General features: G+C 46.9%; 1 protein-coding gene and 1 pseudogene across 12 annotated transcripts; one reads left to right on the top strand and one right to left on the bottom strand.

Moving 5' to 3' along the window:
* Positions 1–9,738: 9,738 nt before the first annotated feature.
* PHF20 (PHD finger protein 20) lies at positions 9,739–220,581 on the bottom strand. 12 transcript variants are annotated; one of them, XM_090064527.1, is made up of 20 exons: positions 219,944–220,579; positions 208,155–208,397; positions 197,993–198,107; positions 177,946–178,117; positions 177,412–177,496; positions 173,405–173,484; positions 166,997–167,384; positions 157,377–157,484; positions 156,029–156,208; positions 155,378–155,548; positions 133,669–133,947; positions 115,992–116,180; positions 106,926–107,018; positions 97,769–97,936; positions 91,460–91,635; positions 77,242–77,341; positions 54,567–54,762; positions 38,903–39,305; positions 28,278–28,461; positions 9,739–13,295 (listed from the first exon to the last, which is right to left on the bottom strand). In XM_090064527.1, exons 3-20 carry the CDS (start codon positions 198,073–198,075, stop codon positions 13,153–13,155), a joined length of 3,198 nt encoding a protein of 1,065 aa, XP_089920653.1. In that variant the 5' UTR covers positions 198,076–198,107; positions 208,155–208,397; positions 219,944–220,579; the 3' UTR covers positions 9,739–13,152. The 12 variants fall into 12 exon arrangements, with proteins under 12 accessions (XP_089920653.1, XP_089920657.1, XP_089920652.1 ...); XM_090064531.1 differs by having other exon boundaries at positions 220,138–220,579; XM_090064526.1 differs by lacking the exon at positions 208,155–208,397.
* Positions 47,386–48,466, top strand: LOC149856510 (uncharacterized; annotated as a pseudogene).
* Positions 220,582–230,590: the final 10,009 nt, after the last annotated feature.

Below are 230,590 nucleotides of genomic sequence, written 5' to 3'. Positions count from 1 at the left end.
TGCCTGCATGACTGGTATCAGCTACCTGGATGAGGGGTTTCTACCTGGTGGGCTAGAGTCTGCCCAGCAACTAGTGATGTATTTCAAATTGGTTGGCTGACAGCCAACAGGTGCTGGCCTCCATCGGACCAGGTGAATGAGGTCACAGGGGCTATATAAGTTAAGACGGCCCAGGAGGAGAAGGCAGCAGCCACGTGGGGAACTTGGACTTAGAGAGGAGCTTTACCATCTGAAACTGGCTCTCTCCCCCATAGCTCATGAGCTGGAACAGCCTGCCTCCAGAGGGAATCTCCAACAGCCTCTGGATGATGCTTGTGAGTAAGCTACTGGAAATCTGGTTAGATATATAGCTGGCAGTAACTCAGATGCGTGATCAAAAGGCTACCTCAGCCAGACTGTTTTGCTCTATGGGATGTCTATGAGATTGCTTTCTCATACCCTATTTTCACCCTACACCGGTAATCAATAAAGTTCTCCTTTGTGACCGGTGTAGGAGACTTATTGAGGGGTGGATCTAAATTATGCCTAACAGGCCCCCTTAGGTCTGTGGACTAAGGAAGACTTTCCTTTTTGGTCACCAACTTGGGGAAGTGCCCCAAGTGCCTGTACTGGGTCGAGTAACCATAGGACTATTAGGCCTGTGTTTCCCCGGGGACACAGGGCTGAGAGAGTCCCTTCTCGGGGTGGTGGCAGCTTACATTACCCCCAGGCTAGCGAGTGTGCTTCAGGAAGGGGGTCAGCTGGATGCGAGACGCCCCAGAGAGGCACTCGGAGCCTGGAAGGTGGTCGGGCGCAGGGAGGTGGATGGCTCAACGCAGGAGTGCCCCCTACTGGCCTGCCACAACATCCGTTCTGCAGCTCCATACCATCCCTACACTGCGGCTCATGGCATCCCAGGCAGCTAGGCTCTCTTGGAGCCTCTCAATTCCACTGTAACCAGCAAGCCTCAGGCCTCTCAAAGATCTTACAGGTCTGGGCTTTTCCTAGCCAGGACTGTGCATGTGTGTGGTGGCTGAAGGTTATAAGGCACTTCCTACCTGCCTTTCATCAGGGAGGTTTGCAGTCCTGACATTTCTTAGGGGCTGCCATACCACCGGCAGTCCCAACAGGCCTCCGACCCTGGCAGCATGCAGTTTTAGGTCATGCACAGGGCCTTCTTCCCCATAGCCCCAGTCTATACCTCCAAGTTCATTCTGGCATGGACGTTCAGCAGGGAGATGCTCTTCCCCTGCTGGCTGGTAATATAGTGAGTGCTGCCTCCAGCTGTGAGAGCAGGGCATTAAATGGTTACAAAAAAAAAAAATTAAATAGGTGTGGACAAAGTTGCATTCACTCTGTCTGCATGTGGAGCTTGGGGAACCCCAACAGTGGAAGGTTCACCTTCAGGAACACCAGCTGCTTCACCAAATCAGGATCCAAGGAGGTGCGTTGGGGTGTCACAACATCCCCAGCAAATCAGGACCTTGCTCAGAACACTGGTTGGCAGACAGGACCCAGGGAACCATAGCCAGATCCTGCCACATCTGGCAGCAGCTTGCACAGTAGGGCAAAGGATCACAGAGCAATGGGGTTCCATGTCCTCAGTGAGATAGGTAGCCACCGAAGCCTCTGTGCTACCTGCCCAATGCTGGGATCTGGTGCCTCTGGACTCCATGGAAGCCATGCCCTTGGCCCACATTGGCATCACCTGTGGTGGAAGAGACTGGCGGGTGGATGGAGAGGTGGCATGAGACCAGTGGTTCCTCCTCTTCCATGTTCCCCCCCCGCCTTTGCCATTCTGACACTGTTCACCTGCACCTCCATTCAGTGATCCAGGGTTTTGCTGGCGCACACGCTCCCCTTCACCCTCGAGTCACACATGGCCACCAGCATGTGGACTGTACCGGACTGCGATGGATCCAGCCATTTCTTGATGTCCTCCTTCAGCCACTTCACCAGTGCCTACACCTCTGGTGACAGCAGCCTGCTCCAGCCAGGAACATCGATCCCCTGGAACTTCTCCATTTGGTTCTGAAGCTCCCTCACTATGGGGATCACCAGCTAAGGAGGGCATCGCCAGAACTGAGGCTCAGGGTGGCCTTAAAGAAGGGCTTGAGGACCACCAAGATTTGGGAGATGGTATTCCACTCAGCTTTGTTAAGAGGGCCACTGATCCCAATCTCCCCAAGCAAGGCCATCTCATAGGTGGCCTTCTGTTGCTTGACCAGCCTTTTGAGCATCAGGTATGTGGAATTCCACCGAGTCCCCACATCCTGCATGATTTTGTGCTGCGGGATGCTCATCTTGCCCCTCTTGATGCTCTGATGGAAGTAGCCTACCACATTTCCTGCATTTTGAAGTGAGTTAGCTAGGTGTGACAGTGCCATCACCAGCAGCCCTGTCCCTTCCAAGGCATCCTTGACTATGTGGTGTGCCACATAGCGGATGTCCACAAAGTTGGCTTCATGGATTGCCTTGACCATACTGGCCCTATTGTTGGTGACCATAAACCCGCAGGTGAGCTCGTCCTGCCCAACAAGTCAAACATGCACCATGAGGTTCATGGCCCCCATGATCTCCATTGCCTTGTGGGACTCGCCTATCACCCCCACTTCAAGGAATGCCCACTGACAGCCTGACTGATTGCACCAGTGCCCCATGAAGGAGAGGTAGGCATGATCTCCACCCCAACTGCTCCAGATGTCCATGGTGAAGTGTAAGGCCACCTGTGGACCTGCCTTGTGCAGCTCCTCAGTCAAGTACTCCCTGCATGCATCATACAGGGAGGGCACCAGCATCCTGCTGGTGGTACATGCCGGCACGCGGTGTGATGGGGCCATGAGATGCCTTAACCCTGGCTGCTCAACCAAGGAGAAAGGCTTGCCATCCAGAGAAAGCATCTCCCCAATGGTATGGATGACCTTGCTCGCCTTGAGAACACCCACCCCACCGCTCCAGGGTGGCCTGCCTCTGCTTCTGGGGGATGGGGGCTTTTGAGCAAGAGGGGGATTTCCCTTTGGGCATGGTCCCACTAGTGCCAGGCTGAGGAGGAGCAAGAGCAAGGGGGTGGTATCTCCTGATATGCATCAGCATCCCCATGGTGCTGAAGTGTTTCTCATCATTGCCTGGGCTGGTCTTGCATTGGCAGTGCAGGCAGATAGCATACCTGGAATTATCTGCCACCTCAGAATGATCCCACATTACACTACTCCCTCGCTTCTGAGGTGCCGGTGCAGATCCTACCTTATTCCCCTCCTCAGCAGGCAGAGGCACAGCAACAGAAGGAGCTGACTCAGCTGAGCCACTTGCCTCCACAACCCCAACCTCCTCTGAGGTGCTTTCCAGAGAAGGAGACCTGGCTCTAGGGGAACTTTTGAGGGTTGTGGAGCAGAAACTCAGACTCCTCCTCCTTCCCCAGAACTTCTCTGGCTATGGCACTGAGCTTCCCTGGTTCCAGATCCAGTTCCTCCTCTGGCATTTGAAGGCTGACTGGGAACTGAAATTGGTGTGGAGGAGCCTGTCATGCTGGCAGTGCTGGGGGTTATTATTGTTGCTGGTGTTAGTGAAGGTGGAGCAGGTACAGATACTGCTTCCGCCTCCTTGCTGCCACCAGCAGCTGAAGCCTCATGGCTGCTAAAGAGGGTGTGTCTAAGCTTTGTGGGGGGTGGGAGGTGGGGGAACTTGCAGCTCTCCCCCTATTCCCTCTTGCTCCCCTGCCAGAAGACCTGGCACCTGCCTTTCCAGCACACTTCATAATATTTGCTGTGCTAGAAAATTTGTGTGCATGTGCAATATATCTTCTATCTGTTTTGTGTGTGTGTGTGTGTGTGTGTGTAATATATCTTCTAGCTGTAATATATTGGAAAGGTGTATCCAATCCTTTCCAAGAAGAGAGTCTAGCAAGAGACTGACTACTAGGAAGCCAGCCACTGCAGCCAACCAGTACCTTTCACACACTGTTGCTTCCAGACAGACAGCTCACAAAAGAAAGAGAAAGGCTTCACACAGAGCCTTATATGCTGTTTCTCCGTCCCACCCCCAGAACACTGGGATTGGAAGGAAACTCAGGGACAGATTGCAGACACTGGCCAGCTACAGATGTCAATATCAGGGCAGTCCTTCCCCGCACTCTTCCTCCTCCTCTTTCTGATTTCTGAGTTATGCAAGCCCACCTCTGAAGCATTCCAAAACATCCCGAAATGTTTTGAATGGTTTTGAATGGTTTTGTTTTCTTTTGGAGATGTTTCAGAGCCTTCTGTTTCATTTCAGATTTGGTGTTTTGGGCACAGAAATGGGCCAAAACCCCTCCAAAATGAAACACATACCAAAATTTCGCACAGCTCTAGTCACCAGCTGATAGTGACAAAAGAACAGGTATGGGACTATTTAGAAAAATTTGATGTGTACAAGTACAGGAGGCCAGGAGTGATGCACCTGAGGGTGCGGAGGAAGTTGACTGATGTGATTGCAGAGCTGCTGGGCATTATGTTTAAAAATCTGTGGGAACTGGGAGAGGTTCTGGATAATTGGAAAGGGGCATATATAGTGTCTAGCTTCAAGAAAAGGGAAAAAGGAAGATCCAGGGAACTACAGACCAGTCTGCCTCACCTCAGGCCCTGGAAAGACCATAGAGCAGGTCCTCAAGAAATCCTTTTCTAAGCACTTGGAGAAGAAAGTAATCAGGAACAGTCAGCATGGATTCACCAAGGGAAGTCATGCCCAACCAATGTGATTGCTTTTTATGACAAGATGATTGGCTGTGTGGATGCAGGGAGAGCAGATGTAGTATACCTTGACGTTAGCAAGGCTTCTGATACAGTCTCCCACAACAGTCTTGCAAGCAAACTAAGGAAGTCTGGGTTGGGTGAATTGTCTGTAAGGTGAATAGAAAATTGGCTGGAACGTCTGGCTTAAAGGGTAGTAAATCAATGGCTCAATGTCTTGTTGGCAGCTGGTATCAAGTGGAGTATCCCAAGGGTCACCTGTGGCAGAAATGCCACCGTCTGTGTCTCTCGTCAGGAATCTGTCCCTGTCAGCTTGGGACAGTGGGGTCGAATTCATAAGGGAAGTGGGATTTTCCTCCCTGCCTACGTGACAAAAGCCTTGTGCCTAGAGTGTGGTCCCTCTGGTCACCTGAGTGAGGGGAGGGAAAAGCCCCTGCTCATCTGCCCAGTTAACCAGTGATGCTTTTTAAATTGGCTGGCTAACACTGCTGACTTCTATTGGTCTGGGCTGCTGAGGTCAGAAATGCTATATAAAGGGCCTGGTCCAAGAAGAAGAAAAAAGAAGCCATTTTTCCAGCATGACACAAGCATCAGGACACAGCGAGAGAGTCTGATCCATCTGAAACGCTCTCTCTCTGGAAATCTCTGAGCCAGATCTCTACCATCTTCTAAATGATACTTGTAACTGTTTCTAGAGAGCTAGTCATCTCACAGTGATGCATTTACGTATCAAACAGCTACATCAGCCAAATTGTTTTGCTCAACGGTAATCCCTTGATAGTGCTCTACCTCCTACCCTATTCTACCTCATCCTGTCAGGAGCAATAAAGGTCTCCTTTGTGACTGGTGTAGGAGACTTATTGAGGGGTGGGTTTAATTATGCCTTGGAGGCCCCTTGGGTCTGCGGACTAAGGGAGACTATTTTTGGCCCCCGACTTGGGGAGGTACCTCAAGTTCTTGTATCGGGTTGAGTACCCATAGGACTATTAAGCCTGTGTTTCCCTGAGGACACAGGATCTAGACAGTCCCTTCTTGGGGTGGTGGCAGCACACGTTACCCCCGGACTCTGCGGTGGGGCTCGAAAGCGGGTCTGCTAGGGCTTAGGTGCCCCTGGAGAGACACGTGGAGTCCGGAAGGTGGACAGGCGTAGTGAGGTGGGAGGCTCAATGCAGGAGCACTCCTAGGGCTGCTTTTGTTCAATATCTTCATCAGTGATCTAGAAGTTGGGATGGAGTGCACCCCCAACGTTTGCAGATAACACCAAGCTGGGGGGAGTAGTAGATAGCCTGAGGGTAGGACTAGGATTCAGAGAGACCAAGACAAACTGGAGGACCGGACCAAAAGAAATCTCATGAGGTTCAATAAGGACAAGTTGCAAAGTCTTGTACTTAGGACAGAACAATCCATGCACCAGCACAGACTGGGGGCTGACTGGCTAAGCAGCAGCATTGCAGAAAAGGACCTGGGGCTTACAGCAGGCAATAAGCTGAATATGAGTTATCAGTGTGCCTTTGTTGCGAAGGCGGCTAATAGCATACTTGGCTGCATTAGTAGGAGCTTTGCCAGCAGACTGAGGAAAGTGATTATTTTCCTCTATTTGGCACTATCAAGGCCACATCTGGAGTACTGTGTCCAGTTTTGGGCTCTCCACTACAGAAAGGGTGTGGACAAATTGGAGGAAGCCCAGTGGAGAGCAATGAAAATGGTTAGGGGGCTGGGGCACATGACTTATGAGGAGAGGCTGAGGGAACTGGGGGAACTGGGCTTATTTAGTCTGGAGAACAGAAGACTGCAAGGGGATTTAATAGTAGCTTTCAACTACCTGACAGGGGGTTCCAAAGAGGATGGAGCTCGAATGTTCTCAGTGGTGGCAGATGACAGAACAAGGAGCAATGGTCTTAATTTTCAGCACGGGAAGTTTAGTTAAATACTAGGAAAAACTCTCACAAGGAGGGTAATAAAGCATTGGAACTGCCCTACCCAGAGAGGCTGTGGGAGGCTGTTGCCCAGGCTGCCCTCTATATTCAAGTTGATCACCAGATCGTCTCCTTTGGCCAAGACCAAGTTTAGGAAAGCGTTACCTCTGGTTGGCCTGTGTACTTCCTGAGTCAGGTAGAGCTATTTGATACAGGTCAGGAAGCAATGCAACCGATCTTAGCTGAATGTTCCTACCAAGCAGAGGCTACCTAAGCAGGGTGCAAGGCAAATCAGCCTGTGTGGGACCCTTCCCCAGGATGCAAGGAAGCCAGTGGCAGATTTGGTGGCTGGGGAGAAAGAGGACAGGGGTTGCCAAATGGTTGGGGGCACCAGATTCAGCAGTGGATTTGGCGGGCAGGAGGGCCCCGAGCGGCCAGATCTAAAGCTGGTGGCCTCCAAAGCATGGAGCCTGGGGCGGACGCCCTGATTCACGCCTCCCCCCGGCATGGCCCTGTTCCCAAGCAATGTCTGGATAACTGAAATTGCCCATGACAACCATGTCCTATGCTCATGCAGCCTCTTCCAGTTCTCAAGAGAACTCTTCCCCCTGGTTTGATGGTCTGTAGATTGAGTCTCAAGATTGAGCTCTTCCCCCTGGTTTGATGGTCTGTAGTATACACCTACAGTTAGGTCTCTCTCACTGTGCCCCCTACTGTTGTTTGACCCAGAGGGTTTTGAGCTGCTCTTCTTTGGAGCTGATGTCAGCCTCCAAGGAGGCGTACTGCTTCCTCACAGACAGCTACACCTTTCTTCCCTACTTGGTCCCTTCTGTGCAGGGTATATCCATCTCTGGCTACGTTCCAATCATGTGAGGAGTGCCACCAGGTCTCTGTAATCCCTACTAGATAGTAATGCCCACTGGAGAGTAGAAGCTCCTCCTGTTTATTCCCCATGCTTCTGGCATTATTGTATAGGCACGTGAGTCCTCCAATTGCAACCCTCAATTTCCTGTCATGCTGAGGGAGAACCATTCCCACAGCTCTTGCAAGAGTGGCTCTCTTAGTGTCCACAACTTTGGAGCACCCAGTATGCCGGTCCCCAGGCATGCTCCAGTCAGTCAGTGTTTCCCCGTCCCCTGGCAATCCTGGTTTAAAGCCCTACCTAGAAGATCGGGCATACTTGCCGAGAATAGGGACTTACCTCTTTCCAGGAGTCCTCTCTCCCTAAAGTGTGCACTGTGGTTGAAGAAATCAAAGCCCTCTTGGTAGCACCACCGCCGGAGTCACTGGTTCACTTCTTCAATGCATCCTTCCCTCCTAGGTCTGTGGCCTACAACTGGGAGCACAGAGGAAAAGACTACCTGTGCCCCAAACCCCTTGAGCCCAGCCCCCAGAGCCCTGTAGTCACTCATGACCCAATCTGGATTACTCCTGGCCATGTCACATGTGCCCATGTGGAAGAGGATGAAGTAGTGGTCGGAGGGCCAGACGAGCCTAGGGATTTTCTCTGCAACATCTTGGATGCAGGCCCCAGGGAGGCAGCAGATGTCATGGGCTAGGGGCTCTGAACAGCAGATGGGTCCCTCAGTGTCCCGCAAGAGGGAGTCCCTCCCCCCGCAACATCTCCTCTTGGGGGCGGCATTTCGCTGACTACCCACCTCCTCCTCTGGTGTCACCTCATGCATGGTGAGGGGAGCATACCAGTTGTGCAATGCCAGGGGAGTGGCAGCCCTGGACCTGCATGTCCTAGAGCCTCAGACGACTGTCTTCTAGGTAGCTCCAGATGGGTCTTTTTGGCCAGCCTTCTTGCTGGCCACCTTCTCCTCCATCTTTTTCTCTTCTTCATTTAGAAGAGCTTGACTGTAGTAGTCATTAATCTCCTGCTTGTGGGCCCTGATGGCATGAAGTCTGATCACCTGGGCCTGGGACTCCAGAGACCTCACTAAGGAACATATACGACAGGTGGGGGTGACCTTGCTCCCATTCCCAGTTGCTGGCAACTGTGTCAGGCAGCCCCTACAGCCTGGTGCCAGGGGCTCCATCTGGGTGGAGGCCTCAGTGGTACAAAGGGAGGGAGCACCAGCTGGGGCTAAGGTAAGAAGCTGTGGGGTGTGACGCATCCCCACCATTGTATGGTAATAAGCTATGCTACTACCCACAAACTGGCTTAGGAACTGGCCTGCAAACTGCTTCCCCTGTTTGCAGTCCCTGTTCACTGGCTCCCTGGTTACAGGTGAATTGAGTCTGGTGGAACATGGCAATTGTCGCACTCCAGCAGCCTCCTGCATCTCATTTTTCTGCATCCCTGTGCTTAAAAATGGCAGTGGGGAGCTTGAACTAAAGCTCACAAACGAGCTTTAGCTCAAGTGCCCCTGCTGCCACTTTAAGTGTGGACGCTGATACAGGAGACGCGGTGGCACTTTAATTAGAGCGGCTCTGAGCAGTTCTACTTAAAGTGCTTCCCCCCACCCTTGGAGCAAATGTAAAAGAAGTACCTGATGATTCTAAGTTAAAATATTTTTCCACCTGAGAACAACGTATAAATGAGCCCCAGTAAGGAAGAGTTTTTCACCTCCATTGCTTATTTATTTCACTGTATTTTGTACGTCATCTCAGGCACTGTTCTGGGAAAGCCCTCACTGTTGTCCAAAGCTAGAGAGTTCATATGTATTCATTTCCAGATGCTGTTACTAGATGGTTAGCAATAGCAAAGTTGTTACTTAAAAATTTTGACTAGAAGGTACTTCCTCTTACGTGGATCTTTCATAAGATTCTGAGTGGGCTGGGCAACTACCCTCAAACCCTAACACCATTATCTGCACAAGGGCTATCAAATTCCTAATCTATTATGCCTTGAAAACATTTTATGTTCTGTTTTAAGCATTACTTTGCAGAGTAAAGATTAGTTTATTTATTGGGGATTTTTATATATATCATATTTGATGAGAGCCTGCAGAAATTGATCACTCTAGAGAGTATGTCAGTTAATATTTATTATTCTTGATACCCTACCAATCTCAACGTTAACAGTGGATGCAGAAAAATACTAAAAATGACCTTTTAAATGTGTTACTACCTTGAATATCCATTACATTCAAACAAATAGACTTTAATAAGACTTATCCAACAAAAACCTATTTATTTATTTCAAACACCAAGATACAGAATTTTTCAAGTTTTGCAAATATTGCTCCAAAGCAAAATTCTATATACAGCGCCCTCGGTTCTAATAGTGCATAAACAAAGACAAATATACTTATGCATCCACAGTGCAATGTTTGCTCATTTTATCAAGGCTCCATGTTATCTTTGCTTACCAGTGATTCAAAAAGAAACAAAAAAGTGACTTGCCAGACCAAAGTAGTGTTGGTCCAAACTACAGCTTAATGTGGAAAACCTGCAAAATGACGGATAAAACAATCAAGGCAGAGCACAATGCAGAAACTTTTCTGAATGGGACAAGCACCAATTTATTTTAAATAAATGTTTTTAGACTTTACTATAAAGGGGCTTCCAACTGCATAAATGATCTGCTAACAGAAAACAAAAACTTCAATACTTGCTACTCAATTCACCCAATGGAATTTTCATTTTCTGCTACTCTTAAATATTGCCCTGAGCAAAAATTTACTGGCAAAAATAAGAATGAATGTACCAACACCAGTTATTTGGAAGGAAAACGCTCTATTTGAAATGAAAGCCAACTCAGGAGATTATTTATTTTACTCCCTTTACCTTTAAGAATGTTGATTTATTAACAGGTGGTATTTGTACCTAATGATTTCCTAGTCTGAGAGTTCATTTTATAAATTTCAAACAAATTAATTTTACTAGTAAAACTCAGTAACGAAACAACAACAAAAATCCCGTTGAAGCTATTGCTTAAACTCCTTGTTCCGATAAAATTTTTATCATCTGGTTGTGCTGCTTATTGTAGAGCGACACAAATGTATTATCATATTTCACATCACCTAGAAAAATTACACATATCTTAAGCATTTGTTTTTCCCTTCAGAATTAATTTATATTTAAATAAAGTTTTATTCCGATCATGTTACAGCAAAATAAATGTATTGTTCTGCTGTTCATTTATCAAATTTAATTATATAACAATTAGTGCCAACAACTGGGCGCATCTACACGTGCGATAAATGCACGTGAATAAACTCCGGACCTTATTGCTCTGGAGCTTTTTGCTCCTGGGCGTACCGTTTGAATGTACACCTGGAAGCAAAACATTTCAGAACATATTTCTCCAGAGTTTACTTGTGTGCAGCATGTGAACCTTGGCTGGTGCAGCCCAGGCTGGCAAGGGATCCAGTGAGTCAGTCTGCCAGCTCAGGGCTGTTTCAGCTGGGCTTCATGTGCTGCGGCAGGGCTGGGTGAGGCACAAGGGTGCTTCAGCCAGCCCCTCCACAGCACATGGAGCACAGTCAGAGCAGCCCTAGGCTGGCAGGCTGATTCCCCAGGTTCCTTGCTAGCCAGAGCTGCTCTCACCAGGCTCCACATGCTGGAGAGCTGCTGGCTGAGGCACAAGGGCACTTCAGTGTTGGGGCTGCCTGCTGGTTAGCCATACGCTGAAGCACCCTGTGCCCCAGCCAGCTGGGGCAGCATTTACACATGTGCTGCTGTGCATGAAAAGACTCTGCATCAGGGTAGTACTTGTATTTTACAAGTACTACCCTGCTGTGGAGTTTATTACTTTTGTTTGCCCTAATAGGGGAATACATGTAGACAATGAGACGTTTACTGCACAGTTAATTAGTCAACTGTGCAGTAAATGTCTTGTGTAGACACCGCCCCCCCCCCCCCCCGAGACAAACTATTCCCTGAAATGAGTGCTGGCCAAGAAGCTTTAGTTACTACCTTGAGTATCTTATTCCATTTCTGAAAGGAAACAAACTGGTAACAATGTTCACTGTAGATACTGTTGCTCCTATGATAATATTGGCTATTTCAAGTTTACATAGTAAATCTTTATTTTCTACAGCATATGCACATTACAGATATACAAGTCCATAATTAAAATGTGTACACTTATGGGCTTTCCAATTACAACTGTGCTTCTATTTTAACCTTTGGTGGAACTACCATAAACAAAACTGTAGGCAAAATCAAGATAACAGAAAAATCCTTTTTTAGGATACCCTCTCTCAATACCAAAACAGATTATCATTTTCCATTGTGAAGTTATACGCAACAACATTTGGGAGGGGGGAGAGGGTGTGGGGGAAAACATAAAATAAGAGTCATTATTTATGGAGCTATACTCTGTAGTTAAAAGGCTTTTAACATCTCAAATACGTACAATATATCAACATTTCAAAAAGTATTGTATAGCATATCCTCAACTTAAGCAGCATTTCCATCTTGATGTCAAAACAATACAAACCAGAAAATTAAAACTTCTTAAGGTATAAAAAGGGACTTCAAAAACATACACTCTTTAACATAATACCAACTCACTGTCTGTGAGACAGTACCTCATGCATAGATTGAGGTTTTATTTGCATAAATATAAAATAAACCAGTTCCCAAAACTACACATTCATAGTGAGTCTTTACAATGAGCATATTTAAAATACTGAAAAAAAAGTCTACAGTTCAAAATAAAACTGGAATGACAATTATTAACAAGTTGGTAAAAAACAGACATAACATCTATTCAGACCTTACTGAAGATTGGAACTTTGAGTGCATCTCCCCTCTTTTAGAGAGCATAGGTTGCCCCCAAGAGTATCCTGTTAGCACTAGTTCAGGAGGCACAGTCTGGCCATATTTAAGGATTCAGAAACACAAAAGCACTACCATAAATGGGTCTCCCTAGTACCATAAAGTCATGGGATACTACCATGGTAAACATGGAAAGCAATCATTTGCTATGAAAGTAAGTGCAACCCAACTCCAATCTTCTAGTACATCTATTTAAAATAACAGAAGTCGGGCTTTAGGCCAGGATTACTTGCAAACCTTCATGAAACAGCTTATAAGAGTTGGACATTCATACTTATTATGCCTGAAAATTGGTGTAACACCTCCTATTGATTAAATACTGTGCTATGCATAAACCAGTAGGAATAAAGCATGAGCAATCACTATACAAGTCACTTAAATAAACTCTATAGAACATAATTTATAACCTGTGTCAACTAAACATTTTTGGCTCTTAGAACTCTGTTCTTTAGTGGCACAATTTTAAATCCATTTAATTATGCAAAAAAGTTTATAGTATCATTCAACACACTTTCTATAAAGAGTGAAAAAAATCTACTACTATAATCTATCAGCCTGTTCCTAACATCTGAAAACAAGGGTAAATCCCCTTCCATGTTGTTAACTAATAAACCCAAACAATCAAAAGGTAAGTAAAACCTAGTTTGTTACTGTGTTCTGAACAGTAAAACTTCTTCACAAATCCCTGAAATCTGCATCACATGCAATCAGCATGCTTATTTCATTTAAATAAATAGCACTGTTCATGTTTGTATGTTCCGTGTTCATATTCAATAGCAATTTCCAAGATCTTTCTTGTCTCACGTTGAGGAACACAGTGCAATCTGCTGCACCTTACCTAGGTCCATAAGAAGCTGTTTTATACAATGTTTTAGTTGTGGAAGTCTAGCTAGTGGTTCTGGTGGTTCCAGCTCTCCTGTGTAATCCAACCAACTTTCCAAAACTGCAAAAACAAACAACCCCCCCCCCAGAAGGTGTTAGTACTATTCACTATTTCAATTTGAGTGCATAATATACATCAAGTCACAACAAGAACTATTCTTGGAATCAATATATTTTTGAAAGATAAATACAGTACTTTTAACATACACAATACTTAAGAAATCAGAAAAGAAAACTCCATATTAAAATCTATGTGGGATATCACAAAAAGCAACTGGTTAGATATAGGATTCTCATGTACCAAATCAATCCCTTCACCTCTGAAAGAATTATAGTGCATGCCCCTGTTCAGAGTGTAAACCATCCTGACATTACACTAACCTGAGGATCACCATGGATATAGAGCATCAGCCTAGTAATAAATCTGACAACCGGTAGAGTTAGAGGGGACTTACTGAGCTGAAGGGTGGGTACTGGTGGAATCTGTCTTGGGACTAGTAGATACAATATGTTCATTAACAACACTGACATAAAAGGTTCTATGAATAACATTTGCCAGTGATACCAAGTTAGTTGGAATAATCAATGCAGAAAAAGATTGTAACGTCATACAAAAAGAACTGAATGATCATGAGGACTGAAATGGGATAAGGTCAGTACTATATAAGGTCACGTACTTGCTGTTACAAGACTTTAACCTATAATCTGGGACTTCATTAGTTGGAAATTAGAGGCACTTGGTATATGATCTGACCTAGGATATATAGATGAAGTGTTTCCAGCAGAGAAGAAACATTAAACAACACTGCATAAACCACTAAGCACATCTCACTTGGAATACTGCATACAATTCTAGTCACATTCAAGAAATACTGAATTCAAAACTGGAACAGGTGCAGGGAATGACTACCAGGAATGATCAGGGGAATAGAAAGCTTACATCGTATGAGAAGTGACTAAAATCGGATTGTTTAGCTTAGCAAAACAAAGGCTGAGAAGGAATATGATTGTTGTTTAGGACTGTATCAGAGACATGGTAACCACCTGGGCAGAGGAAGAGCTATTTAAACAATGGACAATATTGACACAGGGACAAATAACTGGCCATTAATAAATACAGGCTTGGACTTCTTTAAATTTAAACCTACTTCTGAACTTCATAGATTTACAGTTGCTTCTAGAATAAATACAATATCCCTCCAATGCACTTGGCCCTAGATTAGACTTGTACTTGCAAACAAACTCCCACTCAATATAAGTCTGTGTTTTGCGTTTTCTTTAAATATGGTTAAAATATTATATAACAACAAAGAAACCCAACAAGAATGTTACTTTGTGACATTTTAATCATTTTAAAGAAATCCATCATCAAGCTTAAAACCTTAACAGGCTGATCCACTACTGTGCTCTATATGCTCTAAACCAGGGGCAGGCAATTATTTTGGGCAGAGGGCCACTTACCCAGTTTTGGCAGGCTGTCAAGGGCCGCACAGGTAGCTCCATTCCTTGACAGGTGCCCCACCCCTGGTCACCACCTTGGAACCAATGTCCCAATGCCTTGGGACCAATGTCCCAGGGCCAGCACCGGTGAGGCACAAAGCAGGGTGCAGGCTGGCAGGGGTTTGTGGAGCCAGGCTGGGCTGCACCAGCAGGGAGAGGGGGGAGCTAGCCCGGCTTCGTAGTGCCCTTGCTGGCTGGGACCCTGTGCTCCTGCCACCCTGCTGTGGGGCCCACCGGCACTGGCCCCAGGACACTGGTGTGGGCCCCGTGCTCCTGCCGGCTCCCCACCCACTCACACCCAGTACCCCCAAGCCCCATGGTACAGGCAGGGGGTAGCACACAGACCCGACCCCCTGCTCACCAGCAGGGAAAAAGCTGGTGCTGAGCGCGGGGAAAAGTGGCACCTCGCCCACCCTGGGGCTGGCGCTTCCTGCTGCAGGTGCTTGCAGCCCACGTGGGGCTGTCTGGAGCAGGCACAGGCAGCCTCACGCAGGCTGCAAACAGCTACAGCACAGGGCGCTGGCCATGGGGCGATCAAGAGGCCACTTTTCCCCATGCTCAGCACCGGCTTGTAACCCACCCTGGAGCTTGCGTGCTGGGCAACCCACAGGCGGCGGTGGCAAACACTGCCCGGTGCGGCAAGCGGTGGGGCTGCAGCTGCTGTCGCCACATGCAGCCCCGACAGGCGAGCCTGGAGCTGGCGCAGGGCCGGGTTACAAGGTGGTGCTGAGCGCAGGGATGGGTGGGAAAAGCAGCCCCTCCCCTGTCTGTGGCCAGCACCCCACGCTGCAGTTGCTTGCAGCCTGCATGGGGCTGCCTATGCCTGTTCCGGATAGCCCTGTGGGGGCTGCGAGCACCTGCAGTAGGGAGTGCCAGCCATGGGGCGGGCAAGGGGCCACTTTCCTCCACACCGGGAAGGAGCCTGGGAAAAAGCTGAGCATGGCAGGGAAAAGCAGCCCCTCCTCTGCCCCATGGACAGCGCTCCCTGCTGCAGGTGCTCACAGCCCGTGCGAGGCTGTCTGGAGCAGGCACAGGCAGGCTGTGAGCAGCTGCAGTGCAGGGCGCTGGGCACAGGGTGGGGGGTGGGCCGCTTCCCCCTCCCTCCCCCCGCACTCAGCTTTTCCTCCCCTGCTCAGAGTCCCCCCTTGCACTTCTCCCCCCCTCCCCCTTACCTGAGGTTCCTGCGTTGCCAGGTCAGCCACATGCTCCCACACCAGAAGCTCCGGGCTGGGGCTTCCCGCTGGTGGGGGCAGGGCTGGGTGGGCCCTGCTGTTGTGGGAGCCTGCCAGGCTTCCCCTGGGTCCTACTGCCCTTGGTTCCTGTAATTTTTGACAGGAACCAAGGGGAGATAAATATTAATTTTCTACATTTTTAGGGGCCCCATGGGCCGGATAGAATGGCTGTATTTTGCCCACCCCTGCTCTAAACTCTCTGTACTCAACTCTCTGGTGGGAGAACACTAAGCTCCCATTTTCCCAACCCTGGAACTTTTTACATGCACCCAGGTACACAAACAAGAAAACTCTGGCAGATCCATTATACCTTATTGTGGTATACTGTAGTACACCAGCTGCAGCACAGAGTTCCCTGGGTGTAATGCGCAGTTACGGATTTTAGGAGTATCAAGTTCATTTGATACTGCCTCTACTCAACAAAGATACTACTAGTAAAACAACATTACCTTTAAATGAGCCACCCAAATACCCCTGAAAAGCCACCTGCAATACAAAAATAAAACCCCTAGTGACTGCACACTTCTGGCTGTCACATACTATCCCCTGCTGAAACCTCTGTGAAAGGTTATCAGACTATACTTGAAGACAATCTCACTTTGAACGGAATATTCCTCAACACCATCCCACTGCCTTCAAGCCACTTCTAATTTTGCCAAACTCATCATCAAAAGCAAATTCTCACACTAACAAATGTCAAGTGGAACAAGACCCTGATTGAATAAAAAATGCAAACCTTGCCAACACATCTTAATCAACACTGCAAGTAACACCTTTCACGACAGAACCATTGGAATCCATGGTTCCCAAACATTTTAAAGACAAAGTATGATACAATACACCTCTTCCAATGCACCAAATAGTTTCATGGATACTACATAAGTGTAACTGAACAACAACTGTAGTCCAAAACAAACACCCAAATCAAAATACCCCAAAATACCCAATCACTGATGGGAAAATCCTTTATGCAGAACAATCACTCTCTCAGTCCCTATCCTCAAGGGAAACATATGCAATACTTTCAAAAGATGGGCCTGGGAACAATTCATAATTGTATTAGATGCTGACAGTTGCAGACTTACAGACGAATGATTTTATGGCTCATTTAAATTTACACCCCCTCTACTAACCTATTTTTTCAAACCCTTTACCATTTGAATGGTTTTGCTCTTTCACATGATCTAGTACCACTCTTTCAACTGGTCTGTAACTATTTCTGTTAAAGTCAATTTGCTCCTGAGCCTTACTTCCCACTTCCCTTCCTAAAGTAACCACTTTTATTTAATATGATGGGGTTAAACAAAAATAATTTTCCTATCTGTTTTTTAGCTTAAACTGTATTTGCTTCTTTCCCATACCTAAGGAGGGGTGTTTTGTGCTCAAAAGGTTATCTAACATCTCTTCCAGCAATACCACATACCATCCCTCCGAGGAAATGCAAACAATGAATTTAAATGGAGGACATTTCTAACAGCATTGAGATTTGTAAATGTCCCAGCAAACCAACAGACAGTGGTCTTGTGCATCAACACAGGCTATAGCCAAGTAGGCTTCAGAAAATGGTAGGTGGTAAACAGCTCGGTGAGAATTCCCCTTCAACCTAGGCACACGTGAAGGAAGCAAGGAAGCAATACCCATCCCTATTCACTTACTAAAATGCTGGCTCATTCTATGAAAGAATCTATCAACTGCCTTATTTATATCCAGGCTTTAGGAGTGAGGCACTCGTACTTCCACAAAAAGCATTCATGCAGCACAGATCCCACTTGGAAGGGCAGCCCTGCCTTTTCACTTCTTTTGTAATTCACATTCTGCTGTCTACTGATCAAGATCCTCTAACACAGTGGTTCTCAACCTTTTTTGTACCAAGAGCCATTTGTAAACATCAATGGCCAGTCCCAATCCAGTGCCCCCGACTCCTGCCCCCAGACCTCCAGTGTGTGGGGCAAGGGAGATGTATGTAAGGCATGGGGGCCCCAAGCAGCCCCTTGCAGGCTGGAACTCTGCCAGCCTGCAAGGGAAATGCCACAGTTTCCGATGTTTTTCTCCTTTAAAAGAAAATCTGTTTTTAAAGTTTGTTCGCAACCCTTTCACATATTCTTGCAACCCACTTTTGAGTCATGACCCACAGGTTGAGAAACGCTGCTCTAACAGGACTGCTTTCTCAAGTACAGTCTAAAGGGTTATCATCTGCTTCACGGATGAGTGGCCTCTGCTTTACTACTTATCCATGTAAGAGAGTCATGTCCTCAAGGATGTGAGGAGCCTGCAAAATTCAAAAGAATGCTGGAGTTGGAAGTTAAGATAGCCAGTCCTCCCCATCCTTCCTCCAAAAAAATTGGGCCAAAGGCACAAAGGACATCTCCAGTACTTAGGGGTGACAACCACATATAAATTTCAATTGCTGAGGTTCAGGGTATATAAAGTTACCAATGCAAGAGCCTGGCCCAAATAAGATGGATCACCTGTGATAGCACACAAAAAATTAAAGGAAGATTTTTTTGATATATCAAGTCAGACATTGAACAGAGATGCCTTATTGATTTCCTTGTCTTGCAGGGTCAATGCTTGCAGGCCATGCTGCTCCTAAAGTTGCTGTTGTGGTCCCAAAAGCACAGCTTGGGACAAGAGCTGAGTGAGTGGAAACACTGAGGTAGACAAGAAAGAACCATCAATTAAGTGAAGTTAACAGTAATCAAAGTCCTCTGAGATGTAATGTCCACATAAATGTCTCATGCCCCTGAGCTTTGACAGAGTTCCTGCCTTAGCAGCATCTAGTGTGGATTCTAGTACCGTCTTGCTGGGCCATGTGTTTAAAGGGCACACCCTCCTCCACCTCCATTTCCTTTCAGTGGCAGAGTCCCATTTTATTTTTTACTCCAAGGAAGAGAGAAAGGAAAGCAGGATGCAAATGTGCATGTGGACAATACATCTTCAAGAACTTGCATTATTAGTAACTGTTTTCTGCTTTGAGTACCTGGCTGCATACACCAGTGATTCCTAAAGGGTGTGCTTCAACACCAATTAGTCACTTTGTTCCTCACTGCTTGTTGATATAGAACCTAAGTCTTGGTGTTGTCCACCATGATCTGCATGTGATCCCACAGATGTAGCAAAGAACAGCCCTAAAAGCTTTCTATACCATCCTGAGCTCCAACAAGTCAACACAGAGAAACACCTCCTCTAACATCCAGATGCTTTTTTCCTCAATCCTTCCGGTTACAGGTCATGGGCTGAGGGAGAGACGAATTGAGGCACTGAACAGAAAACTGCAGTGCTGGTGCCAAAGTGAAGGCTTCAGCTTCTATGACCACAGTCCGCTCTTGGGAGAGAGGCAGTGGTCTTTGGGAAAAGACAGCCTCCACCTCACTCCACTGGGGAAGAAGCTCTTCTCAGCCAGAATGGCTGACCTGCTTGACCAGGCTTTAAACTCAGCTCACTGGGGGATGGGTGGAAAACCAGCAGCGTGAACTCACCGAGCATCAACCACAAAATCAGCAGGTTAGGATGCTCAAGGGAACCCACTCTTACCCCAGCCCAGGAACAGAGCCCTCTCCATGAGTACAAGGAAGCCTAGGGCCTCCAATGGCTTACTTACTTAGCTGTACACTAATGCTAGGAGTTTGGGGAATAAAGAGGAGGAACTCGTCCTTCTGCTTAACAAAAATGATTATGATCTTATAAGGATAACGGAGACCTCGTGGAACTCCTCTTATAACTGAACTATGGGTATAAATGGCTGTACCCTGTACAGGAGAGATTGTGTTGAAAAGAGGGGCGGGGGTGTGGCTCTCTATGGGAAGGAGAGCTACACATCTCTACAAGCTGAGATTGGCACCCAAGGAGAATGACTGAAGACCCTTTGAGTTAGAATAGAGGGGAATGTGGTGAAAAGGGGATATAATGATAGGAGTATACTATAGACGTCCAAATCAGGAACAAGAGTTTGGCCATGAATTTGCCAGGGAATTGACTGAGGCTGCATGCTCTCGGTCCATGGTTGTCATGGGAGACTTCAACTACCCTGACATCTCATGAGATGAGCGCTCAGCCAAATCTGATCAGATCTCAAAGCTTCCTTATATGCATGGATGAGCTCTACCTTTCCCAAGAAGTTTATGGGCTGACAAGAGGTAAGGCACTTGTGGACCTGGTAGTAGCCAAAGGGGATGAGCCTAAGGATCAAAGGGAAGCTGGGTGACAGTGACCACAAGTTGATCACTTTCATTATCCATCACAAAGCTGGCAAGTCAGCCAGCAACACAGTAATCCTCGACTTTAGGAAAGCTGACTTTCATAAGCTCAAGAGGCTTATTCTTGAGGCCCTGAGAGGCCATGATTTCACAGGGAGGGGAGTTCATGATAAGTGGATGCTCCTTAAGGAAGCGAGCCTAGAAGCATAAAGGGAGTCCATTCCAACCCATAGGAAAGGTGGTAAAAGAGCTCAACAACCCCCTTGGCTCAGCAAGGAACTCATGGACCTCCTATGTCTAAAAAGAGAGGCTTATAAAGGACGAAAGACAGGAAACACCACTAGGGAGTATTCTGCACTTGTCCACATGTTCAGGGAATGAACTAGGAAAGCCAAGGCTGCAACTTAACTCCAACTGGCTACACGAATCAAGGACAATAAAAAGTCCTTCTTCAGATATGTGGGGAGTCAAAAGAAAAAAAGGGCAACACTGGACCCCTGCTAAACCAGCTGGGGCAGCTAACTACTGACACCCAGGAAAAAGCCAATCTGCTTAATGATTACTTTGCATCAGTTTTTCACCAACCCAAAGGGACCACCCTGCCTAACATGATGTGGGATGACCATGATGAGGGTGAATATATGGCCCACTATTGGCATGGATCTCGTGAGGGAGCATTGTGAGAGGCTGGACCCCCACAAATCAGCTGGTGCGGACAGATTGCACCCAAGAGTGCAAAAGAATTGACAGGCATCATAGCACGGCCACTGGCAAGGATAGTCAAGAACTCATGGTGCTCGAGCAAAGTACCTGAAGATTGGAAGAGGGCCAATGTGATGTCCAACTTCAAGAAAGGGAGGAAAGAAGACCCAGGAAACTACAGGCCAATCAGTTTGACCTCAATCCCTGGGAAGATTCTGGAAAAAAATTATCAAAGAAACCATTCTTGACAGGCTAATAGAAGCCAACATTCTGAAGGCTAGCCAGCACAGGCTTGTTGTGGGTAGGTCTTGCCTGACCAAACTCATTTCCTTCTATGACTAGGTGATATATCACCTGGACAAAAGGGAAGAGGTTGATATCATATATTTGGACTTTAAAAAAGCCTTTGACCTGGTGTCCCCTGATGTTCTCATGGACAAATTCGGCAATTGGAGCCTTGACTATTCCACAGTCCAATGGCTGGGGAACTGGCTCTGAGGTCAGACCCAGAGAGTGGTAGTTGACAGAACCAAATCAACATGGCATTCAGTGATTAGTGTTTTCCCCACAAGGGTCCATTCTCAGACCTGTACTCTTTAATGTCTTCATAAATGATCTGGACACTGGTGTTAGAAGTGGACTGGCTAAGTTTGCTGATGACACCACACTTTAGGGAAGAGTGTCCACACTGAGGATAGGCTGGTGATCCAAGCCGACCTCGATAGGCTTGCAAGGTGGGCAGATAAACACCCAATGGCATTCAATACGGAGGAATGCAAGGTGCTCCACCTCAGGAAAAAATACCTGCATCGCACTTATAGGCTTGGCAGTGCTATAGTCACTAGCATCATGACTGAAAGAGACTTGGAGGGTCATGACTGACCACAAGATGAACATAAGCCACCAATGCAATACTGCAGCTGGCAAAGCAAATAAAACTCTAGCTTGCATCTACCAGTGCATCTTGAGCAAGACCCACAACGCCATCCTCCCACTGTACTTGGCCCTGGTGAGGCTGTAGCTGGAGTACTGCATCCAATTCTGAGTTCCACATTTTAGGAAGGATGTGAAAAAGCTTGAAAGAGTTCAGAAGAGAGCCACACATATGATCAGAGGGCAACAGAACAGGTCTTACGAAAAGAGGCTGCAAGCTATGGGACACTTCAGCCTGGAAAAGTGCAGGCTGAGGGGTGACTTGGTGGCAGCCTATAAGTACATAAGGGGTGTGCATCAGGATCTGGGGGAACACCTGTTCATCAGAGCACCCCAAGGAATGACAAGGTCCAATCATTACAAACTCCTGCAACACCGTTTTAGGCTGGACGCAAGAAAAAAACTTATTTACTGTCTGACCCCCAAAACCTGGAATAGACTCCCCCAGAGGTGGTGCAAGTACCTACTCTGGACACTCTTAAGAAACATCTGGATGCTTATCTTGCTGGGATCCTTTGACCCTAACTGACTTCCTGCCCCTTGGGCAGGGGGCTGGACTCAATGATCTTACGAGGTCCTTTCTAACCCTAATGTCTATGAAATCTATGCTCTGTTGCTGGAGGCCTTCTGTGAGTGTTGTCCACTCCTGTTGGTCTAATAAAAAATATCACCTCTGCCACGAGTTGATTCGCTCTGCCTGTAGACCAATATGGCTACAACTTGTATACCTGAAACATGGGAGATATCAAATTTTAGTAATTTTTTAAAATGAAATCTTCATAATTTTACAAGGAGGAAGCAAAACTTACCACCTGGAAACCTGAAAGCTGACACCCTGGCTCCTGCCTGTTGTTAAAGCTAAATTTGTATTTTCACAGAACTCAGATGCACCTCGACACAAAAGAAATTCCCACCCAAGAGAGCATTCCATTCCATCTCCCCACTCTCCTGTGAAATATGAAACATCATAACCAGAAGGAAAAAACTGTACATCCTGCTTGCCACCAGACAGACAACTTTGAGGTAAAAACACTGTTCCAAATTTATCTAAGCCTAATTTGCACAAAATAAACTATTCCAACCAGGAGCTTTAACAACACCTTCAGCTCTCCTGTGAAATATGAATTTTCATTTCCACCTAGGAGAAATTTTACAATCTTTGCATCTTCTATGCCTCTAGAAGGGTAAGTGTGTCTGAAAGCTTGCAAATAAAGATTTTTTTTTTTTAATAAATATCTAGTTGGTTTAGTAAAAGACATCAATTTTGCCATGAGTTCTGATTCCTGTTCCAGTAAGGAGGTACACATGGCAATGGCTATGGATGGATAATGGCCTTGAAAGGGGACCTCCTTGTACACACTGCTGAGGCCTTTTAACCCTTGTAAGAAGACACCACAGGGGAGGAGCAGTCCCAACCATGTTTAGGAAACATTTCCCCCGGAATACAGGTTTCCCTTGCTTTATGCTGTATGTGCGCTCCTGGAAAACAGTGCATAACTCGAATTCGCATAAAGGGAACCCAGTTTACAATGTAACAAATATAGATACATTCCAAGACCTCGGCTGGATTCACCCCCAGACCCAATTCTACCACTTTTACAAGGCAATTTTGGTACTCACCAACAGCAGACAGTACACACAAAAACAGGGTGGTGGTGAATGTCACCATAACAGGGATAGCAACTACAGAAACACATGTTGCAGACAATGAGAGAGGAGCACAGATCCACGCAGGAGACTATATTTTGGTGCATGTCACTCCCACAATGCACTGCACAAAGCAGCTGACTGCAGGCTTCCACCACACCAGAGTGAATTTACTTCATATATACTACCTTTTGGTATAAAAAGGGTCATTGCATAAGAGCAAATTTGCACATACAGAACTTGTATAAACTGAGGGAAACTTTTATATCCTGTACAGTCAGGTATCAGCTGCAGGCATCAGGTATTAGCAGCAGCCAAAACACCTCTACTCAAGGATAGATATGAGAATATAAGAAATGTCATACTGGGTCAGACCAATGGTTCATCTAGCCTAGTACCCTGTTTTTGACAGTGGCAAACAGTAGACGTTTTAGATGGAGAGCATATGAACAGAGTGTATCTAGACTGATCTATCCCTCCCATCATACCCCCCTGGCATGCACTACCATTGGGGTTTAGGGATGTCAGAGGATACTGTAACAGAGGCCAGTCAGAAGTTGGGCTAACTGCCCACCTCTGTCTCCTGCCATGCCTTGTTTAATAATCGGTGTCTTAATTAGGTGGGAGGCTGCCCTTTGGCAGCCCTGTTCTCCTGGGCCTATGTATGCTGCTCCAACCACCCCTGTGCTGCATCCCAAGCCTTGCAGATGACGCGTGTGTGCACAGACACACACACAATGTCCCCTCACACCATGACTAGTGTTCCTGGGTCTCACAGGGACTTTCCCTCCCTCCCTGGAGCAGCAGGTCATTGTGTTCAACATCTAGGTCTTTCTTTCAACCCACACTCGGCCTCCTTGCAGCGGAAGACTTACCGGGGTCAGGACTCACCCTTCACTCTCTGGCTGGGCCCCCCTACTCAGCCTCTGGCCCAAACTACAGCCTCAGGCATCCATGAACATACCTTGGCCTCTTCCCCACACGTGTAGTTCTTACTATGCCCACTTTGGAGCCTCTACACCATGCCCTACCCTGGGGTCTTCTCATTCTCCTCACAATCAACTACTCACAGGGCTGGCTGTTGCACTGCCCTTCAGACTTACTTCCAGTTCAGCCCTACTCAATGCACCCCCAGGAGTGCCCTTCAGGCCTACTCCCTGTTCAGCCCTACTCAGCCCCTCTCATGCACAGCCCTTCAGACCTACCCCCATTCAACCCTACTCTGTGCAGGGCCATCTACATCCCTGCCTTCTCAGGGCCTTCACAAATGCCCTCTCTCTCTCCAGGGCCACACAATTATCCTTGACCAAGGGCCTCTAGGGTCTCCCTCCTCTGAGGACTCAGGTGGCTGTAGCCGTGCCTGGCCCTCATACCCACTGAATCACAGGGGCTAGGGATTAAGGCACCCTGACTCACCTTTCACCAGGGTTGTAACTGGCCTGGCATTCCCTGGGGACTCCCATGCCACCAGGAGCCCCACCAGGCCACCCATCCCCAGCAGGGTGCAGTTTTACACCATGTCCAGGACCAAGAGCCTCCCGCTCTTACCTTCTGATGTTCCTGCTGCAGCTCAGTCAAGTGATGTTTCCACCTAGGCTGGCAGCAGCAAACTGCAGCCTTCATATCCCTTGTTCTCAAAATGGCTGTTACCATCAGGCACCTGCTAGCTGTCTGACTCTGCCCTTAAAGTGGCAGGCACCCAAAGGTACACTGCCATAGATACATCTCCGGCTGTTCAGTAGATGCCCCCCTAAGTTCTAGTGTTCTGGGACTTGGAGGATAACAGTTTTCTACTCATTTTATCCACACCTTCAAAACCTGATAGGCTTCTTAACATACTTTCTTTTACCTTTCTCCTTTCCAAAGAATCCTAGTCTTTCAACTCTCTCCTAGTACAGCAGCTGCTCCATACCTCTGATCATTTTCACTGCCCACGTTTTCTAATTCTACTACATACTTTTTGAGATGCCAAGACTAGATCTGCACAGTATTCAAGACATGGGTGCACCCTGGATTCACACAGTGGCATGATGATGTTTTCCATTTTGTTTTCAGTTCCCTTCTAAATGGTGCCCAATATTTGACTGGCTTTTTTGGACACTGCTACAAAATTAGTTGATTTTTTTTAGAGAATTATCTACAATGACTCCAAAGCCTTTTTCCTGAGTTGTACGAGAATTCAGAATTCAGCACTGCGTACATCTAATTTAGGTATTATGTGTAATACCTTGCATTTGTTGACATAGAAGTTCATCTGTCACAATTTTGCCCAGTGACTTTCAGCTTTATAAAATCTTTCTGGAGCTCCTCTGTAGAAGCTTGGGATTTGATTACCCAGAATAATTTGGTATCATCTATAAACTTGGAGATTTCACTGTGCACTCCATTTCCATTGGCACAGAGGCTGAACAAAACCAGACACAGCACACATCTTTGCAGGACACCATGGCTGATCTTCCTCTACCCTGAAAAGTGATCATTTAGCCCTACCCTTTGCTTTCCAGCTTTCAATCAACAAACAAAAACCCTTCCTTCCAATCCCATGACAACTGTTTTTTGGTGAGGGACTCTGTCAAAAGCACCACCTCTGTGCCTGTTCACACCCCAAAGAACTCTTGCACATTGCTAAAGCAGGACTTCCTTGTACAAAAATCATGGCAACTCCTCCTCAGCACATCATATTTGTCCACATCATTGCTGAAGTTATTCTTTATTATATATTCTATCAACTTGCCAAGGATTAAAGTGAGACTCACTGGTCTGTAGTTCCCAGGTTCACCTCCAGTTCTTTTTGAAAACAGAAACCAATCTCATTTGGTATCAGGAAGGAATTTTTCTCCACAGCCAGATTGGCATGGCCTAAAGGGCCTTTTGCCATCCCCTGAAGCAGGGGCCATAGTCCTCTTCTTTGCATCTCTTCTACATTGATAGTGCCCTGATCTCCCTGCTTTACCTGTAGCAAGTTAGGGCATTCTGGATATTTTTGTGCACTGTGCCCGGTAGCTGTTGGTAGGGGGTTGTTTGTAAAATGTTAAGCATAGACTAGACAAACAATTGTCTAGGATGGCTTTAGATAAAAATGACCCTGCCTTCAGCAAGGGGTTAAAATAGCTGAAATTCTTCATACTGGTGGCTGTGTGGTAGAGTTTCTGCTTACCATGTAGGAGATCTGAGTTCAACTCCTGCCTGGGTCAAGTAGGGGTGAGTAAAGTGAATTTTTTATTCTTCACAGTAAGGGTGGCCAAAATTTGGAATGGGCTTCTGAGGTGGTGCTCTGCCTGCCCTTGGAGGTCTTTAGGAGAAGGGTGATGGGCATCTAACCCCAGCACTCTTTCCTGCCTAGGCAGGGGGTCAGACTCGATGACCTGTTAAGGTCCCTTCTGACCCTAGCATCTATGAATCTATCATTAGAAAGTCTGGGGAAACTTGGTGCCAGTATGTTTTGGATGGCATGACACACATTCCTGACAGCTAATTCAGTAATGGACTAGTCCAAGCTGAACTGACTAACAACAAACCAGAAGCTATTGGAGGTTGCCAGCTTCCAGACAGTAACTGCCACTTGCTTTTCCATGCTAATGGGCACATACACCCATGTTGCCTCTGGAGCAATGGTCTCAACTCAGCACAGATCTCACTGAATGATTGCCAGCATGTATTCTCCTGCTGAGAACACAGTGCACATGAAACCAATTGTTTTTCCTGATGGTCAATTGTAGGAAGCACAGAACAGAAGCCTGGAGATTGAATACCAAAAAGGCTCTGCAATTTCCACTCAACAGTTCTCTGAAGATGCAGGGGAATTGCGGAAGAATGGGATGTTTGAGATCTCTTCTTCTCACTAACTCCCTAGCTGAGGATGGGCACACCAACATCAACTGTGGCAAAATTTGAGACTGTTCGTTTTAGAAAGGGTTGTACACCTAATGTAGACTATATTTGGGAAAGGGCATGGTATTCTTCATGCAGATTAGTTTCTATCCCTATTTTAAGTAAAAATTTCAAATCAGCCTTAATTATAGAGCCACAACCTACACCTTTATAACAGAAATTAACATGCTATTATGTTAAGCCCAAATGTCAAGTATACCTCATGAAGGCAACTTGGTTATGTTATCCGAGCCAGAGTGCTACTGGTCACTGATGTGAAAAACCATAGCAGAAGTACTCAGTGTGGCCCATCAAATTCCAAACAAAAATCTGAAAATTCTGCTAAATACATTGTTACAAGGACAAGAAAAAGGAAGGAATGAACTGGAAGTCATAAAATCCTGATTTTATTCTAAGCTCAACTCATTCACTGTGTAACCTTTGTCAAATTATATAACCTCTATTTTTCAGCATATGCACATATGTACATTTAAACCAGTTTTAACACTGGTGAGGCAGTGTTAAAACTGGAACAGTTTTACTATATTTTTATATCTTCCAAACTGTCTATATTAATTATTAGAGCATAACAGCTGAAATGTTACCCTTTCGAAAGAGCTCCAAGCATACAGTATCCATACTCTCCATTTTTTCATTTCTAAAATGTAAGGAGTACTTGTATTTCTTGTAAAACACTCATCCAAAGAATTTAAGCAGCACAGTATAAAACTGACAAGTATTCAACTCTAAATACAAATATTTCTTTGAATCGATATTTAAACTGCATAAGCTAATTGCAACATTTTCTATAACAAATTAAACTATCATCAAGTAATGTAATATAATTCACTGTCCAATGATCACACTCAACGCACAGTCACTCCTAAAACAGAGAAAGAAGAATTCTCATCTCGTTACTAAAACAGCAAGTCTAATAAAAAAATAAAAAGACACATTATCTACCATCCAGTTCTTTCTCGATGAAATCCATCCTGTGTGTAACTTCATCTTGTAGAGATTCAATGTGGGCTAAAAGATTAAGCTGCCACTGTAGATGTGAGCTTACAATTCCTTCCTTGTCTTTTTCCAGCAGTTTTCTTTCAATAGCTTCATCCGAAGAGACTTTCTTAGAAACACATTCTCTAACCTACCAAAGGTAAGTAAATTAGTATTCGCTGTAGTGAAATGGAACTATTCAAACTACATGATCCTTATAGTTACTGAAACTAACTGTACAATGTTTCTGTTATGTTGTTCCCTGCACTCTTGACTGTTTCTGCATTTGTAAATTGTTTCACAATAATCCTTGAACTCTAACTGGCTGTCAGATATTACATATACACAAAATACATAAAACACATATGTATGCATAGTAAGTGGAAGTGTGTGTGTGTGTGTGTGTGTGTGTGTGTGTGTGTGTGTGTGTATACATACACGTGTGTAAAATATAATCACTCTGCAAGTATACAATTCACTATACGCCAGTTGGCTGCTACTAAGAATTTTCATGCCCTTTGTCAGAAATAAAAAGCTGCCTCACCCTCACACTCTTAGATAAGGTATACAGCTTCTACCATTTAAAAACATAAATAAATAAAAAGCAATGAATTCAAACCTGATGTTGCAGGAAAAAAGGTTTAAATGAAAATTGTCACTCAATTTTTTTTTCTAGGAATAACTTTTTTCTTTCAACATCCCCAGACAAATTTAACATTTTGAAAACAGTAGAGAAACTCCAAAACTGTATTAGATTAACAAAATTAATGTTGTATTATTATCATCATCAAAATACTTAATTTGTACTTGGAATGTAGAGGAACCTTGAAAAAAGCTGCTGCAAAGATAAAAACTTCTCTCAAGTAAAACAGATTAACAAACAGCTCAAAACAGGAAAAAAAATCTACAAATAAGGTTTTTTTATTCTGTATCTTGATAGGTTCCACAGACTGAGACATTTGGGCCCAGCAAACCATAAGGGAAAATTACTAAGTAGTAAGACTGAGAAATAGGAGAAGAATAAATATGGTTCCCTCTAATCAAAAATATTTACTTATTTGAAGCACCTGTATGGACAAAAAAAGTTTAAGTTTGCTTTACAAATATGCCTATGGATGACTGGATATCAGGTTTCAAGATTTCTTTTGTGGTGACAAACACCTTCTTCCCTAAGATGCTGTCATGATGCTTACAAATGTGGCTAGGTGTAAGTGGCAAGCAAACATCTGAGCAACCAGACAGGACAGATTACTAAATTACACAGACTTAATAATTTTATAGATACCACTTGATATAAAATGCTATTATACAGCATGGTTCTGCAGTACTAGAAGTATAGCAAAACTGCTGAAGCTTTAACAGTTTCATTCAGTGTTAAATATTCATCAATTAGGCTAATGTTTATTGCTAGAATCATGCAGACATAACAGATTGCTGCACCCTCTGAAGTGGGAGGTCCTCCTCCCTCTTTAAAGTGTTTAAGAAGTATGTTTGTCTATAGTCTCTGGGAGCAGTTGTTGATTTTGTGCTTGGATGCAAGGAATCTGGTAAATTGTGTGGTTTACTTATCAATCCCTGTGAGATCCATGTAGTTGAACTTTCAAGACTGAAAAGATTGTTTCCTTGCATCTTGGGATTGGGTGACCAGGGCTCTTCGGCCTTTGATCATGCCAAATGTTTGAAGTCTGAGTAGTTAATTCATCCTATTAGAAAGGTACCTGTGATGAGCAGTTAAAATATGTATATATAAAGGTGCTTGAAAAAACTAGAGAAGGCTAAAAAAGTTTTAATTTGCAGCAGAGCAGACAGGAGTTTGGCAAAAATATAATACACACTTTTTTTTTTTGCCTGAAGACAAGAAATGGGAAGAAAAAAACAAGAAGAATTAGAGGAAAAGATTTGTAGTCTTCAAGATGAGCTGATGACCTGCAAATAATCAGAAGCAAAAGGGTTCCTGAACATCTGCACCCCCAGATACCTAAAACAGAATTCCAGAGTGCCTCACTGTGGGCAAGTGTTCAGAGTTTCCAAGGACTCCCCAAGGGCTGAGCAAAACTCCAACTGTGTGGTTGACTAGGCAGAAGTGGCTGGTAAAACTTAGGACTTTGGTGGACATCACCATATGACTCCTGCCCCAGACCACCTGGCATTTCCACGTCTCCCACTGCCACCTGTTGCTAGCAACCAGCCTGCAGAATGGATCCATGTGGGCCTTGCCTTGCAGATCACACTTATTCAATGTCATGAGCTCAAGCTGCTGATTACACAAAAAAGGCACTGCCAACAATTATGGCCAGCCTGGCTTTGGTCATTTGAGAGACTGAGAAGGGGCAACTCATGTGGCAGAAGCTCATGCATTTGCTTGGCACTCATCACTGGGAGTCCCATGGCTATGTCTGCCTCTCTCCAAGCCAGAAGCTACCATCCCAAAAATATGTTGGCTGCAGATCAGCATGATGTATCCAGGTTGATGAGGAAATGTCTTCAACCTGTGGAGCAACATTTCTGGATAAGGAAGGTGAGAGGTGACTGGTGGGAATGGATCATCATGGACGTGAGCAGTAGAGGATGGCACCCACATGGTAAGGTGCACGCACCTTCATGGAGATCTGCATTAAGGTGGCCCCCTTCTTTCAACAGCAGACCACAAGGATGAGGAAAATGTCACCACTGCAGTATGGAAACCTTGACATTTACAGTCCATGGCAAAGCACTTTGGTGTTGGCAATTCCATGGTGGAAGAGGCAACTGCAGGAGGTGTGTCTAGCAATCCAATGGGTGAAGGCCCCCAAAAATCATACAACTTGCCAACACATAGGTTTTCCTGAACTACCACGGGGCCTTAGATGGCATACACATTGCCATCCTTTCCCCTGTGCACTCTAGCCATGACTTCATCAACCCCAAGGGCTTTTTCTTGGTTGTCATACATGCAGTCATAGACCATCACACCCATTTCATGCACATAATGTTAGATGGTTGGGCAAGGTGTGTATCAGGATATTCAGGAGCTCCAATCTCTCAGAACTGTGGCATACCTGACATCAAGGTGGAGGGAGTGACTGTACTCCTGCTACTAAAGGGAGACTGCTTTCCAGCTACAGTCCTGGCTAATGAAAGCATGGCTCAGCAGCTGCCACATGGCCATGAAATGTGTATTTGTGTACCTCATGGTTCACTGGAGGTGATAAAGACACATCTGGATGCCAACAACTGCAACATCTCTTGCTTTGTGGTTTCCACTTGAGTTCTGAGCACCATCCGCAAAGCCAAGGGTGAGCCCTCAGCATCCACAGGCACCATACTGACAGTTGTCAAATGGATACCAATCACCTAGCAGTGTGAGAGATGTGCTGGAAGACCACTCTACTAGACTCTGGGATGAGGGCTGGTGGAATGGCATGGAGAAAGATCTCCTGTACTGCACAATTAAACACGGTCAACTTAACAAGTGCTCTCTTGTGGTCATTAGCAGCACAGGTGGGAGGTACTGGGAGAAGTACTGACTATGATAAACATTATGAGCAGGCACAAAGCCACTAGCAGCTGCTTGTGCTGCACTGTGACTGCAGGAACTGGGTGGTGGCAACAGTGCCTGCCAGCTGGCCTCTGAGGCAAGAGGAGAGAAAAGGGAGAGCTGGGCAAGCCATGCTGGAAGCTGCATTTTTTGGTAACCACCAGCTGCTGAGCCAGCCTCCTGGACAAAGAATGGAGTGGGAGGGTGGGGGCGGGGGAAGGACACAACACAGGGACTGAGAGCTTTGGCAGGGAAAGGCAAATTGTTCCTCCAGAAACTGTTTCCCCCCAAAGCTTTTCCTTCCTTTGAATGCCTTTGCCAGTGGGCAGGCACTCTCATCCTATCCATTCTGTATATGCTGCAACTGAACACCAGAGATGGCAGGCAGGTCTTTTACTGAACAGCACAACAGAAAATCCCAGACACCAAAAAAAGTATGAACAAAACCAGAAACCAAACCCATGCCTTTAAAACACACCAAGAAAGCACAGATCCAACAACTTTCCAAGAGCCCAGCATCCATTACTGCTGGCCCACGAAAGCAAGCACAGTACATATCTGGAATGGCCACAGCATACATACAGTGCAATTCTGGGTGGTGGTAATGCCTGCTGCAGTATGACATAGATGCACAGAAAGCAAATATGGTTTTGGACTGCATTAATAGAAGCATTAAGTGTAAGACACAGGAAGTAACAGTGTCACTTTGCATCTTTACCTGGTACTGCACAGGTCTCACCTAGAGTATTTTATTCAGCTTTGGGGCTCCATATTTTAAAAAATGACACGGAAATGTCAGAAAGGGTCCCAAGACAGGTGACAAAAATAACGAAGGTCAGTCATACATGGAGAAGTTTAAGGAGCTAGGTGTGCTCAGCTTACAGAAAAGTGATTAAGAGGGAATGTGGCAGCAGTCTTCAAATATTTGAAGGGCTGACATTAAAGAAGGAATAGCATCTTTTCTCTCGTTTCAGAGCAGGACATGGACCAATGGCTTGAAGTTGCAGAAAAGTAGATTTAGGTTGAATATTAGGAAAAAAATTTTCACTGCTAAACAGTGGGGTGGTGAAATAGATTTCTTAAGAAAGTCATGGAATCTCCACTGTTGGTGTTTTAACAGGTTGGATAAATGTTGGTAAGAGAGAATCTAGCAGTAGCTATGTCTGGAACGCTGTATAAAGAGCAAGTTAGGAGCACCCCTCTTCCCCTTACACACACACACACACACACACACACACACACAGACTGCTAGGAGATAATAAGAGCTCAGTTACTTAAAGCAGGAGGAGAATGAAGCAGCTTGACGATGACTGTTATGAAAGAAGGTTAAAGGACAGGCATAAGGTTAAGGGGTGGGATACAGAAAGGGCTGTTCTGGCTGTCCAGTGAGAGGGTGTGATGTGTGGAGTTATGCTTGCTTATCCCAGACTGCAGAGCAGAATGGAGACTATTTAGTATTTCCCATGCTTCTGGGCTCTGTTGGTTGCCACATGGGGCAGAGAAAGAATTCCATCCCCCTTCTTCCCTTATTGCTACAGGTGTAGGGGAAGTTTGTATTTTTACCTTCCCCAGAAGCATTGGGTATTGGGTTGCAGCCAAGACTGGGGATTTTGACTGGGGCATGCCAGGGCTCCTGCTGGAATTAAAACCTGGAGGGTTCCTCACTAGAGGATCTTGCCTCTCCACCCAGGGTCAGAATGATTGCCAGATTTGGGAGCAAAAAGGAATTTTATTCCATGGTCAGATAGCTATGAACTGAAGGAAGGGGTGGTGGGAAGTATGGCCCTCTTCCTTGGAACTCTCAAGCAAATGTTAACAATCCCTGAAGCAGCAGGACACTGAACACCACTGTCCCCTACTTTACCTGTGGCATGTTAGGATTCTGTACTTTGCAGTTGTGTGATAGGGTTGACTGCATAATGTTAGTGATAGGGGGGCAATACCAATAGCTGATTCTCAAGGAGTCATATTGTCCGACACCAATCCAATTTCTGATACAGCTACGTGCAGCCGGTAAGTCTGTTGTGGTGGAAGGGAGGGGGGAGGGAAGGGGTGTGGAGGTGCAGATCAAGGCCTCTGTGGTGAGGGAGGGAGTGGGGCTGGCACTGCCCAGCTGGGGCAGGGCAGGCAGTTCCCACTGTTGCACGCACCCCAGGAGGGCATGGAGGGGGGCATGTGCCCCCAGATCTGCACGGGGAGAATGCCACTGTGGGCTGAGGCTGTGCATGTGCCGGGCTCTTCCCAGCGCATGCGGCCTGTGCTCAGGGCTGCGGGGCCACACCACGGGGACTCGTGACATGTGGGGGCTGCACTAGTGCTAGGAGGGGGCTACGGCGAAATCTGGGGTGGCTGCAGCACCCCCCCCCCCGTAACCTGCCTCACTGCCACCTGTCCCAAGTGCAGCCCCATGCGTCATGAGTCCAGCCCCAAAGCCCTGAGCACAGCCCCTACATGCCAGGAAGAGCCCGGCGCAGCAGTCCCCCAGCCCCGATCCGGGGCCACACACCCCCCTCCACGCCCTCCTGGGGTGCACCTGCCCCATGCCTTGCCCCACTCCCTCCCTCACAGCAGAGGATGTTGATCTGCCCCGCCACAACCGTTCCCTCCCCGCTTCCCTTCCACCACAACAGACTTACCAGCTACATGCAGCTTTCCATGCTGCCAGGCTGTGTTCCTCGCTGCCTCTGAAGTGCATGCATGCATGGACATTTATTGGTGGAATTATCATCCACATCAGGCCGATTTCCAATATAATCAACTTTCTTTACATCAGTGCCAATCTGATATCAGACCGACGTATTGGTACACCTCTAGTTATATTGCAAGGTGACAAGAAGTGCCAATGTTGTTTTTGGTCTGCAAGATAAGTACAGACCCTAGGCAATTCATTGACTTCTAGCCAACCCTCACAGACTCCACTATTGCCTCTCCTGTCCTCTCAGCAATTGCCACATAGCAGACCTGAGCCTATGCATGCTGCCTTGTAAGCTACATGACACAGCACCATGACTACCTGATTCATGCCTGACCATGGCCATGCAGTGGTGGTGGTACAGCTGCTCTTCCTTGTCACTCCGTCCTCTTCAACCCAGGACTGGCTAGTCCCCACCAAATAGCTCAGCATGTCCCTTTTTGTGCATGCACAGCTCTTCCTCTGCCTGGGCCCTGGTCTCTGCCTGAGTCCTTGAGCTCTTATGTGGTGCTGAGATACTGTCACCACCACTTGCAGGTGACTGGCCTGAAAGAACAGCAGAGAGAACAGGAGCCCATTGTTTTGCTTGCTGCTGTCTTGATAGCAATGGAATCAGCCAAAGTTGCAACTTGCAAAGCCATTCAACCAGCAGACAGGCTCATTTAATCTGCTATCTTTCAAAATGGTAAGTCTGCTTTCCCTTCCACTCCCTTAGCACTTGGGAACACTGAGGTGAGGGGGATCTCTCTAGGCAGGCACAGCCCCTATGTTGCATGGTTACACCAAAGGCAATTAGGCCCAGAGTTCCACAGGTCTTCTGAGACTGACTCCCTACTTGGGGTAGGGAGAGCATGGTGGTATTGGCAGCGTGTGTTGTGCTCTTAAAGATGGTTGTAAATGTTAGCTGCTGGTATAATACCTAACAGGCCTTGCCTGTAACTACTGGGTACCTTTGCCTTGGCCGATGTAACCCTAATCCAGTTGACCTCATTGTGGAGGGGAGAGCTGTTGGCTGCATGTTGGTTGCTGAAATCTAATCTGAGACCATCACTTATTATAACTCCTGACTCATAGAAAGGGAGGTCATGCTACGATGGCTTTGTAGAGTGTAGGGCTCTGCCCTAGAATTTCAGACAATGTCAGATGATGCACTGGACTGGCCACTACCCCTACTTGGAGCAGCCTGACTTGGATGCAGTCAAGATAGCCATAGACCTGTATCTAGCTTAATGGGAAGCCAATCACTGTCACAAGTATCCAAGAAGTTGGCAATGAACTGATTAAAATGCACAGTTCAAGAATGCCACACCATAGATCCAGTTTCACCTTCCTCCTCCTCCTCTCCCCATCCCCATACTGACCCCCAGGACCCCAGATTCTGGCACTAGTAGGAGAGAAAGAGCCCACAACTGTTTGATGGGTGAAAGGGCCAAGGCAACCTTGAATGACCTCTAGGATGGGACACAGAAGAATGGAGGTGCATTTACCTGGTCCATCCTTCCTCTCACCCACATCTTTATAGATGCTGGAACCTAGAGGCCCTGGTTATCAACTACTGGGTCTGGGGCCAGTGGCAGTTTTGAGGGGGACACTTGCACAACCAAAAGGGATTGCACTGGTGATTCAAAAACCAATCACATTCTTCTCTCTACTGCTTTGTAATAAAGTGCCTTTATCTTTGACTCGACTTGTTTGTATGGCAGTGAACGCTACTCAAGCAATTTTCTCAGGGGTGGTAGGGAGCCATGGGGTATTTACAAGAAAGAAGTCCCAGACGGGGGGTTGGGCAAACTACCCTATTCTTTGTGCTTCATCTTGTGAGCCAGTTACTGCTGTACAATGGGAGGCTGACTACACAAGATGCAAGTGAGCCATTACCTTATGTGGTCTTTGATCACTGATCATTGTCATGTTAGGAGGAATCCACATTACAATGACGGCACAATGACCAAACATTGTGCACATGATTCCATAAAGTAATGAAGGACATTAATCATCCAACTTAACTGAAGTGGTAACACCCTCAACACATAATACAATTTCATAGGGAAAAAGGATCCTGGGGCAATCACCTAAGAAGGTCATTGTAGAGATGCATTAGAACACCATGTAATTGCACAGAGGAAGGGGCCTACTGGAACAATCCCCAAGTGATGACATGGAGTTCTGCAGGGAGTGTTCCACGTCCTCACACACCCCTTAGCCTTCCTGGGCCTTTTCTTACCCTAACTGAACTCTGGGCTGCCACTTACCATTTGCTGACATGTGCTGGGTCTTGTTAGAGGTTGGATCCTCTTGTATGCTTAGTTCCTGGGAGTGGGAGAAGGGCATTTTAGCCACTGATGGGGAGCTCGTGAATGCCCTGAGCTGTCTGCAAGCCTGTTAGCTCTGGAATCCTGACCAAGAGTAAGAGCTGTCTAAGATGCTATGGACAGGAGAAGGCTGGAGGACTCCTGCTGCTTCCTGCCTGAGCCCAGGTCCATTTCTGAGTCCATGCCACTGTCCAAGACAGCCTGGGATACCTTGACCTGGCTCAACTCCTGGGATGTTGCTGAGGTCTTCCATGAGGGCTGCATGCTTTTGACCAGTGGCTTTGGAGTTCTTGTCACTCTCAAGGTCATACAGGCCTTGTCCACCATGTTCTGGCACATTACCATGTCATTCATCACAAGGACATGAGACAATTCCTCACAGAAGGCACATGTCATCCTATATGTGCCTAAAACACAAGTGGTATTCCATGCCCTCACAAACTTCCTGCCCTTTGGGCAGGGGGCTGGACTCGATCTTCTGAGGTCCCTTCCAGCCCGAATGTCTATGAAGTACACCACTGCCTTAGAAATTCGCATTTGCAGTGGTATTGAACCCTATCACTCATGTCCATGGTCTGCCATTTCCAGGGTGATCTATTCAAAGATCACTTAGTAGAGTTCCTGCTGAGACCCCACCTCTTCCCAAATGGTGATGAGATCTACTGCCGCCCCCCTGGTCCAGCGGGTGCCACATTTGCACAAGACGTTGGATACGGAGAAAGGGGCCATAGTTGCAAGAGGACAAACAGATGAAGGCAAGTAATGGATGGGTAGACCAACCTTTGCTCAGTAAGCAAAGGATGGATCTGAGGATGTCCCTGATGGACAGATGTTCCCAGTGATGAATGTATACATAGTTGTGTGGGTGGGTGCAAGCTCTGATGCTGATCTCAAGCACATGATGAACAAAGAATGGCCTGCAACTCACTGTTCAGGGTGTTCACTGTTCTGTAATAACTGTTCAGATGCATTTTACTATGTTCCAGGACAAACTGCTGCTACTTTTTAAGCCCACACTGATTTTAGGGCTTTGACATAGGACAATGGAAATGGCCTTCTGAATGACTATTTTGTCCTGGGAGAAACCACTTTCTCTTGGGACATATTTGATGTCTGTTCATAATCCATGAGATGACTGTTCCTGGTACAACGGTGTGAACCAACCCATCACTAGACCAATTACTTGGTGGATATAGCCCAACCCACATGTGACCATCAGGAACATGTATAAGTTAAACAGTGGAGAGGTATGAACACTAACGACACTGCTCTGAATTTGAGGCTGGAAATCTGAGGTTTCCAATTACTCTTCTAAATATAATGCTATTAAAAGGGCAGAAAAGCCTAGCAGCAAATGAATCATGTAAACCAAACACTTAAAACAGTAGCTTTCTAAACTTCCTAACATGTAAGGAATGAACTACAGTATGAAGTATTGTGGCTATCCTTGAGCTCTAACATGAAGCCAAAAGGCACCTAGACACATACCAGATGCCTGCTCTGAGACATTCTAATTAGAAGATGTCAGAGCAGACTCAATTAACTGAGTAAATTAGAATGCTCCAGCAGCCATGGCATCATGTGTATTAAGCACCCTCGCATTTCAAAATGGCAGTGGGGGTGCTTTAACTAAAGCTCGTTGGACCAACTTTAGTTAAAGCGTCCCTGCTGCCATTTTGAAGTGTGGGACGCTGAATATATGAGATGCTGTGGGCATTTTAATTAGTGCAGCTCCCTAGAGCTGTGCTAATTAAAATGCCTCTCTCTCCCTTTCCTCCCAACTCTGGAGCACATGTAAAGAAGCCCACAGTTTCTAAGAAGGAATTAAGCGGTGGTTAAGAATTCACTTCCCCAAAGTCTCTGTTTACAGGCAGAACTTTCTGGTCACCAGTGGACACTGGTGACAAGAAAACGCCAGGTCTGGAAGTACAAGGCAAACATGCAGCTAAGGTGAGGATGAATATGGTTAATACTCCAAGCAGTAGTTACAGATTTTCCAAAAAGTACATACTTTTACCAGAGAAGTTAATAAATGCCCTAGAGAAAGACAGATATTCCAATATCAATATACCTTGGTATAATTATGTCTGGATTCATTCTCCAGCTTGCATATTTCTCTGTTCAGCTCCCATCCAAGTCTCTCTGACAGGGCATCATCCCCATTCTCCCTAATTCGGCTTGTTCCATCATCCATAGCTGAACCCCTGGTTTCCACAACCAGTCTCTGCTCTATAGCTGGGTAGTAGGCCCGAGGTTTCTGGTAACAGTGCTCACTAGTGATATAAGACTCCTCCAAAGAAGAAACAGTTGAGGGTTTTTCAACTGTTCCACTGAAAGTTCTATAACTTGTAGTCTCTTCTTTGTAGCAGTCCTCTTCAATGTGAATGATGTGTTTAGTAGCAGTTTTTTCGCCAACTGTAAATGGTTTCCAAGGATGACACCAAAGTTTTAAGTCGGGATGTTCTTTGTTTCTGCTCAAAGACAAAACAGTAAAAATGACCAAATTTAAAACCTTAAGCTTTTCTAAATGGTAGGGTAATAAAGGATGTCTATTTTGTAAATAAATGAAATAAGAACATTCTAATTGAGCACACAGGAACTAACAAGTTTCCCTAAAAGTAAGTTTCCTTATCTATTCTGGAACACAATTTGATTTTAGTGACTTCTGTGCATTATTTTCCACAAAGGTTCTGCTATTAGATTTACTGTTTTTACTGTGGTGTTCCATTATATAACATCACATTATCTGATTAAATATTGGGAGGTATAAGTCCAATTTGGCACATCAGAATTGCCTACCAAGTTTTCAATCAGAATTCTCTTGTGTAATGATAAGCAGGGATCCTGATTTTCTCTGATTAAAAAAAAGACAAATTCTCTGATAAAACTCCCAAAATTTGTGATTAAAATTAAAGGCCCTCCCCAGCCCCCTGACTCTGCTGGTGCCCCTCACTCCCCGACAACAGCCCCACAGCCCTGCTAGTGCTCTTTGCCTCCCACCCACAGCCCTGCAAAAGGGACCCCCACCTGCCGGACTATGGGGCCAGGAATCCAGGTCCACAGTCCCCTGCCCCTGACAGAAGTCAGCGGCTGCTGCAGTGAAGTGGAGCATGGAGCTGCCTCCCCTCACCCCACTGCCTGCTATAGGCTCGGGCGGGGGGCTGAGCCAGCAGCAAGGGCCACAACTCTAGTCTGCTGTCTGCACTGCCCCATGTACACAGGAGACACATTGCCAGGACAGCACAGAGCTCATAGCAGCAAGCGCTGCGTGTCCATGCTCTGCCCTGAAGTGCTGGGTCACACCTGCCAGGCTGAGGAGGCACCAGGGAAGGGTAGCAGGGTGGAAGCACAAGCCCGCCCTGTGTAGATCTGGGGGGCACGTTCCCCCCATACTCCCCTGCGAGTTCACGCAGTGGCGGGGAGCTGCCCCCCCCGCCGCCCTTAGACAAGTCCTCCACGGTCCTGTCCTACTGGGTCCCTGCGACTGTGTACACTGTGGCCCTGGGCCCTTAGCTCCACACATTACCTGGCAGGGCAGCAGCAGCAGCCCCAGCCCCAGCCCTGCCCAACTCCGTCCCTTCTTCCCTCCCTCCCTCCTAATGGGGGCCTCAATCCCCACTCTCACTTCCCTGCAGGAACTGCTCTCCAGGCTGTCTAGAGCCATGTGCATGTACATGCATGTGGTGTCCTCTGCCCGACTGCCTTCCTCCTGGCTCCCTCCCAGCCCCTTGGCAGGGTGGAACTCTTCCAGCCTGCAGAGAGCTCGCTGTGGGTTTCTCTGCTTACTCCAGTAAGGGGGAAAATCCATGTTCATAGATTGTAAGGCTGGAAGGCACCATGCAGGAAAGATAAGTGGGGGTTAGGTGACCCCAGCAATGTGACTGTTTAGTTTCCTCTTGGAGATTTCCAGGGTAGGTGATTGCACCACCTCAGGAAGGAGCTTATTCCACAGTCTAAACACCCTGACTGTGAAGAAGTTTTTCCTAATGTTGAGCCTGAATCTAACTTCCAGGAGTTTGTAGCCTTTACTTCACTTTTTCCCCCTCATGTGCCCTGGTGAACAGTTGCTCACTGAGCCCTTGATGTACTTCCCTAGTGTAGTAGTAAGCTGCTACCAGGTCCCCTCTCAGCCTTCTTTTTGTCAGGCTGAAGAGTCTCAGATCCCTCAGCTTTTCCTCATATGGCTTGCCTTTTAAGACTCTGATCCTACGGGTGGCTCTTCTTCAGACTCTCTCAAGCTTTTCCACATCCTTGTTAAAGGGTAGTGCCCAGAACTGGATGCACTACTGCAGCTGCGGTCTCATGAGTGCTGAGCAGAGCAGAAGAATCACCTCCTTGATTTTGCTGGAGATGCAATGATTGATGCATGCCAGAGTATTATTTGCCCTACTGGCTACAGTCTTGCACTGCTGGCTCATCTTTACCCTGTGGTTTATTACTACCCCCAGGTCCTTTTCATTCGTGGTGCTAATCAGTTTGGTGCCACCAAGCCCGTAGGTGTGCTGGGGGTTGCTCGTCCCAAAGTGGAGCACTTTACATTTCTCGACATTGAACTTCATGAAGTTCTGATCTGCCCAACTTGATAGCCTGTCTATGTCTGCCTGTATCTGTAACCTATCTTCAAATGTGACCACGCTTCCCCATAACTTGGTGTCATCTGTGAACTTGGCCAGTGAGCTCTTCACTCCCACATCCAAATAATTAATAAAGATGTTGAAAAGTACTGGACCAAGTACCAACCCCTGCGGGACACTGCTGCTCACTTCACACTAGGATGACACCAATCTGTTCATTACGACTCTCTGGGTCTTACCCTGCAGCCAGTTTCTCACCCACCTGACTGTCTCAGAGTTAAGCCCACAATCTTTCAATTTTCTCACGAGGATATTGTGGGATACTAGATCAAAAGCATTTTGGAAGTCTAGGTATACAACGTTAACCTGCTCTCTCGTGTCCAAGTGGAGAGTTACTCGGTCATAGATCTGCTCATGAAAGGGGAGATGTGCAGGGCAGGGTGCACATTGCCAGGGCACCGCAGAGCTTGCAGCAGCAAGGAGCTTCCCCACCCAGTTCTGCTCTGCTCTGCCAGGTCTCACAGGCCCCTGGGGGAGGGCAGCAGGGCAAGGAACCCGACCCCACAGTGGGCGGCTTGTCCCCACCCTTCACACAGAATCTGGGGGGGCACATGCCCCCTTGTCCTCTGGGAGTGTGTGCAGTGGAAGGGAGCCAGCCTGCCCCTGGCCGAATCTGCAGAAGGCAGCCTGCCCCTCCTCCCCCCATGAGCGCTGCTCTGACTGTGCCACTTGCAGGATAAGGGGAGCCAGCTGCTGCTTTGACTGCAGCAGCTGGGACTCAGGCACAGCTGTGGGGTCAGGGGGCTGCAGATCTGGGTCCCTGTAGACCCAGTCAGGTGCCTACGTAGCCACCAATGATACTGCCAGGAATGACACCTAGCCCTGCCGGAAGGGGCAGCTGGGGCCCCCCTGCAGCAGGGCTAGGTGGGGCAGGGGCTGTGGGTGGCGAGTGAGGGGCACCAGGAGTCAGGGGACTGTGCGTATGGGGGTGGGGGAGGGGGGACTGAAGGGCACCAGCAGGGCCAGGGGGCTGTGGCTTGGGAGTGAGGGGCCTGGACCCGTGTCCTGATGAGCGAAGGGGACAGGGGGAACTCTGATTTTCCATGATGAAAAACCCCAAAACAAATACCAAAATGTATAGGTACTTAGAATTTATTTTACTATAGTGATTGAGGCACTGGTAGGCTTCCAAATTGTTTTAAAGTTGTAAATATATCAATAAAACATTGTGTTCAGTTGACACCTCTCTCTCTCCATATATACAGACACACACACACACACACAGAGGAAAGAGGAGGAAATGCTGGGGAGCCAGGTTAAAATATATATAACGGAGTTTTATTTTAATCATGGATTTGGGGGTTTTTATAATCAGTGAATTTGCAATTTTTTATTGGGGAAAACCAGGGTCCCCAATAAGTTGAGCAGTAAGCACAGAGCAGTCGCTCTGGAATAATCAGCTCAGGTGCTGGATTGCTTTGAAGAGACTTTTCTCTGTGCTACCAACTTAGGGTGGCTAGAGTGTTTGAGGATTTTTTTCCCCCTTTTTCCCCAGTGGTGCATGTCCCCCTCCCCCAATTCTTCTGGTGTTTGGTGTGAAAGTGCTTGTGGTGTGTTTTTTTCCACTCTTCCCCCCTGCACCCCCCCTTTTTTTTTCTCCTTACAGTGCAGGTGTTCTCCAGGGAGCAAAGGAAGCACAAATGGAGGATGAGTCAACTGTTGTAACCTGTGTGGGTTATGTCAGGTTCTTGTTCCTTCCAAGTGTAAGCTGGTGTCCACCCTGGAAGAGACTATTTGAAGACTGGAAGCATGGGTATCTACGCTACACTGCATCTGGGGCAAGGAAGACTTACTTGGACAAGAGTTACGAGAGGCTGGTGCTGGAGATGCCAAAGGGCAGTAAGAAGTAAGTGCCAGCATGCAACTACTGAAGGAGGGTCCCCAGAACTGAAGAGCAGCAGACTGAAGTCAGCAACCACTTTCAAGCACTATGAAGTAGAATTGCTGAAAAGGTAGAGGAGAGGACATTTGCAGGCATGAGGCAAAGGAAGCAGCAGCCTAGAGGGCAGGAAGTGCAAGGCCCCAAGGACAGAGGCTCTAGGACCACTACACCAATAAGGAAGAGAAAATTAGTGGTGGTTGGTGACTCCCTTCTGTGGTAGACAGAGGCACCAATTTGTCCAGATTTGGGGGTCTGAGAGGTGTACTGCATGCCTGGAGAGTGAATTCAGGAAGTCACAGAGAGACTACCAAAGCTCATGTATCCTTTGGACCACTACCTCTTCCTGCTTGCGTATGTAGGCACCAATGATACTGCCAAGAATGACACTGAGCAGATCAGAGGTAATTACAAGGCTCCTGGAAGAAAGATTAAGGAGCTTGGAGTACAAGTGGTATTACCATTGATTCTTCGTGTGGAAAGCAATTCCAGGCAGAAACCATTGTATCCTGGAAGTGAACAGGTCTGAAACAGTGGTGTCAACATAAACGTTTCTGGTTTTTTGACAATGGGAGAAGGACTGCTATCAAGAGAGGTGATCCATCTGATGAGTACGGAGAACAACATCTTTGGGAATTGTGGCTGCTGACAGACATGAGAACCCTCCCCCACCCCCAAATGGTGCTTTACTTTCAGCTTGGTGTGCCCCCATGCTAAGCTCAGTGCATGACCAGAAGAGGAACTGCATCAGTTTGACCTGGCTTGCCCAAGCATATATATAAATTGCATGCTTCAGCTTTTATCTACTTACTGACTGAATTAACTATTAGATAAAAGTGCCAAAAAAAACCAGCTAAAGTGCACGATCTATACAAATGCTGGGGAGCCAGGTCAAAACGACAATTTCTCTTCTGGTAAAGCACCGTTGTGGTATTTTTTTGTCCATGTCTGTCAGTGGCCTATCGGGCCAACCTAGTAAGGAGGGCTTTAAACTAAGTTTCACAGGGGATGGTGATCAAAACCCTGAAGCAACAGAACACACAGTTCAAAGGGCAAAGGACTCAAAGAAGCAATTCAACTCTGGGGAAGGGTCAGAGAGCTACAAGCCTGCAACAAGCAGCACAAAAGGGAAGTAAGTAGGTCAAAATGCAAAATACCTCTGATGCATGTATACAAATGCAAGAAGTATGGGAAATAAACAAGATGGACTGTAAGCTACAGCCCGTGAAAAGAACTAAGATCTGATTGACATCACAGAGACCCAGTGGGACAGCTCTTATGACTGAAATGTCAACATGGAAGGTTTACAGACTATTTCAGAAGGACAAGGTTGGGAGAAAAGGTGATGGGGCCTTGAATGTCAAAAACACATACACTTGTTCTCTGGTTCAGGAGGAACAAGGCCGGAAAGTAGAATGCATCTGCTTGAAAAGGAAAGGTGAAAGAGGCAGCACAAATATAATGGTGGGGATTTGTTATAGGCTACCAAATCAGGAAGAGGAGGTGGATGAGGCACTCTTCAAACAGGTGACAAATCTACCCAAAACCTATAGGATGGTACTGATGGGAGACTTCAATTTTCCAGACATCTGCTGGAAGAACAATGCAGTCAAACCTATAACGTCCATCCAGTTCCTAATGCATGGAGGACAAATTTCTGTTCTAGAAAGTGGAGGATACAACCAGGGGATCATCTATCTTGGATCTTGTCCTGACCAAAAGGGAAGAACCAGTGCAGGATGTGAAGGTGACAGATAATTTGGGAGGAAGTGATCATGATGATACAATTCCAGATCCTGAGATAAGGAAAGCATGAGGTCAGCAAAATTATGATGACCACAGGCTTCAGCTCCCTCTTAGGACCTGTCCCCATCTCAGGCCAGTTGGGACCTCGAGCCTCTTTGTTCTTTGGGCATCCCTTGCAGTGGGCCCCTTGCCCTTCAACCCCTCTCTGGGTCCTTGCCCCAGCATGGGCCAGCCGAGGTCCCTTGGGACAAGCCTGAGCTGCGTGCCTGCTTTTTCCCCCTCACAACTTTGCTGGATCCCACAAGCCTCAGGCCTCTCATTGGCCTGAGCTTTCCCAAGCTAGGACTGTGTGGGGGCTGGAGGTTATTAGGCACCCCCAATCCACCATTCACCAGGGTGGTAACTGGCCTGGCATTTCTGGGGAACTGTTCCGCTACAAATAAGCCCACCAGGCCACCTATCCCTGGCAGAGCACAGTTTTAGGTCATGCCCAAGACCTGCAGCCTCCTCCATCCCCATAGCTCTAGCCCATAAACCTCCAAGATGTTCCTGAGCCTCAGCTCAGCTGGCTGATGTTTCTCTCATGCCATGAAAAAAAGGCAAGAAGGAGGACTCAGCAAACTACAGATTGGTTCGCCTCACCTCAGTACCTGGGAAGATACTGGAGCAGATCCTAAGGAAAGACATTTGCAAGCATTTGGAGGAGGAAAGGCTAAATACAAGCAGCCAGCATGATTTACTCAGAACAAATTTAATCAAACAAACTTGATCTTCTTTGACAAAGTAACTACTTGGGTGGATGAAGGGAATGATGTGGATATAGTGTATCTGGACTTTATCAAGGCTTTGGACAAGGTTCAGCACAAGCTTCTCCTAAACAAATTGGAGAAATGTGGGCTAGATAACACTACTACAAGGTGGATAGATAACTGGTTCAATAACGCCAGGCAAAGGGTAACTACTAATGGATCCATGTCAGAATGGCAGGAGGTTTCAAGTGAAATCCAACAGGGGTGTGTCCCATGCCTGGTGTTGTTCATCATGTTCGTTGGTGATTTAGATGTTGGCATAAAAAGCTTTTTGAGCAAGTTTGAGCATGACATGAAACTGGGAAGGACTGCAAACGTTAAAAGATGTGAGCACAATTCAGATTTCGGCAGATTAGAAAAATTAAGCTACAGCTAACAGTGTGAAGTTCAATGCAGACACATGCAAAGTACCACAACCTCAGGAGGAATAATCAAAAACACAAAAATAAAATGGTCACACCTGGCTGGGTGACAGCACTACGGAAAAGGACTTTGGAGTCTTGTTAACCACAGACTGAATATGAGTATGTAGTGTGATACAACCGCTCAAAAGGTGAATGCAGTTTTGGGATACACCAACAGAAACACTAGGTGCAAGACATGGGAGGTGAGAGTGCCTCGACTTGACACTGGTTAGGTCTCATCTGGAGTATTATGTGCAGTTCTGGGCTCCATATTTTAAAAAGGATATGGAGAAGTTAGAGAGGTTCCAGAGGCAGGCAACAACGATGATCAAGAACTTGGAAGGCAAGTCATAGGAGAAAAGACTGAAATACTTGAAGAGCTGCCATAAAAAAGAGGAAAAGCAACTTTTTTCTCTTGCTGCACAGCGGCTTGAAGTTGCAGCAAAATAAGTTTAGATTAGGTATCTTGAAAAAAATCTTCATTGTTAAAACAGGGAGGCAGTGGAACAGACTGCCTAAGGAAGTTGTGGACACTGAATCACTGAAGATGTTCAAGAAGAGGTTGGACAGCTACTGTTTGGGAATGATCGAGGCGTAGCTATGCCTAAATTTTACCAAATGCATTTCTCATGCTTCTGAGCTTTGCTGGTTGTCCCCATGACCCACCCCCACCTTTCTACCATGTGTCAGTGTGTTTTTAAACCTTCCCCAGAGACACTGGGTATTGGCTACAGCCAAGGTTGGGGACTTTGACTAGGGTGCGCCAATGCTCCTGCTTGGACCAAAGCCAAATGTTCCTGGCTAGAGAGTTTTGCCCCTCGGCTCAGGGTCAGACTGACTGACATATTTGGGGTGAAGAAGGAATTTTACTGCATGGTCAGATTAGTATGGACTGTGGGGGTCAGGGGGAGGGTGTTTGCCTACAGGTTTCCCTTGCTTTACATGGGTTCTATATGTGTGAATTTGCTCTTATATGATGACCCTTTTTATATCAAAAAGTTGTTATATGCTACGGGTGTAAGGCATATATGCTAGGTGTATATGCTAGGGGTGACCACAACATCAACTGCTTCAGGGAAAGAATGAACAATGGAATAATCAACAACACACGCCACCATAACAACCTCTCTCTACCAGAGAGAAAGGCCATAGAATCTCTAAGATCTAACCACCAAATAGTAATAAAACCAGCAGATAAAGGAGGAGCCATAGTCATTCTAGACAGTGAACACTACATAAAGGAAACTAACAGACAGCTCTCTGATACCACCTACTACAAAGAACTATAAGAAGATCCTACTCCCCCTTTCACCATGAAACTAAAAAGTACCATCAAATCATTTCCATCAGGACTACAAGAAAAACTACAGACCTTGATCCTCCCCACTACCCAACCCAGAGACTTTTTACATGCTCCCTAAAATTCACAAACAAGGGAACCCCAGCAGACTTAGGATCCCCTGGTTGGAAATGATAACTAAGGAAATATCAGGTTTTGTTGAATCAATCCTAAAACCACTTGTCAGCCAAACAGCAAGTTTTGTCCAAGACACTACGGACTTTCTATGGAAACTTAAAAACACAGACCATCTTCCCAGCAACACCCTCCTAACCACCATGGATGTTACCAGCTTATATACCAACATCTAACACCAGGGTGGCATCCAAGCCTACCTTATATATCTACAAGAGCAATATTACAACTCAGAGAACAGACCCAAAGATATTACTGACCTTATACACTTCATCTTCTCACACAACAATTTCACTTTAATAACCAACACTTCCTCCAGACCACAGGCACAGCTATGGGCACCAAAATGGCCTCACAGTATGCCAATCTTTTTATGAGCCACCTGGAAGAAGAATTTCTCAAGGACCGCACCATCCAACCCTTGCTATACGTAAGATATATCGATGATATCTTCATCATTTGGACTGAAAACCTGCAATCTCTGATTGAGTTCCATCAGAAATTCAACAATCACCATCTCTCCATCCGACTTTCTCTAGAATACTCCAGCACCGACATCTCCTTTTTAGACACGATGATCAGTATCCAGAACGGTAAAATACAGACCACGTTATACAAGAAACCCACAGGCCAACATACATATCTACAAAGAACCAGCAATCACCCTAAACACACCAAAAAAGCTGTGATATACAGCCAAGCCCTCAGATACCGCTGAATTTGAACTGAGGAGAACCCGCAGGACTGCCACCTCATCAATCTTAAAAAGCTTTTCACCCAACAAGGACACTCCTCCAGAGAGATAGATCTGACATTTGAAAAAGACACTTATATGAAGAATTGCTGCAGTATAGAAGAAACCCCCCCCCACAAATCACACACTGCTGGTTATGACATATCACCCTTCCCTCGAACCCATATGGAAAATCCTCAAACAACTGCAACCCATACTAGAAAGAGACCCTATTCATAAAGAGGTCTTCCCAGAGCCACCCATCCTAGCCTTCAAACAAGTACAGAACCTCACTAACCTCATCACCAGATATAAGCTTCCTCAGGCCCAGAACACATCAAATGCATCCAGACCATGACAAGAAATACAAAACCTGCCACAACGTCTCCACCACCCCCACAATTACTACACCCCACAACAGAGCCATCAGCATTCCCAGATCTTACAGCTGCACCTCCAGAAATGTAATACATCTCATCCAATGCACCAAATGCCCTGATGGAAAATACATAGGAGAGACCAGACAACAACTGTGCACCAGAATGAATGTGCATGGAAATCTATCAAAGACAAGAATACCCAACTACCTGAGGGGGCACATTTCTCACAAGAAAACCACTCTCTCTCCAATCTCTCAGTTCTAATCCTCAGAAGAAACTTACAAAAGACTTCTCAGAGACGAGCCTATGAACTCCACTGCATCAACCTCCTGGATATAAAAAAATCAGGGACTAAATATAGACACTGGATTTATGGCACGTTATAACCTGCCTGACATCTAACTCCCCAGGTACCTCTCCACTATTAAACTGCTACATTCGTCCCCCTTCTCCCCCCTCACCCAGCCTGTCACTTACCTACTGACTCCTCAATTTACATCTTCACTGACTGCCTGTCTCACATGGCTCTGGCTTCTTTACTATTCTCATTCCATCCAGGAAGAGCACACACCAACTGCAGAGACTTCCTCAGCCTGACATAGGATTTTTAAACCCGAAAGTTTGCTAAAAGTTTTTTTCCAACTATTTAAGTTGGTCTAATAAAAGATACCAGATTCACCCAAAGAACCTTGTCTGCCCTTCTATGCTAAGTAAATTCACTTTTATGCGATTGGTGTGGTAGAAGCCTGCAGTCAGCTGCTTTATCCAGTGCATTGTGGGCACAATGCACCAAAATAGTTTCCTGCGTGGCTCTGTGTTCTTCGCTTGTTATCTGCAACATGTGTTTCTGTAGTTGTCATCCCCATTATGACAGTGCCCTGTGCTTTTGTGTACTGTCTGCTGCTGGTGAGTACCAACATTGTTTTGTAAAAGTGGTAGAAATGGGTCTGGGGGTCAGTACATTACAATCCCCAGTAGGTTCCCTTTATATCAATCTGAGTACGCATGCTGTTTTCTGGGAACACATGTACAGGATAAAGCAAGGGAAACTTGTAGTGAAAAACATGGCCCTCTATCTGGGATTCCTTGAGCGTATATTGACAACAGTTCACAGAATCAGGACGTTGGCTGATACGGTTCCCCTGCTTTACCTGTGTCAGGTTAGGGTGTTAGGTCTGTGTTGTCAGGGTTGAGGGTAAATTATTCATTGTATAGGCTGGTTTAAATGGGGATGATTCCACCTCAAGGAGGGGTCAAACTAGATGACCTGTGGAGGTCCCTTCCAGCCCTACTTCTCTATTATTCTAGGATTAAAGAAAAGTTTGCAATAATGAATTAAAATCTCATCTCTAAGATCAAGACAGATTTTCCCAGCAAGATATATTCATCTACAATGAACATGACAAGAATTGCTTTGGTATTGTGATTTCTTTAATCATTAAAGTATTCTTCTTAATTATTCTAAAATATGAGGTCTACCATAGATAGAAGATATGCATTATTTAATGAAAAATGGAAGCGTCAGCTGGTATTCATTTTCCTTCCTATCCAACACTTAAAAAGATTCACAGCTGATAGCACAAGAAATATTTTTCTGGTTCACTTTACTTCATTCTCAACTACATTTAGAATGTTCTCCCAAATTAAAAGAACAAATCTGATAACTCCACTGTAATGGCGCCATGATACTCCTTTTAAAAAAAAGTCTAAAGTTGCTTAGAATTTTATAAGGTTAAATAGTACAGTGGAGACGATCAAAATCTGATCATCACCTATGTATAACCACCAAAGACTTTTAGTTCATGAAAACATTGAGTTTCTGTTATTATTACGTTGTACATTCTATTTATCAATAAGGTATCAGAAGATACATAAAGGAGAACAAAGCTGTCAGCATCTTTGGAACTTCTGCACAAACTATTTCCACAGATTTGAACCAGGCACAAAACAGAAGAAAATTAAATACCACCCAATGTTAACCTATGAGAGAATAGAGGAGACCCCCGATAAACAGTTAAATTATTTCAGAGTGCTGCTATAGCACACTGCATTCAACCTTATTTGTACTATTTGTTCAGTGATGATAAACAATTCTCTGAAGAACTGGGTAATAGACAAGCGCTAGTGTGCTTTTTATATTTTATAAAATAAAAAGCTAATTAGTGTGCATGTCTCTGCATCTGACATCATATTCTTGTTCCAGCACATGCCACAATTTCACAAAAACGTCTTTCCAATCCATGCTTTAGTGGCCAAGATTTCCTTTCCACATGTTATGGGCAACAATGTATATACAGTGCCATGTTATAAAAAAAAGATACAGGTTTCTCTCTATTTATGTGCTACATGCGTTCCTGGAGAAAGGTGCATAAATCAAATTCACATAAAGCAAACCCACTTCATACTGTAATAAATAGGGATAGGTTCCCATGGCAGTGAGGGAGGGAGCGAGTGAGGCTTGGACTAGGGAAGGGGCAGGGGGAGGGGTGCAGTTCTGGGGGCTGCACAAGGGAGCAAAGCAGAGGGAACAGAGCAGCACTCACCCCAGCCCCTGCTGCAGTGGCCCTGGGAGCAGCTGGTGCCAGCTACCTGCAGCTGCTGGGCTGCACCGTGCTCCGCCTGTTCCCCTGCGGCCCACCCCAAGCTCCAGGAAGAGCCCGATGCTGCCTGCGGCGGCAGCCTGCTGTTGTCCCATGCACAGATCCAGGGGCACGCTCCCCCTGGGAAGAGCCCAGCACAGCACCCCCAGCCCGCAGCCCTCCTGCGGGCGTGCGGAGCAGCAAGAAGCACACCTCCTCTCCCTCCAACGGTTCCCTCTGCAGCTGGCACTGGCCACTCCTGGGACCACTGCAGCAGGGGCTAGGGTGAGCGCAGACAAGCTGCACCACGCCCTGTGCTGCCTGGGGCTCTGCTTGTTCCCATTCACCCCAGCCCCTGCTGCTGCAGCAGCCCCCGGAGCAGCCAATACCAGCTGCCTGCACCAGGGCACAGCACAACCCAGCAGGGCAGGCGCAGGGGGACAGGTGGAGTACAGTGCAGCCCAGTGGCTGCAGGCAGTTGGCACCGGTGCTGCTCCTGGGGCTGCTGCAGCAGGGGCTGGGATGAGTGGGACCCTGGCCCCATGGCCCTTTCACCTCTCCCCACAGACTTACCTGCTCGGGATGGGGGGGGGGGCACCTATGCCGATCGCATGAGACAAATTTACCTCACATATAATGTATTATGGGTCTAAAAATGCTTATCACATAATAGCGAATTTGCATATATACAACCCGCATAAATTGAGGGAAACCTGTATGCTTAAAGAACAGATCTGGTCAGTGAAGACCTGAGTGCTTTCCATCTCCAGTGAATGCATGGAGTCAAACCACACAAGGCCTCCACCTTTTAACTACAAATGAACTCACCAACTACACATTGACGGTATGGACAAACATGCTTTAACTGCTTGAAAAGTGGAAATGGAGTGGCTGTAGCCATTATGTTACATCTTTATGACTCTATAATGGTACAAATTAGATGTAGCACTGTAACTTTAATCCTGTTTCACTGATGGTTAAAGTTACAGTTTTTTAGTTTACTTGTATTGTTCAAGAATTATGCAGAAATAACTGTTATAACTTAATTGATTGTACTGGTATCATTTGATACTGACAGAATTATTTTGGTATCATTTGATACTGACAGTATTATTACATATGTCTATACCCTGATTCTCTAAGCATCAATACTTTTAATTTTTCTCCTAAGGAAACTAAAGTTCCTAACAAACAAAAAACACTCCTGTTAGTTACTTCATACCTTGATGCCACACACAGCAAGTATTTTATTTCGTAGTTGAAGGAGTCGGAGATCTATAAGCACTTATAACCCCTTGCTATGTAACACTAGGAAATAGAAGTCCTAAAAAAGCCCAACATACTCAAACTCCACATCCTTCACAGAGAATAGGAAGGTGATAACAAAGGGATCCAATAATGAAAGGATGCATATTTGCACACTGGATGGCCTTGTATTTTTTTGCATTCCACTATTTTAAATTTTGTCTTCAATTTAATCAGTTACATCAGACTGAGGTGCAAAGAGAAAAGTTGGATGAAGATGCCTAAAGCTTTGCTTTCCAAATGACTGCTGCTTTCACTATTCAGTGAATGGATAAATATTTAACCAATCTTTCAAACCGCTGAAATTGAGGTTAAGAGAATAAAATTATTTTCAGTCACCAGAACATTAAAAGCATGCAAAAATACTGCCAACTCAAGAAAAAAATATTCACCTACTGTAGTTATGCACTAATATATATGTATGTATGCTGGAATATTCTGTAATGTTTCTCTTTGTGTAGGTACTACCCAGACACACCTTACAGAAAGTATAATTATTGGAAAGCTGTTGAAATCTGAATGGCCACATTCTCATTATGCATTACAGAATAATAATAGAGATGAGTAAAAAATGTTTTTAGTAGAAAAATTACAATTTGGTAGCACTAAGATGAAAATGATAAAGGGGTTAAAGAGTACTGACACCGGGTTTTCAGAGTTATCATAAGGGCCATGTTACACGCTGTACTTTGAGCTGCTCAAAAGTTGATGGAGCAGTCACACATTCAAGTCAGCAAGGGCTGTGCAGACTGAAAAGTAAGAATCACCCCCTCCCATTCTGGGCCCTGCCTCTCAGGGTTCCTCGCTGCCCCTGCCCACCCCACCCTGCCCTGGCTTCCACACTGCCCCTGGGGCTTTCCTCCTCCCAAACACCTACCCTTGTATCTGTGTCCCTCAGTGTACTTGTGGCCACCCCTGAGCCCAGGGAGTGACAGCAGCCAGACAGGCAGGTTCCCCTTCCCTGCCTGCTCCCGTGGAACAGCACCAAGTAAGCCAGGGTAGAAAGCGGGGGTGAGCAGGGATCTGAGGTGCGGAGGGATGGCAGGCCCGACCCAAGGGGAATGGGGGGACAGGGGTGGACAGTGGGCCAATCTAAGCTGGTGGCTCTTTTTCTGCCCTATGGGGTATCTCCCTGCCCCCTCAACCCTAAGGCTCCTCCCCCGTCTTCCCCTCAGCTTACTTATGGCTGCCAGCACTAGCCCTAGGGAGCAGGCAGGGAAAGAGCAGGCAGTGGGCCCAATCCGGGCCTGGCAGGGGAGGTGGGGCAGGTTTACACTAAGGTGAAGCCTAGAGTGGCTATACATTAGCATAACACAAGCTAGGTAATACAGATCAAGAGACAAACCTAACCTGGTGTGGTGTAACTAAGTTGCCTCAAGAGTGTTTAAAACTAGTTTCACATGTTAATGTGTGGACAATCTAGGGATTAAGAGCCCCAGAAGCTGCCTAAAATTAACATGTAACAAGGTCATAAGATAGCTAGGTGAATATTTTCTCTCTCTATATATACTACTACCATACATTCTTTTATACATTAAAAGGATGGATATGGGTGTGCATGTGTGTGTAAAACAAAATGTGCATCTACCCCATTCCCCACATACTATTTGTTTAATGTTCACTACTTCAAAGAGTTGATCTATTGTTTTCTAGCACAACTTATCAAATCAAACTCCCTTCCTACACATCTGTTGAACAGTATACACATATAAATTAGCTTTCTCAGTTCTAATTTCTGAAATCCACTTACAAATATCAAATCCATGCCAACTTAGACTTAAACATTGCTTACTGTAAAATGCTCATCTTCAGCTGCAGTCCATGCAGAACTTCTATCACTCTCTGTACATCGCCAAGAAGTTGGTGAGTGGCTACTATCTTCCTGGAGTTCTGGTGGGAATAATTTTCTTCCAAAAATGCTAAGCCATGCATGTGACCATTACTTAACCACTCCTTCTCATACCAGTACTTTAAGCTGGATCTCCGACCTAAAGCAACAGTAATGAGTGGGTTAAAATTAAACATTAAGGTAACTTTGGTATGTGAACATTACTCGTAATACTTCTACTCAATTTAACATCTACAAACAGAAGTCTGGAAATAAAGTATTGCAGTAATTCTTAATAATAGCACAAGTGAGGACCCTATTTGATACTGGACAGCTCCCTGAAGATGAGACGACTGTTTGAAGTAAACGGTACAGATGATACCTTGCCCAAGGAATTCTACTCAAGTGTGAAGCCAGGAGTATTCAGTGGACCTTGAGGACTTCTGAGCTAGACAACTGTATTTGATAAACACTGTAATCTTTTTTACATAAATGAAAATATACATTCTTATCAACAAACTATTGTACATTCTAGTAATGACAATAGTTTATAACTAGAGCTACAGATACATGTTTGTACAACTGATACTATAGAAAAAAATGGACCACAAGGCTGTAACTTCATTGGAAGCCTCTTTGAAACCCAACAGTTAGTCACATTACATGACAGTGCACTGAGAGCTACTAGTTTTGACTAAGAACTAATTCAAATATAAGAAGCTATAATAAATGTTAATAAAGCTAGCTTTTGCTTAGGAAGTTGGGCAATCACAAAGACAAATGAAATGCAACCGAGTCATCATATGAAATATGATAAACACATAATAGTAACAACAAATCATAAAGCCGAACCAAGCAGCATCAAAATAGCAGCTGATGGTAGAGATGCATCCCAGCCAAGGACTAAGTTAGTTAAAAAGAAGCAACCTTCTAAGAAGGTGAAGATTCAATAATTGCTGGCTGTGGTAGATACTCATGAAAGAGTGAGTTTCAACTGTGGGGAAACACCAGGGTGAAAAAATAGCCTATATAAAACCTAACAGTAAGACCTAAAAAGAGAAGTGGTCCTGGAGCAAAGAAACATCTAGGACAGGGGTGGGCAATTATTTTAGGCAGAGGGCCGTTTACAGAGTTTTGGCAAGCCATCAAGGTCCGCATGGGTAGCCCCACCCCTTGATATATGACCTGCCACCCGGTTGTCATTTTGGAATGCCAGAAGTTCCACCCCTAAACCCTGGCCTTTGTCATCGGAAGTCCCTCCCCTTGCCCACAGGTAGCACTCCTTTCAGCAAGGGGGTTTGCCATCTTAGAACCAGAAGAATACCAAATTATATTCTAAAAATCAAATGTATACTACAACATTCATTAATTTAATTTTAAAAAATGTTTGTCCTGATTTACATAAGTGTGTATAGTATACATAGAGGTGATGGTATCATAGCTTAAAATGAAGTCTAACCCTTGTATATTGTGGGTGTGCGGGGTGTGGGAGGGTGTATGTGTGATTTGCTGTGGGGGGTGGATAGGCATGGGAGCTGGGGGGGGGTGAATGTGGGTTTGTGGGGGGGGGGGGAGGGTAGCTGGGGAGGGCTGTGGCTTGGATGGTGGGGAGGGTTTGCCCACAACCTGCCTCACCCTGCGGTAGGCAGACCCCCACCACTGCTCCTCCAGGCCCAGGTGCCATGCTCCTGCCACTCCTGGCCTTGAGGCACTGTCATGGCCTCATTCTCCCACTCACTGCCACTTCCCTTTATTTGCCACTACTAACCTTCCGCTGCTTCCCCATCCCCCCGACCTACTGTTTGCTGCTCTAGCATCATGTCCCAGCTGCTCCTGCAGTCCCAGCACTGCAGCTGGGAACCGCATGGTGCTGGAACTGACAGCCAGCCGGCAGGCAGGGGAATTGGGGAAATGGCTGCAGCAGGTGGCAGGAAGGGGCAGGGAGCAGGCACACAGAGTGCAGCAACAGCCGGGTGGGAGTGTGGAGACTGCACCAGTGCACCATGGCCAGCTATTGCTGTAATGCGTGCACCCGCTCACTGCCCCTTTCCCTGCCTGCTGCAGCCCTTTCCCTGCTCCAGTCCCCTCCTGCCGGCTGGCTGGCAGCTCCAGCACCACGCGGTTCCCAGCTGCAGTGCTGGGACTGCAGGAGCCAGCCCGGCCAGCCTTGAGGACTGCTGTGATCCTCTTGAACACCTCCAAGGTAGGGGAAAGCACCTCCATAGGAGGTCTATATTGAGCAGATTCTTTTTGGTATTGGGTGGTGGAACCAGAGCGTGCTCCATCCACTCCATGCATTGACCTGGTATTGCAGTGCTTCCAGGACCGGTGCAAAAAAACAGGAAAAGATTGCCCACAGTCCTCCCCTTCCTCCCTGTCCCCTGCTTTTTATCTGTACTTTTTTCCGACACAGGGAAGCAGGAAGAGTCCCAGGCCAGAAGCCTCCAGAAGCCCCAGCTAGGCAAAGACTTCTGGCTGGTGTCTGCCTAGTTCTGCCAGAGGCTCCCCAAGTCCTACTGCCCCTGGCTCCTGTCATTTTTGACAGGCAGTCAAGAGTAGATAAATATTAATTTTCTAATTTTTTTTATGGGCCCCGTGGGCCAGATAGAATGGCCTGGTGAGCTTAATCCAGCCTGCAGGCCATATTTTGCCCACCCCTGATCTAGTCACACAGATAAATCATCAAGTAGTTAGGTTATTATCCCTTAGGGACAATTTAAAAATGTGCACACAACTTCAGGAGATGTATTATACAAATGAGGGAGGAGAGGGGGTACAAAATTGATGTAACATCTTAATTTGACATCTGCCCATACTAATGTCCTTTGCAAAAGGATATGAACAACCCCTTCTGGAAACTAAACTAACAACTAAAGTAATTGAGGGGATTGGACTGAGTTATGTTATAAACACTGAAGGGACAGAGCATGCATAACATATTACCAGTACAAATCAGTGCAAACAAAATTTCATACACTACCTTTGTCCTTGCGTATTCTTTTTTGTTAAGCATGTTGTGATGAAAGAGAAAAAAAAGAAAGAACAGAAAAAGAAGACAGAGAAAAAAAGAGAGAAAGAGGGAAAAAGAAAACGGAGCGCGCCCCGCGCCCCCCAGACACCCCACAGCAGCCACAGAGCCCCCTGACCCCCAGCACAGCTGGAGGCAAGCAGGGCTCATGGTGGGAAGGGATTAACCCCTCTCTGACTGGGAGGAGGCGGCTGCATGGAGCCAGGCCAGGTCAAGCCCCTGCCCAGGCCCCTACTTCGCCCAGCCCCCCAGGGAGGCATGCGACCGGAGCCATGCGAACAGGCGCGCTCTGTCTGCTGGCGTGAGTTAGCGTGGAGTTTGTGCAGGAGGGCCCGAGACTTTGCCTGTGAACCCCCCAGTGTAGTCAGTCCCAGCCGTAGCCAGCCTATCAGAGGCATGACACAGATGGGCACGCTCCACACCCCGAGGGTCCCCTCAGGCTCTGCGACTCCCCTATTGGGCGCCTCAGAGACGGCCACCCAGACGGAGCCCGTGGTTCCGGGCTCCACGCAGACGGAGCTCCTGGCTCTTCGTTGCGAGGGCTGCCTGTCCCTTTTTCAGGCTCTCGGGCCCGGAAGCATGGCCACCTCCCCTTGCGGGGTCTGCTCCCTTTTGGGGTCTCTGGCGTGCCAGCTGGAGGAGCTCCAGGCCACAGCCCAGAGATTACATGCCATTAGGGACTGTGAGCAGGAGATTGACTCCTACTGCCAGGATCTTCTTCCCCGGGAGCCGGAGGGTAGATCACCGTCTCCCTCCAGGACAAAGGAGGACTCCAGGACCTCCTACTCTGTCCAGTCTGCCCAGTCAGGGGCATGGACCAAGGTGGTCAAGGGCCCTAAGGCCCGCTGCACCAAGGCCCCGCCCTGCTGGAGCTTAGCAACATGTATGGCTGTGCTGGGAGTCAGGGGGCTCTGTGGCTGCTGTGGGGTGTCTGGGGAGCTTTGGGGGAGCGGGGTGCGCTCCGTTTTCTTTTTCCCCTCTTTCTCTCTTTTTTTCTCTGTCTTCTTTTTCTATTCTTTCTCCCTTTCTCTTTTTTCTCTTGCAGCCCCAGCAGAACCTGCTGAGTTACCACCTCCCACAGGCAACACAGGCTCAACTGCAGCTACCGTCCTGTCCCCGCTCTCCCCAAGACAAAATGTAAGGTGTTTGTTGTGGGAGACTCCATCCTGTGGGGGACTGGGGGGGCAATCTGCCGCTCCGACCCCTTAGGCCAGGAAGTCTGCTGCTTCCTGGGGGCCCACATCCGGGACATTGCGGAGAAGATCCCAAAGCTCCTCCAGCCCATAGACCACTATCCTATGCTCCTTATTCATGTGGGCACCAATGACACGGCTTGAAGCACTCCCAGCCGGGTCATGAGGCGCTACAGGGATTTGGGAATGGGGCTTAAGGGTCTGGGAACACAGGTGGTGTTTTCTTTGATCCTCCCAGTTTCGGACTATGGGCTGAGGAAGGAGAGGAGGATCCACGTAGTGAACCAAAGACTGCGGCGCTGGTGTCATCGGGAAGGCTTTGGCTTCCATGACCACAGCCCGCTCTTTGGCAAGAGAGGCAGCGAGCTGCTGGGAACAGATGGCCTCCACCTCTCTCCCCTGGGGAGGAGGCTCTTCTTAGCCAGACTGGCTGACCTGCTCCACCAGGCTTTAAACTAAGCCCGCTGGGGAATGGGGGGACTACTGCCAGTGCTGACCTGCTGAGCAACCCTTGCAAAGCCAGCAGACCGAGGCACTTAAGGGAGCCCACCCTTGCCCCAGCCCTGGTACAATCTGTAGGCAAGGCAAGAGCCCCCAAGGGGACACTTGCCTGCCTGTACAATAATGCCAGGAGCTTGGGGAACAAGCAGAAGGAGCTCATCCTCCTGCTCATTGCAAAGAATTATGATGTTATTGGGATAACGGAGACCTGGTGGGACTCCACCCATGACTGGACCACCAGTATAGACGGCTATACCCTGTACAGGGGGGATTGTGTAGATAAAAGGGGCAGGGGTGTAGCTTTCTACGTTAAGGAAAGCTACATGTCCCTGCAACCCGATGTTGGCGACCAGGGTAGACAGCTAGAGACCCTCTGGGTTAAAATTCATGGGGAACATGGCACAGGAGACACAACGGTGGGAGTCTACTACAGACCTCCCACTCAAAGTCCTGAGTTTGACCAGGAGTTCGCCTGGGAGCTGGCTGAGGCCACATGCTCCAGGACCATGGTTGTCATGGGTGACTTCAATTACCCGGACATCTTGTGGGAGGATCACTCAGCAAAATCCGAGCGGTCGCAAAGCTTCCTCTCATGCATGGATGACCTCTACCTGACTCAAGAAGTCTATGGGCCAATGAGAGGCAAAGTGCTGCTTGACCTGGTACTGGCTACAGGGGATGACCTAATTGGCGACCTAGTGATCAATGGGAAGCTGGGTGACAGTGATCATGAGCTGATGACCTTCACCATCCACCATAAAGCTGGCAAGTCAGTCAGCAACACAGAAGTCCCTGACTTCAGAAAAGCCGACTTTGACAAGCTCAGGAGGCTTGTCAGTCAGGCCCTAAGGGACCAGGACCCCAGGGAGAGGGGAGTTCAAGAAGAGTGGTTGCTCCTCAAGGGAGCAATCCTCAATGCACAAGCTAAGTCTATTCCATCTCGAAGGAAAGGCAGCAAGAGGGCACAGCAGCCCCCCTGGCTCTCCAGGAACCTAGCAGACATCCTAAGGCTAAAAAGAAAAGCCTACAAAGGATGGAGGATGGGATTCACCTTCAAGGAGGATTATTCTGCACTGGTCCAGTCCTGCAGGGAGCAAACCAGGAAAGCCAAGGCTGCAACTGAACTCCAACTAGCTTTGAGCATCAAGGACAATAAAAAGTCCTTTTTCAGATATGTGGGGAGCCGGAGGAAAAGCAAGGGCAACACTGGACCCCTGCTGAACCAGATGGGGCAACTGACGCCCAGGAAAAAGCCAACCTATTAAATGGGTACTTTGCATGAGTCTTTCATCAGTCCCATGGGACGCCCATGCCCACTACGGGACAGGAAGGTCCGGGTGAGGGAGACCCCCTGCCTTCCATAAATGCTGACCTTGTGAAGGAACATCTTGAGAAGCCGGATACCTTCGAGTCAGCTGGCCCTGACAATCTGTACCCTAGGGTACTAAAGGAGCTGGAGAGCATCATAGCCCGGTCCCTGGCATGGATTTTTAAAAACTCCTGGCACTCTGGTGTAGTGCCCGAAGACTGGAAGAGGCCAATGTGGTGCCCATCTTCAAGAAAGGGGGGAAAGTGGATCCAGCTAACTACAGGCCCATTAGCCTGACTTCTATCCTGGGGAAGATCTTAGAAAAGTTTATTAAAGAGGCCATCCTTAATGGACTGGCCGATGCCAAAATCCTAAGGGATAGCCAGCATAGGTTTCTTGCGGGTAGGTCTTGCTTGACCAATCTCATTTCCTTCTACGACCACGTGACCTATCACCTGGACAAGGGAGAAGAGATTGATGTCATATATCTTGACTTCAAAAAAGCCTTCTATCTGGTATCCCATGATCACCTCTTGGCAAAACTGGCCAATTGTGGCCTTGGGTCCACCACGATCCGCTGGCTGTGAAATTGGCTCTGTGGTTGGCTCCAGAGGGTTGTAATTGATGGCAGTCACTCATCATGGTGTTCTGTGACCAGTGGGGTCCCTCAAGGCTCTGTCCTTGGGCCCGTATTGTTCAACATCTTCATTAATGATGTGGACATTGGAGTCAGGAGTGGACTGGTCAAGTTCACCGATGACACCAAACTTTGGGGCAAAGCATCCACATCAAAAGATAGGCGGGTGATCCACGCAGACCTGGACAGGCTCAGCAAATGGGCAGACAAGAACCTGATGGTGTTTAACACTGAAAAATGCAAGGTTCTCCACCTTGGGAAGAAAAACCTGCAGCATCCTTATAGGCTCGGCACTACGGAAGAGACTTAGGGGTCATCATTGACCACAAGATGGACATGAGCCTGCAATGCGATGCTGCGGCTAGTAAAGCGAGCAAAACTTTGGCTTGCATCCAGAGATGCTTCTCAAGTAAATCCCAGAACGTCATTCTCCCCTTGTACTCGGCCTTGGTGAGGCCGCAGCTGGAGTACTGCGTCCAGTTTTGGGCTCCACAATTCAAAAAGGATGTGGAGAAGCTTGAGAGAGTCCAGAGGAGAGCCACGCGCATGATCAGAGGTCAGGAAAACAGACCTTATGACAACAGGCTGAGAGCCATGGTGCTCTTTACCCTGGAAAAGCACAGACTCAGGGGTGATCTGATAGCCACCTGTAAGTTTATCAGGGGTGACCATCAGGATCTGGGGGAACGTTTGTTCACCAGAGCACCCCAAGGGATGACGAGGTCGAACGGTCATAAACTACTGCGAGACCATTTCAGGCTGGACATAAGGAAGAATTTCTTTACTGTCCGAGCCCCCAAGGTCTGGAACAGCCTGCCATCGGTGATGGCTCAAGCACCTACATTGAACACCTTCAAGCGCAAATTGGATGCTTATCTTGCTGGGATCCTATGACCCCAGCTGACTTCCTGCCCTTTGGGCAGGGGGCTGGACTCGATGATCTTCCGAGGTCCCTTCCAGCCCTAATGTCTATGAAATCTATGAGAAGAGAAAGAAAAAAGGAGAGAAGAGAGAGTAAAAAGAGAAAGAGGTAAAGACAGAAAAAAGAAAAGAGAAGAGAGAAACGGGGAGAGAGAAGAGAAAGAAAAAGGAAAGAAAAAGAAGGAATAGAAAAAGAGAAAAGAGAAAGAAAAGAGAAAAGAGAAAGAAAAGAGAAAAAAGGGAAAGAAAAAAGAGAGGAGAAAGAAAAAGGTGAGAGAAAAAGGAGGGAAGAGGAAAAATAAAATCAAAAAGAAAAAAGGAGAGAAAACAGAAAAAGGAGAAAGGGAAGGAGAGAAGAAAGAAGAGTGAAAAAGAGGAGAGAAAAAAGAGGAAAAAAGGAAGAATAGAAAACGACGTAGAGAAAAGAAAAGAAGAGGGGAGAAAAAAGGAGAAAAAAGAGAAAGGGAAAAAAGGAGAGGAAAAAAACCAGACACAGACTTTTAAGACATGTTTATTCGGGGGGGGGGGGGCTGGTGACAAAAGGGGGGCACTAAAGACCCAACAGGTTGGCCTGAAGGTCTGGGCCTCAAGGACAAGTCCTGGGCTCATGGCCTGCAAGACCTGCCTGCACACTCCAGACAAAAATAAAAAAAAACAGGGGACAAAGCAATATATACATGTATACAGTTCTGCCAGCAGAGATGCCCAGGAAGGCCTCAGGACACCAAGGGTCGGCCTGCATGGGCAAAGTCCGAGTTCTTGGCTCGCTGGACCCATCCCCATGCCCCGAGCAGGTGGTGGCAAGGAGCAGGCAACCCCCTTGACTCAGTACAGTGCTACCTCGACGGCACAGTGTTGCTTAAAGTTGGGCACTGTCCACCGGAGGACTGCATGCTTGAGCTCAAGTGAGAGATGGGCCCACAACAGCAGGTGGAAAAGCTGCAGGGTATCATCCATTCCAGTCTCAGCGAGCTGGTTTCAGTGGCTCTTCAGGGTGGCCATCTGGGCCTGGCCCACCAGAAAGCTGGCAGGCTGGCTGCACCCTGCTTGGCTGGCCTGGTATCGGAAAGAGCAAATGTATGTGTTCTCTGAAAAGTCCTGGCCCAGCGCCCAAAGCAGTGCCCCGAGGGTGGTAAAAAGCAGCTGCAGCCAGGGGCAGTCAAGGAAGGCATGGAAAATGTTCTCTTCCACTTCCTCCCAGGCAAAAGGGGCAGGCCGTCAAGGCCACCGGGTCCAGGTGGCACACAAAGATGCCAGTGGCCAGGATGCCATGCACCAATCTCCACTGGAGGTCGCCGGTCTTCTTGGCGGTGGGCACCTTGTACAGCGTGCACCATGCTGGGGTCCCAGGCAACACCAGGCGCCGCTGCCACATGGTGTTAGGGCAGCCAGCCAGCACCTGAGCACACCGGGTGTGCACCACCCACATGTAGAGGCCCCTCCGGGGCAGTGTGCCGAAGGGGCAGCTAGTGTTGCTTCCAGGGGGCACGGAAAGCCTCAGTAGAGTGTTGGGTTCGTCAGCCAACTCACTGGCTACCGCTAGAATGACTGGCAGCAGCGGGAAGCCATTGCGCACAGCGTCCGTGGTAGGGATGACCCGGTGGGCCTGGAGGTAGCCTTCTAGGGTGGCCGCTGCCTCTGTAGGGAGGGCGGCTATAATGGTCCACAGAAGCCGGCCTGCAGTGTGGACAGAGCACAGGGCCAGCTGGGCAGCCAGGGCCTCGGCTGACAGCCAGCATGACTGAGCAGGGTCCAGGAGGTGCCCCAGGCATGTGGCGTGCACCTTGATGAGGGTGGCCATGAGGCTGGTGGAGGCCAGACATGGCACGACATACTGCTGGGCCAGGTTGTAGACCAGGGGCTCCTGAAGTAGCTGTGGGAACCGCAGGTGCCTGGCCTGGGGACAAAGGTGGAAGGCAGCCCACCAAGCCCACACCATGCTGCAGTAGAATGGGGAAGGACTGCTCCATTGAGGAAGGTGAGGTCCAGCAAAAACAGCTCCCAGTCAAAGGTGAGGCACACCACCTGGTGCAAGAACCAGCACGCCAGCTGCCGCCACGGGAGGTGGCCCTTGGCATACAGGAGCCACTGGAGAGCTTGCAAGCCGTAGGCTGCCACCCTGCTGGCCAGGCTGATCAGGCTCTGGCCCCCCTTGGTGGTGGGCAGGTAAAGTGCAGCTTGTGGGAGCCAGTGGCATCTGTCCCAAAAGACGTCCACTAGGAGCCACTGCATCCTCTTGAGCAGCTCCAGCAGGGGGTCCAGAACAGCACAGCGGTGCCACAGGGTCGCTGCTGCCAGGTTGCTAGTGATGAGGACCGGGCCGCGGTAGGAAAGGGTGGGCAAGAGCCAGCGCCAGTGCTGCAGGCAGGCCTCCACTCCCTCCACCAGGTCCTTCCAGTTGTGGGCCACAAAGGCTGGAGGCCCCAGGAACACTCCTAGGGTTTTGAGGCCTTCCCAGCGCCAGGCAAGGCCTCCTGTCAGGTCCAGGGCGCATGTGCCGGCCCACATCCCAAACAGGAAGGTGTCACTGTTGCCCCAGTTGATGCAGGCCGATGAAGTAAGCTCATAGGTGCACTGGCAGTCCACCAGGGCCCGCACGTCCTCCTGGCTACCCAGGAAGACTGTCACACTGTCTGCATACACCGTCAACCAGATCGGGGGGCCTGGTGGTCGGGCAGCAGCTGGTCTGCAGGGTCCCATCAGCAAGGCTCTCGCAGAAGACATGGAGGAGTCTGGGCCCAAGGAGGGGCCAGAAGGCTTTGTAAAATTCCACGGGCCCAGGGCCCTGTCTGAGTCAAGCAGTCTCTAGCTCTGCCAGGGAGAGTTTGCGCTCCAGGGCCTCAGCTTGGGAAGCGCAGAGGTGCAGCAGGTCCTTATGCAGCTGCTGAGCGGCCTCCGGATAGGTAGGATCAGTCACAAACAGGTCCCGGTAGAGGGTGCCCCTGCACCTCACCTGGGTTCGTGAGCAGCCGTCCCTCTGGGGTCTTGAAATGGTCCAAGGTCTTCGCCGCAGCCCACCACCTCTCCAGGGCAAAGAGGAAGCCAGTTGGGGCATTAGCCTCCGCCAGGTCCTGGCAGTGGGCACGCACCCTTGCACCACGGGCTGCGCCCTCCACCAGCTCCTGCAGGTGTTTCTTGTGGGACTGGAGGCTCTTGAGGAGTGCTGCGTTGTTGCCAGCACGGACCAGAGCTGCCTCAAGCTCCACCACATCCTCTTCCAGCTCCTGGGTACGGCAGCAGATCTCACTTGCCACCAACTGGGAATACTGCTGGCAGAACACCCGAACCTGGATCTTCCCCATGTCCCACCACAGCCATGAGGAGCAGTCTGCTCGTGCAGCCTCCCAGCTCCTCCAGAGGTGGGCGAAGCAGTATCGGAAGTGGGCGTCCTGTAGCAGGGTGATGTTGGGGACCAGTAAGGGGCCCATGTGCATGCCCTGCCAGGCAGGCTCAGTTCTCAGCAGACCAGGGTGTGGTCCAAGAGGCCTGATGGTATGATGTGGCTGCTGTACAGTAACACCAGATGGTGCTGGGCAATGTAGAAGTGGTTGAGGCAGGCCATGGTGATCCCATGGGTGCTCATCTTTGCCCAGGTGTACTGGCACACGTCAACGTGGAGGACCTGCCAGGCACTGACAAGGTCCACCACCTCCAGCGTGGCCTGCAGCTTCTAGGCCAAGGGCAGGTGCGGTTCTGGCCCCATCCAGTCTAGCAGCGCATCGATGATGCAGTTGAAATCCCTGCCCATAAGGAGCAGGCTACTGGCGTCACGCACTAAGTCACCCAAGGTCTCTAAGAAGACTACCTTCTTCTCCCTCCCCTCGGTGGGCGCATAGATGTTTAGGAGCAACAGGCTCTGGTGTGCCAGGGTAATGTAGATGCTCAGCAGCTGGCCGGGGATGATCTCTCGTGCCACCGTCAAGTCATACTGCAGCTGGAGCAAGAGAAGGGTTGCCACCCCAGCACTGAGGTTGGTACCGTGGCTCAGAAAGAGGTGGCCTCTTCAGGCAGCATGCCAGTCCGCTTGATCATACACGTCGTTGTGCATCTTCTGGAGGAAGGTAATCACCAGCCACTTCTGCAGCAAACCCTCCAAGATGGGCATCTGCTTCACTGGGTCCCTGCAGCCGTTGGTATTCAGCAAGGCAATTGTGGTAACAGCCATGAACAGGAGAATAGAGAGGAAGAATAGGCAGGGTATAGGCTGGAGAAAAGGTGATAAAGTAGGGCAAAACCACAGAGACAGGGACCTATCTTTGCCCCATTCTATTCTGTAAACCCGCCCCAGCCCCACACCTCCCTCACACAGGTTACCAGCTTCTCAAGCCAAAAGGCATGTTGACACATGCCCAGGTCCTGGTGCATGAGCCTTGCTACGTCACTGGTGGCGCGAGAAAACTGTACAGGGTCTGGGCACCGTCAGATATTCTCTCACATTCCTCTGGCCCTTGGTCTGCTCTAAGAGATTGAAGAGGCCTCCGCAGATGTGGGGCCACATGGGGGGGCATTCTCCAGCAGGAGCTGGACGTTCCTGAGAACCGGCGGGACCTCACCCTGGGAGGGGACCTACCAGTGAGGCCGGTGAAAGTGCCCTCTATGGCCAGGGTCCCTAGCAGGCCCCCCATAGCATCTGGGTCAAGGACCACCTCCAAGAGATCAAACCCCATCCGCTTCAGGGAGCAAATGTCATCCCACTCCCGGGGCTACTTGCTGCATTTGGAGGGCTGGCACTCCATCTCCTCATCATCAGCCTTGTTGGGGAGGGGAGCAGGTGTGAGGGTGGCGGGCCTCTCTGCTGTCTCCTCTGCTTGATGCTGGAGAGGCAGGCACTCTCTCTCTGCCCCGCCACTCACAAATCCCACGGGCTGAGATGGGAGTGAGGGGTTGCCAGATGCCACTGGGACACCCTCAGTCATGGCCTGAGGTGGTGGGGTTGCTGGGGGGACAGGCAGGGTGGGGTCAGTTTCCTTGGCCACATTCTCCCCAGCGCTGGCAGATGCGGGCCCCAAAAGGGGCTGGGGCTCCTTGGGAAGCTCCCTTTCACATCTTGTTCTTAGCTTACTTAGGAATAGGTGGCACCCAATAGAGCCCCAGTGCCCGAGACGCTAGCTGACCTGGGTGGAACTGGGACCGGGGGGGGTGGGGCTGTGGGGACGTCCCAGCCCCTTCACCACATGAAGCCCCTGCACTGGGGGAGCAGTCCCATCAGGCGAGTGGAGGGAGGCTGAGAGGAGGCCACGGTTGCCTCACCTGGTGGGGTGTCAGCATCCAGGGCACCAGCTGCCCCAGAGGGGACTGGGGCAGGAGGGGGCTGGGAGGACTTGCCAGCTTCCCCACTGGGCAGCACGTCAGCCCTGACAGGGGCAGGAAGAGCCTGGGAGGACATCCCAGCCCGCCCCCCCACTCCGGGTGGCATGTTCACGCCAGAGGCGTCAATCCCGCCAGATAAAGCAGGGGTAGAGGGGAGCTGGGAAGAGTCCCAGCTCCACCCTTTGATGAGGCTCCCACACCAGAGGTGAACGCACCATCTCCCTGTGCAGGTTTAGCAGCCAGAGGCCCGCCCAACTGCCCCGGTGCAGCCAGACGGGAGCTGCTGCCGCAGCAGCAGCATGCGGTCCCACCCTGGGAGAAGTAGACCACATAGGGCCTGCCATCCACCACAAAGGTCATGGAGAGAGGCAGGGTCTGGGAGCCCCCCTTGAGGAGCATGAATGCCTGCCTCCGAAAGGACAGGATGTGCCTGAGCCTGGGGTCCCTGCTCCCCATGGTCAGCCTGCGCCAGCAGCTGGTGAGGACACCATAGCGCTTGAGTGCTTTGGTGAGATCCTGGTCTGGCAGGTGTGGGGGGACGCTGGAGGCCACCACCCGCACTGCAAATGTCTCCAGGGGCATGACCAAGTAGTGGACGCCTGAGATCGCCAGCCCCGCTGCAGACACCTCCCATACCAGGCTGGGAGAGCTCAGGTAGATGACGGGCACTGAGTTTACCCGGAAGGTGTAACGGATGCTCCGGTGTTCCAGCAGGTCTGCCAGCGCGGCGGCGCAGGCCTCCACCCTGATGTGGAGTGGGGCATGCACCTGCAGGCCATGGCTGAGGGGGAGGTCTGCAGAGACATCCCTGTGCCAAGTGCCCTGGCTGCTGGCAGCCTTCCTGGGCCGGAAAGGGTTAACTCCCCCACAGGAGCTGCTACAAAGGGGGGCGGGGGGAGGGAAGCCTCAGACTGAAGCTGGGGAAGGGGCTAAAACAGCCCAAAAAATCAGCCCCAGGGGGGCAGAACAGCCCTGCAAGGGCTGAAGACAAACCCCAAGGCAGGAGGAGGTGGCAGAGACCAGGGTAAAGGGTGCTGGAGGAGGGAGGCAGAAGGAATCAAAGGGAGAGCTCAGGCAGGGGTGGGGGAGGGGCAGAGGCAAGCAATGGTGCCAGAGCCCAGGGAAAAAAGCTCAGAAAGCGGGGAAAAGGGGCAGAGAGGGGGTCCCCAAGCACAGACTGGGGAGAGGCAAGGTTTAGGAGGTGGGGAGAAGAAGTGGCAGGGCAGGGAGTGGGGTGGGGGAATACACAGAAGGGACCTGAGCTTGGTGGAGCTCAGAAGGGCTTCACCTGTCAGCAGCCATCTTGAAACAAAGAAAGAAAGAAAAGAGAGAAAAAAAGGAAAAAGAGAAAGAGGGTGTATCCCTTATTGCCCACATCTTCCCACTGCTACTGGCTGCTGCTTGGGCCTGGTCCAGGACAGTGTCCAGTGGAGGGAGGCAGTGACACCACAGCAGCAGCTGCCAGAGCCAAGGTGCTCAGGCCTCCTCAACTGCCCCAGAGCAGGGGGAGCCTGGGCCCAGGGGGAGGGAGGGCTCGGATAGGGCTCCGGGCAGATAGATACCCCATCCCACCCAGGTGGAGGCAGCACCAGGATGCTGAGCAAGCCCAGTGCCTAGGAAAGGAGCTGGGCAGCACGGGAAGAACCAGGTATTGGGGGGCGTGGGGGGAGGAGGAGGAAATGCCATGGGCAGGCTGGCCTGGCCAAGGCCTTGGGAAGGTGGCAGCCAGAGGAGAGCAGGGTGGGAAGCAGGGGCTGCCCTGGGGCTCTGCAAGCTTGGGCCACAGCAGGTGGGGGCTCCCAGCAGCACCTGAGATGGGGCCCAGCTTGGCCCGCAAAGCTCAGCGGGATAGGCTGCTGCCTCCCTGCCTGCAAGAGGACACTGCCTGGCTGGGACAGGATATTGGGCTCAGGGGGCTCCCAGCTTGGCCTCCCTGCACACTAGACACGGCATGTGCAGAGGGGGACCCGCCCCTGGTGCAAGGGCCTGGTAGCAGGAACCCCCGGGCCCTGGGAACAGCTGCTTCAGGCAGCGCTTGAGGCAGAGCCAGCCGTGGGACATTCCATGCGCCCCAGCACTGCAGCTCTTACAAGCTGCCTGCTACCTAGAGGTATGTAGAAAAAATATTTAAAGCTGTGTCTATGTCCGAATCACCAAATCTTTCCAAATCTCTCCGAATTGATTCAGAGGGTTCCAATTCAATTTGGAGAGATTAAAGGGTGCTCTGATTTGATTCAGTTTTGGAGATTTGGCCACCAAATCGGTTCAACTCGAATCAAGGACCAAAGCTTTGCACAGCCCTACTGATTAATGTTCCTCCTGCACAATTAGCAGCTATCCCAATATGGACCCAGGGACTGCAAGACCATGGAGGAATCAGACCTGCCTGGGCTTTCGAGCAATGCTGCTCCTCTCTCTTTCTCCAACTGCTAGTTGACTGAACCCTTCCATCCACAAAAGTTCAGTTCACACCCCTCTGATTCCTTCCATGTTGGGTGTGGCAACACACCCAATTGTTCCTCACCGTCCCCAAATAAAGACCTTGAGAAATGTGCAAAGTTACCTGGGAAGGGAAAAATAAAGGAAAAAGGATGTTTTAGCCAAAGTAGCATTTGTAGTTGCAAATACAGACAAAGTCAAGCAATGCAGAAGGTCTGTAGGTGGATAAACCATTTACAAAAGTTATTGCTTGCCTGTGGTACCATAGGTGCTCTCCCCTCCTCATCCCCACCAGTCACGTATCGCTGTAGCAACTGTAACAAAAAAAAATCACACACAACCAAATGGACAGAACAGAACATGCACACATGCTTGCAGGTCTGGCTGCATTAAAGAGGAGAACTGTGGCTACAGAAGACTTGTTTGTCCTCATGGAGTACCATCAGGAAGGCTTGGATGGACATATAAGGAGGAGAATCTCCAAAGGCCAAAAGTGTTTTGTTCTTCCAGGCCAGGAGTTGGCAACCTGTGGCACGCGGCATGGTTTTTATTGGCACGCAGGCTGCTTCCTGCCCCTAGGGGTGGGGAGAGGTGTGCCCAGATCGAGCAGCACACGGCTGCCCAGGAATGGCCTTGCACTGCCACCGACCCAAGCATAGACTTGCTGCTGACCCCCGTCCCGGAACAACCTGAATGCATTGTCAATCCCAGCCAGGTAAGACTCCTGGCCCCAGCCCTAGCCGGGCACCACCACCAGCCCCAGCCCCAGCCCCAGGGCCATCGGTGCCGCGATGGACTCGGCCACATGTCGCCAGCAGGCACCAGCCAGCACCACTGGTACTGTGGGCCCTGGCCCCACTGCAGACCCTGGAACTGACCCCGGCCCCATTGCCTCTGCAGGCCCAGGCCACGGCCATATGGTGCCAGAAGGGCTGACCCCAGCCAGCACCACCGCCACCGCTGGCCCCAACCTAGTGCTGCCCTGGCCCCAACCCTGCACTGCCCACAGCCTGGCCCCTGGTCCCAGCCCCATGCTGCCAGTGGGCCCTGGCCCCAGTATTTACTTCACATACAACAATAGTTTAATTATATATAGAGAGAGAACTTATAACACTAATATGCAGTGTGTCCTGCTATGTATTCCTCCACCCTCGTTTTGTTTTTCTGATATGCCGGCACTCTAGCACCTTTCAAGGTAGACATTGTGGTTTTTTTGGCACTCCAGCCAAAAAATGTTGCCTTCCCCTGTTCCAGGCAGTGCAGAATGCCAACGCTACCAGTGTGACATGGTGAGACAGACTATGGAGATGCTGATGAAAAACCTCTGTGTGGAGACTGACAAAGAGGAGACAAGAGCATCCAAGAACACCTAAGACAACCCATCCACCAGGGCCAGGGATACTCCCTGCAGTTCCCAAACCATCCCTTCCATAGACACACCTCCAGGCCCTGGACAATTCCACCTGCTCCCACACATTCCTTCAAGGGTCAGTCCATCTTATGCCCAGACTTTCTCCTCTACCATCCTGTATGCAGGCCCCAACTCTTTCATCTTATACACTTCTTGAACCTTGCCCCAACCACCCATGGTCCATAACATCCTACAGCAGGAAAAACAGGTACCCCCTTATGGTTGAAGTATTCCAAAACGTGATGCACAGAGCAAAGAATAGTAATGTTATGTCCTACTGGTGGCCCAGAGGTAGTTCTAAAACCCTGTGCAACTTCCTTTGGTTGGAGAGAAAGAGGAAACATGGTGCTAGCATCTTTTTGATGATGTAGTATACAACTTTGGATGACTGATTCATCCATGAGCTTGCCCCTGCTGAAATAACTGGCCCAGACTGGAAACTACTGGAGCTTCCAAATAGCAAATCCACCTGGCTCTCCATGATCAGAGACCATTACATGTGGGTGGCTTCCCTCTGAATGATGGAACCAGCTCAGTACAGGTCTCAACAAAGGTCATGCAGCTCAACCTGAAGTTCTTCTGTTACTACATGTTGTCCCACATCCTCAGGACTATCAATTCTCGCCAGTTGCCACTTGTCTCCTAGGCCCAAAAGCAACAATAGAAGGTCTTGAGGTGAACCTGGAGAAGGCTGTCTTTCTTCCAAAGAGTCCCTTATTTCTTTCTCCTTAGGCATGTTGCTCCCAGACTTGCAGAGCATGGAATACAGCTTGAGGTAGTATCTTTCAGGTGTCGGGGTCATGGAGCCTCGAGCTGCCATGCTCCAGCATTCCAGCTGGCAGAAATGCTGGAAAAGGATGGAAAGTGCGGCCAAATATGTGAAGAGCCTGCCATGAGCTGGAGAGTGGAACTAGTAGTTTGTAGTGCTGCTCCAGGAGACAGTAAGAAAGATACCTATTTTCTTCTACTGCTAGGAAGTACGGCTGTGCGAAGTTTCGGGTAGTGATTTGATTCGGAGGAGATTCGACCTGATTTGGTGGCCAAATATCTGAATCTGAATCGAATCAGGGTACCACTTAAAAGGTCTGAATCGATTCACAGCTCTCTGAATCTTTGGAAATGATTCAGAGAGCTTTGATGATTTGGACAGCCCCCGCCCGCTGCAGCAGGGAGCTGGAGCCAGACTCTGAGCTGGTAAGTAAGAGAGTGGGGGAGGAGAGGCTGGGGGAATGGAGAGGGGACCATGGGGGGACCCCCATCAGGCCCTCGCCCCTGCCTGCTCCCCCAGCCCCTGCCCACTCCCCCAGCCCCCCCATGGCTGCCCTGCCCACCCCAGCTCTCAAGTGGTTTAAAAAAAGCCCCCACTCACCAAGTGCTGCAATCCCCATTGCCCCACACCATGTGGGGGGCTCTATATGAGCCCCCTCAACCTCCCCTTGCTCCCCCAGCCCATCCTGCCTGCCCCAACTCTGGCCCTTTAAGGAAAAAAACCTGAGAAAAGCCCTGGGACTCAGCACTCCTGCAGCAGTCTCAGGGCTTCGGGGGGCTTGTGCAGACCCCTCACATGGCACAGGGCAGCAGGGATCGCTCTGCGCCAGCAGGAATGGTGAGTCCGGGGATTTTCTCGGGTTTTTTTTCTTAAAGGGCTGAAGCCGTGACAGATGGGGCAGCTTTGTGGTAGCTGGGACAGTGCGGGGGGTCAGAGGGCTTGTGTAGAGCACCCCACACAGCAGCAGCAAAATATCTGAATCAGATTTGGCTGAATCGAATCACTGTCCCCTGAATTGGCCGAATCCAAATTCAAAGCAAATACTAGCCGCTTCGCACAGGCCTACTAGAAAGGTAACGTATGTGAAAGTGACCAACCCTGCAGTTTCCAGAAGCACAGAATAGAAGGCACAGGGTTGGGAAGTGAGGGTTGTGCTTGTGAAGGAAATGAAATAATAAGAAGGCCCCACCATTTTCACTCGGATGTAACCTCAGATGCTGGGGTTCCTGCTTATCTGGCCCCTAGCTGTGGATCAGTGCAATAACACTAGCTCCAGTACACTTGGAGGAGCTGGAGCTGAAATGGGGCAGTACATATGTCCAAATTAGAAATGTTTTAGCAAAAGAAATGCCTCAACCACAAGGACATGTATTACAGAACAAAGGCAAAGCAGCTTTTATATCATGTCAATATGAATTTCCAAGGACAGGGTAGATGGTATTACTTTCAACTGAGCTCACTACTATCTAGCACGTAACCTCAATGAGCCAGGGAACTTAGAAGACACTATGTTTGTAACAAACCCTGATCACTGCGTGCGATTAAGGGCAGGGCTGGGCAATTATTTTGGCTGGAGGACCACTAACGTGTTTTGGTGAGGTGTTGAGGGCCACAACGGTAGCCTCACCCCTTGACAGGTGCCCTGTCCCCAGTTGCCAACTTGGGCCGAGAAGTCCCACCCTCTAACACCCTGCCTGTGCTATGGGAAGTCTCTCCTCTAGCCCAAGAAGTACTCCTTTTGGTTGGGGGTGGGGGTTGCTTGTATACTGTGCGAAGGGGTGGGAGGTGTATGTGGGGGGTATGTGTGATTGGGTATGGTGCAGGTGGGGTGTGAGGGGGTGTGGAAAGTGTGTAGGGGTGTGGGTGTATGTGTAAGATATGTGGGAGGAGGTGTGGGGGATTGTTAGATGTGTGTGGGGGTATAGTGGGGGTAGGGTATGGTGTCCGTAGGGTGGCATCAAGATGGCTCCTGCCCCACCTGCCTGTATCATGCCTGCCCAGCAGGGCTTTCAGCAACTGAGTTCCTTCACAACCCCCACTTCATCCACACATTTCCTTGCCCAGCCATGCATGAGTGTAACCGAAGTGAGCTGCTGCAGCTTCCCCTCCCTACCTGCTACCCAAAGCACTGCAGCAGGGACAGGAATCATCACTGGATGCCAGGGCAGCCTAGCAGTTCCTTGGGTGGCTACAGCACTGCAGTAGCAGTCCTACCTGGAAGCTGTGCCTGCTGGCTACGGCTGGCACCCTCCAGTGGGAGAGGCTGAAAATGCAGCACACGCTGCCTCAGGCAGGACTCCACCCCATGCAGAATTCAGTGAGGCTGAATACAATTAACTGGTGGATGCCCACCTGCAGGTTGGTTCCAATCAGCTGGCGGGCCACATCTGGCCTGCAGGCCGTATTTTGCCCACCCCTGAACCAAGATATACAGAGCAGTCTCTCAATAAGGAATCTCTTCAGAGGAGAAACAAGGTTGGTAGGGTCCAGAAGCCAGTAAATTCACAATTTCTTGCATACGCTGCCATGGCAATTTATACAAAGATTAAACAACGTAAGAAACAGAATGTTCTAACATTTTCAGAAATACTTCTGAAGTGTCTAATTATAAGAATGGAAGGTCTTGCAGATGTGAAGAGAACCACAGTTAAAAAAAGGCATCTGGCAAATAGATTCATTATTGACTGTCTTCCAATGTAATAAATATGCAAACATTATGAAACTTGAATAAATGGAAAACTAATTACTTAATCAATATGTATAAAAATACTTTTATCTTCTGTTGTTCAAAAATGGCAAATTTAGGATGTAGGTATGCAATTCCCAGACTGCACTATTCAGTCACGAGACACTGCAAATCATCTACGTCATAGGCTGCAATATCCACTGTCTCCCATAGACAAAAGGATGCCAAAGGATATAGGTTATGTATAAAATGGTTTTAAAGTTACCATTCAATAGAAAACCCACTCTTTCTTCAGGAAAAATAAATAAAATCTGCAAGATTAGAATTGATTACACTAAAAGCTCTGTTATCCCACATCCCCCAGCAATGGGGGATGCGGGATAACAAAATATGCCGGCTAATTGAGTGGCCTAGGCTGCCACTTATCCTGCCGCATCTGGGGCATCTCTCTGACCCTCCTGTGGCATTGCCGCCCCTTCTGTGGGCCCTGCGGGACAGGGAGGTGTGCCCCGTGCAGCCTATTATGCCCCCAGGCCTTCTCTGCAGCCCCGTGGGCAGGACCCAGTGTAGGAGGGCAGACCAGGGCAGCAAGACTTGTTGCCACCATGACCCCTGTGCCAGCTGCACCACCAGCAGTGCAAGGAGTAATGGATGGGGATGGGGGGGAACTGTATTGCCCTCACCTCCTCCCACTGCCAGTCACTCACACACCAGGCGGCAGCTGTACCTCACCACCACGGCCTTGCCACTGCCACTACTCCCCTCAGGCTACCCGCATTGCCCCTCACCCCACCTCCCCTCTGGGACTAAACTGCAGCCTGAGGGCAGTGGCTGTGGCCATGCCATGGAGGCAGGATAGCGCTGTGGCCTGGTGTGCAAGCAACTGGTGATGGGAGAAGGTGAGAGCAACAAGGGCAGTGCAGCCCCCCTTCCCTGATCCACTACTCCTCACGCTGCTGGCAGGACAGCTGCTGCAGGAGTTCTGGTGGCAGCAGCAGCAATGAGTCCTACTGCCCCACTCCATGCTCCTGTGCCAGGTCCTGCCCACTGGGTCATGAAGGTATCTCCTGCCTGCGCCAGTCTGGCCTGGCTGCAGCCCCATGCCCACTGTGGGCACACAAGTCAACACAAGTCAGGGGGGCCAAATGCCCCCTATTCTTCCTGACACATTGCCTATGGCATCGCCTAGTTTGGCTTGCTCCCTGCCCCACACACTTGGGAGCTGGGGCCTGGGGGCAGCAGATCAGGAGTGAGGGGCACCAGCAGGGTTGGGAGGGCTATGGCTTGGACATGTGGAGCACCAGAGGGGATGGGGACAGGGGTTGCAGGTTGGGAATGAGGGGAATCAGCAGGGGTGGGGGGCATGGGGGACTGCATGTTGGGAGTAAGGGGCAACGGTACATCAGGGCTGCTCAGCACCACAGTGGGAGGGACAACTGCAGCTAGACCTGTGTCCTGGTGAGTGAAGGGGGCAGGGGGAGCTTGGATTTCCATGTTTAAAAAAAAAAAAATCAAAATAAAATGGCAAAATATACAGGTATTTAGAATTTTTTAAGACTGTAAATATACCAATACAACACTGCATTCAGCTAATGCTTACTGTGAATAAACAGAATGTGTAGATGTGGCTACTGTGTACAAAATAATGTATTTTGATGTCTTTTTTTTCCTGCATTTATGTCCTGAAACAAAATTCCCAAATGCATTTTAGAGGTGATATGGTGAGGAGAGATGACAGATAGTGATTGTTAGTGAGCACCAATGAGTCTCCTGCTGGCTAATTTTAGGACACAGAAATGGCATCAAACTTCATGGAGTCTCCAGATCTGCTACTGATTAGACAGTCATAGTCACATCACACAAGAGAAGTTTATTTAAAACAGTAAACTGTCAGACACAGACCTCATCAAACTGACATATAAATGTTATTATAATTATCATCTTTCCCATCTTAAATGGAAAAATATTTCAATTTTTTCTCAATCAAATTAGTTCAAACCATACTTTTACCTCAAGTAGTCTTGTCTGAAAGTATTATTGGTCTCAAGCAAATTTGCTTACGCTTTTAAGAGTGCAAAAAATAAGACTATATAATTAGAAAATTCAATCTATTTTTCCCAGTCGGATAGCATTTTAAATTTAAATGTGATACTGGCAAAATATATGATACAGGTATGGTTCTCACAAATTTAGTTTGATCTTCTGTTCAGCTTCAGTTTGATAAAAAACATCCAAACAATGCTGAATAAACATGATGAATGAAAACAAAATTATCCTCCCCTTATAATAATTATCTATAAAGAATCATCTATAAAGAGCAGGCATTAGTGAAAACAAAAAAGATCTTTATGTTTATTCTTTGTAATGGACATAAAATAGCTAATAAAATTACTACGAATATAAGAAGGCTCTTATAACCTTAGAAATGTTTGTACCTGGAGGATCTTGGCAAATATAGCAGGTATATTTCTCAGGTACATTATCTTCCAGTAAACCCATACAGACTCCATGCTGCCAGCACAGACACTCTTCACACTGTTTGAAGTCAAGAATTGCACATCAACAGAAATGAAACCTACAGTAAAACTCAGTACCATCACCTCATTTAGTAAAACAGGCATTCATTTATTTTAAAAAAGTATTGCATGGATTTAGAGAAATAATAGGCCTAGAAAATGGTAAAATGGTGTCCCTTAATTCTAAATGGTGAGACTTAATTCTAAATAGCAAATATGACAAAAGATGGAGAGTTCAATGAAATTTCAAACCACACCCCAACACATGAATTTAATGTAATTTTGGAATGAATTTAGAGAACCTGAAATGTGCTAGACTGACACAACTGGTGACTGAAATCCCTTAGCAGATGCACACATACAGCAAAGTCAGCAGCATTACACCTTCAAGAATCCTTGCTAAAATATTTCAAACATTTTGAAAACAAGAAAACTCCCTCAATTCAAACTTAATACAATCTTGTAAAAAAGTGTCAATTTTCTGTAGAAACACACAGACAGGACTGCTTGACATATTAAAAAGTCTGCCACTATAACTAATGATTTCAGTAAAGGGTAGAGTTGGAGAGTTTGTAGTCATGAGGGTGTAGGAAATGTACAACTAGCAAGGATTTTATTAGACCAACTGTATAATTGGAAGAATTTTAGACAAGCTTTTGGGCATGAGCAAAGGGTGCTTTATGCCCCAAAGCTTGTCAGTTAAGGGAAATTTTCTCAGTGTTTTGGCTAAGATCAAACAAATGTGGGGCCTGTGGGCTTGGGATCTGCATGTAAGATGACAGCTTGGTAGAAACTATGAGTTAAGGATTTAACAGACATGGAGACTGAGAGAAGATATTTTAAATTTAGACTTTAAGGGAATTTATAAATGTACTCCAGAAGTGGAAGCAGGGGGGACTTTTATCAGACTGGCTCTGAGGGCTGCTTTAAAGAGCCCTGAGTGTCTTGTGTGCATGCATGCATCCCCATGCTTAAAAATGGTAGCAGGGGCACTTTAACTAGAGCTTGTCAAACAAGCTTTAGTTAATGTGCCTCTGGGCCATTTTTAAGAGTGGGGACACTGATGCATGAGACACTGGAGTATGCTGGAGCGCAGTAATTACTACAGTCTAGCAGACTTGATTACTCAAACCTGCTCCAACATGCTGCAATTATATAGCACATCGGAGCAGACTCGCTGCTTGTATACAGGGTTCCCATTTGATTACTGGATTTGGACTGATACTTAAAAGAAGGAACATTTAAAACAATCAATTTAATACCAATCAATTCAAGAGATGAATTAAAAGTAAGAGCAAGTGAAAGAAAAGTAACAAACAAAAGGTTATGTTCAAGAACGGAAGATACAGCTCCAGGCCCTACCTAAATTAAACAGTTTCCTAAAATCTTTCATGTTGATTCAACAGTAGAGCAATAACAGTGTAGGAAAATGCTAGTTTACCTCACCACTTCGATTACATCAGTATAATATAGCACAACTTTTAGTGTTAACAACGATGCAACTACTTGCTCTGCTTCAGTTAATTTTTTTACCTTGAAAACTAGATAAATTGTAACTTCCAATCAATAGTCCCTAACAGTTGCTACAAGTAAAATTCATATAGCCTCAAAACAAGGGTACAAGGTGAGTTTTAACGTACTCATTGAATAGATGACTGAGACAAAATACATGAATCAGCATTACTTGCAGGATACAGACTTCTGAGTTTCTTCTTCTTACATTAGGCTGTTGTTACAGTGAGAGAAAAGAAGTGGAGAACTCTTTCCCATTTTTCCTAACTCTCCATGTGCCAAAATACCAATGTACAAGTCCTGTTGGTATGAGCAAAGAGAAAAAGGTATTCTCTTTCCTTGCAACTTATGAGTACATTGCTCCAGAGGAGGTTGGAAAGTACCATCAGCTTCTAGATATCTTGGCTTCATGATTAGGTCCAGTGATGTTGGGATGGAGCAAGTGAAAACCATGGGAAGAAAGCTGAAGTGATGGAGGATATCAATGGCAGGAAGTAGGAAGGGTCTTAGCTACCTTTCCCCCTATGCAGATGACAATATCCCTGACACCATGCCAATAGGAAGGCTGGAATTGAGAGACTTTCTCCCTCAAAATCAGGAGGAAAAAGGAGAAGAGATACCCTACCCTAAAAATTGGGAAGGAAGGATGGAAAAAGAGCAATGACAGAGCAGCTAAGGAAAAGAGCACTCAACAGACTGTGTCCCAAAAATGACTCTACTTTCACCACCAAGGTGTTAATGAAAGAAGTAAAATACAAAACAGCCAGGAGAAGAGAAGACTCTACAGAGGGAAGAGAGAGACAGCAGGATGCATCTGATGAAGCAAGCTGTGGCTCTTTGATTCAGTTAGTCTATCAGGAGTACCGTATTTTTCCGCATATAGCCTGCACACTGATATAACCCACACCAATGTATAACCCATGGAAAAATTGTATTTTCATAAAATAGTCTGTGTATAGACCGCACCCATGCATTCCCCACACCTGACAGTGCAGGCTCTGCTGGACACGGCCGCCAGAGCTGGAGCTGGAGCTGGAGCTGGAGCCAGCTAAAGTGGTGCTAATTGCTGCAGGGGAGGGGAGGGATGAGGAGCTGCAAGCTGCAAGCCCTGCTCCTCGCCACCAGCCGCTAGCTGCGCTCAAGCCTCATTAAAGGCTATTCTAAAGACTCTCACCATCCGCCTGCAGCCTCCCCTCAAGACATGGCGCAAGCACGGGGTCTGCTGGGCATGGCCGGAGCCAGAGCTGAAGCTGCAAGCCCCGCTCCCTGCCACCAGCCATGCTGAAGCCTCATTAAAGGCTGTTCTAAAGACTCTCACCACCCGCCTGCAGCCAGAGCTGGAGCTGGAGCCAGAGCCAGCTAAAAGTGGTGCAGGGCAGGGGAGGCAGCCCCGCTCTCCGCTGCCACCCGTGCTCAAGCCAGTCCTGCCAGGGCTCGCCGCTGCCGTGACATCAGCCTGCAGCCAGGGAGGGGCTGGGATGGACCATGCTGTTCTAAAGACTCTGCATAGCCCGCACCCATCCATCAAGTTTGTAAAAACGTGGATAGCCTGGGACTATATGTGTGAAAATATGGTACCTCTATTAGTCCTCTACCTGACTTCAGACTAACATGGCTAACTACCTCTTTCTGCTATGGGGACAAGGAGATCTAAAAGATCTCACCGAGACACTGGCTAAGTGGAAAGTCCTCAGAGGAAGACTTAAGCAAAGAGATGAATTAAAAGTAAGAGCAAGTGAAGGAAAAGTAACAAAACAAAAGGATATGTTCAAGAACGGAAGATACAGCTCCAGGCCTTGCCTAAACTAAACAGCTTCCTAAAATCTCTCATGTTGATTCAACAGTAGAGCAATAACAGTGTAGGAAAATGCTAGTTTACCTCATCAAGAAAGAGGTTAAAACAGTTTTGGATGCTATACAGAGAGAAAACAAAAGTAGAGACATTTCTGATTTTTCTGTTTTAGGAATTTAAAAAGCTATAAGAACAATTGTTGTGAGTCAAACATTTTCAGACAGAAGCAATTTTTATTAGCATACTTTTAACTATGTATAAGCAAAAAATGAAAAGCAGAACTGGGATAGACTGGTGCGGAAAGAAGATAGGAAAAGTGACGGAGAAAAAGATCAGGACATTTAAAATTTTCTAAATGTAAAGCTTTGCAGCAGGTTTACAAAAAATGATAAGAAACACTTGTCCATTCCATTTGATTTCACAAACTGAATCAGGAGACAGAAGACAACTACAGGCAAAGAAGGCTGAAAAACCTGATACAAACTCAGGACTCCTATACTGAGGGAAAGGAAAAACCTGCTTTAGTTTTAGATTTTAATTTTACAAAACTGATGCCAGCTTCCTAACATTTAAAATATTTATGTATATAGAGGAAACAAACGAGAGAAATGAAAAGGCATTTAGGATACTATTATAATTTGCCACTGTGGCACATTCTACTACTGAATTCCATTTAATGCAATTTAAATAAGTGGGAATTCATGTAATCAATAGTACAATTACAAACTAAACACAAATAATGCTATTTAAAGAAACAACACTGGGTATGTTTCCTAAGGCCTTATAAATCTTGAGTTTTAAAATGGGCATCATTGTTTTCCACTACCATTTGCCTTGCTACAAGCCTATTATTCTACATATATTGTAAACTATTTCTTTTACTTCATCCTGGGTTAAGAAAGTGGTCTGAGTCAGTGCTGAGATTATTAATGGAAATCAAACCAAGAAAAGGGAATCTGGAGGCTTTGAAAACAGGAAAATGGACAACAGTTGAAGGCAGGCAAGAAAAAGAACATATAAACAGAGGCAATCAAAGTATGGGTACAGTGAATCTTCTCAAGCTGGTACTTATGTACAACTGCTACATAGTTTTCAGAATAAAAATTCTACAAAACCAAAACACCCACCACCCAAAAACCCTCATGAAGAGACAGCAGGGATTGGGTGTGTTTGGGGATAATTTTTACCTTACTTGATCTTGAGAACATAGGCTTCAGTAAAAGGGCTCATGCCATAAAGAATAATTAAAGTAAAAACTAAGCTATCTAGATAACTTCTCTGGCAAAATACCACATCCCTCCAGAGTTAAGAGGAATATGGAATGGTTCAGTGACAATTTAAAATAGACTTTAAATATTTTTCTTTTCTTGTTCCAATCATTTAGCAATTCTGACTATAAAAATGTACTATACAAAGCAAAAATAACTTGCATCCTTTTCTGTAATTCTCGTTTGTAGACACAAATGGTAGTTTTTAATAAATCCTGTACTTTTCAACAAGTTTTAGGTGCAATTGCAACCTTATCATATTACATTTTTTGTTACTATGCCCATTCCTGCTCCAGTTGAAGTTAATGGAAATGTTTTAAAATTGGCTTCAATGTGGACCGTACCAGGCCCTTATTTTAACTGACCAACATTACAAACTGCATGGAGTTTAACTTTTTTAATAACCATAAATGTGGATGCTGCCTGTAATTAATGTTAGACTTTTGCCTAATGAGTTTCAAATTTGGCATTGAAATTTATGCTATACCCATTCAGATGTACAGAGGAAAGAAAAGAAAGCTACTTACCTACATAATGCTTCAAAGTTAAAGAAAGCATCTGACAGGAGTCCCACTTGAGGCTCTTGTACCTCTGATACACATGCTCTAACATTTTTGGTTCCCTTAGGGACCAAGGTTAATTGGCACAAGAGCATCCCCAGCTACATGTGATCAAACAGGTGCCTCAGAGGTGTCAGGAAATTATAGCCAGTTTCTTTCATAGCAATAAGTGAGGGCAGCATTAAATTCTAATAAAAACAGGACAAAGACTGATAACATTAAAAAATACAGATGCCAGTAATTCCTTCAGAAAGAATGGGCAAATCCAAAAATGAGCACCTGGAGGGTAGATACAGAAGATTATTCAGAATTTGAGCTTCCAAAAATTGTTACAGGCAGAGGTGACAGCAAGAATCATTATGAGGTGGTAACAGGGAACCCCTGCCTCTGCTACGAGAAAGGGATGGGGGGAGGGGAGGGGGAGGAAAGGGGCACAGAAGGCAGGATAGATTGCACAAAGCATGATGGGGCAAGGGGCAGTAGGTGTCAGTCACCCATTTAAACTTGAGCTGTAGGCTATAAAATGCAGGGCTGCTGAGGAGCGTGTTCACAATCCTTCCCAGTTTCAAGTCACCTGCAAATATATTCAAATCCTTAGTAAACACTTTGAACAGCACTGGACCCAAGACAGACCCCGGTGGTGCTGTACTCAAAACCTCCTTCTATTCTGGCTTGGAGTCGCTCTTAATTACCCCTTGCTTGCACATATTAAACTAGCTGTCTATCCACCTTGTAGTAGTAGTGTGTAGTAGTAATGTCTAGCCCACATTTCTCCAATTTCTTTATGAGATGGTCATGTAAGACCTTGTCAAAAGCCTTGATGAAGTTCAGCTACACTGTATCTACTGCATTCCCTTCATCCGTCCAATTAGTTATCTTGCTGAAAGAGAAGGATAAGATTTCTTGGCATTTGTTCTTAGCAAATCCAAGTTGACTGCTTGTGATCAACTTTTCCTTCTTCAGATGCTTGCAAGTGGACTTTTTTGTGATGTGCTCCAGTAACTTCTTGGTTTTCCAGGTGAGGCTAACTGGTCTGTAGTTCCCCGGGTCCTTTTTTTTATTTTTCATTTTTTGCCTTTTTTAAGTAGGGGAACTGCACTGGCCCTTTTTCCGTCCTCTGATACCTTGCCAGTCTCCCACAACTTCCTACAAATCATTGCCAAGGACTCTTCTTAGTTCTTCTCTGGCAGTTCCTCCACTACCCTGGAGTGAAGTTCATCAGGTCCTGCTGATTTGAATTCATTCAGACCGATTCAAAACTCTGACCATCTCTTGTGATCTCAGTCTGCAAGGTGTCCTCCTCATCCACATAATCCTTATTACTAGTTGGGATATAACTGGCTGCAGCTTAATTTTTTTGAGGACAGAGGCAAATTATCAGTTGAGCAGTTCCACATTCTTTGCACAATCTGTTAAGAACCCACCTTGGCTGTTTATCAGTGGACCCACTTCTTCCTTGGCCTTTCTTCTCTGGCCAATAGATTTATAGAACCTCTTCTGGTTGTCTTTAACTTCTCATGCCAGGTGCAAGCGCTCTTTTTTTTCTTTCTTTCTTTCTTTTTTTTTTTTTTTACTTTTGCCTTCTTCATTTTGGGCCAGTCAAAGTTTATTTTCTGGTATACTTCCTTGGTGACCTGCCCATCTTTCCATAGCCTCCATGCTTTCCTTTTGCATTTGAAGTATCCTAGAAGCCCTGTGCAGCCACACTGGCCTCTTTCCATACTTCTTGCGATTTCATTGCATCTGAATAGCTTTGTTGGGCTTCTCCTTTCCCCCAAAGGTAAGTGTGTGTTCTCTTCTAGGTTGGTGGATCTCCTCTGGTAGGCTTTAAAGTAGGCTCATTGGGGGAAGGGGCAGAGGAAGCCTTGGACTACTAAACCAAGCAGCACCCACAAGTACAGCCCAGCCTAGACTGACGACAAGCAGAACAAATATCCAGGTAAGCAACAGGGGCCAGGGCACTACTGAGATTAGGGGGCCAGTGCACACATCTTTAGGAGGCCTCAAATGCCTCTACACAAATGCTCGTAGTATGGGGAACAAGCAGGAGGAACTTACCCTCCTGCTAGCTGACACTAACCCAGACATAGTGGGGCTCACAGAAACATGGTGGGACCCAACGCACGACTGGGCGGTGAATATCAAGGGCTATAGGCTGTACAGGAGGGACAGGACAGGGAGAAAGGTGGGAGCGTGGCACTTTACATGAAGGAGGAATATATATCCTCATCAAGTAGCACAGTGTCAGAGGAGGGGCACAGTGAAGTGCTCTGGGTTAGAATACAAGGTAGTCAAGGGGAAAGAGACTTAATGGTAGGGGTCTACTACAGACCTCCCAACCAAGGGGAAGAGCTAGACCAGGAATTCTTAAGTCAGTTCATGGAGGTAGTTAGGTCAAAAGACGTGGTCATCACGGGTGACCTGAACTTTCCAGACATCTGCTGGGAACAGCAGTCAGCCAGGTCTGACCGCTCACATAGGTTCCTAGCCAACATACAGGACCTCCATCTAACCCAGGAGGTGCACAGCCCCACGAGAGGAGATGCCTTGTTGGACCTGGTGCTGGCCATGGGCAACGACTTGGTGAGGGGGCTGCAGGTGCTCAACCATCTGGGAAACAGCGATCATCGCCTGCTGGAATTCACCATCCAGCACAAGGTGGCAAAGGCCTGCAGCAAGGCAGCAGCCCTGGACTTTAGGATGGCAGACTTAAATGAGGTAAGAATAGCTGGGGAGGCACTAAGGTCCCGGAGGGGAGGGGAGGGAAGTCGGGTGTCCAAGAAGAGTGGTTGCTCTTTAAGGAGACGATCCTCCAAGCCCAAAGGGAGGTAATCCCAACACGGATCAAAGGGGGCAAGAGGGCGCAAAAGCCCCCATGGCTCACCAAAAGCATCCGGGAACATCTCCCAGCTAAAAGGGAGGCGTACACCCAATGGAAGGGAGGGGCCATCACCAGGGAGGATTATACCGCGGTTGCTCAGGGCTGCAGGGCGGCGGTCAGGAAGGCCAAGGAGGAGATGGAACTGAGACCAGCTTCCCGAATCAAGGACAACAAGTAGTCCTTTTTTAAAAACATAGGGGGCAAAAAGAAGGTACCAGGTAATGTGGGGCCCCTGGAAACCTGGTCGTCACACCAGATGACAAAGGCTAGGAAACCTGGTCGTCACACCAGATGACAAAGCTAACTTATTTAACAATTTCTTTGCCTCCATTTTCCTGAGCAGGGACCGGATCAGCCCAGGACCCCCTCAGGCCCCAGGGGAGGCACACCCAGGCCTAGGGTCAGTGGGGATCTAGTTAGGGAACTTCTGGAGGGACTGGACTTATTTAAATCAGCTGGTCCTGATGATCTCCACCCTAGAGTGCTGAGGGAATTAGAACAGGACATTGTGGGACCCCTGGCACAGCTTTACGAGCGCTCATGGTGCTCTGATGTGGTGCCAGAGGACTGGAAAAGGGCCAACATAGTTCCCATTTTCAAAAAAGGGAGGAAGGAGAACTCAGGAAACTATAGGCCAGTTAGTCTTACCTTGATCCTGGGGAAGCTTTTTGAGAGAATTATCCCGGTACATATCCACAAAGGGCCAGCAGGGGAGGTTATGCTTAGGGGCAACCAACACGGGTGCATTAGACATAGGTCCTGCCAGACCAACCTGGTGGCCTTCTATGACCAGGTCATTAAATCCTTAGACGAAGGGGTAGCAGTGGACGTAGTCTTTCTGGACTTTAGGAAGGCCTTTGACAATGTCTCTCACCCCATTCTCATTAAAAAACTAGGGGACTGTGGTGTCGACACCTACAGAGTCAAATGGGTCACTAACTGGCTGGAGGGCCGCACCCAGGGAGTGGTGGTGGATGGGTCATTTTCGACCTTGAGGGATGTGGGCAGTGGGGTCTCCCAGGGCTCAGTCCTTGGGCCCACACTATTCAACATCTTCATCAGTGACTTGGATGAGGGAGTAAAAAGCACCCTGTTCAAATTTGCTAATGACACTAAGATGTGGGGGGGTGTGGGTATGCTAGAAGGGAGGAATAGGCTGAAATAGGACCTAGACAGGTTACAAGGGTGGGCAGATGAGAACAGGATGGGATTCAACACTGACAAGTGCAAGGTGATGCACCTGGGGAGGAAGAACCAGCACCATACCTACAGGCTGGGGAACTCCTTTCTCATCAGCGCAGAGGCAGAAAAGGATCTTGGGAGTCATTATTGATGCAAAAATGAACATGGGCCGGCAGTGTGGGGATGCAGTCAAGGCCAACCATACCTTGTCATGCATCCATAGATGCAGCTTAAGCAGGTCCAAGGAGGTGATCCTCCCCCTCTATGTGACACTGGTCAGGCCGCAGCTGGAGTACTGTGTCCAGTTCTGGGTGCTGCACTTCATGAGGGATGTGGACAACATGGAGAAGGTCCAGAGGAGAGCCATTCATATGATCAGGGGGCAGCAGAGCAGGCCTTATGACGAGAGGCTACGGGACCTGAACCTGTTCAGCCTCCACAAGAGAAGGCTGAGGGGGGATCTAGTGGCCTGTTACAAACTAGTCGGAGGGGACCAGCAGGCACTGGGGGAGTCCCTGTTCCCCCAAGCACTACCAGGAGTGACTAGAAATAACGGTCACAAGCTAGCAGAGGGTAGATTCAGACTAGACATCAGGAAGCGCTATTTCACTGTAAGGGCGGCTAGGATCTGGAACCAACTTCCAAGTGAAGTGGTGCTGGCTCCTACCCTGGGGGTCTTTAAGAGGAGGCTAGACAAACACCTTGCTGGGGTCGTTTGACCCCAGTACTCTTTCCTGCTATGCCAGGGGGTCGGTCTTGATGATCTGCTCAGGTCCCTTCTGACCCTACCAACTATGAAACAATCCTGTGCCTCTTGAAAGCTTCAAGCCCTCCTGTTCCTGAGACGCAGTGGCAGAGGAAAGTATATACTCCCACCCACCCCTGTAGGTGAATGAAAAGCATAAACATATAAGGCATCAAAGAATGTATCCTTCATTAAAAGCTTTTGAAAGTTGATCTAGTCAAAACAGAAAGCCATCTCAATATACAAGTCCAGATGATGACAGGGGAAAAGATCACATGTATTTTTCTAATAGGAACCCCCAGACAAGACAACCACTAAATCCCATGCCAGTTCTTAACTAACAAACATTCTACTAAATGAAATTCTGGAGTCACCAGGATCTGCTCTCCCAAGAACTGAAGGTACCATTATTTACCTTTTCTTCAAGAAATACATAAAATTATTCCCCAAAGTATGAGTTTAACATGTGGTATGATCTTCAAGTATATTGGCTAAGATCTAAATAAACATATTGGAGAACTATTCTCCATGTAACCAAGAGATCTAGATAGAAAGAACACAAAATATTGTTCTGCAAACATTAGGAGGAACTTCTTCACAGTTAGAGTGGGCAAGGTATGGAAAGGGCTCCCAAGGGAGGTGGTACTCTCCCCTACCCTAGAGGTCTTCAAGAGGAGGTTGGATGGGCAGCTGGCTGAGGTCATCTGAACCCAGCACTTCCCTGTCTATACAGGGGGTTGGACATGATGATCTATTGAGGTTCCCTTCCAACCCTAACTTATATGAATCTGTATAGAAATCCTAGCAGCCTTGTAGATTTCTAAATGGAAACAGAAATATGCCACTCAAAGCCACCTATACAATTATGGGGTTGCATCATACAGCTAAGTATGTCATCTCCTATTCTACTTAAACAGGTATATGAAGATATTATATTCTTACACCGATTCCCAAAGTCTTGAGCAACTAATTTATCTTATTTTATATAAATAAAACTTCTCAAACAGAAACAAGGTATGGAAATTTATTATAGAATTAAATGATTTCTGGTATAAACTTGGGATAAGAGTGCAGATTTTTGTCCATATAAAATAGTGGACTGATTATTAGGCATTATGCCCTACTGCTCACTTCTTTATACACAAGGGCTATTCCCGAAGTTTCTAAAACCTTGTATGATGATCACTCGTGTAAAAAGGTTTATATAGGGATGATCCTGCCTTGAGCAGAGGGAATGCATTCACCTCTTCTTAAAAGATTCTTACCAGATTAAGTTGACCAGAGAGGCTTTACACAGGAAGGTGGTATGCTGGAATGGCACACAGGTATACCCTGACTGAAAAGGCTGAGAGATGTTAGTGCAGTAAAAAAAGCCCAACTTGAAAACTAACTACGAAGACAGCTTGTTATCTTGCTGCTCGTGGTGATGCCTTTTCCAAGTCTGAGGAAAAATGCAGATTTCTCAACTAACAGGATTTCCTCATTTCCACGGAACAGGTTAAGGTTAGAAAACCCAAGATGCAAAGTAGAATAATTCCAGATTGGAATGCAGGATGTAGAAGTTCTCTGGGTAAAGATGTTCAACATCACTGGTAGGGGATATGGTAGCTCCCATCTGAGAGGTATGCATGCCAATGTGGTTCTTCCCACCTGGAGACATTTAGTACAACCTAAACCCATACGGAAGCCACTAGAACAGCAGACTACAGAAATTTTCCCATCAAAGAATCTGGCCAAAGTTTCCAGTGCTGAATCAATCTAGTCCTTCTCCAGCTGTAGCTGCTTTCCCTCCCAAGCTTGTATATGGTGAGAGTATGAAAGAATTTGGCTGAAGGATCACTTGCTCACAAAGACTGAAGCAACCCAAAAAAGGGAAGCTTTTAGAATCAAGACAAAAATGTTACTTGCCCTCCTGAATCAGGAACAAAAGTAATCAAACTCTTCCTATTCTGGTATGCCAAAGTAAGCAAATAATCTCAGACCTTGTATTATGGTTAAATAAAAACCCCCTCATTCCTCATGTCTTTAGAATTTAAGCAAGGAGATTCAAAACCTGCTATTTTTTTAAATGAAGGATCTCCCTCAGAAGACAGTCAGCTTTCTAAACGCAGCACTGGGGAGGGGGTGTGCAACCAAGCCACTAGGGGGCGCTGCCCCTCTGTGGAGCCAAGGCTTCCTCTCACCCCTACAGGCTTGGGGCTGCAGACCTCCTGCTCCCATGGGGAAGGAGCTGCCAGCTCTGTCCCCAACGGTCAGGCAGGGCCTTCCACTAGTGAGACTCCCAGGCCCCAACACATCAGTGGGGCCCAGACCGAGCAAAGGGCTCCCAGCACCTCCTGCCAAAGCCTGGACCTTGAAGGCTCCTTCCCACTGCTGGGCCAGGCTTTCCTCAGCTTGCCTCAGAGGAAAGGGGAGGAGGAGACAGTCAGGTCTGCTTTCCAGCAGGGTGGCCTCTGCTGGGCACACTACATCTTTCCCCTTTCCACTGATGTCACTGGTGGTGTGCACAGCTTGGCCCAGCCCCGAGCCAGGGCTAAACGTGTGGCTGGCTCAGCCCAAGGAGGCGCTGCAGCAGCTGGAGCAGGTGATGTCGAAGCTGAGAGGTTGCCGCCGGCCCTTGTGTCTTGGGTGCAGCCCAACAACACACCAGAGAGGTGCATCAGGGATCCTGGGAAGAGAAACAGGGCTGCAACAGTGGCTCCCAAGGCTGGAGCTGCAGCCCTGCTGCCTCTCAGCCCCTCAGACTCGGAGTCCACTGGCTCCAGCTGTTGCAGTGCTTCCTTGAGCATAGTGAAGATATAGTGGGTTGGGGCCAAAGCCATTCCTGCTGGAGGTCAAACTAGGAGTGTGCTATTGGTTAACTGTTTTACCAATATAATTAGAGGATGTTAAACGGACAATTTTTAAAACAATATTTACATCCCTATTGTCAACGTGCATTCCTGCCATCAAGCTACCTACTTCCAGTGGGGCATCTGGAAACCTTTCAATGAAGAAAGCCAGAGTAAGTCCTTTGGAGGGCAGCTGGCTTCCTCCAAATGTTTCCTGAATTATGGCTCCTCTAGTGCCCTCACGTGTCAAATCATTACTGTACCTGGGAGAACTCTACACCAAAATGGTTAATGCAGATTGCTTTGATACCTGTTGGACAGGTTGCGAACAGATGGTGCTATAAGCACAATTTGTAAGACATCCAAAACCCCATAAAACTGATACAAATTTTATTTTCAGGACTAGCTGAAATTTGGGGAAATACTATGCTACTTGCCAAAGGAGCGATGGTGAACTGAGCTGGAGATATAGAAACTTAAATCAAGAACTTGGTCCTATGGGTTGTTTCTCTGCTGTCTGAAGCTGTCAAGGAACTGGCTGGAATAGTCTGTAGCTATAGCACCTTGAGTAGTGCTCTCCTGTTAACATGCATGTATCTCAGCAAGTAAAAAGAACTTTGAAAACAATAAACAAACAAACTGTTCATGGTTTTCTCCCGTCTCTGATCTTAAAAGTTTTTAAAGCATTTGACACTTAATGATATCTACTATATGAATTGTATCAACGGTAGACCCTGCCCTTGTACTTTCTCATTCATGACTATGTCAAGTATGGGAAGTACACATTTTGACACTGTACTGCGGTGGAGGGTTTTACACTTAAATTAGCAGACTTCTTGAAAATTAATAGGGAAGACAAGTTGAGAGCCCAAATCAAACACTTAATATTTTTATTTTAAATCATTTATTCTCCAAACCTAATAAAGAAACCTCTTTAAAAACCACAACGCCCATGACAAGTTAAACATACCATTTTTGTTACAGCTTTGTTAAGAGTGTAATTAATTTGTTTTTTAAACAGTAGGTACAGTTCCTTCCCAACACTCTTTTAAACTCTTCATTTTATAACTGAAGATTGCATTCAAGCTTTCAAGAAAGATACCTTAATAGTGACAATCCTGATGGTGCCATCATTATTTCCAATTAAAACTATATGGAATTTTAGAAATTAGCTAGCAAAAGCTAGATTTTCCACCTTCTATCAGAATAAAACATTTTGCTCATGTTTTGTTGGCCTAAGGAATTTGAGATATTCCACAAAGGAATCCACTCTCACATACTCCCAACACAGGTCCTTATGTTTTGGGGCTTCAATCATCACCCTTTTCTGTATTTACTTGAACATCCACACTCTACAGTCATTTACCTGAATCATAAAGTCATTTTCTTCTTCCAATTCACAAATGCATCGAACAATTTCAAAGTCACTGTCTTCTTCATCAAAATCCTCATCTGGATTAGTGGTCATATCAATATCCCGACTGCAGTCATCTTCACTCCAAACCAAGCTATCTGTAGACGATTCACTCAAGGTCTCTTCGTCTGTTTCACAGAAGATAAATTGGATAAAAAACCATCACAGTGACTGCAAGAAGCCAAATGAGGTGGCTATTCTAAATTAATAATGTAAATCTGAGATGCCCAGTGCAAGCAATTCTAAAATAGATCAGAAAGTCTGTGTTTAAAGATTAGCCCTGTATTCTCCCAAAGTGCCTCTCCAATTCCCTTCCCCTGCCCAATATGCCGCTCTGCTTTGTTTCCTCCCCTATCTTCCACTGTGCTACTTGTCCTTTCCTGAGTCTGCCGTGTGCCACAGGTGCCATGCCTGTCATGGCATGTATGATGCAGGTTGGATACCACCATTCTAAAAATAGGCTTAGAAACTACTGAATTTGTATATTACTTGTTAGTGAAGGCTCTTCTGTTAGTAGATGTTTCAGAATCTCTTTTGCATTACCAAAGCTTTTGACATTAAGATTTCAGTCCCGAACCTATCTCTGAAAATATGCCAAAAACAAATAGAACAAAAAACCCAAACAAAAAATACTTCTTCTTCAAAAACAAGATTTTCTTTTCCCATGGAACAAAGAACAAGTCGGTACCATAATCTTAAAGATAACTGTTTCTGGAATAAGTTAATTATATGGAAACCACTGACAAATACGTGTTTTCAAGATTTAATTTTAATGAATTCAGGACACAGTAAGGTTTTATTCTAAGCTAAATTATGGATTATCTAGAAGGAACAAAAAAAATCCATATGATTTGATATCAGAGATTTCCTTTTGTCATGTAGGTGGCGTTAGACTCCATTCATGTTGCAACAAGATGTAATAAGCTGCTTACTAATAGCTCAGCATTTCCTGAGGTGTAACTGTTTTGTTATTTAAAGCCTCAGTTATATATTTCAAACCCATTTCTTATAGTAGGAGGCAGTGCTGCAGAATACTACTGTTGTGGCAGACTCCAGAAAACACTGCAACTTCCAGACCCAACTGCCCAAATCTTATTTCACCTCTGGATGTCTAAGACTGCTGACAGAGTTCAACTAATGGTTAAATGGGATCTGATCTGTGATCCCAACATGCACATGGCAGGAGACTTTTTAATATTAAAAAGCACATATTTTTCTATTTAATGAGTTACTGGCTCGACTTGTGCTCAATTTTGCATCGAGCGCACAAGAAGGAGAGGGTCCAGAATGTTTTTTCCATTCCTCTGCCCCTCCCTTCTCCAGCTGTCTGTAGACAATACAGAAGTTGCCAAACAACTAGCATTGGAAGCACTAATTTCCCCCTAGGAAGCAGATGCTTGGTTTAGGTCCCTTTAGGCACCATTTTAGGGAAGTGTTGCGTTATAAGAGATGCATGCTGATCCTTGTGAGTGACCACTCAGGATATACTGGCTCAAATCCTATTTTATCTTTCGGCTTCTAAGTGCTAGTTAGCTAATTAAAAGTAAAGGTTTAAATGACTCTTCATGCTTCACAGCTTTTGCCTTGTATTTCCACCTGTGCAACTAGATATGGTCTTCCAAGCATTCTCAGAAGATATCTCCTATGACCTGATAAGGGAGGGTTGCCCTGCATTCTGGTCCCAGTTCCTGCCTCTAATGCTGTGCATCACATTGAGACACAGAGCAAGGCCCATTGTCTTGCTCTCCTTGCTCCTCCATTATCTCCTCTTGGCTGCTAAGTGGATCAACTTCAGCAGAAGTGGAGGGTCCAACATGGGCCTGTCTTGGTCTATTGTTTCTTGGGCAAGTCCTTTGAACAGTACCTTTGAAAAATTGCTATTCAGTTTTTCCTTCTGTTAGTTATGGGGCTTGCACAGAATTCCAGGCTTCCCAGGTAGAATGGAGTTGCAGCAGTGCATAACTGGCCACAGCAGATCCTTTTGAAAATATGCAGAAGTTATGCACGTTGGAATAGTATCTAAATTCATGGAAGTGGCACTTACCTTGAGACATTAAGTAGCACTGAGACCCCTGGCAGATGTTACACTTAAGATGTAATTAATCAGCTACGCCCATCTTAAGTAGTAACTGGCCATATGGTCATGCAATTAATGGTGCAATAAAACAGGGAATAAGCCACAAAATAATTACGCAAAATATGTGCAAGTTTTCTGGCTGGTTCCCATTGCAACATAAATAGAAAATGTGGCCAGGGCACTCCTTAACCTGGAGGTGCATGGGAGCCCTTCAAGGAAAGGCTCCTAAACTCGGAAGCGCCAGTACACCAATTGACACTTCAGGCCTTGGGAATATACTGGAGCCCTACAAGGCTCCAGTATGCTCTTGCAGTTAAGAGCACCAGTCAGCTGACTAACACTCCCAGCCAGATCCGGATTCAGTGGTTGCCAAATCCACCCTATTTTGAGTGTGCATGTGCACATGCACATATGCACACAGGGTGTGAGCCTGGAGCATGGCACAGGAGAGGGGCTGGGCAGAGAGCACCGAGGAAAAGAGCTAGGGACTTTCCCTATCAATATGGAAACCTGTCTAAGCTGGAACTTTTTTAGTCCTATGAGATTCCATCTTGGGTTTCAGCGTATTTTAGAAACTTGTTACCATATGCTTCATCTTATCAACCAGAACCATAAATCTTTCTTAGATGCACCTTGTGGGCTAGGGCAGTTAAATTACAGCATGGTGCTGTGTGTTCCTGGCTCAAACCTAGTAAAGCCCTTTAGGCTGTGCTTAAATTTAAGTACATATGCAGTTCCACAGATATCAGTGGAATGCAATACATCATGCACCCCTCGGCAGCAATACAGAAAGAGCTGTGAAACTAGCCAAAGCACTTAGGGCAAGTCAAAAAGAAAATCTCCCTAGATGTTTAAAGCGAGGGCGTAGTAGATATGTCGGAGAGTAGAGCTAGGATTCAAAAAAACCTCAATATATTGGAAGATTGGACCGAAAGAAATCTCATGAAGTTCCTCAAGGAGCACATCTGTGATGGGCTGGCTTCAGGGATGATGCTCAAGGGCAACCATCACGGTTTCATTAGGGCCAGGTCATGTCAGACCAACCTGATTGCCTTTTATGATCAGGTCACAAAGGCAATGGATGCAGGTGTCGCCACGGATGTAGTCTTTCTAGACTTCAGCAAGGCCTTTGACACCGTCCCCCACCCCATCCTCATTAAAAAAAACTAGGCGACTGCGGCATTGATGCCTACACAGTCAGATGGATTGCGGATTGGCTCAAGGGTCATACTCAGAGGGTGGTGGTGGACGGGTCATATTCGACCTGGGGGGAAGTGGGCAGCAGAGTCCCCCAGGGCTCAGTCCTTGGGCCTGCGCTGTTCAATTTCTTCATCAGCGATTTAGACAATGGGGTGAAAAGCAACCTGTTTAAATTTGCTGATGATACCAAAATTTGGGGTGAGGTGAGCATGCTAGTAGGGAGGGAAAGATTGCAGCAAGATCTGGATAGGTTACAGGAGTGGGCTGACATAAACAGGATACATTTCAATACTGACAAGTGCAGGGTGCTGCACTTAGGCAGTAAAAACCAGCAGCACACTTATAGAATGGGAAACTCCCTTCTTGAGAGCACGGAGGTGGAAAGGGATGTTGGAGTCATTACTGACTCCAAGATGAACATGGGCCTACAATGCGAGGTCACGGTTGGCAGGGCTAACCGGACCTTGTCGTACATCCACAGGTGCATCTCCAGCAGGGCCAAGGAGGTGATCCTCCTCCTCTACGCGATGCTGGTCAGGCCACAGCTGGAGTACTGTGTCCAGTTCTGTGCGCCCCATTTCAGGAGGGATGTGGACAACACTGAGAGTGTCCAGAGGAGGGCCACCCGCATGATCCAGGGACAACAGGGCAGACCCTACAAAGAAAGACTGCGGGACCTCAACCTGTTCAGCCTTCACAAGAGAAGGCTGAGGGGGGACCTGGTGACTGTCTATAAACTCACTAGGGGGGACCAGATGGGTTTGGGGGAAACACTGTTTCCTCTAGCGCCCCTGGCATAACAAGGAATGATGGACACAAATTATTGGAGAGTAGGTTTAGATTAGACATCCGTAAGAACTACTTCACAGTTAGGGTGGCTAGAAGCTGGAACCAACTTCCAAGGGAAGCGGTGCTGGCTCCTACCCTGGGAGTCTTTAAGAAGAGGCTTGATGCCTACCTGGCTGGACTCAAAGGAGTCCAGTCTTTCTCCCACCCAGGTGGGGGGTCGGACTTGAAGATCTACAAGGTCCCTTCCAACCCTACTTCTATGATTCTATGGACAAAGGTAAAGTCTTGCACTTCGGATAGGACAATCCCACTCACTGCTACAGGCTGGAAGCAGCGGTTCTGCAGGAAAGGACCCGGGGGTTACAGTGAACAGTAATAAGAAATGTAAAGTGCTCCACTTGGGGATGAATCCCCTGCACACCTACAGGCTTGGCAACACCAATCTGACCAGCACCACGAATGAAAGAGAACTGGGGGCAATAACTGACCACTGTATGAACGTAAGCCAGCAGTGTGACGCTGTAGCCAGCAGGGCAAATAATACTTTGGCGTGCAATCGATGCATCTCCAGCAAAATCAAGAAAGTGACTCTTCTGCTCTACTCAACATTGGTGAGACCACAGATGGAATACTGCATCCAGTTCGGGGCACCACACTTCAACAAAGACATGGAAAAGCTTGAAAGAGTCCAAGAGCCACCCGTATGATCAGAGAGTTGCACAACAAGCCATATGAGGTAAGGCTGAGGGACCTGGGTCTCTTCAGCCTGAAGAAGAGAAGGCTGAGAGGGGACTTGGTAGCAGCTTACCACTACATCAGAGACATATATCAAGGGCTTGGTGAACAACTGTTCACCAGGGCACCCTTTGGAAAAAACAGGAGCAATGATCAGAAACTCCTGGAAGACCATTTCAGGATCAACATTAGGAAAAACTTATTCACGCCTAGAGTGTCCAGACTGTGGAATAAGCTCCCTCCAGAAGTGGTGTAATCACCTACCCTGGAAATCTTCAAGAGGACACTGGATGGTCACCTTGCTGGGGTCGCTTGACCCCAGTGGTCTTTCCTGCTTGGTGCAGGGGAGCTGGACACGATGATCTTCCAGGGTCCTTTCCAGCTTACATTCTATAAATCTATGAAAGCTAAACATGAGCCAACAGTGTGCCCTTGTTGCAGAAGGCTAATGGCATATTGGGCTGCAATAGTAGGAACATTGCCAGTTGATTGAGGGAAGTAATTATTCCCCCCTATTCAGCACTGGTGAGGCAACATCTCGAATCCTGTCTCCAGTTTCAGGCCTCCTATTACAGAAAGGATGTGGACAGATTGGAGAGTCCAGCAGTGGGCAATGAATTTGATAAGGGGTTGGGGTACATGACTTCTGAGGAGAGGCTGAGGGAACTGGGCTTACTGAATCTGCAGAATTGAAAACCGAGCGTGGAATTAATAGCAGCCTTCAATTACCCAAAGGGCGGTTCCAAAGAGGATGGAGTTAGACTATTCACAGTGATGGCAGATAACAGAACAAGGAGCAACAGGCTCAAGTTGCAGCAAGGAAAGTTTAGGTTAGATACAAGGAAAAACTCTCTCACTACAGTAGTAAAACACTGGAGCAAGTTACCCAGAGATGATGTAGACTCTCCATCCTTGGAGGCTTTTAAGACCTGGCTAGTCAAAGCCCTGGCAGGGATGATCTATTTGGGAATGGTCCTCTTTGAGCAGGGGGGTAGACTAGCTGACCTCCTGAGGTCCCTTCCAACCCAAATGTTCTATGATTTATATTCTGAGTTTTTGTCTAGCTCTAACCTAGAGCCAATGTTTATATCTTTACTTGCTAGACCAGAGAGTCCTTTATTCTCAAATTTCTGTTCTACCTGTAGAAACTTATCAACTATGAAGCCAAACCTGAAACCTATGGAAAACTGGCACTAATGTTCCACTTGATTAATTAATGCAATACAGTTGTCCCTCATTTACAACACCACCTAGTAAAAAAGCCACTTCTTAACAGCAAGATTTCACCTAGTGCCTCTTAATGTAAGATTTCACCTGGGAATGTTTTCCGTACCATGCAATTCAGATGATGCTCCCTATGACAGCAGCTGGACATTTATGAGAAATCAAGCAGGTTTCTTTTACTCACATTAACTGCTACTTGCATATAAAATGAAATCCACAAATGACAGCCATCTTACCATTTACTTTCAATCTCTCTTTATGATGCCCACAATCAGAGTCATGTAGAGGTAGTGTACTTAGCTGGGTATATGATTTATTTGAAGAATTGTATCTTGTCATGTTGACAGATTTGGGGGGAGAAGGCTCCTGGGAAATGTTGATGTTTTCTTCACTGCCAGAGTATTCTGTAAAATTATAAAAGCATCAGTACCAGGGAAATCATTATCATTTGATTTATTGATGCAGTCTTTTTCTCGCTATGCCAAAAGTATTTGGGAGTACATTTCACATGCCTGAAGACAACTATTCCTTGTCTCAGTTTTTAATAACCTGTCTACACAATTTAAGTGATGGTATTTGGAAACTAACACAGTGGTTCCCAAATATGGAGCTACAAAAACCTGCAAAGGGTACCACAATGCTGGCACTGCTGCACCCACCACAGAGTGAAATTGCTCCATGCACCTCCATTTTCAGGAGGCAAGCTACAGCCCAACTGATAAGTGTCTGCAGCAGAAAGACATGCTGGCCTGCATGGTATAATGTGCCTTCCTGCTGCAGCTGTTCCCAGTTCAGCTCTGGCTTGCCTCCTGAAAACAAAGGTGAGTGGAGCAGTTTCACCCTATGGTGGTGCCACCAGGAAGAACTGTGGCTCATGCCTTAATTTTCAGGAGGTACAATGGTGCTGAACCAGGAAGAGCCCCAGAACCAGCAGCATGTCAGCATGCCTTCCTGCTGCAGCCAATTGTCACTTTGGCTCTGACATACCTCCTGAAGAGAGTTGCATGGGACAGTTCCATCTGCCCAGTGTGTCTCTGTGCAACACTGCAGGTCTGGACTGGGAAGGGATGCAGCAAGAGCATAAGCTCCTTCCACAGCTGCTTCCAGATATGGCTCTGCAGGACGTACACAGCAGTTTTACTTGGCTGCAACAGTGGTGATAATGGGGTAAATACAATACAATTGTAACAACCTAATCAACTGCTAAAATGTGAATTAATAATAGAATTACAATATCTGCAATACATTTTAGCCTTTAATGTAGTGCCACTAAATTTTGAAAATTTTTGAATGGTTGACTTGAGTATAAAAAAGGTTGAGTCACTGCTCTAACACTAATCTCCTGATTTTCTGAAGTGAAAGAAAGATGGCTGAAAGAAAGGAAATAAGCATGTATAAATGAATAGCTTTTTATTCTTGCCTGAGTTATTTGAAAGAGATAATTAAGTGTTGTTGCATGAATTCTGATAATTTAAAGTTAAAAGGATACTATACAATAATTATTTGTTTAAAAGGAGTTAGAACTAATTTCAGTATTCGTATTTAAGTGGAGCCTGCTGTTTATTTAATTCAGAAAAATGTTCCTCTCTACACTACTACTGCATAGTTTCAGTTTCTAGGGTCAGAAGGGACCTGAGTAGACCATCTAGTCCAACCCCCTACCATAGCAGGAAAGAGTACTGGGGTCAAACGACCCCAGTAAGGTGTACATCTAGCCTTCTCTTAAAGACCCCAAGGGTAGGAGCCAGCACCACTTTGCTTGGAAATTGGTTCCAGATCCTAGCTGCCCCGACCGTGAAGTAGCGCCTCCTGATATCTAGCCTAAATCTACCCTCTGCCAGCTTGTGACCGTTATTCCTGATCACTCCTGGTAGTGCTTGGGGGAACAGGGACTTCCCCAGTGCCTGCTGATCCCCCCTGACTAGTTTGGAACAGGCCACTAGATCCCCCCTCAGCCTTCTCTTTTGGAAGCTGAACAGGTTCAGGTCCCGTAGCCTCTCGTCATAAGGCCTGCCCTGCTGCCCCCTGATCATGCCAGTGGGCCTCCTCTGCGCCCTCTCCATGTTGTCCACATCCCTCTTGAAGCAGCGCCCAGAACTGGACATAGTACTCCAGCTGCAGCCTGACCAGTGCCGCATAGAGTGGAAGTATCACCTCCTTGAGCTGCATCTGTGGATGCATGACAAGGTACGGTTGGCCTTCCTGACTGCATCCCCACACTGCCGCCCCATGTTCATCTTAGAGTCAATGATGACTCCAAGATCCTTTTCTGCCTCAGTACTGACAAGAAGGGAGTTCCCCAACCTGTAGGTATGGTGCAGGTTGTTCTTCCCCAGGTGTATCACTCTGCACTTGTCGGTGTTGAATCCCATCCTATTCTCATCTGCCCACCCTTGTAACCTGTCTAGGTCCAATTGCAGCCTATTCCCCCCCTCTAGCGTGCCCACATCCCCCCACATCTTAAGTGTCATCAGCAAATTTGAACAGGGTGCTTTTTACCCCCTCGCCCATGTCACTGATGAAGATGTTGAACAGTGCGGGCCCGAGGACAGAGCCCTGCGGAACCCCACTGCCCACATCCCTCCAGGTCGAAAATGACCCATCTACCACCACTCTCTGGGTGTGGCCCTCCAGCCAGTTGGCAACCCAATTGATTGTATGGGTGTCGACACCACAGTCCCCCAGTTTCTTAATGAGAACAGGGTGAGAGACATTGTCGAAGGCCTTCTGAAAGTCCAGGAAGACTATGTCCACCGCTACCCCTGCATCTAATGATTTGGTGATCTGATCATAGAAGGCCACCAGGTTGGTCTGACAGGACCTGCCTGTAATGAACACATGTTTTTTGCCCCTAAGCATGATCTCCCCTGCTGGCCCCTCGTCGATATGCACCAGAATAATTTTCTCAAAAAGCTTGCCCAGGATCGAGGTATGACTAATTGGCCTACAGTTTCCCAGGTCCTCCTTCTTACTCTTTTTGAAGATGGGAACAATGTTGGCCCTCTTCCAGTCCTCTGGCACCACACCAGAGCACCACGAGTCCTCATAAAGCCGTGCCAGGGGTCCTGCAATGACCTCAGCTAATTCCCTTAGTACTCTAGGGTGGAGATCATCTGGACCAGCTGACTTAAATATATCCAGTCCCTCCAGAAGTTCCCTAACTAGTTTCTCACTAACCCTTGGCCTACGTGTGCCCCCCTGGGGCCTGAGGGGGGCCCAGCGGGGAGGGGGGGGGAGGGGGGCAGTTCCAGTCCCTGCTTAGGAAAATGGAGGCAAAGAAATCATTAAATATGTTGGCTTTGTCGTCTGGTGTGACGACCAAATTTCTTAACGTGTCCTGCAGGGGCCCCACATTACCTGGTACCTTCTTTTTACCCCTTATGTATTTAAAAAAGGACTTCTTGTTGTCCTTAATCCGGGAAGCTAGTCCCAGTTCCATCTCTGCCTTGGCCTTCCTGACTTCCCCCCTACATCCCCGAGCAACTGCAGTATAGTCATCCCTGGTGATGGCTCCTCCTTTCCATTGGGTGTGCACCTCCCTTTTAGCTAGGAGACATTCCCGGATGCTTTTGGTGAGCCTGCATGAAAGACCTAGGGGAAAAAAACAACACTGCCTATGACTGTTCACCAGAGCCCCACAAGGGATGACAAGATTGAAAGGTCACAAACTCCACTGTGATCAGTTCAGGATGGACATAAGAAAGAACTTCTTCACTGTCCGAGCCCCCAAGGTTTGGAACAGACTGCCACCTGAGGCGGTTCAAGTGCCCACTTTGAACGCCTTCAAAACACAATTGGATGCTTATCTTGCTGGGATCCTATGATCCCTGCTGACTTCCTGCCCCTGGGGCAGGGGGCTGGACTCGATGATCCTCCAGGGTCCCTTCCAGCCCAAATATCTATGAAATCTATGAAATAGGACAAAGTGAAAATTGCTGTGTTCAATCCTTCATTCAGTCATATGCTGCACTTCCCAACAAAGGCTCAGGGAAGCTTACGACGAAACAGAATAATTTACAATAACTTGTAAAACAGGAGTGCAACTGACAAGAGAATGACTTAAAAGGGAACCATAATATATACAAAGTGCTGTCCAATGCACAGAAAAAGGTTGCTAACACTATCTTTGCCCTTAAATACGCTGACTCCATTGGCCCACAACTACGGAGATGTAGCTGACAATGAAGCCTGCAAATGCCGGCCCAGTTCAGCGTCTCATATTCTCCCTTTAACAATTCCTGTCCATTTTTTGCAGAGCTCCAAAGTTTTCAGAAGGAAGATGGAAGGTTAGTAACAAACACGAGGCTAAAGTAATTTCTCTTTTGTTACCCTTTTGATCAATGCACGACTTCTTAAAAACTTTTTTTTTTTTTTTAATCACATGATGTGCAAATATTGGGCCAGGCCCAAGGCAACAGAAAAACTCATCCATTTTTGACAAATACAATTCCAAACTCCAAACTTTAAACTAAGCTTGAGTTTATACCAGAGGTAGGCAATTATTTTGGGTGGAGGGCTGCTTACCAAGTTTTGGCAAGCCATCGAGGGCCACAAGGGTAACCCTGCCCCTTGACAGGTGCCCACCCCCTGGTCGCCATCTTGGGACTAGAAGTCCCACGCCCTATCCCATGACCTTTGCAAGGGGGTTTGCCATATCAGAACCAGAAAAATACCAAATTATATTCTAAAAACCAAATGTGTACTACAACATTAATTAATGGCATTTCAAAAAATATTTTTGTCCTGATTTACATGTTTGTGTAGTATACATAGAAGTGATAGTATAATAGCTTAAAATGAAGTCTTATTCTTGTATATTGTGGGAGGGTATGGAAGGGTGGGTATAGGTTTGTGGGTATGTGAGGGTTGGTGTGGGTGTGCACGGATGGATAGGCATGGGGATGTGTGTATGTGGGGTGGGAGAGCATGTGTGTGGGTGAGCATGGGGGTGAGTGTGTGTGGTTATTGGGTTTGTGGGGACCAGTGTGTGGGTGAGGGTTGTGGCATGTGTGGAGGGCAGGAGTTTGCCAACAGCCCCACCAAGGTAGGCACAGCCCCCGCCAGCACTTCTCCAAGCCCTGGCTCCATGCTTCTGTCACTCCTGGCCCTGGGGCACTGGTGCCAGGAGCACAAGCCCTGTGCTCCCGCTTGCAGCCACTTTCCCCTCCTGCTGCTCCCTCCCCCCACTCCCCTGGCAGCATATCCCAGCTTCACGGCTGAGACTGCAAGATGCAGCAGGAACTGGACCGCACAGAGCCAGCCAAGAATCCCAGGGGATTCTTATCAGGTAAGATCAGAGTACAGCTGTATCAGGTATTGCTCAGACACTGACAAAGATATTCCCTGCTCCCCAAAGTCCCTGCCTACAATCTAAATGTTATAAAGAAAAAGAAAAGTTGAAAGGAAAACAGACACAATGAGAAGTGATTTGTCCTAGGTTGCATAATGGTGAAATTTGAATCAAAACTTTGGTCAGGAATCCCAGGGCAGTGTACTAGTCCTTGCACTATACTATATGTCTTATTATGTATTTTAATATTATAAACGCCTTAGTCTCTCAGTCCATAAGGCTTTATTTGCACTCTGATTGCTTGCCTTATTTGCCAATTAGAGTGCTCTGGACAGACAGAGACACATGGCAGAGCGCTGCCATGACAATTGGGACTGGGGGGCCACTGGTGCTGACTCCCCCCCCGGCTCCTTTGAGGTGGCAGAGGCACGGGATGCTGGCCTCACTTGCCCCACATGGTGAAGCACCGCCATAACAGCGGGAAATGGAGCCAGAGGCCCCCCCCGGAGCCAAAGGCCCCCCCCACAACAAAAAGCCAGTGGGGAGGGGGAGGCAGCTGGGAAGAGGGGAGGCTGCACCCTTCCACAACCGCCACCATGGCCGTGACCGTTGCTCCAACCACCACTGCTGTGACTGTTGCCACCACCAATCATGGGACCTAGTGGCCCCAGCCCCGGCCCAAAACAGTTGGGTGGAGCAGCCCTGGCCCAAAACAGCTGCGGGGAGGCAGGGAGCAGCCCCAGCCCAAAGCAGCAAGGGGGTGGAATGGTCCAGACCCTGGCCCTGGCAGTGATGGGAAGTGGGAGAACAGCCCTGGCCTGATGTGGCAGGGGGAGGTGGGGAGCAGCCATGGCCTCGGACTGAGGCGGGAGGGGGGAAGGAGGGGGACAGGACGCAGGGCTCTGCCCCCCCCCATCATTTTTTATGGGCAATTTGCTAGATTTATATAAAAAATAATAAAGCAATGGAAAAGTGGAAAAAAACATTAGTCCTGTGACTGCCTCAATTGCTGGACAGACAGGAATCGAGCATTCGATGACTTCAATTAATGGAATACCAGGTTAGAGGAAATGAGTTTTCTGAAAGACAAGTTGAAGTAAAATTCACCATCTACTTCATTACCAAGGTGAAGTAGGAACAAACTTCTGTGAAGTTTCAGATCCACCTTGTCATCATGAAAATTGTAAAGGTCAGCCATGAGTGCCTGCAATCTACTCTCTCTCTAAGAAAAAGTGGCTGCAACCAGAAGACCAGACTTAGAGACACAAAGTAACTAGGCACTCTTAAAGTGGCTCAAAAGAAGGCTTGCACAAGTCTTAAGAGGACTACTGTTGAGACTGTATATAGGAACAGGCTCTCTGAAAGTCAGGTAAGCATAAAAAAAGGCTCTTGAGGAACTGGGTGACAAGTGCATGGCAAAAGGAAAATGCTGCAAGGTAGACAATGTAACTAAATAGAAGGCAAACAAACTAAACAGAAGGGGCTACTTCCACCTAGCTCTCCTGCAGCACCAGTAGAAGTCAGCCTCTGCTTGTGGGGGATGGAGCCTGACCATGGGCCTCTGTGTTGTCCTGTCCTACCCCGCCATCACAGCTCTTGGTAGCTGTGGGGTCAGGGAGTGGGGGATGGTGTGAGCATGCACCAGGAGCCCCGATAGTGGGGTGGAACAGGACAGCACAGCCTGCAGCCAGACTCCATATCCTGTTCCCCCAGCTGCAGACATATGTGGCAGGTTCTGCCTTCAAACAGGGGAGGACAGGGAACAGTCCTGTTTGTGCTACAGCCCTGGACGGGTTTATGATCTCACTCCAGTGCCAGGCCCAGCCCAGCTGTGAGAAGTGTGTGTGTATATGTGCACACATGCATGTTTGTGTGTGGCCCTCAACAGCTCACCAAAAAACTCATTAAGTGACCCTCCAGCCCAAATAATTGCCCACCCCTGGCGCAGTGTTCTCATCAATCTTCCCCACTGAAGGTAAAGGCCCAGGCAGAGACTGCTGCATCACAGAAATACATGTGTGGCTGAGGAGGTAGTGTCAACAGGATGGCTCTGTATTCTTCCACAATGAGTTCAAGGAAAGACGACTGCTATCCAAGTAAGGGATCTTCCTGATAGTAACTATAAAGGGCATCTTCAGGCACTGTCTGGCTAATCTGATAAAGAGGGCTTTGCACTAAGCCCTATGAAGGAAGACACCACGGGTCATGGTGTGATTAAGATCAAGTGTTGTAAACTGGGAGGCAGAATTCTGAAGAAGCAGTAAGGAACAATACAGCAGAATGAGGAAAAAATAGTAGAACGGACTTCAGAGTAACTTCTACGTATCTATACAAATATAAGGAGTATGGGGAAAAAACAGAATGAACTGGAAGTTATAGTATGTAAAGAAAAATATTAATGGATAGTACTTAACCGTTATACTTAATAGAAACTTGGTGGGATAAAATCCTGCTTGGAGTTTCAATGTTAAAAAGCACTTTTTTTCCTCAAAAGAGACAGAGTTGGGGAAAAGGTATGTCCACTGTCCTGTGTCAAAAACATTTATGCTTGATCCCCTATCCAAAAGTTAAGAATATGTTGACCATATCTTACAAAAGTTGAGAAGGGTAAAGGGTAAGGGGAAGAACAGCAGTAATATAGTGGTACTTCATCAGGCAGACAACGTAGATGAGATATGCTTTAAGTAAGTAACAAAAATATTTATGAGTTATAAGGTAGTACTAATGGTGGATTTTATTTCTCTGGTATCTGCTGAAAGAATATGACAGCAAAACAAAAAATGCCCAGCAAGTTCTTAATATTATACACATAAGCAGATAACTGGAAGGGCTTCAAGGGCCTGAGTCCATCAAATAGTTGCATTCATGCAAACACTTACAGAAGGAATCCCAAAACATGCTATGTTAAATCTTTACACATAACTATGATGCAGACCACCAGCAGTCTTCAACTTTGCAAAGGTAAAGCAGAGAAGACAAGCAAACTATCAATACCCTGATACTTCAATGACAGTGAAGTAATTGGTTAAAATATGCTTTGAAGATCCTAGGAAAAAGATCATGACCAATACTACATAGGAAAGCAAAAGCTTCTATAGTCCACGTCAATCAAACTTATTCCTTCCTGACCCCAATTTTGGTGACAGCCATGACCAAGCGGAAGAGCAAGTGAGGAACGTTGTATTTTTTTAAGTACCAGCAGGAGCATCAGCATGCTTGGGGGAGGACGGGAGGAAGATTAAAAAGAAGGTAAACAACCAGTAGCACTCAAAAAGGGGGAAAAAAATTCTTTCCTAGCGCCAACTGGCAGCCAGCAAAAGCCCTTAAACGAGGGATTACCAGACAGCTATGTATAAATAACAACTTTGTTTCAGAGAACTGAGGATACAAGTGGGTTGTCTATCACAAGGGAGAAATGGTTGCAAACATCAAGGTAATACGAAATCTGAAAGGAAATGATTGTGATCACTGAACTCCTAGGGCAGGGTACTGGATTATAGAATGAATATGATTTCTTAGGTACAGATGAGATCTCACAGCTGAGATTCCAGTTTGTGCTTTTGCTGACAAAGGCTCTGGTGTTGGATACCTAGCCAACAATAAGGAGGATTTCAGAGACAAGCAATAAAATTTCAGATCACAAGCAATAAAACCAACTAATAAGGCCCAGAGAATCAAAATAGCACATGACAGTTTTACTGGCATGGTGGAGAAGAAGTTTATTTTGAAAAAGTTTTCTGTCCTTCATGAAAAAGTTCTGAATTACTATTTAATTGAATCAATTTTACTTCATATAAATGAAGAGTATATGGTATTATATGGCATTATAATAAAAGACAGTTCCTAAGACAGACCAATCTTTTTTGTAGCAGACAAAATGCATTCATGCATTTATGAGCTTCCCACTCTGCCTCCCCACTCCAAACCAGATGGCCAATATTAGCTGTCACGCCATTCACCCTTATTTGGTTATCAAATATGATCTGGTAGCGATGAGAACACAACTTCTTCTACATACTATGAACTGGCCATGAGTTCAGCATTTGAGACAAAAACTGGAAAACTTAAAAAATAAAGCTTCGTTCTATGAAAAATGTTTTTACCAGGCTTAGATTTCTTTTTCTTCTTTTTCTTTGACTTCGATCTAATACAATCTTTGGATTTCTTCTCTTTGCTCTTTTCTTGGTCTTTAACAACTGAAATGAGATTAAAAAATTGCAGACTTTCATTCTGTATCACAACTTCTTCTTTAAATCTGTTTTACTACATGCAATGGTGAACAGCCCAGTTGCTAAAAGAAATGATTTTTTGTTGCTTGGTAGAATTCCCAGTGATAACAAGCTCAAGTATTTTCCATTGCTGCTGATGTTAAAAACGTTAAATTAACAATATTATTATTTATACTGGAGTAACACAGTGATTCTCAATCATGATGTAACAAGGTTGTGGAAACACCAACATGCGATTCACAAGATAATCAAGAGATTTCAGGTAGGAATTCATACTGTTAAAAATACTCAGACCTATGGCAGTCTTTTTGAGTTCTTTGAAATAAAGGAATTACTCTAGTATTTTCCTGTAGTCAGAAAACAAATGAAAGCTAAGAAATGATATTTTCCGAGGGATGCTTTGAGTCTAACAAGGTTCAGAACCACTAATGTAGATAGACTGTAACCTCTTCTAGGCATAAACTCTTCTAGGTTTAACTACATATAAACAGTCTCTAGCAGTGCTTCTCAACCATTTTTCTGCTGCAAAGAACTCAGAAAGGCCATAACAGGACAAGATGATTTTAACACTATGAAATCTTACGTGAAATCTCTGGGTTATCTTGTAATTCAGATTTACATACCTAACAGTGCTAACACTGAATCATAGAATCAATGAGTCGGAAGGGACCTAGGCAGATCATCTAGTCCGACCCCCTGCCATGGGCAGGAATGAGCACTGGGGGTGACAGGGGTCACAACACCCCAGCCAGGTGCCTATCCAGTCTCCTCTTGAAGATCCCCAGGGAAGGTGAGAGTACCACTGCTCTGAGAAGCCTATTCCAGGCTCTGGCCACCCTTACAGTGAAGTAGTTCTTCCTAATATCTAACCTAAACTTATCCTCCCTCAGCTTGTGGCCATTGTTCCTGGTGACTTCAAGGGGGGCCCTGGTGAACAGACATTCCCCAAGACCCTGCTGCTGGCCCCTGATAAGGTTGTAGGCAGACACAAGATCCCCCCTCAGTCTCCTCTTGCGGAGACTGAAGAGATTCAGGTCCCTCAGCCTCTCCTCATAGGGCTGGCCACAGAGGCCCTCAGCCATACAAGTGGCCCTCCTCTGGACCCTCTCCAGGTTCTCCACATCCCTCCTGAAGTGCGGCGCCCAGAACTGGACACAGTACTCCAGCTACGGCCTGACCAGCGCCGCATAGAGGGGGAGCAAGACCTCTCTGGTCCTGTTAGCGATGCCCCTGTTGATGCACGACAGGGTGTGGTTGGCTCTGCCTATTGCTTTGTCACATTGGCGACTCATATTCATCCTGGAGTCAATCCTGACTCCAAGATCCCTCTCTGCCTCTGCGCTGCCGAGAGGGTCAGCCCCTAACCTACAACATAATGCTGGTTCCCTCTCCCCAGGTGCAGCACTCTGCACTTGTCCTTGTTGAACTGCATCCTGTTCAGATCCGCCCACTTCTCCAACCTATCCAGGTCTGCCTGGATGTGATCCCTGCCTGCTGTGTATTCACTTCACCCCACAGCTTGGTGTCATCAGCGATCTTGAACAGGGTGCTCTCCACACCCTCGTCCAGGTTGCTAATGAAGATGTTGAACAGCACTGGCCCTAGGACCGAGCCCTGGGGGACTCTGCTGCCCACACCCTCCCAGGATGACATCGACCTGTCCACCACCACCCTCTGGGTGCGCCCCTGGCGCCAGTTTGCCACCCATGTGACCATGCATTCGTCAGTGCTGCAGTCCCTCAGCTTGCCCAACAGAATTGGGTGGGACACTGTGTCGAAGGCCTTCTGGATGTCCAAGATGACATCGACTTCCTCCTTCGCATCTAAGCTCTTTGTTACCTGGTCATAGAAAGAGACCAGGTTAGTCAGGCAGGATCGGCCTGGCACGAACCCATGCTGGTTACCCCTCAACATCACTTCCCCTGCAGGGCTCTCACAAATGTGGCCTTTGATAATTTTTTCAAAGACCTTCCCCAGGATAGAAGTGAGGCTGACTGGCCTGTAGTTGCCAGGCTCTTCCTTCCTCCACTTCTTGAAAATAGGGACCACGTTGGCCCTTTTCCAGTCTTCAGGGACTTGGCCTGAGCACCAGGAGTCCTCGAACAGCTGTGCCAATGGCTCCGCAATGACACCAGCCAATTCCCTCAGCACCCGCGGATGAAGGTCATCTGGGCCCGCTGACTTGGACACATCTAAGCCCTCCAGGTAATCCTTAACTAGGTCTGTATGGAACACTGCAGCACTCTTTAAGAATTTCAGAGCACTCTAGGGAGCCATGGCAACTTGGTTAAGCATCACTGATCTACACATACAAAACAGGGTAGAGAGACAGAATAAATATTACCAGATAGAATGAATAGCAAACTGAGGCATAGTGAGATGAAGCATGAGAGGAAGAGATGGGATTGGGATTTACCTGATGAAGAGAGGAAGAGCATCTTTGCAGACAAGCTTGCTAACCTGTTAAAGAGGGCTTTAAACTAGGTTCATAGGAAGATGGAGACCAAAGCTCTGACATAAGTGAGGAAGAGGGTGACCTGGAGAAACCAAAAGCAGGATGGGGCAACAAGGGACACCTTCTCATTCTTCCTGAGAAAGTAGGCCAATTGGCTAGTTACCTCAGATGTCTGTAAACAAATGCACAGAGCCTGAGAAACAAGCAGGAAGTCCTTGCACAGTCACAGACCTATGACATGATTAGAATAACAAAGACATGGTGGGATAGCTTGCAGGACTGGAGCCCTGTCATAGATGGGTATAAACCTGTTCAGGAAGGACAGGCAGGGGAGAAGAGGAAGAGAAGCTGTGCCTTATGTAAAAATATATAATTGCTCAGAGTACAAAACCAGATAGTCCTGCTGAAAGTCTCTGGGTTAAGGTTGGAGGGGAAGAGCAACAAGAGTGACATCATGGTGCATACCTGCTGCAAACCACCAGACAGGGAGGATGAGGTGGATGAAACAGTCTTCAGTCATATAGCGAAAATTTGCTGATCACAGGCCATGGTTCTCACAGGGGACTTCAATCACCCTGACACATGCTGGAAGGGCAGTACAGCAATGCACAGGCAACCCAGGAAGTTTATGGAGTGCTGAGGTCAACTTCCTGGTGCAAGGGTTGGAGAGACCAATTAGGAATGTGCTCTTTTTCACCTGCTGCTCACAAACAGGAAGGAATTGGTGGGGAATGTAGTAATAGTAGATGGCAACTTGGGCAGGAACAACCATGAGATGATTGAGTTCAGGATCCTGAGGAAAAGGAGGAAGAGAGCAGCAGAGTATGAACCCTGGACTTCAGAAAAACACATTCTTACTCCTCAGAGGCAGATGGCAGGATCCCATGGGAGGCCAGTCAGAGGGAAAGGAGCCCAAGAGAGTTCGCTGTACTTTAAAGATTCCTTACTGATGGGGCAGGAACAAACCATCCCGATGTGAAGGCTCTATATGCTGGATCAGTAACCTGATCCCAGCACTTGGGGCTGAGCAGAAGCAAGACACAGGAGTGGAAGGGGTTGGCAGCATGACCCAGGAGTCGATCCCTGCACATGGGGGTAGGAGAGAGCAGTGCTGAGGCTCAGAGCCCAATCCCAACACAGGACGTACAAGAGAGCAGCAGTGGGCCCCAGGGCCCCGTCCTGGTGGGAGGGGACAGTGTTGGGCCCAGGGGACTAATCCCACTGCTCAGGGTGACCTATCACCTGGACAAGGGAAAAGAGATTGACGTCATATATCTTGACTTCAAAAAAGCCTTCGATCTTGTATCCCATGATCACCTCTTGGTGAAACTGGCTAATTGCGGCCTTGGGTCCACCATGATCCGCTGGCTGGGAAACTGGCTCTGTGGTTGCACCCAGAGGGTGGTAATTGATGGAAGTCAATCGTCATGGTGCCTTGTGACCAGTGGGGTCCCCCAAGGCTATGTCCTTGGACCCATATTGTTTAACATCTTCATTAATGATGTGAACACTGGAGTCAGAGGCGGACTGGCCAAGTTCACTGATGACACCAAACTCTGGGGCAAAGCATCCACACCTGAAGACAGGAGGGCAATCCAGGCTGACCTGGACAGGCTCAGCAAATGGGCAGATGAGAACCTGATGGTGTTTAACACCGAAAAATGCAAGGTTCTCCACCTTGGGAGGAAAAACCTGCAGCATCCTTATAGGCTCGGCAGTGCTACGCTGGCTAGCACTACGAAGGAAAGAGACTTGGGGGTCATCACTGACCACAAGATGAACATGAGCCTTCAATGCAATATTGTTGCTAGTAAAGCGAGCAAAACGTTGGCTTGCATCCATAGATGCTTCTCAAGTAAATCCCGAGACTCATTCTCCCCTTGTACTCGGCCTTGGTGAAGCCACAGCTGGAGTACTGTGTCCAGTTTTGGATCCCACAATTCAAAAAGTATGTGGAGAAGCTTGAGAGAGTCCAGAGAAGAGCCACGCACATGATCAGGTCAGGAAAACAGACCTTACGACAAAAGGCTGAGAGCCATGGGGCTCTTTAGCCTGGAAAAGCACAGGCTCAGGGGTGATCTGATGGCCACCTATAAGTTTATCGGGGTGACCACCAGTATCGTGGGGAACGTTTGTTCACCAGAGTGCCTCAAGGGATGATGAAGTTGAATGGTTATAAACTACTGCAAGACCGTTTCAGGCTGGACATACGGAAGAATTTCTTTACTGTCCGAGCCCCCAAGATCTGGAATAGCCTGCCATCGGACATGGTTCAAGCACCTACACTGAACACCTTCAGGAAAAGACTGGATGCTCATCTTGCTGGGATCCTATGACCCCAGCTGACTTCCTGCCCTTTGGGCAGGGGGCTGGACTTGATGATCTTCTAAGGTTCCTTCCAGCCCTAATGTCTCTATGAAAGCTATGATACAGCACCATGCTCAATGATCCAATCCTCACATGGGAGGACCAGGCAAGGCCCTATGTAGCCTGATCCTGGTCTATAGGGCACAATCTGGCACACGGATTAGCTGTGCCCCACCCATCTGGCCACCAAGGCCAAAAGCTTCAGCACCACTTGTCTTGTATTTTTCTGGCAGACATATGATTTTTCTATACGTTTGCACAATGTATAGAAAAATACATGGGGGGGGGGACTGACTGAGAACAAACATTAACAACAAAAACAACAGAATGACATTGCAGATAATCATATGCAATGGTATAATAAAGTAACATCATTTATAGATTATATTGAAAGTGATGCTGTTTATGTTGGATAAAGAGGAAAACACTATAAAATCTGTTTAACCCCTTATTGTTATTACCACTATCACAAACTTAAAAGTGACTTTGATTACTAAATCAAAACATGCTAGAAAACACACTCACATAATGAATCCTCTCTGACATTACATTGTTACGTATCTCATATTATTTCACCCCCAATGCAAAGCCACAGAGTCCAAAAAATAAATTATTAAACCCATGCCACTCCCCTAGCGGCCATATCTTACATATTATTAGTAATTTTTCCAAAACATAATACACATCACACCTAATTCAATAATGTGCCACAAATGTACAGCCTTATAACCAGTTTGGTTCTTCAAACTGGAACCGTCTGTGAAACAAGTTATTGCCAGGCAAGGCTGTGTTCTGAAGAACAAAACGGTTAGCTCTGCCCTAACACTGCCTGAACCATATGCCCTACCCTGCCTTCCTTGTACCACCAAAACATCTCTGCTTATTTTGGAAAGATGCAAGAAGAAACTTAAGATTAGCTTCTTCAGCATCTGTCCCTAGTTAACCACATACATTTCACTGACTGACAAGAACCTTACAAACCACAAGATTCATCAATATTTACCACCTAAGACAGAGGCTCTTTCACAGATGAAAGGGCACATGACAAGTGCAAACTCAGACCTATATCTTTGTTTACCCCCTCCTCCAAACAGCACACCTCACTTCCTTCCCATATACACTTTCCCCCTCATCCTCCATCAGTTAGGTGCTGGTGCCAATTCCTCCCTATTATTTAGGTGTCAATGAAGATGCTGAGCTGTCATCTAATCACAGATGACAGAAGAACCATGTAAGTTGAGAACAAATTATAAGTCAGAAGAGCAATTTAAAATTTTATAAGTTAACACTATCAACTTGAACCGACAAAGTTTGCAAAGGAAAAAAAGGAAAGTCATCCTAAAAAATAAAATAGTATATTTAGCTTATGTTAACATGTTATTCCATGCATTTGTCAGTGTTAGTAATACCTGAAAAAATGCAGATATGTCAGTACTTTCCATTTTTAGACTCCTTAAAGAAAAAGGCAATTAATCTAAATTATGGGGAGGTATCAAAAGCCAAGAGGATTGTCTAATCCCACACATCGAACTATTATGAGAATCCCCTTAATTTCGATATTACTTAGGGAGATTACACCAATATTATTTTTTTAAACCTCACCTTTATTTTTTGGTTAAATTGTAAGATGTAATTTCAGAGTAGCCTAATTAATTTTGGAACTAGATGAAATTTGTTTAACCCAACAAAGAACACACATGATGATGGAATAGCATTTGCTACACCACCGTAAAAGTTGAGAGGCTTTTTATCTATAGTTGATTCTTTGAAAGTCCTCTGAAGTTCACATGAAAACACTCACACTAACAAAAACTGCTAGGCCACTTGACACAGCTGAGTTGAATTAGTGATGCCTAACAGGGTTCATGTGATTAAAAAGATCCCAAGACATGTCTTTTCCTTTCTCCTCAGAAGTTTTTCAATCACACCCTCTACTATTTTCTCAATAAGAAATATCAAGAACTGTTAAAAAGTCACTTTGATTAATTACAAATGTCATTAACATTCCAGGATGTCATAGACAAAACACAGAAACCTTGGAGAACCAGCGTAAGTAGTATTAAATTGCACAAAACACTAAAACCCAGGAAATAATTAAGATCAAACTTCCCATAACCACATTATTACCTTATTATTTTTTTCTGGACAACTATGGATAATTGGACAACTAACAGAATTAGACAAAGAAAATTAAACCTCAGTGAGAAGAGGAAAAGTTTTTAAATTTTAAAATAGCATATGAAAGCTACCTAAGAAAGAACTATAAGACAAGACAAAGGCTAAGAAACAAAGGCTAACAATTCACTGTTCACAAGTGGTGCACCTACAGAGATTTTTTGGGCTAATACTGATGGCCGGTTTTTAACAAGCCATATCAGCCAATACCAATCCGATAGCCGATATGCAGCTGGGCAGCTCACAGAGCAGCATCTTGCTGGTAAGTCTGTTGTGGGGGAAGGGGCGGGGGGAGGGGCATGCAGGGGGTAGATTGAGGCCCTGCAGTGAGGGAGGGAATGGGACTGGGGCAGAGCCATGGCTTGTCCAGGGGGCACAGCTCCCACCGCTGTACACACCCCGGGAGGGCATGGGGGGGAAGCATGTGCGCTGGGGCAGGGGCAGGCTGCCACTGCGGGCTGGGGTTTCACTGGGCTCTTCCCAGTGCTGGGAGGGGAGGATGAACTGCAGCCACCATAAAATTCACCATAGCCCCCCCCCCCACCATCCTCTCTCCCAGCGCCACAGCCTGGCCCAGCGCTCTGCTAGGAAGAGCCCAGCACAGACCCTGACCCCAGCCCACAGCAGCAGCCCACCCTTGCCCAGGACGCAGATCCAGGGGCAACCCCTCCCCCCATGCCCTCCTAGGGTGTGCGCAGAGGCAGGAGCTCCTCCACCCCGAACAAACTGCTTGTGGCTCCACCCACACCCTGCCTGTGCAGCGCCTGCCCCTCCCACGCCCAGCTCTTGCTGCACAGTGCCTGCCCCAGTCCCCGCCCCACTCCCCCCATCACCACAGGGGCCTCAATCTGCCCCCCCCCAACAGACTTACCAAGTGGACCCAGCTGCTATCCATAGCCAGGCTGTGCTCTTGGCTGCCTGCATGCTGAGCTGCACCTGCATGCATGCACGGGGCGTTTATCGGCCACAACAGTCAGAAAAAGCTAATTGCCAATACAGTCAATTTTCCTTGTATTGGTGCCAATGCAATATGGGACCGATGTATCGGTGCACCTATACTATTCACAACTGCAATATGTCCAGAATTAGTCCATGAGACTAGACAGCCTCATTTTTTTGTTAATAGAAATGCCTGCTTCAATTACAAGTCATTAAGAAGTGAACAACAGAAGTCCATTCTTCCCCTTCTGCAGGCTGACACCAGGATCAATAACAAAACAAACCTCAGGTTTTTTTTGGTAGTTATAGGACAGCTAGTAAAGATATTTTTGGTCAACAATGTTTTGAAGAACTATATTGTCCTAATCTATTTTAAGTAGGATGAGGGGGAGAACATGCTTATACATTAAAATCTTGCACAATCAATATTCTGATTCAGTGTTGATGCGCAGGTTTAACAAAATAATGTACCTGTTAACTGAAAGTGTATGGATGGATACCTATTTCATATACTTTTTTAAAAAGACAAACTTTTGCACGGAGGGCAATAGTAATCGCATGACAAAGGAGTTACAGGAGGTATGAATTTTGTGCAGTAAAAGCTGATGGCCAACAAAATCATTTATCATTCACATTTGATATGATCACCAAGTACTCTTTTCAAAGCTTATATGTCCCTGCCTATCAGGTATCAATTGTGACATCAGATATTTTGTATGGAAAAATGGATTATCATAAATAAATTATGAGGATTTAGATGCAAAACTCAGAGGATCAATTTCACCTATGAAGATGGGCTCCTACTCAAGAACTAATATTTGAAACAATGTTAAAGGAACAAGAAGCAGCACTGAAATTTGTTTTTCCACTTATCCAAAAAAAATACACTGTAAGTGGACTTTAAAAGGCAAGCCAAAGCAGAGTATACCAATATTTACATTAGTTGCTTATATTGTATTAGGTTTTCCAATGGCATCCATGATTGACCAGCTAACAGGCCATACCATTTTCAGTTCTTTCTTTGTCTTGATATTTCCGATGTGATCTGTCTATTCGGTTTTCTTTGCTTTGCTCTCTAAAAGAAGATCGATGACTGTTTAATAAATTTACAGAGGAAGGAGCTGAAGTTCTTCTCTTTTCTACTTTTTCACCTCTATGTGGGGTACTCCTTAAGGCTATGTGCAGAGGACCATCTACAAAGAGAATAAAAATGAGTTGTATTCTTTAATACTTCTGAAATGCAAATCCTTTTAAACCATCATTGCCCAACCTTCTTCCCTCCTTGGGCTGGACGGACAGTGCTCATTCTGTTTGCAGGTCTGATCTGCCATGCTAGGGGGAGTGGCGGGAATGAAGGGGGTAGCAATATTATTTGCCACTGCTCCCCTGCCACCGAACTGTCCAACCCATGGGAGGCACTGCAGGCCAGATGCTCGGGCTCCACAGGTTGCATCTGGCCCATGATTCACAGGTTGAGCACCCCTGTTCTAAACAGTCTAAATAGGAATTACCTGCCAACACCATTTCTTTTTTTCTGAATGTATTGCCTTTACAGAGATGCACAATAGCTGAAATTTGTTAAAGGTATCCACAATGTTCAATCACAGCTTTTCATACACAGAGAGCAAATTCTCCCATCCCCATCATTCCTCAGTATCCTTCTACCTCTAGAACAGGGGTGGGCAATTATTTCAGGCTGAGGGCCGCTTACTGAGTTTTGGCAAACCGTCGAGGGTCACATGACAGGCAGCCAGGGGCAGATAAATATTAATTTTCTTAATTTTTTAGGGGCTCTGCAGGCTGGATAGAATGGCCTGGCAAGCCGCGGCTGGCCCACGGGCGACATTTTGCCCACCCCTGCTCTAGAAGGACATAGGCTTTGAAGTAGACGATAATGACACATGGTCAAATATGGCCTTGTATTTTTTTGATAAACAGGTTCTTTTGTTCACAACACTTCTTCAATTGTACTAACTTATAGCAACCATTTGAAAGAACCAGGCTAGTAAAACATTGCTTTTTCAAAAGCCACATTGTCTCCACCTGAAACAATGGTATCTCAAAACTACTTATCTGTCCTAGATGAAGTGTCAAGCAAAAAGTGATTCAGAAGGATGTGAATTCAATAGCATGGAACAGTCTTTCAAATTTTAGAGAAGGATACATAGCACATAAATACTACTGAAGTTAATGGCCTCTTACATAAAGCAACTTGGAGAATTTCAAGTATATAAACAGCACCTAGCTCATAAAGTAACTCAATAGATAGCATTATCTTTTAAGATAGCATTTACCCAAGATAGCTTAACTGATTTTTTTAAAATTGTAAATGTTACAGATAGCTAGTAACTGTGAATGGCTTAATGATGTCTAACCAGTAGGTAATAACTCTTTCCTTGGATTACCATGGGTTTTTGAGGAGAGAATCTGTGATACCAACTGAAGTGAAAGTTGCATACTCAGATTTGAAATGGCCACCTTCCTATTCTGGAACACAGACTTAAGAAGAAAGAACATTAGGATCAACAACTACAAGGACCTGTCAGCCACAATAATAGCTAACAAAATACTTTTGGCAAGAGAGTAAGCACTCAGGATCACAAAGAGTACAGAGTATCTCTGTCAAGGAATTGGTGCAAAACAAGGGTAATTCTTTTTATATCCAGAATTCGCTGCAATCACTTTGTCTAAACATCTGCACTGGATGTCCCTTTTAATTTAAGCTAAGGCTCATTAGCAAGGATCCAGGTTTTCCATTTGCCACAGAAAAACACAAATTTTCCCCTTTAAAGGAGAAAAACACGGGAAACCATGGGTTTTCCCTTGCAGATTGCCAGAGTCCCAGCCTGCAAGGGGCTGTGGGAAATGGGAGGAGGACGATCAGAAATAAGGGTGCCATGTGCATGTTCGCATATACACATGCGCATGGCAGCCAGGCAGCGTACAAAGTGTCTCCCAGAGTTCCCTCCAGGTAAATCTAGGGGAGGGTGGAGCAGATTGTGGCCCCCATGGTAGGGGAGGGAAGAAGCAGAGCAAGGCTGGGGTGCTGCCTAGCCGGGGCAATGTATGGGACCAGGTTGGGACTATGCGGCCACGAGGCCTGGTGAAAGAGTGGAAGACAGCCATGGGTGGCTCATGGGGGCGGGGTGGCTACCCAGCACTGCATGCAATCCTAGGGAGAAAGGCATGGGGGGCACATGCCACCATGGTGAGGTGCCCCCTGCCTGCCTGGCAGCATTGTGGGGCACAACTCCGCACTGCTGCCACATTGCTGCCGGGTAGGGCAGTGGTGTCTCATTATGGCAGTGTGACTGGTGTGGGGCTCCCAGGAGCAACACTGAGCTCCACTCTGCCATGGAGGCTCCAAGCCAGGCAGGGAGCCCTGACCCTGCAGCAGGCAGCTCATATTCCTCCCCCCACCAGCAGTCATGTCACCTGTGGGGAGGGGGAGGAGGAGGAGCTGGGCTACACTCCACTCTGGCTGCAAAAACTGTCGACAGCCACAGCTGGACCTGCATCCTGGTGAACAAAGGGGGCAGGGTGCTGATTTTCCATGAAAAGAAAAAAACAAAATTGAACACCAAAATATATAAAGTATGTATTTAGAAATTATTTATTATAATGATTGAGGCATTGGTAAGCTTCAAAACTGGTTTTAAACTGTAAATAGAGCAATAAAACATTGTGTTCAATTGATACACATACACGGTGTTTCATTTTAATCATGGAAAACATGGATTTGGTGGGTTTTAATCAGAGAATTTGCAATTTTTATAACAGAGAAAACCAGGACCTCTGCTCATTAGGCTGGCTTTCTTCTCCCAAGACCTCCAAAATCCATGGGGAAGTAAAAGTTTCCCAGCTGTATTTCTTAGTTTCTCTACTCCCAGCCTCTATCTATGCTTATAATCTGAGACAGGCTATGGAAAGGGATACTTATTTCAAAATATTCTATGTCAATATCAATCAAAGAGGAAAACCTTTGATTGGCTTTGATTGAGTTGGTAAGAAAACTAGCAGATCAAAACTGTAAAGAACCAAGTAAATTAGCATTTACAAATATTTAATTAATCAATAAGCTTGCAAAAGTATTTGTGGGAGATGCCAAATGTATAGGCATCATCAGGTCTGGCTCCCCTCAGGGTTAGTTGGCTAACAATGTATTTTCTGTAACCTACTTATGTTCCCCTCCTCACCCCCACCCCTCTTACGTTAGTCCCTCGCTCGGACACTCTGTATTTCCCTACTGGCTTTGTCATCTTTTTGGTACATAACTCTTAACATCCACTAATAAAATTCAATCTGTTTTATTAGGCTTTCTAGTCTTGACCTGGATAGTTACACTGCCTATAAGAAATGTCAGAATGGTCTATGAAGACCAAAGTCCTAACTGGTTTAATGTCTCTTCCTTAAGCCAAGTGATCTGAAGAAGCAATTTTCATTCATGATAGCCTGCTGGGGCTCTGAGCTCTTTTGAGACAAAGGTTCACATACAGACATTCCTCTAGGTTCCAATGGGCTGCTGCCACGGTATTGGGTCAATACTCTGGAGAATACCCAAATATATCACAATTTACAGTGGTAGTAGCTCATGACTTAGCTGAGGCACTTCTTGGGTCTAGGTCTTATGGACAGATAAAAGTAGACATCTTGAAAGTCCTGGATCAATCAGGGGAGCTGAAAATTCTAACAGAATAAAGGGCTTAGTCCATCTGTCTGTCCATAATGCTCTTGGAGCACTCTGACTGGTTATTGAATCAACCAATCAGAGTGCTCCCAGAGCATTCCAGACAGGAGGCAGTGCTTGCCTTGTGGCGGAGGGCCCTGCCCCTCCCCCCAGCCCTGTTCCCTAGAGGCGGCAGCAGTGTGTAACTATCTTATAGTTTTTAGCAAAGACTTTATATTATTTTTCCTTTTCTGTATAACTGCCATGCGGCACTCTCACATTTATGTAACCTTGAAGTCGACTGTTAATCAAAATGAACGCTTTGTACTTTTCTCCACTGACATTAAGCTACACATGTGCATTCTGTAAATTTCATTTCTTATCTAGAAGTGTCATTTCTGCAGAAATTAAACTTATATAGAAAGTCTGCCTAGCAATAATTATGTAAAAGAAAATTATCCTATCTCTATATATGATAGTTAGTGTCATAGAGGCAGTCCAACAAACATCTATAAAAGAGGCAAAAAAGCAGAAAGCAGCAGAGACGACAACTGGAAAACTCTGTGGGCCTGATCACCCCGCAGACCGGTTCTCAGCCTCCCCGCCTGGGCGTATCCCAGCGAAAACAAAGGCCTCAGAAATCCGACAACTGACAACGATTCACCGTGTTACAGTATTGCTTTGTATTTCCCATTCATGAGCCGTTGACCAGTTCTGGGACTTAAGGAGCCGGCAGCCGCACCTAGCTTTGGACTAGCTCCACTGTTGGAACGCAAGGGCTGGCTCTGGAACCTCGTGAACCAACGGACACCCTATAGATTAAGAGACACTAACTACTTACTCTAAGTCGTCTACTTGTGCCAACTCGGCGAACCTCGAGGGCGGCTAAGAGCTACCTCAATCCCGCCCCACAAGCCGCGCGCTCGCACAACTCCGCAAAGCCCGCGGCTCCCCTAAGCGGTGCTGGAGCCGCTAGCCCGGCATTTCGCCACACAGTGCAGGGTGCTGGCCAAGGGGGACAGAGGGGCAAGCTTCATCCGTTCCCTCCCCCCCGGTCACTCCTGAGAGGCAATTGGCTAGTAAGGATTATAAAATTATTTTTCTCTAGGTATTTCCTTACTTCACCACAGCCAAAAACAGAGTAGAGACTGTGTGTGGCATGTGTATAAAAACTGCCTATAAACAAAACATTTCCCTGGTAAGACGCAGCATCTCTGGCTCCCATTTTCACATGGGCCAAGTTCTCCTTTAAAAGCTACTTAATAGTAATGAATAAACCAGAGCATTTAAGGCAGTGGTCTCCAACCTTTTTTATGGTGAAGATCACTTTTTGAAGTAAAGGGGCAACCCAGGATATACTGCACTCCACTGCCCTCCCCCCCACCCACCAGGCCACTTTGTGCAAGAGGGAAAGGGGGGCATTGAGGCCCCCATGGTGGGGCAGGGAGTGGGGCAGGGATGAGTGGGACCCTGGCCCAGCTGAGTGGCAGGAAGGTTGCCCCCCTCATCTGTGTGTGGGACAGAGGCAGCTGTGGGTTGGGAGTGTGGTGCACCTGCATGGCTGGGGTGGGAGGGGGCTGTGGGTCTAGAGTACAGGGAGGGGACCAGAAGGGCTGGGGGGCAGGGGCTACGGGTCCAGAGTGAGAGGCACCGGCAGCACTGGGGGGTGGGACAGAGGCTTGCAAGTGAGGGGCAGAGGCAGGGCACAGGTATATCACTGCCCCCCCCTCAATCTACTGCATGCCCCACTACACCTCTGCCTTATCCCCTGCCTGCCCAGTGGTGGGAGGCATGTGGTGTTGGGCCTTGGTCAGGCCTGGTGTTGGGACAACCAGCCCTTCCAGGGTCGCATGTGGGGGGCTTCCGCCAGTGGGATGAGCCTTGCCCTCTACCCGCGCAAGGCCATCCCTGGGTCTAGTGCTGGGCCAACTGGCCTGTCCAGGGTTGTGCGGGGAAGAAGAGGGGGGGGGTGTCCAGTGGCAGGAGCCCCTCCCCACCCCAATGTGGTCCCAGACAAGCTGATTATCCCAGCACATGGCCTGGGAGTGGCCAGGTGCAGTGTGTGTCCCGTCGCCAGGCTGAGCCGCATCTCCTGCCCACCCAGTGGCAGGGCATACATGGGGCTTGTCCGGGGCCAAATGGGGGGGGGCTCCCACCGCTGGGCTGAGCCTCATCCCCTGCCCACCTGGTGGCAGGACAGTCAGCCTGTCCAGAGCCACATGGGGGGGAGGGACCAGCAGCGGACACCCCCACCCCCACGGCCCTGGATGGGCCGAGCCCCATCCCCCCCACCTGCCTGGCTCCGGGACACCCACAGTGCCAAGGCCTGGCCGGGCCTGGCGCTGGGACAACTGGCCTGCCAGGGCTGCATGGAGGGGCCCCAGAAGTGGAGCAGGAGCTCAGGAACAGTAGGACCCAGGGGGAGCTTCAGCAAGCTTAAGCAGACCAGCCCTGCCCCACCTGGACAAGCAGTCTGCCTCAGCCTGCGTACAGATTGGGGCGCAGGCTGCCACTGTGGGCTAGGGCCACAGCTGCACTGGGCTCTTTCCCACGGGGTGGGGGGGTGGGGGGGTGAGGCAGGGGCTCAGCTCAGCTACACTTAGGGTGGGTGACGCTGTGCGGGGCCTGTAGCCACCCAACCCCTTCTCCCAGCACCACAGCCCACCCCAAGCACAGCATGAAGAGCCTGGCATGGCACCTGCCCCAGCCCACAGCAGCAGCGGGCCCTGCTCTGCATGCAGATGAGGGGGCACAAGCCCCCTGTGCCCTCTAGGGGTGTACCCTGCCCCGGCTCAGTCCTCTCACCCCACCGGGGCCACACTTACCTGACCCCTTCCTCCTGGCTTGCTCCCTTCCTCACTACGGAGGCCTTGATCCCCCCGACCCTTCCCTCCCCACCTGCTGGGCTGGAGGGACGGGGCTCAGCCTGTCCCAGTCTCAGACTGACTCTGAGTTTTCAGGATCTATCAACTGGTCGGTGACCACTGATTTAAGGGATCCAGAAGTCTGAAGCGATACCCTGAAACAGCTGAGGGAGATTTCCCAGAGAAAACCAGGGACGAGAAGGAAGGTTGAGGATCTGGTTCCTCAACAAATAACTTGTTGGGGTGGACAACCCTCTTGCAGATGAGTGGACTAACAACAAAAGAAAGTTTATCAGTTGGACAGGGGGCTGGACTCGATCTCCCGAGGTCCTTTCCAGCCCTAATGTCTATGAAATCTATGAATAGATCAGAAATGCTCTTTCAACTTCCTGGGCGTTGACAGACAGTTCCCAAAGAGAACTGCTAAAACTGTCCCTTGTGGAACTAACAATTTTGTGGGAGGAAAGAACCAAACAAAAAAATGTATGGTAAATACTCTGGCTTTGATTTTGCACCTTTTCTTACCCAATCAAATGCCCAAATAGTGTGGGGCAGAGCTGTACTACTACCCAGTGTGTCCAGAGGTGGTGTACAGTGGAATGACCTTCAGAGAGGGTTATCTATGAAATAAGCAGAGGTAAGTCTGATGAATAAGCAGTTGCAGACCAAGCAGAAGCAGCACCATCAGGATGTGGTGAAGACAGCAGATGGTGATGGTTTCCCTCCTGAAAAGCCACATTTATCCTTTGACAGTGCTGTGATGCAGCGAGTATAGGTCACCATTATAATAAGCCTACCCAGTTCCCAGCCATGGGTCTAACAAGTCCTCAGCAGTGGAACAGGCAGAAGATGTTAGAACATTAGTGGCTGTGAAGGTGGACAAAGGCTGCAGCAGAACAAGATCCCAAGGTGTCTTGTTTGCCTCACCATTGGTTCAAGGTCCTATTCCGTCAAAAAAAAGATGTGTAGCAGCTTCTCCACAATAAAAGATGTCATGAAAACAGCTTTTCCAGCACATTCCTCAAGCCCTTTGGTGACCAGCTAATAGCACTGGGACCAGAATTGTGAGGTAGTCATGAACTGGCATGAAGGTGGCAGTTACAAGGTCATCTAGCATTTGGACAAGACAGGAGTGCAATTTGGCAGCTATAACTGTGATGGAGCAGCCCTCTTCTGGATCTGTTCTGCTCACCCCACATGGGGAAGGGCTATAAAAGATGTCCTAAACATAGCCTAATACAGTATTTTATATTTCTTTCTGACTAGATAACCATGCAATCAAAAATACACCATCATAGTGATGGTGACACACCATCATTGCGAACGCCTAGAGCACTGCACTGCAATCATGGCTCAAAAACCCAGGTGGCAACAATTAATGTAGCTGCATTGAGCAAGACCTGGTAAGTGGGAGATGGGCAGCTCAGAGAACATGGAGACAGCCATAACTTCTTCTAAATGGGTAAAGGAAGGACAGTGTTAGCTTCACAGAGTTGGTTTTGCCATTAAAAATTAACTCCTAAACCAACTCAATGAGTTCCCTATCAAAATTAATGTGTGCCTCATGACTCTCCATCTTCAACTGGTGTAGAGCCAATATGCCACTGTCATCAGCGCGTATGCCCTCACTCTTGATGCCACTAATGAAACCAAGAAGAAATTCTATACCAACCTTGACTATGTCCTTTCTGATGTTCCAGAAGGAAAAAGACTTATTTTTCTTGGTGATTTCAATGCCAGAGTCAAAAGGAACTCTAAACCCTACAACAGAAGGAGTAGGAAAGGTCAACTCCAGTGGCATCCTCCTCTTGGTCAAATGAATGGAACATGGACTCACCATCACCAACACCACTTGTTCCGCCAGAAAAACAGGCTGAAGACATTGTGGCAACATCCATGATCTAAGAATTGGCACCAGATCATGTCACCATCCATACACAGGATCAAAGAGATATCCACATCACCCAAGCTATGCTAAGAGCTGATGATTGCTGGACTGATCACCGACTCATCCACTGTTATGTTACTCAAGCTGGCTCTCAAATGATGGCTCCAGCAGAAGCAATGTTGACAGAAGACCAAGCAAGCGACACCTCTTCCACCACTGCTTCAAGAGAGAAGTGGTGAATTCCAATCAACATCAACGGGAATGGGGAGAAGGGGCCCCCTCAACGTCACTTATGAAGAGACATCTGGATCGTCTACCAGGAAACATCAAGATGGGTTTGATGAGAATGACTAGGAGATCCAAGAGTTGACTGATCGTATGCTCAATGCCCTTTGTGCTTGGTAAATGACGCTAACTCCAAACAGAAGAAACCGAATCTCCAATAAACCAAAGCACAGGCTCAAAGGAGGACTTGAAATATGAAGAACAAATGGCAAGATTACTAAGCTAGAGAAATTCAGTATCTCGCTGATATCTACAATATACGTGACTTCTTTAGTGTCACCAAAGCCATCCTGGCACTTGGGGACCAAACCCTTGAGACCTAAGGATGAATGAGACCTGATCAAGGAAAGGGGAGCCATCAATGTCCATTGGAAGAAGCATTTGGAAGACCACCTCAATCAAGACTGTTGTGGATGGACAAGTGTTCTCATCTTCATCTTAAGGATCTGGAACGATAAGAAAATCCCAGACAACTTCAGGGATGTTATGATTATGACAATCTTCAAGAAAGGAGACAAGTTCAACTGTGGAAACTATAGAGGGATTGATTTCCTGTCTACCAAAGGAAAGATCATAGTAAGAAATGCCCAAATCATCTCCTTCCACTTGCTGAAGAGCTCCTCCCAGAATCTCAGTGTGGGTTTAGGGGAGGGGTGGGCAAAATACAGCCCGCCAACCAGATCCAGCCTGCCAGGCCATTCTATCTGGCCTGTAGGCCCCCTAAAAAATTTAGTAAATTAATATTTAATTGCTCCCAGCTGCCTGTCAAAGCTGACAGAAGTCAGGAGCAGTAGGACCCAGGGGGAGCTCCAGCAAGCTTAAGCAGCCCAGCCCAGCCCTGCCCCACCCCCAGCCAGTTCCCCCACACCACATCGCTCCTAGCTGCATCACAGGACCAGAGCATGGGAATGCGCTGGTATTGGGGGGGAGGGGGGACGGTGTGGTGGTGCACACGCACGCAAGCTCAGGGGTAGAGTCATAGATTTCATAGACATTATGACTGGAAGGGACCTCAAAGATCATCAAGTCCAGCCCCCTGCCCCAGGTGTAGGAAGTTAGCTAGGGACAAAGGATCCCAGCAAGATAAACATCCAACCATTTCTTGAATGAGTACAGAGTAGGAGCCTGCACCACTTCTGGAGGGAGTCTATTCCAGGTCTTGGGGACTCAGACAGGAAAGAAATGTTTTCTTATGTCCAACCTAAAATGGTCTTGGAGAAGTTTATGACTGTTGGTCCTTATTTTTCCTTGGGGTGCTCTGGTGAACAGACATTCTCCCAGGTCCTGATGTACACCCCTTATGTACTTATAAGCAGCCACCAGGTCCCCCCACGAGCCTGTGCTTTTCCAGAATGGAAAGTCCCATGGCTCTCAGCCTCTCTTCATAAGACCTATTCTCTTGCCCTCTGACCATGTGCGTGGCTCTCCTCTGGACTCTCTCAAGCTTCTCAACATCCTTCTTGAATTGCAGAGCCCAGGATTGGATGCAGCACTCCAGCTGCAGCCTCACCTAGGCCAAGTACAGCGGAAGGATGACATCCTGAGATTTACTTGAGAAGTATTTATGGAGGCAAACCAGGGTTTTGTTTGCTTTACCAGCTGCAACATTACTTTGGTGGCTCATGTTCACCTTATGGTCAATCATGACCCCCAAGTCTCTTTCAGAAGTGATGCTAGGAAGCGTAGCACTGCCAAGCCTGTAAGTATGGTGCAGGTTTCCCCCCCTGCCCCAAGGTGAAGTATCTTACATTTCTCAGCACTGAACAGCAACAGGTTTGTATCCACCCACTTACTAAGTTTATCCAAGTCAACCTGGATCACTACCCTGTCCTCAGGTGTGGACGCCATGCCCCAAAATTTAGTGTCATCGGCAAACTTAGCCAGTGTGCTTCTGACACCAATGTCAACATCGTTGATAAAGATGTTAAAGAGAACCAGACCAAGGACAGAGCCTTGGGGCACACCATTGGTCATGGAGTGCCATACTGATTCGCTACCATCAACCACTACTCTCTGGGTCCGATCTCAGAGCCAATTTTTTGTGGGTGTCAGTTGCCAGCTGTCCCATTTGGTTCAGCAGAGATCCAATGTTACCCTTGCTTCCCCGCCCCTCCCCCCTCCGACTCCCTACATATCTGAAAAAGGACTTTTTGTTATCCTTGATATGTGAAGCCAAATGGAGCTCAGCTGTAGCGTTGGCTTTCCTGATCCACTCCCTGCAGGTACAGACCAGTGCTGAGTACTCCTCCTTGGTGGTAATTCCAGCCTTCCAAGCTTTATAAGTCTCTCTTTTGAGGCACAGGAGGTCCTCAAGTTCCCTGCTGAGCCAAGGGGGTTGCTGTGCCCTTTTGCTACCCTTCCTCCAAGATGGGATGGAAATCCCTTGTGCTGTCAGGATCACTCCCTTGAGGAGCAACCACTCCTCTTGGACTCCTCTTCCTGTTGAGTCATGGTCCCTTAGGGCCTTGACAATGAGCCTCCTGAGCTTGTCAAACTCAGCTTTCCTGAAGTTGAGGACTTCTGTGTTGCTGACTGACTTGCCAGCTTTGCAGTGAATAGTAAAAGAGATCAGCTCATGGTCACTTTCACCCAGCTTTCCATCGATTCTTAGGTTGCTGACTAGGTCATCCCCTTTGGCCAGGACCAGGTCTAGCAACGCTTTACCTCTCGTCAGTCCACAGACCAACGAAAGGTAAAGCATTGCTGGACCTCGTCCTGGCCAAAGGGGATGATCTAGTCTTAATGCAGTGGTTCTCAACCTTTTTAGATTCAAGGCATCCCTTGAAAAATGCCTGCTCACGGAGCTGCAGCTAGCTGGGAAGGGCCATGCCCTGCAGCCCAGCCCGGCCCCTCCACACCCACCCTCAGCAGGCACATGAGCCGCAGCAGAGTGGAGCTAAACTTCCAAACAGACGGTAAGCTGTTTAGCCTCAGACGACTCAAGCGCCAAAACTAAGACCACCCTGACCTGAATCACTGAGCTCCAGTAGACTGATGATGCTATAGTGTGTGCTCACTCAAAAGCAGAGCTTCAGGCAATCAATGATGTCTTTACCGAGGCATACAAGAAATTGGGATTGACACTTAACATTCACAAGACTAAGGTACTCCACCAACAAGCTCCTAATGAACAGTCCCCAGCTCCAGGGATCCAGATCCTGTGAGACTCTAGAGAATGCTGAGTATTTCCTGTACCTTGGAAGCCATCTCTTGCAGAAGGCTAACATCAACGAAGAAATCCAACAATGCCTCAAATGTGCAAGCACAGCCTGAAGAAATGAGTGTTCAAAGATTGCAACATCAGTTCTGAAACCAAGCTCAGGGTTTATCAAGCAGTTGTGATCCCCACCTTGCTGTATGGAGCTGAGACATGGACACCATACAAGAGACATCTAAAGTTATTGGAGAAGTACCATCAATGCTGCCTGAATCCTCCGAATCCAGTGGGAAGCCAGACACACCATGTTAGCATCCTCCTGTAAACAAACACCATGAGTATTGAGGCAACAATCGGCTGCTATCAAGTTTGCTGGGCCAGTAATGTCATCTGGATATCCAACTCCAGGCTCCTGAAGCAAGTTTTATTCTCCCAGCTCAGCCAAGATGTACACTCACGAGGAGGTCAGAAAAAGCGTTTAAGAGATGTCCTCAAGACCAGCTTAAAAAAATGCAGCATTGATGTTAACCTGTGGAATATTATTGCCTAGACTGCAGCAAATGGAGGAAGAACCTGTTGCAGGGATCTCAGTACTTTGAAACCTCATGACAAAAGCAGGAGATGGAAAAGTTAGAGCAGCAGAAACTGCATGCCATGGACCAAAGCAAGACTCCAGCACCACCCATCCCACATGGAAACTAACGTGTGACCTGCAGTAGAGTGTGTCAACCTCAAAAAGGCCTCATAAGCCATCTTTGGACACACAGATAAGACAATCATCCTCAACTGCGAGGGACTGCCAAAGAAGATATCTGCTACTGTGCTGTATGTCACAGAAATGAGCGCATAGACCACTGCCATAGTGATTGCCAAACCAACTGTATCAACAGCCTCAATGTAAGGGTGAACCATATAAGTGGAATCTAAGCCGATTTTAATAGAGTAGGTAGGTACCCAATTTCTTTCTTTATCTCACTGCCTATAGACTGACATCGCCTCAGAAGGGAACTTGCTGAGAACGATCCTGTGGAATCCTTGAGAGCAGAATTCTCCTCTAGGTCTGAGGTGATGTGCAATTATTTATACAAGTGAAATTGGAGCCTGAAGTTATTTAACTTAGAGTCCCAGAGAAAAAATGATTTGCATATTATATTATTATCAGGGATAAGACACTGTCCCAGACAGAAGCTACTAAATTAGCTAGCCTTACTGAAAACAGTCTGTTACAAGCCAAACTTGATTTAAAACAATAAATGCTTGGCATGAAGCCCCTTGCTCAGTAACATAATAGCTGTCCCCCCCTTGCCTGCTTCAAACATCCAAATGAGAAGAATTTACAAACAGGAAAAGAAGGATTTCTTCACAAAATGTAACTACTCTAATGTAAGTCTGTTTCTCAAGAAAGATTAGCAGGTCAGATTCTTAGCAGGCTTCATTTTGTGGACCTTGGTGTAAAGAAGAAACTGAGCGAGGATCACGGCAATCTCAAACTGTATGCTCTCAGAGTATAAAGAGCCTTGCATGGGCACAGCAAAAGAAAGATGCTGCTATCAAAATGACCATCTATGTGCACCTACAGTGGAATCCACATTGATATGCATAAAGAAAACAGATACTTGCAGGGAGACAGTCACAGTTCAGCTATACATTTCATGATCTACAGCAAGGGTTTTTTGGCCAGAGCGTTGAAAAAAACACAATGTCTACCTTGTAAGGTGCTGGAGTGCCAGTATGCCAGAAAAACAAAACCAGGGGAGGCATGTGGCGGCACAGTAGGGGGTGCTACTATGCAGAGCCACCCACCTCACTGTGCCACACCCAAAAAACTTGCTTAGGGAGTCTGCCATGAGGTGCCTACAGCTGGCTGTCCCGCTTCCTGGAGACCACCTGCAAGCCTGGGATAACACTACCACCACCTGGGCACTGGTCTTTGTTAGGGCTCTGTGCAGCCCCCCAGGGCGCACAGACCCTGCTAACCTTGCTCACAGATAATGTTGCTTTGCTCACAGATAATATTCCTGGATGCCTCTTTCATCCCAAAGCATCCCGAGATAACTGCAGGTGGGGCTGAGGGAACATAAACAGACAAGCTCACCTGCCCAAGCTGGGAGCAAAAAGGCCTGCCTCTCCCCCCTCCACAGTACTACAGCAAGGCATGTCTTTACCTTTATTGATCGGGGGGAGGAGAAAGGGGGGGTAGAACAAAGAAGTCAGAATGCACTTTGAGCAAACATAATCAGAGTCTTAAACAGTCTTGGACATCATAATCCTTTTAAAACGCATCTGGCCTAGACATAAATCCTATCTCCTGGCTAACTTCCAAATCTTTACTTACAGAGAATCATCCAGGCAACAGCCTGGAGGCACTTTGTTTGTGGCTTTTCAAAATGCCCACTGGAGGAGGGGAGCAAGCTTCCCCCTCCCTTAGGAATTTACCTAGCCCGGTCACCCTAGGTGACCAGGCTGGACCAAGTAGTAGCATTTTGTAAGAGAGGGGGCTAGCTGAATTGACCCAAACAGAGACAGACAGAGGTGGATTTCTTCACAGGGTGGTTAAAAAATCATATTTTATAGTAAATATTAGGTTTTCTAAAAATTCTAAACCTGTTGACAATAAATAAAACTTCGTATGCTACCTTTGTTGTTTTTTTTTTTTTTTTTGTTAAGCATGGTATGATGAAAGAAGAAGAAAAAGAGGGAAGGGGGGAAAGAGGGAAGAGAGAGAGAGGGGAGGGAAAGAAAAGAGGAAAGAGAGAGACCAGGGAGAAGAAAGGAAAAGAGAAAAAGGAGGGAAGGGAAAGAGAAGGAAGAAGCTATGAGAAGCTGCTGCCAGAGCCTGGCTGCCCCCCATCCCCTCCCCGCCCTCCAATGCAGGCACACAGGTAAGCAGTGCTAGTACCAGGCCCATGAGGCAGCAGCCACCACCACTACAGCTTGTGCCCTTCCCCACAACAATGCAGGCAGACAGGTAGGTACAGAGGCAGTGCCAGGGAGTAGCTTGCTGTGTGGCATGGTGGCTGGGCTCAGGCCCCAACCCTGGCCAGCAGTGCAGCATAACCTGCTTGGGTCCCTGCCAGCAGCCTTAGCAGAAATCAGGGACAGTGTGCCCCCTGCCACGAGTTACCCCTGATTAGTGAGACTGGGGCCGACTAGCCTCTTCCCGATGGAACTGTACTGCGGGCAGGAGCGAGGCAGGCTCAGCCACATGGGACAGGTGATGGGGGGCCTGGGGAGGAGAGGCAGCACTGGGAAGGATGGCTATGGGGGGGGCTAGGGCATGTTTTGGGGTGGTTATAGCTCCCCAAGTCCCCCCAGCACCTCCCTTAATTAGGGACCTACCAAGTCAACAGAGGGAGCAGGCTATGCAGCACCTACTTTAAATCTTTAAGGTTTCCCGGTGTGCTCCCCGACCACTGATTGCCCTCACTCCTGTTCTGCAGGGAGGCAAAAACCTCAGTTTTAAATACGGTGTTGTTTTTGCTGCTTCCTGCTTGTTGGCCATGGGGCCCTGGCAGCCCTACTGTTTGTTGCTGACTGGTGAAAACTGACGTTTTCACCTCCACGTGGATCAGAAGCAAGCAGTGGGGGGGGGAGGGGGTTCATGGGGAACCTGCAAAATCGGCAGGAGTGGGGTGCGTGGTGGCTCCTTTGATTTGCAAGTTCCCCCAAGCACCACCATAGACTTGGGGGCAGGGTCAGCAGAACGCAAGCAGCATCCCTGAATCCCTACCTGTGTTCTCCTGACCCAGCCCCTGGTGTCTGCCATGGTGCTGGGAGCTCTCACTACTCTGGAGAGCCCAGAGCAGCAACTTAAATTTTTTTTTTTAACATTTTCCTTGGCACACCTTCCTGGCATGCCAAGGGAAATGTCTCCACGTGCTGCTAATTGGCACATGTCGGGGGTTGCCTATCCCTGGTCTACAGTAATTGTGAATTAAGAGTTTATTGCAGAAGATGGAAAATGTATTGAGAACAAGAGAACAAGCCAGGATACTGCAGGAGAGGTGGAGGGAAGGGGAGTCCTCTATGGTTAAGACCAATGAATGCAACTCACCGCTATCTTTGTCTCTTTCTTGACACTTATCTAGTAGCTGAACATGAACATTTTGTTAAGTCACTACTAATGGATTCTTCACTTTCTGGCTGTCCAATCAGACACTTGACTTTATCTGTAGAAGTGCTAAGTGCTCATCATTTTCCATACGGTTGCAGTGGATTATCTTTAAGGGTCAGGACAGACAAACTTACTCTCCACTGGGTAAATGAGGACAAGGACTTGCAGAGCATTGCAATAGCTGTTTGCATTTGTGCTCTTACTTCAAGTCTATACACATAACACTTAAGTTGGTTTAAATATGATTTAGATGTACAGATGACAAATGCACATGCCTGTTAAACTGGTTTAAAGCTGCTTGGAATGGTTCAAGAGTGTACCCAGAAATATCAAGTACTCTTAAGCCAGTTTATTGTGAACAATTTCAACCTTACATGTAGATGTCAAACGTTCCATGATGCCGGTCTGGGTCAGTCCTCCAAGCACCCCACAACGCACCAGTCCTCAGACACCTCCCTTCATAACCTGCTGTAACTGACTACTCTGGTACAAAGCCAGAAGTATACTGCGCCCCTGCCCCCCCCCCAACCCCCAACAGTTTTCCGCTTTTGTTGGCAATGAGCTCCCTTGCACTGCTTGGTCAATAAAAGCTATCTTTCTTACAACCAGCTGTGTCCTCACTCCCTACTCAACTGCAGCCCTTCATCATGCACCCCCCCAGCACCTGGGATCCCAAAAAAGTGGGTCCAACAGTCCTCACCTCCCAAACACTCAAAGTCAAGCAAGCATACTGCAGACCTTGGTCTGGTGCAGACTTTTGGTCCTCCAAAAATCAGGATTCTAACAAATGGAAAATTATAACAAATTTGTAAATTTTGCATGTTTAGAATCTAATTACTGGGGGGTCACCTTAAATGCAGTTGTCTTGGATTCAGATAAATACAGTATATGAGCTAAAACCAGAAGATAGTATACACAAATTATGTTTGTAGCAAACTGAAATATAACAACTGGCAACAAGTATTAATATCTGAAATAATATATGTAATTCCAGTGAGCAACCCAGAATTTTTCTAGTCCTTTATGATATTTCCCTCTTCTCAGTTACAGTATGTGAAATTTGTCCACAAGCACTCAGCTCCTATACCTGTACTTGTACATACTAGGACCCTTGCCAGAGACTCCAAAAGCAATATAAAAGCAAGCAAGATGTGCCTGGATTTTAGTTATTTTTATTCCCTCTTCTGAAATTAGTCCAGAAACATGAATGAGAGAGAAATGACAATTAGAGTGATCGATGAAAAAAATACCCTTTGTCCTTCCCTCTTCTGAAAGAGTTTTATTTGTGAAGGGACAGGTCTCCCTATTGAGAAGCAAAAATAAAATGAAATATTTTCATCAATGCAGTTTCATTTTTCCTTTAAAAAACAAGATAAAGGTTTAATACTGAAATAAGACATAGAAGTGGGCAAGAGAACCACTAGGATAAATCAATTTGTGAAGGAATCCGACCCGTTCTTGGAAGACTGGATCAACTCAGTGATTAGATAATTAAACTCAAATCAAAGTGATCTGGTCCAAATGTAACATTTCATTTAAATTTCTAAATAAGATCTCTCAATTTCAATGAGATGTTGAAAGAAGAACAAGACAGTGATCCAAAGTGGCCCTCTATGCTTCGTATCTATCAAATAAATGAAGTGATTTCCATCATCTTTTTCTTTTTATTCTAGCTACTAGAAATGAAGAGATAGGCAACATACTTACAAAATGAACGAGATGTAGTCCTCCTTCTATTTGACATTTCCTGATTTACTTTTTCAGAGGCTAGAGAACCTCTTGTTTGAATATTTCTTTTTATTGGGCTCTGTTGTGGTTCTGGTGTCTTCTCTATTCCATGAAAATATTTCATGTGATAATGCAACAGCTTGGCTTTGCGGAATGATTTTGAACAGTCCAAGAACTTGCATCTAAACTTGTGATCTCGGTCAACAGTTGCAGTTTTTGGTGTAATAAAATCATCTGCTCTCTTAAAAGTTTTTGTTACTGTAAGAACAAAACAAACAAATTTCCCCCATGCTTATGCTACATTTATAAAATGATTATCTGAATATAAAAATCGAAGTAATGGACATGCATCTACACATAAAACACATTAGGCATGAAACATTAAGAAAACCACTGCTTAAAAAAAAATCAACAGCTTTGGTGGCTTTGGGCAACTCATCTTGCAGTTATGTTACAGGGTTGATTGTACAGTTTTAGAAATAAGTTAGACAAGGACTTGTATGGCTTGGTTTGAATAGGGATGATCCTGCCTCAAACAGGGATATAGACTAGATGACCAACAGAGGTCTCTTCCACCTCTTCTGCTTTTCTAATTCAGCAGTTTTCTAATTCAGTTCAGTACATACAACTATAACAACAACTCACCTTGCCTTTTTGAAACTGCTCCAAGTATACATTTCTCCATGCCTCTAGACAACTGTTAGTCTAAACTGCTTTTAGAAACTTCCAAGGATAGATTCCACCACCTCTCTAGGTAACTTGCTCCAACACTCAACTACCCTCAGAGTAAAAAAGGTTCTTTCTAATGTTAAACCTAAATTTCTCTTGCAGCAATTCAGGAGTTTATAAGGAGAAAGAAAAACAACCAGCCAGTATCACCAGAAAGGCTGATTTATTAAGAGATAATAAGATCTTACATATACACAGAAAGCTGACTAACAGAAGTTACCCACATTATTTCCTGAATACAAAAACTGAGGGTAAAAAAGAAGCAGTTACTAATTAGGAAAAAGAAAAAGCTTCCCTCCCTAATCCACTCCAAAATGAACTTCCTAACAAGGAAGAAATTTTAACTCCTGATAATTCCAACAAACCTAGACAACAAGACCATGTCAGCAGATCATGAAAAATGCTGCAACCAAAACCTAAAAATATTGTTACTACCCAAAATTGTGCTCATAAAAAATTGAACGGATTAAGAAGTGGCCAGTGAAGTTCAATTGGGCAGAAATAGGAAAATGGGAAAACATTACTTAACTTCAGTTAAGCCTGCCAGTTAAGGAAAATTATGATGCCATTTTATAATGGTCAGTGAAAGGCCTTGTCAGGAATTCAGTATCCAACTCAAACACCTTTCTTTCAAATTCACATTAAGATGATACAGAAAACAAATTTCTAACCTGATCTGACAGACTCAAGTTTGGAGAAAGGGAGGACAGAGGATCAAATAAATAAACCAAAACCTACTCGAGAGGGGAAGGGAAGAGAAGGAAAAATTAACCACAGTGTACAAAAAGAAATCTAATTCAGACTATTCTATATATATATTATATAAAGTCTTAGCCTGTCTTTCTGTAACACTTTATTCATACTCTGTCCTGCTCTTTGTCAAACATACTCAGCAATAAGTTGCCACATTGTTACAAGCAGTTTCCTTATATTTCAGAAAAACACACAAAACAAGCTACCATTCCATAAAAATATAATAGCCCACGCTGTGATATAACATATAGTTACCTCACAAATATAGCTGCAATTTAAATAAAACCAATGATTACAGCCCCACTGACCTGGCACCTCCCACAGCTGCTCTAGACTCACCGTCCAAGCTAAGCAGCAGTGATGGTGGCCAATCAGAAACTTTTGCCCAGCAGTGGTGAGGGGGACGGGCACTTTTCCCCTACGCTAAGCAAGTTTCTGTCTGGCCGCTACCACTGCTGCTCAGTCCAGATGGGTGAGTCTGGAGCAGCCACAGAGTGCGTGCTAGTAACACAGGGCTGGGGTCAGTGGCGGTGGGTTGTCTAGAAAGGCAGTATAGCCACAGAACCACCCCCACCCTGCTGTACGCCCAGGGGGCAGCAGGACATGCCATGACTAGGCAGTGAGGAGCAGGCATGAGGTGGGCTGGGGCTACGTGCTGTTGGCAGTGGCGAGGAGGTGCCGCAGAGCGCGTGGGTTACAGGCTTTTGCGGGGCAGTGGCAGGTGTTGACCAGCTCAGGGGGCATGTACAGGGGACTCCCATGCACACCCCACCATACCCTCAAATCCTTCCCCACAAACCCCACCCTCCCCCACACACAATCACACACCCCACAAACACTGCACACATCCACACCCTCCCTCACACCCCCACAAATCCCACACGATACACACACACACACACACACACACACACACCCCACGCACCTCTGAGTGGAGCCCTGCTCACTACTATGTGCACACACCCCACCCCACAGCCCCTGACAAATCCCACATGCACCCACATCCCTGAAAACCCTCATACCTACCCACCTACATCCACACCCCACATACACACATCCACAGGCCCCCACAAACTCCACCCACCCATACCCCCAACACCCCTCCACACTCCCCACAATATACAAAAGTAAGACTTTATTTTGAGCAATTATGCAATCACCTCCATATACACAATGCAAACAAACCAGGACAAAAATATATTTTTTAATAAAATCAAACATCCACAATAACATATTTTAATTTTTAGCATGTAATACGGGGGTTTTCCCAGTTCCTGGTTCCAAGATGGCAAACCCCCTTCCCAAAAGGAGTAATTCTGGTGGCAAAGGTCAGGGGTTAGGGGCAGGACTTCTAGTCTCAAGATGGCAACCAGGAGGTGAGGCGCTTATCAAGGGGAAGGGCCATCTTTGTGGCCCTCAACACCTCACCAAAAATCATTAAGTGGTCCTCAGGCTGAACTAATTGCCTGCCCCTGCACTAAAGCTTGTTTCTATGTACACAGAAACAGTCTAACATTAAAAAAAACCTAACTGTCTGTCCATAACGCTTTATTCACACTCTGACTGGCTGACAGAAACAGTCAGAGTGCTCCAAGCATGAGGGAGCGCTGCCATGATTCTGAAGCTGCACTGAGGACCGGACAGAGGGTGCTCCCCACCCTGCTCCCTGCAAGAGGCAGAACAGTGGCAGCATAGAGCATTAGGTGGCGGCACTCCATCCTAGCCCCTCCTGCTCCCCTCCCCGTCTTTCTTGACAGGAAATTGGTTAGTTGTAATTGCCAGTGGGTTACATGTCATCACTAGATTTCCTTGCTGTAAGGCAGGAGTGTGCAAAGTCCAGCCCATGGGCCAAATCTGACCAGCAGTGGACTCCATTTCCCAGCAGCCCCTGCCACATGGCTGGGATGGGTCTCCATGAAGACCCCATCCCCAGCTGTGCTGTGATAGCATAAGGCTGGGATTGCCATGGAGACCAGCCCCAGCTGTACTGGTAGGGTAAGGCAGGGCAGGGTAGGCCAGGACAGGGGGCTGCTCTGGAGCTGTTGGGATCTGGCAGCAGGAGCAGCTTGGTCAGGGCCATGATAGAGCTGCGATCTGCAGCCTGCATGCTCAGGGCAGGGGTACATAGGCAGTGAATAGCGGCTCTACCCCAGCTCCTTGCAGCGGCGACAGCTTGGTCTGGACCAGGGGCACAGACATTATCTGCTACCTGTGTGCCCCTACCTGGACCGAGCAGACTGCAGATTCCAGTTCTGCCCTGGCTCCTTGCAGCAGCGACAGCACTGTCCCAAGCCAGAGCAAAGCCGTGATCTGCTGCATGCCCTGACCCTGGCCAAGCTACTCCCGCCACAAGATCCCAGTGGCTTTGGAGCAGCCCTGCCCTGCTGCACACCCTGCCAGCATGGGTAGGGGTCATCTCCATGGCAACCCAAGCCTTCCACTATCACAGTGCAGCTGTGGCAGAGGTCTCCATGAAGACTGACCCCAGCCATGCATGCAGGGGCTGCTGGGAAATGGAGCCCAGCTACCAGCCCAACCCACCATTTTGCCTACCCCTGCTCTAAGGGAAGAGATAAGAGACAATCCTAACCATATCACAAATGGCCAGAGTTATACAAGGCAGTAACAGGACCTACCTTCATGATGGTTCCACTGCCCAACAACAATACCCTATTGTGTTCTTTAGTAAGCAATTAGTGGAGCTCCCATCCAATACCTAAGATATGCCTCCCAGACCTCAAATCTCAGAAATTCAGATTTCAAACCTCAGAAATACCTTCTCTGGATTTCAACAAATTTCAAGTACATTGCCTGCTCTCCACAAGACCATTATTAGCATCTGACAAAGGCTGTTTCCTATGAAAGTTCACGCCTCTTTGAATTAGTCCAGGATTGCTCCACCCCTGGCCCACAGTGTTCCCCAAGGATCTGGAAATTTGGCAGTGGGGAATCGGTGGCAATTAATGCTGCCATTGCTTCCTGTGGCCAAATTTTGAAACCCTCTGAGGGCCCAATCCAGCATGTGGTGGATCCAACTCACAAACCAACCCCACACCACTGATTTGGCCCATGGAGCCCAAAGGCTAGGCATCACCAAGTTAGTCTATATGGTGCCACCCTACCCTGCCTTATGTCTAACTTCACACTAACACAGCTAACTACCTCTCACTACTAATAGAGAAGACACTTAGACAAAGATCACATATAAATACATTTTTAAATGGCAGAATGACATAAGACCATCTGTTTATTCTATACCAGTTAATACTACAAAAACATGCCTTCTTCATATTGCTGTAGGTGCTTAGAATACCACCAACAATTTTATAAAAAAATATAATTCTTCCTCTTACCTGCCAAGAGCCAAACTCAAAAATATTCAGCTCTGTTGTGAAATATTGCATTAATAAGCCTCTAAAATGTTTGTGTGGGATCCAAAACATTGTTTTAAAAAGCATTTCATGTTAAAATTAGTAACTCATCCAGCTGCTTTAACAGCTACATCCATTATTTATTTAAAAGTTTGACTAAATAAAAATTATAGGAAGTGCTAAAAACATTATAATCTAAAGATGTGATTGAAGTATTGGATGCAGCTGCCTAGCTGAACCTGAGGGGTTTTTTTCTGTTTTGTTTTGTTTTTTTACTTAAAGCAAAATACTTTCCTCCAAATACTCTTCACTTACTGAATTAATTTAAAGCTTTAAAATTTGAATAAGCTAAAAGATCAACAGGTAAAGGCAATATTTTTTAATCATGTTAAAACTCTTTCAGGTAAGTTCAGTTGGGTTTAAGAAAATCTAAAATATTGTTTGTTTATGTAAAAATTGGCAGGGGTATAGATGTAATGTAGCAGTTAATTATCTTGCTCTTATTTTTCTTTATTACTGAAAGCTTGCATGGGTTGAATGAAGAATAGTCTTCCTTAGAGAAGTTCATTAAAAAAATCACTTTTAAAATGGCCACCATTTATCACTGTTCTCAGACTAACAGCAGTTACAAGCTACTCATTGCTATGAGAGCCACCACTTCATTCATCCCAAGTGCCCCAGAGTCCCACATCTTCCCCTGAAAGTACTTTGGGGCTTTATTCTCACTATGAACAATGGGAAGCAATGACTATCCTAAGGCTAGCCTGTAGCCTCAACTACATTAAGAACAGAATACGATAGCAATTTTCCAGAGGGCAGTTTTTCATGAATTTCTCTGGGAAAAACCCCTACCATCTTCTACTGATAAATGATGCAGTAATCCCAAAGCTGAACAACTTCCTGGAAGCTACTGTGGAATACTGAAGTGAAGTTGATCATGCTACTCAACTTGCTGGGAGAACATGAGAGGCCCCAAGCCAAATTCTGAAGGTGGTCTAGATGCACTCCTCATCCTATTCATCATACATCTGTCACGATTGTTTTGGTGTAAAGAAACGTTAAGAAGAAAACTCTGCTATAGAAACAGAGGTCCCTTCCCGCCCCCTCCCCCACAACATGCAAATTTCCTAGGGAATCATGATCAAAGGTTGTCTACACATGTGATGATCTTTGCCATTTACAGCATTCTAAAGGCATCACTTAATACACACAGGTGACTTTAGAAAACTTTTAAAATGGTGGAAGCTGCCTTAATTAAACCTCATTGTATGTGTTTTAAATATAAGGCAAACTAAGGTAGTATGTGATTTGAGGGTATGGTGGGGTGTGTTCACCTTTATTTCATGTGTATTACTAATTCCTACCACCAGCTGCAGCTAACAGAGCCAACAAGTTACTCATTATGGGCTGTGCGGGCAGGGGAAGGTTTAGGGGGCAGGTGAAATGAATGTGAGCTGGAAAACCCAACAAGCAGCAGCAGCAGCCAATCCAACTGGCTGCACTGAGCAGCATGAGGCACTTGAGTGCCAGGGTTCATTGTGGAGAGAAGCGGGGTTTGGTCCACACCTCGGGCCCTGGCTGCCCACCCACCTCCCCTCTGGCACAGTGCCAAAACAGGGCCAGCCTGGCCCCTTCTTTCCTCTGTAGGGCAGAGGCATCCTTGAAGTTGGTGGTAAGTAGGATGTAGTTATATTTCCTTCTGGTTATGGTGTTTCATGTCACATAACGAGAAGGAAATACAACTACATCCTGCTTACCACCAAACAACATCTAGGTAAACAAACTATTCCAACTTTTCTCTGAGCCTAATCTGCATATAAAATGAACTGTTCCAAACAGGAGATTTTATCACATATTCAACTCCCCTATGAAATATAAACTTTCATTTCTACCCAAAACTTTTACAGTCTTTTCTCCTATGCCTGAAGATGGGTGCATATGCCCAAAAGCTTGCCATTAAAGATATTTTTTTCCAAAAATCTAGTTGATCTAATAAAAGATATCGCCTCTACCATGAGTTCTGATTCCTAATCCTCAAAGGGAATTTACAAAACATATTTTGCAGACAAGCCTACAAACTTCACTTCATCAATCTACTGGATACAAAAAATAATGGATTCAATGTAGATATTAGATTTATGGCACATTATATAACCTGCCTACCATCTGATAACCCCAAGTAACCTCTCTACAATTTACCAGCAACATTCTATCACCAGGTCACCATTCCCCCTTCCACCGCACCACCTGTCTCTCTCCCATTGTCTCTCGCCCCCTCTGACCCTCACTGCCATGCATTTCCATTCTCACTGACCTGCATTCTTGCATACTGGCTTCTATCTCATCCAGGAGAGCACAAAACAACTGCAAACTCTCCCTCTACCTGAAGAAAGGTGTTTGTTCCTGAAAGCTTGCAAAGAACACTTTTTCCAACTATTTAGTTGGTCTAATAAAATACATCACATTTACCCAAAGAACCTGGTCTGCCTATGTCCTTAGACCAGTGGTTCCCAAACTCTTTTGCTGCAACCTGCTGCTGGGAGTGGAAGGCAGCAGTGGCCCGGGGACACGGGAGCTCCTGGCACATGGAGCAGCTCATCCTTTGTGTGCAGCACCGCCAGAATTGCCCCCGCAACCCTCATTTGGATCACAACCCAAGGTTGAGAACTACTGCCTTAGACCGACACGGCTACAACCAACAACCTTGAATGACTCAGGGTTCTAAATGCACTAAATGCAAGGGGTTCTTATCAGTCTGAAGATCATGGTCCAGCTACTTGATGGCTCATCAACAGGGATCTGGGTTTTCTGTTTCCCATGGAAAAACAGAGAAAACCACAGATTTCTAATTTTTATCACAGAAAACATGGATTTTCCCTTTTAGAAGGGAAACCCGTGGATTTCACCCTTTTGCAAAGAGCTCTTTGGGGGTTGAAGGGCAGGGGTGGGGCAGGGAAGCTGGCTGGGGGCTGAGGGAGCTGGGAGGTTTAGAGCCAGCCAGGCACGGGGGGGTGCAGCCTCCCCACTCCTGGCTGGAGTACCCGGCCAGCTGCAAAATCTGCCTCCTCCCCCTCAGCCAGCTCAGGCACTTTCCAGCCAGGAGGTAGGGTTTGCAGCTGGCCAGGCACTCCAGCCGGAAGCGGGGAGGCTGCATCCTCCCCCCGCACCAGAGTGCCTGGCCAGTGGCAAACCCTGGGTTGCAAATGCTGCACTCACCACCCTACTGTCCTCCCCGCAAGAACATTGTGCCTGAAAATCCCCATAGGAATACATGTGGTTGACATTATGTCATCCCCCAAGGCCCTCCGGAGGGCAGCATGTGCACCCTGGCGTGGCAGAGTTGTGCAGGAAAGCTGGCCAGGGCAGCGCAGAGCTCGCAGTGGCAAGCAGCTTTTGTGCACATCCCCCTGTGCGCTGCCACACCGGGTTGCACACACTGTGCTCTCAAGGGCAGCAGGGTGGGAAGCACAAGCCTGCAGCACGCACCCACCCTGCCTCAACCCCCCCCACCACATCTGTGGGGGTGCGGGGCCCCCCTGCCCCCCAGGAGTGCACGCAGCTACTGGAGTTGGCCCCACCCGAGCATGCAGCTGGGGGGAGCAGATTGTGTTCCTGCTGCAGCAGCTGCTGCCTTCAGTTGGGAGCAGAGGGCTGCAGACCTGGTTCCCTGGCTCCATAGCCCTGGCAGCTGGGGCCCCTCTGGCAGGGCTGGGGGGTAAGGGCTGTGGGTGGGGGGAAAGGGCCACAAACAGGGCTGTTGGGGGCATTTAATTTTAACCACGGATTTGGAGGGTTTTATCAGAAAATCTGTGATTATTTAACATGGAAAACCAGGATCCTTGCTCAGCAGGAGGGAGCTGTTTACAGTCAAGCCAGGCTACACTAGGCCACACTGATTTAGAAGCCCCACTCACCATGGATGTAATTGTTTTGAGGATTATAAATTGTAGCCCTCTGGTTCCTTACAAATTAATCAGTGGGCAAATGATGAAGACAAGCCTCACTCTTAACTGGCACCATGATCTGTGCTATGCTCCCACCCCCATCCCCCTCCTGGTTCCTGTAAGCCAACCTAACCCGGTACACACCTCTTTTATGGTGGGTCTCAAGCCCAGGGCTTCCAGTTCCCAGAGGAGTCCACATTTAAGTTGCACTGACATCAAGCAGCCCTACTCAGTCATGGGCTCATGAACCCCCTTGGAACTGGCTTGGTTTTAAGACGGACCAAAGGAGTAAGTCATCAAGACTTCATAGTATCGTAGAACATTAGGATTGGAAGGGACCTCAGGATGTCATCTAGTCCAAACCCCTGCTCAAAGCAGGATCAATTCCAACTAGATCATCCCAGCCTTTAAAACAACAACACTCCCCCTCACCCCAAAGAAGACAGCTTAAACTAGGGCTGGCAAACTGTAAATTCTAGGCTGCTGAGCAGCCTTGCCCACTGGCAGAGCAAGAAGCTCAATTAGTCCCTGCAGTGGCGAGCAAATACCTTGCTTTGCTTCTCACATCTCTTCATTGAAGATTCCCATTGCACGGCAACCTGTCACTTAAACATTGTTTAGTCAGAGGCTGTAAACTCAAGCATAGGCAAGGAGGAACATGTACACACAGCAAATGCACACATATGTTCCTTGCAATTAAGAGCTGAAGATCACCAGCTTTCTGACCAAGCATTCAGATAAATAAGTGAAGTGCACACACCTCAGCTGGGAGGTTCCTCATGCAGGAGTTAGGGGACAATGACACGATGGAGTCTGGGCAAAAGGGGAAGCAAGGGATAGGTTCCAATCCACTGACAAAGCATGCCTACAATATGCCTCCCCAATCTCCAGCCTGATTGACAGGCAAGATACAAATCATCTTGTTGGCAATCCACATGAAGGAATGGGCATGAGTGGGTGACACTAGTACAGCTCTTCCACCAGCTTTCCCCACTCCAAGTTCCCTCTTGCCAGCCACAACACAACCCAGAGATGCACACAGCCCCTCAGCTGGTCGGCTCTTCCCTGATGCTGCCCCTCCAAACCCCACCAGCCTGGCTACCACCAGCCATTCCCCAGTGCAGCACAGTTCCCCAAGCTGTGTAATTTGTGCTGCCATGTAGTTCCAGACTTCCTCACGGTCTCAGGTTACATTGTATGGCATCTGGCACCTCCTACACTACAGAACTACAGCAAGGCACTAAACTTGTATCAAACCGTAGTGTAGCAGAAAGCCTTCTTTGTACATTTCCCTTCTGGACATTGATATAATAGAAGCAACTTCTTATCTCTCACCCCCACCCCAATTTTTGTGCATTTATTTTCCTTCTCACTATTGGCAGAGACCTAGCATGCTCATTGCAAGGGTGTGGCAAGGCTCAGAGTAAGCCAGAAAGCTGAATTGGCTTTCTGTATGAAAAACCTAAAACTACATCTATATATCAATTAAGTTCAGTATCACTAAAGAATATAAAAGAACCAAAATATCCACTTCAAAGACTGTAAATATATCCTGTGCTAACCTAACTCACTGTCCCCAGCAGCCTTTGATCCTCACTATCTCGCATCACATTTTTATATATTTCTTACAGTGCATTTTTATATTTCATCTGTCTTATCTTTACCATGGCATTCTGTATTTTATATTTTACACTTTTAAAACCTTAAGGAATGTACTCCCTGTAGAATGAAGTTATATCCTGGACCATTGTTAAAAACTGCATTGAAAATGTAATTGTATATTTGGTGGTCCCTTGAGTGAATGTGAGTGTATGGAGATCAGTATGTAATTAAGTGGCAATAGCTTAGCCAAAGGAACTTAACAAGCTGTTTTAAACTAATCAAGCCAGGGAGCTGATTTCTAGAACTAAGCACTCACCCTATGAACTATTCCTGTAACCCATGACAATACAGCCATTAAGTCAATAAATCAAGGGTGGACTCCCAAAACTTCAGGTACCAGCAGACAGAGACCCCTGTGACTGACAGCTGTCATGTATTACTCAAAACCCACAAGGGACAGCAACCTCTTGGACTGGGTAGCCAAGATGATGCTGGGGGATCACACAAGTCTACCAGAAAGGGGATAAGGAACAGTGAAGCGTGATCCTCAGTAGCACCTTCTTATCCAGCACCTGACCTACAGAAGGACAAGGAGGCAACCCCCTTCTGGAGAAGACATCGCCTTAAAGGAAGCTGACTATCACCAGCAGACTCCAGGGCCTTGGATAGGTAGATATAGTGACATCAGTGCTCTCACAAGCACTACAGCAGCTACTATACTACCTGGGTTGGAATGGGGGGTGGGGGAAGAGAGAGAGAGAGAGTGTGAGTGAGTGTGTGTGCGTACGCGCCAGTACCACCCATAACTCAAAGTTTGCATTTACAATTTTATTGGTAACTTCACATTCCATCCAATAAACTAGAATTTATTATGATCCTGTGAGTTGGCCCTTTCTAGCCAACAGCAGCACATCTACTAAGTTTTGAGCTGTACCTAATGCACTTTAAATGAAGTGCAAAAGTTATAGCACCTTTGGAAATGCCTGCCATGCACATGTATAGGCATCAAAAATTTAGTGGGTAGATATGCCTATCTGTCAGTGCAGGTTAAAATCTGACAAACTACAGCCTATACATGCAAGAAGCAGTTTCAATGAGCACTAGTCAAGATTTGATTGGTATCTCCAGGTAGGTCTGGACCTGATTAATGAGGTATTTCCTGGGAGCTGGATATAATACTATATGGAAATGTATTTCCTGGAAGTCAGAAACTGTAATTATGACTGAGGGTCACCAGTCTGTAATGAGGTCTTTGTGACCAGTTGTTTATCCTGCACCAGAACTTAACTCTTTCCTAGACTTCTTGGAAAGCACATCTCTCTCAGTGCACGACCAACACCTTGAGACTAGCTACCCCAGTTAAGGAAGTCATATTTAGCCTCAAGGCAGCCAAGGTTCTTTGAGTAGACATGATATCTTTTATAAAACCAACTGAGTAGTTAGAAAAAAAATGCTTGGCAAGCTTTCAGTCACCCTTCTTCAGGCATAGGGGAGTCTCTGCTGTTCTGAGACTCCAAGAAATGAAAGAAAATAAAAGTGTGGCAGGATGTCAGTGAAAATTTAAATAGGTAGAATTAGAAAGACAAAAGGTGAGGCAGAGAGGGGAAGCAGACGGGGGAGGGGGAGGCAAAAGGGAGCAGGGAAAAAAAGGCTGAAGGGAGATAGTGCACTGAGAGAGTACAAGGTAGAAAAGAGGCTGTTAGGCCTCTGTTAGACCTGGTGAATCAGCTGTCAGGCAGGTTGTAATGCATCAGAAAACCAATGTCTATATTGAGCCCATGATTTTTTTGTATCCAGATTTCATAGACAGTAGGGCTGGAAGATCATCGAATCCAGTCCCCTGCCCAAAGGGCAGGAAGTCAGCAGGGATCATAGGATCCCAGCAAGATAAACATCCAAATGTCTCTTGAAGGCGTTCAAAGTAGGTGCTTGAACCACCACCAAAGGCAGGCTATTCTAGACCTTGGGGGCTCGGATAGTAAAGAAGTTCTTCCTTATGTCCAGCCTGAAACAGTCTTGCAGGAGTTTATAACCATTTGGCCTTGTCATCCCTTGGGGCGCACTGGTGAACAAAAGTTCCCCCAGATCCTGGTGAACACGCCTGATAAACTTATAGGTGGCCATCAGACCACCCCTGAGCCTGCATTTTTCCAACCAGAAGAGTCTCATAGCTCTCAGCCTCTCGTCGTAAGGTCTGTTTTTCCTGACCTCTGATCATGCACGTGGCTCTTATCTGGCCTCTCTAAAGTTTTTCCACATCCTATTTGAATTGTGGAGCCCAAAACTTCACCAAGGCCAAGTACAAGGGGGGAATGATGTCCTGGGATTTGCTTGAGAAGCATCTATGGATGCAAGCCAGCGTTTTCCTTGCTTTACTAGCCACAGCACACTGAAGGCTCCTGTTCATCTTATTGTCAATCATGACCCCCCAAGCCCCTTTCATCCATAGTGCTAGCCAAGCCTATAAGCATACTGCAAGTTTTTCTTTCCAAGGTGGAGATCCTTGCATTTTTCATTGTTAAACATCATCAGGTTCTCGCCCGCCCATTTCCTGAGCATATATATCATGGTCAGCCTGGATCACCCTCCTGTCCTCAGGTGTGGATGCTTTTCCCCAAAGCTTGGTATCATCCGCGAACTTGGCCAGTCCACTTCTGACTCCAACGTCCACATCATTAATGAAGATGTTGAACAATATAGGTCCAAGTACAGAGCTTTGAGGGACACCACTTGTCACAGGGCACCATGATGATTGACTTCTGTCAACCACCACATCTGGGTCCGACCACAGAACCAATTCCCCCGCCAGCAGACCTGAAGCCGCAGTTGGCCAGTTTTGCCAAGAGGTGATAGTTTCATAGTTTGCAGGGTCGGAAGGGACCTGAGCAGATCATCGAGACTGACCCACCGCCATGGCAGGAAAGAGTACTGGGGTCCAATGCTCCCACCAAGGTGTACATCTAGCCTCCTCTTAAAGACCCCCAGGCTAGCCAGCACTACTTTTCTTGGAAGTTGGTTCCAGATCCTAGCCACCCTGACAGTGTAGTAGCGCCTCACAGAATCACAGAATCAGAGTCGGAAGGGACCTAGACAGATCATCTAGTCCGACCCCCTGCCATGGGCAGGAATGAGCACTGGGGGTGACAGGGGTCACAACACCCCAGCCAGGTGCCTATCCAGTCTCCTCTTGAAGATCCCCAGGGAAGGTGAGAGTACCACTGCTCTGAGAAGCCTATTCCAGGCTCTGGCCACCCTTACAGTGAAGTAGTTCTTCCTAATATCTAACCTAAACTTATCCTCCCTCAGCTTGTGGCCATTGTTCCTGGTGACTTCAAGGGGGGCCCTGGTGAACAGACATTCCCCAAGACCCTGCTGCTGGCCCCTGATAAGGTTGTAGGCAGACACAAGATCCCCCCTCAGTCTCCTCTTGCGGAGACTGAAGAGATTCAGGTCCCTCAGCCTCTCCTCATAGGGCTGGCCACAGAGGCCCTCAGCCATACAAGTGGCCCTCCTCTGGACCCTCTCCAGGTTCTCCACATCCCTCCTGAAGTGCGGCGCCCAGAACTGGACACAGTACTCCAGCTACGGCCTGACCAGCGCCGCATAGAGGGGGAGCAAGACCTCTCTGGTCCTGTTAGCGATGCCCCTGTTGATGCACGACAGGGTGTGGTTGGCTCTGCCTATTGCTTTGTCACATTGGCGACTCATATTCATCCTGGAGTCAATCCTGACTCCAAGATCCCTCTCTGCCTCTGCGCTGCCGAGAGGGTCAGCCCCTAACCTACAACATAATGCTGGTTCCCTCTCCCCAGGTGCAGCACTCTGCACTTGTCCTTGTTGAACTGCATCCTGTTCAGATCCGCCCACTTCTCCAACCTATCCAGGTCTGCCTGGATGTGATCCCTGCCTGCTGTGTATTCACTTCACCCCACAGCTTGGTGTCATCAGCGATCTTGAACAGGGTGCTCTCCACACCCTCGTCCAGGTTGCTAATGAAGATGTTGAACAGCACTGGCCCTAGGACCGAGCCCTGGGGGACTCTGCTGCCCACACCCTCCCAGGATGACATCGACCTGTCCACCACCACCCTCTGGGTGCGCCCCTGGCGCCAGTTTGCCACCCATGTGACCATGCATTCGTCAGTGCTGCAGTCCCTCAGCTTGCCCAACAGAATTGGGTGGGACACTGTGTCGAAGGCCTTCTGGATGTCCAAGATGACATCGACTTCCTCCTTCGCATCTAAGCTCTTTGTTACCTGGTCATAGAAAGAGACCAGGTTAGTCAGGCAGGATCGGCCTGGCACGAACCCATGCTGGTTACCCCTCAACATCACTTCCCCTGCAGGGCTCTCACAAATGTGGCCTTTGATAATTTTTTCAAAGACCTTCCCCAGGATAGAAGTGAGGCTGACTGGCCTGTAGTTGCCAGGCTCTTCCTTCCTCCACTTCTTGAAAATAGGGACCACGTTGGCCCTTTTCCAGTCTTCAGGGACTTGGCCTGAGCACCAGGAGTCCTCGAACAGCTGTGCCAATGGCTCCGCAATGACACCAGCCAATTCCCTCAGCACCCGCGGATGAAGGTCATCTGGGCCCGCTGACTTGGACACATCTAAGCCCTCCAGGTAATCCTTAACTAGGTCTGTGACTAACAGTCGGGGGACTTGCATCCTCCCCAGGCCTCTCTATGCTATCAGCTGACAGGAACACGGAGGCAAAGAACTTGTTGAAGAGTTCTCCCTTCTTTTACGCGTCCGTCACCAATTGCCTTGCCATGTCTCGTAGGGGGTCCAGTGTTACCCCGAGACTTCTTCTTGCTACCTATATACTTGAAGAAGGACTTTTTGTTATCCTTAATCCCAGAAGCTAATCTAAGCTCCAGGGCTGTTTTAGCCTTCCTCACCAAATCCCTACAAGCTTGGGTATGGGAGGTGCACTCCTCCTTTGTCCCTGCCCCCTGCTTCCACCACTAGTATGCTTTTCTCTTTGCCCTCAGGCCAGCCTGGATATCCACGCTGAGTCATGAAGGTTTCTTGGACCCTTTTCCCGCCTTCCTGAGCAGAGGAATTGTGTCCTGCTGTGCCCCAAGGACAGCCTCCTTGAGGAAGGACCACCTTCCCAGATCCCCATACCAGCTACCCCCTGGACTCTGAGTGCCTCCATGACTACTGCCCTGAGCACATCGAAGTTGGCTTTCCTAAAGTCAAGCATTTGTGCTGTGCTAGTTACCCTCCCCATCTTTCTCTGAATAGCAAACTGGATCATTTCATGATCGCTGTCCCCTAGCTTCCCTTGTACTGGCACCTCCCCCACTAGGTGATCCCCAGAGGCTAACACCAGATCCAATACGGCGTTTCCCCTACTATCTAGCCTGATATCTAGCCTGAATCTACCCTCTACCAGCTTGTAACCGTTATTCCTAGTCACTCTTGGTAGTGCTTGGGGGAACAGGGACTGCCCCAATGCCTGCTGATCCCCCCTGACTAGTTTATAACATGCCACTAGATCCCCCCTCAGCCTTATCTTGTGGAGGCTGAACAGGTCCAGGTCCCGTAGCCTCTTCTCGTAGGGCCTGCCCTGATGCCCCCTGATCATGCAAGTGGCCCTCCTCTGCACCCTCTCCATGTTGTCCATATCCCTCTTGAAGTGCAGCGCCCAGAACTGGACACAGTAGTCCAGCTGTAGCCTGACCAGTGCCACATAAAGGGGGAGTATCACCTCCTTGGACCTGCCTGAGATGCATCTGTGGATGCATGACAAGGTGTGGTTGGCCTGCCTAACTGCATTCCTACACTGCCGGCCCATGTTCATCTTGGCATCAATGATGACTCCAAGATCCTCTTCTGCCTCTATACTGACAAGAAGGGAGTTCCCCAGCCTGTAGGTATGGTGCCGGTTCTTCCTCCCCAGGTGCAGCACCTTGCACTTGTCAGTGTTGAATCCCATCCTATTCTCATCCGCCCACCCCTGTAACCTGTCTAGGTCCGATTGCAGCCTATTCCTCCCTTCTAGCGTACCCACATCTTAGTGTCATCAGCAATTTTGAACAGGGTGCTTTTCACCCCTTCGTCCAAGTCACTGATGATGCTCTGGTGATCATGGGATACCAGATCAAAGGCTTTTTAACATCAAAATATACGACTTCAATCTCCTCTCCCTTTTCCAGGTGAAAGGTCACCTAGTCATCAAAGGAAATAAGATCGGTCAAGCAAGTCCCACCCGCAACAAACACATCCTGGCTATCCCTCAGGATGTTGTCATCAACCAGTCCGTTAAGAATGGCCTCTTTGATAATCTTTTCTAAGACCTTCCCCGGGATAGAGGTCAGGGCTGATGGGCCTGTAGTTCGCCAGATTCACTTTCCTCTCTTTCTTGAAGATAGGCACTTCTGTTTGAGAAGCCAATGTCGGCTTGCAAGGATGCGTAGCTTTCCTTGACATAGAGCAGGGGTCTCCAAAGTGGGGTGTGTGCACCACAGGGGGTGCGCAAGATGATCCATTGGGGTACGTGAAGAAAATATTAGAACTTCTATTTATATTTATTTTCTATCTAAAAAAACAGGAATGAAATTAAGAAAATTAAGAAAATTGCTAGCCACTGATTATTTGTCATCATTATTGATTCCAATGAGATGACAAATAAAATGTATTTTACTGTACCTCTTTTTATTATGTATTCCTATTATATTACAACATATCTTGTTGAAGTTCCTCTTATCTATGTTTATTCCTAAATTTTAGATCTCTATTCCAAATATGCTGTTACCAGAAACACTGATTTCCATATTCATACAGAATTCTGATCACTATACTCTAAATAAGAAACAATGGAATGCTGTGTTGTTCCATATTTCTAACTATAAAAACGTTTACAGTACTTGTGGCAGGGCACTGTGTGTGTCTGCCACTTTAAGGCCCTGGAGCTGGCAGCCTCCAGGTGCCTAATGAGGGCAGCCATTTTAGGTTCAGGGCTACCCATATAAACAAGGCAGTTTGGCTGCTGGAGGCAGGCAACAACACCACCTGGCCAGAGGTCTGCTGAGTTTCATCCAGAGGTAAGGGAGGAGCTGTAGGGGATGGTAGGGTCCTGGGTACAACCTAAAACTACACCCTGCCAGGAGTGGGTGGCCTGGCGGGGCTCCCAGGGGCATGGGAGCCCCCAGGAAATGCCAGGCCAGTGATCACCCCGGTGAAAGATGGGTCGGGGTGCCGTAACTCCTAACCCTCACCTTCACCTTCAGGTGGGTCACGTTCCATCGGAGGTAGCTGTGGGGACGCAAGCCCCGAGGAGGAGAGTGGAGAGTTGGAGGCCAGGTGTGGCTATGGCCACCTGAGCCCCCCCCTCCCGAGGAGGGAAGCCCCGAGACCCCGAGTAGAGGGGGCATTGCGAGCAGTGAGAAGCCCCCAGGGTGAGGGGGGCAGCATGGGAACTAAGAACTGAGGGAGCAGCAATGAGAAGCCCCAGTGTGAGGGAAGAACGGGGACTCAGCCAGAGAGAGCCGAATCCTGACTCCAGTAAGTCCTCTGATGTTGGGAGGCAGAGTTTGGGTCAAATATAACATCCGTAGGAGCACCACGACCTGCTGCCCGGGGGGGAGTGAGAGTCCCCTGTGAGACCCCGAGGCACCAGTCGTGGTGTGAGGTACCCCGGCTCCCCACATCCGTGAAGGAGGACCCAGAGAGGGGGACCCTGGGGAAAGAGTAACGGTCATATATCGAGGCCTGCCTGAGCTTCCCATGACTGGCCCAGGTGGAGGCCAGGATCAGGAGGGTCAGAAGGGCAAGGAGACCCACCGAGAGGGACACCCAAGAGCCAGGGGCCTGGGGGTCACACTGGCCTGGGGGTGGGCCGGGGCTAGTGTGACCCGAAGGTCCCACTGAGGGGACCACACCCAAAGGGGAACCAATGGCAGGGAGATATATCGCCCAGTATGACGACGGCAGAGTCCGCTTGAAGGGAGGAACCCAGGTGGGGTCCCACAGTGGGATTCTGGGAGCCCATCGTGTGGGACTGGCACGTACGAGAACATCATGACGTCATCTGCAAAGCTTGGGCTGCCACGTAGGGGAGGAATGGGGCCACAGACAGCGCCCCCTAGCAGCGGGGCAGAAAATGGGCAGCCTCCTGCTTTAATTATTAAGATCAAGGCACGGCAGGCGACAAAGCAGGCAGTTAGCCCAAGAACAGGTGGGCAGGCTGCGCGGAAATCGGCTCCGAAAGGCCCCCCCATTACAGTACTACCAAAAAACACAGTTCCCACAAATCACACACATTAGTAATGACATACTACCCTTTCCTGGAACATATGTGGGAAATCCTCAAACAACTGAAACTAATCCCAGAAGAAGACCCGATTCTTAAATAGATCTTTCCAGAACCACCCATCCTAGCCTTTAAACAAACACCGAACCTAACCAATCTCATCACCAGAAACAAACTTCCTATGGCCCAAAGCACGCTGAATGTATCCAGACCATACCGGGACAAGAAATGTAAAACCTGCCAACACATCTGCACCACTCCCACAATAACTAGACCCTGCAACAGAACCATCACCATTCCTGGACCTTACACCTGCACCTCAAGAAGTGTAATATCTCATTCAGTGCACTGAATGCCCTGATGGAAAATATGAAGGAGAAATCAAACAACTGCGCACCAGAATTACCAAAAATCTATCATCTCGTAATTGTTTCCTCCCAAGCTTCTCATCCTCGACTAATTCTTCCTTATTGGTCAGGAGAAGATCCAAGATTAATGAGCCCTTACTTGCATCTTCAACCTTCTGGAATAGGAAGTTGCCTTCCATACAAGTCAGGCTCCTTTTTGGGCTTCCAATAGTGTACCCTTTAAAAGCTCACAGCCCCCCTAGGCACCTTCAGCCATCAGTCTGCCTTCCCAGAAACCAGCTCAACATTTTGTTTGGCCATATTTATCTTCCACAGCAGATGTCTGGAAAACTGAAGTCTCCCATCAATACTCTCTCATGACTTTTCGAAACTTTGTCACTTCCATGTAGAGTCCCTCCCTCTACCTCTTCACCCAAATGTATTCTGATCTTCTACCTTTTTCCTCCTGAACCAGGGAAGAAGTATATGTTTTTGACATACTAGGTAACTTTTTACAGATGCTGAATCAAATGCCAAAATATATAGGTATTTAGAATTTATTTTATTATAATGTTTGAGGCACTGGTAGGCTTCCACATTCTGCTTCTTGCCTACCTAGATATCTGCCACGGCATAGTTTACTGCTCTGCAGCTCTTTCCTGGGCTAACAACTTCTCCTAGAAGCCTATTCTGTGTGGCTACAATTTTGCTAGTTTTCTGGCAGCTAGTGCCCTAGTAGTTAGCCTGCCCTCAAGCTGCCAGCTTCATGCAACCAGCTCAGCCCACCCCGGTTACCTCGTAAACTAACTGGAGCCTTCTGGCTCCCTGTTACCTTTCCCTTAAACTACTTATTGCATCAGACCATACTTAACAGTTATGGGGGAAAATGGGAGCTCTGTGGTGTATGGATACTATAAATGTTGAAGGGTCAAAACACTTGTACACAGGAATACTAGACAACAAATAAAAGGAATTGGGGGGGAGGGGAAAAGAGTGTTTACAAGGCAAAAAGAAGGAAGTGAATCATGTACTTATGAATCTGTATGAATTGCTTTAGTGATGCTAGCACCTGTAAATCCAGTTTAACTGTCTGGTACATTTTATCTGCTTTGTGTTGCTTCAGGATGGTCTCAATTATCTGTAATAAAATCAAAAGCCCTAGCACCAACAGTGAATTTTTTAAAAAGGGTGCATCCTTATATTATTAGAAATTTCACAGTATTCAACGTAGTAGGTTGAAAGTTCAACACAGAGAAATGCAAAGAGCTGCATCTGGCAAGGAAGAACCCCCAGCACACCTACAAGCTGGGCATTGCTAACCTGACCAGCACTACAAATGAAAGGGATCTGGGGGCAACAATAGACCACAGCATGAATATGAGCTGGCAATGCGACGCAGTAGCCACTAGAGCCAATAGAACTCTGGCATGCATCAATTGATGCTTCTCCAATAAATCCAAAGAAGTGATTCTCCCACTTTACTCAACATTGGTGCAGCCGCAGCTTGAGTACTGCATCCAGTTCTGGGTGCTGCACTTCAACAAGGACATGCTAAAGCTTAAGAGGTTTCAGAGAAGGGCCACCTGTATGATCAGGGACTTGCACAGCAAGCCATACAAGGAGAGGCTGAGGGATCTCAGACTCTTCAGCCTAAAGAAAAGAAGGCTGAGAGGGGACCTGATTGTGACTTACCGCTATATCAGAGGCATACATCAGGGGCTCAGTGATCAACTGTTCACCAGGGCACCCTGGGGGAAAACTAGAAACAATGGCCACAAACTCCTGGAATACAGTTTCAGGCTGGACATCAGGAAAAACTTCTTTACAACTAGGGTGTCCAGACTATGGAACAAGCTGCCCACAGAGGTGGTGCAATCATCTACCCTAGAGGTCTTCAAGTGAAGGCTGGACTGTCACCTGGCTGGGGTCGTCTGAACCCAGATGTCTTTCCTGCTCATTCAGGGGGGGCTGAACCCGATGATGCTTTGGGGTCCCTTCCAGCCCTGTGATTACTTTCTTTTTAGACCTTGGTTTTAACCTTTATATATAAAAATGTAAATACGTAGGAAAAATGACAAGGACATTTCTAAATAAAAACCCTACTAAGACAGAATACTTACATTATCAGTAATATACATTATAAAACATTACATATGTTGCAGTTTTTCAAAGAGATGCATAATGAAAAATTAAGAGTTTAACACATCTGAATTTCTTGAAAGGTTAGATATGGAAATATACCATGAAGAGCCCAAGAACATTAACTCTGCTTTTCTATCACGCTTCTATTAGTTAAAACTGACCTTTTTGCTACATAATCCAAAACCACAAATGCTAAAATATGAATAATAATTGTGGGGTTAATGCCAGCACATGTTCAGTTACCTTACCTTTCACATACTAAAAGTCAACCCAAAACCTAATTATGTAAAATAAATAATAGACACTTTTTATAGAAAACTGCTCAGAACAAAATCGATGAAAGCTTACTTATGCCAAAGCTAAGAATACCATAATCCTGTGTCTGTTTTTTTCTGTTCAACATTCAGAGAAATCTGTTTAAAAAAAAACCCATATATGCACAAGGGAGTTCCTTAGATTAGAAAAAGTTGTCCAGTACCAATGGTTTTATGAATAAGAAGAAAAGGCAATCAACCTTGAATTTGTTAAATCTAAATATGAACCTGTAGCAGCAGAAGGCTCTTGTGTGTCAGCAGTTATGAAGGAAGTCTCAGGATCTACCGCTTTTTCTTGTCGTAAACTAATATTTGCATCAAGAGCTGTGGTATGTGATACATCTCCAGAGGATAAAGGTGCTTGTTCACAGAAGTTTTCATCAGATTCAACAGAAATTTCTATTTAAAATAGACGGGAGAGGGGACAACAGAAAGGAAGTTTGTAAGTGCAAAATACACCCAGAAAGAAAGGGAATTATTCCACACTACTAGCTGCTGAGGACTCTGTAGGGAAAAAGTGAATGCATCTGTTTCATCTTTGTTTTAGGTGGATAGCAGGACTGTATACAAAAAATAAATAAATTTTCCCTATTAACTTTGGAATATCACATCAACTGATGCCAACAACCAGGCAAGCCTGACCTGTTGAAGATAGATACTATTCCAACTGGCTAAATTTCCTGAGAATGTGGGGAAAGGAAACAGCAAGGCTCTATCAAAGTATTTAGATAGTACAGGAATCATTAGCATAACCATTTGAAGTATCTTGTAGAAATTCTACCTATCAAACACTAAATGATGAATTAATTAATTATAACATGCAGCTAGAAACCTCTTTTATAAAGCAACAAAAATATACCTTTACAACAAGCTGCTTACCTTTCTTAGGATCCTTTACGCTACATGCTGAATCTTTCAAAGGTCCAATTTCTGTTAGAGCTGTTGTGACACAGTCTATGTTTAAAATGTCATGACTTCCACTGGATGAGAGCCTTGAGGATCGTCTCCTAATCTGGTCTCTTTCGTGGTTATCTGGAGAGCTTTTCAGTTTTTCCTGAGCTAAAAGATATTACAACTTTTAAATTTCATTATGTAATAATATTTCAATCCTGACAATATTAAAGTGTAAGATACCAGCACTGGTTAAAGAGTGCAGCTCTCCTAAGCCTCTGTCTATGGGATATTAATCATTAGATGTTTACTGAGCAGTTGACTAATTAGCTATGCAGTAAATGTTAGGCGTCTACACATGCCCCCCTATTAGGTTGTAGTAAACTAATTTATTCCACAGCAAAATAGTACTTCTAATATCCTGCCACGACATAAAAAGCTTCACAGCAATGCACATGTAAACACTGCCCTGGTAGGCTGGTGTTTTATTGTCAGGGCTAACCCCGCACTGAATTGCTCGTGTACCAGCCAGCCCCTCCACAGCACGTTGAGCTGGAGGCAGCAGCCCCGGGTTGGCACGCTGACCCCCACATGCTGCCAGCCAGGGCTACTCCAACATGGCTCAACATCCTACGCAGGAATAAACTCCGGAACTTATTGCTCCCAGGTGCATGTTCAAATGGTGAGCCCAGAAGCAATGAGCTCCAGAACTTATTAATGTACATTAATTGCATGTGTAGGTAGGCCCAGTGGCAGCAAATTCTTCAAGTATCCCTATCTTCTATTTACCACAGTACCAGGGGTCACTCATTTTTGTAGCCAGACCCTCAGCTTTGAAGGTTTTCTGAATTCAGTTCTTCAGATAAAACAAACTGAGTTCAGCATCCTTGGAGCAGTTTAAATAGTATTAAAAAAAACAGGTTATTAAACTAAAAAGTTCTCTACTATCAAAGGAATACATTCCAATGGGTAGAAACTGAAACTATATAGTCAAGGTAAAAATAAAGTATGATTTTTTCTTAAATGGTGAAAGTAATTAACTATTAGAATACAAGAACTTAGTTCAAGCACAAATTATTGGGCTTAACGAAGCAGCAAATCACCAGATAAAATTACATGGTCTCTGGTTTTGGGTGGTCAGACTTCATCACAATGATCCATTGTAGCCCAATATTAATGTGCATCATTGCAATGTACTCCTTCTAGAATAAACACTGCCTTTTAACCATCTAATACTGAAATTCAAGGACAATATTAAAAGATGGCATTTTACAACACAGTTCTTCACTACAATAAGTAATAAGTGCTGCAGTATTAAAATGCTATGGATACTCACACAAGTTTTTTTCAACCCTAGGACGCTTTGATGGAACTTCACCTATTTTAGGTATTTTCCGACGTCTTAATTCCAGTGTTATTGGCTGCAGTGTTTGAGAACTTTGCTCTGCAATTTTAACAACAGAGGAAGTATATTTCACTAAAATATCAATAAAATAGAGATGAACAACTAAAATTTATATCTATAATTTTCAAAGCTATTTTTACATGATAAATGCATTGAAATTAAAAACCAAACGCTGAATCTCTAACTCCATTTCACCAATTTCTATTCCTTTTATAACAATGAAAGCTGGTTAATCAGTCACTGGGATAATGCAGAGCTGATCAGAGATGCACTATGACCTCCCATATCTTCCACCTAATACTTCTATTAAATGCAGTCCAAAGTTGCATCCAACTTTTGTGCAGCTGCAATGCACTCCACACTAGTAGTGAGTCTATGATATAGACAGACTCTTCCACCCTTCTCCATAGTGCTGCCATCATTCCAGGTGTCACCCATTTTGTATCTCTATTTTTGATTAGGCTGAGGTGTAGCACCTTTGTTTATTTGGACCAGAAGGCCACTAAGGGAGTTTTGGTGAGCTGTCATGGGCCATCAGCACCCTTCCCTCCCCCTCTCCCCCCCCCCCCCCCCCCGCAACAGCTCACCAAAACTCCTTAACTGGCTCTGCCCCAGGGGCTCCACACTGTGACCATCTGGCAATCCCATAGTCTCCATGCAGGCTGGCCCAGGACCCGCAAAAGCAGGGCACTCAGCCAGGCAAATGGGACGGAGCCACTGGTTGATGAGAAGCAGCATCTGGCAGTGGAATGGGTGACTGTGCCCAGCATTTTGGGGGCACTGACAGCACGTGGCCAGGGCTCAGACTACAGCCACAATCTGTTACCTGTACGCCTCTATCCACAGAACCAGTGGCCGCCACAGGGACACGTGGGCAGTGAAGTGTGGCTCTGCCCTAGGCTATAGCCCCAGCCTGTGCTGTCATGAACCCAAGATCCTGATCCTAGCCCCAGCCCGGCCCCCACCTACCTGTCCTGCTCCCTGCCCACCTGCAGCTGCATCCCATCCACCTGGCTGAACACCCTCCCTTCATGGAGCCCCAGAAGTGGGGCCAGGGCAAATGGGCCAAGGTGTCCATGCATCAGGGCCAGGTCTAAAAGCGGTGGTAGAGATTGGCCGTGGCAGCTGCAAGGAGCTGGGGCTGTGGGGCCTGCTAGGAAGTGAGTCTGGCTGTCGTGCCTGGAGACAGCAGGACCAGCCATACACATGACATACGCACCATGACCCAGGCTGCCCCTTGTGCCCAGGCCAGGTTGGGCCAAGTAATCTGCCACACGCTGGACCAAATCCCTTGGCAGGCCCAATCCAGCCCACAGGCTATATATAACTTTGCCCACCCCTGTGCTAGCTCCAGCTCAGCTTCCAGTCAGTCAGGATCCTTCTGAATTGTGTCCCTGCCCTCCAATGTGTTCACATTCTTCCCAATTTCATGTCCCCTGGAAATACAGAATATGGCAGTGCTCTATTCCAATGTTCAAATCATTAATACGTTGAATAGCACTGGGTCCAGTACAGTCCCAGTGGGGCTGCATTCAAAAACTCCAACCATCCAGACATAGATCCATGTATAATTCCCTCTTGCTTGAAGCTATTGAGCCAGTTGTCTCTCCACCTTGTAGTAGTTGTGTCTGGCCCACATATCTCCAACTTCTTTTGAGAGAAGATTGTGTGGGACTTTGTCAAAAGCCTTGCTGAATCCAGACAAAGTTCTTTGTGTGAATCTGATATCTTTTATTAGACCAACTTAAATAGTTGGGGAAAATTTTTAGCAAGCTTTCAGGTTTAAAAAGCTTTTGGCAGAGGAAGTTTCTGCAGTTGGTGTGCGCTCTTCCTGGATGGAATGAATAGTAAAGAAGCCAGAGGCTGGGCTGGTATGCATACAAGACAGGCAATCAGTGAAGATGTAAACTGAGGAGTCAGTGGGTGAAAGACAGGCAGGGGAGGATTGGGGGGTGGAAGGAAGAAGGGTGATGAATGTAGCAGTTAAATAGTGGAAAGGTACCTGGGGAGTCAAATGTCAGGCAGGTTATAATGCGTCTTAAATCCACTGTCTATATTTAGTCCATGATTTTTTGTATCCAGGAACCTAATGAAGTCCGCTGCATTCCCTTCATCAGGAATCAAGGTTACAGCTAACCAGTCTGTAGTTCCTCAGGTCCTCCTTTTTGTCTTTTTAAAAGAACTATATTGGCCCTTTTTCAGTCTCCTGGTACCTCTCCCGTCTCCCACAACTTCACAAGTATTATTGCCAAGAGCTCTGATGCCTCCTCTACTAGTTGCTTCAGTACCCTGGGATGAAGTTCATCAGGTCCTGTTGACTTGAATTCATTCAGACCCAAAGTTCTCGGTCTGTTTCCTTTTTTATCTCTTTGCTCTACTTGTACCCTTTCTTCTGCAAATAGTCCTTATTAGTTGTCTGGCTGCAGCCTAATATTTTTGTGAAGACTGAGGCAAAGTAGCTGTTGAGGGGCTCTGCCCTCTTTGCATCTTCTATTAAGAGGCTCACCCTGGCCTTTTAGCGGTGGACTCACAGCTGTGAAAAGGGCCAACATAGTGCCATTTCTTTTAAGGGAACTACAGACTGGTTAGCCTTAACTCGATACCTGGGAAATTACTGATGCATACTGTAAGGCAGCCTGGTACCTTGGTCAATCTTTCCTGCCAACATACTCTTCTTGTTGTCTTCAACTTCTCAAACCAGGCGCAGGTCTTTTAGTTTTTAGGGCTTTTTAAAAAAAAACTAAAACAACAAAAGCAAAGACTTTTGCCTTCCTGATTTAGTCTCTTATGATTCGTGCCATTCTGCTATGCTTCCTTGATGACGAGCCCACGTTTTCACTGCCTGCATACTTTCCTTTTGCATTTGAGGCATCTGAGAAGCAATTTGTACAGCCATGCGAGTCTCTTACCATTGTTCCTGTGCTTCTACTATGCCAAAAGGCTTCTTTTTCAGCTTCCAATACTGTGCCCTTTAGAAGCTCCCAGCCCTCCTGGGAGCCTTTATCCTTCAGTCTGCCTTCCCCTGGCACCAGGCCTAGTCTCTCCTTAAGTATGATGAAATCTGCCTTTTGGACATGCAGTGTCTTTGTTCTGCTGACGTCATACTTGTCCTGTCTCAGGATCATGAATTCTATCATCTCATAATTGCTTCCTCCCAAGCTCTCTGGACTTCTTAGGTTGAGCTGCTTCTTTCAGTCTTCTCCCCTCTGGATTGTTTTTTCTTTTGCTGGTGTGTTTTGTTCACCATCCCCTGCAGAATCTAGCTTAAAAGGCCTCCTTACTAGGTCACCCAAATGGTATCCAAAGATGCTCTTTCCCATTCTGGTTACCTGTACCCCATCTCTTGATAGCAGTCCTCCTTTCCTACCTCTGCAGGCTAGCTGAGTTCCAGCCTGCAACGGGTTGTGGGGGGTAGCAAGAGAAGGATGGTCAGGCAGAGGGTGCCATGCCCATGAACGTGCTCACACAGATACATGGCTGCAAGGCAGCCTGGAGAACAGCTCCTGAATGTAAGCTGGCAGGGGAGGGCGGGGGGTGTGGAATTGAGGCCCTCTTAAGAAGGGAGGGAGTTGGGCAGGGCTTGGGCTGCTGCCCAGCTGGGGTAGTGTATGGGGCTTGGGGCTAGAAGTGCACCAATATATTGATCCACATTGTCTCAGCACTGAAAAAAAGAAAATTAACATTATTGGCCAATGACTTTCTTTTGCTGGTGTAGCCAATAGTGTCACCGATAAATACTGCATGCATGCGCGCAGCCACAGCCAGGAATGCAGCCCAGCAGCTTGAAGACCAGCATCCAGCCAGTAAGTCTGTAGGGGGGAAGGGGAATGGGGGGCAGACTGAGGACCCCACGGTGAGGGAAGGAATGCAGCTGGGACAGGAGCTGCCTAGCCAGGGCAGGGCAGGGTAGGGTATGGGGTGGAGATGCAGGGGGCTTGTCTGGGAGGCAGCTTCTGCCATTGCATGCACCCCCTGGGGAGGCATGGGAGACCTGTTGCCCCCCCTTACGGATTTGTGCGTGGGGCAAGGGCAGGATGCCCATTGCAGGCTCAAGGCCAGGGGTTGCGCTGGCCTCTTTCCAGTGTGGGGGATGGAGGAGGAGTCCAGGCCAGGGCTATGCTTGGGGTGGGGTGAACAGCAGTGGCACTGGGAGGGGAGCTATGGGGAATTTTGTGGTGGATATAATTCACCCCATAGGCCCCCTCCCAGCACCGCCACTGGCTGCCCCAACCCCGCTGCCAGGAAAAGGCCAGTGCAGCCCCCAGCCCTGAGCCCACAGTGGGCAGCCTTCCTTCACCCCACACAAATCCAGGGAGCACATGCCCCCCATGAATTCCCCAGGGGCGTGCACAGCAGTAGGGAGCCACACTCCTCCCCACCCTCCCACCCCTGGGGCCTCCCAATGAGCCATCTGCAGCTCCACTTCACACCCCACCCCACCCGGCCAACACTTGCCCCTGTCCCATTCCGTCCCTCACTGAGGGGACCTTGATCTGCATCCTTCCCATGTCCCTTCCCTCTCCCAGAAACTTACCAGCCAGACACTGCTCTCCAAGCTGCCAGGCTGCATATAGGCTATGTTATCAGTATCGGCCAAAATGGTTGGTTAATAATCGGCCATCGGCATCAGCCAAAACAACCTTTACCTGCGCACCCCAAGTTGGGGCCCGGGGCTAGAATTCACAGCCACGGGGCCCCAGTGGGGAGTGTGACACAGCCACAGGCAGCTCATCCAGAGGGGCGGGGGGAAGGACTGGCTCCCCACTGCTGCATGTACTTGGGAGTGTGTTCCCCACATCTGTGCGTGAGATGGATGCAGGCTGCCCAGTACAGACTGTGGCTCCCCACCCTGTTGCATGCTGCTCGTCCAGGAGCCACTGATCCAGCAGCTCCTCTGGCGGTTCCCACTGCTGCTCCCGCTACTCATCTGTGGGCATGGAGGGTGTGGCATGTGCACCCAGGCCCGTGCGGAGCAGGGCAGGGTGGCCTAGGGCCAGGGCTCTTCCCAGCCCCAGCCTACCGCACCCTGTGTAGATCTAGGGGCACACCCCTGCCGTTCCCTGCCAGACGAGCTACCAGACCTGTGGCTCCCAGACAAGCAGCAAGCAGCAGAGAAAGCCACCCTTTCTCCCCCACCCCAGAGGAGCCATGGCTCCATCCTGAGCCCTCCCCGCCCCAGCTTGGTGGTGCTTGCCCCAGCCCCAGTCCCAGCCCCACTCCTCCCTCACCATGGAGTCCTTGATCTGCTCCCCACCATGCCCCTTTCACCATGCTAGACTTACTAGCTGCATGCAGCAATCCAATCTCCCGGGCTGGTATTGGAAATTGGATCGGTATCAGCCAATATGCCTCCTTAAAAATCAGCTATTGGTATCGACCCCAAAAATCCCTATTGATGCACCTCTAGAAGATGGGCTCTGTGCTCTGCTCCACCACAGCAGCCAGCCCCTCCCACAAGTGGCAGCCAGAGCTTGGGTGCTACTGCTGGGGGCAGAGGGGCTGTGAACCTCAGTCCCTAACCCCATAGCCTTGGCAGCTGGGCGCCCGCTCTGGCAGGGGTGGGGGGGCTGTGGGTGAAGAGTGAAAGGCCTCAACCCATGTCCTGTTGAGCAAGGGGAGCAGAGGAAGCTCTGATTTTCCATAATAAAAAACCCAAAATCAAAACCAAAAATGAATAGGTACTTAAAATATATTCTATTTAGGGGTGCATCAATAAGTATTTTTTTGGCCAGTATCAACCGCTGATTATTAACCAGCCATAACAGCTGATACTGATCTGATTGCCAATATGCAGCGCAGCAGCTTAGACAGCAGTTTCCAGCCAGTAAGTCGGGGGGGGGGTGGAGGGAAGGGGCATGCGGGAGGTAAAGTGGGGGGGGTGGAAGGAGGGGCATGGGAGAGGCAGGTCAAGGAGGGAGCAGGACTGGGGCAGAGGCAGTGCAGAGCAGGGCACAGGACAGAGCCGCAGGTGGCTCATCCAAGTGGCAGGCAGCACCTCCTGTGACTGCGCACACCCCCAGGAAGAGGCATGGGGGGCATGTGCCCCCTGACATTTGTGCGTGGGACAAGGGCAGGGTGCCTGCTGTGGCCTCTTCTCAGCAGGGGGGCTGGGCCAGAGCTGCACTTGGGGCAGGTGGCACTGGGACAGTGGGCTACAGGGGGGCTGCAGCTACCCCAAAATTTGCCATAGTCCCCTTCCCCCACCCCCTGCAAGCACAGCCCATTCCCAGGGCTGCCCCGCCAGAAGAGGCCAGTGGAGACTTGGCCTGAGCCCACAGTCTGCCCTCACCCTGTGCATAAATCTGGGGAGCACATGCCCCCCATGCCTCCCCCAGCACTGTGCGCAGTAGCAAGAGCTTTCCCACCCCACCAGCAGCTCCACCCCGCACCCTGCCACTCAGCCCACCCCAGCTGGGGAGCACCTGCCGCTGCCCCAACCACACTCCCTCCCTCACTGTGGGGGGCCTCAATATTCCACCCCCATGCCTCTCCTCCCCCCGCAAACTTACTGGCAGGAGGCTGCTCTCCAAGCTGCCAGGCTACATTCCCGGCAGCATGCTGTGGGCATGCGTGTGCATGCTGTATTTATTGATGAGACTATCGGCCTCAATAACGACACTGGCCAAAAAAAACGACTGCTGATAATGTTAGTTTTCCTTTTAACAGCACTGATACAATATGGTCCGATATATAACAGTGTGCCTCTAATTTTATTGTAGTGACTGAGGCACTGGTAGGCTGCCAAACTGCTTTAAAATTTTAAATATATCAATAAAACCTTGTGTTCAACTGATACCTTTATATACTGTAGCATTTCATTTTAAATCATGGATGCTGAGGTTTTTAAATCAGTGAATTTGCAATTTTTTAAATTAACGAAACCATTATCCCTGCTTATCAAAATATCTAAAAAAAAGTAAAAATTGCCACTGATTATTTGTCATCATTATTGATTCCAATGAGATGACAAATAAAATGTATTTTACTGTACCTCTTTTTATTATGTATTCCTATTATATTACAACATATCTTGTTGAAGTTCCTCTTATCTATGTTTATTCCTAAATTTTAGATCTCTATTCCAAATATGCTGTTACCAGAAACACTGATTTCCATATTCATACAGAATTCTGATCACTATACTCTAAATAAGAAACAATGGAATGCTGTGTTGTTCCATATTTCTAACTATAAAAACGTTTACAGTACTTGTGGCAGGGCACTGTGTGTGTCTGCCACTTTAAGGCCCTGGAGCTGGCAGCCTCCAGGTGCCTAATGAGGGCAGCCATTTTAGGTTCAGGGCTACCCATATAAACAAGGCAGTTTGGCTGCTGGAGGCAGGCAACAACACCACCTGGCCAGAGGTCTGCTGAGTTTCATCCAGAGGTAAGGGAGGAGCTGTAGGGGATGGTAGGGTCCTGGGTACAACCTAAAACTACACCCTGCCAGGAGTGGGTGGCCTGGCGGGGCTCCCAGGGGCATGGGAGCCCCCAGGAAATGCCAGGCCAGTGATCACCCCGGTGAAAGATGGGTCGGGGTGCCGTAACTCCTAACCCTCACCTTCACCTTCAGGTGGGTCACGTTCCATCGGAGGTAGCTGTGGGGACGCAAGCCCCGAGGAGGAGAGTGGAGAGTTGGAGGCCAGGTGTGGCTATGGCCACCTGAGCCCCCCCCTCCCGAGGAGGGAAGCCCCGAGACCCCGAGTAGAGGGGGCATTGCGAGCAGTGAGAAGCCCCCAGGGTGAGGGGGGCAGCATGGGAACTAAGAACTGAGGGAGCAGCAATGAGAAGCCCCAGTGTGAGGGAAGAACGGGGACTCAGCCAGAGAGAGCCGAATCCTGACTCCAGTAAGTCCTCTGATGTTGGGAGGCAGAGTTTGGGTCAAATATAACATCCGTAGGAGCACCACGACCTGCTGCCCGGGGGGGAGTGAGAGTCCCCTGTGAGACCCCGAGGCACCAGTCGTGGTGTGAGGTACCCCGGCTCCCCACATCCGTGAAGGAGGACCCAGAGAGGGGGACCCTGGGGAAAGAGTAACGGTCATATATCGAGGCCTGCCTGAGCTTCCCATGACTGGCCCAGGTGGAGGCCAGGATCAGGAGGGTCAGAAGGGCAAGGAGACCCACCGAGAGGGACACCCAAGAGCCAGGAGCCTGGGGGTCACACTGGCCTGGGGGTGGGCCGGGGCTAGTGTGACCCGAAGGTCCCACTGAGGGGACCACACCCAAAGGGGAACCAATGGCAGGGAGATATATCGCCCAGTATGACGACGGCAGAGTCCGCTTGAAGGGAGGAACCCAGGTGGGGTCCCACAGTGGGATTCTGGGAGCCCATCGTGTGGGACTGGCACGTACGAGAACATCATGACGTCATCTGCAAAGCTTGGGCTGCCACGTAGGGGAGGAATGGGGCCACAGACAGCGCCCCCTAGCAGCGGGGCAGAAAATGGGCAGCCTCCTGCTTTAATTATTAAGATCAAGGCACGGCAGGCGACAAAGCAGGCAGTTAGCCCAAGAACAGGTGGGCAGGCTGCGCGGAAATCGGCTCCGAAAGGCCCCCCCATTACAGTACTACCAAAAAACACAGTTCCCACAAATCACACACATTAGTAATGACATACTACCCTTTCCTGGAACATATGTGGGAAATCCTCAAACAACTGAAACTAATCCCAGAAGAAGACCCGATTCTTAAATAGATCTTTCCAGAACCACCCATCCTAGCCTTTAAACAAACACCGAACCTAACCAATCTCATCACCAGAAACAAACTTCCTATGGCCCAAAGCACGCTGAATGTATCCAGACCATACCGGGACAAGAAATGTAAAACCTGCCAACACATCTGCACCACTCCCACAATAACTAGACCCTGCAACAGAACCATCACCATTCCTGGACCTTACACCTGCACCTCAAGAAGTGTAATATCTCATTCAGTGCACTGAATGCCCTGATGGAAAATATGAAGGAGAAATCAAACAACTGCGCACCAGAATTAACGCATACCAAAAATCTATCAAAGAATAATACCCAATTACCTTTGACTGCGCACTTCTCACAAGACAAACACTGTCTCTCCAATCTTTCAGTTCAAATCTAAGGGAATTTACAACACACCTTCTGAAGATAAGCCTATGAACTTCACTTCATAAGTCTATCAGATACAAAAAATCATGGACTAAATATAGACATTGGTTTTATGGCACATTATAACCTGTTTGCCATCCAATAACCTCTCTACAGTTTACCAGCCAAATTCAATAACCAAGTCAACATTCTCCCCCTTTCCCCGCCTGCCACTTACCTATCTTGCACCTGTTGTCTCATCTCTGATCTTCTCTGCCACGCATCTGCATTTTCACAGACCTGCATTTTGCATATTGACTTACACTTCTATTCCACCCAGAAGAGTACACAAAACACCAGCAGACTCTCCCTATGCCTGAAGAACATTTTTGCCAACTATTTAGTTGGTCTAATAAAATATATCACATTTATCCAAAGAACCTCACCTACAGTACTATCTAAGCGTTTATATTTACGTACTCACCTGTTGGGGGAGTTATAGGTGGTCTACCACGCTTCCTTTTAGTTTCTTTTATGCCTTCTTGTGGGATCTTCACACTGTCATTTTCAGGTTTCTTCTCAATTTGTGTATCTATTGAATATTCCATATCATTTTCTGATATATTCTCTTTGTCTTCTTTCCCATTCTTTGGTATACTCTTTTCAGAGACCTTGCCTTTTTCTGAGAAGACTATTAATTTTCCTTCTTTATCAGAATGTCTACATCTTTTTTCAGTCTTTAATGTCTTTTCATCCTTGTCCTCCTTAGCGTTTTCAACTGCTTTCCTTTGTACTTTAAATTTCTCCCGTTTTTCAGGAGATGAAGTGATTTCATTACCTCTTTCTTTAGGCCTAGCATTACCAACAATATTCTAGAACAAAGAAAATAGTAAAAAAATAGTTCATGATTCTTTGCAACTTTGAAATTAATTCTTTCTTGTACTAAAATGGGTGTAGAAAAAACCCAAACACATGAACACCCATCATGCTAATGTAACCCGTGTGTTAAGTCATAAGCACTAAAAACAACCTTCTGCTAAAATCCTACTGTGGATATAAGCTTGTTTAAATTTTTACTGGATAAGGTTACCTGTTATACAATTATATCCTGATACTGAATAGTATGAAGCTGACCTTCATGTAGTAGCCTTCCATGTTTCAAGTACAGCCATTTGTTATATTCTTCCATAACACAGTTATCCAGTCTTTCAGATACAACCTCCTTCTAAACTGCTGTATGTCTAAATATGCTGTCTAATGCAGTTTGAATGCTACTAGAATAACACACACCTAAAGCCATGGATATAGTTTGTTAGAAAAATAGAGTCTTCACTAAACAAAGGACTTGTCTGGGAGGCGGGAAACTGCCCAACATGTACCACAGTCAGCTAACCCTGCGAGACCTGAGATTGAGTGCTTTTCTTTTCCTAGTCATACCTGTAGCAGAAGCCATTATACAGCCTCCGCTGCACAGCACAGACATGAGATAATAGTCTTTATCACTAACAGATGCCATTGATATGAAGAAAAAAGTCACAACCTTAGTGCAGTATGAGCTGCTGGACACAACGTGAAAATGCAAACCAAGCATGGATATATCTTGAATGTATGATGAGGTTCTCGTTCTGCCCCTAGAAATCCATAACTCTTTACTGATGTAACAAAGCTACTGTGGTGGCATGGTGGGGCAAGGTGGGGTGTGAAAAGACTTTCCATAACAAACAACTCAAAATGAAGTCTATGCAAGTCTTGTAAAGACTCAGCTCCAGACTTTAGTTACATGGGCTCCCAGCTCAGCAAACATATTCAGACCTTTAAAAAACAAAACAAAACAAAACAACCCCATGTGCCAAAAAAACCCCAACCCTTCACTAAATTTAAACAAAATCTGAGGCCTCTCAAAAAGGACAAGATAAACACAGGTAACTGGATACCTGTTACTATAAATATACTTTCACATTTTACAATTTCAAATCTACCAATACAAGAGAAAATTCAAGAGAAGTCCAAGGTAAGATTTTAGAATCATTGCTTTTTGGTCCTTACCTAGTGTCAAGCATTGCTCTTATAGGAATATAACCTAATGAAAGAATTTTCAGTGAATCTAAGAGTAGACAGAGACTATATTAATTACCTCAATTAATGTCAAGTTCACCTGATCAGGTCCATTAAGATTTTTTTAACTCATTCCTGACCTAGGACTGAAGGCCTGAAAGAACTGCATTAGAGCAATTAAAAATATGCGATAACACAAGAAAGAATTATACAAACCTAAACCAATTCCTGAAGTAAAACTCATAAAGATTTAAATTATTTGAGATAATAAAAATTTTCCCTCAAATGCTTTATCATCAGCCTATTCTAAACATGTTGAAGCTATCATTCCCAAATGACAATGCAAATAATGAAGATGCTTCTTTTTTTTTTGAATGACCCATTTAAGTGGAACAAAGTCTTCCTGACAGTAACTGAAAAATAAAGTCATTGTACAGGCAGGCGCAGAAGAGCTGTAAAGCACCTTATCCATAAAACCAGAGTGTGGTAAGAGGACAATAAATAAATTTCATGAAGCTATGAAACAAACACTGGGACACCCTGTTGAAGGTCTCTCAAGCCTCCTCCTTGGAAGGGTCCCACTTTGAAAATCTGACAGTAGAGATAGACATCCAAAGAAAACACCAAATGTTCTCACATACCACACAGCCCCAAATAAGACCCATACCTCGGTTTGACAATGCAGAATGAAGGAAAAAAGGTTCCTCTACAGCCATGGCTGAATTCTAACTGCAGAGGTTCCTGATAGCATGGCTGAATACAGACCCAGGCTGCTCAAGCAAAAGCTGAAGTATTAACTCTCTCACGGCCACTGGCTAATTTGTAGAAACAGTTAGCAGCTCAGCCAAAAGCTACTAACAGTACAACAGTGACTCAGAAAGGGTTAACATTAGTTCTGACCCTGAAGGGTGAACTCTGCCTCCTCCCTTAGTGAGGCTGGCATGTGGATAATAAGCAGCTTCTTCACTGAAGAAACATACACTAATTTTGGAAGAAAGTTAGGGGTGAGGGGTGTTGGGGGTTGTGCATGGTCTCAAATACAAGGCGAGGTTTTTCCCCCCAGTTGGCATGGGGAAAAAAGCCCCTCACCCTATAACTGAATACAGGAAAATCTCATCTCACTAGGTACACTGTGTACTTTTAAACTGCTGCCTAAAGCAGCATGTGCTCAGCAATGAAAACCAACTATGAAGTTGATTAAATGCAGCCAGCATTGAACATGACTATAAAACACATGGCCCACATTGGGCAAACATGCTGATGGGAACCTTTTTATTTTTGGGTGTCATCCTACATGCCCAGAAACCTTGAAGTTCAGATGCCCCCTAAGCTTTCTTGCTCCTACCCAAAAGGCCGAGAAGCAACTAGGGCAAAAGCGCAAAAGCAGTCCCCCATGGCCACAAAATTGATGAGATCATTTTTATTTTATTTTTTTATTAAACTCAACAGAAGAAGGGCTACACAGCACTAGCCCATGTCTGTAGAGAGTAGACCAGAAAAGCCAAGGTAGAAACTGAACTCAGGCTAGCCACAGGAATCACACACAACAAAAAGGCTTTCTTTAGATATGTAGGAAGTCAGAGGAAAAACAAAGGCAACGTTGGACCTCTGCTAAATCAAAAGGGGTGGCTGACATCTGACACTCAGGAAGAAGCCAATCTCCTAAACTCTTTCTTTGCATTGGTCTTCCACCCACCCAAAGGATTCACCCTGTCAGATAAGACATAAAGCATCCAGGGGGTGGAAGATGGGCCCACAACTGACGTAGATCAAGTAAGGAAACACTTTGAGGAGCTCAACATCTACAAGTTCACGGACCCAGATGGAATGCACTCAAGAGTCCTGAAGGAGCTGGCTGACATCATAGCAAGCCCTATGGCAAAGATATTTGAGAACTCGTGGCAGTCAGGAGAGGTACTGGAGGATTGGAAAAGAGCTAATTTAGTCCCAATCTTCGAAAAAGGAAGGAAAGAAGACTGAGGGAATTACAGACCAATCAGTCTCACATCCATCCCTGGAAAGATCCTGAAGAAAATTATCAAGGATTCCATCAGCAGCAGGCTAATGGACGGCAACTTTCTGAGTGCCAACCAACATGGCTTTGTTGCTGGAAGGTCCTGCCTGACCTACCTTGTCTGCTTCTATGACTAGGTGACACACTGCTTGGACAAGGGAGACAAGGTTGATGTCATATATCTAAAATTTCAAGAAGGTCTTTGATTTGGTCTATGACGTCTTCATGGCTAAGGTGGAGAACTGTGGCCTTGACCATTTCACAGTCTGATGGCTGGAGAACTGGATCCGGGGCTGGACCAAAAGAGCATTAGTTGATGGGAGCAAATAAACTTGGCACAAAGCAACCAGTGGTGTCCCTCAGGGCTCAATACTTGGGCTAGTACTCTTCATCATCTTCATAAACAATCTGGATTCAGGTGTCAGATGCAGACTGGCAAAGTTCACAGACGACACTAAACTATGGGGGAAAGCAGTCACGCTGGCTACACTTGCTAGCACCACAACCGAAAGAGAGACTTGGGGGTCTTGACTGACCACAAAATGAACATAAGCCACCAAAGTGATGCCATAGCCGGCAAACCAAAACAAACTCTGGCATGCATCCACAGATGCATCTCAAGTAAAACCAGGAACATCGTCCTCCCACTCTACTCGGCCTTGGTGAGGCCGCAGCCAGAGTACTGCATCCAGTTTTGGGCCCCCTACTTCAGAAGGGGCGTGGATAAGTTTGAGCAAGTCCAGGAGAGCCACTTGCAAGATCAAAGGCAAAGAGAGCAAGCCTTACGAGGAGAGGCTGAGGGACATGGGACTCTTCAGCCTGGAGAAGGCTCAGGGGTGACTTGGTGGCAGCCTATAAGCATATAATGGGGGTGCACCAGGATCTTTGATAACAGTTTTTCACCAGGGATAACTGGTTTCCCAAGGGATAACTAGGACATACCAAAAAGCTTCTTTACAGTCTGAGGGTCCATGGTCTGGAACAGACTACCTCCCAGAGGTGGTACAAGCACCTACTCTGGACTCATTCAAAAGGCATTTGGATGCATATCTTGCTGGGATCATTTGACCTCAGCAGACTTCCTGCCTATGGCAGGGGGCTGGATTCAATGATCTCATGAGGTCCCTTCCAGCCCCTAATGTCTATAAAATCTATGAAACATTTTATTTAAAAATCCAAAACCTCTTATACATATTTACAATTATCAAACGCTGTATCATCCAACAAAACCCCATAATATATCGAATCTTCCTCATATCTTACACAGTTTACAATAACAACATTATCTTGTTCCACAACAAATTGATAAGAACCTACTACAGAGATAGGCCATCTGGATAAAATATGTGGTAGTGCCCATTAAGTGCAATCCCTCCCACCGCCAACTCTTTTTCAAGTCATGGTGAGCCACAATATTTCATACTGTTTACTCAGAATTCCTCTGTTGCATCATCTCTCATCCTGGCACATATGATTACTGTGGCCCTACCCTCCAGAGATGAAGCCAAATGAGGCAGCCCTGCACCTCATTTACACATTTTTTGGAACATCCAAGGACTTGTGACAAGAGTGTCCAGTTCCAGTCATGAGTGGGGGCTAATTAGCACATGGATGCTTTTGTAGAGAGGGGTGTATTTGGAGTATTCACACATACTGAGCTATGAAGTCACCATAGAGGGCAGGGCCCCACTAACCATATTCACCAGGCTGAGAGACAGTGCAACATATGGATTCTGGGTAAACTGTATGAAATGTCATGGCTCACCATAGCTTGAAATGTTGTTGACTCTGGTGGGCACCAGCTCAGTGAACTATGCAGTAAATCATGAGTCTTTTGGTTATGGACTAATACCATACATAGTTTATACTAGATATAAGCAGGTGCCAGTGTGCTGTTCAGAAGTGCATTTGTGAAGTGCCTGTGCTAAAACTTGCAGCATTTTCAAAAAAACAACGTGTCAATTCTAGATGAATTGTGTATGGATACTATATGCAAATTACTACATTCATGTTTAATTTCAAGGTTATTGTTTTCAAATTTGCTCATTACTTCCATGTGCTCAGGGACAGCAGGGTCTGAAAGTAAGGGGGGGGGGGGGAAAAAAGGTTGCAAGGGGAAAAAGTTGGGGGGAACCACAGAGCAAAGGGCTACCTAACCTCTGGACTTATTTTCATTGCTGTAGCAGCAGGAAAAATACAAAGGTAAACCTCTAATACTTAAGAAGATATTTTGAGAAAATTATAACAAAAAATTATAAATTTTCCATATATAGAATCTAATTATTGAGAGGTCATCTTATAATCAGGGTCCTCTTTTATTCAAGTAATAACGGTAAATACAGAATACTGGGGGGAGTAGGGAGGAGAAAAGTTTCCTCCTTGTTCAACCAGATCCCCCCTCCTTTCTTTAAATAACTTGCTCATGTCATTTGGCATTTTTGTTTTTATTACTGCATTATTCTTAAAATAGATAAGACACCTTCGCTGTATTCACCAAAAACCCCCCAAAAAGCAAACTATACACTCAGAATGTGTGATGTCTGAATCTTCCATCTACTTAGGAAAGCAACTTTAACCCAAGATACCTATGGCACATTTGATCTGTATTTGTGAGAACATAAAGGTCCAAGATTTTATCTTAATCATATCATTAAGATCTTTACTGCCTTCTTCTATTTACTAGATTTGCCTCATACACTTGATATTAGTAATAAATCAGTTAAACAGTTTCTTGCATTTTAATTGAAATAAACTCAAATAAATTAACTAACCTGTAAGATATTTCTAGTATTTTATAATTAAACTAGAAAAAAATATTCTCACCTGATCTTTGGAAAAAGCTTTGACGTGAATATTTTTGACAGTCTGAACTACTCCATCGTAAAATTTTACAGTGTATGTACCTAAGATTTGAGAACACATTTTGATGAGCAGTTTAATTTCATTCACATTTTGGAAATTATTCAAATAAGCAAGAAACAGTTATCAAACACTCCTAAAACAACAAGGTATATTTGCCTCTAAATAAAAATCCAAGCTTTGAGGATTAGCAATATTATAGCTCTAAGCTTTAGAGGTCTTCTATAATGAAATAAACATAGAGGAATGCATTTAATATGAGAAATAATCAGGAAGAAAGCACTAACAGATCCTTACATGAATATATCTAAAAGTACCTTGTATTCAACTATTTATCCTGAAAATGAAAAGTTAAAAATTTTAACTTTGGGGGCCAAAAGATCCAAGAAATATCAGCATCATAAAAAAGGAACACAACCAACTCTTTCCCAACTCAAACGGCTAGGGCCACTGAAACCACAGAGTGGAGTCATAACGCCATGAAATAAAAATTGGTCTCTACATGTGATCTGCAATAATTAAATGCATTTTCAAGATTTTTCAACAGATAAATTTTGTTTAGAATATGAATGTGTAATCAACTTAAAATATTATAAAAAGGATGAGGGTTTTATCTTATAAGCTGTTCCATGGTAATTGCCTATGTAAATCTAAACCATGGCAGTTTAACCTTCAAAATGGAAGCTATACTAACCTCTTCCAATTACCATGAGAGCAAGAGCCAGCACTTGCATACAGGTAGTTACCATGTAGCAGCTGACCCAAGGTAAAAATCCCATTCCTTCCCCCTCCTTTGTAGTGTACTGTCAATTGTTCATATGTCAATAACCTTGTATTACCTGCAACTCAGGCTAGGGAAATGTGCAGTACTTGGAAGCATGATGAGAGAAGGGACAACACACAGGCATTCTGACCCTATGGCTGGAGAGCAACAATCACCTTGAAGGTGAGCTCTCCCAGCCAGGAGGTGATAGGGTGCTGCTTCTTTACTCCCATGCCAGAGAGGATGTCTCCAGCTGATATCATGAAGGCATCAGCTAGAGTGAGGGCAAGGGAGAGGCAAACCCCCACTGCCTGGGATTGGGGGAGAGGCAGGCATGTGCAGGCTCCCTGCCCCCACACCCCTCTGCAGGCAAACTAGGGCTACACTCACACACTAAGCTGCTGCCCTGGGATCATGACCAGTACCAAGGTAGTAACTTCGGCTGTATGTTCACCAGGAGGAGGGATTCGATCCACCCTGAGAATACCAAGAATAGACTGAGCCACAGGGAAATGCCTAACACTTGCACAGCTCCAAGGTGACTCAGAGCTGCTCTATTCATTACTGGTGAAGCCTCACTAGAGTACTGTGTCCAGTTTTGGGCCCTACCTTTCAAGAAGTAGGTGGACAGTTCAGAACGTCCAGTGCAAAACAAGAATGCTTAGGGGCCTGGGACGCAAAAACTTTTGAGGAAAAGCTGAATGAACTAGGACTGTTTAATCTGGAGAAGAGAAGATTAAGGAGGGAATCAGGAGGGATTTGACAAGTCTTCAAACACCTGAAGGGTGATTACAGAGATGCTGGAGACGGATTTTTCTCTGTGGTACAGGACTAAGAGCTATGGCCTCAAAGTACAGCAGAGGAAATTTAGGTTGGGGATTAGGAGGAACTTTCTGACTATGAACATGGTAAACATTGGAACAGGTTGCCCTAAAGAAACTGTGGAATCTCCATTCTTGGAAATTTTCAAAAACAGGTTAAGTAGACACTTTTTAGGATGATTTAGTCAGGGATGATCCTGCCTTGAGCAGGGGGCTAGACTAGATGACCTTGTGAGGTCTCTTCCAGCCCTATTTTCCTATGATCCTATGGGCAGAAGGCCAAGATGCCACATCTCAACCTGTCCCAGGGCTCCCCAGAACTGTTCAACCCATGGGGAATTCCTTTGGCCCCTTGCAGACTGGGATCACCCCGGAGTTGTGCAAGAGGAGGCATTCTTATGTGGCTCAATACATCAGCCCTTTCATCTACAGGTTGCTCTAGTACCCATCATCAGACATTCAAAGATGGGTTGAGCTGCAAGGATGCTCCCTAATCTTCTGTGTAGACCAGGGTGGGGATACAGCTGTTCAAGTGGTGGCAGAAATCACTGTCACCACTTAAACCATTTGGGCACTGTTCAAGGAGTGGCAATAGGGTCTCTGCAGGGCTCCATGAAAGCTTACCACCGGGTACGCTATCAGGAAGCTACCACTCTCTCCCCCTCTTTGAGATACAGGGAAGGACTCTGGAGTACTGAAGATCCCTCAGGACACAAAAGAGAAGTGCTAGAAAACTTCCTAGGAGAGCAAACTGCCTAATTGGAAGTGCTCCCACCTCTTTTTTTTCTCTTTTTTTTTTTTAAGAAAGAAAAGTTGTTCTACTGTGAAAACCCACTAAGCTTTTTGTGCTAGGAGAAAGAAGTTTCTTACAGCACAAATGTAATGCCTGTCCATAGCTTAAGATACTATTTTGGTAAAATAATATAGGTCTCAATTCGTGAAAATATTCCTACAGAGCAGGGGTGTCAAAGCTAGATCCAGCCTGCAAAACGCATATCACCAGATCCACAGGGTTCCTAAGGGGAGGCTAAAAATGTAGGAGCAAGGCAAGCAGGGACAGGATTCACAACTAAAATCCAGAGTACAGAGCCTCACTGGGGACACATGCTAGTGGCAGGGCAAGCAACAGGTTCATTAAATTCTACATGTAGCTCCTTAACACTGTTTGCCTTTGCCAGGTCTGGATCCAGCCTCTAGGGAGTCCCACAACCTGGATTTTACCCTGCTATTGATGACAAATCCTGCCAGCAAATAACAATTTAAAATTTAGGATGCTGTTAAATAGCTATCTAAATCCGATGATATCAAAAAATAACAACTGCCTTTAAAAATTTTATGCAAGTTGCTGTACAATTCTACATGAAAATCTAATCCATTAACAATGGATACCCAACTCTAATAGCCAAGTTTAGACGCAAATCCATGTAATCAGGTTATTTATACACTTTTCTTATACATCTTAGTGACATTAAAAATAATTCTGAAACCTCCATATAACTTCTTATTGAGGTGGTTAACCATGGTAAGTCAGCCAGAAGATAGGGAAGGGTAGCATCTTAGAGGCCAATTCAAATAAGCATGCACTCATGCTCCTCTGAACCAGTTAGTCTCTAAGGTGCCACTCTGCCCTACTTTCTGAATGACCTCTTACTAGTATCTATAACAAAGTTAACAAAGTTATCAGAGCCAAAATATGTATTACTTTCCTAGGAGAGTATTTCAAATTTCATTCTAAAAGTTCTAGTAAATGTATTGTACACAACTGATTTGATTTTTTGTGGCCAGGACATTGTGTTCTGCATAAAAGTACAAATGCCCTTTATTTTAGCAGACTCTTAAAAATGCTACACATTTCAAATACATATATGCATCCTTTCACTCTTATGGAGGCAGTAAGCCTAAAGTGTTCATTAAGAACATAGTGGAACTTTTGCTGGAAAAGTGATTTGTATATCAAGAGAAAATGTAGTGGTCCGATTTACTTACTTCATGGAAAAAGTAGTATTTGTTCAATTCAGCAACCTATATGGTTATTTCATTCTTTACTCTGCAAAGATTGTCAAAGTGCCGCAAAATATTCATGCAAATCTTAGGGAATGGATTTAATTCTTTGCTATAATGGCAAAATTATTGTAATTAATATGAAATTCACCTGTATACTTTTTTCCTAAGTTGGGTGATGTGTTCATTCATGATACAGTCATTAAAAAGCACATATAACCACTTTATGTACCAACAACATTTAACAAAAATTTACAGAGCTACCAGTTCATAGGAATAGCATGCTACAGTGTAATGGCTACATAATCCTGGGAGCATTATAAAGTATTGAACATAATTAAAGTTGTCTTACTATTAAATATACTAAATTAAAAGTAATGCCTTACCATCTTTGTTAACAGAAGTGACTTTGGCTGGATAAAAACGACAATCAGACCAGCAAGCCAATACCTGATCATTTATATGAAATCCCTACAAAAACAAGTATTTAGAAAGCAAATATTAATAATCTGTACTACTTGAACTAGAAAAATAAACGTACAGAGTTTTCAAGTAAACTTATTCACTAAAAGACTGGAACTGTTTCCTTGTTAGATGTACAAAAGCAAAATCAATGTCCTGCGATAAGACAGCAGCAGTGGCTCATAAGGATATTTTATATTTTACTACAGTGGTTAGAACAATGAAAATTGTAAGAAAAATTAAAGCCATTCTATTTATACTTTAAGCTGCTTCAGGTAGGGACTGTTCCTTCTGCTGTCCGTAACACACCCTGCTCATTCTCAGCACTCAGTCATAACAATCACCAATTCAAACAGGACCAATGTACATGTTGCATTCAGGGTCCTTAAGGGATTTAAAGCGTAGCAGAAATTAACTAGCTGAATAGCAATCTGTTTATAACACTATTTTCTACTTACAGTACAACCTTCATCCTCCTGTAACCCCTCTTTTCTTAGCTGTATTTTCTCTAAGGGGCGAAGGTAAGGACTGTCCCAACAAAACCATTCATCGTATCTGTGGTTCCAGCGTTTGAAGTGAATAAGCACTTTTCCTTCCTCGTAATCAATTTCTTCAATGTGGGCAGGATACCTATTCAAAAATAGGATTCAGTTTAAAGAATAAAATGAGATGTTTCCTATAGTCTCAGGTGGCTGTAATAATACAAGGCGATGCATAGCTATAATGGTTTTCTGGCACTATCAAAAATATAAAAAACATGAGCTGTCTTCTCAATGGGACTGGGACCACAACAACATTCATATACAATTTTCCCCATATATTATTATTTTACTGTTATAAAAGTAGACAGAGATGTTAGTTAAGAGATGTAGAAGTTAGTTAAAACAATCCCCCCCCCCCCAAAAAAAAAAACTACCAAGACAATGTTATACCACTGGATAACCGGATACAATTATACAACAGGGACTATGGTAATGGACTTGACCTCTAAACAGCAGTATCTGCATTCACACCACTGCAAAGTACTGACAGAAAAAAGCTGCTTCAAATATGTTCAAAGGTTCACATACACCATGGCTAGGAAGGACTTCTAGGAACATCTTGCAGGGCTTCATGTAGAACACAAGCCATAATAATGGAAAGCGAAGCAGCTAGCAAGAAAATAAACAGGATGGCTAGAAGATGTTACAATTGCAGAGTTTCTGTCACTCTAACTGCACCTGTGCGGGCTCAGTCCAGGTGTGGGCCCTAGCCACTGGGGCTTCCACCCAGGTTCTGGTCTGGCTGGTCTGAAGGACTGGCCTGCAAGTTGTCAAAGATAGGTAGGGTAGTGCTTGCAGTATAAAGAGGTACCTCCTGGTGGATTCTCAGGAGTTAGTTAAGGGATTTGCAGGAGAAAGCAGATAGACTTAGAAGCATCTGCAAACATGAGTTCTTCATAGACTCAATTCACAAAGAGACCTCCCACATCATGGAAGAGGGAGAGCCAGGGAAGGCATTAGAAGACACAGATGCTAGGGTAAGATAATCAAGAAGGTGGAAACTGGCAGCTTGTGACCTCTAGCAAAAGATAGCACTCCTCTTCCAGACTTGCTCCATCTTACTGGAGAATAGGTATGAAGCTCCAGCATCAGAGAAGAAGCCTACTCCAATGGCAAGAGAAGGCAAGCCATGCACCCCTGGGAAGGAGGAGAAGAAAAAGGGAGGGGGGACCAATGCTGCCAAGAGGAAACAATGGGTGGTAGTGGTTGGTGACTCCCTCCTGCAGGTCACAGAAGCATCCATCCTGCTGCCCAAAGTGTTAGCTTAGGACATGTGCTACCTGCCAAGAACCCACAGCCAAGGTGTCATAGAATGATAGCTGAGACTCACCCAGCCCTCTATTATCCCATGTTACCCATCCATGTGGGCACTGACAACACTGTCAGGGGTGGCATTCAGCAGATCAAGACCGACTACATGGCTCTGGGCACATAGGTGGAGGAAACATTGATTCTTTTAGTCAAGGATAGAGGCATGGCTAGAAACAGACATCCTGAAGATCAACATGCGACTAATACATCACCAGCATGGCTTTCATTTCTTTGACCATGTCAGTGTTCCAAGAACTACTCAGAAGAGTTGGGGTCCACCTGACAAAGAGAGGGACGAGTGTCTTTGCACACAGGCTTGCCAACCTAGGGAAGAGGGCTTTAAACTGAGTTCACCAGTGGATAGAGACACAAAAGCTCATAGCAGAGATGTGGGGTGGAACATTTTCCAAAACGGAAAATTTTCCAGTGCTGTATTTTTCTGTGGGAAATTTTCCATTCCTAAAAATCCATTGTTTCATAAAATTCATTAGCATCAATGAATGGATGCCAGTACAATATTAGGCAAGCTTAGCAGTTTCAAAGTTGTAATTCCAGTTCTCAAAATGATTATCCCTAGAAAGTGTGAAAGAGAGTACATATATTTTTCTTGATTTGAAAACAGAAGGTAAACACACAATAATCAAAACCAAATATTAAGTTATGAATTCACCTAATTGGCTATGCAGGTCAAATCAAAACCAAAACTAAAATTATTATTTCAGCTCAGACTGCAAATGAAAGCAAAACCAAAACTGAAGTTCAAGCCCCTGAAGGAAGGAAGGAAGGAAGGAAGGAAGGAAGTTGGTAGATGTAAATATTGTGGGCAGAGAATATGCTAACAATGCAACAAGAATAAAGAAACATTTAACAACATGAAGAAACTGTCCTGAAAGGCTACAAGCCATATACAAAAAGCTAACACACCAAAGTGCTGGAACATCATCTGAGAAGTCTACTTCAGGAATCCTATGCAAGTAAACAAACTAATACGTTAAACAACACACAGTATAGACTAGCATCTATATTGTTTTTAAAACATTATCGTTTTAAAAGTTGTTAATGCAACTCTGGACTTTTATTTATTTAAAATATTTGTATCCTGCTTTTCTGCTTCCACTACGTACCCAAAGTGGCTTAGGCTTAACAATATATATATATTTTTAATTACCCAATAGATAAATAGTTAACTATTTAAACCCAGCAGAGCAAGCTTAGTCCTCTGGCCAGTGACAGAGGCCAGACTATACTTCCCTTTGGTTCTGCAGTCCCAGGGCAACTAAGCAGCACATTGAGCAGCAGAGTGTTCTTTCTGGCAGAGAGGGGGGAAGCAAGCTCTCCACCACTTCTCCTTCTCCTTCTGATGAAGCCAAACTAGAATAGCCTGAAATAAAAATATTTTCTCCCTTTTGTTGCAGGAACTTGGTAGCTCAAGTGAAACAGCAGATTTGCAAAAAATGGAAAATGAAAATGTTGAGCTGCCAGGTCTGGGGGAAGAGGAAGCCAGATCCTCACTTTCAAACTCACTGTCACCAGATATGCGATCCACCATGAGTGGCTATTCAAGACAGTCAAGCTTTTTTTAATCAAGCTTTGTAGTCAAAATGTCAAAAGATCAAGAAAAAGCAGATGAGACATTACTTCAAGCTATATTTGCAAGTGGTACACCTCTTTCCATAACTTTAAATCAATACCAGAATGAATATTACAAACTAATTTGCCCATCATATAAGTTACCATTGTGTTATCACTTATCACGTTCTCTCTTAGAGAGTATGACAGAGTTCAAACAATGGTTAGTCAAAGGATTGGTCAAGCAGAATCACTGACTCTGATGTTAGATGGATGGACTGATATACAAGGAAATCCTTTATTAAACATTATGTTAGCAACACCTGTACCAATATTCCTGAAAGCAATTGCTGCCATACCTTCTCATCATACAGGTGAATACATAGCCAAATTACTGAGTGAAGAGATTGAAAGTGCAGGTCCCTCCAGGGTACAAGCCCTTGCAACTGATCATGTGAGGAACTTGAAAGCTGCATGGCAAATATAAAGGCAAAGTATCCTCATTTAATAGTATTGGGCTGTCTTGCTCATGGGCTGAATCGTCTGGCAAAGGACATAGTAAATGTAAATACAATGAAGACAATACTGGCAAACTGCAAAGCGATTGTGAAGGTATTCAACAATTATGATGTTGCTAATCAGACTTTGAAGAAATTCAGAAAGAGAAGCAGGGGAAGGAAAGTGCACTTATATTGCTAGGAGAAACTAGATGGGGCTCGGCTACAACATGTTTACATAGTTTGCCGCGCACAAAGAACTGTTTGCAGTGTGCTTCAATAGATGACACAGTATCCCAGATTATCCCCGTTAAGATTCGGAAATAAATATTTGACAACAGTGTGTTCTAAATTTGAGTTTAAAGAGCATTCAATTTGCTACTACCAGTTTCAGTGGCTATCAAGAAACTTGAAGGAGATACACCAAGCCTTTCAAATATTCCAGAGATATTCAGACAATGGAATGAAAATCTAATTGAGCTTTTGCCTCCTTCACCTCTATCCAAAAAATAAGTAGTAGTAAAACACATGTTTACTAAGAGATCTGAGTTTTGCTGTCATCCCATTCATCTGTCAGCAAACCTTTTGGATCCTCAACACAGAGGACAACATTTATCAGAAGATGAATTATCTACTGCCCTCAATACAATTATGGAAGTAGCTAAGAATGTCCCCAACATCGATGAAATAGCTGGGATGGCAGACATTGCCAAGTACCATGCAAAAGAAAAACTTTGGAGCAAAGACAGCATTTGGCAGGCAGCAGAGAATATGTCTCCTCTCACATGGTGGAAGGGATACTGTAACACCCAGCTGCTGACTGGGATTGCTCTAAGGATCCTAAGCATTCCACCAACAGCAGCTTCTTGTGAACAGAACTGGACAGTTTTCAGCTAAATCAACACAAGAGAGAGGAACAGACTAACAAACGAACGCACTGCTAAGCTTGTTTGTATTTCTCAAAATCTCTTGCTTATGGAGAATCAGTCAGAAGCACAATCAGTGAAGGAGATGCAGTATGATGATAAGTTGCCCTTGCCCATAGACGCATTGGTAAAACCGTCCTTTAGCGAAAGAGAATGTGGTTCCAGTCGTTCTGAATCAGATTTGTCTCAATCTGATTCTGAAATGGAACTAATAAGTAGTGCAAGTGATTCTACAGGTAGTGACAGTGAAAATGAAGGTGCCGCACTGACTTCAGTGGAAAAGAGTTAAACTGTTGAAGTAGATTAGTGGACAACCATGGTACATCATGCACAGTTCTTTGGGTGTGCTAAAATTAGTGTGTCAACAGTTTTCAGTGTCTTTGGGGTTTTTTTCTTAAATTTAAACAAAACAATGTAAGGGAAGTACATGCTATTGTGTATTATGTTTACATTATTACAAGTATTCCAATAAAAATAATTTCTTTTCACATAAAGCTTTGCATTTGTTTGAATATAACATTTAAACCACATTAAGTGTGCTATATTTAATTTTTTTCCCAATCATATATTTCAATTAAAATACTTGTGGCTATTGGGACATAAAATGAACACGGGGTATTTTTTTTTAGTTTTGTTTACTAAGTATAAGCCAAATAAACATGCTAAATCAGATCGTGCTCTATTTAGGGCGTTGGAAAATTTTCCAGAAAATGTACATCTCTGTTGCTTACCTTGTTTGCTGTGGGGACAAGTGTTCCTCAGTGGAATAAATTAATTAAAACTAAAAGCTGACTGGACTTTATGGACGCATCCACACATGCAAGCAAGTCAGTTTGCATCAGCTCAAATAGAAGCAGTGCAAATTTGAAGGGCTTTCTGCCTCAGCGTACATGCCCGGACATGCACTTTGCTGTGAAGCAAATTGTGCCACTTCAGACAAAATAACCTTGCCTGGCTCTGCCCGGATCTGCAGCCAAGGGAATTTAGAGCCCAGGGCCAGCACTGGCCCCAACAGTATAAAAACCTGCCCTAGCCAGCAACTCAGGGCTACTTGCCCTCAGGAGCTTCCGGGGTATTTTGTTATAGCATACACCCATTAGCCCCCATACAATAGGGGCTACTAGTTAGCCAGGTGGATGTTAGGGCCCACGGTATTTAAATGTTGCCTGGGCAACATGGGGGACTGGGCAATTAGTATCTGGCAACACTAACTCTTGTGCCAAATGGACTGCTGAAGCAGCATCCCAAATTCACTTCTTAAAATACCCTAAAATCCATGTTCTTCCACATTTAGAACAAAAGAGAGGGACTGATCAGATGGGCAATGTTTTATTGCTATATTTGCAATTTTAAAGCAATCTGGAAGCCTACCAGTGGCTCTAGCATCATAATAAAATAAATCCTAAATATCTATATGACTTAATGTTTGCTTTCGGTTTCCTTATCACATGATGGGTGTGCAATGGGGGAGGGGGTTTGCAGGAGTGGGGTGGGAAGGGGGATGTGGGTGTGTATGGGGGGGTGTGGAGGAATGTGGGGGATACAGGTCAGTGTGTGGGTAGATGTGGGAGCTGCTTAGGTGAGGTGAGTCCCCTGCCCCACACAGGGCAGAGCCCTGCCTGCACAGCACGTGGACCACCGATGAGCAGAACAAGCTGGAGGCTGGAGACAGCTGGGGAAGTCTCCAGCTCATCTGCAGGGGCACATCTCCAGCCCCCTGCTCATCTCCAGACCCAAAAGACCAGAGACGAGCAGGGGAACTAGCAGGAGGCCAGAAACAAGCTCCTGGAAATGAGCTGGAGACGTTCCCCTGCTCATCTCCAGCCTCGGGAGACTATGAAGCCCTGCCTGCTGCTGCTACAGCCAGTGAGCAAGTGTGGGGGGCTCGGGCCTGGCAGGAGAGCGAGTGGGAAGCAGGGGAATGAATAAGGGTGGGGAAACGAGCAGAGGCGGGGGCTGGAATTGGGTGGGCCCCCACCCCATGGTCCCCTGCCCACCTCCTTCAGCCCCCCCAACCCCCTACTTACCTGGCACAAAACTAGGTCCAGGTCCCTGGAGCTTGCATTGCTGCATGCCCCACACAAGCAGACAACATGCTTCAGCACCTGGGTGAGGGCCAGCCATAGAAATGCTCTGGCTGGGTACCAGAGCATCTCTGTGGATGACCGAGCCTCTGGCTGCCTCATGGCGTGGTCCCGGACTGTGCCCTGCTCCACTTTTTCCCCCTGGGTATTTTTTTTACCCTTATATTCAGGGATCTAATTTTGCCCCTGCACTGCAAATTTGCAGTGCAGGGAATGTTTTTAGGTTCCAGCACGCGCCACTTGCAGCATCTCAAAGGAGGCTGAGATGCTGCAAGACATACGCGTGTCCTTGCCTAGACATGCCCTATGAGGAAACCAGCTCCACAGTCAGTCTGATGGAGGAACAGCCTGCTATGCATATGAACAAACGTACTTCGTTTTATGCCCTGTTAAGTATTTGTGTACATCTGCATGCACTCCACAGCTCTAGCTGACTGACCCCAAAATAACTTATTTCCAAGTTCTAGCAAGTATCTTCTGGTCACCTTAGAAATTGATGGAAACTTCCAAATCACAGGGCCTGCACGTGGGGCTGCACTGAGGGCAGCAGCGCAGGGCTGCGTTCCTCAAACCAGTGGCAGGTGCAGGAGGCGTGTCACTGGAGCAGTGCAGGGTGAGCAGCAGCAGGCAAGGCGATCCCCACACAGCTTCTCTGCTTCCTGCCACGCCAGGTCACAGAGGAGGGAAGCAGGGCACAGCAGCAAGCAGGCCTGCTGTTCCCTGCCAGCACAGGTAAGGCAACTTCAGCAGTAAGGCATGGACACAGGGAACAGAAGCTGAGCCCAGATGTGACCTGCCCCTGCCCTGTGCAAAATTGAGGGCCCACATGCTCCCCCCCTACAATTCCTTGGCTCCCTGGTACCTCTCCGGAGGAGCCGCTGGGCTCCAACTGCCCCACAAGCCAGCCCAGCCGGGGCCCATGCTCAGCCCCCACAATTTTTTTTTCCTCCCTCTGCCCACGAGTTACCACCGAAAACCATGGTTACTCAAAACTGTATATCGTGGTAGGCAAAATGGTATACAGAATATTAACTACAGATAGTCAAAATTGTGGCTGGCAAAACCATGCTCAGCGAGGGAAACCTGTAATGCCACGTTTACTGCAGTCTTCACGAACGGGCAGCTAGCTAACACATGACAAGCATAATTGCCAACAAAGACAGGGAAGAAGTCAGACAGCCCAGTGCATTTTTAACCAGGGTGCCAGGGCATGCTGAGATGCTGTCAAATCCTTTGAAGAATGCCATGAGGTTCCAGGATTTAAGCAAGGTGTGAAGACATAAATAGATGAGCTATGTAGGTAAACAGGCTCAGGCTTGTCCCTGCCTGAAGAGACAGGGATAACCTGCAAGGGCTGCTTAGGGACCCTTATGCCCCAAACACACCCACTCCCTGCCTCACACACTTGGAGGGAGGGGCTATGGGCTGGAGCCGAGGGTCAGGTGATGGGGCATTCAGTCAGGACTGGCCATCAATGTTTACAGATGGATCTGGGTACAAAAAAGGTTGGGAACCACTGCACGAAGGTACTGAAGGAACTGGCTGACAATTTCAGAGCTACTAGCTTTCCTCTCTGGGAACTCAGGGAGGTTGGGTGACTGGAAAAGGGCAAATATAGTGCCTATCTTTAACAAAGGAAAGAAAGACAATCCAGGGAATTATACACCTCTATATCTGATCTGGATACCTGGTAAGATCATGGAGCAGGTGGTCCTCAATGGACCTACAACGAGGCACCTTCATGAAAACAAGGTGATCAGGAAGACCCAATACAGATTCTTCAAGAACAAGTCTGATTTCCTTCTATAAGGAAAGCTGGGGGCAGGGGGAAAAACACGGGCACAAGTGGGTATAATACACTTTGACTTGTTTAACAAGACTTCTGACATAGCTTGTTAATGAGAATATCATAGGAGACTAAGGAAATACAGACTACATCAGAGGCAGGCAATTATTCTGGGCAGAGGACCACTTACTGAGTTTTGGCAAGCCATCAAGGGCCACATAACAGGTAGCCAGGGGCAGATAAATATTAATTTTCTAAATTTTTTAGGAGCCCTGTGGGCTGGACAGAATGGCTGGGTGGGCCGCATTTTACCCACCCCTGGACTAGGTAGAATATTGTACGGTGGATAGGAAACTGGCTGGATCATTTTACTCAATATCTAGACGGGCAGAGGTATCACATGGGGCTTTTCAGGGGCCTGCATTGGATGTGGTGTTCTTCAACATCTTATTAATGATTTGGCTAATGGGATTTAGTGCACACTTAGCAGATTTGCAGTTGACACCATGATGGGCAGGGCTGTAGACACTGGAGGCAAGGCTGGGATCCAGAATGACCTGGGCAGACTAGAAGAGTGACCCACAATCCAGATGAAATTCAACAAGAACAAGTATAAAGTTCTGCACTTTGCATGCAGTTATTTCATCCCAAGACACACACTGGGAAATGACTGGCTAGGCCAGTGGGTCACCAACCCAGGGATCCCGATCTACTGGTAAACCCCAGAGTCTCTTTGGGTTGATCCAGGGCTGGGGGGACAGCTGGGCGCACACACACACACACCAGCAGCCCCAGCCCTAGCAAGTCAATCTCTACAGGAGGGAAGGTGTGGGGGCAGCCCACAGCAGCAGCTACTTCACCCCAGAGCACAAGTCCCCAGGGCCTCCACCAGATTGTGTTCAGTGGTGGTCCCCGGGGCCTCCACTGGACTGAACCCAGAGGCAAGAGCCCCCACCCCCCACGCACCCCTGTGCCACAGAGAGTCCCTGGGCCAGCCAGGCCAGGGCCTGACTCCACTTCTGTGCCAGAGCTGAGCTGCACTGGGCCATGCCCATCCAGTGGCCAGAGGAGCCTCAGCTAGGTCTAGGACTCTGTGGCCCAGGGGCCCATGGGGAGGGGGGCTCCCACTGCTGAGTACAGCCCGGCAGAGGCCCCGGGGGCCTGTGCCCCCCATGACCTGTGATCCGGGATGAGGCGGCTGCCTGCTGCAACCAGAGCACAAGTGCAGAGGCATGGGCCCCTGAGGCCTCCACCAGGCTGCGCCGAGCAGTGGGAGCCCCCACCCCCATGGGCCCCGGCTCAGTCCAACCCAGCAGTGGCAGAAAAGTAGGATAAGGGTCAGACGTAGGCCTGGGACTCTCTGCAGCCCAGGGGCCCATGGCGGCGGGGGGGCTCTCACCACTGGTCATAGCCCAGCGGAGGCTTTGGGGGCCCAGACCCCCCCACCTGTGCTCCAGAGGCCTATGGGGTGTCCCCCCCCACCTGTGTTCCGGAGGGCTCAGGGGTATGTGCCCCCTGTAGCAATTTTAAGTTTACTATTGTCAATTAAGCTTGTTATTGTACTTTTATATGTTGTCATTGCATTTTTATATAGCAAAACAAGTATTCTTTTTTACGATACTTGGATGTATGGATGAATGATTGGTAAAAGCAGAAATAAGCTATGTGTTAACAAACAAGTTACCAAATGGTAAGCTATACTAAGAGGAGGCTGAAAAGGTAAATTGAGAATCCAGTCCGTACCAGGCGAAGAATAAAGATGGACAGAAAAGATAAGATTGAAGACAAGGTCTGCAACATCTCAAAGCTAGAGACTCTGGACACAGCCGACACCAGTGATAATGGAAGAATGTTGTAAACAGAGTGATTGAAGAGCAATATCTAAAAGGCAATGATGCATGGGTCTAACTGCTTGTCAGGTTGGAAAAGTACTAAGATTTCAAACAAAGGAGCCACAGAATCAGAAAAGGCAGATCAGTCACCCAACACCAACTTGATAACCCCTATAAAGGAGAAAAACTTGGGAGCAATAGATGGGACACTCTGAAACTTCACTGGAACACAGACGTCCCATTCTGAATCTCTCATGCTCACTAGACTGCCCACCTGAGTGTAGCACTGAGGAATGGACTTCAGTAACTATAATACCTGCAGAGTGATTATAAGTGGGATTGTGTGTATGCATGTATAAGAGCTCTTTTGAATATTATAATCAATAAACACAGCATCTTGTCTTCTCTCCCTCATAAGGTCTCGCTCACCATTTGAGCTAATTAGTAATTTGTGTAACACCCCCACCTGTGCTCCGGAGACCTCAGGGGCCTGTGCCCCACCCCCCACCGGTACTCTGGGCACAGTGGGCAGGCAGCAGCAGTCTCCTCCACCCAAAGCACTGGGGGGAGGGGCACAGGCCCCCAGGGCCTCCACCGGGGTGCGTCCAGCAGCTGGAGCCTACCCCCATGCCCCTGGACCACAGAGACTTCCAGACCTGGCCAGGTCTGGCCCAATGCCACATGCATCCAGCTGCTGGGTGGGTATGGCTCAGCACATCAGCACCACACAAGTGGGGTCGGGCCCCAGCCCAACTGGGTCTGGGAAGATCTGGTCATCCAGAAGCACGTGGGGAGGGGGTGATTCCCACCCCTGGGCACAGCGACCTTGGGGGCCTGTGCCCCCCCACCGTGTGCTCAGGATGGAGGCAGCTGCAGGCTGCCTGCTGCACCCCAAGCACAGGTTGGGGGGGGGGAACATGGGCCCCTGGGGCTTCTGCCAGGCTGCTCCTAGTGGCAGGAGCCCCCTCTCCGCCCCCATGCACCCCTGGGACAACCAGGGACACAGAAGGGTTGAGCAGCCCCTTGGGTACACATGGGATCCAGGATGCAATCCTGGCTACATGTGTGCCCCTTTTCCCCTGCTGCAACCACCCACAGCCACTGGCCAGGCTTCCCTGCGGCCCTACCCACTCCCCCTTCAGGGGGCTGCTCTCGAGCGACTGGGAACTTGGGATGGGGGTGGGCCAGGGCAGAGCTGCAATCTGTAGCCCACACACTCCAGGCAAGTGCAGAATTGAAAAAAAGAAACAAGCTTATCACGTGTGGAACATCTACTGCTTAAAAGTGTTTCCTATAGAGTAGACTACAGTAGTAACTAGTGCTCTCCTGTTTTCTCTTTTTATAGTAATAAAAAAATACATACCTAGCTAGCTAGCGTTAACAATGAGTGACAAACCCAGGCCATCTAAAAAGAAACCGAAAACCTACAACTTCCATTTGGAATGGGAAAGTGAATTTCTCTTCACAATGCTAAAAGATAAGTGCATGTCACACAACTATATCAATAAGTAAAAAGGGGAATTTAGAAAGACACCACACAACAATGAATAGCAAATTCAAGGACCGTTTCCCCTTGAAAGCATGCTTAGTGCAAAGGAAGTCAGTCAACTGAAGGCTGCTTTGAAAGGTCAACAGTTATTTTTTACTAAACCAGCAGCAAAAGGGAAGACAGACCTCTACTGAAACATCGTTTCGTGTTTCCCATGTGATGACAAAACATAAGAAATAGTTCACAGACGAAGAAATACTTAAAGAGGCAATGACTGTGGCAGCTGACTGTTTTTAAAGTCTTTAAATAAGAGGAGGAAATAACAACGACAATCCAGAGCACATCACTTGGTAGCAAGATGGGTGGAATCTTTGTCTAAAGACGTCTTTCAGCAACTACACCAGAACTTGAATGACTCCAAATGCTTTTCACTGCAGTTCGATGAATCAGTCAATATGACCAACACAGTCGAAGCAATTGCTTTTGTTTGCATGGTTTTTAAGGATGCGACAACTAAAGAGGACTTTGACTGTTTTGCCCCTTAAAGAGAGAACAAAAGGTGAAGATAAGGAATTCAAAAAAATATGTGTCTGAGAAAAACATTCCAATCAAGAAACTTGTTTCAATCGCAACAGATGGTGCACCTGCCATGCTTGGCGCAGAAGCTGGCTTTGTTGCATTTTGCAGAAATGGTCCTGATTTTCCTTCTTTTGTGAATTACCACTGTATAATCCACCAGCAAACCCTGGAAAGTAAAGTTATGGACTTGTCACGTAATGAAAGCCGTCATCAGAATTGTAAATTCAATTCAAGCAAGAGACCTTCAGCACTGCCTGTTTAAATCCTTGATGAAGTGGACGCTGTTTACAGTGAGCTGGTTCTCCATGCTGATGTGAGGTGGTTAAACAGGTGGAAAGTTGTGCAAAGATTTTTGGATCTGATGCCGAAATCATTACTTTTCTACAATCAAGAAATGAAATGTGCAATGAGCTGTCAAACAATGCACGGCTGCTAGACTTTGGGTTCCTTACAGATATAACATCCAAACTGAACAAGCCGAACTGCAAACTGCACAGAAAGGACAGAGACTTATCACATATGATCAGTGCAGTGAATGCATTCAAATTGAAACTGGGTCTGTGGTCCTCCCAGTTAAAGGACAAAATATTGCAGCACTTCCTGAGTCTGGAGAAAATACTAGGAAAAAAAACTGACACAGAAAAATGGTTCCACCCAGAAAAGTTCTGTGCAAACCTGACCAAATTAGCAGAGGAATTCAACAGGCGATTTCAAGAATTGGATGCAATGGAGCCAATCTTCATGTGCATCTCAAATCCATTCCTTCCAGTAGACATTGGTGGTTTGGCTGCAATATTCCATCAGATGTTTGATTCACAAAGTAGTGGAATTGATATGGAGATAATTACTATGCAAAGTGACATTGAGCTAAAAGCCAGACCATGGGACAGTGATTTCTGGGGACTTGTAAACCAAGAAAAGTAACCCCTTCTATTGACCTGTGCTTTAAAAGCAGAAGCTTACTTTGGTTCCACCTATATATGTAAGGTGGCGTTCTCACAAATGAAGATAATCAAGTCCAAGTACCACACCCGCCTCACAGATGCCCATCTGGAGGACTGCATCTGACTAGCTGTTTCAAACTACAACCCAAACTACAAGACACTGGCAGATAATGTGCAAATGACAAGTGTCACACTAAGACTCAGTAAATAGGGAAAGTATATAATTATGCACATTAAGCATTTGATCTCAGCTGTATATAACATAAATATACTGTTATTTCTACATTTTCTTTCAGCTGAGCCTTGCCCCTTTGCCCACTGGGACACATCCCAGTGATTTGGTGGGGGGAGAAGCACAGTAGATCCTGGGGTGCTCTTTACTTCCAAAAACTGATCTTCACCATAAAAAGCTTGGAGACCACTGGGCTTAGGCTGTAGTGCCGCAGACAAGGACCTGGGGGTGACAATATACCAGTGATTCCCAAAGTCTGTGCTACAGCACACTACTGTGACACCAGATCCCCTTGTGTGAGGAGGTAAATGTTCTTCTCCCTTGTCCAGCACCCTGGGTCTCCCACAGCTACTCCAGCAACACCTGCAGCTATTACTCTAGGAACTGCCATCACCACTACTACCTTCCCTACCCCAGACAGGACCTGTGCCAGCACCCCTGACCAACAGGCCCATACTTTACAGTCGGGCTCATCCCCTCCACTCCATCCATGCTCCCGGTACCAGCAGGAGTTGCTGTGGTGATGCTCACTAGCAGGTTTGACCCCACAGCAGACTCAGCAAAGTGAAGTCCTGCCCTTAAGTGAAACCAGCTAGATCAGCTATTCTCAGTTTTTTTTTTTAGACTCAAGGCCACTCTCCGTATCACATCTGAATTTAAATCTATTACAGTGATGTTCAACTAGGCTGCTGCAAAAGATAAAAAGGTTGAGAATCTCTGGTGAAAAGACAAATCCTTTACTTAAAGCAAGACTTATTGGGGTAATTTTTTACAGCAGTATATCTCAGCAGTGGTATGATTTCCTCTGGCAAGGGAATGGAATGGGTTACATACTTAAAGACTGCTTTTGGATGTAAAAGTGAAGCATGGCACCAAATTTAATCCAGGGGAAAAGTATGTCCCAGGTTCCAAAAGTCTGAGAAACAATGCATTAGCTAAACAAGCCAAAAATGTGCTTTGGTTGCAAAAAAGAGCAACAGTATGCTGGGCTCTCTTAATACAGTGTCACTTGCAAACGAAGGGGAGTCTAAATCAGCACTAGAAGACTCACCTGGAGTACTGTGTCCATTTTCGGGCCCCAAACTTCAAGAAGGTTGTAGACAAAGATTGTTAAGAGTCCAAGAGAATGAAAAATTATCAGAGGCCTGGGAAGGAAGACTTCTAAGGAAAGGCTGAATGAACGAGGGTTATTTAGTCTGGAGAAGAGAAGATCAAGTGGAGATTTGGTAACGGTCTTCTTCAAACACTTGAAGGGTGATTATAGAGAGGATGGAGATGGGCTTTTCTCTCTAGTCATAGGGGACAAGACTAAGAACAACGGCCTCAAACTGTAGCAGAGGAAATTTAGGTTGGAGGTTAGGAGGAATTTTCTAACTATAAAAGTTTCCAGGGACGGGGATTCCACAAAGGCAGGCTAGACAGACATTTGGCTGAGATGGTTTAGTTGCGGATGATCCTGCCTTGAGCAAGAGGGCTAAACTACATAACTTTGTGAGGTCCCTTCCAGCTCTACTTTCTTATTATCCAACAGGCTAATTTCAGTGTTAGAAATTCAAGTGCAGCTCATGATCATTTTATTTTTACTATGTACTTTCAAAATCACATGAACAAAAAACTTTTCACAAGTACTGTTTTAGGATTTTTAAAGAAATAAAAATAGGTTGTACATACATCAAAGAGAATACAAGAAAGGTAAAATCCTGTTTTTAAGTTTCATATCAAGCTTTTATGAAAACGCATTTCTTTTACCGCATTAATTTTGTACAATGCCAGAAGAGAGAGCATTTCAAATTATCACTAATACAGCTATCAAGTTAATGAGGAAGAGATTGGCAATTTGTTTCCCACTGGGTAAGTGTCTGAATTTGGATTTAGGAACCTCTTTCAAATAAAAAACCACAACCCACAAGGAACACTTCAGGACTCACCGTTTAGACAAAAGCAAAGTGCCCCAATCACCCATATCAATCCTTTAAAATACTGTTGCTACTCCATTCTAGGACTCAAATGCCAACACCCCCAAGAATGTTCTGCTAAATTTACCTCATAATTAGGACTATGTGAAATTTTGCCACCAGTTTTGTTTCAACGCTGTTTCAACTCGTTTTGAGACCAAAACAGCGAAATCAAAACGAAACAGGTATCATCAAAACAGCCTCAAAACAAAAACAAGGCACATCAAGATGTTTCGAAATTTTCTAGAAACATTTCAACTTTTGAGGCTGAAGCTGGGCTTGCCTTCAATTGCCTGCAGGGAAAGAGAAACTAAAGTAGGGAGAGGGAGGAGGGGAGAGCAGCCGAAGGAAGAAGGAGTGCTTTTATTATTGACCGTTTAGCCAGCCAGTGACTGGCATCCTTCCCTGGGGTCCCTTCCAACTCCAAGGCTCTGGTGGAGGGGTGGAAAAATAGCATGTCATGCATTTTGCATGTCAGCAGCTAGGAGTACAGGGCTCCAGAACCCCCCTGCACCCATCTCCTTAACAGCTGGTAGGCTTCATGGCTGCAGCAGGGCCTAGCAGGCCTGCAGTTTTCACCCCCCTCTGCCCCAAGACAGACATAGTCCCATAAGCACCCATGACATGAGTTTTGCCTGTCAGCAGCTAGAGGTGCAGGGCCCCAGAACCCAGAAGCCCCTATACCTATGTCCTTGACAGCTGGCAGGCTTTGTGGCCTCAGCAGGGGCTAGCAGGCCTGCAGCTGTCACCCAGCTGCACCTTAACACAGTGTCACACATGTCACGAGTTCTGCTTGTCCACAGCAAGTTTTGCTTTTCAAGACTTTGGGGTGCAGTTTCCCGGAATCCCCTGCACCTATCTCTTTGAAACTTGACAGGCTTCATGCCCTCAGAAGGGGCTACCACTCCTGCAGGTTTCAACCAAATCAGGCCAGAAATGACAAAGTTATAGGCTGTTTCAAGACTCCCCATTATAACCTACATGCAAAACGTTGAAATAGCGTCAAAACAGCGAAACTGATGTTCCGACAGAACGGAACAGCTGCTTTGAATCAAAACAAAATTGAAACAGAACGCTGTTCCATCGACGCATCAAAAGGCTGGCCAAAATGGAATGCTGCCATTTCGCACAGCCCTACTAATAATTACACCTTTGAAATAATATTTTAAAGGAGTAAGAGTTGAAAGATTACCACTTTAAAATGCAGCAGGCCTACAAAGATGAAGTTATTAAACTAAGCATCATAAAACAATTGAGCTTGGCATCAACTGGAAAGAAAACAATACAGCAGGTCTAACCAGAATGACAGCAAAAAAAAAAAATCAAATACAAAACGAATATTTTGCTCTCCTAACGTAATGAAAGAATGAACACTCTACCACCTCAAAGATGGGAAAGTAGTTAATTCAGTGGATCGCAATCTGGATGCCATTTTTGGAAGAGGCATACAGAGTTAGACCTAGTAGGGCTACAGCAGGACTGAGTACTCCTGTGATTCAGGAGCCCACACTTTTACCACAGCCCTTCCCTGCCTGGCTCCGCACAAGGCACATGGAGCAGTTCCACCTGGCCACAGCAGTAGTATCACCCTAGTTAAGAAACATGAGGGCAAACTGAGGCAGTAAAACGGTGGTTCTCAACAAGGGTGCTCCCAAAGTTAGAGAGGTACCCCAAACCCAAAAATAGTTGAGAGCCACTGAGTAAGATAACAAGTGCTCAGAAAATACCAGGAAAGGGACCATTTCCACACTACAGACAGACACCCCATCCCACCGCATAACTCGACTGCCTGACCTAACAGACAGTTTCTTCCTGATCCCAAATTTAGCAGTTAAATATGACCCTGAGTGGAAGAGCAAAACCCTCTAGCCAAGAAGCTCTGGTTTTTTTAAGTACCATCAGGAAGATCTGTACACCCAGGCAAAATCACCCCATCCTGTGATTAATATATTCCAATGCTTTATAGGCAGGGGGGTCCCAAAATATGGCCTTGGGGGCAAATACAGCCTGCAAGCCCTTTTCTGACAACCCAAAGCCTGGTAGTACTTCTTTTTTGAAAAGTTAAATGTAAATATAAAAAAGTGGACCATAGCCATGGCATCTGACTTGCACAGCATTATGAGGCATGCATGGAGGGTACTAAGAGTTTTTAATCACACTAATTGTACACAAGACCGATTCTCTGAAATGGCCCTTTGGGGATAAATCTTTGGGAATCCCTACTTGCTAGAAGCTGGCAAAAAGCTTGGTAGCAGGCTTCCAAGCAGGTATGGGATGGTACCAGTCCAAGCTTACCCAAGTACAGATGAGCACATAAGCTTCACTCAAAAATAAAAATGCTCCAAGAGAAATGGAGTAAGCCTACTGTGTTGTAAAACACGGTGATAAGGTGTTGTGCTTCATTTGCAAACAAAACACCAGTAATGAAGGAATACAATATAGATCAGCATTACAATACAAATCATAGTTCTTACAATTAGTTTGTTGGTGATAGTCAACAGAAAGTCATGGAAAGTTCTTTTTGCACAACAGTCACATTTTTAAAAGGCTGTCCAAGGCAACAAGGCTTCTGTGTCGGCCAACTACGTTGTGGGTCATGAAAAAGTAAAGGGTAAAAACCTTTTACTGATGACAAGTTCTTCGAAGACTGCACGCTGAAAGGTGTGGATGTAGTTATTCCAGAACAAAAAAAATCTTGCATTTAGTCAGGTCAGCTTGCCTAAAATGACAGTGGGATGCAGAGTTGAGGACATTGGTGATGATGTGACACTACAGCTTCAGGATACTGATGACAAGTCTGTGGCATATTCAATTGCTTTAGATGATGGTACCGATGTTGTAGTTACCACTCAGGTCCGTATTTTCATTCATGAAGTTACAGATTTTCAAATACATGAACGGCTCCTTTCACTTGAAAGCCTGAAAGACCAAACCAGAGGAGTAGACGTGTTTAATGCAGTGTGCCGTGCATTTGGGCATTACGTGGACATCTCTCACTGGTGTCACTAGAGATGACACCCCATCAGGAGCTAAAATTGGAGCAGTGGTGCTACTAAACCAGAAATTTATTGAAGAAGACTATGTGGCTCATTCAACAGATATAACTTATTACCATTTAGTTATTCATTGTTGCTCAAGCTCTCAGGATGGACCAGATCACAAGTGCCGTTGTGTTAGTGTGTGAACTTCATCAAATTGAGAAGCCTCAATCACCAGCAGTTTAAAGGCCTTTTTAGAAAACATATAAGACTCCCAAATCAGCTTCAAATCTCACAAGTGCCACCCTGAAACACTTTTTTCTTTTGAGGAAAGAAATGTTGCATTTCTGAATGAAAAAACACAAAATTTTCCTCAGCTGACTGATACTTAGTGGCTGTGTGATTTAGCATTCTTACTTGGCATCACTGGTCTTCTAAACTTCTTGAATTAGAAGCTTCAAGGTCATGTGTAGTTCACGTCAGCATTTTTTTTTTATGGTGCAAGTCCTCAATAAGAAAATTAAAACTGCAGAAGCAACTGAAAGGCGGCAACATTGCTAGTTTTGCAGCATGCAAAGTGTTCTTGGATGAAGAAGCAAGTGCACTGAAAGTTCTGTGATCCAAAAAGTATTTCCCAAATCATTCTGCATGTGTTAGAAGAATTCAGATGGCACTTTTCAGATTACGTCTCACAAGCAGGCACTGACTTTTTCAAAATCCATTTATATAAATGTTTTTAAAAAATAGTTTTCTGTTTTTATATTGAAATATTTCAAGCAATGGTCCGAAGATAGCAGCATTCTTTGGGGGAGGGCAGGGGTCATTATTCCTTCCTGGCTTCAGTTGGCAACCAGTAAAAACACTGAAGTATGGTTATTACCAGGTGCCTTCCAACCTACAGACTCTCTACACCCCAACCTGGGAACTGCAAAACATGAACCTACATACCACACATACTGATTAAACCACAACTCCCTGTCCTATTACTCCATCCCTCCCATAAACCTATCCAGTTCAATCTTGAAGCAATTCAGGTTCTTCATACCCCTACCATTTCATTTTAAGGACCATTCCAAAACTTTACTTCGCTGACAATTTGAAGGCATCTTCCGATTTGCCATCCAAAATCTATCCATAACAATTATTTTGCTTGTTTTACAGCCCCAACCCCTGCCCCCCTTTCTAATATTCACCCCAGGAACGTAAAAGAAAAGCATGATTATATCCCCCCATAATCACCATTTTAGTCAACTGAAGTCAAGCTCCTTTAACATTCTTTCACAAAAGAAAAAGGTCTCCTTAACCATCTTAGTGGCCCTTCTTTGCACGAGGACAGGGAGAAGAGTATGCATCTCAGCCTAAGGCACCGACCTTAAGAAAATGCTCCAGCATTCCTAAATCCTGTATTTCATCACATTACTTTAAAAAAAAAAAGACAATAAAGCCCTAATTAAATTATTATGCCTTGTAAATTCAGTCACTTAAATACTGCTGAGCAACAGTAAGGTCAGAGTCTGCTTGAATATTGTGGCTTAAAAAACAACAAAAAAAACCCTCTTTCCACTTCATAGCTATTACTTTACAATTTGTGTACTGTACCTATATAAGATTTCTAAAGCAAATTAATTTCTTATGAACCAATGGCAAGGTTTTCATGAACACCTGGAATTAGAATTTTTTTTTAAAAGGCTGTATCACCAAAATCAGTCTTTGCAGGAATCTTACATAAGGTTTCTTAGAATTATAATGTACATTTTATAAGTATTTTAAAAGAAAAATACCAGTTTTTTAATCTGTCCCGGGCTTCCAACTGGGCTCCCACCTCAAAGCTGATCCCTCTTCTATTCGGTGGATGTTTTGTCATTTTGCAAAATCGATACCACTGCTTTTATTCCCCTGAAAATGCAATTAAAAATTAATTACTAGTGAAGATGCTTATATACATTAGTTCATGAATCATAAATCCAAAACTTGTTAAAAAGTACTAGTTAGGGGTGCACCAATAGAGATTTTGGGGGCCAACACCAACAGCCGACTTTTAGGGAGGCATATCGGCTGATACCAATGTGATTTCCAATAAGCTGCATGGGCCTGGTAAGTCCACTGTGGTGGAGAGGGGGGACAAATCAATGCCCCCCGCAGTAAGAGAGGGAGTGGGGCAGGCACTACTCAGCCAGAACTGGGTAGGGCGTGGGACAGCTCTGCGGTTTATCAGTGGGGGGGTGGAAACTCCCACTGGTAGCATGCACCCTGGGAAGGTAGGGGAGGGGGCATGTGCCCACCAGATCTGCGCGGGGCGGTGGGCTACAGCTGCCAGATAGCGGGCTCTTCTTGGCAGAGGCTGTGCTCGGACAGGCAGTGGTGGCGGTAGGAGGCGGCTACAAGGGGGAGCAGCTGCAGCCACCCCAAAATTAGCCATTGGGATGTTCCATACAGCTGAACAGGGGCTGCAAACACAGTAAGCAGTTTGCTTACAGTTTGCAGGCCAATTCCTATGCCAGTTCATGCCCCCTCCTCTTGGAGGGGCAAAATTTTCAGCTTGCTGTGAGGAAGCAGGAAAAAAAAGGAACCTTTGGAGTCAGCAAGCCATAAACAGGCCAGCTTCCAGGCAAGTTCGCTAGGGAAGGTCTGCTTGGAAGAAGAGCAGTAAGAGAGAGCTGACAAATTAAGAGATCCAGGGAAATGGCTGGAGGACGTCACAATGCCAGAGCCACTGCCTCTGCTTGCACCTGTGGGTTTTCTGTCCGAATTCGTTTCTTGGACATTACTGTGAAACTCTGCATCACCAGCACACTGTACAGAAAAAACAAACGACTGCTACAATTACCTCTACACCACCAGTTTTCATCCTCGACATACTACTAAATCCACCATCTACAGCCACACCATGTTGAAACCGTATATGTTCTGATTCCACTGACTAGGATCCACACCCTAGGGTTCTACAACACAGTTTCATACACTTACAACACAAACCCAAGAATTATAGCCACCCAATAAAAGTCAGATTCACATCCCATTGCAACTTGCTACAACCACAACCCCATGCCAAGAGAAAACAGACTCCCTCTGTGGTCACTACTGATCTCCAATCTCTCCTGGAAAATAATGACCATTTCAAGGCAGTTTTGGGAGACCTGCCTGTTCTGGCTTACAAGACAGACGAAGATTAAGTTTCTAAATTTGGGGGGGGGGGGGGGGGGGGGGGGGGGGGGGGGGGGGGGGGGGGGGGGGGGGGGGGGGGGGGGGGGGGGGGGGGGGACCCTGCAGGCCACACAGAATGGCCTCACAGGCCACATCCAGCCCAGCCCGCAAGCTGTATTTTGCCCACCCCCGCACTAGGCCTTGCTACAGACTTAAGATTTAGATGCCCGTTTGTCCTTTCATCAACAGAACCAAAACACAAATTATAACCTGCAGGGGTCATTTACCTTTCTGCTGTACCTACATCCTATACACCATCACCTGCTTACAGCGCTGTCTACATTCATTCCTAAATTGGACATGACCAGATATGGCAATCCCTACACAGAAAAGTGAATGGACACTGATTCACCGCTTATTTTAGAAACACAAAAGCCTATGACAACACTTCAACCTCCCCAGATATTCCATCACTGACCTCAGAGTAGCTATCCTTAAATAAAAAAATGCCAACTTAAAAATTAAAAGTGTGGCACAACACATGACCTACAGACTGGGTAATCTCAACAAACTATGGATTCAATTCCCCTTACCTTGGCTAGTTAATACCTGGACGAACACCAGAATTAACTGTCTTACTCACCTCACTTCCTTTTTTATTTTAAACTCCTTCTTTAATCCCTGTCCATTTATAACACCTGACAAAGTAGGTTGTTGCCTACAGAAAGTCATGGCTTTCTAAACCAGTTAGTCTCCCTGTGCCACAGCAGGGAGAAGTGGCAGCAGTGGGCACTTTCCCCTCTGCTGTGGTAGAGAGAGGCAGTGGGCACTTCCTCAGGCCTCCCCACCCCACCAGTGAGGAGAAGTGGCACCACCAGCACCAGTCTGACCTCTGACCCAATCTGGGTCATTCCAGGCCACAGAATAGAAAGAATATTAATTCCTGAATCAGCTGAATCATTTAATTCGGAGTTATCCTGCTCCAGGTGATGGATGAGGAGTGGCAAATGCATCAAACCCATTAAAATTACTGGAAAAATTAAACAATTACCTACTATATCCATTTTGCTCCATTTCAGTGCTTCAAAATTCCCTATGGATGGGGGGATGTTTTATCTATTTCAGCCTCCATACTGCTTCGCTATATTTACTGCATTCACAAAGTCTGCATTAGAGTCTACCAAAGGATCAGGTATTCACAGAAATCATCTGGGTGGATAAAGCAGTGTCAAATTCTTTCCTGAAACTTCACCTGAGTAGATTTTACAAGCTAGACTCAAACACTAAAAACAAATACTTCAATTCGCTGCTATTCCAAATCCATTGTTTTGAGAAGTTTAAAGGTGCTACTGAGTGAAAACAGGAGGCATTTTTAGTGTTATTGGGAGCTTAGAAGGCATATGAACAACTGGAGAAAGAGGAAGCAATGTATAGGCTAGGGACAGAAATTACGCAAACTGGCATACGTGATCGGAAACCAGTTCAAATCAGCAACAACAGAAGTTTGGTGCACAAACTGCTTTCCAAGGGGAAGTACAGGTAGTCAAAAAGCCCAAGACTGAATCGATTCAGTTTTCGCAGGTTAGTCTAAGCTGCAGAAATTGAACCAATAAGCAAATTAACACACGTTCATACTTTTGATTCAGGAAATGTAGCCATATGCCTGCAGTGACTCAAGCCAGAAGCCAGGGTGTGGTAGAGCATAACTATCAGCCACTGCCAAAGGGGGGAGGGAGGGGAAAGAGAGAAAGCCCTCCAAGACTTTTCCCCACTTCCTGCTGGAGCAGAGGAGGTGTATCCAGGCCCTAGCGTGCTCTGCCTGGCCAAGAGTAGTGGCACTAAATTCATAAAAGCTTGAACAAGGATAGCTCTCTCTCTGAAAAAATAAACACAGCATGAGCTGTGTTTGCTTACTCTTCCTGCTGCCTCCAAGGTCTCTGGGATTTGCAGGCCAGAATCAGAGAAGCAGGACTCTGCAGGGTGCTCATCACTTCCTCTTCCTGCTTCCAGATGCCTCTGGGATTTGAAGTCCACAGTTGCAGCCAGCACTAAGCAAGCAGGGCAGGGCAGTTCTGTACTTGAGGGAAGGTAAGTTTAACCCCCTTCCCTGGCCCCAGACCCAAGCAGGAGTTTGCCGGGGGTGGGGGGAGGAGGGGTCAGCGAGGCAGCCAGTGAAGCCAGTGAGCCAGCCCTCACTGTTCTGGCTAGGGAACAGGAGGGGCAGGACCAGCCCTGTTCTCTGGAGTAGACAACACAACACAACACAACACAACACAACACAACACAGCCCAGGGCTGCAAAACATGCTTTACCTTAAACCTGGAAGGGGTCTGGGACAGAAGTTTCACAAACTGATTTGACCTAAATCAGTTAAGTCTAATATTACATTCAACCAGCTTTATCTTAAATCAGTTTCAACCATTATGAAACTGGTCTATATCACTGAATTTCTGTTCTGTTACAGGTATAAACCAATTTCTGATCAATTAAACCAGTTAGGGTGTAAACTTCTGTCCCTAGCCAAAACGGCCAAAACCAGTTTAAGTTAAATCTGGATGGATGTATTATCATAAGTTAAATATTTATTAAACTTATTGCAGATCCCATCCAGATTCAAGTTAACCCACTCCCGCAGCACCCCAGATGCTTTGCACCTCCCCCTGCAAACCTCCCCCACTCAAAGGATGGGCAGGCTAGCCTTGGCCCAAGCTGTCTTCTCCAGCCAAGCAGGGAAATGTGCTCTAGCATCCCAGCTTCTGGCCTGGGCCTCTGCAGGCACGTGGCTGTATTTCCAGAATCAGAAGTGAACATCCGTTCACTTACTTATTAGGGGTGCACCAATAGAGAATTTTTGGCCCAATACCAATGGTCAATTTTTAATGAGCCTTATTAGCTGAAACTTATCTGATTCAGATATGCAGCTGGGCAGCATGGAAAGTGGTGGAGAGGAAAGGCAGGGGTGTGGTGCTGCACATCAAAGAGCAATGCATGTCCTCAACTAACAGGATGGGGTCAGAAGAGGGGCAGGCTGAAGTGCTCTGGATCAGAATACAGGGGGGTCGTGGGGAAAGGGACTTAATGGTGGGGGTCTACTACAGACCACCCAACCAAGGGGAAAGAGCTGAACCACAAATTCTCGGGTCAGCTTGTGGAAGCACTTAAGGGAAGGGATGTAGTCGTCATGAGTGATCTAAGTTACCCGGACAACTGCTGGGAGGAGTAGTCAGCCAGGTCGGACTGCTCACATAGGTTTCTTGCTGAGATACAGGACCTCCACTTAACCCAGGAGGTGCACAGTCCCACCTGGGGGAATGCCCTCCTGGACCTGGTCCTGGCCATAGGCAATGACCTGGTGAGGGGACTCCAGGTTCTTGACCACCTGGGTGACAGTGATCATCACCTACTGGAATTCACCATCCAGTGCAGGGAGTTAAGGGCCTGCAGCAAGGCAGCAGTCCTTGACTTCAAGAGGACCAACTTCAATGAGTTGAGAGGAATGGTAGGAGAGGCACTGGAGTCCTGGAAGGTAGGGGAACTGGGTGTCCAAGACAAGTGGTCGTTCCTTGAGGAGACGATCCTCCGAGCCCAGGGGGTGACAGTCCCAATGAAAATAAAAGGGGGCAAGAGTGCTCAAAAGCCCCTTGGCTCACCAAAAGCATTCAGGAATGCCTGAAAGCCAAAAAAGAGGCATACACCCAGTAGAAGCAAGGGACTATCACCAAAGAAGAGTATACCTCCATCGCTCAGGTTTGTAGCGGGGCTGTTAGGAAAGCTAAAGGCAGATATGGAACAAGGGCTAACATCGAAGACAACAAAAGAGTCCTTTTTTAAATACATAAGGAATATGAAGAAAGTACTGGGTAATGTGGGGTCCCTGCAGGATACGATAGGCAATCTGGTGGTTACACTAGAGGAAAAGGCAGACCTTTTTAACAATTTCTTTGCATCCATTTTTTTGTGCAGGGACCAGGACTCCCCTACCAAGATTCAGGACGGTATCAGAAGAGACTCCGCTAGGCCTAGGGTCAGGTAGGACCAAGTTAGGGAACTTCTGGAGGGGCTGGACGTGTTCAAATCAGTAAGTCCAGATGCTCTCCACCCCAGGGTGCTGAGGGAATTGGCAGGAGTTATATTGAGGGGCCCCTGGCATGGCTTTACAAGCACTTGTGGTGCTCTGGCTAGGTGCCAGAAGACTGGAAGAATGCCAATGCGGTCCCCATTTTCAAAAAATGGAGTAGGGAGGACCTGGGCAACTATGGGCCCGTCAGTCTTACTGCGATCCTGGGGAAGCCCTTTGAGAAGATTACTAGGAGCACAAGGGGAGGATGATGCTCAGGGACAACCAGCATAAGTTCATTAGTGGCAGGTCCTGTCAGACCAACCTGATTGCCTTCTACGATCAGGTCACAAAATCACTGGACGCAGGTGTTGCGATGAATGTAGTCTTTCTAGACTTTAGGAACGCCTTTGACACAGTCTCCCACCCCATTCGCAATAAAAAGCTAGGCAACTGTGGCAGTGATGCCTACAGTCAGATGGGTCACAAATTGGCTGAGGGGCTGTACCCAGAGAGTGGTGGTGGACAGGTCATATTCAACCTGAAGAGATGTGGGCAGTGGAGTCCCCCAGGGTTCAGTCCTTGGGCCAGCACTGTTCAATCTCTTTATTAGTGACTTGGACGAGGGGATGAAAAGCACCCTGTTCAAATTCACTGACGACACCAAGATTGGGGGCAAGGTGGGCACACTAGAAGGGAGGGACAGGATACAGCTGGACCTGGACAGGTTACAGCGGTGGGCGAATGAGAATAGGATGGGATTCAATACTAACAAGTGCAGGGTACTGCACTTGGGCAGTAAGAACCAGCAACATACTGCAGGAGTAATTGAATTGGGCTTCTGACCTATTTGATTAGAAAAAAAACAGACAGAAACCAGAAGTGCTGATACTGCTTATTTTGGTAAATATTCTGAGATAAAAAACAAAGCATTGTAGAATTTGTTATCTATGATATATCACCCTGTGTACGGATGTTGTTTATTTTTCTTTCTGAGAAACCAGAAACCGATAACTATTTCTATAAGCACAGTGTTTCACTCTTCTTTAAGTAAACAGCCTGTACGTCTGTGTGTTAACGATCAGTGAGTTACTGTCCGTCGTATTTTTTTTTTTCCCTTTTTCTCTGTCTTAAGTATAAATATGCTTGTAAACTTACAGAGTGCAAGAAATCCTTTGAAACAGACAAGGGTGATTCCCCTTGCTGTGTGGAATTCTCCCTGTGATCACAGTATGGCTCTAAATAAAGAAAAGCTGGCTCTGTCAGTGTTGATTCAACCACAACGCAAAGTTTGATTTCTTCCACAATACCTATAGGCTAGGGAACTCCCTTCTCAAAAGCACAGTGGCAGAAAGAGATCTTGGAGTCATTATCAATTCCAAAATGAATGTGAACCGCCAATGTGAGGACGTGGTCAGTAAGGTCAACCACACATTGTCATGCATCCACAGATACATCACAAGCAGGGCCAAGGAGATGATCTATGACCCCTCTATGCAACAACTGTGGCCTGACCAGTGGAGTACTGTGTCCAGTTCTGGGCGCCACACTTCAGGAGGGATATGGCCAGCATCAAGAGGGTCCTGAGGAGGGCCAGTAGCATGACCCGGGGCAGCAGGGCAGACCCTATAAGGAGAGGCTACGGGACCCAAACCTGTTCAGCCTTCACAAGAGAAGGCTGAGAGGGGACCTGGTGGCCATCTATAAAAACTTACCAGGGGGTACAAGCGGGGAATGGGAGAGACCCTGTTCACCTGAGCACCTCCCGGAGTAACAAGGAATAACAGCCATAAATTGTCTGAGAGAAGGTTCAGGCTGGGCATTAGAAGACACTATTTCAGTCAGGGCAGCTAGAATCTGGAACCAACTTCCAAGGGAAGTGGTGCTGGCTCCTACCTTGGGGTCTTTAAGAGAAGGCTTGACAATTACCTAGCTGGGATCATATGAGCCCAGTATTCTCTCCTGCCCAGGGCAGGGCGTTGGAGTTGAAGATCTACATGGGTCCCTTCTGCCGCATCATCTATGAATCTGTGGTGCCCAGCTGGTAAGTCTGTTGTGGGGCAAGCGGTGAAGGGGGGTGAAAGGGGCATGGGGGGCAGGTAGAGGCCCCCAGAGTGAGGGAGGGAGCAGGGTTGGGGCTGTACAATCAGGATGGAGCAATGGACAGAGCTGCAAGTGGCTCAGCCAGGGGGCACAGGGCAGCTCCCATTGCTGCACACACCCCAGGAGGGCATGGGGGGGCATATACTCCCAGATATATACGTGGGGTGGGAGCAGGCTGCCACCAAGGCTATGCCAGGCTCTTCCCAACAAGGGGGTTGAGCCGGCGCTGTTTGGGGCAGGCAGTGGGGCTAGGAGGGGGTTATGGGGGAGGAATCATCCCAAATTTGCCATAGCCCCTTCCCAGTACCACCACCACCCACCCCAAGCACAGCCCAGCCCAGCCCCATGCTGGGAAGAGTCTGGCGCAGCCCCATCCCCAGCCTACAGGGGCAGCCTGCCCTCGACCTGCACGCAGATCTGTGGACACACCCCCCACATGTGCATGTAGCAGCAGGAGCCGCCCCACACCAGACAAGCTGCTCACAACTTGGTCCCCAGCTCTGCCTCAGCTGTGCAGCGTTTGCCCTTGCCCCTGCTCCACTCCCTCCCTCACTCCTGGGGCCGCAATCTGCCCCCTGCCACATACCCCTTCCCTCACAACAGATTCACCGGCTAGATCCAGCTGCTTTCCATGCTGCTGAGCTGCACTCCTGGCCGCCTGCGTCTTGTGCTGCAGTTGCGCATACCCAGGGCATTTACTGGCCACATCAGCCAATAAAAAGCCGGTTGCCAATACAGGCAATTTTCCTTATATTGGTCGCAATCTGATATGGGACCAATGTATCACTGCACCTCTAATGCTTATCAGTTCAATCTACGCAATTTAGATTAAACTGCAAAGACTGAAATCAATTCAGCCTCGGGCTTTTTGACCATCTGTACTTATCCTAGGATGCATGGAAGAAAAGAGATGGCATCAGTGACACAGACAGCATACTTAAGAGAGGAATTAGTAGAGTTAGGATTGTTTCACAGATTGTAAGGGGCTGGAAGAGAGCTTGCAAGATCATCCGGTTCAACCCCCCTACACTAGGCAAGAAAGACAACTGGGGTCAGGTGACTCACAGCGAGCAACCATCCAGGTCTCCTCTTGAAAGTTTCCAGGGTAGGTGATTGCACCACCTCTGGAGGGAGCTTATTCCACAGCCTAGACACCCTAATTGTGAAGAAGTTTTTCTTAATGTTAAGCCTGAATTGGTCTCCCAAGAGTTTGTGGCCATTACTCTTGGTTCTCCCCAAGGGTGCCCTGGTGAACAGTTGTTCACTGAGCCCTTGATGTATTCCCCTGAGGTAACAGTAAGCTGCTACCAAGTCCCCTCTCACCCTTTTCTTTTTTAGGCTGAAGCAGCCCAGGTCCCTCAGCGTGTCCTCATATGGCTTGCCTTGCAAGTTTCTGATCATATGGGTGCCTCTTCTCTGGACTCTCTCAAGCCTTTCCATGTTGTCCTTGTTGAAGTGCAGTGCCCAGAATTGGACACAGTACTCCAGCTGCAGTCTCACTAATGCTGAGAAAAGTGGAAGAATCACTTTCTTGGTTTTGCTTGAGAAGCATCAGTTGATGGCATGCCAAAGTACTGGTTTGCCCTACTGCCCTAAGTCTCTTTCAGTCGTGGTGGCACCACCAAGCCTGTAAGTACATTGGGGACTGTTAGTCCCAAGATGGAGCACTTTACACTTCTCAGTGTTGAACTTCATCTGGTTCAGATCTGCCCAACTTGCTACCCTAAGTCTGCCTGTATCTGCAGCCTAGCTTCCAGCATGACCACACCTCCTCATAACTTGGCATTGTCTGCGAATTTGGCCAGTGAGCTCTTCACCCCCATATCCAAATTATTGATAAAGATGTTGAAAAGCACTGGACCAAACATGGACCCCTAAAGGATGCCACTGGCCACTTGTCACCAGGATGAAATAGATCCATTCATTAGAATTCTCTGGGTCCTACCCCACAACCAGCTTCCTACCCACCTGTCTAGCAGTCAAGCCCACAATCCTCCCATTTTCCCATGAGAACATCATGGGATACCAGGTCAAAGGCCTTTTGGAAGTCTAGGTATACAATGTCGACCTCCTCTCTCTTATCCAGGTGGCGAGTTATCTGGTCATAGAAGGAGATGAGATTGGTAAAACAAGACCTGCCTGTGACAAACCCATGCTGGCTGTCACTCAGAATCTTACCTTCTGCAAGCATATTGCACATAGACTCCTTTATGAATTTTTCCAGGATTTGCCTGTAGAAGTTAAGGTAATTGGCCTACAATTGCCCAGGTCCTCCCTCCTCCCCTTTTTGAATATGGGCACAACAGTGGCACTCTTCCAGTCTTCAGGGACTTCCCCCAAGCGCCATGAGTTTTAGAAGAGTTTCGTCAAAGGTCCTATGATGACTTCAGCCAGCTCCTTCAGTACTCGAGTGAAGTTCATCCCATCCTGCTGACTTGTAAATGTCTAACTTTTCTAATTGATCATGCACCAGCTCAACGTCAACAGTAGGAAGGTGGTCATTCCCACCATGCCCGTTCTGAACCTCATCTAGCATGATTTTCCCCTTAGTCCATTGAAATACCAAAGCAAAGTAGTTGTTCTCAAGTCTCTCACCAACTTGTCTCCTTTGGCCAAGACCAAGTAGAGAAGAATGTTACCTCTGGTTTGCCCATGCACTTCCTGAGTCAGAGCTCTTCGATGCAGTTGCTGGACTTTTTAAAAAGCTTTTGGCTGGAGTCTTCTCAGGAGTCTTGGCTGCAGGTTCCTCAGAAGCCCCGTCTGCTTTCTTTAATAAAGTGTCCAAGGAAGTTTGGACAGATGCTCTCTAGGGAGATGGGTGAATGCAGCGAACATGTTCACTGGTGTGGCATCACGTAACATCAAGCATTGTGCAGTCAAAACTGATGTCAGAAAGTCAAAACAGGGTGTCAATTTTAAAAACATTTTAAGTGCAAAATGTTGCAACTCGAAGATTGCCTGTACCTCTGCAAGGAAGTGGGGGCAGGGTTAAACCTTCTACATTCCACATTTCTGCCAATATGAAGAAATCAGTTTTTAAACACAAATTGCAATTTTGCATTTATTTTACCTTACAACAAATAAGAATGGTATCAGTGGTGTGAACTAAAGAACCCAGAACAAATTCAAATTATGTGCAACTATAAACAGTGGAACTTCAAAAGACACAATTCACAACCAATTTACAGCAAGCTAAACAAGAATAGAGATTTACATAGCTACTCTGTAGTAACTTACTATGCCCAGGTTCCTCCCCCAAGGTAAACAAAAGCTAGCCCACAGGAGCTTATTCCTCTTCCACTAAAACTAAAGCTACCACCAGTCAATTTTCATCAAGCAAAGTAGAAGGCAGGGTAGGGTGGCACCTGAGAGACTAATTCAAAAGGGTATAAGCTCTTGTAGGCAACAGCCTGCTTGGTAGATGCTATGAATGGACCATATGATCCAAGACACAGACTAGATCATTGGTGCTCAAGCTTTTGGTCCCCATTGGTCAGATGGGTGACATGGGGCTGGTTCACAGACTGAATCAAGCCCTGGAGCCCGGCCCCACCCCCTCCTTGCCCAAAGTGCTAGGATCAGGCTTGGGGCCTAGTACTGCCCCCTCCCACTTCTTGAATGCCAGGATCACCAATAAAGCAAACCTCTCCTACTCAAATTGCCAAATGCAATTGTACAGGACCCACTATACTAAGAAACTTTGCTTTAAGATCTTTATAGTATTTCATAGATTCATAGACATTAGAGCTAGAAGGGACCTCAGGGGTCATTGAGTCCAGCCCCCGGCCCAAAGGGCAGGAAGTCAGCAGGGATCATAGGATCCCAGAAAGATAAACATCCAAACATCTCTTGAAGGCATTCAAAATAGGTGCTTGAACCACCTCCGATGGCAGTTTATTCCAAACCTTGGAGACTCAGACAGTAAAGAGTTCTTCCTTCTGTGCAGCTTGAAAGAGGAGTTTGTGATCGTTTTACTTTGTCATACCCTGGGGTGCTCTGGTGAACAGACATTACCCCAGATCCTGGTGAGCACCCCTGATAAACGTATATAGGTGACCACCAGATCACCCTTGAGCCTGTGCTTTTCCAGGCTGAAGTCCCATGGCTCTCAGTCTCTCATCATAAGGTCTGTTTTCCTGACCTCTGATCATGCACGTGGCTCTCCTCTGCATTCTCTCAAGCTTCTCCACATCCTTTTTGAATTGTGGAGCCCAAAACTGGACACAGTACTCCAGCTGTGGCCTCACCAAGGCCAAGTACAATGGGACAATGATGTCCTGGGATTTGCTTAAGAAGCATCTATGGATGCAAGCCAGTGTTTTGCTCACTTTACTAGCAGCCACATCACACTGAAGGCTCATGTTCATTTTGTGATCAATCATGACCCCCAAGTACCTTTCATCCATAGTGCTAGCCCGTGTAGCACTGCCAAGCCTGTAAGCATGCTGCAGCATCACACTGACCACAAGATGAACATGAGCCTTCAATCACGACCCCCAAGTCCCTTTCATCCGTAGTGCTAGCCACTGCCGAGCCTATATGCATGCTGAAGGTTTTTCTTCCCAAGGTAGAGAACTCTGCATTTTTTGATGTTAAACAGCATCAGGTTCTCATCCACCCATTTCCTGAGCCTGTCAAGGTCAGCCTGGATCACCCTCCTATCCTCAGGTATGGACGCTTTACCCCAGATTTTGGTGTCAATGGCAAACTTGTCAGTCCACTTCTGATACCAATGTCCACATCATTAATGACGATGTTAAATAGTGTAGGCCCAAGGACAGAGCCTTGAGGGACCCCACTGGTCGCAGGGCACCATGACAATTGACTTCTGTCAACCACCACCCTCTAGGTCCTAACATGGAGCCAATTCCCAAGCAATGGATTGCTGTGAGGCTGAGGCCAGTTAGCCAGTTTTGCCAAGAGGTGATAATGGGATACCAGATCAAAGCCTTTTTTAAAGTCAAGATATATGGCATCAATCTCTTCCCTCTTGTCCAGGTGATAGGTCATCTGGTCGTCAAAGGAAATAAGACTGGTCAAGCAAGACCTACCCATGACAAACCCATGCTGGCTATCCCTCAGGATGTTGCCATCAGCCAGTCTGTTAAGAATGGCCTCTTTGATAATCTTTTCTAAGACCTTCCCCAGGATAGAGGTCAGGCTGATAGGCCTGTAGTTTGCCAGATCCATTTTCCTCTCTTTCTTGAAGATAGGCATGACACTGGCCTAGTCTTTGGGCACTACACCAGAGCACCAGGAGTTCTCAAAGATCCATGCTAGAGGCTAGGCTATGATGCTTGCCAGCTCCTTGAATACGCTGGAGTGTAAACTGTCGGGGCCAGTTGACTTGAAGGTATCCTGCCTCTCAAGGTGTTCCTTCACCAGGTCAGCAAGGAATCACCCTCACCCAGGCATCCCTGTCCCATAATGGGCAGGGGCATCCCATGGGACTGGTGAAAGATGGATGCAAAGTACCCAATTAGCAAATTGGCTTTTTCCTGGGCATCAGTTGTCAGTTGTCCCATCTGGTTTAGCAGGGATCCAATGTTGCCCTTGCTTTTCCTTTGGCTCCCCATACATCTAAAAAAGGACTTTTTATTGTCCTTCACAGCTGTAGCTAGTTGGAGTTCCATCACAGCCTTGTCTTTCCTGATTCACTCCCTGCAGGTCCAGACCAGTGCAGAATATTCCTCCTTGGAGGTGGATCCCGTCCTCCATCCTTTGGAGGTCTTTCTTTTTAGCCACAGGAGTCTGCTAGTTCCCTGAAGAACCAAGGAGGCTGCTGTGCCCTTTTGCTGCCTTTCCTCCGTGATGGGATAGACTTTGCTTGTGCATCCACGATCGCTCCTTTAAGGAACAATGACTCATGCTGAACTCCCCACCCCTTAGGGACATCATCCCCTAAGGCCTCACTGACAAGCCTCCTGAACTTGTCAAAGTCAGCTTTCCTGAAGTCAAGGATTTCTGTATTGCCAACTGACTTGCCAGCTTTACAGTGGATAGTGAAGGTGATCAGCTCGTGGTCAGTTACCCAGCCTCCCTGCGATCATTAGGTCACCGATTAGGTTGCCCCCCCATTGCCAGAACCAGGTCAAGCAGCACTTTACCTCTCATAGGCCCGTAGACTTCCCGTGTCATACAGAGCTCATCTAGATGGAGAGAAAGCTTAGTGAACCCCCGGATTTGGCCGAGCACTCTTCCCACAAGATGTCCAGTACCATATTTTCTCGCATATAGCCCACACACTAATATAACCCGCACCAATGTATAATCTGTGGAAAATTGTATTTTTGGAAAATAGTCCATGTATAGACCGCACCCATGCATTCTTTTAAGCCTATTAAGCCTGAAAGGTGCTGGCCCCGGCCACGGGAGCTCACTGCCGGTGTGCAGGGACCGAGCTATCACCACCTACTTGCAGCTGCCCCCCGAGACATGGCCACAAGCATAGGCTCTGCTGGGGGCTGGGCTGGGCTGTGTGGTGGTGGTACTGGGAGGGGGCTATGGCAAATTTGGGATGATTCCTCCCCCATGACCCCTTCCTAGCCCCACTGCCTGCCCCAAACAGCCCCGGCTCAACCCCCGAGACATGGCCGCAAATGCAGGCTCTGTTGGGCACGGCTGCCGAAGCTGGAGCCGGAGCCAGCTAAAAATGGTGCTAATTGCTGCAGGGGAGGGGAGGAGGAGCTGTGAGCAGGGGGGAGGCAGCCCCGCTCCCCGCACTCAAGCCAATCCTGTCAGGACTCGCCGCCGCCATGACACCAGCCCACAGCCTGGGACAAGTGCAGTTTTAATTTTCACTAAAAGGCTGTTCTAAAGACTCTCACCGCCCACCTGCAGCCACCCCCCCGAAACATGGCCACAAGCTCAGGCTCTGCAGGGCACAGCTGCCAGCTAAAAGTGGTGCTAATTGCTGCAGGGGACGGAAGGGATGAGCAGCTGTGAGCGGGGGTGGGGTGAGGCAGCCCCACTCCTGCAAGCTCCACTCAATCCAATCCCACCAGGGCTCGCTGCCACCATGACATCAGCCTTCAGCTGGGGACACGGGGGCACAGCGCAGTTTTAATTTTCATTAAAGCCTGTTCTAAAGACTCTGCATAGCCCGCACCCTTGTGTAGCCTGTACTCATCCGTCATGTTTGTAAAAACTTATATAGCCCACGGACTACATGGGCGAAAATACAGTAATTAAAGTCTCCCATAACAGCCACGCACCAGGAACGTGCGGCCTCAGCCAATTCCCTGGCAAACTCCTGGTCAAGCACTTGATCCTAGGTAGAAGGTCTGTAGTAGACTCCCACCATTATGTCCCCCATGCTGTGTTGCCCATGGATTTTGACCCAAAGGGTCTCCAGGAGTCCACCCTGGGTGCCCATGTTGGCCTGCAGGGATGCGTAGCTTTCCTTGACATAGAGAGCTACACCTCCGCCCCTTTTGTCCACTTGGTCCCTCCTGTAAAGGGTATAGCCATCTATACCTGTGGTCCAGTCATGGGTGGAGTCCCACCAGGTCTCCTTTATCCCTATGACATCATAATTATTTGTGTTAAGCAGGAGGACAAGTTCCTCCTGTTTATTCCAAGCTCCCAGCATTTGTGTACAGGCAGGCAAGAGTCCCTTTGGGGGCCCTTGCCTTGCCTACAGCTCACTCCAGGGCTGGGGCAGGGGTGGGCTCCCTTAAGTGCCTTGGCCTGCTAGCTTTGCAAGGGTTGCTCAGTAGGCCAGCAGTGGCAGTAGTCCCCCCATTCCCTGGCAGGCTTAGTTTAAAGCCCGGTGAAGCAGGTCAGCCAGGATGGCTGAGAAGAGCCTCCTCCCCAGCAAAGACAGGTGGAAGCCGTCCCTTCCCAGAAGCTCGCTGCCTCTCTCACCAAAGAGCAGACTGTGGTCATGGAAGCCTACGCGTTCTCGATGACACCAGCGCCACAGTCTTTGGTTCACTACCTCGATCCTCCTCTCCCTCCTCAGCCCGTAGCCTGATACTGGGAGGATCAATGAAAACACTACCTGCACCCCCAATCCCTTAAGCCCCGCTCCCAAATCCCTGTAGTGCTTCATGACCTGGCTGGGAGAGCTCTAAGCCGTCATTCATGCCCACATGGATAAGGAGCATAGGGTAGTGGTCAGTGGGCCAGAGGATCTCAGGGATCTTCTCCACAATGTCTTGGATATGGGCTCCCGGGAAGCACCAGAATTCCCAGGCTAAGGGGTCGGAGTGGCAGATTGCCCCCTCAGTCCTCCTCAGGATAGAGTGTCCAACAACAAACACTTCATATTTTTCTTAGGGAGAGTGGCAGTGGTAGCTACAGTTGAACCTGTATTGCCTGCAGGAACTGGCAACTTAACAGGCTCTGCTGGGACTGCAAGAGGTTCATACCTGTTGCAAAGCTCCAGTAGGGCAGGTACCTTGGTGTGGTGGGCCTTGGGGCCCTTGAGCAAGGTTGGACCACCGTCTTCTAGTCAAATATAATGTATATTTGAATACTTTCCTTTAGCCGTTCTGGTTTAATGTAAAGATCTTCTGAAAGTCCAGCTGTATTCATCGAAAAAGCATAAAAACATCCTTAACACTAACTTAGAATCTTAGAAAATTAGGGTTGGAAGGGACCTCCGAAGATCATCTAGTCCAACCCATTGCTCAAAGTAGAAACATGCCTAACTAGATCATTCCAGCCAAGGCTTTGTCTAGACAAGTCTTGAAAACTTCCAAGGATGGAGATTCCACCACCTCTCTGGGTAAGTTGTTCCAGTGCCTCACCACCTACCTACTAGGAAATTTTGTCCTAATATCCAACCTAAACCTCCCTTGCTGCAATTTAAAATCATTACTCTTTGCTCTGTCATCTGCCACCACTAAGAACTTGGTGGACTCAGTGTTTTAAAAATAAAAACTGATAAGTTTCTCCTTAAACAACAGCGTCTATTACAAACTATGAAAAGGTTGTGATTACTCAGATGATGTCCTGATTTCTACAACAGCAGAAAGAAAATGTTTAAGATCCATTTTAAGAATTGGGAACATTATTTGTTCAACTGGGGGGGACGGGGAGGAGACAGCGGGGACAGGACTTTTCAGAGCAGACTACTACAGAAGTCTCTGAAACTAACAGTTCAAAATTTTAAGATTTAAGAAAAGCAACACCACCAATTTTGGTAGAATTCAGCTTGTATTACATTCACCAGAGACCTATTAAATACTTAGAAGATTTGCAACGTTAATTAAAGAAAGGGAAACTATGGCTGTTTGCTCATGTTTAATAATAATAAAAAAAAACAACCAACCAAGAAAACTGCTTTACCAGAAGCAGCAGTGCAGTACTTAGACACTGCGAAGCTGGGTCAGTATAGATCAGGTGCTTCAATGGGACTTTTTGACACTTTTATCTAACAGCTGATTCAACCAACTATTAGGAAAAAGTGCCAGAAAAGCCCCACTAAAGCACCCGATCTGTACAGACTTCAGGTGAGCCAGGTCCAACTAACATGCTGCCTCTCCTGGGCATGTGCTGGGTTCAGCATGGGTGCACACAGAATTTAAAGCTACTTTTTTGCTTATTTTTTTAACATCTGCAAGCAGCATGTTGTATCATATTTTGTACTTCTGAAAACCAATCATGTAAATCTGTTTCCCAAACATTTTGGGTTTACCACTGAGGCTACCCCCATACATGCTTACTTTCTCCACCAGATTCCCCTTGCTGCAAAAGCAACTTCCACTTCCCCTGCTGCATATAGCCCAGTCCCGGCAAGTTGATCGAAAGTCCCAGAGCAGAGTCTAGTGGAGACGTGGAGCAGCGTGGTGCGCCAGGCAGGCACTGTTGTTGTTAGGTGGGCAGCTAGCCTGAGTTCGGTTTGTGCCTTGGCTTTTCTGGACTGCTCTGTACAGGCACGGGCAAGTGCTGAGTATTCTTCTTTGGCGATGCTTCCTGTTTTCCAACTGGAGTAGGCTTCTCTTTTGAGTTTAATGAGGTCCAACAGTACCTTGTTCAGCCAAGGGGCTTCCTTGCCAGTTGATTACATTTCTTGCAAGATGGAATGGCTTTCCCCTGGGCCTCAAGGATTATGTTCTTGAGAAATGACCATTCCTCATGTACTCCCTTGTCTAGAGGGGGTATGGCCTCTAATTGCCTCACTAACCAAATCTCCGAGTTTGCAGAAGTCAGCCTTCCCAAAGTTAAGGATCTGTTTTACTGAGGGATTTGCCTGCTCTTCAGTGAACTGAGAAGGTGACCAAATCACGGTCACTGTCACCAAGCTTCCCCTCGATCCTCAGATCACTCACCAGGTCCTCTCCTTTGGCCAGGACCAGGTCAAGCAATGCCTCTCCCCTAGCTGGCCCATAGACCTCCTGTGTTAAGTAGAGGTCATCAATGCAAGTGAGAAAATTGCGTGAACTGTCAGATTTGGGTGTGCACTCATCCCAAGAGATGTCAGGGAAGTTGAAGTCCCCCATGACAAATTTGCATTGGTAGCACACAGCTTCAACCAGTTCCCTACCGAATCGATCAAGTTCTTCCTCTTGGTGGGGAGGCCTATAGTAGACTCCTACAAGAATGTCCCCCTCCCCATGTTCTCCTCTTATTTCGACTCAGAGCATCTCAAAACACTCTTGCTGGTTAGAAAACTCAATTTGCAGGGAAGTGAACTGACCTCCCCTTCCCAAGACAGTCTCTCCTATATAAGGTATTTACCTGTGATTGGTCTGTTGCTTTGGAGGGTGAGTCCCACCAAGGCCTGTTATCCCTACAAGGTCACAGTCATTTTCACATAAGAGAAGGGCAGTTCCTCTTGCTGGTTTCCCAAGCTCCTAGCATTCGTGTGTAGGCAGTTGAGTCTGGCATGAGAAGTCCCATGCTTCCCCACACGGTGAAGTGAGACCTTTTCTTGGGCTGCCCAAGTTATTAGTAATGTGGCTGACATGAGCTGGGCTAGAACTGTTTATATACTGCCCATCCCACAGCAGCCTTAGTTTAAAGCCCTAGTTTTAGCAAATGGGTGGGCAATTATTTTGAGCAGAGGGCCACTTACCCAGTTTTGGCAAGCTACTGAGAGCTGCATGGGTAGCCCCGCCCCTTGACAGGTGCCCCACCCCCTGGTCACCATCTTGGGACCAATGTCCCAGGGCCAGCACCAGTGGGGCCCGGAGCAGAGCACATGCTGGCAGGGGTCTGTGGAGCTGGGCTGCACCAGCAGGGAGGAGGGAGCTGGCCCAGCTCCATAGAGCCCCTGCCACCTGGGACCCTGCACTCCTGCCACTCTACTCGTGTCCCAGGGCCAGTGCCGGTGGGGCCCAAAGTGTGGGCCCCGTGCTTCCATTGGATCCCCACCTACTCACACCCAGTGCCCACAGCCCCGTGGTACAGGCAGGGGGAAGTGCACAGCCCCAACCCCCTGCTTGCCAGCAGGGAAGCAGCTGGTGCTGAACACGGGGAAAAGTGGCCCCTCACCTGCCCCATGGCCGGCACCCAGCGTTGTAGGCGCTCACAGCCCAGGCGGGGCTGTCCGGAGCAGGCACAGGCAGCCCCAGGCAGGCTGCGAGTGGCTGCAGCACCAGGCATGTGGCAGACAAGGGGCTGCTCGCGCTCTCTCTCTCCCCTCCCCCCCAGCACTGAGCACCAGCTTGTAACCCACCCCCGTTGCCCCCCCGGCAGTCGGGCTGGGTTACAAGCTAGTGCTGAGCACCGGGGGGGGGGAGGGGAAGGAAAGAAAGCAGCCCCTTGCCTGCCCCATGCCTGGCACTGCAGCCACTCACAGCCTGCCTGGGGCTGCTTGTATCTGCTCCAGACAGCCCCATGCAGGCTACGAGCACCTGCAGCAAGGCACTGGCAATGGGGTAGGCGAGGGGCCGCTTTTCTCTGCACAGGGAAGGAGCTCAGGGAAAAGCTGAGTGTGGGGGGGAAGCGGCCCCTGCCCCACCCCACGGCCAGCGCCCCACGCTGCAGCTGCTCACAGCCTGTACGGGGCTGTCCGGAGCAGGCACAGGCAGCCCCATGCAGGCTGCAAGCAGCTACAGCATGGGGCACCACGTGTGGGCAGGCCATTCCCCCCCCCAGAAGACAGCATCATAAAATTACTATTTTCACTCATTTGCTACTAGTACTTACGTAATACAATTGTGTTTGTGACTTAAGATATAGATCATACATTTTGCTGGAGAAGCACGTTTGGCCCAGACAGCTGTGTACCACCCCCCTTACAAGGACCGTGAATAACTAGAGCTAAGACTGAAGACTCATTATCACCCCTGCAACATGCTTGCTTCCCCACACACTTCCACCAAGCAGATAGCTATGAACCCTCATTTTATAAAATGAAGCCTACAAACTAATGGCAATCCATACAGTTTGTGTATTCCAAACTATATGGTCCATGTCATCTTGTTTTGTATTCAAAATTACTATTTTGTTCCTGGGAATCGCAAGTTCAAGAAATCTAACAAGTTCTCATTTATGTCAAATACAAATGTTTAAGAGATCAACAAAGAACTGAGAGAACTAGAGTAAGAAGTATTTTCAGGGAAAGAACACAGAGAATGTGATCAAGACAAAGAAAAATGGGCATCTGGTATAGCGTAAGACTTCCTTTATTACAGTTACTACCTGCATGCAGACAAACGTGTAATAATGAATCCATACTTATTCACAAATGAAGACTTGCAACCTGGAACAATTTACTCTAAAAAATGATTGAAGTAAACAGTCTTATTTCCACTGAGGAAAAAAACCCACTAACAATAGACAAGTAACAGGAAAAGAACACTGGCTGCTTGCAGATATGGAAAAAAAAAGCAAACAATAAAACCCAAGACACACACTTTAAACTCTGCACACTCCTGCACTAAGCCCAGCACATGTCTAGAAGAGGCATCACATTAGTTCAACCCAGCTCTGCAGCATCTGTATAGATTGGGCGCTTTAGCGTGGCTTTTTGGAGCTTCTACCTAATAGCCTATTGAATCAGCTTTAGAGAAAAACAACAAGGCCCTGCTAAAGCACCTGATCTATACAGATGCTGCAGCAGCCAGGTCAAAATAATGCACTGCTGCTTCCAGTAAAGCATGGGTTGGGGGGGAGGTTCAGACATGTCTGCAAGCAGCCATTAAATCTAACTTCAAACTTGGTAAGTTTCAATTAAGTAAAATTACAAAATACTTGCCTCCAAATAGAGCTGCATTTTTTTGGTATACTGCACAATATCACACACTACCTAAAATTCCATATCACATGGATGTTTCAAAAATGTAAATGACAATCCATCTTGGTTTAATTTACCCACTCTACCAATAATGTAAGTGTGGTTGAAAAAAAGTGTTAAAACTTATGTTCAAGTTTCTTTAAAAATCTGGAATCAGAATAAATCAAGGGCAGAGGCATTTTTCCATGGTTTTCCAAAGTGAGGAGTTAATTATTCAGAGCTAAATTAAATTAAAGGATGCATACTGCTTTCTAAATATTTTTTTTCAAAAAACCCCCCAAAAAAACCCCTCTAAGAACTCTTGGTTCAGGATACCTTGTATCAGACACTACTGCCAATCAGCTTCAATTCTTAACTAGCCCGCCTAAAAAACTAATTAGGATGCCTTGCCTGAGCAGATTAAAAACTTGCCTGAATGCCCTTTTTGTTCTGTAATCCAACTCATTTTTGGTTGCAATTTAATTTATTAAAGTCTTCTAGAACAGCCATTTTCAAACTGTGGTTTGCAGACCCCTAGGAGTCTGCAGCCTGTCGAAGGGGCCTGCAAAAGATGACTGATGAATCAAAAGTAAATATCCACACTTAAAATTCAAAGGGGTCTGCAAATGAAAAAGAGGTTGAAACCCACTGTTCTAGAAACTAGAACTTACTTGGTGTACTGGTCCACTCTGCCAAGGGACCACAGGTAGGTGCTGCAATGCATAGCTAGGTTCTTTGCACAAAAACAGGTGTAAGGAAAATTAAATGTGCAAGGCACCAGTTTGCGTTTTTGTCACTAGAAGCCCCGTTCTCACAAATACCCTACTCAAAGGAGCCGCGGGGCAGATCTTAGATTGCTTTTGCCGCCCTCCTCCTCTGCACTTAAGTGGAAAAGCACGGGCCGGTTTTACAAACTTTCCAAACAGGCTCCATTTTGCCCCCAAAACATCCCTTCCCGCTGACGTCACCCCAGAAGAGGGGGAAAAAGAGTCTTTGTGCCAGTAACGCCACGCCTCGTGCCTCGCCGCAGTGGGACCCTTCGCGCCGCGCTCGCCCCTCTGCTGCTGGGCAGCCGCCGGGCGCGGGAGGCAGGGAGCAGCAACAGGGCTGCAGGAACTGCCAGCCGCAGCGCGGCCGCGCCGCCTCCAGCGCTCGCAGGGGCCGTGGGAAGAAGCCGCAGCAGCGCGGGCTCTGCGGGAGCGCCCGGCGAGACCGGGCCCCAATCCCGCCGCCGCCTGCGCTCGGGCCGCACATTCTCACCTGTCCGCGCAGCCGCCGCGGCAGCTCCGAGCGGCCCGGCGCGCGGGCCGCAGCCGTCAGGGAGGCCCCGAGCAGCGCCCAGCCCGGTCCAGTCCTCCCCTCCCCCCTTTGTGGGGGCGGTGCGTGCGGGTCGGGATCGGCCCCGCGGCGCAGGAAAGGGGCTGGACGAGCCCCAGACGCTGCCGGCTCCTTACCGAAGAATCTGCACGGACAAACTGCAGAGACGAGAACGCCCGGCCCTGCGCCCGCGCCACCGGCCGAGCAACGCAACAAAATGGCCGCCACGGCTGCGGCCTCCCGACTCCCCGCGGAGGAGGGAGCGAGGCGGGCCTCGGGGCGGGACCGCAGGGTGATCGCGGGGTGAAGGGAGGCGCTGGAGCCGGCGGGTGTACAGAGATGCTCTTATTTGTTCGAGAACTTCAACCTCGTAGAACGTAGGATTAGCAACCTTAAAAGTGTTCAAAATGTACAGTAATTTTTGAAGCAGCTAATTGGTGCAGCATATGCAAAACCCAAGTCACTCTCAGGGAGCTTTAACTGACTTCTGGGTTTATCAGCACTTCCTTATAATTGCTTGTCTCAAAATAAATGCTTCAACTTTGATGGCCCAGTTCTCACTCGCTGAGACAGTGAGCAATATAAAGTAAATAAGAAGAAGCCTTATTTGCGTGTTTTTCAATGTATGATAGTTTTTAGCTTTCAATACAATAATTTCAAATTTAAGACCTGGCAACACTTGGGCACTGCCCATGAATGCCAAATGCCCCCAGAGGCTGGGGAGGGCACAGTGAGCTCCCACAGGTGGCAGGAACATGGTGGCAGCAAGCAGGGAGCTCCCACAGGCAGCCACAGCATCGGCGGGGGAGTAGCAAGTGCCAACCAGCAGTTGGCAACCACCTGCAGACACCACCAGCACTGTCAGCAGCAGCCAGCGGTGATCAGGGACCGCCTGCAGACAGCAGGGGGGTGGGAGGTGATCAGTGACTGCCCACAGGCACTGTCAGCAGCACTTTTGGCAGGGGGAGCATCGCCATGCTCAGGGGGTGCACATGTACTCTAATGCACCTCCTACACATTGCCAGTAGTGCTGCCCAGTACAGCCCCTGCAGTGTGCCCAGCACCAGCCTTCCCACCCCTGGTCATCAGCCCTAGGGCATCATCTTATCCTGGGAACACAAGCCTCTGGGTCAAGGAGCCAGGCTTACTGTGAGGGAAACTACACAACACATGAAGGCACTGAATGGAGAAGCACTAGCATTGCCCACCCTGGGGTCTTATTAAATAGGTTTCTTCTGGGAACGTTGGTTTATCCCCTGGTGGCATCCAATCCACAGCCTGACCCCAGGTCCCCGGATGGCTCTGAGAGCCACTGTCTCCTCCCAGTTGCAGCTAGCTGCTACCCTGCTCTTTCATGCTGGGGCACAGTGGAGGGAAGCTGAAGGGCATGTGGTGGTACAGGATGCACTTGTCCCTGGGTGGTAGCTAGATCCAGTGACCTCCTTGGTGCTGGATAGTTAGGTGGCTGGAGATACCTGGTGAGAAGACGGTTTGCTCTTGGTTCAGTGGATTCAGCTGATGTAGGCTTCAGTGCTGATCTTGGGTGGGTGCGAGGATGAAACCACTGGCAAATCTCCATGCAGACCCATTAATAGGCCCCAGGTGGCCACCCTCATCTGTCACCTCTGGGCAGCAGAGTTCTGTAATCAGGGCTATAGTGGCTTCACAGAGTTCAAGAGGGCTCGGAACTGAGCTAAACCACTGTGTTGTGGGATGCTTGGAAGACCAGCTGGCCAGCTTGTCCCAGGATGTCGTCCTGGGACAACTGTTTAGACATCTCTCATGATATTTTGGGACAAACAATACTTATTCCACAAATCTTTTCTGGGGTTTTGTCCCATGACAACTGACAAGGACAATTGTACTTGGTCCTGGGGGAAAATGTGACATCTGCTTGTAACCTTAAAAACTTGCAATGACAGAGAGATTACTCAGCCTTTTTAGATAATTTGTTCTGGTGCCTATTGTCAGCACAGTGTAGGTAAGGCTACGGGGCTCAGCAGCCCTGCACCCTGTGAAACTGGGCCATGAGGACACAGACTCACCCACTGCTAGCACTCAGCGGAGGTCACCCAATTCTTGTCTGCCACATCTTAGTGTTGAATATGCCTTTGTCAGGAGGTGCTGTATTTTTGCTGCATGCAGTCCTAGATGTGCTGGTTCTGGTTCTGGTTCTTCCTTGGGGCTTCTACCTCACCTATACCGCCTCCAAGCACCACCCCATTGTTACAGCGTATATTGTGCCCTTGGCTTTCAATGAGCTATCTTCTATTCTTTGCTCTTGTGTGCCTGGATTTGTCCCAAGCCTGGCTTAAGGGGACTGCAGCTGAGCTGGCCCTCAAATCATTCGGTCACAGCTTGATGCACAGAAGAGAAATGAAGAACAACACAAAACAGGGAAACAGAACTCAGGCAAGTCTCAGCCCTTAAGGTCGTTGCGACTGCAGGCTGTGACGACTAACCGTGAAGTAATTCAGTGTTTAGGGCTACAGTTCATTCCCAGGTGCCCAGCCCTCACAAATAAAAGGAACACAAAAAGAAATATGTTAGTCTTCCTGGAACTTTTCATCTACATCTTGGCATTTCTCAGCCTTGGACGCTTCGGCATCTGTCATCAAGGCTTCAGCGGCATCTGCCAACTCCCCAGGTGCAACAGGCCAGCCCACCCGCCCTTATAGACTCAGCTCCTTATAGATTCATAGACACTAGGGCTGGAAGGGACCTTGGAAGATCATCAAGTCCAGCCCCCTCCCCAAGGGGCTGGAAGTCAGCAGGGATCATAGGATCCCAGCAAGATAAGCATCCAAATGTCTCTTGAAGGCATTCAAAGTAGGTGCTTGAACCACCTCCAGAGCCAGTCTATTCCAAACCTTGGGGGCTCAGACAGTAAAGAAGTTCTTCCTTATGTCCAGCCTGAAACGGTCATGGAGAAGTTTGTGACCGTTCAACCTTGTCATCCCTTGGGGCGCTCTGATGAACGTTCCCCCAGAGCCTGGTGAGCACCCCGATAAACTTGTACGTGGCTACCAGATCACCCCGAGCCTGTGCATTTCCAGGCTGAAGAGTGCCATGGCTCTCAGCCTCTCATCCTAATGATGCATAAAGCGGTTCGTTTCTCTGGAGGCCACAAAAATCACAGGCACACACTCATTAGATGGCACAAAAGGTGTATTTGCAAATAGGGTTAGAGCAGAGTCAAGAACTTACTCTGAACCAACAAAGGAATTTTGCAGGGAATATTTATCTTCTCTCTCCTGGGCACGTGTGCAGAAACAGGAACTCTTACAGCTCACTTCCATTTCATACAAGCATACATGTGGTTACATCACTACATACATCGCATGTATAGTATAATTAACTACTTAAGTATGCAGGGCGGAGAGGTAAATATGCATCAGCTAATTAAGCATGCTCAGAAACTACTATAGGTCACTATGAGTTCAAACCCCCCCCCCTTTTCAAGGACACAGTCAGTTGCATTCCAGCTTCTGTAATTTGTATGAGAAAGGCTAGGGAGAAGCTGGGGGAGAGTCTGCGATTTAGCATAAGAAAAGCTGTGGCAAGGCTGGGAAAGGAAAAAAGTTCTTGGCAGTGTTTCTTTCTTATCGGGTGCAAGATGCAAGCTGTGTATTTCTAACAATACTTTATTTCTAACAATATTCCATTTCTAACAATGAGGTCTGTTTTCCTGACCTCTGATCATGCGCATGGCTCTTTTCTGGACTCTCTCAAGCTTCTCTACATCCTTTTTGAACTGTGGAGCCCAAAACTGGACGCAGTACTCCAGCTGCGGCCTCACCAAGGCTAAGTACAAGGGGAGAATGATGTCCTGGGATTTACTTGGATGCAAGCCAGCGTTTTGGTCGCTTTACTAGCTGCAGCATCACACTGAAGGCTCATGTTCCTCTTGTGGTCAGTCATGACCCCCAAGTCCTTTTCGTCCATAGTGCTAACTAGCATAGCACTGCTAAGCCTATAAGCATGCTTCAGGTTTTTCCTCCCAAGGTGGAGAACCTTGCATTTTTCAGTGTTCAACACCTTGCAAGTGTTGGAGTTGGTTCACTTACCCATGTGCCTCTGGCACAGGGCCAGCACTGGCTTTCTCTTTCCCTCTTTCAGGTGGTGGCAGTCCAGCCTCCCAGACTCCGTGGCAGTGTAAATGAAAGTAAAAGTAACTGAACCAAAAAAACCTGTTCTGGAGCCTTGCTGGCTCCCATAACTGCCCATTCTCTTGGTGTGTCTCCTTGCCAGAGGTGGGTTAAGATGTACTGGTGCCCTGGACAAGCGCAAAATTCTAGGCCCCTTCCCACCATCAGAGCTGGGCTGCAGCAGGAGGGGCCCCTTCCTCTCTTAGTGCTGGTGGGAGAGGCTGGGTAGACCCTGCTGAGCTGGAGGGTACATGCTCGCCTCTTCTTCCTGTCCCCACTACAGCCAAATGTGCACATGCACAGGTGTACACAGACACACACACAGGCACATGCACTCTACTCTCACTCTCTGCTCATGGACACACTCATACACACAGACACACTTTCTCCTCACCGGCCCTCCCCCCTACCCAGCTCTTGATCACATGGAGGCAGCCCTCTGTCCCCTCTCCCCTCCACCACCACCCTTTCCTCCCCTGCTACAAGCTCCCTGCAGCTCAGTCTCACTCCCCACCCAGCCCAAGTTACACAGACCTGCAGGGAGCTGCTGCTGGGATGTCCTGTGCAGGCCTGCAGATGCAGAGGGCCCGCTGGGCTGGGCCAGAAGCGCCACACTGTCTCTCTGCAGGCGGGTGGTGGCACTGGGAGGGGCACAACTCTCCCAGCCTGGCTCAGCCCCCTCCCTCCAAAACACGGTGCCACCCAGCCCATGGTCTCCCATGCAGCATGGCTCTCTCAGCCCTACCCCAGCCCTGCGGGACCCTCCCCACAGCCCCATTGTTACAGGGGCCCCACTTCCAGTTCTCAGGGAAGAAATGTGAAAGCCACAGTTTTAAACTTGGCTCCAAAGATAGGCATGGAGTTTAAAACTGCAGCTTTCACTTCCCTGCTGATGAAGATCCTGGGGCCCTTATTGGTAGGGGCCCTTGGGCTTGTGCCCAGCTGGCCCAAGCATTAATATACCTATGCTTCTCGCCAGTGCTCCCTCCTGCTCCCCGCCATTGCAGGCTCTGTGGTGGCATTTAAATTATCAGGGCCCCTCCAGGCTCCCAAGGGGAAACTCCACCTGCTTTCTGCTGCCGGGAGTTTCTTCGCCAGCATCTCGGCAATCCCAGGGCTCTGCTCTCATCTGGCATCCATCCTGTTCTCTTTCCAGCCCTAGCAGCAGGCCAGAAATACTAGCCCCACCACAGGCAAGGCCAATCCTGATGGAGCAGCTGCTGATAGAGTGGGGCTTCCAAGGCAGCTGCTGGTCCCTTGCTGTTGTCAGCTATGAACAGGTCAGTAAGTTTCCTCCAGCTGCGAGCTCAGAAGAGTTTTCTCTCATCTCTTCACACTAACCAACTTTATAGCATAGAGTTCTTCCTAACTTAAACCTTTGTTGCTATTTAAACTCAATACTTCTCTTTCTGTTCCACATAGACATAGAGAACAATTGATTACCATCTTTTTAACAACATTTTTTGCAGTTTTACAGCAGTGCTGAATACAACCTTTGTGAGGGGGAGTGCACAAAAAATGGCTGCCACTGACTGCAGCAGTGGCTGACTGCATCCACATGATCAGAACATGTATTGAGGCTGCCCCAGGTATTTATCTGCCCTCTTACACCTCTGTGTGTTTATTTGAAGACTGTTCAGATGTATTCATCACAACTTTTAATACCTTCTGGTATGCTATTAACATTTTTTTTCTAGTAATGCACTCATGTTTAGCTTGTGATCATCTTTGCGCATGTCTTTATCGAATTTCATCTGATTATTTCAACCCCTTTTTCATACATGTAAAAGGTAATTTTGAATCCTGATACTGTCCTCTTGATGTTGAGAACAACTCAATGTTGCTGGATGGACTAGAGGCCCTGTGTTCCTGATAGTTGTCCAATGGCAGGCTTTCACCCCAAAACCCCGCTCCTATCTGAGGTAGAGGCTTTTCTCTATCATACTATGTTTTTTGTCAGTCTCTGGTGTTCCTCGCCTTGTCTGAGCAGTTTTCTCTTTCTTACTCTGTCTTCTGCACCAAGACAGTTTTAGCACTTCAGCTAGCAGGCCAAAGTCCACCGCGACATCTGGCTGGACTCTCCCACACATCCACAATCTCACCTGCTATGTCTTGTTGTTATGGGAGAAAATAGAATGCTGGGGCATGTGGGTTTTGACACTTTCACTCTTGAAATTTCTCTTAGTGTAGTGAGGACTCCACCAACCCCTACACCCTCACACATTCCACCGGGTGTTAATTCAGTAGTCTCAACAATCTGCCTCCAAGCAGTACAGATGCTCTGTGGGTCTCTAGGTCTGGCCAATCAATAGCCCCAATGGGCCTGGTTGTACTTCACCCGGCTTGGAGCCTTGCACAGACCTGCCATTAATCCTAGACAGTTCTTTTACTGGCCTATTGTCCTGATAGTTGCAAACGCACTATCTATCTGGGATGACTTCCCTCACACTCTAATGAAAAGGAGAATGAAACAAACTGGCACTTGGCTTGCCGTTATAGTCCCAACTTTATGGTACCCTTTTTCTTCAGCCCTGCTATTAGGGTCTTTATGGTACCTTCTAACTGCCCCATCCAGTGTCAGTTTCTCTCCTTCAGGGTTCTCTCCCCTAGCAGCTTGCTCCCCAACGCTGCTTCTCTTAAACCCAATTTCTGTTGCTTTCTCAGTGCCTTTGGCTATCCCTGCTGTATCTCTGCCTGAGTCAGCCACTTTCTGTTTCTGGTGTTCCCTTTTCGCCTGCTCCAGGTCTCCTTTTATCCTGGAGTTCTGGCTAACTCCCCCTCCCCTCCACAATAATGAGTTTTGTGGAGTTCTTTGCAATTCAGATTTTACTTCTCTGGGGCTCTTCTCTTTCCTTACAATACTGTCTGGCTAAAGTTTCAGCAAAACATTGACACAATAAGGCCTCAACTTCCAACAGCCTTCCCCCCCGCCCTTTCTCCTTTGTTTAATGAGGTCTTCAAATCATGTTCCTCTCTACCTCTCCCTTCTTAGACGGTGACCAAGTGCAGTTGGGACAGGGAGCAATATATGAAAATGTTAGCACCTGGAGGATAAGACAAATGGCACATATGCCAAGAAGATAAGGAGACTTGAAGGGAAATAAGTGGACAACTAATTGATAAAGTATAGTTGCCTGTGCAGAGGCAGATCTTGTGGGGGTGGGGGGTAGGGCGCAGAGATTCAGTTGTGCAGTCACCCCCACCATTGGTTCCAGGTCCACCTTGGCAGTGGCAGCACCAATTTTATTCAGGCAGCAGTGAGAGAATCAATTGACTTGATAGCTCATTGTAATCTACCTGGGTCCTTTGAAACTCTTCATTCCACAGATGAACCCCATTCCTTCCTAACTGTCTTGAAGTTCCACTAATCAAGCTATTCTTTCTTCTTCAATTCTGTTCTCAATTAGCTGCTCCTGGTAATTTAACTCCTCTTTCACAGCCCTGCAAACTGTCTTTAACTCTGGCTAAAAACATTAAACTCAGTTGTGGAAATAAATTTCAGTGAAGCATTGGATGCACAGTAAAGATACTAAGAAAATCTAGATTTTGTTTTATAAATCTGAAGAGATGTACATTTATAAGGACTACAGAACTAATGAAAAATCTGTCACAGGCATCTCCCCAGATGAATGGCCAGGCCGCAGCGAAATGGCAGAATGCTAGGCCATAACGCAGGCCTCTGGACGGGTGACACCTGTCACGCTTACGAGGCAGGGAAGTCAATCGCATTGAACTGCCATCGAAGCAGGAAGGAAATTGCAACATAACTGGCTAAGCAGAAAACAATGAGGGGATTGCAGTGAGGAAGGGGCTACTGATGAGTAAACAGAATGTTGGCAGGAAGGTAACACAATTGGCCAGTAAAAATAAGTGAAAAAGAGTAAGAGTATAAAAGGGTAAAGCCATGAGGCCCTGACGGGGGAAGTTCGAACCATAACTTCAAGCATCAAAGGGCGCATGGACTGATCACCCACAGGGTCGCTCCCCCTCCCCTGAGTGCTGTCTCGGGTTGTTCTTGAGGCCTCCGTGAAGAGACTAACATTCCCAGCCATGAAGCCGCTCCTTTTGTTTGCTGTAGTGGTAAGCATGTATGTAAGACTGTAGTCATTTATTTGTCTGTCTTTCCTGTAAAAGACATGAGCCGTTGACCAAGTCTGGGTCTAGGGTCTTGGCTAGCCTCACCAAGGTCGTCCGCCATCTTGAAAGCAAGGGGCCTTGATCTGAACTCAGTGACTCAACGGATGTAATTTTCCATTTAGCTGTTTGTAGTTATTTTGATTGCTTATCTTTTGATTGTTAAATGACCTTTTAAGAAATATGAGCCATTGACCAGGTAGAGACTAGGACCCTGGCCAGCCGCACCAAAACCACTCATGGTTTTGAAAGCAAGGGCCTTGACCTGAACCTCGTGACCCAATGGACATCGCTTCTCAGCTTTGATTCTTTGAATTATTGTATGTTGTCATAGATTAGTATTATATAGGAAATCATTTGCTTGAGTTGTCAATATTTTATAGGTTAAAGCCAAATAAATATTGCATATTAATCATAAGCTGCGTCCTCATTGGTGTCCAGCCCACCGACCTAGCCACAACTGGGCATTTTCAACCTAGTGCGACAACATCTTCCAATTACTTTTGCCTAGATTCTCGTGGTTTTTATACATGATATAGCAAATTAATGTGCATTCCAGTAATTACCATATAGTTGTTTTTGCTTCAATCTCAAACTGAATAATATAGCCCTAACATATTAATAAATCCATTTGTTTCTTTTTAACTGGAGAAAACTGTTGTGTTATATGATGATATACCATACTATCTGCACATCCCTTTTCAAAATCCTAAATATGCCCATGCCTGCCTAGGTATCTGTGTGGTGACTGGCAACTGGTTTTCTTATGTAATCATTAAAATCTGAGTGTTTTCTGTTATAATTCATTGTATGACAAAGGTATTAGAGATAAGTGTTCTGTCACACTGGGCATGTCTACACAAGATGCTTATTGCACATTAGCCTAAAAACACTGTGCAGTAATGTGTCAAGGCAAAAACCATGCTAATAGCCTACTGTGCAGTATATTTAGGCTAATGCATAGCAAGTATCACTAAACTGTGTGCAGGCACTACTGTGCAGTAACTTTAGGTACTATGCGTTTAGTTAGTACTTTATTAAGGAAGTACTAAATGCACAGTATCTAAGGCACATTAATGAACATGTAGACATTGTCTACTTTGGACATGTAAACTCCTGTGCGCTTCCTCTCTATCATCTGGTTTGATCACCCAGTTGACAGAGACTGAAGGGTCTCTAGTTACACTTACTGTGTCATTTCTTTAAGCTTATTATGTAGTACATGTAGTAAACAAGAGACAAACCTGAACCATACTGGGCTGGAGCCCAGCCAACCCAGCCACTTGCAACAGGTTTCATCCTTATATTTACAAAGCATGTGCTCGGTTTCATACTCCAAGTCATTAATGTGTTCCTAAGAACATACCCTTGGGGAAATCCCTTGATACCTTCTCCCAGTTTGACTTTCATAGTTTCATAGTTTGCAGGGTTGGAAGGGACCTGAGTAGATCATCAAGTCCGACCCCCTGCCATGACAGGAAAGAGTACTGAGGTCAAATGACCCCAGCAAGGTGTTCATTCAGCCTCCTCTTAAAAACCCCCAGGGTAGAAGCCAGCACCACTTCACTTGGAAGTTGGTTCCAGATCCTAGCCGCCCTGACCGTGAAGTAGCGCCTCCTGATATCTAGCCTAAATCTATCCTCTGCCAGCTTGTAACCATTATTTCTAGTCACTCCTGGGAGGGCTCGGGGGAGCAGGGACTCCCCCAATGCCTCCTGGTCCCCTCTGACTAGTTTGTAAATGGCCACTAGATCCCCCCTCAGCCTTCTCTTGTGGAGGCTGAACAGGTTCAGATCCCTTAGCCTTTCCTCGTAGGGGCTGCCCTGCTTCCCCTGATCATACGAGTGGCCCTCCTCTGGACCCTCTCCATGCTGTCCACATCCCTCATGAAGTGCGGCGCCCAGAACTGGACGCAGTACTCCAACTGCGGCCCAACCAGTGCCGCATAGAGGGGGAGGATCACCTCCCTGGACCTGCTTGAGCTGCATCTGTGGATGCATGACAAGGTATGGTTGGCCTTCCTGACCGCGTCCCCACACTGTCGGCCCATGTTCATTTTGGCATCAATAATGACTCCAAGATCCTTTTCTGCCTTTGCACTGACAAGAAGGGAGTTCTCCAGCCTGTAGGTATGCTGCTGATTTTTCCTCCCCAGGTGCATCACCTTGCACTTGTCAATGTTGAAACCCATCCTGTTTGCATCCACCCACCCCGTAACCTGTCTAGGTCTGATTGCAGCCTATTCCTCCCTTCTAGCATGCCCCCCCCCCACATCTTAGTGTTGTCTGCAAATTTGAACAGGGTGCTT

Source organism: Crocodylus siamensis, chromosome 10 (genome assembly GCF_052110815.1).
Source record: "Crocodylus siamensis isolate JL-2025a chromosome 10, ASM5211081v1, whole genome shotgun sequence".
NCBI classification, from domain to species: Eukaryota; Metazoa; Chordata; order Crocodylia; family Crocodylidae; genus Crocodylus; species Crocodylus siamensis.
Note: the sequence above shows the minus strand (reverse complement) of the source record. Positions and strands in the feature narration are given on the sequence as shown.

What these genes read in the sequence shown, in the direction of transcription:
- PHF20 (XM_090064527.1), bottom strand. Translation starts at nt 198,075, where the DNA reads ATGACAAAACATCCACCGAATAGAAGAGGGATCAGCTTTGAGGTGGGA. An exon ending in ACCTATAACTCCCCCAACAG is followed by an intron (nt 157,485 to 166,996) that starts GTGAGTACGTAA and finishes TTAAAATTGCAG; the next exon opens with AGCAAAGTTCTCAAACACTG. An exon ending in AGAGCCTTCTGCTGCTACAG is followed by an intron (nt 133,948 to 155,377) that starts GTTCATATTTAG and finishes TTGTTCTTACAG; the next exon opens with TAACAAAAACTTTTAAGAGA.